Source organism: Sebastes fasciatus, chromosome 4 (genome assembly GCF_043250625.1).
Source record: "Sebastes fasciatus isolate fSebFas1 chromosome 4, fSebFas1.pri, whole genome shotgun sequence".
Classification (NCBI taxonomy): domain Eukaryota; kingdom Metazoa; phylum Chordata; class Actinopteri; order Perciformes; family Sebastidae; genus Sebastes; species Sebastes fasciatus.
In genome coordinates, this window is record NC_133798.1 from 6,909,527 (window position 1) to 7,135,924 (window position 226,398).

General features: G+C 40.4%; 7 protein-coding genes and 1 long non-coding RNA gene across 15 annotated transcripts; 4 read left to right on the forward strand and 4 right to left on the reverse strand.

Moving 5' to 3' along the window:
- The first annotated feature begins 5,589 nt into the window (after positions 1-5,589).
- On the forward strand, positions 5,590-19,152 carry meak7 (MTOR associated protein, eak-7 homolog). Its single transcript, XM_074631721.1, has 9 exons — positions 5,590-5,683; positions 6,904-7,080; positions 7,245-7,508; positions 7,670-7,814; positions 8,695-8,909; positions 10,545-10,731; positions 12,810-12,928; positions 15,180-15,359; positions 15,975-19,152. The coding sequence occupies exons 2-9, from the start codon at positions 6,910-6,912 to the stop codon at positions 16,098-16,100; spliced, it is 1,407 nt and encodes a 468-aa protein (XP_074487822.1). The 5' UTR covers positions 5,590-5,683; positions 6,904-6,909; the 3' UTR covers positions 16,101-19,152.
- A 2,439-nt stretch (positions 19,153-21,591) lies between these two features.
- On the forward strand, positions 21,592-59,646 carry plcg2 (phospholipase C, gamma 2). 3 transcript variants are annotated; one of them, XM_074631718.1, is made up of 33 exons: positions 21,598-21,998; positions 29,608-29,799; positions 31,695-31,844; positions 33,837-33,930; positions 34,102-34,149; positions 34,837-34,921; positions 35,219-35,299; positions 35,399-35,442; positions 35,545-35,617; positions 37,602-37,703; positions 39,057-39,175; positions 39,504-39,589; positions 39,783-39,900; positions 41,294-41,462; positions 41,563-41,658; positions 43,075-43,161; positions 43,291-43,460; positions 43,686-43,886; positions 44,789-44,911; positions 45,010-45,190; positions 46,770-46,838; positions 46,943-47,052; positions 47,222-47,318; positions 47,910-47,982; positions 48,835-49,007; positions 49,278-49,380; positions 50,713-50,916; positions 53,099-53,238; positions 53,494-53,602; positions 55,430-55,594; positions 57,411-57,499; positions 57,652-57,818; positions 58,434-59,646. In XM_074631718.1, the coding sequence occupies exons 2-33, from the start codon at positions 29,616-29,618 to the stop codon at positions 58,474-58,476; spliced, it is 3,753 nt and encodes a 1,250-aa protein (XP_074487819.1). In that variant the 5' UTR covers positions 21,598-21,998; positions 29,608-29,615; the 3' UTR covers positions 58,477-59,646. The 3 variants fall into 3 exon arrangements, with proteins under 3 accessions (XP_074487821.1, XP_074487819.1, XP_074487820.1); XM_074631719.1 differs by lacking the exon at positions 21,598-21,998 and adding an exon at positions 22,837-22,855; XM_074631720.1 differs by lacking the exons at positions 57,411-57,499; positions 57,652-57,818; positions 58,434-59,646 and having other exon boundaries at positions 21,592-21,998; positions 55,407-55,594.
- Positions 59,647-61,880: 2,234 nt separating this feature from the next.
- On the reverse strand, positions 61,881-119,570 carry cmip (c-Maf inducing protein). Its single transcript, XM_074631730.1, has 21 exons — positions 118,564-119,570; positions 93,338-93,463; positions 90,332-90,382; positions 88,480-88,641; positions 87,726-87,767; positions 87,313-87,375; positions 87,111-87,191; positions 85,603-85,706; positions 84,207-84,311; positions 82,532-82,984; positions 79,767-79,832; positions 75,386-75,412; positions 75,235-75,283; positions 73,299-73,406; positions 73,092-73,208; positions 71,599-71,739; positions 68,115-68,162; positions 67,819-67,965; positions 67,592-67,697; positions 67,438-67,508; positions 61,881-66,636 (listed from the first exon to the last, which is right to left on the reverse strand). The coding sequence occupies exons 1-21, from the start codon at positions 118,906-118,908 to the stop codon at positions 66,583-66,585; spliced, it is 2,466 nt and encodes an 821-aa protein (XP_074487831.1). The 5' UTR covers positions 118,909-119,570; the 3' UTR covers positions 61,881-66,582.
- LOC141765626 (uncharacterized) lies at positions 100,802-118,555 on the reverse strand. The gene is made up of 2 exons (XR_012593537.1): positions 115,791-118,555; positions 100,802-100,958 (listed from the first exon to the last, which is right to left on the reverse strand). It is a non-coding gene; the product is annotated as an uncharacterized LOC141765626 (long non-coding RNA).
- Positions 119,571-131,863: 12,293 nt separating the features above from the next.
- On the reverse strand, positions 131,864-152,513 carry gan (gigaxonin). Of its 2 annotated transcripts, none has more exons than XM_074631736.1 (13): positions 152,328-152,513; positions 151,853-152,039; positions 150,863-150,977; positions 149,507-149,857; positions 148,285-148,353; positions 147,956-148,107; positions 146,583-146,704; positions 146,279-146,391; positions 145,427-145,576; positions 139,523-139,659; positions 137,173-137,307; positions 135,610-135,719; positions 131,864-135,522 (listed from the first exon to the last, which is right to left on the reverse strand). In XM_074631736.1, exons 2-13 carry the CDS (start codon positions 152,035-152,037, stop codon positions 135,350-135,352), a joined length of 1,812 nt encoding a protein of 603 aa, XP_074487837.1. In that variant the 5' UTR covers positions 152,038-152,039; positions 152,328-152,513; the 3' UTR covers positions 131,864-135,349. The 2 variants fall into 2 exon arrangements, with proteins under 2 accessions (XP_074487837.1, XP_074487836.1); XM_074631735.1 differs by having other exon boundaries at positions 151,853-152,042; positions 152,328-152,512.
- acd (ACD shelterin complex subunit and telomerase recruitment factor) lies at positions 152,079-157,685 on the forward strand. Of its 4 annotated transcripts, XM_074631732.1 has the most exons (3): positions 152,079-152,097; positions 153,620-153,737; positions 154,675-157,685. In XM_074631732.1, the coding sequence occupies exon 3, from the start codon at positions 154,771-154,773 to the stop codon at positions 156,604-156,606; it is 1,836 nt and encodes a 611-aa protein (XP_074487833.1). In that variant the 5' UTR covers positions 152,079-152,097; positions 153,620-153,737; positions 154,675-154,770; the 3' UTR covers positions 156,607-157,685. The 4 variants fall into 4 exon arrangements, with proteins under 4 accessions (XP_074487833.1, XP_074487832.1, XP_074487835.1 ...); XM_074631731.1 differs by lacking the exon at positions 152,079-152,097 and having other exon boundaries at positions 153,425-153,737; XM_074631734.1 differs by lacking the exons at positions 152,079-152,097; positions 153,620-153,737 and adding an exon at positions 154,316-154,443.
- A 4,927-nt stretch (positions 157,686-162,612) lies between these two features.
- foxl1 (forkhead box L1) lies at positions 162,613-165,599 on the forward strand. Its single transcript, XM_074631722.1, has one exon. The coding sequence runs from the start codon at positions 163,924-163,926 to the stop codon at positions 165,049-165,051; it is 1,128 nt and encodes a 375-aa protein (XP_074487823.1). The 5' UTR covers positions 162,613-163,923; the 3' UTR covers positions 165,052-165,599.
- A 17,181-nt stretch (positions 165,600-182,780) lies between these two features.
- On the reverse strand, positions 182,781-214,887 carry kiaa0513 (KIAA0513 ortholog). Of its 2 annotated transcripts, XM_074631723.1 has the most exons (13): positions 214,765-214,887; positions 204,495-205,103; positions 200,797-200,896; positions 200,411-200,484; positions 199,419-199,489; positions 197,100-197,307; positions 196,959-196,999; positions 196,743-196,815; positions 195,495-195,572; positions 193,638-193,667; positions 188,415-188,495; positions 187,894-187,988; positions 182,781-187,569 (listed from the first exon to the last, which is right to left on the reverse strand). In XM_074631723.1, exons 2-13 carry the CDS (start codon positions 204,902-204,904, stop codon positions 187,520-187,522), a joined length of 1,311 nt encoding a protein of 436 aa, XP_074487824.1. In that variant the 5' UTR covers positions 204,905-205,103; positions 214,765-214,887; the 3' UTR covers positions 182,781-187,519. The 2 variants fall into 2 exon arrangements, with proteins under 2 accessions (XP_074487824.1, XP_074487825.1); XM_074631724.1 differs by lacking the exon at positions 193,638-193,667.
- Between the last annotated feature and the right edge of the window lie 11,511 nt (positions 214,888-226,398).

The window sequence follows — 226,398 nt, forward strand, 5'->3', positions numbered from 1 at the left end:
GGAACATGATTTTTTTCAGATTACTTGCCTCATGCACTACTGTCAGGATATAGTGACCGTTTTATAAAAATAACTTTTTTTTAAATCATACACTACAGCTCTAATGGTGGCTCTGCCCCAGTCGATTAATAATCACAATACCAGGACCTGGAACTGACATGCCCAAGTGGAATGCAGCCATTATGTTATCAAATTGATGCAAAGTGGTGAATCCTTATCTTTTTTAAACCCCTAATTTGAAACAGTTTTTGCATTTTCAGGCATTACACTTATTTGGATGTCTGTTCCATATTTTAAAAGACATTGTTCTCAACCGGCTGAACAAATGTCAGACAGATTACTTTTCTGAGATATGACACATCATAAGCTCCTGTATGTCATGGGTGTACCGGGGCTGCCTTCTGTTTTACAGGGTTTCACTTTACAGTCAAACCGGCAAGCAGAAGTCCCCAACACCCACATAAAAGCTGTGATGACATCCTGGATTATTTCAGCACATGAATCAGCTGCCCTCACAGAGACCAGAATGAGGAAGCTGTCTTTCACTGCAGCTGACAGAGAGAGATATGATTCTTAATAAATGTTTATGTATGTACAGTATGGTTGATCCCTGAGGTGGTACATTGAGGTGCATGCACACGCGTGAGGAAATAGTCAGGTTTTCCATAAGAAAAGTTGTCCCAAGGTCAGAGGAGTGTCTGGCTCAGGAGGTAGAATGGTCACCCACTAATCAGAAGGTCGGTGGTTTGATCCCTGGCCCCTGCAGTCTACATGTCGAAGTGTCCTTGAGCAAGATACTGAACCCCAAATTTCTCCCATGCATGTGAATGTTCATTGCTCCTGATGAGCAGGTTAGCATCTTCTACGGTAGCCTCTAGGGCTGTGTATTGGCAAGAATCTGACAATATGATACGTATGACGATACAGGGGTTACGATACAATATATTCTGATATATTGCGATACTGTAAGTAAGGTGATATATTGGGATTTTTTAAAAATCTAATTTTAGGAAATAATATAAAGAACACACCACCATATGCATAAAATCGGAGTGAAAAGATGTTTACTTTTTAATGCAATCAGAACAGTGGAATTTGCATTACAATCCCTGTAACATCCATCATCACAGCACTACTTTGAGAGGGCACATACACTGAGAGGGTGCATCTCTTTGAAACAGAAATAAAGTATTGACTGAGTTCATCTTTGCATGTAAACTATTAATTCAAAATCGATACAGTATCACACAACATAATATCGCAATATTCGATATTTCCGATATTTTCTTACACCCCTACAGTAGCAGCCTCTATCACCAGTGTGTGACTGTGAATGGGTGAATGCTGGCTTGTGTTGTAAAGCACTTTGAGTGGTCACTAAAACTAGAGAAGCTATATACTGTATAAATGCAGTCCATTTAGACCATTTGCCTTTTTGAAATCCTTCGGTAAACACATGCAAAACACTTAGGCACACAAGACAAATGTGTACAGGAACTCATTTGTTTTGTTGTTTTACTGTGAGACCGGGGAAACACAATTCCCTTTGTGACAGGCCTCACAGGCCATTTAAAACCTGAACAGAAAAATGCTTTGGGTTAGTATCGCTTTCACTCCACGTCATTGTGTCTTTTAATGAATGAAAATGTCACGTCATCATGTTCATGATCTTTACATCTGGACTGAGAATACAGACAAAACACAGAAAGTAAAAAGAGACTACAATTACATGTGGCAAGCCAGCGCAGATTAGAATTTCTTGAAATGGATATACACAAACACTTTGAAGTTGGGTGACAATTTCAGTCTGTCAAAGTGGATGTGTGATGTGTGACTTTTTTTTCTCTTCTTTTTTTTAACTTGGTATTCAAATGATGGATTTCCTGTGCAGTCATTCAGCAGTGAGACTTTTACCATATAGGGATGCAACTGAGAGGTGGGGAAAGGGAAGAGAAAAGAAGAACTAACATGGCTCACTTCTCAAGTCTCAGCTTGCTGACAGCTGAATCACTATAGAAGCATGCACACAACTCAGTTCATAGTAATCAAGCCAAGTCTCTCTTTTATTGGAACGTGTGCATGTACACATTCATATATCACTGAACCATGTGTAGCGCCTGGTTTTGTCTGTACCTGCTTGATGAAGAAACAAAGTAAGAGACAATGAAAAGAGCAAAGAGAAGGAGCTAGATAGAGACTGGTCTAAACTGTAAACTGGTCTGATTACACCCACAGGTTTTTCAACCGTTGACTCACCGTCATTCACCTGAATGAGCCCATTCAACTGACGCAGCAGGGTGCCAATGCAGAGGGCAAAAAATTCACCTAGTTTATCTGAATTGTAAAACCTTGTCTCATAGTGTTATACACTGCTGTGTAGTGTTTTGGTGACAGTGTTTTCTCTCTCTCTCTCTTTACAACCATGAAAAGCAAGCAGGCTAAACCAAACTAAGAAATTGCGGTCTGTCTGTCTATTAATCTCCTTCGCTCCATTTCAGTGCTACGGACAACGCCGCACGTACACACGCACTCTCTATACACCTTATTCCTAGCCCCAATGATGCCTTGTGTGAATTATGTGCGCAACTTCTGGCGCGTCGTGTCACTGAACCGGAACCGGCGTTTTCCGGTACACTAATCGTCTCTCCTAGAGTGATTGTATTAAAAAATCTAGTAAAATATGTGTGAACACCACCTATTACACCACAATCAGGATAATGTGATCATAGCTCTGCCCTCTACTATGGAGGGATGGGAGGACGACCTGAAGAAGTGGCCTCAGATAACGTACACTAGCATATTTAGCTATGTTATTGACTCCGTTGCTACATACGGTGAAGGGATGAACAATCTGAAAAGCTCTGAGGCAGATCAGTACTTCCACATTAACAAGGTTTCCTTGTTTTCTACACACAGATAACAATACTTAAACTATTTGTAGTCTAATGCTGCCCTGCACTCCGTGCCATAAACTGCCTTACATTTTAAACTGTACAGAAAATAGTAAAAGTAACTGGCTGTCATTAAACAGACGCTACAATGGTAGGTGATGGAAACTGTACCGTTGGTCACAACAATCCCTTTCTGTTTTGGGTGCATGTTCAACATACTATTGTTGAAGCCACAAATTTAGCTTTGACTGGTTGTTAGTACAGCTATGAACAGCACAACAAGTACCACAGCTCAAATGCAAATTTAATGTTAGGTAAAAATCTGTTAAAAAAATAAAGCAGGATTTGCTAACATGAAGGCAAATTACTTTTCAAAATAAGCACCGTTGGTGGTTAGCCACTATGGTTAGTGTGGTGGCAGTTTCTGTTAAAACAAGACACAAACCAACGTAACAACTTGTCTTTCAGTGAATTTAATAAAAAGGCATACATTAATAACTAAAACATCTGCAGATGGACTCACGAGCACAGCCACCTGTTGTGGACTGTGGCAAGTGAGCCCCGAATACAAAGAGTAGTCAGTATTTATACATTTAAAGCATAACATGAAGATAAGTGCAAAGAAGAAAGGAAGAGAAGGATAGAAAGTGTATCAATGCGTCAGCACACAGCAGACAACAGAGCATCACAAGACATAACAAGTATTTCAGCAATCTGTTGTTTGCAGTTACAGAGAACTAAAATGTCAGGTCACTGTCCTATGGTGACGAAGTTGAACATGTGAGGCCCTGAGATTATCTAAAGGTACAGTGTTAAACTGCAGATATGAAAATTGCCATTACATTAGCCACTATGGTTAGCCTATGGCACTATCTGCTACTTACGCTACCTCACCGGAAGTTACGCCCATCATCATTTATATAGTAACGCCCCCGAGAATAAGGTGGATACAGAACAAGTTTATGCAATAATATTGCTGATAAACAATGCACGTGATAGGTAAATGTCAAATTGCATTGAAGCAGTCAGTGGGTGACGGTGACCAATATTGTTTGATAAAACCCAAATACAATTCAGGCTTTTATTCATAAAAATATGATATCAGACTCCAAAAGTTACCCGGGCCGTGCAATTTTTGGTTGTTGTTGTTGTTCTGTTTTCTTCCAGAAAACTGCCTACGCTGGGGTACCACTTGAATTACAATATGCTGAAAGGTTATTATGGAATTTTAACCCAGTGAAAATTGGGTTACGCCAAACATAAACTGCCTATTCCAGCTTTAAGTGTCTTATTTTGTATCTCTCTCCATCAACTGATTTTGTATAATCAAATTGTTACGTTAAAATGATGTGTCTTTTCAAAATATACACCTCACTTTGTATATAAAAAGACAAACTTCTGTTAAAATCTACCCAAAATAAAACAACCTGGACATTGCACATCTTGCATCACGTTGATCTTTTGGAATCTTACAGATTTTGGTTATACTGAATAGCATCAGCACAAAGGTTTTTAATATTATCCTTTATCCTGTATGTAGACACCAACAGATAGTATCAACATGGTTATCATACATACAGTAGGAAGACGGGAAAAACTTTTTAATGTTGGTGATTCAGCGATGACAAATATAATGCATTTGGCTCACTCTATGTAGGACATTAGGTAGGTAGGTTATGTAGGTTACTTTAGGCAGGGGGGTAAAAAAACTAGCAATCTAGCTACCGTCACTGCTAAATTCAAAAGGGGCCAGGTCAAACACAATTATGACCCAGTTATCAACTTTGTAACTTGTTTGTACAGTAAATGCACTCCAGAAGACTTATGTTCAGAAATGATTCTCCAGCTCTGTGGTTTATCTTATGCTGCACACACTGATTCATCATATCCTGTCTGTTTACTTGGCGTGGGCAGATGGCTGCACGTCACCTTCACATTCAGCTGTGTCGACGTGGGTGCATCCAATGTCCTACAAGACCTCATTATAATGCAACACACCCAGCTCAGTGCACTCACATAGTAAATCTCATGCCCTTAAAAGGCGCTTTTCAACTGCCTGCTGTTTCTGCAAAGGCCTCTGTCTGCCTTCTGGTTACTCCTGTGCAGACTCTACTGGTGAAAGATGGGACAGGACTGAAATTGCAGTTCCTTCTCATGTTACTGTAAATTACTAGGTTTTTGTGTAGGCTTACATGTGGTTCTAGGCATATCATGTGTGTTTGCATGTGAAATAAATTATGGGATAAAATTGGATAAGGGAACATCAGTGATGTCGTCAGTCCTAAACTCATAATTTGTTTGGATTTAATATTTATTAGAAATATATTGGTGACTAAAAGATGGATAATAAATGCAGGAGTAATCACTAACACTTCCCTACAGTATGAGTCATGCTTTTTTTAAATAATGTAATAAAATTATTTCTTTTCCCCTTTTACTATTAAATAAATGATTTTTTAAATGTTATTTCATTTTTTTGAGGTAACAGTGTAACTGCACTTTGTGGTTGAATACAGCAATAGAGACGTTTTTTTTTTTATTTCATAGCATTCAATTTTACAAACAGTTGTGCCAAAACAAAACAGAGCCAGTGTGTTAATGAACATAGCCCTCACTAAATAACAAGTCCATTCTCCCCGCCTCCTGACACCATGGACCAATCACATGAAGCAGGTGAACATTTGGCTCATTTGATTGGCTACAGTAAATGTCGTCACTAACAGCACCCGGAAGTTTACAGTGTTGTTGCCACTGTGTGCAGGATGGAGAGCTTAGCTGCTGTTCGTTAAAAGGTTAGCGACACATTCAGGGTTCATTATGAAGCTGTTTAGCTTTGAGAACATCATGCACGTTATATTGTCATTACAACCACGGTGTTTGGCTAGCTTTTTGTGTGTAGGGGATAGAAGGGCAGTCATGTTAAAGCTGTGTTTTAGTGAACTGTACTCATCAATCAAGGTCCAACATGAGGAGTTAGTGTTGTTGAACCATGGAGACAACTGGCTGGCTATCATTACATAGCCTACTGCCTTTAAATGTAACATCCTGTAGAACAATACTAAAGAGCTTTATCAACACGTAGTGAGCAGCAACTAAAGACATACTATGCAACATCATAGTGTTGTATTTGTTGTACTCATAGCTGTAACAGGACTAACGTTACCATATCAAAGTGGTTATTTTACTTCAGTTGAATTCGGATGGCTGAGATGAAGTTTTATGATACATTGTATTGCTTTATTTGAAAATGATTCATACAGTATTTAGGTTATGGGTCAGCCCTAGAATAGAGGTGAGATAAATCATTACTAGATGTTTCCATTGGTTCCTAATCTGGGGGATGGGACCCTCCAGGGGGTCACAAGACACTTCTGAGGGTTTGTCACACAAAATTATGGGGAAAAGACTAATTAATTAAATATGTTTTTCTTGTGAAAAAAAAAAAATGAAACCATTGGAGGACAATAAGGCAATAACATGTAATAAGGGCCATATTTTAAGGGGCCATATGCGAAAAAGTTTTGGAAACCACTGCCCTAGATACTGAATCATTCATCAACTCAGTAAGACAGGACAACAGCAGCCATGATGATTTTGCCGGGATATTTACCTGTGTAAAGTGTCTTTGAGTTTCTTGAAAATCGCTATATAAATAAAATGTATTATTATTATTATTATTATTATTATTATATTGTCACATTTTACAACTGATTTATAACAACAACTTATTATTGGAATATGTCAGACTTCTCTGAGGCTACAAAGTCAGTCGTTAATTGAGTGTCAAACTCAAAAACTGATTCATTATATCATTTCTCTAAGTCCTGACAATGTGGTTTCCATTATAAGTAGCCAGCTAGATGGTGTTTCGATATATACAAATACCATATATGACTATACTGAAATCAATATTGCACAATATGCAATCTGTTTTTGGGTGAATTTTTTTAATTGTATGTTAATATAATGACACTGCTGTGTGTGTTCTGCTGTTCTTTGTGTTGGATTGTAGAGCACCATGGGTAACACAGAGAGTGTGGTGGTGCAGAAGCGGCTGACCCGCTTCCGCCCCGAGGAGCGGCCTGTGGTTGAGGGGGTCTTTGACAGGATCCAGGGAGGTGCTGGGGACCCTTCAGGACCCCCAGGGAAAACACCAGTAGGGAAGACTCTAACACTTGAGATGCTGCAGGTGGGATTGTTATAGCAGTAAATAGACTGTATAATTCTTATACCTAAAGTAGGTGTACGCACTCAGAAATATGCTGTGTTTCTTTGACTATATTTGTCAGGGAAAGGCAGTTTCTGCCAGTGTGTTGCAAGTGTATAATCAACCCCTCCTTTTGTCTGTCCCAGTCCTCAATGGGCAGCCTGGCACCAGACTCCATGGTGAGGAGGGTCTACCAGTGCATGTGTAGTATCGACCCTGGACTGGCAGCACCCGCAGCTTCTGGGAAGACCAGCTCCTCTGCTGCCTCTGGAGTGAGTCGAGAGCAATTGGTCATCTTCCTAGCAGACACCCTGCGAGGCACTGCAGAAGAACGGGCTCCTCTCGTCATGGCAATGTCCCAGCGTGGCTCAGAGGCAGCAACGGTTGTCACATGTGAGCAGGTAGTAGAGGTGAGTAGAGGGTACAATTAAATAGGACATAATGTGTCAATTTCTGTAGTATTTCTCGTCTTCTTTAGTTTTATCTTTTGTCACAACCATCTCTTCTCACTTTGCTACCTCCATTACTCCCTACTGACGCCTTACTCTGGCCCTTTTCTCTTTCTCCATAGTTCCTCCAGGACCTGATTTATGCTGTAGTTCAGATTGTGGTCCACAGAGGGCGCCTGCAGGCCTGGAAGCCAGAGAAAATGGGTGATGGCTCCCTGGGTGTCAAACTCCTGGCAGAGCAGATATGTTCTGAACTCAAACCCTCAGGTAAATGGGTGATTTGAAGATTTTTGAACATATTAAAGCCATACTTCACCCACAAAATGACCATTTGTATATAAATTACTCATCGTGTGTTATATTGAATTCTTGAAGAAAAAGTTTTTGTCGCATGCCTCCATGGTGACGGTTTTGCTGTTGCCCATTTACTTCAATTCATCAAGGATTTACTCCGTTTTCGGATTATCCATTCTCTGTGGAGGCATGTGAGAAAACAAAGTGTTCTTAAAGAATTCAAGGTAACACGCAGTGAGCAGTTGATATAGAAATTATCATGTTGGGGTTGAAGAATTCCTTTAAAGGTGCTAAATGCAGGATTGGGAGCATTTCTATTGCCTCCGCACGGCTCTCATCATGGAGATGGCTGAGCCGGCGGCTCATAGCTAACGCTGCTAACAGTGAAAACAACGGCAACAATGCTGACAGAGCTAACAGTGTTAACCTGAGGGGGAACCGAAGGGTGGGTGCTCCGCTTCCGCACATCGACGCCGTCGGTCAGGACGGCGTTATCAGCTGTAACTGTCATATGAGAGCAGTACAGAGTAGCGGCCGTGAGCTAGCCAGTTAGGCACGCTCACATGCACAAACATGCACTAAAAGGCACGTGCGGCCGGCCAAGCTATGTCAACAAAACAGTGAAGCTCTTATTACAATACACACACACACAGAGGGAGAGAGACTTCCTTCTTTGCTCAGGTAGACATTACTCCTCTATCTCTTTACATAGCAAATAGTTGGTTGCTGCTATATTAATGCTCTGGATATTCCAGAGAGCACCTTTAAGGAAGTGCGACTCGGCTTGACTCAACTCCTCTCCTCAGATCAGGGAGGTTATGTTGTTTCTTGTCCGCTCCTCTCCTCTCCTCAGATCAGGGAGGTTATGATGTCTCCTCTCTGGAGGACTGGATCTTCAGGACTTCCCAGGTGTCATTGTACCTGGAGATGCTGGTAGCTGAGGGCCTAAATGTGTCCCTGAGCGGCCGGCCTGCCCCCACCCTGCTGCCCCCCTGCAGGGAAACGCCCTGGAAAGAGCTAAAGTGTCTGCTGCTGGACCTTCCCACCCTCATGTTTCTGGCACCACAGGTTAGAATAAAAATGTATTTGGCATCATTCTGACCAAATTTTCTGTTCGTGGTTTAGAGCAAATTTTTGGTGAGCGTTCTAAAACCACAGTGCAAACTGATTTTTTAATGAAGTTAAACCAATTGGAGAATTGTCCCAAAGCTTCAGTTTAAATTATTTGGGATGAAAATGGTGTTCAGTTTAGATTATTTGGGGACGTATACCGATTCTTATCAGCTGATGGTTAGAGGTCATCACGGGACCATAAATTTGTGCCCGAACCCAAAAAGAAATGTACTACCCGGACACCAAACTGAACCCGTCTAATATTTGAAAGCTGGGACCCGCACCCATGCAGAACCGGGAAATGTTGGAACCTTCCACCATGATCAGCGCTGCCCGATCACAGGTCTTCTCAGATCCACTTGGGTATTGCGTGAGTGCTGGTTGTGCAAAATGTCTAATGCAGCCAAATGTAATATCATTTCAGAACCTGTCTGTCTGTCAGAATTCTTTCCAACGCCTTGGACCGGACACAAGCAGAGCTATAGTCTTATAGTTACCACTACCATAAATTTGACCCGTTCTATTTCTATAACAGGAACTAACAGCACTGAGAGCATTGAGTCATTTAGAGCGGCATGAACTAGAAACCCAGTAAATCAAGTGGTAAGAGGAGGAACAGGTTTTTCCATCATATTGTGTATCAGTAATGTGGTTTGTTCCACCTACCTTATTGTCATCTAGTTTTATTGTAATTTCAGACAATTCATCAGACGTCACTATCGTGCCCACAGTGACGTCATTAACAGTAAAACTTTTGCTTTGCACATTATTAATCATAGTCATAATAGATTTGTATATTTATATATGTTTCTCCCATGACTTAATTTCATCTGTGACACTCACACCATTATTATCAGATGGTAAATGAGTTCTACTGTTAGTCATAGCTTTGACCTCTTCTCACTTTGCAACCTCCTGGCAAACAAATTAGCCCTCATGGTTTCCTTCAGTCAAATCTAGAATTGGTACATTCCTTAAAATAAAACAAAGGCCCATGCCTAACATTTCCGGCATTTGTTTTTACATTAATAAAAGGAACCACTTGTCACTGTACTGTATTTCACAATAATGCCACAGGCAAAGTTTGACAAAGTTCAACTACGAGTCATTCTTGCTAAGACCGGTAAGCCTTCCACTGTTACCTTCAGTAGGCAAAGTCAGAAAGTTTAGAGTCACTGGTAGGGCTGTGTGTTGGTAAGAATCTGGCGATACGATAGGTATCATGATACAGGGGTAACGATTCAATGTATTGTCATATATTGCGATACTATAAGCAAGGCGATATGCTGCGGAAAACTGTCATAGTATAAAGACACACCACAAAATCTGAGTAAAAAAAGTCACTATGTGAAATAGCTACTATGGGGACTAACATCATCACACATTAATACAATTGGACTCATTGGAAGAGTCTCAGCTTTCCTATCCAATTTATTCATATAGAGGCATCAATATTAAATTGAGACCGTTTCATAACCAGTTAAAAACTTCTTGTAGTAGCTTTAAATAAAGACAATAAGCCTGTGTTGAGTGATATTTTCGTACATTTTTACACACTGTCGTTTCACAACTCTTTGTTAATCTCTCCAGTTGCCAGACAGCTACAACGCCCCCTGGAGACTTGTGTTTTCCACACGGCTGCATGGGGAGAGCTTCACCAGGATGGTGACCGGCCTGACGAAGTGTGGGCCCACCCTGCTGCTCGTCAAAGACACAAAGGGGCACGTTTTTGGGGGCTTCGCCTCCCACGCCTGGGAGGTCAAACCTCAGTTCCAGGGTGAGAGAAGAGACTAGCTCCGTCTGATCACACAACACTTTCATGCTGTATGACTTCGATGTAATTTGCTATTAGATGAATACCATCTCTAGTTCATCAGCTGCCTTCAACAATTTTATAGAGAACAACATAAGCCTACATGACTTGCTCTCTCATCTTAGTAAGTGTGCAAATGCTACACAGTTAAGCATTTGGAATACTATGCTAGATACTAAATATGACTATGTATCTCAAATTATTGTCAGAATTGATATAACTGATAACAAACGCTAGGATGAGCTTCCCTCAACATAAGCTATGGTTATACAACAGATAACCAGTGATGGCTTAAGCTTGCATTGTATATTAACAACTAAAAGGGCACCATCATATTTTAACTTTTAAGTAATTATTACTCAGTATTTTGGTGAATTGAAAGTCACGCAAAGCTAAAGATTAAACTTAAATTTACTTTATGGATCATACAAATGCTAAAACAGTGCTGCACTTACCATGTTTGCCACTATGTTGACATGACATGATTTAGCCTGAGGATTAAGAGAAACCTCCAAACTTCATAAAAGTTTGACTTGAAGTGTCATTGCATCATCGTATTTTTCCTATACACCTTATTCCTAGCTCCCATGATGCCTTGCGCGAATTATGGGCGCAACTTCCGGCGTGTCGTGTCACTGAACCGGAACCGGCATTCTCTGTGGTAACGGTACGCTAATCGTCTCTCCTAGAGCGATTGTATTAAAAATCTAGTAAAACATGTGTGAACACCACCTATTACAGCTCAAACAGGATAATGTGATCATAGCTCTGCCTTCTACTATGGAGGGATGGGAGGACAACCTGAAGAAGTGGCCTCAGATAACCTACACTACCATATTTAGCTACTTTATTGACTCCGTTGCTACATAAACTGCCTCACATTTTAAACTGTACAGAAAATAGTGAAAGTAACTGTCTGTCATTAAACCGACGCTACAATGCTGTGTCCTCCCTACACATGAAATCATAGCTGATGTTCTCCTGGCGCTGCTGTCAGTCCTTTTAAGGACCTGACGTCTCTTCTCCGCTGGTCTTTCGTAGCCCAACCTCAAAGTAGGATAGGGGTTTTCCTCCGTTGGCTTTTTGTAGTCTAAATGAAATGAGCACACATAACGAGGGTTTATGGTCTCTTCAAGTTTAGGTTTCTCAGCCACATTCTTCTGGATTCCTCGTCTGTAGGTCGGCGATGGAAACTGTACCGTTGGTCACAAGAACAATCCCTTTTTGTTTTGGGTGCATGTTCAACACACTGTTGAAGAAGACACAAATTTAGCTTTGTCTGGTTGTTAGTACAGCCACCAACAGCGCAACAAGTACCAGAGCTCCGCAAGGACATTTTAGAAAATGCCGATTTATCGTTAGTTAAATATCTTTTAAAAATAAAGCAGGATTTGCTAAATTGAGGGCAAATTACTTTTCAAAAGAAGCGCCGTTGGCGGTTAGCCACTATGGTGAGCCTATGGGACTGACTAGCTTACTGCTACTTCCGCTACCTTACCGGAAGTTACACCCATCATCATTTCTACAGTAAAGCCCCCGAGAAAAAGGTGGATAGGTAATTTTTCACAGCAGATATTTTTTGTGTAAATAATTGATTAGTTTTTAGGTGCATCAGTAAGCCAGTGTGCACATTCTCAGTGCACTGGAACTTTAAGGAACCCGAGGGTGCTGCGGTACCCACTTGGGGAACCACTGCTTTAGGTATCAAGACCTTGGTCTAAGAAACTGTTTATTACTGCTGAATAAAGAACAGAAGTGATTTGTGCAAATAACTTTCAAGCTTTGTAGAACTCATCCACGCAGGAGTGAAGTGTGATGTCGCTGATACATAACAGTGAATTTAGTCTTGTAAATCCATCCCGGTTGTGTAGAAACAGTACTGTCATGTTGGCGTGGACCTTACCTCAGATCAGGACTGATATAAAGCACTGATAAAAGGACACATTGAGGAAGTAATACTAATTGTTTAAATACTGTGGGGCTGTCACTTGACTTTTCTCTCAGATCTTAATAATTTGTATATACGGTATGTGTGTGTGCAGGTGACTCCAGATGCATCCTGTTCACTGTGTTCCCCAGACTGAGGGTTTATACAGCAACAGGATACAACCAGCACTTCATGTACCTCAACCAGAATCAGCAGACCATGCCCAACGGACTGGTGAGACCGCACTAGTGTAACAGAGGGTTCATGGCCTGTAATTATCACATGGAGCTTAAAATGTAATTCACTTAATTTAGCACGTGAATATTGTTTTTCAGATATTGTGTGATAGAGTAACATCATTATACAAGTTTTCTGATTGAGGAGACAAAAACCTTTATTAAAACTGCGTAACTAGTGGTCAACCAATCCTCTGACCTTTCATGTTATGGATACAATACAGTGTTATTTTTGACATACAGTATTTATTGTACAACCAATCTCAGAACCCATTGGCTATCAGTCTGACGACGATTTAGCCTCTGGAGGCAACAATATTTCAGGGTTTCCGTTGTAACCAGCGGATATCTGGATAACGTATATCCGGGACCAAGACTTTCTCTTCGGTATGCCGCTCATTGTTTACGGTGCGATTATCAACTTGAAACGCGAGAATGGAGTTGGAGTTGGCTAATCTCTATAAACAGATATGTGCATATGAATGCAGATACATTTTTAAAAAAGAAAGCTAATAAAAGGTTAAATTGTTGTGAGACAATAGCCAATGGGTTGCATTTCGGTCTATGTGTCTTTTGCTCTCCACAGGGACTGTTTACCTGCACGCAACCAAAGCCAACTCTAACGTAATTTGTCAATACTACTCGGACTACAAAAGGACTACAAACGGAAACCAGAAAATACTAAATCTTGTCCAGTTGCCTACAAAGTCGGCATTCATACGCAAATATCTGTTTATAGAGGTTATTGTATAATTTACACCAATCCACCAAAGCAAATGTTTGTCACATTGGTAGAACAACAGCCCTAATAGCCAGTAAACAAACAGGGCCCAACTAATCAATATTTATTAACAATGGATCAAATATTTATGTATCATGTTATAGTGGTCGATTATAGTGACAAACTTGCAAATACTTATCACCCAAGAGCTGTTTTCAGTGAAAAAGCTCTGATAAACCTAATGTAATGTATGCTACCTGCCCAGCACAACAACAGTTAGTTGTTGGAGACAATGGTTGGAAAATCAATTAACCCTCTGAGACCTGCGATCCTGATTGACTTTACTGTCTTTCAGAGGCTCTAGCAGGTTCACGTTTAGGCCTAGAGTGAAGCTACAGATATCATATAAAACAAGAAAAGGAATCCATTAAAGAAATGTGTTATTTCCGCCTATTCTAAAAATTATGTTTGAATATTTCTGCATATTGGGGTCCCTGAACAGTCTTGGAATGATAAATTGGGTATCACAGTAAAGCTGAGACTCTTGTGGATCCAATGAGTCCAACTGTATTCATGTGTGATGATGTTAGTCCCCATAGGAGACATTTCATTGTAGTGAGACAATTTTTTGAAACGTGACCTCACTGTATAAAATGACCTGTGGTGACCTCTAGGATAATTACAGCCTCATGAAACTTCACAGCCACAAACTAGAGACCTAGGGCATTCAGAGGATGGATGGCTTTTCTAGCTAGATTGACAATAAGGGGGTTTCTGAGCAGTTTACAGAACAGAAGTGCTCACCATCCAATCGCCAATAAATGCAATTCTTGCAGAAATCTCAAAAATGTCAAACGTCTTTGTCACCATTAAACAGCATGGCTTTTTCTATGGTGTTCCTCAAGGTCTTGGTGTCTTAATGTGGTATTTCGGAGGGATTATTGGTTAATTTTATCAATTCTCGATGGATAAAAAATGGTTAAATTTAACACCAAATCTAATTGATTAATTCATGCATGTTTATTTCTGATTTATGACTACAACAACTTGACAAAGTGTTGAGCAGCATCTCAAATTAATCTTTCAGATGATGTACACCACTTCTATGTGACATCTACTGTTGACCTGCTATCTCCCCCTAAAGACCTCCTTTACCCCTCTAAAATAGACAAAAACTGGTCATTGTGGGTCTCAGAGGGTTAATGCAGCTTTAAAAGGGGTTGGTAACATTCAGAAAATGTTAATCGCATCTGATGTGGTCTTACTGTTGGTATTATTATCGACGTCAACATGAGCTTCAATTTAACTGTTCCACCCAAAGACTACATTTTTTGGCATCAGAATGGTCTCATGTTCATTTAAACTTCATTTCACGAAATATTGGTTGTTGAGCTCCAGAAATATTGTTCCCACTTTAGGATAGAACAATAAAAGACTGCAGTGATAGATACGATTATTCTTATTTAAAATATTTGTCTTCATTCTTTGTGTTTCATGATGGATGTTTATGTTTTGTGGTCTTCATCAGGGTATGGGTGGTCAACACGGCTACTTTGGCCTGTGGCTGGACAGCGATTTTGGCCGTGGTCATAGCCGGGCACGGCCCAAGTGCACCACCTACGGCAGCCCTCAGCTCTCTGGAGAGGAGGACTTCACCCTGGACTCAATGGAAGTGTGGGCGGTCGGAAAACCCCCAGAACCAGAGGAGGTCAGAGTACTTGCTTTTTCGCCTGTATTTGATAGCAGACACGAAACAAGGCGAGAGGGGAAACTGGGGGCGTTGTGGTTCTGTGGTTTGCTCACAATTTGGCAATCAGAATACTCGGTCAATTCTTTATTTATCCTGCAAATCTCACGGATGATTCATAGTGTTTTCCAAGGAAATCTTGCTTGACATATTTTCACATATTTACTGTACACTGGGACGGACTCAGCACAACCAGTCTTTAACTGTCCTACACTGCAGGCTCACAGCAGTGTTGGAGTTCGTCCACAAAGGTCACAGTAATAGGCAGGTGCTAATGCTGCTGCTGTTGGGGGAGACATTAGGAGCTCACAGGAGCTGGAGGAGAGATGTGGGAATGAAAGATGGTAGATATGGGTGTAGTGTTTTCATGCTTTTTTTTTTCTAGTAATCCATATTCAGTAGAATTATGACAAAGCTGGCCACCCATTTTCTTTAAGAATTCAGGCAGATGCACATCAGGCATGTAATTAACTGTACCCCAAATATAGAACCTCATTTACATTCCAGCTGCTTCCTTTAGAATACAAAGAATTAAACCCATGTAATGGTATTTCTGTATGTTTTTTTTTGTTTCAGGGCGAGGAGGGGAAGAGCAAGAAAAGTATCCTGGATGTGAATCCAGAGGTCCAGGCCATGATGGAGATGGCAGGGAAGACTCTACACAGTCAGGGCCTCAGGGAACCAGAGGAAGACCAGGAGTAGTGAGGGGCAACAGGGAGACAAAAACAATCTTAACTTATTGAGGCTCTCAGTCCACCTGGTACCGACTGACCTGGTATCATCTGATATACCTTACCTTTAATTCTGCTTGGACCCTTTCACACACAAAATGCAACATCTTTTAATTACGGAAGCCCTGAGAGGCAACTGAGAAAAAAAACAAAAACATTCTGGACAAGTCTGAGATAAATAGTTTTCTGTCCTATGTTTATGACTTAAGAACAGGTGAAAAAAAAAAGTTTTGTAAGTGTTGTAATACTCATTTCGGCCACAAGAGGTTGAAGTACAGTGTAGACCGCTACCCCATGTCTAAATAGGACTAAAAGCATTCATGTGTTCAGCCAGAACTATTTACATAACTTGCTAACACACAATATATGTACCTTGTGTTTAGAGTGCGTGGAGAAAGAAAATGGATCACCAGAATGTTTTTTTTTCTCACTTGCCTCTCAGGGCTTCCGTATTTAAAGACACCACAGTAAAGTCATTCTCATGTTTACACCGATCACCAGTTAGAGTTGGTTTTGTCTGTGAGAAGATGTCATCACAACATAAACCAGGCTAACAAGGTCTAACTAGGTCTGAGGCAGCTAATAAGTGGTTCATAAAGTCTAATCTATCCCTTTCACACACTGCTGAAAGCTGAAAGCTACTAATGTGGCTTCAAGTCAGCTTTCGTAATCAGTGTGACAGGGACCAATGTGTCATGGGTGTGTTCACTCTTACTTCCACCAAGCTTCACTGGTGTTTGATAGAGACAAGCTTTTTTGAATTAATAGATACCACAGGAAATTCTATCAAAGAGGCAGTGGAAGCAGTTTCTTCTTCAGGTGTAGCCTCAGTCAACCAGAATGCAATGCATCCACATTATCTCTATTGAAACCACTAACTGAAGTATTAGGTTGAAGACAGTAAGTCACACCATTAATAATTATGTAAAACAGTAAAATAATACATAGAATTATCCTGAAGGTGTGGGTTCAAAGGAGGTAAGGATCATCTTAAACCCATTTTAAGAAAAGTCTAATAGTGAATTGCTGTGTAACAGATTATTTTATTGCTACAGTATTAAAAAACCTTTTGGTTTAGGAGACAAAATCTGAAACGGGGCCGTTAGTCAGTCTCTATCTATCTGCTTCACCGTCTGAGCAGTTAGACTCGACTGCAAGAGGAGAGATTGACTATTTATTCAAATACTGGGGATTCTAAATAATTTGTCCCTCAAATTACATATATTAATGTAACACTACGCAGTTAGTTAGCTATAGTTTACCCCACTTGTTTTATCAAAGTCATATAATGGTAAAATTATTTAAGAATTTGACAAAATGTGAGTTAAATTGTACTCAGAACGAATTAATAGCCACTGATTTGACTGACACGAACAGGACAATAAAGTTACTGGGGAAAAAAAGGTCAATATGACCTTGAGCCCACCAATGATCTACGTTTTAGTGACCGTTTTTTCCAATATATTTTTTTGTCAGAGCATTTGATTCATTGATTGCTGTCGGGATATAATGGAAGAATTTCAAACTAATATAACAACAATGTTTTTGAAGGTTACCAACTCTAGCTTTAATAAAGTACAGAGGTGATTCAGTATATCACCATATTTTTAATATGGTTTAGCATCTTGCTTTTAGCAGTAAGTTTAAAGCTTCAGTAGGCATTATATTTTTGGCATCATTGGGCAAAAATTCCATAATAACCTTTCAGCATATTGTAATTCAAGTGGTCTGAGAGAAAACTAGACTTCTGCACCTCCTCATGGCTCTGTTTTCAGGCTTTACAAAATTTAGCCCGTGACGGGAGACTTTGACCAATCACAGGTCATTTCAGAGAGAGAGCGTTACTATTGGCTGTGCTCCGGCTGGTGGGCGGTGCTTGTTATTTCCTCAACTGGTCTCAACATGGCTGCCGGGTCACAAACGTTCTCATTTTACAGCTGAACAGTACACTACAAGATGATTCTGAAAACATTTGAAGAGAGAAATAGGCATTACAGTAACAGAATATTGATTCATATTTGATCAGCGCTGCCTAGTTTGACCGTTTGATCGGAGTTCACAAGTTATTGACAGCTGGCTCTCATAGACGGCAGCTGGACGGCAGACCTCAGATCAGCTCTGACTGGTTGTTTTCCTCCGGTCTGTGAAATCCTGCAGATGCCATTAGGAACACCCGAGGACACCGGAGGAACATGATTTTTTTCAGGTTTCCTGTCTCATGCACTACGTTTTATAAAAATAACTTTTTTTAAATCATATTTGCTCCAATCTCGCCTACTGCAGCTTTAACTGGTTGCGGACCAATTGAAAACAGTGTAAAACATCACTAGCACCGCTAGGTGTTTATGTCCTAAAAACCCCATTAGAAAAGGAACTTTGGACTATAAAGTGCATTTACAAATACCTGTAGCACAGTAGTAGGACAAATGATCACAAACTATCTGGTCTTGAGTTTGAAACATGCTTATTGCAATTACAATAATTCCAATTGTCATAGAGTATAGTGTTTGAAGTTGATGGAGGATTTTCTGTGTGTGTGTGTGTAGTGAATACATTATCACAGTGTTGCTTGTATTAAACTAAGGAGGAGCTTCGAGGTTGCAACTACTACTTTCACTTGTGTTTCTCAGTTGAGTGAACTGTTAGTGTGTCTTCATTTGATCATATCCGACTTTGCCAGACAAGCTGTAAAATGTTGGCGTCACCATAAATGAGCAGATCTCCACTTTGACACCTCTAATCCTCTAAATTGTACCAGTATAACCACCTGCTCAGAGACTGAGACAGGCAACTCTGTATTCATCACCCCCTCCCCCTCTTCTGTTCTGCTATCATGCAAATTACTGAGGCAAGTTCCACATGCAAATCTCTTATGTAATGTTACAGTAATTCACACAGTGGCACGGCGGACATGGTTCCATAAAGAATGTTTATACTTGTCTTTATATTTGTGTATGGAAATGATTTTATTATTTTATTCCCAGAAAATGTGAATACATTTTGATCTCGGGATCACCTCATTATATGCTCTTCATTGCACTTATTCCAACCCAGCTAGATAGAATGCTGTTTTATAACAACTGACTGCATAGTGTATGGATGCTCACCCTCTATCTCTTAATATATCAATCAATCAATGCAAACTTTACTTGTACAGCACCATTCATACAGGTTAGGGCAGTTCTTAATAAGCCTATGACATATCTATGACTATCTTATTGTTATAGGCTAACAATAAGAGACATACTGTAAGCAGTGAAACAATGGAAGACTAATTCAAATAGGTCATGCATTACATAGCACATTCATATATTTGCAATTAATTAATTTAAATTTTTTTAATGATTTTTTTTTTTACCCATGAACCCCTAAAAGATTTGATAATGTTTGTTTCATTTTGGACAGCACTATTCTCCAGCAACTCTCATGACAGTGGTGAAATGTAACTAAGTTCTTTTTCCCAGGTACTGTACAATTGTGAGGTACTTGTAGTTTACTTAAGTATTTCCTACTTACTTCCCATGTTAACTATATTTCGGAGGGAAATATTGTACTTACTATACTTACTACTGTACTATTGATGAAACTACCCAGTAGTGTACAGTATGGTAAAATGAGCAGCTGCAACATTAAAATGCTCTATTCACTTTACTCCATCAGTCCTTATATAAAAGGGACTCTATGTAAGATTCAGAAATTGCTTGTTAACAGCGACACCTGTGGCCGTTAAGTCAACGAAAGTCAGCGTTACATAGACATAAACGAGCATCTATCAACACAGTGAGGCGACACACGTCAGCTAAAACTACAATATCACTCTATATTTCACCTGCTTGGCAGTAATGTTAGCTGACCAGACGGAGGTCTCTCCATGAATCGATGCTGATACTGTGTTTTCCTGCTTCAGCCTCCCCGCCGTGGTCAGAAGGAACAGGGGAGACACCGGAGTTTGGGTTGGAGCCGATAACGTTACTCGCTCCGGAGCCCCGTCTATTCACTCAGCAGCAGGAAACGACACGGGAAACCTCTGTTGATCTGGAGGAGCTGCAGCATTTATTTCTGCACAAACGTCCACTAGATATTCTCAGAGCTAAACTAACTCTTCTGCAGTGTGGAGTGTGCGCACATGCACGTGAGATGTGGAGCGAGAGAGCGAGTGAGAACGAGCGCGGTGTGTGAGTGAAGGCAAGCAGGCAGAGGAGCATAGACTCCGGCCCTGGAGACCAAAGCTACGGTCTCCCCTGTGTCTTCTGACCGTGGTCGGTAGGCAGAAGCAGGAAGAGTTGACACTGTTTTGCAAGACAGGTTTCACTAGATATAACTTTGCGGTTTTGGTGTTTCCGTGCAGTTTGTGTATGAACAGCGTAGCCACACGCGAGCGTGCATGGGACACCAACCCGCAATGATTTCTAAGAGTGTAAGTGTAAGAAGTTACAAACAGTCCCTTTAACTCCGAAAGGGATCATACTGCAGCATAATACCTACTTTTACTTTTGATACTTTAAGTAGGCTACATTATGCTGATGCAGCTTTTGAACTTAAGTTTTGAAAGCATGACTTTTATTGTAATAGAGTAGGTTCTTTCTTAACTGTGGTAGTACTTCTTTGACTTAAAGTGGCAGTAGGCAGAATATGTTTGGCATCACTGGGCAAAAATTCCATAACCTTTCAGCATATTGTAAATCAAGTGTTCTCAGAGAAAACTAGACTTCTGCACCTCCTCATGGCTCTGTTTTTAGGCTTTAGAAAATCTAGCCCGTGACGGGAGACTCAGAGAGAGACAGCGTTCCTATTGGCTGTGCTCCGGCTGGTGGGCGGTGCTTGGTATTTCCTCAACAGAGCTCAACATGGCTGCCGGGTCACAAACTTTCTCATTTTACAGCTAAACAGTACACTACAAGATGTTTCTGAAAACATTTGAAGAGAGAAATAGTCATTACAGTAACAGAATATTGATTCATATTTGATCAGCGTTGCCTAGTTTGACCTTTTGGTCCTAGTTTGCGAGTGATTGACAGTCGGCTCTCATAGACGGCAGCTGGACAGCAGACTCCAGATCAGCTCTGATTGGTTGTTTTCCTCCGGTCTGTGAAATCTTGCAGATGCCGTTAGGAGCACCGGAGGACACCGGAGGACAGATTACCTGTCTCATGCACTACTGTCAGGATATAGTGACCGTTTTATAAAATTTGTAACAATATTTGCTCCATTTCTACCCACTGCAGCTTTAAGTAGTTCTTATAGGATGTGAATACTTCATCTGATAACAGAGCAAAAATCTTCCATCTTTTCTTCTCACTGTTTTAACGTATAACTGGGATTGCTTCAAGTCAGTGAAACAATTCATAGTCATCCCAAGGTCAAGGACCTTCTGGACCACTTTAATGGACCAGTAGGAGTCCTCGGACCGCACTTTTACCATCAAACATATGTTGATGGATTGCGTTGTAAGATGGCGCAGCTTTGTCTGCATGGTGCTCAAACTGCACTCAGCATCACAAAGACACCAGACTGTGACTGAGAGGCTTTCACATATAACGCTCATTTCAACATGTTGTAATATGAGCGCTCATCCTGACAGTTTCTGCCCTCCCGTCAGACGCCTCCTGCTCAGCATAGTTTGCATAGATACGGTCCTTGCTTCCGGTCCTTTTTTTTCTTTTCTTTTTTTTTTACAACATGCAGGCTAAGCCTATAATGCAAGTTAACTTTTACTTCCTTGTACACACAGTTAGAGGAACTGACCGTTTTGCGGCTGGCCTCGTTGTCAACACTTACATCCTCTCCAGCTTCACTTCAGCACTTTCGAATCATGAGCAGATAGAAAACTACTTTGCAGAGCTGAAAACAACCCAAGTCTACTTGTAAGGTAAGTCTTTAGGTAAAACTTTCTTCTAATCTCTTCTTTTGTTGTTGTTGGTCGGCCTACATGTTAGACTGCCTGTGGTGTGACACAGTTAAATAGAAGAGGGGAAATCCGCTTTTTACCGGCAGCCTATCTGCTGGGCTCAGGATGTGTGTGAGCAGGCGGCTTGATGGAGGAGAGATCCTGTCTGTCGATCACACCGGCTGCACCGGCTCCACCGGCTCTAATTAACTCATTAAGTAGTAGTAGTGCATTCACCATCATAGCTATTCTCATATATTACAGCCTAATGGTGAACATGGATACTGGGTTCTGCTGATGGTGCTGCTCTGGGGGGAACCATTGAAAGCTTAGTTAAATAAAACAACAGAAAAAAATAAAAAATACATATCATAACTTGGCTGCACGGTGGTGCAGTGGTTAGCACTGGTGCCTCATAGCAAGAGGGTCACAGGTTCGAATCCGGACAAACCCACACTTACACAGGGAGAACATGCAAACTCCACACAGAGAGTTTTGCATGTTCTCCCTGTGTAATTGTGGGTTTTCATGCAGGTTAGGTTCATTGTTGACTCTGACAATGAATGTGAGAGTGAATGGCTGTCTGTGTCAGCCCTGCGATAGTCTGGAGACCTGCCCCTCCGCGACCCCTAACGGGATAAGCGGTTGCAGATGATGGATGGATATCATAACCAAGAGTGGTATGATGTCAATGATGTCGCTTTCACCATATGCACAGTTATAGAGAACGGTTTGTGTACAGAGCATGTGTGTATGGTATACTGTATATAGGACTATACGTGTATATGCATGTGTATGAATATACAAATTACTTACCTCATGGCCGAGGCATAGCTCAGGTATGTGTTCTACTGTTACTAGCCATAGCTCAGGTATGTGTTCTCATTTCAATTGTAGACATTTATAAATAGCTAGTTTTTAATTTTTTCAGTCTGCGATGTGGGCAGGTTGGTTTTAAGTCGAAACCTGCTGGCCACTTGCTGGAAACAATGTTGATTAGAGCGCAGAGAGTAAATGTGCCATAAAAGTAAAAACAGTGAGCTTAAAGTTGGGGTTGGGCAATATGACGATATATATTGTCAAAACGTTTATTATTATTATTATTATTATTATTATTATTATTATTAATAATAATAATTTTCAGTATCGTGTCTATCGCAATATAGGCAAGGCCTATAATCATTTTTATTACCTCGGCCTTGGCGTAGGTTATGTTTTCACCGGCGTTGGTTTGTTTGTTTGTTTGTCTGTCCTTCTGTTAGCAGGATTACTCCAAAAGTTTGCAATGGATTTGAATGAACTTTTTTGGAGGGGTGGAGTGTAGCACAATGAACAATCCATTAGATTTTGGTGGCGATCCGGATTATGTTCAGGATTCAGGAATTTTTTTTAAGGATTCCTATCAGCCTGAGCATTAAGACCACAGGACCACACATGCACAGTGTGACTGATGACGCGTTGATGACGCATGACCTCGCCTTCTTCCTCCTCCTGAGAACAGAGAGATACATGTGTGGATGTGTGGCGAGAATCCGAGGTGCGGCGGGAGCTGCTGACTGTCCGCGGTGAGAAAGAAAAAAGCGGGATGTGACTGAGAGACTGACGGGATGAGACGGGATGAGACTGAGAGACAACATAGTGTAACGTTATACAGACATAACAAGGCTGCCGAATGAGAGAGGCATCCGCCGATACATTACACGGAAACACACCGTGCTAATAATAAAACGACCACCTCACGGTACCACCAGCTGTGAGATGTGATCTGTTTTTAAAGTCACACACCTTGGCGGAGGTCTTCGCTCTCCGAATTTCACCTAAAACGGTTGTTATACCCCCGCAACAACGTAGTCGGGGGTATATAGCGCTCCGCGTGTCCGTCCTTTTGTCCGTTCGCGTGTCACACTTTAGTTTCCGGAGCAGAACTCGGAAACTATTTAACTTCGGAACTTCAAATTTGGTATGATGGTTGACAGTGTGCTCTAGTTGTGCCTTTGGGGGTTAGAAGTCCAGGGTGTGTCTGAATTTCATGTTGAGCACCTTTAAAGTGGAAATGAAACGTTCAACCAAGTTAAGCTGGTTTACTAAATGGATTTCCACTGTAATAAATAATTATATAACAAACATGACAAATGTCAGCATTTTAAAGAAAAAAGCAGCTTTGTTTCATTTTTCGTGACAAGATTAGATCTGACTGCACTTCATATTCTTGGTCCGCCATGAAAATACACCGTGTCATGGGACACCAAATTGTCATCCACTTACTGACACACATTTGCTGAGAAGATAGTGGGGACAGCAAATGTGCTTTTTTATGCTTGTGTCTTGAAGGTAACCCCAAAGTTGCGAAACTCCCGCGAGATGGTTAAAGCTGCAGTGGGTAGAAATGGAGCAAAGATGATTTAAATAGTTATTTTTATAAAACGGTCACTATATCCTGGCAGTAGAGCATGAGACAGGAAATATGAAAAAAATCATGTTCCTCTGTTACTGTAATGTCTATTTCTCTCCTCAGATGTTTTCAGAAACATCTTGTAGTGTACTGTTTAGCTGTAAAATTAGAAAGTTTGTGACCCGGCAGCCATGTTGAGATCAGTTGAGGAAATACCAAGCACCGCCCACCAGCCGCAGCACAGCCAATAGGAACGCTCTCTCTCTGAAATGACCTGTGATTGGCCAAAGTCTCCCGTCACAGGCTAGATAATTTAAAGCCTAAAAACAGAGCCATGAGGAGGTGCAGAAGTCTAGTTTTCTCTCAGAACACTTGAGTTACAATATGCTGAAAGGTTATTATGGAATTTTTGCCCAATGATGCAAAAAAATTGTTGCCTACTGAAGCCTTAAGAGAGTTTGTAGGCACGTATATTGACATGCATTCCTTCGATGTATATGTGTGAGTCTTCCGGTGTGTATCTAAGGAATGACACACCAACAGAGCAAACACGTTCAAATCCAGCACAGTGGATCATCACATCCTCATTTCATATAAACACTGTTTTTTCTGTAGCAGGCGTGTTTTTGCATGCGTAACATGAACACATACATGTATGGCTGTATTGGCACAGTATTTGTGTTATATATTGCTGCAGCATCAGTATGAGGAAATTTGTTAGTCTAAATAAGGCTGCAGTGATCCCAATAGGGAGAGTCCCTTCACAGGGGTAAAGGTTTCAGCAGGGAAAACAGGGGAGAGTTGAGCGATAATGTCAGTTAATCATTAATATCACTTCAAAATACCGAAGAACACTTTTAGTTTTTATGTTTCAGGTTTTATAGATATATTATATTCCATTTTAATCTATATTAGTGTAGATGAAGGCATATAATGGATATTTACACGATAAACTTACGTGGTTTTCACATTTATTGACATTAAGCAAGGAATTCATCTGCACATGAAGGTATGCCTTGTTATACCTTTTTATAATGATAAGCATCAAAGCATTTTTTTCTGATTTCTTTCTTGAAGTATATGCATGTCTTTTCAATCACATCTAAAAATGGGTTCTCAGTGCCAACGATTTTGTGCATGAGTTTATGGGATTTGTCTTGTCTTTAATAAAACATTATTTCTCTTTCAGTCTTGGAATATGATAGAAAACTCTCCACAGTAGCTTTTTATTGACATTTCATAACATAGTTTAGTTCAAATTTCATTCAACAGAACTCCCGTGGCACTGTTTTGTTTGGATATCTCTCTGGTTTGCAAGTTAAATATTAGGCATTGTTATGTACCAGGTTGACCTTCAACACTGCTCCACAAGTATGTGCCCACGCTAGTTCTAATTACTCTTTTGCTATGACTGCACTACATATTCTTGGTCCGCCATGAAAATACACCGTGTCATGGGACACCAAATTGTCATCCACTTACTGACACACATTTGCTGAGAAGATGGTGGGGACAGCAAATGTGCTTTTTTATGCTTGTGTCTTGAAGGTAACCACAAAGTTGCGAAACTCCCGCGAGACGGTTAAAGCTGCAGTGGGTAGAAATGGAGCAAAGATGATTTAAAAAGTTATTTTTTATAAAACACTATATCCTGACAGTAGAGCATGAGACTGGTAATCTGAAAAAAATCATGTTCCTCCTGTGTCCTCCGGTGTCCTCTTGTGCTCCTAATGGCATCTGCAAGATTTCACAGACCGGAGGAAAACAAGCAGTCAGAGCTGATCTGGAGTCTGCCGTCCAGCTGCCGTCTATGAGAGCCGGCTGTCAATCACTCTTGAACTCAGATCAAACGGTCAAACTAGGCAGTGCTGATCAAATATGAATCAATATTCTGTTACTGTAATGCCTATTTCTCTCCTCAAATGTTTTCAGAAACATCTTGTAGTGTACTGTTCAGCTGTAAAATGAGAACGTTTGTGACCCGGCAGCCATGTTGAGATCTGTTGAAGAAATACCAAACACCGCCCACCAGCCAGAGCACAGCCAATAGGAACGCTCTCTCTCTCTGAAATGACCTGTGATTGGTCAAAGTCTCCTGTCACGAGCTAGATTTTTTTAAAGCCTGAAAACAGAGCCTTGAGGAGGTGCAGAAGTCTAGTTTTCTCTCAGAACACTTGAATTACAATATGCTGAAAGGTTATTATGGAATTTTTGCCCATTGGAACAATCAGTTTTACCCAACTCCAATCAAAATCACCCCTTCCTCATTACCACCATACGCCTATCTTACTTTCCCCCTCAAAACCATCAAGCAGTATACTAATACAGTGCACTGTAGGTATAAAATTAATGATTGACATCGAGAATAAGTGATCGTATTGAAACAAAAACAAGAGGCTGATAATAATAAAATGAACTGAGGCAGAAAGAGTGCATGGTCACAATAAGATATGTATCTGAGCTCTAACATTTGCATGTGATATTAATACTGCTGTCGTACAGGAGGAAAAGTGACTATTGTGAGGACCTGTGGCTGGAGAGGACAAACAGAAACACCAGTAGGCAGGAGAGCAGGCATCCCTGGTAAGCACGGGGGTAGATATGTCTTTAATTTATATTTTTAAAGGGGAACGGCACTTATTTTATAATGAAATTCAGTTTACTCGTCAAAAGGAGTGCTGATCAGCCCGTGAAAACATTTCATTTATAATTCTGTAAGTTCTGTGGCCTTAAAGGGAACGTTCCAAAGTTTGAAAAAAAAAACATAATAACCCAGATGATGTCATAATTGTTGTCTCTGACTTCAAATGTTTAAAGGGACTGTATGTAAGTTTTTACACATATAAACATTTATTAATCGTTTTTTATTGACAATGTAACCTTCGTTTTGTTTTGGGTATCAAAATGGCAAAATTCCTATTGGACAGGAAAGCTAACATTACTGCCAAGCATGTGAAATATATAGTGTTACTGTGCTTTTAGCTGCTAATGTTGCTAACGTTAATCAACATAATGCCTGTCAATCACGTTCAGTCTCGTGTTTTGACCGATGCCCGCTCACATCTACGTAGAGCGAGCACAAGCGCGAGCAACAGCACGCTGACTGTTGTTGACTTAACAGCCACAGGTGTCACTGTTAACAAGCAATTTCTGATTCCTACATACAGCCCCTTTAACAGAAAGCTGCATTACAAACCGAAGGTGTGGGGTATGAAAAAAGTGGGTATTTAGGAGGCAGAAAGTGTCTAATGAAAGACGATATTGAGTTGCATTATGGAAAATGTAGGATATAGTGTTTTTGGTGCTTGATTTCCTACTAGAAATTAGGGATGTCCCAATCAGTTTTGTTTGGCCCTGATATCAAAACTTTCAAGTTGATCAGCTTGATATGATATGAATAAAAGTTTAATTGGGAGAATGCCACTCTTGAAATTGACATGAAGCGATCAGTAAGAGAAAAGACATACAGTATCACCCTGTTGGAGTGGCATTACAAAAATACTCACGGTGTGTATCCACTCACGGTTGTATAGTAGTGGTGCCACGGAGTATGCTTATTTAGCCTCATAAACAATCTCTGGCAGAGTAGCAGACTCCAGCTTGTAGAGGGATGCAAGCCCGTCAACAGTCAAGTTGAAAAAATTAGGTTACTCATGGAATTAATGTGGTGGGCGGTGCTTGGTGTTTCCTCGACTGATCTAAACATGGCTGCCGGGTCACAAACTCTCTCATTAAACAGCTAAACAGTACACTACAAGATGTTTCTGAAAACATTTGAGGAGAGAAATAGACATTACAGTAACAGAATATTGATTCATATTTGATCAGCGCTGCCTAGTTTGACCTTTTGGTCTTAGTTTGCGAGTGATTGACAGCCGGCTCACATAGACGGCAGCTGGACGGCAGACTCCAGATCAGCTCTGATTGGTTGTTTTCCTCCGGTCTGTGAAATCTTGCAGATGCCGTTAGGAGCACCGGAAGATACAGAGGAACATGATTTTTTTTCAGATTACCTGTCTCATGCACTTCTGTCAGGATATAGTGACCATTTTATAAAAATGGCCCGGAATGTAAACAAACCTGAATGAGAGTGTGCCCTTTAGGTGGCCCACAATTCACTTCCCTTTCAGCTGCCCTAACGTCGATAGACTATAAATGAGCGTGAGCTATATAAGGCTTTGGCAAAGCAAATTCCACCCACTCATCAGAACATTTGTGTGTGAGATCAGCTTCCTGTTTCTGTATGAAGGAGAGTCCAGACACAGTGAGTAGAGGTTAACAGGTCACCCACCACACAGCTCAATTTGTGTCTGGACGCAATTCTCTGAAATTTTCAAGTGGACATTTCTGTGGAGGGAGTGGGATTTGAGGTAATATGGTGTGGTCTGGAAACAGTGAAGAAGATGTAGGCTACATTGGGGATGTTGTATTTCTGAGTTAGCTGCGGAATATCTTTGGGTTTTGGACCATTCGTATCTTCAAACTAGGAATTAGGATCTGAGAAATTATGATATTTTTTCACTGTTTTTGGACATTTTATAGACAAAAACATAAATTGATTGATCAGGAAAATAACCAGGAAAATAATCAATTGTAGAAGGCCAGCCCCCACCAGGGTTAAGTCAGATTTAAAGCTGCAGTGGGTAGAATTGGAGCAAATATGATTAAAAATAGTTATTATTTTTATAAAACGGTCACTATATCCTGACAGTAGAGCATGAGACAGGTTATAATAAAAAAAAAAAAAATCATGTTCCTCGGTGTCCTCCGGTGTCCTCCGGTGTCCTCCGTTGCTCCTAATGACATCTGCAGAATTTCACAGACCGGAGGAAAACAACCAGTCAGAGTTGATCTGGAGTCTGCCGTCCAGCTGCCGTCTATGAGAGCCAGCTGTCAATCACTCGCTAACTCCGACCAAACGGTCAAACTAGGCAGCGCTGATCAAATATGAATCAATATTCTGTTACTCTCCCGTCACTAGGCTAGATTTTCTAAAGCCTGAAAACAGAGCCGTGAGGAGGTGCAGAAGTCTAGTTTTCTCTCAGAACTCTTGAATTACAATATGCTGAAAGGTTATTATGGAATTTTTGCCCAAAGATGCCAAAATCGTTCTGCCCACTACAGCTTTAAGAACACTCGATAATCTCAGCCTTTTACACTGTGAATGAGCGTCTCTGTGTCTCTCCTGTCCTGTCTCAGCTGCAGAGATGGCTCGTCAGGGGTCGCAGGGTGAGATGACGGAGTACAAGAAGATTCTGATCAAACGGGACATGGAGATGGGCGTGGTCATGACGGTGTTTCGGCAGAAGGCGGAACGGCTCACTGTGCAGGTCATCATGGAGACCCGGCAGGTGGCATGGACACGCACCGCAGACAAAACTGATGGTGTCTGTGAGTAATAAACAATAATCCTCTTCTCAGTTTATGTAGTATTTTTCAAAACACAGTGACAATATCTCTTCACCATTAAAGCCACTCGGCTAGGAAGTCTGTGCATTGTTAGATGACTGCATTACTAGAAGATGCTATTTCATGCGTAAGTGCATTTCACGTTATATGCGTGATGATGACAAAGGTACCCTGCGGAGTGCATAATGTTTTTTTCAGGTTGTACGTAAGTCTGACCTATTCTCGTATCTCAGGAACGCCTGGAGGAAATTCTTTTCAAATTTTGCACCAACTTCCATTTGGACTCAAGGATGAACTGATTAGATTTTTGTGATCAAAGGTCAAGGTCGCTGTGACTTCACAAAACACGTTTTTGGCCATAACTCACAAATTCATATGCTAATTATGACAATTTCACACAAATGTCTAACAGGATAAAATGATGAATTGATGACATTTTGGACAAACGTGGATGTAAACTGCAACTTGACTGGTTGGCCGAGGCGTACAACCACTAGGCGGTAATTGTAGTTGGCTAAAGGCTGGCCCCACACTAAAAGATGTTTCAAATCTTAACAGATTTTGAAAATGTGAGAGAGCCCACACATAACGACATGATATGTTAAAGTTAACTGTTTTCTTCATATAGTGTGTGAAGAGCAACGATTTGTTCAAAACAGCACACCACACACTAACAGATTCATTCATGAACAACAAGAGTCCCCACTAAAAAAAATCTAAAGAAATCTCGCAAAATATCTCGCGATCAAACGTGACTTTAGTGTAAACAAACATGGCGGAGGAATTAGCACGAAGCAGAAAGAATTAGCGATGTTCATTTTTGCACCATGGGAGGAAGAAGTCATGGAGACACGTTAAATAAACACTCGTGTTGTTGCCATAAATCAACAAGTTGGTCCTCCATTTCTGAGCTCCATCCTACTACTACTTTATGCTTCACGTTTAGCATTAGTTCATGCATTAGCCGCGGCCGCCATGACGGCGGTGGTTGTCCTTCCTTCTTCAGTCAGCTTGGTTCTCTATTGGCTATTATCCTTTCCCACGTGACCGCGTCATCAGCTGTCCTCTGGGTTCCCGACACACACAACAGGATATCCCATCATACATATCGAACATGTTTAATATTTACGATTTGAGATCGATGCGGCCAGGATGGACTTCTGAGCCGATCAGAGCATGTAAAAATCACTCTTAACATACCTCACACCACAGGAACATCTGGAAAGATAATCTGTAGAACCATCAACAAATCGGGGCTTTGCTGACCATTGTCGGCAGGAATCGGGCCCAAAATCAGCTTGATTCTCGTGTAATGTGTACCCGGCATTAGTTGTTGTTCATTTGCCTTTTTGTCTCAAAGAAGACATGAACCACAGGGAAATCAAGATCACCATGCTATAGACAGCTTTCAGGTCATGTTACGGACTGGCTATAGCTAGCTGCCGTACTGCAGTCCACAGCCCGGCCCCTTAGGCAGCAGTTGGCATGCAGAGTCATTAAATTCTGAGGAGTTTATTGCTACAGTCATAGTTGGTTCATAGTAGTCAAAGATTTGTGATATAGCAGTAATATACTCTAAGAAAGATAGATATTAAGGGTGCATGTTTTTTTAATATATTGAATCGCAAGCATCAGAGTCAAAGTGTGAAAATAACTGTGCCCTAAAGAACTATCGTAGTCAAAGTGAGACATGAGAGCTGAAAATGTGTGAAACTGAAAAAGGACCATGTTACTGTACATGTGTTAATCATCTCTTGTGCTTTGTGATCTCAGGCTACAGATGAAACGATGCCTTCCCCAGCGATGATGATTTACAATCATCAAATTACCTTCAAAACATAAAATACCAGAAATGCTGTTTGTGTGCTATGTTTCAGTGGACCTGTTTGAGATCAGAGAGGTTCGTCCAGGGAGGAACTCCAAGGACTTTGAGCGCTTTAAAGATGGGAAGGACAAACACAATGAAAATACCTGCTTCACAATCTTCTATGGCTCACTGTTTGTTCTCAACACCCTCAGTCTGGGAGGTGAGGGCTTCATTTATGTCTTCTAATTACTTTTCATCAAAAGTGGATTTCTGCAGTATTCTGTTTACGAGTCTCCCCTTTACAGACACGCCCACTTTATGAGAATCACATGCAGTTTTTTGAATGGAGTATGTGTTATTGTCTCCTATTCTAAAATGGTGTGTTTGAATATTGCTGCATGGGGTCCATAAACAGTCTTTGAATTACATAAATTGGGTATCGCTGTAAAGCTGAGACTCTTGTGGATCCAATGAACCCAACTGTATTCATGTGTGATGATGTTAGTCCCCATAGGAGACATTTCATTGCAGTGAGACCATTTTTTGAAACTTGACCTCCCTGTATAAAATGACCTATGGTGACCTCTAGGATAATCACAGCCTCATGAAACTTTACAGCCACAAACTACAGACCTAGAGCATTCAGAGGATGGATGGCTTTACTATGTAAACTGGCAATATGGGATTTCAGAGCAGTTTAAACAACAGAAGTGCTCGCCATCCAATCGCCGAAAAATGCAATTCTTGCAGAAATCTCCAAATGTCAAAAGTTTTTGATCCCAAATCACAGCATGGCTTTTTCTATGGTATTCCTCAAGGTCTTGGTGTCCTAATGTGGTATTTTGATCATTATTTGATAAATTCTCCAGTGGTAAAAAATGGTTAAATTTAGCACCAATTAATGAACCAGTGAATTAATTCATTCATGTTTATTTCTGTTTTATGACTAGAAGAACTTTACACACAGCGCTGAGCTGCATCTCAAATTAATCTTCCGGTTCCCAGCTTTCAGATGATGTACACCACTTCTATGTGACATCTACTGTTGACCTGCTATCTCCCCCTAAAGACCCCCTAAAGACAAAAATTGGTCTATTGTGGGTCTCAAAGGGTTAAAAACGTTAACCACATGTTTAAAACTGCAACCGTTACGTTTAGGTATGAGGAAGTGTTGATCTCCTGCCACCGGTACGGTCGCTAATCTAACCCTGTGGGTCGTATTAGAGGGTAGGAACAAACAACCTATGTGGTCGTGTGGGTTGGAGGACGGAAAAAGAGCTACCCTGGCAATATCGAAAGTTAAAAACTCTACTTTGACACATACTAAATGTATCTTGTTTGGTTAATCCCTACATAACAACAATTTGTGGTTTTCGGGTCAGTTCCATGTTAGAACAGCACTTCTATGCAGCGTCTCTGGGCTGTTGCGCAGGTTGCTCGATGCGGTCAAGTTTTAGATTTAGTCTCACATCATGGTAACAAACCTGGCAACCTCACTGGGAGGATGTTGTTAGTTAAGCACATCACTCCACCACTAATTGTGTTTTTTTTTACATTTCTGTTGCTAAACATCTTAAGAATTGTGTATCAGTCAGCTTTAGAGTTGTTGGTTTGCATGTTTTTACATCCTGAACAAAGCAGGCTAGCATCCTGTCTTCATGCTAAACTAGGCTAACCAAGTCCTAACTCCAACTTTGTAATTAATCAAAATGTTGAACCATTCTCTTAAAAGATTTACATAAAATGCCAATTATTCCATATGCAGGAGAGAATTGTGTACTTGAACAAATCTCGGTAAAAATTGTGCACATTGATGAAGCAGTTTTTTAACATTTCTTAGATTTTCCTTATCATTATATTACGTCTCATATACTCTCATATGCTATTGGAGTGACATTGCCTGATCTGTTTGCATAGTATTTTTAATTTTTAATCTTGTGAACTTATTATCAAGCATCTCATTAAGTGCTTTAATACCGTACAGTGTAGATTATGTTCATATTTTGTGTTTAGTGCACCTCTTGCTCCAGGAAGTGTGTGGGAGTGTTGAACACCTCTTTTCTTGTGAAAAATTTGAGCTCAAAGGCCAAGCGTTTCCTAAACCGCGGGTCTGATTACGTTTTAAAAGCAGACCCACTGCTCATCATCCTACAGAGCTAGATGTCTGCTTAGTACAGTAATACATTTACTTTCTGTTTTGCTCATTTTCCAGCTGATTCTGTTGAGGAGGCACAGAAATGGCTGATAGGACTAGAGTTGCTGAGGCAAGAGACACTGGTAGCTCCAACTCCGGTTCTTATAGAGAGGTAGATGTGAACGCACGCACACGCACGCACGCACACGCACGCACACACACACACACACACACACACACACACACACACACACACACACACACACACACACACACACACACACAGTTATTAGTGATAAAGACTCATCCGATTATTGATCCGTCTGTGTTCTTCTCCCTCCAGTTGGTTGAGGAAGCAGATGTATTCTGTCAATCAGACCAAAACAAACAGGTACTGTATATATATTTATGATCAGGTTACTTGGTCATACTAAATCTGTATATAAATTATAAAATCAATATTTTGTCTTATGACCGGTATGATTTGACTTGATGAGATATTTTCTTTTTACCATGTAAATTAGGGATGCACCGATCCAACTTTTTCACTCCCGATGCCGATATCTACCAAACTTTGTAAAGCAAAAATGTAACAAATAAATACATAGATTTAAATTGATTTAATTGTTCTTTATTATTAAATTAATAAATCGCGCACCAGCCACTTGGTAAAAGAAACTTCAAAATTAACAGGAATTACAATTCAGGTGTAAACCTTTTTAATGCAGCAACAAAACCTAAACAGGAACGAAATTGAATAGATCGGCCCCATTGTCACCGATATCCGATCCAGCTATTTGAATCAGTATCGGCCCGATATCTGATCCAGTATCGGTATCAGTGCATCCCTAATGTAAATGATCACAGGTAAAAACTGTGTTTTCTAATCTAATCAAATTTCAATATGTAAAACCTGTAGGAATGTGTTGCATTGCATGGCTGCTGATCACTTCCTTTGCCTTTTTAAAAAAATATATTTTACATACAATAACCCATATTGAATTCATTAAAGGTCATATTTATGATCATGGGGCCAGATGCACACATGATGTGTACCGTCTTTTTGTGTCTTTCCCAGCATCTCCATGAAGGAGCTGAAGGCTCTGCTAGCTTTGCTCAACTACAAGGCCCCCAGCTCTCGTACTCTCAAAGACAAATTCCTGGTACTCTTGTCTTCTTCTCTTCATGTCAAGTCCTCCTCATTGTTGTGTTTAATTAATAATATTGAATGATTTGTAGACACCTCTTTCTCTCTCTGGCTTTAAAACATGACTTCATGATTAAACTATACATAGACAACATATAGATGTGGACAACCAGATGATTATTAATCTATTCTACAATGCAATTTGCATAATTTCTATCAAATCAGAGATTGTAAATGACTGATTAGACATGAACTGATTTGGAAATATTCCAACTCTCTGTCTCAGTCAGTGCTTTTTGTTTGGCTTTCGCAGGAAGTGGGAGCAAAGAAAGACCGCCTGGACTTTGAGCAATTTCATAAATTGTACAACCTTATAATGTTTGAACAGAATGAGGTGAGTCTGAATTGATCACAGTAGAGTAAATATACACTCTGTATATTATTGCACATGTGTTTTTCACGCATTTTCATTCATATTATATTTCAAACTCAGATCCTGGATGAGTTCAAAAAGGAATCATGTGCTTTTATTCTGGGGTGAGCGCCTGTTTTTCTCTATTTTTCTCGTGATGTAAATGAAAGTTGTATAGTTTGTAGTTTGTGAGCATGTCTGTGTGTTTGCTCTTCTCCATTATACAGTAACACAGATAAACCAGATGCCTCGGCAGTTCTGCTCCATGACTTCCAACGATTCCTCATGTACCAGCAAAAGGTAAAAGAAGCTACAGTGAATGATTAGTGCGCCGGAGGTGTTGTTCTAACTTTGCATGTCTGACTCATTTTTTATCTGTCAATCAATTATTCTCTCATCCCCTTTCCCAGTAATTCATACTGTAACAAATAAGAGCTGCAATTATTTATTATTTTTTTTATCATTAAGCAATCTTTTATCTAGATTTTCGATTTATTCACAAGTCACTTAAATCTGGGGGTTTATTTTTGGCATTTTTGGGTAAAATTCCCCTCTCTGTCCTAAGCCCCTCCCACCAGACAAGCACAGGCACATACATGCACTTTTATGGCAAGCTGTTTTAACATTTAATAGCTGAGCTTGACTATGCCGAAATAACATTAGAGATATCTACAACATCATTGTGACTAGTCAAAATGACAGTTAGAGATATCTGTAGTTCAGTTCTGACTATCCTAAATAACAGTTACAGATATCTCAAACCTCATTATGACCAGTCAGAGTTGTTGTCATGACGTTGCTCATCAAGGCTTCCCATTGGATATCGGCCCAACAAAGCATCTGAACAGTGTCAGCAGAAGCTTTTGCTAACTTGGATAGTTCGGTAAAGTGTGAAAGATATTCACAGATTCAAACTTGCCGGATCAATAACTCATAAGAGAAACATAGTTAAAACACCAACGAGGGCTCTTTCTAACCGTAGTAAGGTAGACAACACGCTACATGCTTATTTTAATCACAACGAGCCTTTAGTTCTCCGAGCTGGACACATAACATCGGTCTCTATGTGCAGCCGGCTGTGAGACGCTGTGGATCAGATAGTTAGAAAATGACATGAAATAGAAAGAGCTCATCATCAAGGAATCTGTGGCCAACGAGAGTTTTGTTCACTAGAGAGTTGTGGTAGAAATTTACAGCGTATTGTAGATTTATTGTCTCCAGACACACTTTATAAACCCACACGGCTGCAGTGCAGCGCCATAGTATGTTTGAATAGCTTCACCTCCCACTTGCCGTAGCTGTTATTTATTACAGATATCATTTCGCCTCATCAAAACTCTAATTCTAGATATCTGTAATTACATTTTGACTATCCCTAACTCCAATTAGAGATATCTACAACGTCAACATGACTAGTCATAATTTAATTTTAGATATCTAAAAAGGACAATGAAGATATCTTCAGTTGAGGGGAATTAAAGATATTTGAACTGGAATTCTGACTAGTCAGAATTAAATTGTAGATATCTGAAACTGGAATCACGGATATCCATAATTCACATTGTGGATATCCATAATGACAAACCCCATACACATGAATGGCAAAAGTAGTTTGAATCGTACTAGTCAAAATGTAATTATGGATATCTAAAATTAGAGTTTTGCTTAGTCAGAATAGAAGTAGGGATATCTTGAATTAGAGTCTTGACGAGGCAAAATGACGTTACAGATATCTCTAATGAATATCTTGTCTAGCTATGAAATGTTAAAACAGCTTGCTATAGCACCTTAAAGAGTAACCTGTATGAGTAATAGTCATTCATGTCAAACATCATCATGATTGTGATCCCGATGCTGTTATATAGCAGCAATTTTATGACAATATGAGATGACTTACTGTGATCGAGGCTGTGGCAAGTTCCAACATGGCCGAAAAGTTTCAGAGATGGAGAGAAAATGTTGCTAATAGTTCACCCTTCTACTAACCGCAGCTGTTATGGCTGCGCTGCAGTGGTGAGCTCACACAGATTGTTAAACTATTAGAGAGATGGAGAGAAAATGTTGCTAATAGTTTAGCCTTAGTTGTAGCCTCCAGTTGTACATTTTTAAAATAGACATAGCTGCTAGGAACAAGGACAACCAAGCTGAACCAATACAGGTAAAGCATAGACAGAACTGTTATGTACACAAGCAGTGAAAGAAATAGGTCTACACTGACTGTTCACTCATTCTAACATTTGCTTTGATATCTTTCTCTCTTTTTTCATGTCCCTTCATCCCTCAGGAACCCTGGGCCAGTGACCTGAACCAAGTCCGAGAACTGATGACCACCTTCATTGACGACACCATGAGAAAGACCAATGATCCTGAGTTCACCGTCAGCGAGGTATTCTGCTCTGTTCCTGCAAGTATTGTGTGTAACAGAGATAGAATATGCGAAGATATAACAGACTGTGTCATGATCGCTACTTTTGTTGGACGATATATTATCCCAGTAATAATTGTGATAAATGATATTATTGTCATTTTAAGACCGTTTCACACCACTGATATAATGATAATATGGTAGCATAATAATGCTAAAGTACGCCCTTTCAAAGAGCAACGCACTTTATTCAGAATATTCAGACATTGGAATTGGATAATGAAAATTATAAATAAATAAAACTTAAATAAAATAAAACTACACAACCAAAACAAAAAATGAAATGGACTCTCGGGCTCTGTTAACAGCAATGTCTGCGCAATGCCCAAGTCGTATAATGGTAGGGAAAACCCTGCTGTTTATTCTGGCATCATGTTGGTTGAAATATTGGTGATTCTTATGTAAACAAACAGGCATGTAAACACAATATCAAGTCATCAAAAACAATCAAGGTCTTGTCCATATATCGTACGATACGTCAATAACGTAAAAATGATCGAGGTCGTGTCCATTGAGCATACGATACGTTGATAACGTAAAAATGATCGAGGTCGTGTCCGTATATGGCACGAGAGGTCGATAATGTAAAACGATCGAGGTCATGCTATATCGTAAGATAAGTCAATAATGTGAAACACTCAAGGTCATGTCCATGTATCGTACAGTAAGTTGATAACGTAAAAAAGATTGAGGTCATGTCCATATATCCTACGATAAGTTGATAATGTAAAACAATTGATGTCATGTCCATATATCGTACGTTAAGTCGATAATGTAAAAATGGTTGAGGTCAAGGTCAGGAGGAATAGTGCTGAAAGCTTTGTTGTTGTTTTTGTATTTGGAGTTTCCATCAGTTTACTCACTCAAGCAGTAATGAAGGTTATTGTTGTTGTGGGTCTTCATGTATTATTTTTTATGGTGTGGCTTTTGTAATATTTTTCCGGTCTTGGGCTTTCTAGATATTTTGTATTGTATTGCTGGTTGTTTTCTGACTGTTGTGGTCACGCCACCCCTGTTGTGAGAGGCGGTGTCCTGGCCGGTCATTCACAGATGAATCGTATTATTTAATCATGTATTCTCTTTCCTGATTGGTGTCTGTGCCTCACCTGAATGTTTAAAACTGGCATTACTGCTTGAGTGATCACGCTGATGATGGCTCATAGCTGAAACACGTTTTATCTGCGAGTGCCGGTGATTTGTTTGTTCTGTCCTTACCAATGACAGGCACCCAAGTTTTATCGTTACTAAAATGAATCACACAAATAACGCGGGACTGTGTTAACTCTTAAATCTGAACCCTTTCTCCTCCTCTAGTTCCTCAGTTTCCTCTTTTCCAAGGAGAACTCTGTGTGGGATGGAAAGTTCTCAGAGATCACCAACCTGGACATGAACAACCCTCTATCCCATTACTGGATCAGCTCCTCACACAACACGTCAGTATGACTCCCCCCCCACCTCCCCACACACACACACACACACACACTACACAAGTAATATTAGAACTATACATGTTATATATATATATTGAGTCTATCATATCAATGTATATATCTTTAGTAAATTGTTTATTAATATGAATAAAGCCATTAGTTACACATTATAAACCTCTTATTTTAGAAAATGGTACCAGATATCCTGCTAATTCACCAACAAGCAAACAAAACTAAAACACAACCTCCATAGCAGAGGTAACAATACATGACTAAGGTTTTAATTTTGTGAAATATATCCATAATCTAGCATGTCTCCTGTGTTCAACAGATATCTGACAGGTGATCAGATTCGTAGTGAGTCTTCCACAGAGGCTTATGTGCGCTGCCTGCGTCTGGGATGCCGCTGTGTTGAATGTCAGTATAAACCAGCCCTAGTGTGCTACACTTACATCACAGATGTATTTTATTTCACATTTGGGAGTTACATTGACCGCATTGGGCTCATTTAGGGCCATTTTACCCAGCATGAATCAGATTAGTGGAGGTATACAATAATAATAATTCATATTTTATTTTGTGCTTTGTGTGGTACTTTGTATCTGTCCAGTGGACTGCTGGGAAGGGCCCGGGGAGCCAATCATCTACCATGGCTGGACCAGGACGACCAAGATCAAGTTTGAAGATGTGGTCAAAGCCATCAACGATCACGCTTTTGTCACGTCAGAGTAAGAATCAAATAACACACTGTCAACATTATTTAATTTACAACTGGGCTGTTGTTGTACTGGGCAGCATCCAGGTCTCAATGTCTTTACCACGAGTTAGATAGAGGTTTGAAAAAAATAAGCGTCTAATTTCATAATTTCAAAAAATATTTTTTTTCTTTTATATTGATTTAATTATTCTATGAAATTTGTTAAGCAGCATTAGGCTAATTTACTCCCATTTATCTTTATTCTCTAAACTTGAATTGCTTAATGTCATTAAACTACATCGAGGTGTTGTTTTTGTCTGCGTGGGGGTACATAGCGCATATAGCGCTCCGCGTGTCCTTCTGTCCGTTTGCGTGTCACACTTTCGTTTCCGGAACAGAACTCTTAAACTATTTAACTTAGGAACCTCAAATTTGGTATGATGGTTGACAGTGTGGTCTAGTTGTGCCTTTTGGGGGTTAGAAGTCCAGGGTGCCCAACATTTTTTTAATTTTGGCCAAAGACTGTGATTGTTTACGACTTCAATTTTGTTTCCGGAGTAGAACTCGTTCCATTAGTTCCAAAAGGGCAAAACCTTTGGCCCTACTTTAGTAGGGGTCAAGCAGTGAGCGGGGGTGTGTGAGCCATGCTCGCTTTTGCCTTGTTTAATACACTAGTGCAAGGAAATGTTTCCAACATTGTGTTTTTGACTAAAGAAAAGGTGATTACGGTACATTTTTCTTTTCTTTTTTTAAACAAAATAATCAGAGGGACCGGACGGTGGTTGCTACACTTCTGCTACGATGCCGTCGGTCGGGACGCCGTTATCAGCGGTAACAACCATATGAGAGCAGTGCAGAGCAGTGGCGATTAACAAGCCAGTGGGAGACACACACACACTGGGACTCATATGCTCAAACTTAAATATGACCAGAACCTGTTCTTAATTCTATATCCAAAAACATCCAGGCTATCAGCCTTTACTAGAATGTATGGCTTACTATATGTTTCAGATTAGTCATTTTGAGTTAATTTAGAGGAAGATAGAACCAACCCAGTTTGTCATCAAAATGTGTAATAGCCACGTTGCTCCACAGCTGGTTTGCTTAGAGCATTTGACTACTTAATAGTCTTAACTTTTGTAAATGAGCTCAGAAAAAGGTCCTATTGTTAATAAGCGTTAGCCTAATTGACTGTAAAGGTTCTGCAAAATAGGAGACTGACAATCAACAGTTAAGTCAATGCATGTAGCCTATTAATTTATGTTTTAGCCTGTTATTAGTACAATATTAATGCATTCAAAAAAATTCTGCTCACTATGCACGCACATTGACATCCCTCGTGGCCACCTCCAAACATCTCTGGGCCACGCCAGTTAAATATTCCTAGAAACGCCACTGGACAACCATACCTCTCTCTCTCTCAGTTTCCCAGTGATCCTGTCCATAGAGGAGCATTGCCCTTTGGAGCAGCAGCGTCAGATGGCTCGCATCTTCAGAGAAGTGTTTGGAGACAAACTGCTGACTGAACCTGTGGAGCAGTTGGCTGAGCAGCTACCTTCACCTACACAGCTGAAGGGCAAGATCATACTCAAGGTACTGTGTGTGTGTCTAAACAGTGGAATTGGTATGACAAACGATTTTGTTTTGTTGTAATTACTAATGACTGTGCTCTCCTTCTGTCCTCCGTGCACAGCACAAGAAGCTTAATGTGGAGGGAGGAGGAGTCACTAGAGACTTCAAGAAGGGGCAGAAACAGGGAGATCTGGATATCTGGGACCCTGTGGACCAGGTACTGTCAGAGGGGTCAAATGGGTATGGCAAGGTAGCTGAGGCTCCTTAACTCGTGTTAACCACTTCCTAACATAAGGATGATCGGTGTTGATCTGTTTTACATCACACCTGGAGCCTGTATCACAAAACAAGGTCAACCTTTTTGTGATCAAGCTGGTTATCAACTAATTTATTTAAAGCAGCAAATATGATTTAAAAAAGTTATTTTTTGACAGTAGTGCATGAGACTATGAGGTGAGACATGAGGTAATCTGAAAAAAATCATGTTCCTCTGTGTGCTCCGGTGTCCTCTGGTGTCTTCCGGTGCTCCTAATGGCATCTGAAAGATTTCACAGACAAGAGGAAAACAACCAATCAGAGCCAAGCTCGAGCCTTGCTGTCTCTGAGCAGCTGTCAATCTCCGACCGAACAGTCAAACTAGGCAGCGCTGATCAAATATGAATCAATATTCTGTTACTGTAATGCCTATTTCTCTCCTCAAATGTTTTCAGAAACATCTTGTAGTGTACTGGTTAGCTGTAAAATGAGAAATTTTGTGACCCGGCAGCCATGTTGAGATCTGCTGAGGAAATACTAAACCCCCAAGGAAGAGCGCCGGTCGTTGATGCCAATTTCCGTAGTGGCCAAATGGCGGTACTACAACTTCCGTGTCAGTCACGTGATGCCATTGGGCCCAAAAATACTTTTTCCCATAGACTTACATTGGCAAAACTGTAACTTTTTTTTGAGGTGAATCAACTTCCCAGTACGAACACTCTAATAGTCCTTATTTAAATCATTGGGCCCTAAAACTTGTAAAATGCACTAATAGCTGAATCCAGAGTTATTACCCTTCCTCCGTTCATGTGAATGAGACCCAGACCGAGGCTGGAGCGAGGGCTGGGAGGCGGGTTTAGCAAGCCGTGACGACAGGGTGACGGCTGTGACCCCGTGACCGAGCCATGTAACCGAGCGGACGCTATTGCGCCTGCTCCATGGTTCCAATGGATACTGAAGATGGCCGGAAGATCCGGGTACTTTATCGCTCAGAAGTCGAGCCATATTTTCTTCATGCGCCACTGAGCAACTCTCATAGGAATGGACGTGGCCCCGCCTCCAACGCTGTATCCAGTTCTCTTTATACATCCATAACCAGCCAGAGCACACACTCTCATTTTACAGCTAAACAGCGCCTGATCCGCGCTACTCACGCAGGCCGTGTGGCTGCTCAAACCGGTTAACTTGGGTGCCGAAATAAAAAGCAAGAGGTTCCGCAACGCACACTGTTCATGCATCACTGAAAAAAATCTCATTATTAATGTGAAATTATTTGCGTATACTTCCTACAAATATGTGTATTATTTTTTATAAGAAACAATATTCCTTTATTAGTCCCATAGTGGGGACATTTTCAATTTTCATTTCTCTTTCTCAGCGGTGGAACAAGCACTTCTGTGTGATCGCTGACGACAAGCTGTACTATGGTGAGGAGTACGAGGAGGAGGAAGAAGATCCCAAGAAGGTAAAAAATACATTTTTTGCTTTAACTTCTCATTACAAAGTAAATGTTTATTGCACAATGTAATACCAGTCTTGCAACCAACAACAAGAAACAATAATAAATTGTATGTATTGTTCTTGTTTTTCTCAGATCCAGGACATGCACTGTTCAGAGCCCTGGTTTCATGGTCGCCTAAAGGAGGGCAGGCTGATGGCCGAGCGACTGATCCAAGACTACTGTGCAGAGACTGGGGGAAGAGATGGCACCTTCTTGGTTCGACAGAGTGATACCTATGTCACAGACTTCACCCTCTCCTTCTGGTACAACATCCAATTTCTTGATCTCATGGCCAGCCCAACCGAAAACTTGAGGAATGTAGTTTTTGTGTGTGTGATACACTGTCCCATTGCAGGGGCCGCCTCTTTAAAAAGTCGAAATTTTAGAATGTTTTAGCTTTTACTGCTTTTAGGTTATTAAAAAGGTGTGTAGTATATTTGAATCAATTGTATGTATCTGTAAGCACATGTCTTCTGCATGTATTTCAGGCGCAATGGGAGAGTCCAGCATTGTCGTATTCGCTCAGGTTCAGAGGGGACATACAATTATTTCTACCTGACGCCAAACCTGCACTTTCCCAGCGTATACTCCCTGATCCAGCACTACAGAGACAACCCGCTGCGCTGCCAAGACTTTGAACTGCGCCTGACTGACGCTGTACCACAGCCCAACCCACATCTACAAAAAGGGTTTGTCATATATGAACAAATATAAGTCTGATACATCAATTTTGGTCACAGTAAGGTTGTCAGAGTGGACAGGACTTCATAGAAGTTGTTCATAGAAATGTCCCTGTTCTGCTTTGCGGAACAACTAAAAGAGAAGAACCGGAGGATCTGAGGGGCTTTCCTGGTTCATAAACCAAAAGCATTTCTGCAAGGTAGTCTGGTGCAAGGCCATGTAGTGCCTTATAAACGAATACAAGAATTTTAAAACCAATACGTAAACTAAACAGGTAACCAGTGTAAAGACTTTAAAATAGGCGTAATGTGTGCTCTCCTTTTGGTTTTAGTCAGCACTCGTGCAGCAGAATTTTGAATTAATTGTAGCTGATTTATTGCATAGTTTGGTAGATCAGAAAGGTGAGCGTTACAATAGTCCAGCCTGCTAGTTATAAAAGCGTGCATCAGTCTCTCTGTGTTGCTCAGAGAGACTAGAAATGGTCTCTTATGTTTGTAACTTCTAATGGAGCGTTGAGCAGCTATAGCCTCAAGTATAGATGGGGAGCAGGCTGGTAAGCTCACTTCTTTCTAACTCCACACCCCCCGATTTTCTCAACCCACCGATGAGCACCTAAAGTAAACCTTTATATATAACTATAAATATGACCTAAATTTGATTTGAAAGTACAATGACTTTCATACTGATGTTGGTTTGGTAAAGCTTTACCTCTAACATTTGCTTTGCATCAACCACAAATGCAATTTTCACATTTCATATTCACTCTCATACACCCACAGAAGCACAGTAACTCTTTCCCCTCTCTCTCTCTCTCTCTCTCTCTCTCTCTCTCTCTCTCTCTCTCTCTCTCTCTCTTGAATCCATTATGAATATGCTTTAATGTAACCATAACTGTGTGTGTGTTGTGCAGGTGGTTCTACAGTAACCTGAGCAGAGGTCAGGCAGAGGATTACCTGCTGAGGATTCCTAGAGACGGAGCCTTCCTCATCCGACAGAGAGAAGGAGAAGTAGACTCCTTCGCCATCACATTCAGGTGCAATCACACTTAAGACTTTATTTATTTTTGCCATATATATATATATATATATTATTATTTTTTGTATGTGTGTATCGATCATCTCTCTCTTTCAGAGGTGATGGTAAGGTGAAACACTGTCGGATCCAGAAGGAGGGCAACATCTACCTGCTGGGCACCACGACAGAGTTTGAGAGCCTCGTGGAGCTGGTCAACTACTTCAGGAAGAAGCCGCTATATCGCAAGATCAAGCTACGTTACCCAGTCACCCCCGAGCTGGTGGACCACTTCAGCACAGTGAGTTTACTGTAGCAGATAGATGTTGTTAAATAAGTGCACAATGTGACCTGGGATGTGATCTAAAAGGGTAAAAAGGGCATTTTTCATTTCATCTCGACTTAAAAGTAAAAAAATATGATATTATGTTATTGGATTATAATTATTGATGCATTAATAAGGTACATGTGGGGCTTATTTTTCACTATATACCCTGCTGGGTAGCAGTCAAGTCTTATCTTCATTCATAATAATACATTCTAATGTATTTACATTATTGTATTATTAATCTGAAGTGGCAATTCAACTACTAATTACATTTTTCAAATAAATGTAGTGAAGTAAAAATTACAATATTTGCCTTTACAATGTAGTGGAGTAGAAGTATGAAGTACCATCACATGAAACTACTCAAGTAAAGTACAAGTATCTCAGAATTGTATTTCAGTACAGTACTTGAGTAAATGTACACACTGTAGTTACATTCCACCACTGTTGTGGAGACATTTCACTCTTCAATGTCAATCTGCTTGTGGTGCTTGAATGAAGTTCACAAAAGTCATTAGGATTCATAATCATGGAACCATGAATGTCTGTGCAAATATTTGCCAATCAATTTAGTAATTTATTTAGGATAAATAAGCACTTTGACATGCTGGCGGTGCTATATGAAAAGTCAGTGAATCACCAAAAAGACAATAGGATTCATCCTCTGGTCCCCATGAATGGCTATGCCAGGGGTCAGCAACCTGCGGCTCCGGAGCCACACGCGGCTCTTTAACCCCTCTACAGTGGCTCACTGTGGATTTTTAAAAAATGGAAATGAATAACTGTTTTTTGTTTACATTTTCATTTATATTTATCATTGTTGTAGGTCTATGGTACGACGGAGTATAAGGGCCACATTGAGGAAAAAAAATAAATCTGAGATTTCGAGGATAAAGTCATAATATTATGAGAATAAATTCATAGTTTTACGAGAAAAAAGTTGTAATATTATGTAAATAAAGTCATAATATTATAAAGTAGTAATTTTAAGTTACGTTATGACTTTATTCTCATAATATTACGACTTTTTTTCTCGTAATATTATGACTTTATTCTGGAATTTTTTTTCCGTCAATGTGACCCTAATACTCCGTAGTACATTAGCATTTTGGCCCTCACTGCATTAGACTTATATACTATATACTTAGACTATAAACTGTGTTACCTTCATCACAATGTTCAGATGTTTTGCAGCTCCAGACAGATTCTTTTTTTTGTTGCCTAAAATGGCTCTTTTGACAGTAAAGGCTGCTGACCCCTGGGCTATATGAAATGCTATGGCGATCCATCCAGTAGTTGTTGAGATATTTGAATCAACTGACATCGTCATCCCTAGTGCCCCACTGCTAGTGTGGCTAAAAACTGATATTACAAATAAAATGAACATATACAGTACCTTCCAATGCATCCTAAAGTCACCTTTTATTTTGCTAATCCTTTTAGCCCCGCTACTGGACATTTAAGACTACTATCAGTTCAATATATGTTTTCTAAACCCAATAGCATGTCATCTGCTCTGACTGGTACCTAACAGTGTATTGTGCCAATACAGGAGAAAGACTGTGCCTGTCTGTATGAGATGAAGACCTACGTGGAACCCAACGAGATTGAGCCCTCACTGGTGTGTATTCACCGCTGTACTCTGTCAGCTTCGGCTCTCTGTTGTCTTGTGCAAGTTCCTTTGATGAAGACATTCATGATTGTGTGTGTGTTTGTCTCCTTTAGCCACGAAGTACAGTTAGGGCTGTATATAGCTACCAGGCTGTAAAGCCGGATGAGCACACTTTCAGCAAAGGAGCTTTGATACACAACGTAACAAAGGATCCCAATGGATGGTGAGTCCACACACACTCTCATCGGTCGAGTCTTTGCCATATCTTAGGAATTAGTCTCTTTATTCCCCTGCATAATGCATGTTCATCTGCATATACTTGGCTAACATGGTCAATTGCAAACACACACAAAGAAGTGTTCACATTGCACTCATCATTCTATTCTCTACAGGTGGAAAGGTGACTATGGTGGAAAGTTGCAAGGTTTCTTCCCATCTAACTATGTAGAGGAAGTGTCCAACAACACCAAACCTGAGACCAAAGGACAGGTGAAGATAAGAGTTTAGGTCACAGTTTAAATGAAGGTCAATCAGCATAGAGAGGCAAAGTCCGTCCCCTTCCGGTGGACCACCATGGGATCTTATTTCAGAAGAAATATGGACAATAGTCAACGGAGAGAGATAAATATTTTTTGATCCCGTTTGAATTACGCCATGAATCACACATATGATGTTTGCCAATTTTAAAGATAATTTTGCAAGTCAAGAAAGTCTCATTTTGTTGTAGGTTTGTCGTCGACATCGTAGCTTCAGAGAGACGTCACTTACGTGACTTTTGGGTGTGTCGTCTTTCTAATTACGTATTTTCACAGTCCGATACTTCAACAGTTTTATAACAAACTGAGACTTTCTTGACTTGCAAAATTATGTTTTAAATTGACAAACATCATATGTGTGATTCATGACGCAATTCAAACGGGATCAAAAAAACATTTGTCTCTTGCCGTTGACTATTATACAGAAAGTATATTTTCTATAACAAGGTCCCAAGGTGGTCCACCGGAAAGGTTCGGGACTTAGGCTCTCTATAGTGATTCACTGAAAATAATCTGTATGTGTTTGTGATGTGTATTAAAACAGGACATGGAAGACAACCCACTAGGTGAACTATGTAAGGGTGTTGTAGACATCTCCAAGTGCAACATCCAAAACTGTGAGTTCTTTTTAATGTCTGATGCATTGCTTTACATTCACATACTCCTGAGGTTGAAGGATAGTTTAGTCCTAGAATCAATACTAGAGTACTTCCTTGTTTTATGAATGAAGCGGTACAGTACATGAGTTGAAGCAGCGGCACTGTCTGTGTGCTTCACCAATCAGCCAAGGTTATACCTGCAAACCCCGCCCCAAAAGTTCCTGTACTTCCTGAAAGTACTGCCCCCTGACCAAGGCCTTTTTGGGGGGGGAAATGTCCCTGGAAAATGTCCCGGGAACTTAATTTAGTTCCTAGTTCCGGGGGAAGTTCCTGCAGTCGAAAAGGGGCTAAAATAAGAATCCCTGCCTTTTGCTAGCCACTTAATTTCCTTACACTACTACCACAATCAGTAGAATAACATGGAACCATTAGTAGGAGTGTCATCCTTGTGCTTGTGTATGTACTCGTGAGCTTCCCTTATTGTTTGTGCGCATTCACCTGCAACCTGGTCATCAATGCGGTTCTCCACTAGTGCTCACCAACCCCAAAGAGCACCATTTTCTACATTTTTTTTGGGGCATTTTGCCTTTATTAGATGCTGTGCATAGTGTATACTAGGGGTGTAAGAAAATATAAAAAAAATCGAGTATCGAATATCGCGATATTATGTTTTGTGATAATGTATTGATTCTCAAAAACATTTGATTTTTAATTAATAGTTTACATGCAAAGATTAACTCAGTCAATACTTTATTTCATTTGCAAAGATAGTCAACTGAATCTCAAATTTAGAATGGGATTCATTGTCTATAAAAAAATATAGGCGTTGTGCATCACTCTTTGCCCTCCCTAACTGTGCCTCGTTTCTAGTAAAGAATGGTAAAAATGGGAAGCCCAACGTGTTGACGCTGCAGGACACGGAGCAGGACAGTCTGCAGTTTGACGTGGCAGCAGGCTCTCTGGAGGAGCTGTTTGAATGGTACCAAGTGGCCTGGGACGTTACTCAGAGAGCGATGAGCAATCAGTATAACAGGGCGGAAGAGGTTAGTATCTCATGGTATGTGATCATATATGTAGAGGGGCCCTCTTAATGTTGTAACACAATAGTTTATAAAGTCTGGTATTTATAAAATCATTCTATTTCAATCAGCAGTTTTTACGTGTTGGCAGGCCGTGTAACATTAGTTAAGACTAAATCTGAGGACAATATATAGATTGAACCATACTGTATAACCACAGTGGGGTGTTTTACAGGTGGTCTGTCAGCGTCACTATGTAAACAGGAAGTGGCTTTTTTTTCTGTCCAATCTCAGATCAGACAGCAGGGGGAAGTGGAGAAGAAGGCAGAGGTTGCCATGGAGATGTCGGACCTGGTGGTCTACTGTCAGCCGCGCAGCAAGGAGAAGGACCGCTTTGGTAAACACATGCAGATGCACATACTGAACCCAAAGACCTGTGAACACAAGCAACACGACGATGAGACGAGGGCTAAAGAAACGTTACCACAGCTTCATAGTTGAAATATGCTCCAACGCAAACAGTCTATATTCTGCATGTGTTTAGATACGGACTACTCAGTGTAGCATTTCTTCAGTATGATTAATGATAGATTCTTTAATTAGTTAAGTTTTAGATAATAATCAATGCTAAACTTGGTCTTATCTTTGTAACCTCTATGTCACTTCATAAGCTGAATATAAGCTTTGTAGTTGTGACTATATGTGTATATATATATACTGTATATATACTGTATATATATATATATATATATTATGGCAATCAATTAAAATACTTCATCGTGATTAATCGCACGATTGTCGATGATTATTCGTGATAAATTGCATATTAATCGCACATTTATTTGATCTGTTCAAAAGGACCTTAAAGGGAGATTTGTCATTTATTTAATACTCTTACAGTGTCAACATGGGAGTGGGCAAATAGGCTGCTTTATGCAAATGTATGTATATATTTATTATTGTAAATCAATTAACAACACAAAACAATGACAAATATTGTCCAGAAACCCTCACAGGTACTGCATTTAGCATAAAACAATATGCTCAAATCATAACATGGCAAACTGCAGCCCAACAGGCAACAACAGCTGTCAGTGTGTCAGTGTGCTGACTTGACTATGACTTGCCCCAAACTGCATGTGATTATCATAAAGTGGGCATGTCTGTAAAGGGGAGACTCATGGGTACCCATAGAACCCATTCACATATCTGGAGGTCAGAGGTCAAGGGACCCCTTTCAAAATGGCCATGCCAGTTTTTCCTCGCCAAAATTTTGCTTAACTTTGTAGTGTTATTTAGCCTCCTTCACAACAAGCTAGTAGGACATGGTTGATACCAATGAATTCCTCAGGTTTTCTAATTTCATATGATGCCAGTATCTTCACTCCGTTAAAACGATTTCGCGTTAACGCATTATTTTCACATTAACATTTACAGCTCTATTATATACTGTATATATACATTATCACTGGAAGCATGCTTGACCCACCAATCAACAAACCCAACAATCTTCCTCAGCTCCCTCACCCTTAGCAAGCAACAAATGTGAGGTCACTTAGATCATCAGCTAGCACCATCAGTTAAACAATATGTTAACTAGCAACAACAAGCAGCTAAGGATATTCAATGTAACCACAGGTGTCACAGTCCATTATATTGGTTTGCTGGTATCAACTGCTCAATCTACAGTATACCTCTGAAATGACTGCTCTTTTCTTTGTCACTACAGACAGTTACAGTTACAAAGAGATCCGCTCCTTCGTGGAGAACAAGATACCAGGAAAGAGCCGCACCAAGGACTTCCTGCAGTACAACCGCAAGTCTCTGAGTCGCATTTACCCAAAAGGCCAGCGCGTGGAGTCCTCCAACTATGACCCTTATCCACTGTGGGCCGTTGGCAGTCACATGGTGGCTCTCAATTACCAGACTCCAGGTACATTAGTTTATTAGTTTAAGCTACTCTTTGTTTATCCATCCATTTCCTTGTATTAGGGGATTGGTCCCACAGTCCCATATGTGATCTCTGTATTCTCTATGACTCGATCAGACTTCTCAGTGCAGACCTTGCACTGACCAGAGATAGTGGCGCTTCCAATAGGCCTGGACATTGGACATAGCGGACAGCTCGTACAGCGAAGATGAGAACAGTGGGGCCATGTTTGTAGTTCGGTTTCTGAAAAGCTAAGCACAGTTTGTGGAAATACTGGATTCATACGTTGGTTTCACCGGGGCAGACAGTGAAACAACCGTGCGATCACAAAGTAATATGGAAGATGCAAACTGCTTCTGATAGATAGATAGATAGATAGATAGATAGATAGATAGATAGATAGATAGATAGATAGATAGATAGATAGATAGACAGTTGGATAGAAAATGTAATTATAAAGTCCAATTAGTGAGTCCAGTAAGACCTCAGCAGCCTCCCAGTCCACTGACAAAACGACAGAGCGGGGATGTGTTAAGCTTTGTTTATGCTCGCGCACGGCACCGGGGTGCGGACCTCCACAGATGGCGTTCGCACAACGAGCACGCACAAAGGCGTTTATGCTCAACGTGTAGTTCTTTGCAGTATTCTCTGAAACGCCAGAGGGCATGCTAACAAAAGATTCTGTGAAGAAGCAAGAAGTCAACGAGTGTTACCGGCAAAACACCATAAACCAAACTCCTCAATGCAGAGGAGGACTTATTTAAATGTAAACTCATATCTCATATTCATGGACATACTTTATCACCTTTATACAATCCCTGTAAAGACAAGAGTCAAATATTAAATGTATTATAGTGAAACAAAAGGTTGAAAGGTTTAATGTCCTGTAAACAATTTGATTCGGAGATCTCCTGCTTTTAAAGCATTTCAAAATGAATTGGCCGTCTTTCTATTTCATTATTTTACTTCTTAATTTAAGTTATTTGCTTTTATCTTATTGTGGCAGTCATGTCTGAAAAGCTCCCGCGTGCGCACAGCGGGCGCCTATTTACAAAGGCCAAGTTTCGAAGATGGGCGTGGTCCGAGCAAGAACAATAACAACAATGACAATCTAGCAAATGATCAGAGACAAGTGGCCAATATATATTTACTAGAGATCGATCAAGGAAGAGGTGTGCTGAGATGAGCAGGGTCAGGTAATTGACAGGAGAAGCACACTAAAGAGGGACAACTAGTGGACTGTAGGGTTGGGACGATTCACCTATCTCCCGATTTGATACTATCACGATACTTTTCATTTAAATTTTTCCAGCAACCCAAAAATCAAAGAATAAAAACATTTCCCTCACAAATTAGTGGTATTTTCTTTTTAACATGTAATGTTTTATACTTCTGATGAATATAATCCAATCAATCTTTTTTCCATATATATATTTTGTATATACAGTTCCCTTTGTTAACACCTTATTTTGAAAACTGGACGTAGTCCCACGTGTATACTTCCTCTAACTTCTCCAAGGCCGTTTGAATGCATTTAACATAAATGTCAGTATATGGGTGCTCTACAGTCGTAGCCTCGGCCCATTTGACCACGGAGATGAGAGCGACGGCCGGCTCGACCGCACGTTAAGGCGATACGATAACGTTTCCTGTCCGTGACAGAGTTAGCATGCAGTTTTAGCCGTGGTGTCTAGCTCTGCTTTTCGTGCGATGTGTGAAACCCAAAGTGTTTCCATACTTTACTGGATGTCACGTTACTCAGACTACAACAATAAAAGCGATAACTTCCTTCTACCTCCACATAGACTCAAATGAAGCAGATTCTGGCATTAAAACATCTATTTCAAAATCCTAAAAAAAAAATTGCGATACATAGGTGAATCGATTTTTTTCCCACCCATAGTGGACAGAGCAGAGTCTGGAAACTACAAGGCCAAGGGGAAGAGTGAGGTACTGAGGTGGGAAAGGGGAGAAAGAGAGGCAGAGCCGACAGCACTTGTTGGTGTTTTCTATGGATTGATGTAATCAGCTGGAAAAAGCAGTTTAGTTCCATCATCTGTTCTTATGGGGAGTGTTTCACATATGTTTTTACAATAATTTCATTATTGGCTGACATATGTGTCAGCTGTGTGGTATGACACATATGTGGAGCAGAGGTTAATATAATGTGTATGTGTCCAACCAGATAAATACACCCAGTTGAACAGCGCCCTCTTCAGTCTGAACGGACAGACGGGCTACGTGCTGCAGCCGGAGTTCATGCGCTGTGATAGCTATGACCCTCACCAAGAGAAGAAGAAGGTCAACTACGAAATTGCAGTTAGGGTACGTCTGTACACGAAACACACATAATAACTGGCTAACACATCTTCATCATGAGGTTGCTTTAGGATATATTCAAGTTCAGGGCCAGGTGTAATATTGTGACAGTCCAACTGCATCATCATGTTAGAGGTGCATGATGCTGACTGGCTGATCTTCATTTTGTAAGAAGGTAAATGCTGGATGAATAGCAGGATACTGACATTTTGCGTGTTGGTCTGGAGAGAACTTTATAACAGCAGTTGTGTTTGTCTGCAGGTGATTGCTGCCAGACACCTTCCTAAGCCCGGCCGCAGCATCTCCAGTCCATTCGTGGAGATCGAGCTGTGCGGGCACACAGAAGAGAAGTTCAAGACCATTGTCTATCGTAAGGAAAGGCGGGAGGGGGTGATGGGGCGGGTGACAGTTAAACCCATAGACATATATACATAGAAGCCGCTTTGGACGCTTCAGCCCGTTGCGGCGATACGTCAACGTGGGCGCCATATTGGACCTGGCAAGATTGGCCTGTGTAACCCTATACAAGTGAACGGGGGAGCTGCTGTTTTTCTGGATAAAAAGCACTATAACGTCTACATTTGTCAACCGATTTCAACGAGTCGTTATTATATTAAAGGCTTTATGATCTAAGAGGAGTAGAAAAATAAAGAATTGTCTCCAGTTACTTAGAATCTGGATAGTTGAGCTATAATCGCTGCTAGACGCTCAGGAGACGAGTGTGTACCTTAGGCTGACATGAACTGAATTACTGACGTGATAGAAAATAATTCATTCAAAACTTACGTTTGTCAAGTATGACTTCAGCTTATTTTCCTTGTTTAAGGCTAATATAAGTATGATATAATATAATAGTAAGGGGTAAGGTACATGGAGCCGGTCATTGTTGTGAAATAAACCCCGACAGGCCGATGCTGCACCCCGACGCGAAGCAGAGGGTCTTGCATCGCTCTGAAGGGGTTTATTTCACAACAATGACCGGCTCGCTGTACATTATCCCGCTTATTATAAGACTACTTAAATCAATAATTTCACACAAAATGGTCCTCCATAGTCCGACATCAGAGCTGCGCCCATAGCAACGGTCTGTTATACATAGCAACGGTCTGCTATACATAGCAACGGTCTGCTATACAGAAATAACAGACCCCAGAATGCCGTGATTAACCAATCAGAATCGAGTATTCAACAAAGCCGTGTAATAATATTATATAATATAATATAATGGAATATCTTCCTCCGTTTTCTTCCTTTCAGTCTATAGGCTACCGCTAACACTGCTACAGCAATTACTATTATGTACTTACTAATAAGAGCAATCAGAATAACAGGCAAATAGTAGTACATAAATAAATAGTGGTAACAATAAATATTAGTATAATAATATTAGTTATGATCTGAATTTATTAAATAATGTTGATAATACAGCAATTATAAAAAACAAAATAATCGAATAAGCGTAATTGTTAACCAAGACATGCCATCAGTTTTATTGTTTGCAATATTAGACACATATCATTTTTAATACGTATCGTACATTTCATGTTTTAAACATGATATCATGTTAGATATGAACATCAATAAGCTATCATTAACTTATATCGATTAGCTAACAATAAGGAACGTTAGCTAGCTCTTATCTGATGTTACAGAAGCAAATGTTTTGTAAAGATGTAACGTTAACTTGAACTGTTGATAATTTGAAAAATGATTAAAGGAAAATATGATATGATAGAAGTAGTTTTTAATAATGACCTAATAATTGATTGAATCCCACCATATTGAAAGACAGACCGCTGATCCATGACGGGAAGCAGTGACTTTAGCGTATTTAACAGTTATTACCAAAATCTTTGGGAAAAGAAAGAAAAAAACGTTAACTTAACGTTACCCCTCGTAGATCATAAACGTTTGAATATAAAACGACTCGTTGGAATCGGTTGAGAAATGTAGACATTATAAAGCTTTTTAACCAGAGAACCGGCAGCTCCCCCGTTCACTTGTATGGGGTTACAGGCCAGTCTTGCCCGGTCCAATATGGCACCCATGTTGACATACGATCCAGGAGCCAATGCGACGTCTACGTATAAATGTCTATGGTTAAACCAATGGGACGGAAAGAGGGGAGAGGAAATGTGACTGAAGTGAGAAACGATTTGTGATCATACGAACAGTGCTGTGGTTCTGTCGGCTGCAGGTGATGACGGTCTGAACCCGGTGTGGAAATCTCCAGCAGACTCAGTCTTCACAGTGTACGAGCCTGAACTCACCTTCCTGCGCTTCGTGGTCAACGAGGAGGACATGTTCTCAGACCCCAACTTCCTGGCTCAGGCCACATTTCCTGTCAAAGGCATCCGCTCAGGTGGGAACACACACATACAGCACAGAGGGCCAGAGCTGGTGAACGGCAGCTCACATATAGTTCTCATTATCAAGCAACACTATTGTTACCGATTATTTGTTGCAGGATTTTTACTTACTTTATTACTTTTCAGTTCTACCTTCTCTTTAGCATATTTAGAGAGAGTTCAGATTCCATATTCAGCATGTATGATCAGTTAAGAGAAATAATTCTACCTTCATTTGACACCATCTTCCACTGGTTTCACTACAGTATGAAAATCAACTTTTATAAACTTGTTTGAAATAGTTAATCCATCACAGTGAACATCAGGTCTGCTATTGACATTCTGCTGCAGAATGAGGAAGCAAAATGTCTGCCAGAATGTCTGCTCTGTATTTTCACCATTTATTACACGGCTTTGTTGAATACTCGATTCTGATTGGTCAATCACGGCGTTCTGCGGTCTGTTAATTCTTTATAACAGACCGTTGCTATGTATAGTAGACCGTTGCTATGGGCCCAGTTCTGATGTCAGACTGCAGAGGACCATTTTTGTGTCTAATTATTGATTTCTTCAATAAGTAGCCATGTAATAAGCGGGATAATGTATTACAGCTAGGTCCACAGGTTTACTGTCTGATTTCTGGTCAGTTGAAGATTTTCAATTCATTTAGGTGCATCTTACAGATCTTGAGGCCAAAGGTAACAACTCACACATGATAATAACTCAATTAAATGTGATAAATGATCATATATAAATATATATGATCATTTATCACATTTAATCTAGTTTTAATACCATTGTTATTATGGTTGCATATTCCTAATTTCATTCCTGTTTAAACAAATATACCACAAACTTACTGACACACAGCAAAACTGGAGCACATGGGGAGGTGCTAGGGCATCAGGTATGGGGAAGTTAAATTAGGTGGGGAGTTGGTGCTGGTGCACAATCAAAATCCCGCCCCACCGGTGCTCCAGATGGCCTGTCTGACTCTGGCCTATTCCAGTGTTAAAGCTGCAGTGGGTAGATATGGAGCAAATATGATTAAAAAAAGTTATTTTTATAAAACAGTCAAAAAATCATGTACCTCCGGTGTCCTCCGGTGAAAACCAGTCAGAGCTGATCTGGAGTCTGCCGTCCAGCTGCCGTCTATGAGAGCCGGCTGTCCATCACTCTCAAACTCCGACCAAACGGTCAAACTAGGCAGCGCTGATCAAATATGAATCAATATTCTGTTCCTGTAATGCCTATTACCAAGCACCTCCCACCAGCCGGAGCACAGCCAATAGGAACGCTCTCTCTCTCTCTGAAATGACCTGTGATTGGTCAAAATCTCCCATCACGGGCTAGATCTTCTTAAGCCTGAAAACAGAGCCATGAGGAGGTGCAGAAGTCTAGTTATCTCTCAGAACACTTGAATTACAATATGCTGAAAGGTTATTATGGAATTTTTGCCCAATTCTGCCAAAAATATACCACCTACTGCAGGTTTAACAGTGGTGGAGCAGGATAGTATTCTAGCATAGAGGCACTGGCAGTGAAGCTGCCATGTGTTGTCTGTAGTGTACCAGATGGGTATAATTACATGCAACAGGATGCATTTAGACCTACAGTGTGCAGAGAGTGAGATGAATGAATGGGGAGTACGTGGGGGTTCTACAGCAGTGATGTAAATAACATGAGATTTGTAGTAAATGGGCTACAACAATCGAAAACACAGGTGTGGCCCTTTCATTTTATAGTTTGATATGATTGGTTGATATTGTATCATTATTTACAGGCTTAACTGTGTGCACATAGAGCTGATTGAGTGTTGTGTTTCGTCAGGTTACCGCTCTGTGCCTCTAAAGAACGGCTACGGTGAAAACTTAGAGTTAGCCTCTCTGCTGGTCTACATCAATGTACAACAAGCAGGGGTGAGCAACACACACACACACACACACACACACACACACACACACACACACACACACACACACACAGCACATCAATGTTGAATTACATCTTACAGTTTGACGTCAGTATGGAGCTGTTTTTGTTAAATTGGATCACATGATTTGTCCTTCAGAAAGCAGAGGAGGAGCTGTACTCGTCCTTCACCCAGCTGAGGAAGAAGCAGGCGGAGGTCAGCAGTGAACCTTTCCTGTACGACACACACACCAACATTCAGCGCTCTGCCCTCCCTCGCCAACACACCCAGCTCACGAGAGAGGGCAGCACCGGCGAGAACCAAAAGTAAGCCTCAAACTCACAGGGTGTGGGGACAACTAGGTGGTTAAATTAACCCCCTGAGACCGGCGGGATCGCCCCCGCGATTCTTGAAGAAATCTCCAAATGTCAAAAGTTTTTTATTCCAAATCACAGCATGGCTTTTTTTATGATGTTCCTCAAGGTCTTGGTGTCTTAATGTGGTATTTTGGAGGGATTATAGACCATTTTTATCAATTCTCCATAAATAAAAAAATGGTTAAATTTAGCACCAAATCTGTGTAACAAATGGTATCAACCCACAAATTGCTGCAACAACTTATGAGACATAATAGAGCATGGGGATGATCATCATATACTTCTATCATCATCTTCTAAACCTTTATACACTTTTACAATTCATTTGAAATAATTAATTAATTAATTATTAATAAAAATGTACAAATTAATCTTCATGTCCCAGCTTTCAGATGATGTACACAAGTTATATGTGACATCTACTGTTGACCTGCTATCTCCCCCTAGAGACCCCCTGTACCCCCCTAAAAAAAGACCAAAAACGGGTCTATTGTGGGTCTCAGAGGGTTAAATGAAACATATTAAGTCTCTAATTATTCCCGCTTTATTTTCTCTGTGCCCCAGGACAAAAGAAAAGAAGATAAACAACAGTAAGTTCTACTCGTGAAGACTCAGCAGAACTCACCTGTCCACGTCCTTCCTGCCTGAGCGCTGGAGAAATGCAGACTACAAATCTAACATCACCTCTATCTTACTCAAGAGTTGATTGATCTGTGCAGTTAAGAGTTTTCCAGTTGTGACACGTTATCATTTTTTTTCATTTTCATACCAAAAATAGTTTTCTATTTATTTAAGATAAGAAACTTGTGGTCTTAATATTTTCTCAAATATGGAAGTATTGGAACATATTAATGTAATTCTCTGTAATTCCCTAAAAGGCCTCTGGGAAATGTAGGAAACCATTAAACCAACCACCAAAGTAGAACTTCGGGCTGGGCAATATATCAATATTAATATCGATATCGTGAAATGAGACTAGATATTGTCTTAAATTTTGTATATCGTAATAACTGTTCCTGGTTTCCTGCATTACAGTAAAGTGATGTAATTTTCTGAACTTATCAAACTGTTCTAGCTTTACCCACTTAGTCATTATATTCACATTACTGATGAGTATTTATCAAAAATCTCATCGTGTAAAGATTTTGCAATAGCACCAATGGTCAATCCTACAATATCGTCGCAATATTGATATCAAGATATTCAGAAATATTGTGATATTTGCTTTTCTCCATATCGCCCAGCCCTAGTAGAACTGGGTGAGGCAGGTTGAGGGGAGGTGAAATCGTGTAACTACTTTATTACAGATGTTGTTGTTGAACATTTCCTCTGCGGGCCACAGGCAGCCAGCGTACTGCTTCACAATTCTGCATTCAGTCTGTAATCAAACTGCATCACACTGATACTTAAATTATATTTATTTTCAATTAAAGAGGAGTGTAACTGAAATAATAGTTTCACTGCAGTACAGCAGAATACAGGGAGCTTGTGTTGAATTAATCTTTTTTGTGTCTAATTTCAAATCGACTGATATAGAGCGCGGCACACGGGCTGCTGCTGTGTGACGTATGACATGGAAAAGCTGTTTTTTGCTGTGTAGTTTCACCAGTGGGACGTTATTTTCTGTGTGGTGATGTGTTGTATCTTTGAAAGTGAAGTCAGATTAGTGAAAACAGGTGATGTATTGAGAACATTTCATGTATGAATGAATGAAGCCGATGATGTTTATAGCTTTCTTATAATTCCTCAGTCAATAAAGAATGCTTGGTGAACTATACCCTATATCTCTGTTCCATCTTACTTTCTTATTTTGACTAAAGCTGTGTTGGATTGCATTCACTTTCATATTAAGCATGCGTTCATGCTGTTAATATTAAAGCAGCAGTGAGTAGAAATGGCACAAATATGATTAAAAAAAGTTATTTTCATAAAACGGTCACTATATCCTGAGTGACATGAGACAGGTAATATGAAAAAGAATCATGTGCATCTGTGTCGTCCGGTGTCCTCTTTGAATAGTTAAGGTTAGGCATTGACTTTGAATAGTTAAGGTTAGGCATTGACCTTGAATAGTTAAGGTTAGGCATTGACCTTGAATAGTTAAGGTTAGGCATTTACCTTGAATAATTAAGGTTAGGCATTGGAGTTTATGCATGTTTTTGCAGATCTCAGATCAGATTTTGCAGTTTGCGGGCTCCCTTCTAGACACGACCCACTTTCACAGAAAGTGCAAAGGGAAAATCCTGCAGAAATAAATAAATACTATTTTCATAATGAATGAATACATTTAAAATACATAAAAAAATAGAATGTAAAAAAATAACTAAATTTAAAAGTAAATAGAAATAAATAAATAAAAGGGGTAAATAAATAGAAGAGTATATAGATGGGGGAATTAATACAAAGGTGAATAAATAAAGCAAATTAAAACAGAATTATGTTATGTCACATTTGATCAATTAATTAATGCCTACAAGTATTTTTAATATTATATTTTGGCAATTTAATGACATTTATTTAATTATTGAGTCATATAATTATTGATTTTTGATTTGGTCAGGTTCTGTCCTCCATACATATTAGGGTATAAGTGAATAATAATGCCCCATCTGTAAAAATTATGGGAAAGGCAGCCCGGCCATGAGTTGACAACTCTCTGTAATAATCCTGCTGACAGACAGACAGACGCAGTGTAAATTATCACACTTTATGAAGTCGGTATTTTTCCCTTAATTAGATCCCAGTGTACGTGCATGCATGAAAGTCATGGTAACAGAACGGTGACATGAACCGAGGCTGTATCAGAGCTGCAGGCCTTTGCAACTTCTCATCTACACATCGTTTATAACATACTATACTATGACTTTTTCATCACTTTTTATGACATACTAAACAATGACTTTTTTCGAACGATGATGCTGTAATTTATCGATACAAGTTCATGTCCTTTTTTGTAAAATAATTATTGAACTGATCATAACTTTTATTTATTTGGGAACAAATATATTTAATGAAACATTATCTAAAAGTTTTCTGATGCTGCACTTTTAGAGCAAACATTTCCAGAAGAATTAAATGTTCAGAAGAAGACTGTGATATGTGTAAATAATAAAATGATCATTCAAGTAGCTATAGTAAGTTTTGACTTTAAGCTTTTTCGGAGTTATCTTTAGTAATAATAAAGATCCGAAATTAAGTGAAATTACATAGTTTATTGTCACATTTTCTTGGGGGAGGACCCTCAAACCCGATATCTCCTAATATCTTTTAGTCACTGTAGATATTCAGAATGTGTCTCTGTATAATATGTAGGAGCATCCTGACTGGGACACTGCTCCTAAAACCTGAATGAAGAGCTCACACACCTCAGCTCTACATGTGTGCCTGCCTGTCTGGCTGGTGGTGATTCCAGCCTATAGACATCCTGTAATATATTATAGAGCGATACTACAAATAACACAGAAGGAACCTTAACTATTAACACTATATACAAACACACCACCTTAACCCTATAATATTCCAGTGTGAAAATTTAATGGAGTATTATAGACCTACTACAGAAGATGCGTAGCCCTAGTATAATAATAGTAATAAAACCACAGCTGATTGATGACACAATTTAACATGCTTAAAGAAATAATGAATAAAGGAATAAGTCGCAAGAGATTGCTGATAACGGCCGACGCACACGCCAACATGTGAATAAGAGGAGTACCGGCACTTATTAGTAATTATTATTATTAGTAGGAATAATGATCATTTTGGACTTACATAATTAATCTGTGTTTATTTATACAATAGCTATTCCATTATCAGTTATTTTATTACTTTTATTATTATTTCTTATTATTTTACTGTACTTTTTAAAGTGTATTACAAACAAAAATGTTAAATGACGGTAGATCTGTAGTTATTACTTGTGTCACTGAAAGAGCGGTGGATAATTACTTACAATGTTTTACAAGTTTGTCTTGTAAAAAGATTAAAAAAAGAACACATGCCACACACATCTGAAACATATTCACAGACAATTTATTTTTGATTGAAATTATTTCACATCATAGTTGTTATTTTTCCTGTTGAAGATCCTTTGTATTTTTATTACAACAGCCACAGAGCAGCAGCAGCAGCAATAATAATAATAATAACCCAGCAGGAGAAGCAGATCAATGCGGAGAAAGACTGAAAAAGAGAGAGAGACATGATGGGCACCCCTTTTCCAGCTGCCAACAAATATTTTACTACAAGGTATTATGGGAAATAAGAGTTTTTTTTTTCAGTCTGTCAGATTTGTCAGGCTGAGCCACATCTGACCCTGTTCCTTCCATAACAACTGAAACTCTTTACAGTTTGTGTAGAATAATAAACATCAGAGAGATAATGGACAAGAGGGAGGAATCAGGACGGGAACGGAAAGCAAAGCACAGTGAGCTCCACAGGATATGGAGACACGACAGAATAGAAGAGGCGTTTCTATTCAACCATTACATGTTCTACAGTAATACAAAACCTTCCATTATAACCTCAACATGCTGGCCCCTAGGCTCACAGTTTGGACAAGTGGCACCTCATCATGGCCTAAAAACTGAGGGATAAGTTCAGTGACAGGATCTCCCCAAAGACTTCCCACCAGGGTCTGAAATTAGCACCCGCCAAATGCGGATAAATTGTTGGCAGTGGCAGATCAAATCATCATGCCACTTTGGCAGACAGGGAAAACGCTAGTGATGGGAATAGAGAACCGGTTCCCAGCTGTCCGATTCCTTGGCATCTCATGCCTCCGTGACTATTGATTCCTCTTCGTTGCTTTCTGATTGTTACGCATGCACAATGTGTTAGCGTTACCTGTTAGCAGCCGGTGGGCAGCCCACACCTGCTTGGTTCAATAAAGGAGATACTAACGTTAACGGAGGTGCCATTACATTACATTATGAGGCATTCAAGCTATGCTCAGTAAAAATTACCATGAGGTGAAGGTAATTTATAACGTTATCATGTTTTCAAATGTAATCTTGTAAATTAAGTTTTTGAAACTTGAATAAATCAAGTTGTTTTCAAAGGAATACAAATAGATATTACAGAGGGAGTTATGAGCTGTTTAACTTCCTAACACTAGCCTTAAACAGCTTATAATACAGAATTAAAACTACTAACGCCGAGATGTTTTTTAATCAAAGCAAATATTTAAAGAATCATAATCATTTGAATTGTGATATTTATGCAAATAACCACTATAGATGGCAATAAAGTACGGTACAGTACAGTACTGTGTACAGTACCCTCATGTTTTTTTATGTAAAATATATAAAACATTGAATGACATCAGATCTAAAATATTATTCCTTCATGTAGCGCAGAGATTTCAAAAGTGACAGATACAATTTCAGAGTGGCAGACAAAAAAACAATACTTGCCTGCCACCGTGGCAGGAAGTGAAAGAAGTTAATTTCAGACCCTGCTCCCCACTTCTTTAACAGAATAGTTCGCTTTCATGCCGAGTTAGATGAGAAGATCGATGCCACCTTCATGTCTGACATTCATTGTACCAATCTAGTCATCAATAAAGCAAGTAAGTCTATTTTCCAAAATGTCAAACTATTCCTTTAAAACATTCAGACTTGGATTAAACAAAACTACAGTAATGTTACGCTGAACTATCAGTTAGCTGATGTGTGAAAGCAATACAACTCTATTTAAAAATGATAACTGTCAGTCAGTGGTCCACTTCTGATATGATTATCTGGCAGGATTAGGACAAAATTCTTGGGGAAACAATAAATATTTGCATTTTTAATATGAAAATGGACAAACTTAGATGATTAAAGCTCAGCTGGGGCCAGCTTCAGTCCAACAGTACCAGTATTGATATTGGCTTTTTAGAAAATCAATATCAATCAAACCCTATAACTGCCTCGACCAATAGGATCCGTCAAGACTCACAGGGTAGATCCTGGCAACAACCAATCAGAAAATAGTTAGATGGGATCTCTCCATCTCTTTCAGTCCTTAACCTCAGTGACATAGTGATCAGACCCTTTATCATATTTCAAACCTTTTACAAAAAAATTACAAAATAAAAATACCAGATGACGCGGCAACATGTACATGCAAAAAAAAAAAAAAATTAACAGGAAACAAATGTTTGATTAAAATGATCAAATCAAAGAAGTTGGAAACTTAAAAAGATATTATGAAAACAAAAGTTGTTAGATTACAGTGCACTTTGTGTGAAAAAAACACACACACACACACACGCACGCACACACACATAAAATGAAGGCAACACCAGCCTGCCAATAAAGGGAGGCTGAGAGAAATACAGAAAAGGGATGAATAAGACAAAACGGATGGGGTGGGGGGGATTCAAAAATGGTTCAAAGAGAGGGAGGGAGGAGACGACTATATACACTTGTATATACATCATACAGGATATGAAAGAGAGCACGAGGTCCTAAAGCCAGACCCAAAGATGGCCAGTACACAAACCGAGTCTACGGGCCAAACCGAAAACTGTCATGGCACCCAATAAATAGGAAACAAAGCCTCTCATAGCGGACGGCATCCTGTCCTCTGCTGTAGCTTCTGCCCTTAATTCAACAAACATCCCGAGCATTCTGGAGGTCGACACGAATAAATAAGATGGATGGATGCAGTCAGAGCGAGGCTGACTGGAAGAAGGGGTGGAAATCGGACTCGTCTTGTGTTTTCTAGGGCCGAGAGAAAGTAAACCACACCACATCTAGACAAGAGAGGAAAAAGAGATTCTGACAGACTGAAAGCGTGTCAGGGCAGTTACCACATCATATGAAATGTTGCCACAATAAACAGGCAACATTTTGAGGGAATGTAGACAGGCAAATATGGCCGAAAGGTGCCTTTTTCCAATCGTTTGTCCCTTATAGCCCAATGTGAAAGAATATGTACAATAATTTTGTCCCATCCTTTGATGAGAATTATTCATCCCCAACAGCCTAAAAATGTCACTCACGTATTATGGCGTGATATAAATACAGCAGAACAATTCAAAACATGTGGTATGACAGATAGAAAGATAACAACTCATCCACAGCTCTACTTAGAGGCACTGTGACTCTTCACCCTGACCTCAGCAGGGGGGATCAGAGATGTGAACCCAAAACAGTGTCAGTGTCACTCCACAGGCAGGTTTCCACTTGATACACCAATCAGTACTGAAACCACACACATGTTGGCCTGAAGAAACAAGTGCACAAAACAAAAAACGAAATTCGATGACAAACGTTTGGCAAGTGTCCTTTCTTCTTCTTCTTTTCATAACCGTTTCGAAAAGAGCCAAAAAAATAGCAGAGGATATGAAAATAGACAACTCTCAGCTGGTGATGTGTCTTGTTTTACAGGTCCACTTCAGAATTACTGCAGTCCACTTTACAGGTCTACATAACCACCATGGCATGGTGGTACAGAGAGATCCACGTACTGTATGGGTGCCCTCTTGGTTGGCTTCTTGTGTTGTATGTTAGAAAAGAAAAAAAAAAAAAAAAGACAACAGGGCCTCTGTACTTCATTACTGTCTGGACATAATAATCCAGGAGAGACAGAGTAAACAAGGCTTTAAAGACACAACTTATAAATATCAGGCAGTCCCAGACCGCCCAGCTACTGCTACACAACTGTCCTATTAAATAGTAATGGGAGATCATCAGTATGTACACTGAAAACAAATGAAAAAGGAACAGATGTTGCCATCGCCGTTTAACTTTCCTGCAGAGTTCCCGAAATGTTTCTGAAATGTCATCAATGGGTGGGGGGGGTTATCTTCATATATATGTTTTATATAGAAACACACAATATATGAAAGCACAGGTGTCTGGAAAAATATGTTGATAAAAACTTTTTTTTTCTCCTTTTTTTGTGTGTGTGTGTGTGTGTGTGTGTGAACGTGTCGTGTTAAGAGGAATAGGCACAGTCTTGCAACTCTTCCTTTCTCAGAGGTAGCACCTCATTTTCCCAAATGAAAGACTTGAAAAGACCGGAATCGGAACCTGAAAACTGAAGCCAAAAGAGCGCGAGAGTGAGGACCGAAGTGATTAACAGTTCGACACGTCTTGTTTGGAGAGCTACATTGCGGATCGGATTGGAGAAGAGCTGGAGTGTGAGCTGCTGTATCCAGCCTTCGTTGCGCGAGGGCAGGAGAGAGAAAAAGAGAGGAAGGCTCAGGTTTTCCTCACGACAGACACACCAGGGTTTGGAGGGCAACGGCTGGAGAGCTGGACTTTGACTAAATATGAAAACTGAGAGACCGTAATATGAAACACAGGGCAAAAGATAAAGACAGAGGGAGAAAAATGTCCCTTATGTCACAATATAACGACTCCTTGCATGTCCTCTGATCACAAGGTCCTTGGAACATTGGAGACAGAGGTAAGGGGAGCGGCGAGGTCCACAAAGATTTCTCATTTAGAAAAAAAAGTGATGCTGACTAGACAGTTCCCTCCTGGTGATGGTGTCACTACGGGGGTCGGCGAGGCTCCTCTGATGTAAATGCGTCAGAGATGTTCTTGTTACATCAGGTGATCCTCACGCTGGGACGATGAGTTCCTGGTCTAATGATGGGCAACGATGGAGATGACATCACTACACCTTTTGCATGTAATGTATCTGAGCCTGTGTGCAGTGTGTGCATATGTTTGTGTGTGTGTCTGGTTATGTATGAGGGTTGTGTGAGCATGGTTGATCACCAGGCCTCGGTGTACCGAACATCAACGTCTTTCAGGTTGGGCAGTTTGGCCTGCAGAGAAAAAGACAGACAAAGGGAGACTGCATCAACACCTTGAAATATACACTTACTATCAGTTTGAAGGCTGGCTCACATTTCAGAAAATAAGCTTCTTTCTAGGGGTGGGAAAAAAAATAGATTCACCTATGTATCACGATTTATTTTTTTATGATTATGAAATTGATTTTTTAATGCCAGAATCGATATATTTGCTTCATTTGAGTCTATGTGGAGGTAAAATTGGCCCACGCTACAACTGTAGAGCACCCATATACTGACATTTCTGTTAAATGCATTCAAACGGCCCCGATGGAGCTGACCATGGATGTATAAAGAGAACGGAGCTGACGGGAGAGCTAGAGACCACCTTGGAGAAGTTAGAGGAAGTATACACGAGGGACTACGTCCAGTTTTCAAAATAAGGTGTTAACAAAGGGAATTGTATATACAAAATACATCTATGGAAATAAGATTGATTGGATGATATTAACAAGAAGTATAAAACATTACATGTAACTGAAAAAGCAGTTTGAGTAAATGTTGTGGATCAATGTTTTATATTTCCTGTGCCTGTGAATAGATTTCACATTTCTGAAATTGTATTCCCTATTGTCTTCGCTAGGTAATGCATGTAAATTAATCTGGTAATACAATTATAAATGCAAAAAAAAAGTTTTTAAAAGCACAGTTGGGAAAATGGAAGGTGTAGATGGTAGGCCAAAACAGAGGGAAAAACATCTATCTATTTTCAAATCAATATTGTGCAAATGACCTATTTGTAGTATGTAGGTATGAGTTGATTTGCAGTATTACCTTGAGGTCCTCATATGTGTCAGCTGTGAGCTTGGTGCTGTTCATATTCAGACTGCACAGACTCTTCATGGCTGAAAGAGGCAAACAGTTATGATTAGCCACAATTAACCTATACTGTACACTTACAAACTTTTACACACGTGTGTTTTCTTACAACTGAGTGCCAGCAGACCAGCATCAGTGACGGGAGTCTCACACAGGTTCAAAACCTGAAGACAGGCCAGATGTTCGGATAGCAACCTTAACCCTGCATCCCCAAACTAAAGGAAGAAAACAACAGAGAAAGACAGGACATACATCAGACATCTATGGATAAGTAGTGATTACTACAATGTGTTTTTTTTAGTTGTGTTAGTGCTGTGTTCCTATATGTGTGCGTACCTGTGTGGACCAGAGGTTGAGCTGTTTGAGCGAAGGCAGCTTGATGAGTTGCTCGGCACAGGCACTGGTGACATTGGTGAAGGCCAGGCTCAGGTTCTCCAAGTTCCCAAAAGAACCTGAACTCAACAGGCGGGCCAGGTCTGCATCCTAAATATTGAGGACAAAAAAAAAACATTCAATATTGAAATAGTAAAGCAAGTATTTTTAACACCATGTCTTGTAATTGGTGTTGGCCAGGACCGAACAGGTTAAAACTCTCTTTGTGTGCAGCAGTGAAGGCATCAGTGCAATCTCACCGTGGACTTTGAGGGCAGAGTCAGCCGGGTGGGGCCTCCTTTCCTTTGCTGAGGAGAAGACAGACAGAAAAAAAAGATGGCGTTTAAGCTCAATGCCTTGCAGGAACCTTTTCAGACAATAGATGGTGTGTTTGAGCAGCTGCATTCATGCTGCATTCATGTCATAGAGAGTAAAAGGGACCTGAAGTCTCTAACAAAATACTGTTTGAAACATGATGTTACACGTACTATCTCTCACTGTATTTAGAGAGAAAAATCAAATCGGACACAAGGAGAACAAAAAACTTCAGTTTGAATCCATGGAAGCTTCCAATTGGTTGCTTCCTTATTTTTCTTACATGTTTTTGGAAAAGAGATATTTGCCGGATGATATTCGAACTGCACAGACAACATGAATCCTACATTTAACCACTAATTACAAACTCGTTAAGGAAATGAGGTCATACATTAGAATTTGTGAGAGATTTATTAATGTTATTACTGTAAATGCCAAAAGCTATACACAATAATATGATTAGGAGGGACACAGCAGCATGGTTTTTATAGCTATTTTCATTTAAAGGCGCATTCCCTGATTTTGTTACAGTGCTGAGTAGTAGCCCCCTAAATTCCAAAATGTCTTCACCAATGAATTCGGGGCTGCTATTACGTCAGAGTGTGGAAAATAAATTCTGTACTGGATATACTGGTAGGATAAATACAATACATCCATAACAGCTGCTTAACATTTAGATTTCTTTGAGTGCGACGCATAAAGCGTATGAGTCTTTGTTTATGTTTATTATACGGCTTTGTTGAATACTCTATTCTGATTGGTCAATCACAACGTTCTACAGTCTTATTTCTTTATAACAGACCGTTGCTAAGTATAACAGACCGTTGCTATGGGCGCAGCTCTGATGTCGGACTCTGGCGGACCAATTTTGTCAAATTATTGATTTCTTCAGTAAGTAGCCGTGTAATAAGCGTGGTGCGGCTTCGCGTCAGGGTGCGGCATCGCCCTGTCGGGGTTTATTTCACAACAATGACCGGCTCGCCGTACATCATCCCTTACTTAAGTGTGTACAAAGTGCATGTTCAGCGGTTCCTTCCTTGGGCTACCTCTACATATAAATGAATAGCTCAGTTCTGCAGACAGTGAAGTGGCTGTGACTCAGCGTGTGAAACATGCAGTCTGAGCTGAGAGGGCCAGTTCCTGTTACTGGTCTGATCTTCACTCTACCAGGATTCCAGGTCCAGTCGAGCTCTGGGAATTTTCACACTTCAAGTGTTACTGAGAAGTATAGGAGAATTCTCCAGTTAGCTGCGGCAGCTAAGTAGTGATGGCGAGATGAAGTTCATGAAGCACTGAAGCTCTCCAGCAAATCAGTTCGTAAAAAGGGTTCATTTCACAAGGCTTCATCTGGGCTTCATGTGCACACGAGACCACCTATCGGTCAAATAGTGTAAAATAGGTACATAGGTATATTACAGATATGTGGCAGTGGTTTAACCGGGCACAGGGCAGTGACTGTGCTTCTATAACTAACGGAAAATGATAGATGGGAGACATTATTCCTTTTTATTCAGGAATAATAAGTTCTCAACTGTATTTCGGCTTCGGGCGTCTGCAATGTGACGTCATTGGTCTAAAACGATACAAGCCTCGATACGCGCTTCACAGATTACCCGACACACACTCCGAAGCCTCGGCACAGCACGTAACATCACTAGTGATAAGAGTGGAGGAGAGGGATCCGGCTGCTTCAAGCCACCGGACCAGAGATGTGAAGAACATTTGTGCGGTAGAATCTGATGGACTACAGCAGCAGATGAAGCTAAGTGGGCACATGATCAATAAAACCAGGCAATGAGTGGCGACACGTGAGTTTATGTCCAACAAAACCTGATTTACAGTATGCTGTGACATGATGACAGCAGGAAATCATGTTGATATTTGGCTCCTTCCTGTCAGTACAGGCTGTTTATGATGGCATGTTGATGCATAATCACTATTGTCTTTGTCTCTTGGCATACTTGGCAACCCTCCCGATTTTCCCGGGAGTCTCACGTTTTTCATCGCCCCCTCCCGGTTTCCTCCCGGCGTCACAATTCTCCCGTATTTTTCCAGATTTATGACAAATTTTCGCACTCCCCCCCCCCCCCTTTCTGTTATCTCAACCTGTTTCTGGCTCTGTACAGCGTCTATAAGCTCTACTGTTTCCACCCGAACGACAATAGAGCTTCACCTAATGTCGTTTCCCGGCGGAGGAGAGCAGTCTACGCTCGCAGCACAGTGCAGTTTGAGGTCATGTTTGAGCTGCGCTCGCCCCTGGGTTCAGCATACATCACAGCGTGCAGCGCCCGCAGCTGGGCTTTGCACGACGCAACGAAAAGCTGCCGTGGCGCGACGTTACCGTTGGAAATAACGTGTTTCAGAGCTCAGTGGTGCCGTTGTCGCGTTATGTCTGAAAGGGCCTTCGGTGAGTGAGGCACGGAGAGAGAAATTGCGAGTACTATCTGAAAGAAATACTCAAGTAGGGGCAAAAAATTAATAAAAACGAATATTAGTTTATACCAGAGATTCACACACAAGTTTACACCAGAGGGGTGTGAATTATTCAGTTTTCTTTCCTGTGAATTAAAGTTTAACAAATTAATTAAAAGTTTAACATAAAAATGCTGTTGAAGTGTTCTTATTATTTTGTTCTTTTCGTTCTTTTAAAGTCTCCAGAATGCAGGAAACAAAGTCCCCGAAACACAAATTTTCATGGTTGGCAAGTATGTCTCTTGGTACCAGGGAATCATCATATTTTCAGGTGATTATACAATAAGGAAAACATACTTATTAATATTATGTTCCATTTCTGCCAATAGATCCCCCTAATTGTTACACACTGGTGTTTTAAAGTAAAACCAAAAGTTTGAAACTGCAACACAGCATCAGTACGTTTTTGGAGTACCTAGTATTTGTAGAAAGGGTTCTTTCTTACACGTCTCAAGGAGAACGTCAGAGTTCAGTGCGTTCTTCAAGGACACTGCAACATGTGGGGGAGCTCTGCTTTCAAACTCCCAACGTTGTGATCAACGGTCGACCCACTCTACGCTCTACCAGAGCTTTTTTTCTGCATCATTCCAGCATTACTCCTCTAAATGGACCTTGTGTCTTCCCTTTGTTCTCATATTATCCAGTGCATGCTTGGTCCTTAACGTCGGGGGCCCTTAACTGTTACTGTGTTGGAATTGTGGGTTGACAAATAGGTCACATGCGTCACTGAGGACACGTAATGAGAAACTGGTGATTTGATTGTCCTGCAGAGGCCTTCACTCCAACAGGCTGAACCCAACAGATATGTGGGATGAACTGGAACAAGATGTTCTTAGTTCCCATCTGCAGACTCCAAAGAGTACAGCACCATGTTCATTTCAGGCCTCAGTGTACCAAATAAAGTAATGTGTGTGTGTGTGTGTGTGTGTGTGTGTGTGTATTGGAACACTAACTCACCAGTTCTTTGAGCTCTCTCTGTCGGTCGCAGAGCTGCTCGTACATGCGGAGGCCCACCTGGGTGCTCTCCAGGGTGGAGATGATCTGCAGCTGGGTGTCTTTGTTCTCAATGATGTTGTACTCCAGCATCAGACAAAGGATCTGGACACAAATGGAAACAAATACACACCGTAAAGGGGCATTCCACTGATTGTATACTGTATGTGGCGATCAGTTTACTCATTATGAGGAGTACTACTGTACTAAAGCCTGTGAAAACATTTGTAAAATGTCTTCTCTGGAAGAGCTTTGTCAAGTCTGACAAAATAACCCTGATGATGTCATAGTGATTTCATCAGGTGCGTCTTGGCTTCGAGCTTGAAGACTACAAATTTATAACAGGAAGCCTGTGTTACAAAAGGTGTTTACCAGGCCGTATGCAGCATTTTTGGAACTTGACCCATACTAAGGACAAGTATTATGGCCACTGCTGCTTTGATTTTGACCAATTTTTAAAAATCTTTTTCCCCTCGCAATACTAAATCCCCTTCAATTCGGTCAACTTAACCTCACTTTAATCAGCCGAGTTTACGGGGAGATAGCAGGTCATCAGTAGATGTCACGTAGAAGTGCCAGAAGTAAACATAGAACCCATTTTCATTCACATACAGTATCTGGAGGTCAGAGTTCAAGGGACCCCTTTGAAAATGGCCATGCCAGTTTTTCCTTGCCAAAATGTAACTTTGTAGTGTTATTTATTTTAACTTTACATGGTTGGTACCAATGGATTCTTTAGGTTTTTCTAGTTTCATATGATACCAGTAACTTCACTCTTAACCTGAAACTGAGCCACTTCAACCTGAAACAAGTAAAGTCTGCCGTGGAAGAGGTTCAATTTATTCTTATGTCTTGTACCTTACAACACACACACATCTGTCACTCATGCACACTTACACTATATGGACATCCACACCCAGCATCTTAACAGTCCTTATTTGGCACTTTAATTTACCTCATTTGATTCAATAACATATCTTTTGTTAAAACTTAAATCATAGTGTGTCTCCTGCTTGTTGTGGCCTAAGAGCCGGGTCATAACACTTAACATAAAACAAGAACAAATGACACAATAAACTAAACTAGGGCTGCAGAACTTATCGAATATGAATCGCGATCACAATTTTGGTTTCCCACATTTAAATGAATATGATCGCCTGCGATATTGACGTATAAAATCTGCGTTCTGCTCATAGAAAAACTCTACTGCATATCAAATCAAGTGCTTCTAAAACAAACAGCCAGCCAGCCGCTGATCCAGATGTTCCGGCTTCACTTTTGGGTATAGATATCATCAGACCATGAGAAGTTATTAAGATTAAAAGAGAATGTTCATTGACAGAAGAATTAACGGAAACATAAACCTGGACTAACATAGACAAGGGGAAAAACACAATTTAAACTATTTTAGCAACATAAAGATGAAAGGGTCTGAACACTTTCTGGATGCACGTTACCTCCACCATGGTCTGGTTTCCACGCAGGGCCAGCAGCATGCAGGGACCCAGCTTGTTTTCAGCCAGCGAGAGCAGGAACTTCTTGGTCTTATAGCAGGAGCCCATCAAGATATGAACCTGGAGGAGATGAAGAAGAGGAGGGTCAGTTGTTAGCAACCACACATTAGTTAGCACCCAGGATGACTTTGTGTGTGTCCATAAACTCACCATACTGGCAAACAGCTCTCCATCGTCATCACAGGCCACGCCTCCTGGACTGTAGAGCTGGAACCAGCCATCTTTACCTGAACGCACACTGAGTAGGCAGGAATGGACCTGGAAAAACACACACATGAACGCACACACAGTTAGTTAGTTATGTGTAGTTAGTTAGCCCAACTTGTTGCATTAGCTAACTAAGGGTTTTCCTTTTATTGTTTAACTTCCTCCACCTTAATGTAGTGTATTTATTTTCACCATGGCATTTGTGTGTGCCAAGGATGGGTGCAAAAACACAGTGGATTAGTCTATACAAAATCCCTCTGACAGAATTAACACAACACACTGACTGTCTCTCTCACTCGCTCTCTTCTTTACCGTCTCCTCCTGCTGGAGATAAAATAACGGAAAGCAGCCGATACTGGCGGTTTGCGGGCCTCTAACAGGTCCGAACGACGGGGAGCACAACTTGTAGCCCAACAGAAAACAAGAAAAAAGTCCCGTTAGAGAAATAAACTATTCTCAGTGCAGCCCGGTGCGGTGTCGGTGCTGGAGCTGAGGAGAGATCGGCCGGTGCTAGTGGACGGTGAACCTTAAAACGTCCTGAAACTGCATTTCAAACGACGGACCTCTGCAACATGTCTATCTGTCCTCCAGTGCGCTGTGGCCGGCGTGCGGCGGTGCGGCTCCTCGGTGCAGCAGCAGCCAGACGGCCGCCTCGCCAGGAGGGGACGGTGAAGAAGAGAGAGCGAGTGAGAGAGAGTCTGTGTGTTGAGATAATTCTGGTCTCATTTGTGGTCTGATGAACAGTAAATTAATCTGAACTGAGGCCTCTAGTACGAATCGAGTTCAACATACCAGGGTATATTCTCGTTATCTGGCTTCACTAACTCTAACAAACAAGATCACGCTAAGCGGTCCTGCGAAGCTGGTTATCAACTCAGTAAGTCAACCCAGAGTTTCTCAGTCTGGCTACGAGCGTGTTCACATGTACGGGGAGGTGTTTGCAGCATATGACCAATCCCAAACATGGACAAGTCCACAGACAGACAGGCAGAGCGTCACTTTTTACAAATGAAGAGCGAACTATATTAGACAAATACGAAAAAGTTAAACACTTAATCAGGCTAATAGTAACACAGTTGAAGCTGCCAAAGACAGCTGGCAAAAGAAAAAATCTCCCGATGTGTGAACGCGTAAATTAACAGACTTATTGATTTAACGGAACACTCAAAAGCCAGGTGTAGTCGTCTAAATATAAATAGCTTTTAAGAGTGTAATAGATGAATGGATTACACTTCTTTTAATCCTGTGAACAAAATGTGGCGTCTATGACTATTTAAACCTTCTTTCAGCTGCGTCCACCTCTCTGACGGTGTGAAACGGACTCAAGAGCAAGTAAAATAAATAAATATAAAAACATAATTCAAAGCATCCCACACCCACAGCATAAATCCAGCTTTCTTTCCTGCATTTATCAGTTTAAACTGTGTTGTTTTTAGCCTGGATTATGACTGTAACTTCTTCATATGTGTGTAATATTACCATACGATCAGCGCACAGAGCTTTGATTGGTCAGTAGGCAGAGTTTTCATACGAGTTGATCTCTTATCTGGAACTTAACCTGATAAGAGGTTAGCCGTTCAGCACAAGTTACCATGGAGATCTACCCCGGTAAGAAGTGATCCACCTTCGTAGTATGGAAAACCCAGAGTTAACCCTGAAGTTACCTCGCTAACCGCATATCCTGCTTCGTAGTACAGGCCTCTGGTTTCATCTAAACTGGGTTAAAAAACGATGCAATCTTGTTGCCTTGGTGATGAATTACGTCTGACTATTAACCACACCCCCATTCTCTTGACCAGAAAACAGGAAGTATAAACTGGCTGGAGGGGGCTGTAAACTCTGCAGCTACAAGGTTGAAACAGTCACCAACCACACTCACCTCCTGCCTCGGGTCCTCCGCAAACCTCTGAATAACATATTTCAGTTCCCTATTTAGACAGAAACAATAAGAAGTCATTAGATATGAGTTTGTTTTCAAACTGGAATATAACAATCTGTGAAGAACAGTTTACGATGTCCGAGTTACTTACTTTGTGAATTTGGCATGTGCAAGAGCCCTGGAGAGAGTGAAGACAAAGAGAGATATGAGATATTACAGACCATTATATATGTTTGGTGGAAAGAGATTGTAAGCAAAAAACCTCATGATGGAAAGCATGAATTAAGAACATATCTAATAGGGCTGGGAAGATTCACCCATTCTCCCGATTCGAATCTATCACAATACTTGTGAGTGGTTGTGTGCTGATTCGATATGTATTGCGATTCAATATTGCGATTTATCTCGATTTTAACTTTTTTAACACTAGACCATGGGATAAGTTGAATCATACACTTCTAGGGACTTTTACTTTGGAAAATATCTAAATTAATACAGTAAGAATGTTTGATTTTCAGCATGTATGTCGTCAGAGATGTCCTGAAGTCAAATATATCATCATTGTCAGGCATTATTTATTACATTTTTACAGCAACCGAAAAAATCAAAGAATAAAGACATTTCCCTCACAAATTAGTGGTATTTTCTTTTTAATTTATAAGGGACATGTAATGTTTTATACTTCTGGTCAATATAATCCAATCAATCTTATGTCCATATATTTATTTTGTATATACGGTCCGGCTCGACCGCACGTTACCGCGATACGATAACGTTTCCTGTCATTGACAGAGTTAGCATGCAGCTTTAGCCGTGATGTCTAGCTCTGCTTTTCCTGCAATGTGTGAAACTCAAAGTGTTTCCATACTTTACTGGATGTGTAGTGTTTATCACTTTGGATTTAACATGTGAGGGTGCAGGTCGTATCCATGCAGACCCTCCGATGTTTTTTACTTTGTCGTTTCGGCTCGCTGCCGCTTGTTTTGGTTGACGGATACGGAACTGATATGACGTCTTGTTAGAGCGGTAACTTCCCTCTGCCTCTGCATAGACTCAAATGAAGCAATTATATAAATTCTGGCAATAAAAAAGACAATTTCAAAATCATAAAAAAAAAAAAAACGATACATAGGTGAATCGATTTTTTTCCCACCCCTAATGCTTAGCTAGCAGTATAGCTCAGATTTGATATTTACAGTGTATACAAGCCGTTCTTGGTCAGTTTGGTTGGAATTCCCCTTTGTGCTACTTCAGCTTGACATTAAGCTGATGACACCATGTTACTTTATATTGGTGGATACAGTCAGCTCAGATCAGTTTCAGAGGGAGTGTAGAGCTTATTATGAATTTTTTTTTAGCACATGCATGAGCTTGTGAACTTCTAGAGATTGTTTGTTAGATTAGATGACATTAATGATCCCTGTGGGGAATCATAACAATTCTATTTGAGTAGCAAAAGAAAACAAATAAGCATTTTCCCCAAAATGTTGAACTGTTCCTGTAACACTGTAAAAAGTGATGTCACTGTGTGTGTACGTGTGTCTCATGCACTGATGTGACTCATTATATCCTCAGCTACAGGGTGCTGGGGAGTATTGTTGCCTTTTCTAATGACGCCTGAAGCCATCGACAAGGCAACAGTGGCGCAGGTGAGCCACAGGTGAGCCACAGGTGTGTCCCAGTGTTGGAGAAATAACAAGTCGTCTGCCGATCGTCGCTAATGAAGCTTTGGATCAGCCAGCCAATTACAAGAAAGACTCGGGGCTGCTTATAGCCAATTATGGTGGGCTGTCTGGGGAGAGAAAAGCCGTCCCCTCCGGTTCATGACCCCCAGAGGCGTGTCGAGGTACCTCATCCACGTCATAAGCCAGGCCCCAGCAGGACCCTCTTAGAGACATGTATACATCCCCAGAGACAGTGATGAGGGTAGAAAATGAGGAAGGAGACAAAGGGGAAGGAAGCGCGAGGGATGACGTGTAGCGCTGGGCCTGCGCTGATGGTTACAGTATATGATTATGGTTATGGCTGCACTGGTAGGCCTGGAACCAAAAGTGCTTCATTCCGCATTTCTTCAAAACAGCATTTAGACTGTCATGTGACACCAAAACCCTCCACTGAAACACGGTATACTACTGCAAGTGCTGTCACTGCTAGTACTACTTTTACACTTTGAATCAGAACTATTACAATTTCTTCTAATAACAAAGTCAGTGAGTGACATCCTCCACATCTCCCTCTACCAAATGAAAGAAATCCTGTGAAATGCCACTCAGATTGTGTTTCCCTTCTGTTTTACCTGCATAACTAAGGTGATTGTGTATTGGGTTCTGAGCGCTAACCTAAACTCAGAACTGGGCCTCAACGCATCCTTTGTCAACACAGATGGAGGACTGAAGCTGCCGCTGCTGTCACTACGCAGGCTGTGGAGACATTGTGTAACTCCATGAAACTATTGCATGCTCACAGGCCAGCTGAGGCATCGACACAATGAAATCAGAGGTTCTTTAACCGAGAAAGAAAAAAAAGGGGAATGCTGTTTCACTTTTCTACTTAAATACTAAACACATTTACTCAAGTACTGTGCTTGAGTACAACTTTGAGGTGCTTGCACTTGAGTATGTATATTTTATGCTACTATCTATTTGGGTTTTTGGGAAAAAAAATGGATTTACCTAGAGTATGTATCGCAATTTTTTTTTTTTTTACAATTTTGAAATCATTTTTGAATGCCAGAATCGATATATTTGCTTCATTTGAGTCTTTGCAGAGGTAAAAGGAAGTTAAACTTGAACTTTTATAGGCGAGTTGTCCCAGCTTTACTATCTATCGATTTATCTATCTACGATCTTATCGACTACATTTAAGAGGGACATTTATAACATATGATGAGCTTAGAAAACATGATTAATAGTACACAATAGTATATATGCATGAAAATGCATCAGTAATCTTTGAGTGTTTTAGGAGAATATTAACCATAAACAGTGATGGAATAACTACATTTACTCAAATACTTATTTACTTAAGTACAATTTTGAGTGACTACATACACTACAATATTGTACTTTTTACTCCACTGCATGTATTTGTCAGCTGTAGTGACTATTACAGTTTACACAGAAAGATTTTTACAAAACATATGATCAGTTTATGAAATTTGATACATTGCTAAAGATTAATCTATCTATCAGTACATAAAGAAGGTTAAATTAGCTCCACTACATCCAGCTACAACATTAAATAAAATTATAATATAATAATGATAATAAAATAACATAATAATATAACTCCTAAAGACATTCTGCTGCATATACTGTATATACAAATTTGCATTTCGCTTAAACGTGCAGTAGGCAGTATATTTTTGGCAACATTGGACAAAAATTCCATAATAACCTTTCAGCATATTGTAATTCAAGTATTCTGAGAGAAAACTACACTTCTGCACCTCCTCATGGCTCTGTTTTCAGGCTTTAAATAATCTAGCCAGTGACGGGAGATTTTGGCCAATCACAGGTCATTTCCGAGAGAGAGAGAGAGAGAGAGCGTTCCTATTGGCTGCTCGTTCAACGGAGGCATCTGTCAATCACTCACGAACTCCGATCAAACGGTCAAACTAGGCAGCGCTGATCAAATATGAATCAATATTCTGTTACTGTAATGCCTATTTCTCTCCTCCAATGTTTTCAGAAGCATCTTGTCGTGTACTGTTTAGCTGTAAAATGTTTGTTCTGGCTGGTTGGCGGTGCTTGGTATTTCCTCAACTTATCTCAACATGGCTGCTTAAGTATAGGTTCTGAATACTTCTCCCACCATGGACTGTAAATTATTTCTTTAACATTTAAAACATGTATAAGACTTTGAATCACCGAGTAATGTTTGCAGTCAGGCTCCAACCAACCTCTACTCACTAAAATGATAAGGCAGCTTGAATGTTGCCTGTAGGGCCGCGTATTGGCAAGAATCTGGCGATACGATACGTATCATGATACAGGGGTTACGATACGATATATTTCGATTTTTTTAAAATCGAATTTTAGGAAAACTGTCATAGTATAAGGAACACACAGTAACATTTTTTTTTTTCATGCAATCAGAACAGCGGGATCTGCATTTGCATTTATCACAGTCCCTGTAACATCCAGCATCATAGCACTACGTTGAGAGGGCTCATCTCTTTACAACTTTGTTTTTGAGAATCGATACAGTATCACAAAATATAATATCTCGATATTTTTCGATATTTTCTTACATCACTAGTTGCCTGAGATGGCAAACCAAGTCTACTCGCTCACAGCTTAAATCAAAGCTTAATTACTGCAAGCACAAGATAATAATTGTAGATGAGTGCATCAATATTTTCATCAACAGCTCTCTCTGTCTCAACAGAATTATGGCGGCTTTTTACAAACTTTACTAAGTAAATGAAATTGAGCATTTGAAGCTTTTCTTTAAGTGATGTCAAGTTGCTTGTATGAGACGTTACTAGATAAAGGAATAAAATGCTGAGGCGTGTATGTGTGAATACTCACTCTTTAGGGAAGGGGATGGGCTGCAGCAAGCTGGCAAGAGCAGGTCTCCAGTCATCGTAGTCTGACCTGACAGAGACAGACACAAAGAAAACAGAGATGAAGAGTCAGTGTAACAATGTGAAGAGGAGGGTGTAGCCTGGGGAAGTGAGGCTCGACAACACAAAAAAATAGAGGAGTAGTCGAAACATGAGCCGCGCCAAGATGACGCAGACTTACGGCGTTGATATAACAGAAGCCAGAGCATCACATTACTGTGAGTTAAGTAACACTGACTTTGTTACAAACGCTCGCTTTTTAGGCCATCCTGTTTGGTTACCGCACCTACAACAACACAAAGACACACACACACACACACACGTAATTGCTGCTCCACTTCCACACTGTGTAATCAGCACCGAGACTCATACATTCATTTACGCTGACCAGTTCGTCAGGCATGCACACACTCACAGAATGTCACCGTTACAAACATGGACACTTCCTGGGTTGTTGACACGTCATTTTTTTTTTACAATGAAATTGTCCTGGAGCTTATGTAACTTTAAAGTAGCTTCATCAACACACGGATGTTTGTTCAAAAGGCTTTACGAAACCCGAAGTAGTAACAAGAAGTAGTAGATTTCAATATTCTTTTTCAATCTGTTCATGTGTCACAACTGAGTGAGACTGTGTATGACTGCTCATGCTAAAGGGGACACATCATGCTCATTTTCAGGTTCATACCTGTATTTTGGGTTTCTACTAGAACATCTTTACATGTTTTAATGTCCCAAAAAATCTGAGTCTGCTCTGATTGGCTTGCAAGAATAAAATGCTGCACCTTTGTAAAGGTAGTTCTCAAGCAGTGGGCGGTATATTCCAATGAGCCTGCATGTGACATAGGAAGGGGAGACAGATCTGAATGTTTTCTGATCTAGACAGCCCAAAACAACTGTCATCTTATTTCACATTTTGTGGGTTGGTAAGCACTCCAGATACCTAAATATATGTGCACAAGCACTGAAAAAGTGAGTTTTTCATGATATGTCCCCTATTATTACAGGGGGCTGTCACTGGCTGAACTGGTTAGGTCTATTTTCTGCATTATTTAATGCACTTCTTCAATGTCACTGGGCATGTGGACAGCTTAAAGCATGAGAGTGAAGTAGATAATGACAAAACTAAACTCAACATGCAGTAATGACTTCATTGTTACTTTTTTATTGTGAGCAAAAGAGCCCAGAAGACATATCCGAGATATAAAGCTGAGAATCTTCCAGCATGTCTCCTCACATAGGTGAGCTAACACTTAACTGTTTACTATGGTTATGCAAACCAATGATGTAAACGGACAACATCATTGTGAGATGCATGTGCGGAGAAGAAAACAAACCGATCTGGTTTTTGTTAAATGCTTTAGTGATCAATTTGAGGTGCGTTTAGAGTTTCAATATATGACTTCTTGACAGGCCTAACAGTAGGGGTGTAAGTAAATATCGATACACATGAGTATCGCAATATTATGTGTTCGAATATTGTATTGATTCTCCAAAACACTGTATCAATTTTTAATTAACCTCTTTTTAAAATCTCTTAAAAATCTGACGGCCCGGCCGCTATTTGATATTTTGGAGGTTGTAGCGGGCTCAGTTTTAATGCTAGAGTGAAGATACTGGCATCATATTAAACTAGAAAACCTAAGAACCCCAGAGGTACCTCCCATACCATACTAGCTCTATTTTCAAAAGGGGTCCCTTGACCTCTGACCTCAAGATATATGAATGAAAATGGGTTCTATGGGTACCCACGAGTCTCCAGTCCACGCACGCCGCATCATGTTTCAGTTTGTTTGGGCCGGAGCCACGGCGGAGAGAAAAAAATACACTCAAAAACATGGCGCTACTACTACTAAACCTGATGGACGCATGTTGAAATCAACAGGAGGAGATGTAGTAACGTTAGCTGTTAGCAGCTGGCGGGCAGCACAGTCCTGATTGGTTAAAGAATGGAGTTACATTATGGTGGGTTCTCGCTCCGTTCAGCAAAAATGGGTGAGTATTGTAATGACTATTGGGCGGAGGTAAATTATAACATTATCATGATGTGTTCAAATGTAATCTTGTAAAATTTTGTTTTTGGTGAGAAACTTGAATAAATCCAGATGTTTGTAGGAGATGTTTTCACCGAAATATTAAATAGATATTAGAGAGGGAATTATGATCTGGTTAACTTCCTAACACTACTGCTCTACATCATTAAAACTACTTATGTCAAGATAAATATTAAATAACAAATATTTAAATAATCATAATTTTAATTTAATTCAAATAATCACTATAGATGACAATAACAAAGTACAGTACAGTACTAGTTACAGTGCCCTCCCACCCTGGAAAAATAGGGTTCTTGGAACTCTGAGATTTCAAAAGTGGCAGATAAAATTTCTGAGTGGCAGACAAGAAAAAATAGTTGTCTGTCACAGTGGCAGGAAGTGAAAAAAGTTAATTTTAGACCCTGACTATGTTTTGTGTTTTCGTTACCTTCAAATGCCTTGTTTGTGGTCTTATACAGTCAGAGTCATATGAGAAGACTAATAGACATGTCATGTTTGAGGGTCCAGAACAGAGATAGGTCCAAAGACTGGATACAGAGGGAAACTGCTCGCCCCGTTTCTTCTCTGAATAGTACCTCGTGTTTAAACTGCCATTGATCTTCTTATCTGACTCTGGGAAAACAACTGTTCCATTAATACTCAGTAGCACTGACGGTTTGATCTGTAAACTCACAGCATCTTGAGGATGAGAGCGAAGCAGCCCAGCACTCGGTCAGCCTGCGCCGGCAGCTGGATGGACAGAGTGTTGACGGCCGGGCTAACCAGCAGACAGTCGATGAGGTTGGGTTCGCTGTCGCCGCCCGAAGGCCCGCGCTTCCGCCTGGCGTTGGCCGAGTTGTTGTTTCGCTCCAGCTCCACCAGGATCTCGCTGGAGTTGACGACGGAGGGAGGAGGGGAGAGGGGCAGGGAGGGCGTTGGGGAGGAGATGGGAATGGACGGGGCCGGGTTTGAGGGGGCGGTGGGAGGTGGCTGGGGAGGACTGGGGTTGGCGGAAAGGGGTAGGAGGGTGGCAGGAGGTGGTGTCGGAGGCTCGGGGCGGAGCAGACGGAGCGGCATCGGGGGCTTGCGTTCGTTCTGCTGCTGGCAGCCATTTCGGATCTCCTTCAGGCTGGGGGAGTTATCCCGACTGCAAGGGGGGGGGGGGGGGGGGAGGGGGAGAGAGAGGGGAAAATAGAGGGAAAGGTGATGGGACCACATGAAAAACGTATACTCAACACAGGGACACAACATCGGTAATGGCAATGGAAATATAAGCAAGAGAAGTGTAATAACAGAATGGAGGTGTGATAACCAGGAGAGATGGCTACCGGAGTGATGGTTCCTTTGTGTGCTGGAGTTTTGGAAAAATTGACTAAGAATGATCCTCTCTGGAGGAAGGAAGCTAAGGAGATGACGCTAATGAGTTAAGATAGCCTATGCTTGTACATCTGCAGTCAACAAAAAGCCCCTACGGAACACACTAGAAAGAAACACGACCATTTAAATAGAAACCACAGCAATGAGGTCATTTAGAAAGAAAAACATGCCGTGACTTTCTCTTGGTAACGGAAAACGGTTTTATATCTGTGAAATTGTCTCATTTCTGTAATGTACAGAGCCCCTTAAGGGACACTTTTGCATTCCCTCACAATATTTTGTGTTCCCTTGCAATAATAAAATAATAAATAGGTATTGTGTAGAATGGTCAACCTTAAAAAACAATGGCTGCTGTGGCAAAGCTTCTTTCTCAAACCAGCTATATCTTTTTGCAGATTTTGCAAATATCTTGGCATTTTAATTGTTGAATCTGCAACGCAACCAGCAACATGTCAGAGTCAGGTAAATGTTTTCCTCTAAAGTGAAAGAAGGAAGCACAGTGTTGAGTGTGAAGTTGTTGTATGAACGGTTCTCGAGAAAGCTGCAAGCAGCCACACCGCAGGCATTCAGCCCATTCTGAAAAGGCATGTTGTGTTGGATGAGCATATCAATTATCTCTAATGTATAGACAACATAAAAACAGCTTTTACTCATGTTTCACTTTGGAGTATTTTGTCAGGAATGAGCATACGCTGTCATTAAGTCATGGAAAGTGCACTCGGGTAGCCATTTCGTATACAAGCAGTATGAAGCCACAGAGGAGCTGTAGCTCGTTCTAGCCTTCCATGCTTCTGACCTTCAGGCCTGACAGATCTGAGCTGCTCAAACTGCGGCGGTCAGATAAACAAGATGTCCGGACACGAGCAGAAAGGTAAGTGGATAAACGGAGGGAGAGGCGAAAAACTGACAACATCAAGTGAAGGTGGTGAGGCAAGTTTACAACAAAGTCCACTGTGTTCTGTGTGTGTGTATGTATGTGTGTGTACACTGACCTGTTGATGAACTCCTCATAACAGGAATAAATGGCAGCGAGACACACCGCCACCAGGTTTGGCAGGACACGTGGGTGAGGGCACTGCCCTGTTGGCCCGTGCATGCTGCAACACACAGGGGTGCACGTTAGGGGTGTAAGAAAATATCAATACACATGAGTATCACCATATTATGTTGAGCAATACTGTATACATTTTTAATTAACCTCTTAAAAAACTGACGGCCGAGCCGCTATTCAATCTTTCGGAGGTTGTAGCGGCTCAATTTTAAAGCTAGAATAAATATACTGGTATCATATGAAACTACAAAACTTAAGGAGTCCATGTCATACTAGCTTGTCGCGAAGAATGCAAAATAACGCTAAATTATGTCGAAGAAAAACTGGCATGGCCATTTTCACAGGGGTCCCTTGACCTCTGACCTCAAGATATGTGAATAAAAATGTGTTCTATTGGTACCCACGAGTCTCCCCTTTACAGACATGCCCACTTTATGATAATCACATGCAGTTTGGGTGCATGCAGTATAAATGTGTTATTTTTACCTATTCTAAAATGGTGTATTCCTGGTGTGTTCTTTATTCTATGACAGTTTTCCTAAAATGTAATTAAAAAAGTTTATAAAGTTTGGGTAATTGGTCAAATGTATATAAATATGTAAATCCAAACCTTCCACTGCTTGATTACATGTCTACATGTAACCCAGCAGGGCATTAAAGTGGAACACCAATTAAATTTAAGAACTCCGATATGTTATTTTCATGGCCTAGGAAAGTTCATTCAATATTTGTGAGCGCTCCTCTCTCAAAGCCAGAAACCAGAGAAGTATAAAGTGGGTAGCTGCTCCATAGACAATAGAGGTGGAAGAAAAAAAATCGATTCACCTATGTAACGCGATTTTTTTTAAGATTTTGAAATCGATTGAATTAATTTAGATATTTTCCCAAAGTAAAAGTCTCTAGAAGTGTATGATTCAACTTTTTCCCATAGTCTAGTGTTAAAAAAGTTAACAAAAATCGCAATAAATCGCAATATCGAATCTCAATACATATCGAATCGGCACTCAAGTATCTAATCGGGAGATAGGTGAATCGTCTCAGCCCTAATAGACAATGAATGGGAGACTGATTTTGTGGACCCACCGAATATTTGTTTTCTTTTTCTCTTTATTCTATTGTAGTGTCGTCAGTTGTGAAACAGGAAAAGTTCCCATATACTCAGAACATTCCCCTGGGGGCTCTCAGTGTCATCTATAACATCTTTCCCAGTTCAATGTCAATGGAGCAGTTCCACACTTAATACTTTATGAATTTTGAAAATGGGTGTAGTTCCCCATTAACAATTTTGTAGGACCTGTTGACACAGACATGTGCTATTGTGCATGACAGTTTCTCACCTGTGGACGAACTTCTTGACGACCTCCATCCCAGCGTTCAGCTCGTTGAGAGCCAGAATGTACTCCTGAGTGAAGAGACGCAGTCGAGGGCACTTTCCAAAATCCTGCCAAAGAGACACACAACAAATACATGTTAACCAAACCGAAGCACAAAAGAGAAAAGACAGAACTTGAGGACTACACCCAGAAATGTAAAGGTGTTCTTCTCTGGCATTGGTATGGGGAAAGGAGTTTTTTTAAATATTACTTTTTGGTGCATCTTATTGATTTTTTTTTTTAGATAGTTAAAATTAGAGCTATGTTATGCTTCATGGTTAGCGCCTTAACCCCTCAGCCACCAGGGCGCTCCAGGAAATAGTTCATAGCTTGGAGAAGTTAGAGGAAGTATACACATGAGACTACGTCCGGTTTTCAAAATAAGGTGTTAACAAAGGGAACTGTATATACAAAATACATATATGGAAATAAGATTGATTGGATTATATTCACCAGAAGTATAAAACATTACATGTCCCTTATAAATTAAAAAGAAAATACCACTAATTTGTGAGGGAAAAGTTTTTTTCTTTTCTTTTTTTCGATTATTTTTTGGGCATTTCAAGCTTTTATTGACAGGACAGTGGACAGTCTAGAAAGGGGGAGAGAGAGAGAGAGAGAGGGAAATGGCCAGAGGTCGGATTTTTAACCCGGGCCGCAGTTAGGACTCAGCCTTGTTATATGGGTTACTATGGGCAGCTATGGCTCTACCAACTGAGCTATTGGGGCGCCCGGGAAATGTCTTTATTTTTGGATTTTTGTGTTGCTGGAAAAAATGTAATAAATAATTGCTGACAATGACTGATATTTTTTACTTCAGGACATCTCTGACTACATACATGCTGAAAATCAAACATTTTACCGGATTCATTTAGATATTTTTCAAAGTAAAAGTCCCTAGAAGTGTATGATTTAACTTTTTCCCATGGTCTAGTTAACAACAATCACAATAAATCGCAATATCGAATCGCAATACTTGCAATACATATCTAATCGGCACCCAAGTATCGTGATAGTATCGAATCGGGAGATAGGTGAATCGTCTCAGCCCTACTAAATTCTATTGAGCAAATACTGACAGTCTGGGAAAAAAAACACAGTAAAACTTTACAACAGAAAAAAAGTTAAAAACTTTGTCAAAGTTGACAAGAGGGTGGGTGGGGGGAGCTGATTATGGGCCGATCAGGCTCTGTCTGATGAACATCACAACATCCTGTTTTTATTCAGGATTTTTTTATATTCAGGATTTTACAGTTTTAGATGAGACTTATCAGACCTACTGGAGGCATTTCTTCTTCTACTAGACTGAGGGAATGTAGCAAATTACACAATAATGACCAAAAACAAGAAATTGCATGCAATAAACAGGCATCAAAAGAGGAGTCAGGCGGTGTGGAACCAGTACTAAATGGGAACTGATTCCTGCCTCTCCTCCCTGCCTCTGTGCAGCTCCTGAACAGAGCAGTTCTCACCATGTTATGCTTGAGGATTCTCTGGACCACAGGAGTGAACACTTCAATCACGACCATCGACCGCGGCCGCTCCCGACAGTGCTGCAACAGACGGCAAAGACCATCAACAGGAAGCACTTTTAAATGCTTAAAAACTATATATATATCTTTACTACAGAAACTACATGTTCAGTGTTGTTCCGTTTATGGCACGTGATCTCACCTTGCAGAAGAACTCACACAGGTCAGGTGGTGGGTGGTTGTTTTCCAGAAGAGGAGCAATGGCCTAACACACACATACAAGACAGACAAATGAATATTTCCATATCCTATCTCTTATTTATCCTGGCTGAGAGCCAACAGTATAGATCTGGGCTGTCAGGCGCAGGACTCTTGTAAAATAAAGCCCATGGAGACCATGCAAATATCAAAACCTCTCTCAATCTGCCCAGATACCGCCATGTGGGCATGGACAGCAACAATCAAAACAAGTATGTCCTCAATAAATGCATGAAAAGAATCTATATCTTTCTTCAGTTTAAGATCAAACCAACAGGAGGCCGGACTCAAGCGTGTTAATTATTAACTTCAGCCTGACATCAAATATCATATTTATAGTGGCAACTTCATACTCACCACAATGATGTTCTCATGATCCTGAGTGCTGAGATTAGAGTTCTGTGGGGAAGACAAAGAGAAGACAAAAGTTTTAAGGAAAACTGAATGGATTGCAGTGTGTAATACTGTAATCAAATGTCCCCATGGCAACGTAAAAAAGGGGGATTTTATATGGTGTTATTTTTTGTAAAGATTTGGGTTTAGAGTCAAGATTAGGATTAGTGTCATGTTTAGGTAAGAGTAAGGGTTACAGTTAGTTGTGGTTGACATGCAGGTTCCTGCTTTATACTACGTTGCATTGTGTACTAGTGCTACGTCAAGAGTATCCAAACACCTTCCCTGGAAATATACTATACTACAACGGTCTGCTATACATAGCAACGGTGTGCTATAAAGAACGCCATGATTGACCAATCAGAATCAAGTATTTAACACAGCCGTGTAATAAGCAGGAAATAACATCTAACTCACTGAAATACGGCTGGGTCGACCGCCGTTACCCCCAAAGTGCGGGAAGGTGCAAGGGCCCGTTCAACGCTGTTCGCAGCTTTGATTGGAGTTATTATTTATTTCACTATATAGAGTTTCTGTTTCAAAATGCCCTTATTCAAAAGTTATAATCAAAAAAGTGAAGAAAATGAAGAAGAAAAAAAAAGACAATAAGGATTAGGCTTAGATTAGGGTAATAAAGAGGAAATGGTAAGGGCTAGGGGAAGGTCCTCACGGCTAATATGCTGTATGCATGAATTTGCATATGTGTGTGTTTTGCTACCTCAGCCAGCAGGGTGGAGATGATGTGCAGAGGAGACTGGTGGATGGACTCATCCTGCAGCGGTGAGGTCAGAGCCATGTCCACCAGCGCTCTGATCTCCTTCAGCACCACGTCCCAGCGACTCGGGTTGTTCAGGACCTTACGGTACTTGTAGATCTTTTTCTGTGGGAAACAAAACGCAATACCCCAAGTCAAGGCAGGATATTTCACGGAGGCCATGAGGGCCATGGCCACTGTGCCCCTTCAGTTTGGCTTTCTGCCCCTCAAAAAATTATATGCCCTGCGGCCACAGTGGCCTTGATGCCCCGGCTGATTTCGCCATTTTCTCCTCTGTTACTTTCCTGTCAGTTTGTTTTTTAGACAGCGTCTTTTGCTGTGATTCTGAATTCGGGCAACATCAAGGCAATTAGCCTTTGTGATCTCAAAAATTGACAACACCAAGTGGCCTTGCCCCTAAAATGATGAAATTCCAGGACTGCTCCCAGTGACTTCCAAGCAAACATCAGGAGTGAGACGATTCACTTATTTCCTGATTCGATACTATCACGGAACTTGGGTGGCCATTCAATATGTTTTGCGATTTTTAAGTATTGCGATTCGATATTACTATTTATAGTGATTTTTGTTAACTTTTTTAACACTAGACCATGAGAAAAAGTTGAATCATGCACTTATAGGGAATTTTACTTTGGAAAATATCTAAATTAATTCAGTAAGAATGTTTGATTTTCAGCATGTATGTAGTCAGAGATGTCCTGAAGTAAAATATATCAGTCATTGTCAGGAATTATTTATTACATTTTTTCCAGCAACCCAAAAATCTAATAATAAAAGACATTTCCCTCATCAGTGGTATTTTCTTTTTAATTTATAAGGGACATGTAATGTTTTATACTTCTGGTGAATATAATCCAATCAATCTTATTTCCATATATGTATTTTGTATATACAGTTCACTTTGTTAACACCTTATTGTGAAAACCGGACGTAGTAACACGTGTATACTTCCTCTAACTTCTCCAAGGTGGTCTCTAGCTCTCCCGTTAGCTCCGTTCTCTTTATACATCCATGGTCAGCTCCATCGGGGCCGTTTGAATGCATTTAACATAAATGTCAGTATATGGGTGCTCTACAGTTGTAGCGTCGGCCCATTTGACCACGGAGATGAGAGTGACAGCCGGCTCAACTGCAGCGATACGATAACGTTTCCTGTCCGTGACAGAGTTAGCATGCAGCTTTAGCCGTGATGTCTAGCTCTGCTTTTCCTGCAATGTGTGAAACCCAAAGTGTTTCCATACTTTACTGGATGTGTAGTGTTTACCACGCTGGATTTAACATGAGAGGGTGCAGGTCGTATCCACGCAGACCCTCCAACGTTTTCTACTTTCTCGTTTCGGCTCGCTGCAGTTTGTTTTGGTTGACAGATACGGAACGGATATGACGTCACGTTACTCAGACTACAACAATAAAAGTGGTAACTTCCTTCTACCTCTGCATAGACTCAAATGAAGCAAAAATATCTATTCTGGCATTAAAGAAGTCAATTTCAAAATCGTAAAAAGAAAATTGTGATACATAAATTAATCAATATTTTTTCCCACCTGTAGCAAACATCTCATCTGGCTCTAGTACTGACAGGTTTAGAGGTCTGATCCTCATAAAAGGTCTGTAAAGTGCTATAAAATGGCATGTCAGAGTGTGAGAAGATTTGTAATACCACAAAAATGTTGGTGTTTCAACATTATCAATCTGCAATAAACATCAGTACGTGAGAGTATGTGTATGTGTGTGTGTTTCGGGGGGGTCTGATGAAACAAATCAATTAATAGTTAAAGACAAACAGTAACCTTACCTTCCACTGCAAGGAGTGAAACCACTGGTCCCTTAAGTAGCTGTTTGCAGCCTGTGGCAACACACACACACAAACACATGCAGAGAGACATAAACGATTTGTTAAGTGATCTCAGGGAATAGAAAGCAAAACCACAGACAAGCATTTCCTGTCATTTCTCGTAGCCACTCAGTCAACTATATCCTGAAAGAGGCCAAACATATTTTTGCATCTTTGTTGTTTCACAACATTCAGAGGTGGTCTGGGCCACATATGGACACATTCTTTTAGCAGTGTGTAGTGAATGAGTCCTGGGCCACATTAAGGACTGCCTACTCTACTGACGTCCCGCTGGGATCCGTTGGGTCACTGAGCTCCACATGTGAATAGACAGACAGACGTGAGCGCTTGTCTGCCTCGCAGCATGGAAACGGCTTCTGTGCTCTTCTGTATTCTGTCGGTACAACTGTATTTTATTCAAATATATCTTATCTAAAGGCTGAATATCTACAGACAATCAGACTAGACAGGCAAAGTGCTTTATTATCATCTTGTCGGAGATGTGTTGGTGTCTTTGTTCCGGTGCTTTGCACGGAGCTGATACCTATCCCCAGGGACCGCCGATACAATTACCTTTTATTTGGTTCTTAATAAACTGTTAATAAAATGCAGCCAAATTGACGAACATGTAGGATATTACTACTGACATTCCTGTAATATTACGTCACAACATCTGCTGTATTAACCATGTGTTTACTACGTGTTTATTTGCTTATAGAGTGGGGAAGTGAGATACAATCACTTGTGAACACTGGAGACGCATGTGGAGACGCATTGTAATGCCAGGTGTGAACAGAGGTACTTAGAAGCAAAAAAAACAGGATGCGGTCATTCTTCTATCTGCTTGTAAATGTGAAATCCAAATAATGGCGAGTGACTTTTTGAATTGTTCCAAGTGATGCAGCAATTGAGATGGGAATCCATGAAGATGACCTGGACTACATTCATCAGTCTTATACCCACAGGGAACAACAACAATGAGCCAAGTAGAACAGAAATCATATTCCCTCAGCGATTAAATCATATTCAGCATTTTTATTGCCACCACGTCACACGCCGTGCAGCTCTATAGTTTGTGCAGATGAACAATTAGTTGCCGTAGCCACTCTGTTTGGGATTTTCAAGTTGACTTACTATCCTCTGACATTATAATATTTTTCTACTTTACATGTTCTTTCAATAACTGGAAAACTACACAAGGTTTTCCAGTTTTCCACTGCTGCAGAAACGCTGACTGATCTTGGCTTGTTTATAGGAACCAGCTGAGCTTTTCCTTCAAAGCACAAACCAAATATGTCTGGCAGTGGTCCAAACAGCTGACAGCATGCATATGCAAACACAACTGATGAAGTGGGTATACACTGTTGATCCCCACCACCAATAATGGGTTGGATTGTGTTTCAGAGGTAATTGGGCTAATAGGTAACAGTACCAAATGTGCTCACTTAACGGCTCTGGTTAATGTGGAGAATGTGAAGTCTCATAGTTCAGCCGGTACATGTTGTAAGGTGTACAGGAGTCTAATACATTACAGCCACCAAACTAGACAGTTTTTGATGATATACACAACTGGTTGGATACCAAAATTGATTGAACAGAAAATGGCCATAAAGGAACATACGATTAAAATCAGGAAATATTTGAAAGTTGAAAGAATAAGTAAGCAACACCAACAAATATTGGTACTTGCCATTTTTCAACATGCAGCATAATTCAGCTGATACCAAAAAAGTATTTATGTTCCCTACCCATCGCTGTTGAAGAATCAAACTGCACCACATGTGTCATTTTAGTGTTGGACCAAACTGATTGAACTGATTTGATTGGAGCAATGAACTTCCCAACACTTGTCAACATCTTGTTTTGTAGCCATTGCCATTGCAAACAAAATAAGCTCTGACTGTATGGACACAACTGTTATAGGTGCCTATCTAGCCTAAAAAAAATAATGATACGGTAGTTTGCAGTTCTAACTCACACAGGCTCCGCCCTGCTACTCTATGGGTACTTTTCTCCCCCAATCACACGAACGCGTTCGCCCATTGAGATTTGCATAAACGTAGCCGGCCAATCAGGACGTGCCTACCAAATACTTGTGTTACCACAATATATAAGGCGGCATCCAGCGCTGCTTGGTATTCATTTCTCTTCAGCGATCGGCAACTACCCACTGACTGCTACATCCCCACGGATGGAGTCGCCACTACAAGAACCTCGCCGGGACAGATCTTTACGACGCCTGCTTCGAGTGCCTCAGCGCAGGCCGCAGAGAGCGGTGTTCACCAGCCCTGCCCATCCTGCCAAGCGCTGCCCCCAAACAGCGGCGGGTTCACTTCCGACGTCCCCACTCCAGACGCCAACACTCTGCCGTAGTCTCCGTTCATCCCTGCTGAGGCACCGGCTTCGTCTGAGGGGAATATGACGACAATATTTCATCGGTGTCCAGTATGGTCCGCGGAAGCCCGCCGCCGATATCTTCTGCCGCCGCCGACCGCTACGGCATCACATGATGTACTACAGCTACCGTTCCCACCCAGGTAAATGAGCCGTTTTCGCCAACCTAGACCACTGAAAAGGACGTGAGATACCAGACACGATGGACCTTACATACTGTGGTATCGCACGTATTCAGTAGGTAGATCCTGATTTGCTGGTTACGTTTACACAAATCTCTGGGGGCCAATGCGTGCGTGTGATCGGAGGAGAGTAGTATGCATGAGCCCAGTAGAGGGCCCCACCTGTGCTAATAGAACTAGGGTTACAATATCGTACCCTTTGTTTTGTTTTATTGTCACTAATTTATTTAGTGACTTTTATTTAGTACCTTTGTTACTCCAACCTGTATTAACAGCTGACCTCATGCATCCTAGGATTTGGGAGTAAAATGAACAGTAAAATGATCTGGTAGATTTATGAGGTATGTAGCCACTAGCTTATTTTTAAAATGACAGCAGACATTTGCATTACCTGCAGCAGGACGGTGCCTCCAGGGAAGCTGAGCTGGACACAGTACTTTGGAGCATTGTCCCATGAGAGGAGCTGCAGGTCCTCTATGGAGCTGTAGGACAATGACGTCTCCATGTAGCCGGTGGGCTGGAGAGGAGAAAGAAAGCGAGGGGATATTAGTCTGCCACTGACTAACATTTACAGTACATACTGCATGTTTAAACAGAGCCGGGGGAGAAAAAGGCATTTATTTTTACTGGCAGTCAGCTGGAAAGACAAAAAGAAACATATCCAGGGCTGACCTGCCCTGGGTAAACACAAGGCCAAACAAAACCTCCAAATACAGCAGAATGGCAAACGCTGTTATAGAGTACACAGAGTAATCTTTATCAGCTGTGGTGACATTTGATGTAGTTCCAACTGAATAGTCATTGAATGCTGAAACAAAGTGGAAAATCAATTTAGCAAAAGCCATTAATCACGCAAATACACAAACATCACGTAGAAAGACTTTGTTCATGTAGCTTTGAGTCAACACACACACACACACATATAAACCCAGTATGGTGTGATGGCAGAGCTCTGATCTCAGTCTCATCGTTGTGGGAGCTGGAAGCAGATACAACAGAGTAACAGGCCTTAACCTGTGTGCTAGTCTCAAAATGATTACAGAAACGCTGACAAATGACCACAAGTTTCCGGACTCAGGAACAGAAGAGTCTTTAGAGAGAAGGAGGGGTGCAGAAAAAAAATCTAAACAGATGAAAATAACGAGGCAGAGTGAAAGCCACAAGGAAACCGAGCTTGTATATCTTAAAACCCTCAGGAGAAGTTTGAAGAAAAATGTTTAATGCCACAATGCTCTATAAAAAGACGTGTGTCCCTCAGCGATGAAGAAATGGCAGTAAATGAATCACCAGTTGATTTCCCAGACATTAGCGTCACTGAATGACTTAGTACCAATTATTGTTGATGAGAGACTAACTGTATACGGGCCCAGCAGACGTCATCAGCAGTGGCTTTTGTTGCACCCTAATTAGTCAGCAATGCTTTTTTGGCATTTATCAGCATTTTTTTTTCATTTACTTTTTTTCTGGGGGCATTTTCATTTAGAAAACTCGAGAGTATGCTGAGCACGCTGAGCAAAAGTTTTTGTAAAAAAAAAATCTGACTATAGCTGTGTTTCCATTCTATTGTCAAGTGAATTTTAAGTGAACTTCTGAAATGTTACAAAAAAAGAAAAGTCAGTTAGGCGTGTATCCGTCTACTGGTTTGGAGTGAATCAATTCGGGTACAGGGTAGTTCTGTCAGAAGTTGGCGCTATATGCTTGCATGGCTGTAATCTGCCAGAAAACAGAGTAAAAGAAGTAGAAGTTGCGCACTGGAAACAAAACTTGCCCATCTAACCATCTATGAGAATAAAAATGGAGAGAGGTCTTCAGAAATGTGTTTAAATTGGGCAAGTTTGAATTGTTCTTTCATGTCAGCTAGTATTGGCCATGTTTCATGCTATCCAAAGACTAAGACAAGCATTCACACGTTATGGGCATATCCGATAAGACGCCAACAGTGGAAACAGCTGATCAGTCATGAGAGTTAAATGTTCGCTACATCGGAATTTATTCGGCAAAGGTGTTTCCATAACCCATTTAGTGCATAAACTCGACAAAGGCAAAAACTACCTTAAGCGAGCATAAAACCTTTTTTTACGCATTTGAGGAAGTTTTATTGAATTTTGTTGTTTCCATTCAGCTCTTCCAATGCGATACTTCAAAATGCGCATTAAAATATGTGAATGGAAACACGGCTAATCACACCCACTTTACGCAGCACGTGTCAACAACAACAACAAAACCACCATGAATGCCTTCAAGGAAAGATTGTCCAAAGGTGTGCCCATTTGTACGATTCATTGTGTCAGGACTACAAAGTTGCGCAGAAGACACAGAGTTCTTGGCCCAGTGTTTGGCCTTTGTGTTGCCATCTCTCTGCCACAACTCAGATTTGTCTATCTAAATGTTACCTAAAGTTAAGGACTGTCTGGGGCGCCGGTTAGCTCACCGGGTAGAGCGGGCGCCCCATGTATCAAATAGGCGAGTCCTCTCGCAGCGGCCCAGGGTTCGAATCCGACCTGTGGCCCTTTCTGCATTGTCATCCCCTCTCTCTCTCCCCATTTCACCACTATCACTATCTCTCTCAATAAAAGGCATAAAAAGCCCCAAAAAATGATCTTAAAAAAAAAAAAAAAAGTTAAGGACTGTCTTCCTTGTATGATTTCAAATCAGATTTATGAATATTTATCTAAGTGGACATTGATGATACTATTATCTGCTGATTCCAGCAGTGTGTGTTCTGTTACCTCCTGTCATACACCTTGATATTATTACTTGACAGTATAAAACATGACACTGAATCTGTCATGTTTTACAGGTCATCTGAGTGGCCTGATGCTCGGCCCTGAAGCTCCTGTGTGATGAGGTGTTCCTGGACCCGCCAGGTTCTCCTCACAGACTGAGAAACCACCAGTGCAGAAGCAGCACCAGGAGAACCACAGTGATCTGAGAACTCTATTACCAGCTGACACAACTTCACTCTACAAGAAACCCTTTATACTCTGAAGGAGGACATGATCTGGACAGTTTATGTACAAGTTATGGCTTTGCTACTTTTTTGCATTATGTGTACCCAATTTATAATTCAGTATTATTGTCTATGAATAATTATTTTCAAGGAAGGTTTTTGTTTACAGTTTGTTGTTAAAAATGGCAACTGAGGCCAATATTTACAGATATTCAAAACGTTAACATTTGACCATTTATTCCCCCAGACCGGAGAAACCTCAAAATGATAATCCTGTAAAGTAAAGAAAATAATTACTGATGATATTACTAATGGTTGTGATGAACTAATCTGAACAAATTGCCTCATTGCAACCTGTTTAGAAAAAGTCAGATCTTTAGGAAATATGTTGCTCATAAACATGATACCAATGTAAATATATCCATCACATCAGAGGTAGAATTACAAGTATACTGATAGTGAACGAACGAACGAACGAACAAGGACTGTCAACTGCTTCTTCCTCTGCTTCCAGACAGATAAACAGCCTCTCACGGCTCCGCACAACACAAACACATCTGAGTAGTTACATCGATGCAGCAGCGAATGCCTGCTTCTTTTTCCCTGGTGTCCCTCTGCAGTGGAGGAGTCGAGCAGACAGGTGGTTCTCTTTATTTGCACTCTCATGCAGCCTCGCCCCCCGCCCCCCCACTGACAAACAAACATGCTATTCCTTTATTTACACCTCCCTCCGCGGCTGATAGAGCGAGCTGGCTCCTCTGTCTCATCCCCTCCACACACCAAATCCGTTGTGAAACTGCACGCATACAGGATTTCATTACAGACAACGTCCATAGCAAATATTGGTTCTGGGCGAGATGTCTCATTTCCTTGGAAGAGTAAACGTCAGCCCCGGTCTCTGTCTGTCTGTCTGTCTGTCGGTCTGTCGGTCTGTCTTTCTGTCTGCTTGTACGCTGCCAAATAGTGTTTTCCATCAAGCTTGAGTTGGACGCACATGCCACACTAACAAGACAAACTGCAAAATAAAGAACAAAATATGAAATCGTGTGCCGAAGGAGGAGATAAATGGTGTTTTTGAATAGGCAGAGGCAGAGCAGAATGGAGACAAACAGAAGGGACTTCAATTTTCTGATAACCAGCCGAGGTTACCATAGATACTACATCCTGCACAAGAGCATGCAGTGATTGCCTGCCTTTCTCTCTCTCTCTCTCTCTCTCTTTCTCTCTCTCTCTACTCGACTCCATTTTCCTGCTTCCAGTCCTCTCTTTTTCTCTTTTTTCTCTCAATCAGTCTCTTTCTGTTCTGCTTTTCATCATGGAGGAGAGTTGGAGGAGGCTACAGCTCCTCTTGTCTCCTCTCCTCACTGCTGTGTTACCATAGAAACAAGGGGATGGAGATGTATGTTATGTTTTTTTGTTTCCAGGGAGAAGCAGACTGGGAGCAAAGAAAAAAAACAAAGGAAAAAAAAAGACAGCATAACCTGTGCACTGCATTGTCAAAGATTCAAGTCCAGTTCAATACAGCAATGCTGATCATATCACTACAAGCAACAATGAGGTATTCAGGACACATGAAACAACTCTGTCTCACTGGGTGAAAACCATTTATCTCCAAAATGTTGATTTTTATAGACTTGAGATTTGTTTCAGGGTTTCATCCTTCAGCTGACGTGAAAACGTAAAATTTGTAAAAAAAAAAAAAATGTGGTGGATACAAGAATGTTACTGCAGTGGCTGAGATGTTTTACTTGTTCGAAATCGAAAATGTAGGCCCTTTGAAAAATAAATAAAATCAACAGGGAAGTTATTATAATTTATTAACGTATAAAACATACATTATTATACTATTCTCAAAGGCACCAGACTCCATTGACAGAAACTATAATTTTGACATTGTTGGTGATAGTAAAAAACGCACTTCATTCAAACTCGACAGAAACAAAATAAAACTGATCAAAACTGTCTCGGTTAGTCTTTCCACTGTTCTCTGTTTGCTTTCTACAGAAGCTTGCCATTTGTAGTTTTAATTATGTATTATAAGCAGCTTAGAGCTAGGAAGTTAAACAGGTCATAATTCCCTCTCTAATATCTATTTTATATTGCTGTGAAAACATCTCCTTCAAATAGTATACACTTCCTGTCTCCTAAATGGGTGTGGTCATGGTTATTTTGACTCAATCCCACATATATCATCCTGCTGCTCTAAATACCCACTAGAGGAATATGCATATTAATCCGCCACTGAAAATAGTCCCTAACAAACGCCCAGCTGTTTAGAAAAGCACTGAGTCTTTAAAAAACATGAATGTTTGTGACATTTGTGGCAATTTACTGTACATCCGTGTCACAGACGGGGTATAAGACAGCCTTTTTAATAAGAAAAATATAGAAAAAGGCCCGCCTCTAACTTTCACGTGTGGTGTGACATTGGAAAACCAGAAGTGTCAGCGCATGTAAATGCTGAGTCACTGATCAACAACACTATCAGCTCCCTGATATGTTGTGTTCACTGAGCGCCGCAGGCAGGGCAGGCAAATCGTACTAATTGTGCCTTTGATGACTCAAAGCAGGAAACACATCAACAGTGAGTTGAAGATAGAGAAAGAAGAAAGATAAACTGAAGAGGAAGATGGAGGCGTGAAACAGCTGACTGAACCAGTCTGAGCTGCAGCGGAAGCAGCAGGTTTGAAGGTCGTGTCTGGAAGGTAACACGCATATTGCGAAACTCTCACATGATGGTCAAGATTAGAATAGGTCGTCAGCAGGGATGCTAATTTAGATTTTTTTTTTTTTTTTTTTTAATGTTAACTGACCCTCGTTAACCGATTATTAACCGTTAACTGACAAGATTAGTGCGTTGCATGCAGCGGTGCGCCAGCTGCAGTATTTGTGCAAAACAGAAACTCCAGAGTTAGCAGCAAAGTTGCAGCTCCAGGTTGTCAGCTGGGTGTGTGCCCGGCGTAACGTTAGCGAGTGTCCGACAGACCGTGTCTGTTTGGTTTGCGCTACATTCGCAGCTGTAGAGTTGCTGGTGGCCTTGTGCTCTCCGTTGTTACACACATACATAGCACTAGTCAGCGCAGCTTAATGCTAGCGAGTGTCCGACAGACTGTGTGTTAGTGACGACTCCTCATCTCAAGCATGGATGTATAAAGAGAACCGGATACAGCGTTGGAGGCGGGGCCCCGTTCATTCCTATGAAAGTTGCTCAGTGGCGCATGAAGTCAAAATGGCTCGACTTCCACCTGGAAAAGTACCCGGATCTTGGGCACATGGAACATGCACAGTAGCATTCGCTCGGTTTACATGACTCGGTCACGGGGTCCCAACGTCAGTATGTAAAAAAAGGCGGATGTTATATATTAGGGGTGTAAGAAAATATTGAAAATATCAAATATCACAATATTATGTTTTGTGATGCTGTACCGATTCTCAAAAACATCATTGATTTTTAACAAATAACAGTTTACATGCACAGACTGACTAAGTCAATACTTTATTTCCTTTGTAAAGAGATGCACCCTCTCAGTGTGAGTGTCCTCTCAAAGTAGTGCTGTAATGTTGGATGTTACAGAGACTGTGATGAAAGCAAATGCAGATCCCACTGTTCTGATTGCATGAAAAAGTAAACTTTTTTTAAACTCAGATTTTATGCATATGGTGGTGTTCTTTTTTACTATGACCGTTTTCCTAAAATTAAAAAATCACACTACATCACCTTGCTTACAGTATTGTAATATATTAAACCCCTGTATTGTGATATGTATCGTATTGCCAGATTCATGCAAATACAAAGCCCTAATATATATATGTTACCATATCAACCAAGACGGAGAAATTGTGGAAACTGAAACAACTTTGGTTCACGTGAAACCTCCATGGTCTTCTGCATCCCACAGAGTGACAACAACTACCCTCCTGTTGAAGACAGATCGCGAGTGGATAAGAGGTCATTTGAGTGCACATTTCTTCCTGTTCCCGTCATCAAGCAAACAATATAATTTCACATCCTGTGTTGCCCTGGTTTCATATTTACCAATAATCACACAACAGTAGCTCCCAAACAAAAAGGACATTCATCAGTGGCCCAGATTTGAAGGGTGACCGAGGTGATACGATAGCTCTGTTTGTTCAAAGACCCTCAGTGGGACCAACGGATTGATCGCACACACTAACATGTAAACACATACACTGTTTAGGGACACACACCCAGGAAGTCATGCGAAGCTGCTGGACTCGTGTGTGACGTCGCCGGGCGTTAAAGAGTCATTTCCCTGAAGCCGCTCTACTTCTCCATTTGCTAAGGAACAACCGAATTGCTGCTCGTAAACGTTGGGAGGACGAACACGCGCTGTTGACCTGCAGTGCACATCAAGTCGGAAAGGATAGAGGCACTTCTGTGGAGTTATCTGTTTGGTGACAGTGTTCTGTGGTTTGGCACAGCTGCTTTCTGTGAAAACAAAGTTCCAAGAAACTTTTCAAGCCAAAATGAAAGTATCTAAGCCATGACTCAAAATGAACTTGAAATTAATAACAGCTCCTACACAATGAGAACCATATCTGTTATCAAGACGTAAGACTGCATGTCAAATGACAAGAAAAAATATATATAGCAATAGAGCACTATGAGAAAATAGCTCAGTATGACAAAACAATTAGTTGGTTATACAATTGTTCCACAATTGCTCAAGCAACTTTTCAAGTTAAAAAATGTTTTTCTTTACTTCTAAAATGTACAAATTTGTTGTGTTTTGATACTCTGTCTCAATACCATCGATGGGTTAACCCACTAAAGGGCCCAAGGCTAAAACTCAAATGTGGCGGCCCCAAATTCAAGTTTGATTTATTTTGGTTAAGCATTGGGCGTGGGGGGGGGGGGGGAATCGATTCAGCTATGTATCGCGATTTTTCTTTTCACGATTTTGAAATAGATTTTTAAGCCAGAATCAATATATTTGCTTCATTTGAGTCTATGCGGAGGTAGAAGGAGGTTACCGCTTTTATTGTTGTAGTCTGAGTAACGTGACGTCATATCCGTTCCGTATCCGTCAACCAAAACAAACTGCAGCGAACTGAAACGAGAAAGGGTCCGCGTGGGTACACAGGAAACATTATCGTATCGTGGGTAACATGCGGTCGAGCCGGCCGTCACTCTCATCTCTGTGGTCAAATGCGCCGAGGCTACAACTGTAGAGCACCCATATACTGACATTTATGTTAAATGCATTTAAACGGCTCCGATGGAGCTGACCATGGATGGATAAAGAGGACGGAGCTGACGGGAGAGCTAGAGACCACCTTGGAGAAGGTAAAGGAAGTGTACATGAGGGACTACGTCCGGTTTTCAAAATAAGGTGTAAACAAAGGGAACTGTATATACAAAATACATATATGGAAATAAGATTGATTGGATTATATTCACCAGAAGTATAAAACATTACATGCCCCTTATAAATTAATAAGAAAATACCACTAATTTGTGAGAGACATGTCTTTATTCTCTGATTTTTGGGTTGCTGAAAAAAAAAAAAAAAAAAAAAAATCCTGACAATGACTGATATGTGACTGATATATTATTTGTATATATACTGTATATTTGACTTCAGGACATCTCTGACTACATACATGCTGCAAATCAAACATTCTTACTGTATCAATTTAGATATTTTCCAAAGTTAAAGTCCCTAAAAGTGTATGATTCAACTTTTTCCCATGGTCTAGTGTTAAATAAGTAAAAAAAAAAATTGCAATAAATCGGAATATCGAATCGCAATACTTAAAAATCCCAATACATATCGAATCGGCACCCAAGTATCGTGATAGTATTGAATCGGGAGATAGGTGAATCGTCTCAGCTCTAACAGTTACATTACAAAGTGAATCAGTGGAGTGAACACGTCTAAATATATTTACTGTTCAGTTATTTAAATAAAAACTGAAAGAGCAAATAGTCTAATACAGCACTAACTCTCAATATATACTGTACAACTATAAGTATAATCACATGCGTCAACATTCCATAGACACACAGTCAATCTGCACCTGCACTGCTGGGTAGATATGTGACAAACAGGGGTTTCAAGAAGGCTAAATACAAGGATAGGTCAAATGGTGAAAAAAAAGAAGTTGTCAGACCGAGACATTAAAAGTGCATTGCAGACCGACAACTCGGCCGCTCAGGTACTCTCTCACATTTGCATTCCTTCTTCACATTGTAAAGTAACAAAAACTGAACAGATGAATACTTTTGTTGCATAAGATACAACTGAATGTCAGCTTATGAGTGTGGCTTACAAAAAGAAACAAAAAGTAAATTTTTTAAGAGAGTCTGACATTTAAAGGGTGGCTGCTCAAAGTTAGGCCGTGGTTTCACATCTCATTGTGGTTTGGCAAGGTCACAGATGAATGAGCTTCAGACGTCATCTCAAGTAGGCTGGACGATACATCGGTGGCTATGTTTACATGCACACTAATAATCCACTATTATTCTGAATATGACAAGAGTCTGAAAAAAACTGTCTTGGAAGCTACAAACTTAACCCCCACTTTCTGAATGCATTTGAAGCCATGCAGCCAGTATAACTTTAATAATGATGGGTGTGTTTACCAGGCCTTTATTTAAAACAGACTTATATTAGAGACTTTTAAGCCGTTATTGCCAATTTTTTTTAAACACATTTTATCAAATTTTAGTGAGGTGTTTCCTGATTTACTGCCGTTTGTTTTAATGCAACATTTTTATTTAACTGTTGACTCTATAAATACATCCGATTTAAAGAAGGTGGTGTCAAGTCATCATCTTAAAGTGCCAGACTTTGGGTCTCTGATTAGTCCCGAATGTAGAGCTGAACCTCTGAAATGCAAACAGGGTCACTGCTAATGACTAATAGTGAAACCGTGTTCGAAGGTAATGACAGACTGTGTTAAAAGGCAGCCAATGAGAGGAGACCAGTGTTGACTTCAGTTTTTATGTGTCAAGATGAACTGTGGGTTCACATAATCTAGTTCTGGTTCCCACATGATGCCGCAGGCTGAGTATCATTTAACCTCTCCTTGACTCTCCGTCATCACATCACCCTCTCATTACTAACTCAACTTCCTCCACCCTGCTTTCTCTGTCTTTCTGTTTTTTAAATGTTCTTTTATCCACAGATATCACACATCATTCTTCTTTCTTTGACAACAGTTTATCAGATTAATAAGGTCGTCTGTGGAATCACGAGAAAAAGAGAAGCTAAAAGACCTCTGACCCCCGTCTGTTTCATGATCTTTGTCAGTTGATGTCTGTATATGTGCTCGTTCTCATCTTTGAATATGTTCCTACTATTATGTTGACTGCGGTCCAGAACAACAGTAAGAAGCAGAATGGCATGTAATGTGTCAGGACTTCATATGACTTCTCGTCATCCACTTTATCAGATGCTAGCACTCGTGCAAGAGGCCCATGTCTGGTTTGTTTAATCAGTACAAAAAGCTAAGTGAAAAAAACAAGTTGTGGTTTTTAACGGGGAGTTATGAGCCGTAATATGTCTTGGCTCGTTGCAGTGACTTCCTTTTTCCGGCCAAGAATTAGTTCCAGCATATAACTCCCTGCAAAACCACAACTTACTCTTCGTTTCTTTCTACAGATTAAAAAAAACAAGATATCATGTGTTAATTAGTGAGATTTAAAAACGTGTTGGTAGGTGTATTTTTTTATTTGGGCACAATCAGGCAAGCTGTTTCCCGCAATTTAGCCTACTGGTTGTAGGTTCAGGTATGTCATCAGTCCAGAGTGAAAGTAACATTAGCAAACATACAGTATCTGATAGCATGCTATTTATAATATTCAAAGAAGGTGTGCCGATATAAAATTAACATTTTATTTGTGCCAATGTGTTATCTTGCTACCATAAGCTGAAACAGCTGTGCATAAATCATTAAATCATGTAAACTAGTAAGGCAAAGTCTTTCTTTAAAATTCAAAATCTTTGTTTTTCTACATTATCATGAGTTAATCATTCAAAGTGACATTTAACAGAAATCAAACAACAAAAGTGGTTTATTTTCTGTTCATAAATGTAAAACTTTTCCCAAACTTTTTTTTTTATTTCAAAATTTCATTTTATTGTTGTCGTTTTTTATATATATATAAAATAAATTGGCATTTGGTGTAAAACAAGATTTTGCAGATGGGCTCGCAAAAGCTACAACCGTCCCTGCTGCTAGTGCTGCGTCCTAAAGTTGGAGGAACTGCTGGACAAGATGCTCCGGTCATGGGGAGAGGAGCAGCATGTTGCCACGGACACAATTCATTGATTGCAGCCTTCTTAAAGGGGCTGAGGAATAAGTAAGTAAATAACTGGTTATATATATATATATATATATATATACATTAACATTAGTAACATGATTTGAGCTGTGTCAGTGTGGGACGGATCGGACACTGACAGTATGTACGTGTGTGTGTTTATGTTGTCAAGTAGGTTTAATAATAACGGTGCACTACACAAAACGTGTTGTCATTTTCGTCGCTGCTCATTCTAACGTAACAGGTATTTTTCTTTCGTCCCAAAATACATTTTCATCCTCCTCGATCATACTTTTTCGGCTCCGGGATGAAAGGATGTCCTTAAGCTCGAGCCCTGCTATGGCCACTGCCGAAGTTGGAGATGACGGAGAAATAACAGAACTAGAAAATCCTCCTGCTTCCCTGAAGTCACTGGCGTGGCGACATTTTGCCTTCCTCGTGGGTTATGTAAACAACGAACATCTCGTTGACAGAAAAAACTGCAGTTTGTAGAGACTGGAACAAACCAAAGAAAAACAGTGCTCATCAAACTGTTTAGTGATTTCAGCCAAGGTCGCGCTATCTTCACTTAAAATTGATTGTGTGACTACATCGTTTTGTACGGTAAAGCAGGTTTATGCTCGCCGTAGCGTAAAGCGTGTAGGCGCCACCAGGGACTTCCTGGTGCGTTCAGGTGTGCCTCGTCAACTCTGAGAAACTCTAGCTGCTGTTGTAAAAGTTCCCTCCTGTCTTCTTGTGGATCTTATTTTTGTTGTTTAACAGCTTGTTACCCAATTGACCAATACTACCAACTGGTGAAATAAGTTATTGTTATTACATGTTGAATAAATTATTTAAATTTGACCATATGGCCTTAGTTTGGTACATTCCAAAAATATCACACTTGATAGCTTCTCTTTTTAAAGAAGAATTTGAAAGCGTCAATGACAGTTGTGTCAGGGCATCAAACCAACGATCTGTTGATCTTTACGAATGAAGACTCCCATAGTCCAACAAAGGCATATTTAAATGAAAATGATTTTTCTTTTGTTTGTTTATTTGTCGGTGAATAAATGCTACGAGTCCTCGAGCCAACTTCCTGTATCTGTAACACCGGCTCAGACTCTCTTAAGGTGGACCAGCTTTTCTCCGTCTAACCGATAGCATTAATCGGTTAAAATTCTTAATGTTGGTTAATGTTTAAACGGTTAATTATTAACATCCCTACTCAGAACACAATATGCTGAAAGGTTATTATGGAATTTTTGCCCAATGAAGCCAAAAAAGTTCTACCTACTAAAGCTTTAAACAAGGTTTAAAACAACTCCTGAAAGACACGACTGCAACCAGTCACAAATAGAGAATGACCGCTGCAGGGCTGCGGTCTTCACTCCCTGTCAAGAGTTTGCTCCTTACATACTCTCTTGTTTGGTTTCTCTGTTTTCCTTCACGTCATCCATCACTCGCAGACACACATAACAAGGCAGAATGAGGGGAACAAGTCCAATTCCAATCTATTCTAAATATCATAAATCAATTTGTCGGCGGCGAGCGCCATCGTTCCCGACCGCAACTCAAATCTTTGCCAAATGGCTGCATTGTTCAAACAAAACTGGGAGGATCCAGTGTTTGAATATGAACATGTACTGCAGCCTGTCCTGGAGGCCTGCCCGGAGTCTTTCAAAGCCCAGTTATCTTGTGCCGCTTCTGCTTTGAGGAGCGGCGTGACGTGTCTGTGTGATCAGCTGATGTGGATGTATACTTTATTCACGACATCCTCTGGTTCTGTTTCAGCAACAGCTACATGTCTTGTTCCACCATCTTTGTCCTGTTTCCACAGAGTAAACTCATTTTAAAGGACAATCCAACCTACATTATTAGGATTTAAGTCTTCAAGCAGTTCAAGAGTGTATGTTTCCTCTGCTTATGTACAGCCTGTAACCAATCAAATAGTTCTGTTTAGGCCTAGTTTAGAGATGGTTGAGATTAGGATTAGGGCCATTGTTGGGATTGAGGCCTACTTGAAAGAGAACAAGTTTGTATCAAACCACAGTTGTATAAACCTCTTTCACAGAAGTGAGAGGGGCTATGACGGCAGGGCTGTAGTGCTGCACAAACCACACAGATTCTGTCGTTAGCACCGAGTGATAAGACCGAGACAATGTCAATTCTGAGAGACGAATCAACACATTCTTCCTCTTAAATATTAAAAGTTAAATTCATAAGCACTTAACCGTTGTTCAGTTCAATACACTCAGGGGTTTCGATGCTACAGCCATACTTGGTCTGGTATGACCAGTAGCTTATGGTGGTTAATGTTAGCAAACTTTAGATAGATATAGGGAATGGGGAATCGCGGAGCATTCTGGGGCGCGCCGCCATTTCTGGAGGGTAGCGTACGGAACCACAGTATGATTTGTACGCTACTACATTATAATATTTGTCCTGGTTTTCATGTTTCCATCGCTGCCGATTGGAGCTGGAGCCGATATAAAAACCTGTGACTACTGCAGCGGAGCCATTTGTCCCGGGAATGAATGCAGATCGTAACCTTTCCCACTGAAGACAAATGCCAGATGTTAGTGGGTGTGTAAGAGGGTTTTTTTGTTCAGTGGGTTAGGGGGTTTACATACAGAATAGCTTCTAGCTTTGCAACATGATCAGTATGTGTGATCATTAGTTTCTATAGTCTATGATCAGTTTTAGCTCCATTCAGTTTAAAGCAACTTCATGCAGTCCTAAGGGCTGTGTAAGAATCCGACGATACGATACGTATCACGATAAAGGGGTTACAATTCAATATATTGCGATTTTTTAAAATCTAATTTTAGGAAAACTGTCATAGTATAAAAAACACACCACCAAATGTATAACATCTGAGTGAATCACAACAGTGGGATCTGCATTTGCATGTTTTACAGTCCCTGTAACATCCATCATCATAGCTCTACTTTGAGAGGGCACATACACTGAGAGTGTGCATCTCTTTGCAACAGAAATAAAGTATTGACTGAGTTCATCTTTGCATGTAAACTATTAATTAAAAATCGAGTTTTTGAGAGTCGATACAGTATCACAAAACATAATATTGCGATATTCGATATTACTGGTATTTCTTACACCCCTATGCAATACGGTGGAGTGGATGACAACTTTGTGCCCTTTACCGTGGGAATAGAAAAAAGGTGTTTTGGGTTATTTCCCATACGTTGTATGATTGAAACTTGAAACTCATCTCCCACACGTCATGCCACAAATTAGATTTACAAGGTAAGACCAGTGTTCTTATGAAATACATAAATTAACACTTCTGTTTTGTTTCAGATTATTGTACTGCCAATTAAAATGTTAAGTGTATTATTTATCATTGATTATTCTTTGCAAATTAAACATCCCAAAAGATCTTCAGTGAAAGTGAAACTGACAGCGAGGATCACACTAAGCCTCGCTAGAAAAGTACGATTGTTAAAATAGATTAGCGATGCGACTTCTAACGCAATCATTAGACACTGCAGACGTGACCGGAAGACACTCAAGCCTCCCTGATTGATTTCTAAAAAGGCACCCGTCTCTCGCCTTGCTACCTATAATGAGCCCCTCGACAGCAGCACGACCAGATTCCTTTCATCTCAGGCCTTTTGTGAGCAAGGCGCAACACAGGAAGTGCTTGCTTGCACTAGCGCCCTTCTCACGCAAATGTGATGTAAGTTAGTTTCTGACTACAGTGCTGGCAGGCAGGTCTGTCAAAGAAAAGAAAAGTGAGTCACAACTCTCTCTCTCTCTCCCACTTTCACTTATAAATGAAGATTGAAGCAGCATCCATGTTGATTACTCCTTAAAATAGTGAGAAAGCTAAGAAATGAACTACATTTAATGTTGAAACATTGATTTAACTGAAACGGGATTCAAGAGGAATCCCTCTCCCTCTTGGCAGCCACGCTCACTTTCACAAAGATCTTTTCTCACAATCATTTCAATTATTTGCAGTGCGTGGGGATGTCGTAGGAGACGCAGAGTCAACGCTCTTTGCCTCCTTGTTGGACGTCTCTCTGTGAGAGAGCAGAGCAAATTGGTCAGCATTGTTCCTCTGCCCACGTCACCGTTCTGTTTCGAAACCGAGCACAACAACTCCACTCAGGAAATGCACATTCATGCTTCACCCTGAATAAAACCCGCTTCCTCATACTTCAGCCTTAACAGAGCGAAGAATATGTGACATCGTCGACAGGCCAAATCGCAGACACATGATCGCTGTAAATCTCTAAATTAATCCAGTAAGAATGTTTGATTTTCAGCATGTATGTAGTCAGAGATGTCCTGAAGTCAAATATATCAGTCAGTGTCAGGAATTATTTATTACATTTTTTCCAGCAACCCAAAAATAAAAAAATAAAGACATTTCCCTCACAAATTAGTGGTATTTTATTTTTAATTTATAAGGTACATGTAATGTTTTATACTTCTGGTGAATATAATCCAATCAATCTTATTTCTATATATGTATTTTGTATATACAGTTCCCTTTGTTTTATACTTTCTCGTTTGCTTTTGACAGATACGGAACGGATATGACGTCACGTTACTCTGACAACAACAATAAAAGCAGTAACTTCCTTCTAGCTCCGCATACACTCAAATGAGGCAAATATATTGATTCTGGCATTAAAAAAGTGATTTCAAAATCATAAAAAAAGAAAATTGCGATACATATGTGAATCCTTTTTTTTTTCCACCCCTACTTTTTTCCTGCTAAAAGGTGTGTGTAGCGTTGCCAACTTCCACTAGTTGAAATACAGATTGGACGATAGTGGCGGCCAGATGGTTTTGTTGAAGTGTATTTTGTTTAGTGGGCCTTATAGTAACTCGTGTTTGATTGTGTGAGGGACGGATTAAACCTGACTAAACTCAAATATTCTCCAGTGTTTACAGGTGTCTTCTGATTGCCTGCAGCTACCGACATCTTTGAAACTGCTCATTTAGCAGACAATCATGTCTACATTTTAGATTAGTAGAAAAACACACAGTTTAAAAGGCTAAAACCACTCGCTCCAAGCCCCAAACAAAAAGCCACACAGGTCTGAAATGCAGAGACAGTTCATTCAAAGCTTAGTACCTGAGAGAGTCAAATTTTACGCATTAATTTAGATTAATTAAAAAAAGAAAAAATGCAAAAAAAAACATAAATTAACGCATATAATTGAATGATCTTTTATGGCCAAATTTTAAGCTAGGTGATAGGCTTATGTTCAATAAAAAAATACATGTATGTGAGTATGAAAATTATCAGAATATTTGGAAATGAAACAAGTAATTTATTTATAATGCGACTTTTGATATTTATATTCAATGCTTTACTCGTGCCACACTAATGTAATGCTTTTGACTTAAATATCTTCATTTGGGGGCTTTTCCAAACAAATATTGATTTCTGTGATTGTTTGCAATTAAATCAGCATATATATATTTATATATATATTCCTGCCAACCCTTAAAGTCTCCATGCCACAATATTTCTCTAGATCCGCCACTGCACTGGGGTCTATACAGATTCAGTTTCCTGCCATAAAAACAAAGCAGACTATGGTTCACTAAAGGACAGCTGATGATAAATGATACAATTTTGAGTAATGTTCATCCTCTCTACTATGTTAACGAAATATGCAGCGTTTATGGCATTTAACTGATGGCTTAAAAGCATCAAAGTGCATTGTTAGCTTACAGAACAACAACATTTCCATTAGCCTCCGGGGGTTTTACGGGATCATTTATGACAGTCAGTGACTGTTAGCATTTGGCTCTTTGAAGCAAGAACAATAAAGCACCTACTATAAGCATGTGAGATCCTTGGAAAGATACTGCTTGAAAAAGGACTTCATAGTAGCATTTAGGCAACGAAAGTTCAGTTTACAGAATGTCTTTGAAGGTGGACTACACAGTAGTTTGAGAAAACTCAAGGTCTATAATTAGCTTAATCTGGAGCTTTTAACCACAAGCTAGTAAGTGAACTTCGAATTAAAGGCACATTGTGTAGCATTTCGGAGGATATATTGGCAGAAATGGAACATAATATTAATAAGTTTGTTTTCTTTCTTGTATAATCACCTGAAAACAAGAATCGTTGTGTTTTATTTACTTTAAAATGAGCTGTTTAAATCTAAATACGGAGCGGGTCCTCTTCACGGAGCCGGCCGCCATGTTTCTACAGGAGCTCAGAATGAACAAAACAAACACCGGTTCTAGACTTTGCATTGGCGACCATAGTTCTCCTACACGCTTGGGAGAAGTTTCAGTTGGTTGCAATCTGTTATCTCACCGCTAGATGCTGCCAAATCCTACACACTGCACCTCTAAGATTTTTTTTGTCAAACTACTGTTTCCAAGGTCAAGAAGGAACTTTCATGCTCACCATCTAGGATTATGTTAAATCATATTTTTTTCTGTACAATGCCAAAGTTTATTTAGATTATCGCTTTCTATCTGTGCAACAGTGTGGTTAAGGTTTGGTAAAGATTGCCTTTTTATTAAACGTAAGCACAAACATAAATTGCAGATCTGTGACAGGACACAAAGTATAATACCCTTACTACTATCTGTCTTGCTACATTAAGGCCATTCTACTTTCTGTATTGGTACTGAATGTTGCCATTGGACCTAAATCGTGAGCTGCAGAATTGTCTAATATGGACGTGATTCCTGGCGAATACTGTAGGGGTGTAAGAAAATATAGAAAAAATCAAATATCGCGATATTATGTTTTGTGATACTGTATCGATTCTCAAAAATACTGTATTGAATTTTAATTAATAGTTTACATGATGAACTCAGTCAATACTTTATTTAATTTGCAAAGAGACGCACCCTCTCAGTGTGTGAGCCCTCTTTAGGTAGTGTTATAATATTAGATTTTACAGAGATTGTGATAAATACAGATCTCACTGTTCTGATTACATAAAAAAAAGTTAACTTTTTTTCTCAGATTTTATGCATATGGTGGTGTGTTCTTTATACTATGACAGTTTTCCTAAAATTAGATTTCAAAAATTGCAATATATCGCCTTGCTTACAGTATCACAATATATCGCTATATATTGAATCGTAACCTCTGTATCATGATACGTATGGTATCGCCAAATCCTTGCCAATACACAGCCCTAGAATACTGGGCTGGAGATCAAGGGATAAATTAGAAAGTGGCAACATGAATAAATGTTTGCATTCAGTGGCCATTTTAATAGGTTCACCTGTACAATCTACTGCAATCCAATACAACAGCTTTGCCATAGATCTACCTTTATGCTTATAATGGTCACTATTTGTTGTCAGACACTGTCAGAGTAGGGGTGGGCGATATATCGAATATATACTATGTATTGCGGCTTGTTCTACGTAGGATGTAGTAAATGATTATATTGCCTACATCGAGTATAAATATTAATTGTAATTTCATTAAGCCGCCGGCATGAGACACTCTCCCGGGCGAGTGTGTGTGGCGTATGAGCATGGATGTGTGTTTTTGTATCTGGAGGGCAGCAGGGAACTAGGAACGAGCCTGGAGAGAGCGGAAGAAGTGAAGCGCCAAAGCGAGTTTATACGTGTTGAGGTTGGATAAGGTGATGGAAGACGCCAGCCTCCACTTCAAAAAAGACGTTACCGCTAATTAACGCCACTGTCTCTCAACATATGAGACTATACTGGCTTTGAACTGCCTGTGGGAAGAATGAACATGTGGGAGTCTGTCCATTCTGGATAAAAAAGCTCCGTTTTCTCTTTTTAAGAGCACGCCACTTATTTCTCCAACTGTTGTCTCTTGTCTCGTCTCTCCCGTATGTGTGCATCTCACCCGCTGACGCGAGTCCCAATGTTTATCGGAATGCACAGATTTGATTGGCTGAGTAGCTTGTAGCAACTCATAATAACTGTGCATAATGTAATAATTTTAATGTAATAAAAGCTCATAATGTAATAATCAGCACATAATGTAAGAAAACCGTGAGCGCATAATGTAATAACAGCTTTGTGCATAATGTTATAAGTTATTGCATTATGAGAACATTATGACATTATAAACTAAGCACAAAAAAAGTTGAATAATGTAATAAATTCAGCACATAAGGTAATCGTTTAAAAAAAAAAAAAAAAAGAGTATTCTCCTTGTCTTCTTAAAGCACAGAAACCCTTCGAGGTTTACATGACACAAGTGGAGTCCTTCTGGAGGATATTTTCATCAATCAGTTCCAAATTGATGAAGCCTCTTTACATCTCACAGCAACTGGATTCTAGCGATGTCACGAGATCACGCAAGATGCCGGGGATCACATATCACACGGAAATATCCGTGTCAGGCTTCAAGTAATGTGATTGTGTCGGGCAAGCCAGAGCACGGACCAATCAGCATCCTGTGAGGAGCCATCAGCTGTTTGTTCATGTCCCGTGTTCACAGCATTCAGTGTTATTTTTGTTAGTGACGCCTAAGGGTGTGACAAAGCGGCGGTATCCGACGAGACGGGAACACTGTACTTATTTTTTTATTGTTATAAATAAAGTTGCCTTAAAAAAACAGCAACTAGTAATAATAAGGGCTAGGACAATACACCTATCTCTCTATTCGATACTATCACGATACTTGGGTGTTGATTCGATATGTATTGAGATTTTTACGTATTGCGATTCCATATTATGATTTATTGTGATTTTTTAAAACTTTTTTTAAAGTTTTAAAAGTTGAATCGTACACTTCTAGGGACTTTTAATTTGAGAAATATCTAAATTAATACAGTAAAAATGTTTGATTTTCAGCATGTATGCAGTCAGAGATGTCCTGAAGTCAAATATATCAGTCACTGTCAGGAATTGTTTATTACATTTTAACAATTTCCATGAACATTGTGACTTAAGGGATGTAGAAAGGGTTTGCCTAATTCCTGCTCCCACAGAGATGATTTCCTGCCCGTCACTGAGGGCTGCTGTTGACTGACCAAAGTTCGAAGGCTGCCCCCTGTTCCCATTGCAACCACAATCAATACAAAAAAAATCACTGGTTTGTAGTGGAGCTCACAGCACACCACTTAAAACCACATCTGGGTAATATTAGAGAAAAAAAACAAAACAAAAAAACAGCAAGTAGATATTTCACTGTAAGTTAATTGGAACTGTAAATTCTTACCTCTCGATAAACACAACATGGTAAATGGACTTGCGTTCATATAGCGCTCTTCTAGTCTTCCAACCACTCAAAGCTCTTTACACTACATGGCAGCATTCAACCATTCACAAAGGTGCCATCAGGATCTAATCTAAATACTCATTCACACACCGATGGATCAGCCTTCAGGAGCTATTCGGGGTTAAGTATCTTGCTCAAGGACACTTGGACTGGAGGAGACGGGGATCGAACCGCCGATCTTTCGATTGGTGGACAACCCACTCTACCTCTGAGCCACAGCCGCCCAGTTTGATGTGTTTACACCGTTATTTGGTCACCATGAGGAAACTTACATAACATTATGCTTCATGCATCATTTGTCAACTACCCAAGTATGTTCCATAGATTAATTGATTCATCATAAAATACACTTTCAGAGCATCATTCACTTATATCATCATGTTATTCCCACAACAATAACAACCACATGTATACAAGCTATCAACAAGTAATCAATGTAAGTGAAAAATGAAAAGAAGACTAAACTGTGACCGCCAGTCAGTGATCAATATGAGAGACCAATATAAACCAAATCCATTTACATGTTACAGGAACAGTGTGTAGCATTACGGGGGATCTATTGACAGAGATGGATGATAATATTAATGAGTATGTTTGAAAATAAGAGTCTTTGTGTTTTTGTTGGCTTAGAATGAGCCGTTTATATGAGAGATACTAATTCAGATTTTTTTTTTAACCGATAACCGACTCTCGTTGACCGATTATTAACCGACAAGATTCGCGCATCGCATGCAGCGGTGCTATTTTTAGTGCCTAACAAACCGCCCAGCTGCAACGAAAAGCCGATGCACAAACAGGTTAAATCCATCATTTATCACCAGCGCACCATTTAGTTTAGCTGCCAGGTTGTAGGCTGTGTGTCTGCCCGGCGTAACGTTAGCGAGTGTCCGACAGACCGTGTGTTTGTGCTACGTTCGCGGCTGAAGCTAATGGCTTCGTGCGCCCCGTTGTCACACACATACGGTCTGTCGGACACTCGCTAAGCCGGGTTGACAGACCGTATGTTGTGTTGTCGGTGGCGTTATAGATGTGAACGTAGCTGTAGCAGTGTGTGTTCAGTTTATTTGTCAGTGAATAAATGCTACAACTCCTCAAGACCCGAGCCAACTTCCTGTATCCTGCAACTCCGGCTCAGACTCTCTTAAGGTGGACTGTTAAGGTGGACCAGCTTTTCTCCTTAAAGAGACAAGCCGCTCCTCTGAGTTTTGCTCAGCTTTTTAGCTATTTTTTTATATTATTTTAACCGTTTAACCGATATCATTAATCGGTTAAAATTCTTAATGTCGGCTAACGGTTAAACGGCTAATTATTAACATCCCTATTTTATATCTACATAGGGAGCGGGTCCTCTTCATGGAGCCGGCCGCCATGTTTCTATAGTTGCCCAAGAAAGGACAATTTCACATTTTCACATTTTTACGTCACCCAGCGTAGTCCTCCTACATACTTGGCACACGGAAGAAGTTTCAGTTGGTTGCAATCTGCAACCTCACCGCTAGATACAGCCAAATCCTACACACTGGCCCTTTAAGAAAAGCACTGATGAATGCATTTTCCCATAAAAGGCCTATATCCTTTAATAACTTGGATTATTATTATTATTATTAGGGTCATCTGTACAATTAATTCAGCTGAATTATTGAGATTTATAGTGGACTAAAAAGGCATAAATCTCCTGTAGTCAAGCAGGTATACCAGGTTCGGGTGTGTTTACCCTGAACTACATCCACAAGTCCTTTTGCAATAATAACAGTCTCCGAGACATTGCACTCTGCAGTAAGCAGCACACTCCTGTAGCTTGGGTGTGATAGGCGGACATCCAAAAAGCCTCTAGCAAGGTGTGTTGATAAAACAATGGGCCTGGCTTTGTGGGAAATGTCAGAGGTGTTGATAAAAACAGAAGAGGCAATAAAGGCCTTTATTATTTTGGCATTATTCTGCTGAAATACTAACAATTACATTGATTACCACAGACATGACTCCTTTTGTGGTTAATAATTAAACTGTGTCTATAATTCCTCCAGGCTGGTGTATATATATATATATATATATATATATATATAGTATATGTGTTAAAGTTATGATTATGTACTCCTTTCATAAGACAGGCAGGAAGAAACACATAAACACCCGTTGTTATTAGAGGTGGGGAAAAAAACCTGATTCACCTATGTATCATGATTTTCTTTTTTTTTTACTATTTTGAAATAGATTTTTTTAATGCCATAATCAATATATTTGCTTCATTTGAGTCTATGCAGAGCTAGAAGGAAGTTACCGCTTCTATTGTTGTAGTCTGAGTAACGTGATGTCATATCCGTTCCATATCCGTCAACCAAAACAAACCGCAGCGAGCTGAAACGAAAAAGTAGAAAACGTTGGAGGGTCAACATGGATACGACCTGCACCCTCTCATGTTAAATCCAGCGTGGTAAACACTACACATCCAGTAAAGTATGGAAACACTTTGGGTTTCACACATTGCAATGAAAAGCAGAGCTAGACATCACGGCTAAAGCTGCATGCTAACTCTGTCACGGACAGGAAACGTTATCGTATCGCGGTAACGTGCGGTCGAGCCGGCCGTCGCTCTCATCTCTGTGGTCAAATGGGCCGACGCTACAACTGTAGAGCACCCATATACTGACATTTATGTTAAATGCATTCAAACGGCCCCGATGGAGCTGACCATGGATGTATAAAGAGAACGGAGCTGACGGAAGAGCTAGAGACCACCTTGGAGAAGTTAGAGGAAGTATACACGAGGGACTACGTCCGGTTTTCAAAATAAGGTGTTAACAAAAGGAACCGTATATACAAAATACATATATGGAAATAAGATTGATTGGATTATATTCACCAGAAGTATAAAACAGTACATGTCCCTTATAAATTAATAAGAAAATACCACTAATTTGTGAGAGACATGTCTTTATTATTAGATTTTTGGGTTGCTGGAAAAAAATTTAATAAATAATTCCTGACAATGACCGATATATTTGACTTCAGGACATCTCTGACTACATACATGCTGAAAATCAAACATTCTTAATGTATTAATTTAGAGATTTTTCAAAGTAAAAGTCCCTAGAGGTGTATGATTCAACTTTTTCCCATGGTCTAGTGTTAAAAAAGTTAACAACAATTGCAATAAATCGTAATATTGAATCACAATACTTGTAGGATCGCAATACTTAAAAATCTCAATACAAATCGAATCGGCACCCAAGTATCGTGATAGTATTGAATCTGGAGATAGGTGAATCGTCACAGCCCTAGTGGTTATGGGGATGCAGCTTGCTGCAGTCGGGGTTCTCAACTGGTTTCATGTCACAAACCCAACAGGCCCCTCAGATCCCCTGCTGATGGGTTTTATTTCCAGGGACTAATAAGAGAAGAGAAGATCTTTGTTGTTTAATAACAACACACATAGGGTGAGTTGCCGTAAAGTGGGACCCCTAAGCTCCAGTGGTTGTAGGTCTTCCTCAAACAAATAAAAGTCAATAAAACTATTGATATTTAATGTCTTTCTAATACGCCTAAATGCTTCAAATCTATTATACTCTGTATTCTTTGTTCATTTATTATTATTTATAGTCTTATTGTTTGTTTGATGTTGTTTGATTCTCTATGTAACATCCACACCTATAAGCCTCGGTTTTGTAACAGCAGTAACATTGTAAGTGGTAAAAGTGGATGGGAGACTATGGCCAATCACAGGTCATTTCAGAGAGAGAGAGTGTTCCTATTGGCTGTACTCCGGTCATGTGACCGGAACTTGGCGTTCCTTCAACAGATCTCAACATGGCTGCCGGGTCACAAACTTTCTCATTTTACAGCTAAACAGTACACTACAAGATGTTTCTGAAAACATTTGAGGAGAGAAATAGACATTACAGTAACAGAATATTGATTCATATTTGATCAGCGCTGCCTAGTTTGACCGTTTGGTCGGAGCTCGTGAGTGATTGACAGCCGGCTCTCAGAGACTGCAGCTGGTCAGCAGACCTCAGATCAGCTCTGATTGGTTGTTTTCCTCCGGTCTGTGAAATCTTACAGTTGCCATTAGGAGCACCGGAGGACACAGAGGAACATGATTTTTTTTATAAAAATAACTTTTTTTAAATCATATTTGCTCCATTCTCGCCTACTTCAGGTTTCAGGTGATTTTTAGGTCTTTTAACGGTCTTTTCAGTGTCAAAAGTTTCGGACATGACTGTCCAAGATTAGAAAATCAAGAGTTGTGATAAAAAACTTTGCATTAGAGTATACGGATATGTCTACCATTTCTTTTACGAGTGTGATATCTGCATTCTCTTTTTTTTTTGGTTTGATTATTTAGGACACATCCTGGGGATTTGGGAGTGGTATACTGTGTTTGGATTTAATGTATCGGCTTCATAACTCTGTTTCTTCTTTTAAATCACGCCTCAAAACATACCTTTACAGGAAGGCCTTTTTATAGCAATCCCTTGTTTTAAATTTCATTATTGTTGACTTTTTGTACACAAGTCTTATGTTCAACATGTTATTTTGGCCTATGTTTTTATTCTGTATTGTTTTTATCTTGATGTTTGCACTATTTTAACTTATGTAAAGCACTTTGTAACTATGTTTGGAAAGGTGCTATACAAATAAAGTTTATTATAATTATTATTATTATTATTATTATTATTATATCACAATATATTCCAGAAATCTGAAAAGCAAAAAAATAATCCACTAATTAGCTTAGTTCACCCTATTGAGCAAACCATGGCCACCAAATCAGTCATAATTATAAGGAAACATTACTTGTGGGAAATTCCCACATTGGGCTATAATTCACCCAACATGCACACACCTCTTCAGCAACGTCCACTTCAAGGGACCAGCTGCAGCCCAGTGTGAGAACCACTGGGGCTGCAGGTACAGTGTTGCACAGGGAAGTGATGGAGAGGAGGAGGAGGAGTGAAGGCCACAGCATAACCAAAATTATCAACAAAGAACAGGCCATGAAAAGCAGTGACACGCTGCCTTCTGCTAAACTGCGTCAACAAACTGCCTGTAATCTCGCTGCGTCCGGACAAGAAAAGACAAACACCAAAGTTGCCTGTGGAATGTGAAACGCAGCATATTATATAGTGACACACACACACGCACACATACAGGAGGCCAGATAGAAAGGCAACTCACAGTGGCCGAGGTGAGGCTGCTGTCGGTGAGCGTGAGGTGGTGCGGCTCCCACCTCCGCAGGAACTTGGAGGTGAGGATCTTGCTGAGGAAGGTGCGCGGATGTTTGACCACGCACACCTGGATGTCGCCCTCGTGCAGCAGCTTGTAGCGCATGCCGCTGCTGCTGCAGTGGTGCAGGCTCCTCTTGCACGGCCCCGCGCTCAGCTTGGTGTTGTTGTTGCCCTCCGACACCGACACCGACATCTCCCCCAGCAGAGGCTTGTTCTCCTCGCACTGATAGAACTGGTTGTTGTGCAGCTCGTTGGCTCCTCCGCCTCCACCTCCACCACCGCTGGTGAAATCCATAACGCGGTAATCCAACACTTTATTGTCTCCAAATGTTCCTCTCGGTGACGGGGAGGCTTTACGCGTCGAAACGACACAAAGAATCCTACATGTATGTGGAGGAATAGAAATGGATAAGGTCGTTTGGAGAGGAGGAGTGGGGGTTACCTACCTACCGATCGCTACAACACGACCTGAGACACGAGAAGAAACGCCACGAAACAGCGTCTTATGGCAGGATATCCAGACAAGGGAAGCTTTTTATGATATAATCCACCATTTTCCTCCCCAGATATTGTCTCCACGGTACTCGTCTCGTCTCCTCTACCTCCCAACACCACCACCAGCACCAACAGCGAGCTATTCAGTATGTTAGGGCCATGGCCTTATCCACTCCGTCCGCCTCCAGTGTGCGTAAAAACACAATAATCCACAGCGAGAGACGGACGGGAAGAAGAAGAAGAAGAAGAAAACGGTCTAAAATATCCAATGGCGGCCGTGTCTACGCTCCTCCGCGGCGTTTGGTGGTCATTACAAGCTTCACTGGCACGGTTTCCTTTTATTCAGTCTTTTCTTTTCTCCCCCTATCTATCTCGGTGTAAAGGAGCCAGCTCTCTCTCTCCGGCAGCGCAGCGCCGATTGGTCCGCTGTGGTTCATGTGATACCGGACTGACGTCAATGGGGAGGCGAGCGGATGAGCCCGTCCTGTGTCTTCTGCGCTTGACTGTCTGCCGAGGGCGCACGCTCACCCCACCCCCCCACTACTCCTCCTCATCCTCCTCCTCCTCCTGAGAGGAAAAAAAAGAGAAACATGGAGGAGGGCGCAGGGACTTCATGAGAATAGTCCTCATTTTTTTTCTTTCACTGTTGTTGAACATCCACATCATCTTCCTGGGAAGGTGCGCAGACGAGACGAGTTATGACGAGGTGTTGATGCATTATCAGGTGATTGTATTAAGAGAGGAAGAAGCGGTGACATCACTCAGGTAGAGTTTACTAACATTAAAGGTCCCATATTATATATTATAAAAAAGTGAGATTTTCTATTTTTTTTTCTATTTTATTTTTTCCCTTTTTTCAAGGCTGTTTTCATATATGCAATCCACTGTTTGTAATTACAACAGTTTATAAACCAACTTTTAAGTAGATGACCTTACAGACAAACCCATCAAGTACAGAAAACAACCTCAACATTCAAAACCGAAACAAAACCAAGAAAAGAAATAACAACAATAATGATAAAAAGAAAGAATAGAGTTAAAAAAAACAACAACAACAAAACAAACAAAAAAATACACACATAACAAAAAAAAAATAAAAAAAGTGAGATTTTCATGTTTCTTTATTATAAAGCAGGCTTAAGTCCTATATAAATACTGTGAAAGTATCGAAACACTCAATCCACAGGGAAATACACACAGCCCGTATTCAGAAACTCTGCATTTGAAACAAGCTGTCATTTCTGCCCATTCGTGATGTCACGAATATACAATATTTAGACCCTTGACATAATTTTAAACGTAAACATTCTAAATGTGTCCCAGGTAATTTCCTGTTGCAGTGTATGTGAATGTCATCAGCTGACAGGAAGTACACATGGACCCAAGCTGTTGCCTAGCAACGCAATTCTGTTGCAATTCCCTCAAAATGCGCTAAAACGGAGCGTTTCAGACAGAACTTAAATATGCAGGTATATTCAGGCTGACAGTATGAGCAAAATAATGTTTTTTTTGAACATTACAAAATGTAAACATGTTCTAGTAGAAACACAATATACAAGTATGAACCTGAAAATGAGCACAATATGGGACCTTTAATACCTGCTGATAGAAACCTGCATTATTTATGGTAATCATAATGGGCTGTTAGTATCATGGGGCAAGATATTAAAACAACGTAAAAATATTGATTAATAGATTGCTGAATTTATCACAAGTCATTTTTCCTTATAATTACGACTGATCAGTGGCCACGGTTTACTCTATAGATATTGCATTTCAGATTTCTGGAATATATTGTGATATGAAGCCAATATATTAAATCCAAACCCAGTACCACTCCCAAATCCCCAGGATGTGTCCTAATCAAACCAAAAAAAGAAAATGCAAATATCACCAAATATCATAAAAGAAATGGTAGACATATCAGTACTCTAATGCCACGTTTTCTATCACAAATCTTGATTTTCTAATGTGGGAAAGTCATGTCCGAAATGTGGGACACCGAAAAGTCTGTTAAAAGGCCTAAAAATCACCTTAATTAATGTAGGGAACACTCCAGGCTAAATGTGCAATGATCCCATGTTCAGTAATTTTACCACTTACAATGTTATTACTGTTATAAAATCTAGGTTTATAGGTGGATGTTACATGGAGAATCAAACAACATAAAAAAACAACAAGACTATAATAGTTTTAAATCATTTAGTCATATTAAAAAGACATTAAATAGCCTATCTGTTATACAAAGAAGGCCTAATTAAATGCACAGATAAAAATGTGCTGTGCACTGTAAAGTTAAAATGTTAAACCATTAAAATGTTTTTATTTTGCTATACAGGGAACACATACAACCGTAACAGGCAGAGGGCCTGTTAGAAGCCAACACATCAAACCTTGAGGCAACACATTAAACCTGAACCTGCATAAAACCATTGCTTACCACACACTGCATTATGGGTAATTATTGAGTAACCTGTAATTCATAGGCTTAAAAACAACAACCTGCAGAAATTAGAAAAAAACAACAACTCATAACTGAACTCAACTTTAACAGAGATGCAGCCACCTCCAGTTATGGAATATAATTTGCCCTTCACTTTAAATATCTTAAATAATGCATTAAAAGACTAAAACCCTATAAATAACCATTGATATTGCACAATTCATGCCGTCCCACATTAAGCAAATCATCCTGTCCCAATCTTCGAAACCCTATTTCCTACAGTGGGACACATCTTAAACATCTTAAACACATCACAAACACATCTTAAACATATCCTGATAAAAACTAGCAGGATTGTTTTATTTATAAGAAATGTAAACCCTTAACATTACTTTTGTCTAAACACTATGTCATTGAAATTTGGTAGCTTCCAGTTTGATGATCGTTACACACTGATCTAGGATTGGACATTGGAGATGTCATGTGATTTTGATCACTTGACGCCACAGCTTGTGTTAACCAATCATTTTATTTACTTTTATTTGTTTGAGGAAGACCTACAGCCACTGGAGCTTATAGGTGTCCCACATTAGGGTAACTCACCCTATCATGAGGCAAGATATTAAAACAACCTACTTCTTGGAAGAAAAATAATGATTAATAGTTTGCTGAATTTGAAGTAATTTTTCCTTATAATTACGACTGATTGGTGGCCATGGTTTACCCTATACATTTCTATTTACCACTACAACACTTCATTCAGTCCTTCGACACCAGTATATGTAATGTAATGTAACTGGATTTTAGAATTACTGATGTCACGTGTCCTCCAAACTAATTCTACATTTACTGTGTTCATTTTATTTACCAAATGGGAGGTCTACTGGAGGTCTACAGGACTAACATTCTGGGGGAGAACGCTAAAGCTTTTATCTACTTATTATTTTGTTTGCCTAAATGTAGTCAAATTGAATTAAGTTTAACCATTGAATCAACTTATAAAAAATACCCACCATATGTGAATTTTAACTGTAGAATGTAAACTCCTCAGATGCACAATAAAATAACTGGCATGTCTTTCCATCCTCTTTTTATGCAATTGCGCTGTCTAAAATTTGCTTGGCGTTCTGTCTGAACCAGGGTTATTATAGTAAACTAAAATGGAGACGAAAATGAAAATAAGCAGTGAAAAATATTGCTAGAAACTGAAACAAAATAAAACGATATCCTTTAAGGAAAAACTCAAACTAAACTGAAACAATATCGCCTGGTTAAAAACTAATATAAATCAAATTAAAAAATGAACGTTTTCGTTTTTTAATCTTAATTTTTTGGGCTGCTGGTACCCATTTTAAATGCTAGCTGTCAGTCTTACATATTGCTCCTTTGAACATTAAACATTATGGCCATTCCTACAGTTCTCCAACTATGTATTTTGTATGTATATGTAGCTACATACTTCTGAGACATTACAGCTGGCCCAAACTAAAACAAACTAAAACTAAATAGCCAATATAAAAAGTAAAACTAAACCTTTCTGAACTGAATCTAAAACTAGCAGGCACACTCTGAAAACGAAATTGAAACTAAAATGAAATCAAAAGTCAAATATAATAAAAACTAATTGAACATTCAAAACTATTATAATGGTCTGAACGCACGTTTAGGTTCATTTCAGAGGACTTTTTCTTTCAATCATTCACCCTTCCTCGACCTATTTGTAATCATATTGTAGTGTGTAATGAATATCACAGCCTCTAGGGGCCATTAGCTGGCTTTCCAGTCTCGATGATAAATAAAATTCCACCAGATCAAGTTTGGACTCAGGTTAGCTGAGTTACGGCACAGAGAGAGGAGCACACCTTGCCACACCTCGGAAGATATTTATTGTCTTTGTTATGGATACTTCAGCAGGGCGGATGTTGAACAATACAAGGCCCTGAAGTCATGTCTTCCACTTAAAGAACCATTCCAGCACTAACACTCACTTATAAGTCAGTCAGTGCTCATGTTTCCATCAACTTAAATATTTAAGTGGGCCATAGAAAGTTGAGTTATGCTATTGGTCCGGTTGGTTTAATGCTTCCCAGGTTGTTGTTGCTTTAAATAGCGCCTCTGATTAACCAGATTCCATCCGCACCTTTCAATTATTCAGTAATTTTTTCCTGTCAGCATTTAAACAACATAGCTTGTATACCCTCCTGTCAAAAAGGTCAACAGAAAAGGTAAATAAAATTAAACTTTATTGCTATCGTCACATACATATAGCCTACAAACATGAAATTTGACCTCTGCATTTAACCCATCCTAAGCATTTAGGAGCAGTGGGCTGCTGTAAAGTGCCCAGGGAGATACATATATATATATAAACTGGAAAAACAAAGTTCGGAAACTTGTGTTTGGTGGATTATTTCTCTGCTGTTACAATGCTAATTGGCATTGTATTTTACATCGTTGGAAAGCCTGTTTATTTACCTTCACAATGATGCCCAACTTGTAAGGATCATGCATTTGTGGGATGAGCAGCACAGCTGATTATGTGGGTAGCGCCCAAGAAAAATTTGCCAAAATGCTCCGTCAATGGTAAACAGTGTATTCTCCTGTTGGTGTTAACTCTTGTTTTGAGTTGTTTGGTGGATTGGATGATTGAACTCTCTATCAGTAACAAGGAACAAACAAGACATATTGGCAATTTTACACTTTATTCATTTAATACACCGTCAGGAGCCTCAGTAGCGGTGGAAGATCCATACGCAGCCACAACAGCCTGGCACCTCCTCCTCATGCTGGTCACCAACCTGGTCACACGTTGCTGTGGGATGGCGTTCCATTCCTCAACCAGGATTGGTTGCAGGTCAGCCAGCGTGGTTGTGTTGGTCACTCTAACACGTACAGCACGCCCAAGCTGATCCCACAAGTGTTGAATTGGGTTGAGGTCTGGACTCTTGGCAGGCCGTTCCATTGTCTCTACTCCCACATTGTGGAGGTAGTCTGTGATAACCCTGGCTCTGTGGGGGCGAGCGTTGTCATCTTGGAGGATGAAGTTAGGTCCCAGATTGTGGAGATATGGGATCGCCACTGGCTGCAGAATCTCATCCCGATATCTCCCTGCATTGAGATGGCCTTCAATGATGACAAGCCTTGTTTTGCCAGTGAGGGAGATGCCGCCCCCCACCATGACACTGCCCCCACCAAAAGCGGTTACTCCATCGGTTCAACAATCAGCATAGCGTTCTCCGCGTCGTCTCCATACTTTGACCCTGCCATCCAACTTTGGCAGACAGAATCTAGACTCATCACTGAACATGACATTCCCCCACATGCTCAGGTTCCATTTTCTGTGTTGTCGACACCAGCGCAAACGGGCCTGACAGTGAAGGGCAGTCATTGCAGGCTTCCTGGTAGCCTTATGAGAATACACTGTTTACCGTTGGCAGAGCATTTTGGCAAATTTTTCTTGGGCGCTACCCACATAATCAGCTGTGCTGCTCATCCCACAAATGCATGATCCTTACAAGTTGGACATCATTGCGAAGGTAAATAAACAGGCTTTCCAACGATGTAAAATACAATGACCATTAGCATTGTAACAACAGAGAAATAATCCACCAAACACAAGTTTCCAAACTTTGTTTTTACAGTATATATGTTGGGGCTCACATCATTGAAAATGATGAAAAAAATCTACAGCAATATGTCCAGGAACAGTGTCACAGTTTAATTTCATGGGGACTATTTGTTTGGTATAAAGTATATACTAAAGTGTTCAAAGATAAAAGTGAAAAAAGGAATCACTATTTTTTCAAAAATACCACAAACTAAATTCCATTCACCTTCATTGTACCGAGGTGATGGCAGTGAACTCATATGGGTATATAAATACCTGGATATGAGGTGGGAAATGACCATTCACATCCCTAAAATACAAACTGAAAAGTGCACTTCAGGTCAAGTGATTATGTTTTATATGTAAAAAATCCTGCTTGATGACATCACTGTTTAGAAAGTCCCGGAGGAACGAACCAGAGGGAGCGAGGCTTTAGAAACACAGGTGAGTGTTAGGGCAGAGCAGCAAGGTGCAACAGTCTGTACTGAATATAACTGACAAGGTTCTAGAGGCTTCACAGCTTCCCATCCCAAGGGTCCCGACTCACAACAACAACCACCTCTGTGTCAGCTCTGAGGTTTTCACATGTTCCCGCCGGGACGTCCCGCAGTTCTCCTCCAGCCTCTTTTTATTCCGTTCCGCCCCCACAATCCCCCATCAGCAGAGTCCTTCCTGCCGCAGCACCACCCAGTCACCCGGGCACTCGAGCCAGTATTGTTCTGGAGACAAGTTACAACACGCCGAGCTGCCCGCCGGCAGACTATCTGCTGTTGTGTCAACAGTCAATGAAGGCCAAAGGGGAAAGAAATAAGTGCTGCAAGAATGTAATGTGTCATAGAGCCAGACTGAGGTGTTGATTTTGCAATAATGGAAATTATTTTGTTAAATATCTCATGGTCTTAACAAACACTGTTAAATAGAATTAGTAAATTTGTGTATTGAAGATATACGTATGTCAACAATTTAAATTTCATTCTCATGTACATCACAGCATCAATGGACAATTTGATTATATTACAGAACTTATCAATAAAATACTGATTGTTTTTTGGAAGGAAGTCCGTAACCTGAAATGATTCCAAAGAAACATTTTGATGAGATTCCGTATGAAATATGAATTAATGACACTGAAAGTAAGTATGTATACATATATATACACACATACACATATGACTTAACGACGGAGAAAAGAAACATGATAATGTGTGTATGTATGATGGATGCTGTTAGTCATACCAGTGGTTAACATTTGTTATTATGCATTTGTTGTATGTTTGGATTGTTAATGCTCTGTTATTGATTTTTTTTGTCTTTGCAAATTAACAGCAGCATTAACAGGCTGCATGCTGTGTTGCATTTTCGGGGTTCCATCAGCAGAAATGGAATATAATATTCATAACTATATTTTATTAGTGTATAGTCACCTGAAACTTAGAATGGTTGTGTTTTCGTTAGCTTAGAATGAGTCCTTCATATCTACATAGAGAGCGGGTCCTCCTCACGGAGTCCTCCATGTTGCTCCGCCGTGTTTCTACAGTAGCCCAGAACGGACAAACCAAACTCTGGCTCTAGAGAGAGGCTTTCACGTTTTTAGGTTACCTTTAGGCCACCGTAGTTCTCCGACACGCTTGTGAAACTGCGGAAACGTGAGCCGCAATGTGCAAAACAGTGGTACCGCCAGCCGCTGTCGGACTTCCGTTGCTCTTAAAGTAGTGTTATTATGGTATGGATGACCTCTGAGCGAGGAGAACGACGTTACCGCGATTTTGAACTCGGTGGCTCATGTTATCACAGTCATGTAAAGGGAGTAGTGAGCAGAGGGGTACTCAGTTGGTTGCAATCTGCAACCAAATCCAACACACTAGCCCTTTAAAGCAAGCCTTTTTTTTTCTGAACAGCAGCTTCTGAGGCCTCATGACAACAGTAAATACTAACAGTAGTACAAACAGAGGACTCACTAAGTCATAGCAATGCCTACAAAACAAGTTGTTTGCTAACATTAGCCAACATAAGTTAACAGTCAGACCAAATAAGGCTGAAAGTCCAGAACTCCTATGTGTATTAAATTGAGCAAGAATTTTGAATTGAATTTGTAAGAAGAGGATTGTGTCATGTCTTCTTGACTGGTCCTGCTTCAAGTGGAAAAGCCCCTGGAGCAGATTTTAAACCATGATGAGCAAATCTGAAACTATGACACATGTAGAGACGGAAAGCAAATGATCTTTTGTGTAGTGTGAAGTGAGGAACATTTATCATGCGACTGATTTCTGCACTGTACCACACAGCTGACAGTTATCTGTTATTATAATCAGCCTAACACTCCGTTATTCCCATTGACAACCAGTGTAGCATTGGTCAGTTATGGCAATTATTAGCCGTACAGTATCTCAGCGTTAACCTAGTTGTGTACCAAATTCCAAAGTGCCGTGTCAGCAAACCTTTCCCCGCATCACACCAGTCACAAGACCCAGGTTAGCTGGAATCTGGGAGCAGTCACGAGAACTGCTCACGTTAACTGAATTACCCCCGTCCTGGTCACGTTACGTAGTCCCGTTTGTTAATCTCCTGTCTAGACTTTTCTCGACCAATACGCACAAACAACGTATACTGATCATACACATAAACCCAGCGAGACACTCAATTCACACTGAACCCATTTTGACCATGTTCACATTTAAGACATAAAGCATCTGTTCATGTTCAGCACACATTCAAATCAATCAGAAGCAATTTGCAGAAACACAACTCTATGTGGAGAGCAGTATATTAAATGCTTACTACTGGAAAGAAGACTGATATGTGATGAAGGTCTGAACTGCTGGATTGTAGCCCTGCTAGTGGCAAAAAGAAAAGAATGCTTGTGATGCTGTGTTCACACTACGAACGTCCAAAGCAACAAAATGGCCAGCTATATTGTTGCTGAGTCGCTGTTGAAGTACGTAGTTATTAGGTTAAATAGCACTGGGAACTGGCTAACGGCATCTTTTTAGATGGAACGTAATAGGGTAAAACAAAAACGTATGATTGGTTGACGCTTCACCGTGTCACTGGAGTGCTGAAAATAAGTTTGAGACCAGTTCAACTTTATTTGCAGCGCGTCATGCCGGTCACGCCAGCTGATTAGACTGTTGTCAGGCTATTAACCCTCTGAGACCCACAATAGACCCGTTTTAGTCTTTTTTAGGGTGGTTCAGGGGGCCTTTAGGGGGAGATAGCAGGTCAACAGTAGATGTCACATAGAAGTGGTGTACATCAACTGAAAGCTGGGAACCTGAGTTCAAGTTCTTCTAGACATAAATCAGAAATAAACATGAATTAATTAATTACTTAATTATTTAAGTGTATAAGGGTTTAGAACATTATGATAGAAGTATATGATGGTCATCCCCATGCTCTGTTATGTCTCATAAATTGTTGCAGCAATATTTGGGTTGATACCATTTGTTACACAGATTTGGTGCAAAATTTAACCTATTTTGTACCACTGGAGAATTGATAAAAATGATCAATAATCCTCCAAAATACCATATTAAGACACCAAGACCTTGAGGAACACCATAGAAAAGCTATGCTGTGATTTGGGATCAAAAACTTTTGACATTTGGAGATTTCCGCACGAATTACATTTTTCGGTGATTGGATGGCGAGCACTTCTGTTGTATAAACTGCTCAGAAACTCCCCTTCTGTCGATATACCTAGTAAAGCCATCCTTCCTCTCAATGCTCTAGGTCTGCCGTTTGTAGGTGTAAAGTTTCATGAGGCTGTGATTATCCTAGAGGTCACCACAGGTCATTTTATACAGTGAGGTCAAGTTTTAAAAAATGGTCTCACTACAATGAAATGTCTCCTATGGGGACTAACATCATCACACGTGAATACAGTTGGGCTCATTGAATCCACAAGAGTCTCAGCTTTACAGTGAGACCCAATTTATGTAATTCAAGACTGTTTAGGGACCCCAGTATGCAGAAATATTCAAATACACCATTTTAGAATAGGCAAAAATAACACATTTATACTGCATGCAAAAAGCTGCATGTGATTATCATAAAGTGGGCATGTCTGTAAAGGGGAGACTCGTGGGTACCTATAAAACCCATTGTCATTCACATATCTGGAGGTCAGAAGTCAAGGGACCCCTTTGAAAATGGTCATGCCAGTTTTTCCTGGCTAAAATGTAGCCCAATTTAAGCCTCCTTCCCGACAACCTAGCATGATAGTTAATATCTGTAGCTTAATTTTCGCTGCGGAGCCCTGTCACTTCACATGACACGGAAAACCTCTATTGGTCTGGAGGAGCTGCAGCATTTATTTCTGCACAAACGTCCACTGTATATTTACTAGATATTCTCAGACCTACAAAGTCTTCTGCAGTGTGGAGTGTGCGCGCATGCATGTGAGGTGGAGCGAGCTGAGTGAAGGCAGGCAGAGGAGCAAAGGAGCAGATATATATATATATACACACAACATATATTTAGTGTTTTTTACCCCTATCAGCAGCCATAATCCCATAATTTATTATATCTTCAACAGTACAATAATTTAGTGCAAAAATTCAGCTGTGCAATAATCTGGTTTACTCCGACATTAACTCTGCGTTTATTTAAACCATACATTTAAACTAACATTTGTATTTATTTATACTGTTCTCTCTTTATGCACTTTTAAGCATTTCTATTCTAGATTGGGAGCAAAACGTAACTCAATTGAAAACAAATTGGGCCTTGGTGTTTGGTCGCATCCAAACAAAAAATAAACAGAAAGAAATGGTATGAGACATATACAGTAGCTGACCACATTGGTGTTTTAATTCCTTTGGCGTAAATGAATGACACTCACGGGCGACATCTTACAAAACTTCCTCATGCATCAGTAACGAAAGTACAAACTGAAACAACAGTTTCAACTCCCCGTCTTTCAGTTTAGACTGCTGTTATTTTCCATCATGGTGTACGGTGTATCATAACACAGACAGTCAGAAGGTGGTAACACGAGATCAAGTGTTCTCGGTAACTTAACGTAGAATTTACTGTAAATGATCAGACACTATGGAATGTTAAGTGTCTATGCAAAAATGATGAAACACAACATTGACAGCCAGGCCTCAGCAGACTGGTCCTCCAGCTATTCTGAGCGTGACGATGAGCGCCAGGAAATCCTTTATTTCATCCGGTGTGTCATACCAGTGTGAGCACATACTGTCTGGGAACTGTTCTTTTTCTGACATGTAAGTTTCAACTGGGGTTTTGACACCTAGGCAATACTAACTGAAATTTAGCTATTGCCTGATGGTAGTCTGTATTATGAGACCTGCCTATAAATTCATAGCTTAATATAGTGTAGGGCTGTCACAATATCAGATTATCGATACACGATTATTGATATCATCGCAATATCTATGCACAGTTTTTAAAAATCATAATGTTATCAGTCAAATCTTTATCATTTAACTTTGTTTATTGTGAGTTTTGTCTCAGAGAGAGAGACAGTCTGTAACCATAACTGTATATATAAAATGATTTAAGAGGCTCTGGATTATTTACACGATATCATATGTGTATTAGTAACATGATATCAATATTTCATTTTTAGATATCACGGTTATCGTAAATACCAGTATATTGCGACACCCCTAAGTGGGAGTTACACTATGACTTAGTAAAAACACGTTTCAGTAGTTACAAAGTGGAGTTAAAGCAGCAGTGGGTGGAAATGGAGCAAATATGATTAAAAAAAGTTATTTTTATAAATGGTCACTATATCCTGACAGTAGTGCATGAGACAGGTAGTCTGAAAAAAAAAAATCATGTCCCTCTGTGTCCTCTGGTGCTCCTAATGGCATCTGCAAGATTTCACAGACAGGAGGAAAACAAGCAGTCAGAGCTGATCTGGAGTCTGCCGTCAAGCTGCCGTCTATGAGAGCCGGCTGTCAATCACTCGCAAACTAATGCTAATGCAACAGTTGTCTCCGTTTTCCACACAAGAACACATGAATATACCGTTTTTGTATACATTTTATATAATGTTTTTGTGATTAACAAGAACAATTTAAGACTATTTGGTATTGACCTTTATTTATTTATCAGAGCTCAGCTGGAAGTGTCTTGTGTGGAATGTGTGTGAGGATATTATGAGAGGTGTGTTTGTATCAACACTCCGTGAGCTCCACTGGGTGTGTGTCTACTTTGTATGTGTTGCCCCTGAGCTTAAGACAAACAGTAGCAGCTTTAACTTACACAGAACAAATGGGGTCAAGGGATACCAAAACTGTACTGACTGGAAGGCCATGTCAGAGGTTCACATCCAGCAACTCAAGAGGGTCACTCGCAGCAACGTCTGTTTCTGAACAGGCTGGGCCCAGACAGCTTGGTCAACAATAACAACGACTATCAAGTAAAGTGCTTGTGCTCCAACGTGCAAAATTTCAGTTAGTAGGGCTGGGACGATTCACCTATCTCACGATTCGATACTATCACGATACTTGGCTGCCGATTCGATTTGTATTGCGATTGTTAAGTATTGCGATTCTACAAGTATTGCAATTCAATATAGTGAATTTGGTTAACTTTTTTAACACTAGACTATGGGAAAAAGTTGAATCATACACTTCTAGGTACTTTTAATTTGGAAAATCTCTAAATGAATCCAGTAAAAATGTTTGATTTTCAGCATGTATGTAGTCAGAGATGTCCTGAAGTCAAATATATCAGTCATTGTCAGGAATGATTTATTAAATTTTTTCCAGCAACCCAAAAATCAAAGAATAAAGACATTTCCCTCACAAATTAGTGGTATTTTATTTTTAATTTATAAGGGACATGTAATGTTTTATAATTCTGGTGAATATAATCCAATCAATCTTATTTCCATATATATACTTTGTATATACAGTTACCTTTGTTAACACCTTATTTTGAAAACTGGACGTAGTCCCACATGTATACTTCCGCTAACTTCTCCAAAGTCATCTCTAGCTCTCCTGTCAGCTCCGTTCTCTTTATACATCCATGATCAGCTCCATCGGGGCCGCTTGAATGCATTTAACATAAATATCAGTATATGGGTGCTCTACAGTTGTAGCGTCGGCCCATTTGACCACGGAGATGAGAGTGACGGCCGGCTCGACCGCACGTTACCGTGATACGATAACGTTTCCTGTCCGTGACAGAGTTAGCATGCAGCTTTAGCCGTGATGTCTAGCTCTGCTTTTCCTGCAATGTATGAAACCCAAAGTGTTTCCATACTTTACTGGATGTGTAGTGTTTACCACGCTGGATTTAATATGTGAGGTTGTATCCACGCAGACCCTCCAACATTTTCTACTTTCTCGTTTCAGGCTCGCGGCGGCCAGCTGGTTTGTTTTGGTTGATACGGAATGGATATGACGTCACCTTACTCAGACTACAACAATAAAAGCGGTACCTTCCTTTTACCTCTGCATAGACTCAAATGAAGCAAATATATAGATTCTGGCATTAAAACATCTATTTCAAAATTGTAAAAAAAAAAAAAATCGTGATACATAGGTGAATCGATTTTTTCTTCCCACCCCTATCAGTTACTGTGGAATACACTTCGGTGAAAATGTGGAAGTGGTCTGTCCAAGCGTGAAGGAGATGCTGCAGATTCTGTCACTGAAACAAGTTACTCAGTGAATGTTGTTATTGTAGGTCACCGTCTCTGTGAATCCATCCTCAGATCCTCATCCATTCTATGCATAAACGACCAATCCGTACAATGCAGTCTGGGATTAGTTTGTGATTTAAGTTTTGGATGCTCCTATTTTTCATCATCTTCTTCTTCAGTTAGTGATTTTCAACACCGTCCATAATTAATTATCTGCATAGCTGGGGTTTTAATCTGCAGGCAGAAGAAACTAAAGTGTCAGCAGAGCAGAGGTTTCCAGTGACAACCATGGCAGTAAAGGTCCTTACACACTGTGTGATTTTGGCCTGTACAGGACGAAACGGACAATTATGAGAGACATGTGGTGAAACATTGATGGCCGATTTACAGCTTTGGCGACCAAAGACAGCCAACAAGTCCACAGACATAATTCCTACAGCCGCTAGAGGGTTTTGTCATTTGGACGTAAACAAAATGTTGTTTTTGACATTCGCTGAAACATGAGAGTCCTGTACTACGAAGAGAGTTCAACATACCCAGGGTATCTTCTCGTTATCTGGCTTCACTAACCCTAACAACCGAGATCCCGCTAAGCGGCCCGTTTAGTAGGCGGTGCTTTAAAACGAGTTGATCTCTTATCTGGAAAATAACAGGAGCAGGTTAGGTGTTCAGCATCAGTTACCATGGCGATCTACCCCGGTAAGAAGTGAACCACCGTCGTAGGACTGAAAACCCTGAAGGATTAACCCTGAAGTTACCTCGCTAACCCCAAATCCTGCTTCATAGTACAGGCCTCTGATACTGTCGTTTTTCTTGAGCATTGGCATAAAAATTCTGCCAGTCAGATGTGACTGCTCCCGAGACCCTGCGTCTATAAACCGTCCAATCAGAGTACAACATGAAGCAACGCAGAATACACTGGCCAATGTGATTTTGTCAGCACCTCTAAAAAAATTTAAAAAAAGACAGTGCCCGCACTATAGCCACAAGGTTTTTTGTTTTGCTGCATTTCAAAACTAGAGAGGCACGGATGGATGACGCATGTTGGTGTTGATTACATTACAGCACTATAATTCACAAAAGTCTGACCCAGTCTGGTCCCAAAGTCGATACGGTCTAGTCGGACACAGAAATTGCGCCTCGCACAGTGTGACATGCAATGAACCCATAAGATCATTATTGTGCAGAAGACCCCACTGCTCTCCGATTCTAGGAGACTGACAAAAAAGTCTCACCTCCCACTGAAGATTTATATCAATAAAAGATTTACAACCCTTAACCTCCACTGCAGCTGTTGCAAATATATGATTATGTCGTTTACGATTGGCCAGAAAGATGAACAATACACCACTAAACAACATAATACATCCTAAAATACAAATTGCAACTAGGGATGTTAATAACTAACCGTTTAACCGTTAACCAACATCAAGAATTTTAACCGATTGCTATCGGTTAAACGGTTAAAAGAAATATTAAAAATGAATTAAAAAGCAGAGCAAAACACGGAGGAGCGGCTCGTCACTTTAAGGAGAAAAGCTGGTCCACCTCAACAGCCCATCTTAAGAGAGTCTGAGCCGGAGTTACAGATACAGGAAGTTGGCTCGGGTCTTGAGGAGTTGTAGCATTTATTTACCGACAAATAAACAGTACACACACTGCTAAAGCTATGTTCACAGCTACAACGCCACCGACAACCCCACACTCACTGCCGCCACACACACACACACGGTCTGTCGGACACTCGCTAACGTTACGCCGCGCTGACAGACCGTATGTGTGAGACAACGGTGAGCACGAAGCCATCAGCAACGCTACAGCTGCTAATGTAGCACAAACCAAACAGACAAGGTCTGTCGGACACTCGCTAATGTTACGCCGGGCTGACACACAGCAGACAACCTCGCAGCTAAATAATGTCGTGGAGACAAAATGGCTGCATGTATCCACAACATTACACGCAGCATCGTGGCCGCTACAGTAACTCTCCCGGACGGGTGAACTGGGTACTCAGTTGTCTGTTGTGCTCAAACATTGCAGCTGGCGCACCGCTGCATGCGACGCACTAATCTTGTCGGTTAACGGTTAATAATCGGTTAACGAGGGTCGGTTATCAGTTAACATTTTTTTTTTAAAATTAGCATCCCTAATTGCAACACAGCAGTGCTTTTATAATCTCAATCATAATCCCTCATGTAATAATGTGGTGGCCTGTATCAAGTGTTGTTTACAGTACGGGGAACAGATTACCAGTAAAACATCACAAATGATGCACGGCTATTAAAGTAAAAAGCAAAAAAATAAAAATAAAGATCAAACCTCACATTAGAAAGAAAAAAATATATATTAAGGTTTATAAAAAATGGTATTAAAAAAAGGGTTTAAAAGATGAACTTTTGTCCCGTCAAGTCTCAGTCAAATATAAACCCCTGAACCAAGAGTCACAATCCTCAATATCTAGCAACTTTAAAATCCCTAAACCCAGTCCTACAGCAGGTAGAAAGTACCAGTGTGCAAAAGTGGAGTGTGGAGCCGACACAGGGCCACTGGCTGGTGTCCCGAAGTCAGACTCTGATCCGGAATATGCCCTGGCTCAACTGAAGACGGAACAGTCGACAGTTGGCAATACGAAGGGCGGCGCAGGCTGTTTTGGAGAGGTCGGTGGGTAACATAGGCTTGGTGTGATGCCACGTCCCAGTGCTGCGGCGAAACTCACGGATGTAGTCGAAGTTTGTTCCTGTGTGCACATTCAAATATTGACGTTACTGTACAGTAACCTCATCAGAATCTCTGTTCTTGTTTTATCTGGTTTTCTCTTACTGACCTGTGTCTAGGTCTCCCACAACGTAGATGCAGGCTCCGATGGGCACAGCACCGTAAACGAAGGATGAGCTGGTCTGGATACACAGGGTCTGGTCATCCAGGAACATCCACCTGTGCCCATCATAACACAACATATATGGGTATCATAAACAATTATGGGAAAAAAAACACATTTCTCTGTATTTTCATTGACGACTTTCTTGATGATCCACTCAGTATTTATTTCTTTGCACTATTTGTATTGTTTATAATTTCCAGAACACTTGATTTGTATATAGAGGTTATATTTTATTATTTTATTGTTGGTCATTTTTATATATATTTATATAATATTTATGTATACACCTACTTTTCCACTAATGTGTACATAACAGTAACTTGTCTATTGCTCACTTTTATTTGTCCAGCTTTGTTGTCCTTGTTATTTCTATCTCTGTCTAAGTACAATTGAGAGAGTTACATAAAACCAGAGTCAAATTTCTTGTATGTATGTACTTGGCAAAATAAATCTGATTCTGATTAGCTTCTTGATTTAAAAAAATGTAGGAGAGGGATATTTGTACATTTTGTTTTCATTTTGACGACAACATAAGCAGGTATTTGATTACACAATGTGCATTCTATACTTTTTTAACCTTCTTTAGTGATGCCCGTGTGTCAATTCAAAAAGGAAATAAATAAAAAATATATTACATTCCATATACATCTCCAGAGCTGGATTATAAAGAATGGCAAGTAGGGCTGTGTATTGGCAAGAATCTGGCAATACGATACGCATCGTGATATACTGTAGGGGGTTCCGATTTAATATATCGTGATATATTGCGATACTGTAAGTAAGGCGATATATTGCGATTTTTTCAAATCTAATTTTAGAAAAACTGTCATAATAAAAAGAACACACCACCACATGCATAAAATCTGAGTTAAAAAAGTATACTTTTTTATGCAATCAGAACAGTTGGATCTGCATTTGCATTTATCACAGTTCCTGTAACATCCAACATCATAGCTCTACTCTGAGAGGGCACATACACTGAGAGGGTGCATCTCTTTTTGCAAGTGAAATTAGGTATTGACTGAGTTCATTTTTGCATTTAAACTAATTAAAAATGGATACAGGGTTTTTGAGAATCGACACAGTATCACAAAACATAATATCGCGATACTCAATATTTTCTTACACCCCTAATGGCAATAGCTGATATTTTGTACTTTTATCAATTTCATCTGAAAACAGGTATTCCAAATTTACAAGTACTCAGTGTTCTCCCAAGAACTGTATTCTGGTCACGGAAGAACAGCCTACAAAACACTATGTGGTACCTGATGGGAGTCCAATAAATAATTAACTTTTAGAAAGTCCATGTGATATAGTCAAAAGCTCCAAAACTGCAACTAAATGGTCATTGTAGTGAGATTGTTTTCTCAACTGCTGTTTCCAAGGTCAAGAATGATCTTTGACACTCAACATTTAAACCATAATGGGACACAAAAACCCAGAAAAATAGTAGTAATAATAATAATGTATTCAAATCCTTCAGAAGCAGTGCTCCATACTGACCTCCTCATCTCGTCATGGTAGAACTCAGACTTGCAGGTCATCATCCGTCTTTGCTCGGGGTTTTCGTTTTCCTTGCTTCTAACTCCGCCGAACACGTAGAGCTCCTGGCCGACGCCACACGCCACCGACCCGAACCTGACCAGGAAAATAATCAATTGAGAAACTATTCATGGATAAAATAACCAGACAGGAATGTCTCCTATTGGCTAATGCAGCAAATGTAATTCCTTCATCTGTCAAGGAAGGAACGTGCGGAGGAGAGTGTACGGTTTGGGGACCTCAGAATTGTGTCTCTGCTCTTTGCAGATGATGTGGTTCTGTTGGCTTCATCGAACCGTGCTCTGAAAACCTTGGACTGCTCCCTCTGGGTGGGGAGTGAGTTACTGCCCCAAACGAGGGAGTTCAAGTATCTCGGGGTCTCGTTCACGAGTGAGGGAAAAATGGAGCGGGAGATGGACAGGCGGTTCGGTGCGGTGTCTGCAGTTATGCGGGCGCTGTACCGGACTGTTGTGGTGAAGACGGAGCTGAGCCGGAAGGCAAAGCTCCCGATTTACCCGTCCATCTACGTTCCAACCCTCACCTACCGCAGATACAACGGCCGAAATGAGCTTCCTCTGTAGGGTGGCTGGGCTCAGCCTTAGAGATAGGGTGAGGAGCTCAGACATCCCGAGGGAGCTCGGAGTAGAGTCGCTGCTCCTTCGCGTCAAAAGGGGCCAGCTGAGGTGGATCGGGGATCTGATCAGGATGCCTCCCGGACGCCTCCCTTTGGAAGTTTTCCGGGCACGTCCAACTGGTAAGAGGCCCCGGGGTAGACCCAGAACACGCTGGAGAGATTATATATCTGGTCTGGCCTGGGAACGCCTCGGGGTCCCCCAGGAAGAGTAGGAAAATGTTGCTGGGGAGAGGGACGTCTTGAATTCCCTGCTAAGCCTGCTGCCCCCGAGACACGGCCCCGGATAAGTGGAAGAAAATGGACAGATGGATGGGTGGATTTGTCAAATCCTGACAAATCAAGACACTTTACTTTGCTCACAATTACATAAAACATCTGGACATTTCAAAGAGACACCAAGGTCTAAATGGTATAGCAAAATCTCTGACTGTTGACAAATGTATTTTGTCACACTGTATATATACAGTATGCATATAGATTATCATTGTCTCCTGTTTTGATATATCAAAAGTTAAGTCCATCAGGTTAACTAATAGCTTGGACCAAAGAAACGTCAATGTGGCAAAGAATCTTGAAACAAAAGCTATCAACTGACCATGAAGAGAGGCCAGTATTGACATGATAATGTCTGGGTCTACTTAAGATCAAAAGCTTCATGGCAAAGTGTCTAATCCAGGAAAAACAAGGCAAAGGCTGCACTCGAAAAGTCGAAAAATTACCTAACGTCTTTCCCTAACCACTTTTCCTTGACCCCGGTGGAAAACGTCATGAGGTCAAGGAAAGTGAAGGAGAATTCAGAAGGATTTAGGAAAAGACGACCGTGGTGTTAAGAAAATCTGACTGCATTTTACTCCGCTAGGAACCTTCTTGAGAGAAAAAGATTTTTCGACCGCAGCCTATATGAAAGAAGCAAACACGGTCAGATAAAAGTTACTGAATTCTTTCCAAACCAAGAAAAAGACAAAACTGAAGAGATCTTAACTGATAGAAGCAAAGTTATAAAGAAGCTCCTTGAAGTGATGTTTCAAGTAGACATTTGGGTTGAAAGTGGTGCCGACAACAAAAAGGGTAACCCTCCAAGGCATGATGTCGCACACCTCCTTCAGGGTTCAGTCTATACAGTACATTAGCTTGATTTCAACCTATTTCCCTCGTACATAAATTGTACTATGGATCCAGAGACAATAGTGACTGAATGTTGAATGTTTCTTCACATCTCAGAATCACAGGTTCAGCTATGACTAACGAGTGTGCACGGTGTGACTCAACATCCTCGGTTATAGTGACTTCATCATTTTGAGCAACATTTTGATACGGGTGCCATGATTTCAGTACGACTGCGGTGTCGATACAGAGAAATTAGACTGAAAACAGTTCCATGAGAGAGACAATGGAGTCGTGTTTCATTTCCTGTTGTGCAATACAAACAAGTACAAAGTATCACAGGCTGAAGTTTGTGTTATACAGCAACTGCGTGTAATGTGACAACAATATCTTCGATGATGACAGAGAAGAGAAGATAAGAAAATAACATGAGAAAGACAAAACAAATATTGGCTTTAAACTGACTTGGATGTCAGCAGATCAAATCATAGATCCTCTTTCTTTTGTCCTGCTCAGACCACAACAGGTAATGCAATGAGAGTATATACAGTATATAGTAGTAGTTGTATTTACCTTCTCTCTTTCAGAGGACAGAGGCCTGTCCACTGCAGGGTTTTGGGGTCATAGCATTCAACAGAGTCAAACAACTTCCCGTAGGAGCCCCCACCTATGGCGTAGATCTTCTTATTCATGGAGGCATAGCAGCCGACCTGAAGGAGAAGACAGACACGGCCGTACAAGTCACAGCATGTGGGGAGAGGTTCACTGTGGAAACTGAATCATGTGGTCTGTGGGGTTGTAATGGCCCTGAGCCCATTCTCATAGGCCATTTCAGTTACATTGTTAAGTGTGTGTGTGTGTGTGTGTGTGTTCCACTGTCCACACAAAGATAACTGTTTGGTGTGAGAGACAACAAAATAGGCAACAACCAAATAAGGAGGCAGGAAAAGGCAGTTTTCTATGTTGGTGATCTAAAACATGCAACAACACAGCAGCAACAAAAGTATTTTACTGGCATTCTTTGCCTTTGTTTTGATAGTTCCAGGAAATGAGGGGAGAGAGAAGAGCGATGACATGCAACAAAGGCGCCCTCATTAACACTAGACCATGGGAAAAAGTTGAATCATACACTTCTTCTAGGGACTTTTACTTTGGAAAATATCTAAATTAATCCAGTAAAAATGTTTGATTTTCAGCATGTACAGTGGAGGAAATAAGTATTTGATCCCTTGCCGATTTTGTAAGTTTGCCCACTTACAAAGAAAAGAACGGTCTATAATTTTAATGGTAGGTTTATTTTAACAGTGAGAGACAGAATATATAAAAAAAATCCAGAAAATAATATCATATAAAAGTTATAAATTGATTTGTATTTTATTGTGGGAAATAAGTATTTGATCCCCTAGCAACCAGCAAGAATTCTGGCCCCCACAGACCAGTTAGATTAGTCCTCTCGCTTTAAGAAAGTACTCCGAATCTCAACTCGTGACCTGTATAAAAGACAACTGTCTCAATTCATTACCTGTATAAAAGACACCTGTCCACAATCAGATTCCAACCTCTCCACCATGGGCAAGACCAAAGGGCTGTCCAAGGACGTCAGGGACAAGATTGTAGACCTGCACAAGACTGGAATGGGCTACAAGACCATCAGCAAGCAGCTTTGTGAGAAGGAGACAACTGTTGGTGCCATTATTCGGAAATGGAAGAAACACAAAATGACCATCAATCGCCCTCGGTCTGGGGCTCCACGCAAGATCTCGTCTCGTGGGGTATCGATGATCATGAGAAAGGTGAGGGATCAGCCCAGAACTACACGGGAGGAACTTCTTAATGATCTCAAGACAGCTGGGACCACAATCACCAAGAAAACCATTGGTAACACACTACGCCGTAATGGTTTAAAATCCTGCAGCGCCCGCAAGGTCCCCCTGCTCAAGAAGGCACATGTACAGGCCCGTCTGTTTGCCAATGAACACCTGAATGATTCAGAGAAGGCTTGGGAGAAGGTGATATGGTCAGATGAGACCAAAATCAAGCTCTTTGGCATCAACTCGACTCGCCGTGTTTGGAGGAAGAGAAATGCTGACTATAACCCCAAGAACACCATCCCCATCGTCAAGCATGGAGGTGGAAACATTATGTTTTGGGGGTGTTTCTCTGCTAAGGGGACAGAACGACTTCACCGCATCTTAAGGAAGGATGGACGGGGCCATGTACCGTGAAATGTTGGGCGACAACCTTCTTCCCTCAGCCAGGACACTGAAGATGGGTCGTGGATGGGTCTTCCAGCACGAGAATGACCAAAAACATACGGCCAAGGCAACAAAGGAGTGGCTCAAGAAGAAACACATTAAGGTCATGAAGTGGCGTGGCCAGTCTCCGGACCTTAATTCCATAGAAAATCTGTGGAGGGAGCTGAAGCTCCGAGTTGCCAAGCGACAGCCTCGAAACCTTAAGGATTTGGAGATGATCTGCAAAGAGGAGTGGACCAAAATCCCTCCTGAGATGTGCGCAAACCTGGTGACCAACTACAAGAAACGTCTGACCTCTGTGCTTGCCAACAACGTTTCTCCACCAAGTACTGAGTCATGTTTTGCTAGGGGATCAAATACTTATTTCCCACAATCAAATACAAATCAATTTATAACTTTTATATGAATTGATTTTCTGGATTTTTTTTTGTATATTCTGTCTCTCACTGTTAAAATAAACCTACCATTAAAATTATAGACCGTTCTTTTCTTTGTAAGTGGGCAAACTTACAAAATCGGCAAGGGATCAAATACTTATTTCCTCCACTGTATGTAGTCAGAGATGTCCTGAAGTCAAATATATCAGTCATTGTCAGGTATTATTTATTACAAATTAGTGGTATTTTATTTTTAATTTATTAGGGACATGTCATGTTTTATACTTCTGGTGAATATAATCCAATCAATCTTATTTCCATATATGTATTGTAACAGTTCCCTTTGTTTACACCTTATTTTGAAAGCCGGACGTAGTAACACGTGTATACGTCCGCTATCTTTGTCAAGCTTAGTCAGTCACTACGTTACCGCGATACGGTGACGTTTCCTGTCCATGACAGAATTAGCATGCAGCTTTAAGCCATGATGTGTAGCTCTCATGGATCACAGATTGAAAGAGTATTTTACTGTTACACACCAAGTGACAAATATTGCGCAAGCACGCAACTTTTTCCATAAATGTTCTGTCATGTCTGAATGAAGCTGTAAGAAACATCACGTCACTCATGTTTGAATAACAAAAAGCCATCACTTTAACAGATAGATGAAGCCAGCAATGATAATGTATTCTATGTCTGAAAAGGGCTCTACTTGTAAGTTTGCCGTCGTGACTTCTACGTAAAAGTGACCAGGGTGCTTATCAGACATGAAACAGACATATTAAATTGCTGTTAGATTAACGTAAAGGGGTTCATGTCTGAAATGGGTGTTATGACCAAAGACATACACTCACCGGCCACTTTATTAGGTACAAGGTGTACCTAATAAAGTGGCCGGTGCTAGTACCGGGTGGTCTTCTGCTGCTGTAGCCCATCTGCTTCAAGGTTCGACGTGTTGTGCGTTCAGAGATGGTATTCTGCATACCTTGGTTGTAACGAGTGGTTATTTGAGTTACTGTTGCCTTTCTATCATCTCGAACCACTCTGCCCATTCTCCTCTGACCTCTGACATCAACAAGGCATTTTCGTCCATACAACTGCCGCTCACTGGATATTTTCTCTTTTTCGGACCATTCTCTGTAAACCCTAGAGATGGTTGTGCGTAAAAAAATCCCAGTAGATCAGCAGTTTTTGAAATACTCAGACCAGCCCGTCTGGCACCAACAACCATGCCACGTTCAAAGTCACTTAAATCCCCTTTCTTCCCCATTCTGATGTTCGGTTTGAACTTCAGCAAGTCGTCTTCACCATGTCTAGATGCCTAAATGCATTGAGTTGCTGCCATGTGATTGGCTGATTAGCTATTTGTGTTAACAAGCAATTGAACAGGTGTGCCTAATAAAGTGGCCAGTGAGTGTATATACATAGACGCCACACTGACTCCTGGATTGTACGTCAACGTGGGCGCCATATTGGACTGACAAGCAAGACTGGCCCGTAAACACATACAAGTGAACAGGAGAGCTGCCGGTTCTCTGGATAAAAAGCACTATGACGTCTACGTTTCTCAACCGACTTCAACGAGTCGTTTCATATTCAAACGTTTATGGTCTACGAGGAGTAATGTTCTGTTTCATTTTCTTTTCCCAAAGATTTTGGTGAAAAACTGTTAAATACGTTAACGTCACTGCTTCCGGTTCATGGATCGGCGGTCTGTCCTTCAATATGGTGGGATTCAATCAATCAGATAAGAGCTTGCTAACATTCGTTATTGTTAGCTAATCGATGTAAGCTAATGATAGCTTATTGATGTTCATATCTAATTAATATTGTGTTTAAAACATGAAATGTACGATACGTATCAAAAACGATATGTGTCTAATATTGTAAACAATAAAATTGATGGCATGTTTTGGTTAACAATTACGCTTCTAGATTTTTTTAAATTTTATTAATTAAATTTAATTGCTGTATTATCACCATTATTTCAATAAATTCAGATCATAACTAATATTATTATACTAATATTTATATTATTATACTACTATTTGCCTGTTATTCTAATTGCTCTTATTAGTAAGTACATAATAGTAATTGCTGTAGCAGTGTTAGTGGTAGCCTATAGATGGAAAGCATGATCGCTAAAACGGAGGAAGACATTTCATTATATTATATTATATTATAATATATTATATTATACAGGGACCTTTCTACAAGTATTACCTTAAACAAGGAAAATAAGCCAAAGCCGTACAAATGTGAGTTGTAACAATTCCTTCTGATAAATGAATTATTTTCTATCACGTCAATAATTCAGTTCACGTCAGCCTACGGTACACACTCGTCTCCCGAGCATCTAGCAGTGATTATAGCTCAACTATCCAGATTCTAAGTAACTGGAGAGAAATCTTTATGTTTCTACTCCTCGTAGATCATAAACCCTTTAATATAACGACGACTCATTGAAATCGGTTGAGAAATGTAGACGTTTTAGTGCTTTTTATCCAGAAAAACGGCAGCTCTCTCGTCCACTTGTATAGGGTTACAGGCCAGTCTTGCCAGGTCCAATATGGCGCCCACGTTGACGTATCGCCGCAACGGGCTGAAGAGTCCAATGCGGGTCTATGTATATATGTCTATGGTTATGACTCTCCAACAGATATAATTTTAAATCACATAGATATGTACAATGAATTCATTCCTTCATGCAGGCTGCCACCTTCCCCTTAATTACAATATAACTCTACACAACGAGAGTTTGCTGTATGGGCTCATTAAATAAGTCGAGTCGGCATTGTTCCACCAGCAGTTGTAAGCGATGTAATTAATCATGTGTGTCCAGTGTAACTCGGTGAGACCAAACAAGTCAAGTGTTGGAGAAAAGCAGCCACGGCAGCTGCATGTGAGAAAGAGCTAGTACACCAAACAGAGGTCATGTGGACGCAGTTTGTCTTCAGTCAACATGACATGATGCAGGCCAAAATGAAGCTGAATGTATATACTCTCACTAACAGCAGAGTAGCGCGGCCTCATTGGGGAGTTCTCAGCACAGTGTGTGTGTGGCCAGTGTGCAGGAGAGAGCGAAAGAGACTGTGTCATGCACACAGTGAGTGCAGTAATCTGTGAATGTTCATTTTGAGCTACAGTTTGTCAGAAAAAAAATGTTACAGCTCCTCAAGAGCCAAGCAGAGTTCAGAGGTTTGTTTACCAGCAGCTGAATATAATAACACAGACGTTAGTCCTGAACTGAGCTACCGCTTCACCCTGGAGCTGTAAAAGAGTCTCCCCTGCTCCCCGACCACAGTCTAGAGGCTGAAGCAGATCCTTTAAAGCTGCAGTAGGTAACAAGTCTTTGGCATCATTGGGCAAAAATTCCATAGAAACCTTTCAGCATATTGTAATTCAAGTGTTCTGTGTCAGGATATAGTGACCGTTTTATTAAAATAACTTTTTTTTTTTTTAAATCATATTTGCTCCAATCTCGCCTACTGCTGCTTTAACTACTGAATATGTTAAATAAATACTTCTCAGTCACAATCAATGATTTTCTGTCTAGTTTCAGTACAACAAGTTAATAACATCTCCGCTGTGAGGGCCGAGAATCTTGTGCACAAGTTTATTAGCGTATTGTTTATTAATCATTACTTAGGTTCAACGTGACTGAATTTAGCTGATATTGCCCAGCCCTACTACAGATCTGATATTATAGTATTTACAACATTACATTCAACAATAAAGTGAGGATATAAAGGTTACTACTGTGTTGTGACATTATTGTGTCCCGGTCGTCAACTGTGTTACATGTTCTACTATTCTGTTGGTGTAATATTTGTATGCTTTATTACCTTTCGGATCATGGTCATACTGGTCTGCATTTTCCAGGTATTGAAGTGAGGATCGAACACTTCAACAGTGATCAGCTCTATTTCTTTGGTCTCTCCTCCGAGAACATAGATCAGACCGTCCAGCTCCACCACACCAAAGTTCTGACGAGTCTAGTGACAAGATAATCAAATCACAGCAATGTCACGCACATTCAGTTACATATAAGCCCCTTTTTTTGGGCTCAAATGCTCCATCCACCTGTGTCTTGAACATTTGAAATCACACTTAAAGCTTTGACACCAAGCTTTGTTTTTACTATGTCTCCAACAGCATTTTTTGATTTGCATTTTAGTGGTTTACATTATATGACTTGAATCTGATATTCTATCAAAACATTAACAATATATTGAAGTTCGATTTTCACATAAATAATGAGTATTGCTAAGAGTGTTCAACAATATATAGTCAACATATAATATGAATGACACCACTTTTCTCTACAGAGTTTAAGCAGATGACTGAATGTGTTGTCGGTGTCAAATCTGCTTGTACTACCAAATAGGTATTGTAGCTCTGCTGGCACCTAGTGGTCATGAAGTCAAATTGTAGAAAAGTCAGAGAGCAGCTGCAGAAATGCACTTCATATGGTGGATTGATCATTTATCCTGCTTTAAAACCGTAAACAGCAGCGAATTCCAATAGCAAAAATTATCATTTTCAAATCTTTCAGTGTCCATTTCATAGAAAAATTGAGAAAAATCTCCTGCAAAGATCACTCTCAGTTGTTTATATACTTAATAATAATAATAGGGGGATCATTTTAACTCCTGAAACCTCAGGACAAGCTTAGTTAAAGAAAGGGGCTAGTTTACCTGTAGCATTGGGGGTATGGGGCTCCAGGTGTTGGAGTCAGGGTCATATTTCTCTCCACTGTCTAGGAGTGTGTTGTGTTCATCTGTTCCGCCCATCACAAACAGAAAACCCTCTAACAGACAGGAAACACAATGTCATTACGCATTTGCTGGATCTGCCGTTTGCACTAAATACAAATTCTCATAAGCCCTAATCTGATGAAAGAATCATTAATTCAAGTAATTCCTGACATCAGTTACAGATGTATTTTCTGCATCACTGTAGTTATGGTGTATGTATTTTCCTGGCCTAGCCAATACTGACCGGCAGCGACCACCCCGTGGCCGAACCGGGCGACACTCATTGGCTGCAGCTCGACCCAGGCCTGTCTGTTGGTGTCGTAGAGCGGACACATGCAGCGCGTAGCAGCAGTTGGCTTCCTGGTTCTGTAAAGGACAAAAACCATCAGACCAGACAGGATGTGAGAAGACCACGTGATATGAGTGAACTCTAGGGCTGGGACGATTCACCCATCTCCTGATTCTATACTATCATGATATCTGGGTGCCAATTCGATATGTATTATTTTTAAGTATTGTGATTTGATATTGCGATTTATTGTGATTTTTTTTTTTTTAAATGTAACTAGAAAAAGTTGAATCATACACTTCTGGAGACTTTTACTTTGGAAAATATCTAAATTAATACATTAAAATGTTTAATTTTCAGCATGTATGTAGTCAGAGATGTCCTGAAGTCAAATATATCAGGATCACTGTCAGCAATTATTTTTAAAAACATAAAAGATTTCCCTCACAAATTAGTTGCATTTCCTTTTTAATTTATAAGGGATAGACATGTAATGATTTATACTTCTGGTGAATATAATCCAATCAATCTTATTTCCATATATGTATTTTGTATATACAGTTCCCTTTGTTAACACCTTATTTTGAAAACTGGACGCAGTCCCTCGTGTATACTTCCTCTAACTTCTCCAAGGTGGTCTCTAGCTCTCCCGTCAGCTCTGTTCTCTTTATACATCCATGGTCAGCTCCATCGGGGCCGTTTGAATGCATTTAACATAAATGTCAGTATATGGGTGCTCTACAGTTGTAGCTTCGGCCCATTTGACCACGGAGATGAGAGCGACGGCCGGCTCGACCGCACGTTACCGCGATACGATAACGTTTCCTGTCTGTGACAGAGTTAGCATGCAGCTTTAGCCGTGATGTCTAGCTCTGCTTTTCATTGCAATGTGAGAAACCCAAAGTGTTTCCATACTTTACTGGATGTGTAGTGTTTACCACGCTGGATTTAATATGTGATGGTGCAGATCGTATCCACGCAGACCCTCCAACGTTTTCTACTTTCTACGTCACGTTACTCAGACTGCAACAATAAAAGCGGTAACATCCTTCTACCTCTGCATACACTCAAATTAAGCAAATATATCGATTTTGCCATTAAAAAATTGATTTCAAAATCATAAAAAAAAAATCTCGATACATAGGTGAATAGATTTTTACCCACCCCTTGTGAACTCATTACTAATTTAACCTCTTCCCCGAAAACGTCTGTGGAGTGAAGTGGAAAAGCTTCTTCGTAGTTCATAACTGCTAAATCTCTCGACTGAACGTCAAAGATTATTATAAGAAGAAAAGGGACAAAAATAAAGACGGTGGACAGTGACTCACTTGCGATCCTCTCCTCCGGCGATAACAATACACTCTGAGTAACCTCGGGGTTTGAAGGCGGCGAGCAGAGCCTCACCCTGCAGCGGACTATCCGCCAGCGCCTCCTGACAGTACTCTCTGATCACCTCCCTCATCAGCGGCTCTCCCATGGCCTGAGGAGATACCATGCAGCACACAATGACGTTAGCTACTGAGTTAGCCCAGAGGAGTGTCAAAAACAGCATACGCAATGTGAAACATTGTGAAACACATCATCACATGTTGTTACACTATTGATAATACTATAAAGCATACATGCAAATCTGGACAGCACTTTACAGTTTCCCTACCTGCTCTCTCAGGTAGCTCACATCCAGGCCCTGCATCCATACTGTAGACATCACTTCCTTCATGTGTACCTGCAAATACAAATGAAAGATGGGAAAGACTAATTTTTTGGTTTATGGAAGAAAACAAATTCACTTTTTTGGCCAATGGGGTATAAGAACAAGCTGTAAACACAACATTGACATATCACCACCTTATAACAAGTTCACACAGTGAATAAGTTGGGAAGACGTTGCCTAGCTGGGACTTCTATTGCAATGTTACAGATATTGAAAGCTAGAACTCACATATATTTAAAAGCTTACTAACCATAAAAAGATCACAAAACCAACTTGGTTTTGTTTGTTCACAAAACTTTAACGACCAATTAGTTGACTAAGTAACTAAAGGAGGGCAAACCAATGTCCTGGTCTACCCTTGATTAAAATGAACTTAACTCCAACGATGTAATGTACAGTACGTATGTACTGTATGTGTATATTAGAGCGGTCAAAGATAATAACACGTTAACACAAATTAGTTTTAACGCCACTAATTTCTCAAACGCATTAACGCAACTTGCAATTTTTTGGTTGTAGTGGGCTTTTATAGTTAGAGTGAAGATACTGGCATCATATGAAACTAGAAAATCTAATGAATCCATTGGTACCAACCATGTCATACTAGCTTGTCGTAAAGGAAGCTAAATAACGCTACAAACTTAGGCTAAATTTTGTCGAGGGAAAACTGGCATGGCCATTTTCAAAGGGGTCCTTTGACCTCTGACCTCAAGATATGTGAATGAAAATGGGTTCTATGGGTACCAATAGCTGTTGGGCTTGAGTTTGCCATGTTATGATTTGAGCATATTTTTTATGCTAATCTGTGAGGGTTTCTGGACAATAGTTGTCATTGTTTTGTGTTGTTAATTGATTTCCAGTAATATATATACACACATTTGTTTGTATAAAGCAGCATATCCCATATATGTTGATAAGAGTATTAAATACTTGACAAATCTCCCTTTAAGTTACATTTTGAACAGATACAACAATGTGTGATTAATTTACGATTAACTATGGACAACCATGCAAATAATCACGATTAAATATTTTTAATCGGTTGACAGCCCTAGTATATATATTATGTTCTAATCAGTTGGTCAGTTGACCAAAAGAGTTACCTGTCTACATTTTTCATAACTTCTCTTATCTCCACACTGAACCTTAAGTAAGTATTACCCACCTTGCGATCCTCTGAGTCATGTGCAAACCATCGCACCACAGCCTCCAGCACGTGCTTTTCGTTGCCCACGTTCAGCTTCTCCATGGCCAGCACCTCACAGAGCCGGTTATGGGGCAACTCCCTGAACTCCTCAGTGCGCGCCACATCGCCAAAATGTGTCTGCAAGAACTCAGTGGCGGCATAGTGGACGTGGGAAAGGCAGTAATGCAGAGAGAAGAGCCGGATGCCGATGCAGTTCTCCGCGGTGATGCAACTCTCTAAGAACTGGCAGCACAGGAACTTGAGGTCAGTCATGAGGAGCAGGTCTGATGCCTGCACCATGTCCTGGATGGTGTCTTCATTCAAAGTGATCTGTGTAAAGGACAGGCCAAATGGATATCCACATCAATATATCAGGATAGGTAGTAAACAATTACTTGTGTCAGCATGTCACTTAGGGGTGTAAGAAAACATCAATAGACATGAGTATTGCGATATTATCTTGTGCAATACTGTATCGATTCTCCAAAACACTGTATTGATTTATTTTATTAAACTCAAAGGTTGTAGCAGGCTCAGTTTTAGTGAAGCTATAGTGAAGATACCGGTATCATATGAAACTAGAAAACCTAAGGAATTCATTGGTACCAACCATGTCATATTAGCTTATTGAGAAGGAGGCTCAGTAACGCTCCAGAGATACGCAAGCAAAAACTGTCGTGGCGATTTTCAAAAGGGGTCCCTTGACCTCTGACCTCCAGATATGTGAATGAAAATGGGTTCTATGGGTACCCACGAGTCTCCCCTTTACAGACATGCCCACTTTATGATAATCACATGCAGTGTGGGGTGCAGTTTTTTGCATGCAGTATAGATCTGTTGTTTTTGCCTTTTCTAAAATGGGGTATTTCTGGTGTATTTTTTATACTATGACAGTTTTCCTAAAATATATATATATTTTTTTTAAATCGCAGTATATTGCCGGCTGTGGCTCAGAGCAGGTTGTTCACCAATTGGAAGGTCGGTGGTTCGATCCCCGACTCCTCCGGTCACATGTTGATGTGTCCTTGAGCAATAACTAAACCCCAACCCCTTGCTCCTGAAGGCTGAGCCATCAGTGTGTGAATAAATATTTAGATTAGATCCTGATGGCACCTTGTATGGCATCTTCTGCCATCAGTGTATGAATGTGTGTGTGAATGCTGACATGTAGTGTAAAGCGCTTTGAGTGAAGACTAGAAAAGCGCTATATAAAATGCAAGTCCATTTACCATATCGCAACATATTGCATCGTTACCCCAGTATCATGATACGTATCGTATCGCCCATACACAGCCCTAATGTCACTATGCTCTTTTTTAAAGCCTCCACACTCACTTCACCGCTGAAGATGTAGTCCAGGATCTGTTTCATGGTGGGCATGGAGACCCCCTGCAGCTCGATTCTGTATGTAGACCCATCTTCCTTCGGAGGATTGTAGTTCAGCTTGGTCCTATAACGGGGAAATCATTAACACAACTGAATGAGACAAAATAGCAACTAGAGACCTGATGCACTTTATCATTGTGATCAACAGACTGCTGGCCATAATGGACAACGCCAGCCATCCTCTGCACGCCGTCATCACCAAACAGAGGAGCTCGTTTAGCGGCAGGCTGCTGCTCCCCAAGTGCTCCACAGACAGACTCAGGAAGTCCTTTGTCCCCCGAGCCATCAAACTGTACAACACCTCTCTAGGGAGGAGGGGGGGACAAAGGAGGACGGTCTGCAGGACAGATAATAATGCACAGAATGCACTTTCATAGACTAAGCTACTGGAGTTACCCTGCACTATACTAATTTTTAACAGTCTCTTCTGCACTATATTCACTTTTTAATAGTCGTGTATCACAGCTGTTACTCTGCACTATATTCAGTTTTAAAAGTTTTCTTCATCTCCTTGTATTTTTATATCTGGTATATCTTTTTGTACTTTGCACTACTAACTTTTTTACTGCCTTTTTACTAACATGTTTTGCACTATGGAACTGTGATGCTGGAAACTTGAATTTCCCTCGGGATCAATAAAGTTACCATCCATCTATCTATCTGTTTTAATCTCTTATTTGCACAAAAAGTCCTTCTAGGGACAGGTGTTGCAAATTAGCATCCGCTATAAGCACTATGATACTGGCATCAGATAGCTGGTTTTAAGTTGTCTATGTACATTGTATTGGTCCCTATCAAATAAACCATGAGGTCATGTCAGGCTGCCATTGTGACAGAGAGTGGACACGCCCTTGATGCTAGAACACTGTAAACAACAGACAACAAGACAACAGCTGTATGATCACATCTCTGCTGAAAGAGCAGGGCAGATGTTCTGACCTGACATAAGGGCTGGCAGCAGCCAGGATGTTTTTCTGGACAGGCATCTCTTCTCCATCCACCACCAGCAGTGCATCGTGGAAGCTATGCTCCTGCCAGAAGGTGCGAAGGACCCGGAGGAGTTTCTGGGAGTGTTGAGGATCCGAAACCTTCGAACCGGTTTCACTCGACACAGAGTCGGACATGTCTGCTGCACAAAGGACAACACTTGTTTCCATTAAAAAAAGGCTTTTAACAACATGTTGGTAGGCTGCTCATCTAATGAACGTTAGCTCAGTTACTGCACAACACAGTCTGCATTAGTATCGTACATTGACAGGTTTCTTATTAAGTTTGGAGAAGCAGCAGCTGTAAATGCGTAGAGAAGGCTAGGAGGCTAGTAGCAAAACAACCGAGATGTCCATAAACAACAGTTCATTTATGTCATGTTATTCCTTTTGTCAGTTCAAGTTTAGGATTTGGAGAACTGTCTTACCTTACGACTGCGAACTGCTCTTCTTTCTTGTTCTATTGGCACAGCCTGTACCTATAACTACATCTAGGACAACATGAATCACTCCGGGCTAGACTGTTGTGGCTGATAGTGATGTGTCGATCGCGAACGAGCCGGTTCATTCAGCCGGCTCTTGTAAGTGAACGATAATGGTACGTGTCCACAGGCTCCGTGCTTTCCACGCTCCCCATTCATTGTCTATATAAGCTGCGCGCAATGCATTCTGGTAGCGTGGCGTCGCGATTAAAGAAACGGAGCGTCACAACGCCCACTCCTCATTTGCATAAAGTTGAGGGCTTTTCTACTTTATGTAAATCACGGGCGTTCGACGCGACTCACCGCCTCTTGAAACTCCCAAGAATCTTTTAAAATAAACATTCACGATCTTAAATAAAGACAGATTCAGCAACTACATGGCTATTTCTCGCCTCAAATGTTTCAGAAACACATTTTGGTGAACTATGACAGACAAAGATCATACCACCAAGCAGGGAGGGGCGCGGGTGCACGACGCGCTGACGGTCTACAGGTACAGAGCAGGAGGGAGAGGAGGAGAGAAAGAGAGAGAGGAGTGTGGTGCACGAATAGCAGACAAGATGAGTGACAGTCGGAAACGAAGCAGCATGTAAAATTACGGTATTCTGGAAATTATAGGGTTTATTATAATTGTATTGAATAATTTAAGTGATATATGTGCACACATACTAATCACAGGTCAAAACAGTGCTTAATTTGGCTGAATTATAAAAGGCAGAAGTGGTAAAATGAAGAGCCGTTTGGGAGCCGAAAGAGCCGGCTCTTCTTGGTTAGCTGAGCCAAATGATCTGGCTCACTAAAAAGAGAAGGAATTCCCATCACTACTCCGGGCGAGAGTGTTGAAGCTGGACGAGAAAACATGTACTGTGCTGCATTCACGGTGAAAAGGAAATATGGTAAATACGAAACTCATATGGGCTACCAACCTATTCTAAAAGATAAACCAATTAGTTGAATAGCTTTAAACAAGTAAGAGCAAGTAAGTAAGAACACGTCTTTTATTATCACAGCCGTGATAGTTGTAGAATCCATATGGCCCCTGAATGCAGCATCAGCTAGGCGGAAACGGCGTGCAGATAAACAGCGTCCAAATACTCTTCAGGCAACCTGTGTGCACAACAGATCTGCGGATAAATTACTTGTGCAAACTGATATCAGTTAGGTGATATGAATGTCTTTGTATAACACGTTTTTGTAAACTAAGATAAATTAAAATCTATCGCTGGTTCGCTGTCTAGATTTTGAAATGGGTATACAAAGTGAGAAGAAAGAACAAAGCGGAACGGGGCCACAAAACCAAACTGACATCACAAGGCCATCAAGTATCGGAGTAGACCACCAAACAGTACTTCCGGTGTGAGTAAAGCCCTCTAAACCAACTAACGTTAGTGTAGTGTTGGTATACTTTTTTATAGTAATATAAATTAGCTAAACAGAATGAGTATGTATTATAAAGTATCCACCGTATATATTCATGGTCGTATTGGTCTATGCCAGGGGTCTGTAAGCAACCTGCGGCTCCGGAGCCACATGTGGCTCTTTAGCTCCTCTCCAGTGGCTCCCTGTGGATTTATGTTTACATTTTCATTTATATTTATACGACGGTACGACGGAGTATTACGGCCACACTGAGGAAAAAAAATAAATCTGAGATTTCGAGAATAAAGTCAGAATATTATAAAGTAGTAATTTTAAATCTTATTTTCTTTTTTTTGTAAACTTCTGACTTTATTCTCTTAATATTATGACTTTATTATCGTAACATTACGATTTTTTTTCTCATAAAGTTCTGACTTTTTTCTCGTAATATTTTGACTTTTTTCTGTAAATCTCAGAAAGATTGTTATTATTTGCCTAAAATGGCTCTTTTGACAGTAAAGGTTGCAGACCCCTGCTCTATGCGAGAGTATAGGCCCACATAGACTAACATTTGAGCTTTTATTTTGAAGGAACAGTCTTCAAGCTATCCGCTGCTCTCTCTCAGTAACTTGACAACAACTCTCGCCGCCATAACTTTGAACAAACGTAAATATTATTGTGCTTTGCGCAAGATTACACAAAGGTACTAGCGCTGACTATATATGGATAAGCTATTATTACGATGCGATGCTAGCAGAGAGAGACTCATGCAACATCTCGCTGTGAAACTGCCCGCAGTGGAGATGACGGTATAATGTGCCAGCAAAGTTTTTCGCGCCTATGTTCTAACTTCTCCCCACCATTTAATCACAATGTTAAACCAACACATTAGTGTTGTGAAATGTCTCATAGATGGTGTGTGTTTTGTTTCTAGCTCCCACGGTGATGCTGTGATGGAGGAACCAATGAGCATCGTCCGTGTTTGCCAGTCGGAACAATAACTGAGGACTCCCAGTGTGAAACTACCAACATGCCTCGACCTGTTCGGGGCGCTCTGTCTCCATGGATACAGAGTCTCATCCTGAGCTATGGCAGTGAGGATGAGAGCAGCAGAGGCTGGCTGAGGGCCCATGTCATCGGGGTGGGTCAGATGTCTCAGTCCCAGGTTCAGGTTCAGGCTCAGACCCAGGCTCAGGGCTCCGAGGGCCCCACAGGGCTGCTCTTCCTGTCTGATGGGGTGCTCCAGATCCCTGCCATCCTCACCTCATCAGCCTGGGAGCATCTCCAGGAGCAGGAGGACCGCGAGTGTTTCACCAGCCTGGTCAACACCACGGTGTGCATCCAGGACTACCGGCTGCAGTTCCACATGGCCCAAGAACAGACTAAATGCAGATTCATCATATCAGTTGGAGAGCTTGCCACGATTGCAGTCGGTCCAGTTAAAGACAGCACGCCTTGCAGCACCACATTGCCCTCCGTCAGGCTGAAGATCTGCAAGACGTGGCGGGCCCTGCTGGGTCAGGAGGAGACGCAGGACTCTCAGAAGAGCCAGTGTGGGTTTGATCTGTCAGAGCTGCTGGGGGAGTGGCGACATGACTGTCTGCAGGCCGTGCTGGAGGATGTTCGGAAGAGGCTGATGATGGTAGCGAGCAACCGCCCCGTGAGCCCGCAGCCCTCCACCTCCACTTGCAACCCATCATCTTTGACCCACCCAGACACATTCACAGCCACAAGCTGGGGTGTTGACAGGGTCAGATATAAGGGAACGAAACATTTCAGTGTCCCCATAAAGTGTCTCCTCATCCCAGAGGAAGATGCTCAGCGGCTGCAAACACCACGGAATGTTGGATGCGGACCAACAAGTGGATTTTCTGCTACCTCTGAGGACGGAAAGAGAGATTTGCCTCAAGTCTGCAAACCTTCAGAGACCACGTGGCCTTCTGATGATGATGCAGAGTGGCGAATAGGCGAGCCGGCAGTCGTAGAGAGAGATCGAGACGCTGACGATAGTTCACCTCGTCCTGTGGAGGACTGCGTGCTACACGAGGGCTTGATTGCAGCGATGATCGACAGCGACATCAGGCCTTTATCCAACCCGTGGGATATGTTTCCTCCACCATCATCCTCCGATGCATCCCCAGAAGCAACACCAACCCATTCACTGCACAATCCCACTGCTACTGAATTCAAGTCTGATCATTCAGTGATCTTGACCAGCACGCAACTTCTTGTCGACAGCTCGAAGGAATCCCACCAGACGTCAGAGCACAGCAAAGGAGAGCACAGTTTCCTCCCACCATACCAGGAACTGCCACACTCAACTGGTTCTTCAACTTCTGTGAGTCCACCAGAGCCCTTCACCAGACCGTCAAACCTGTCTGCGACAGACGAACACCACGCCGACACAGCGCAGCAAAATCTTCCAGCTTTAGAGCAGATTTTGGAAAAACACACGGAGGAGACTATTGAGAGAAAATGTAGAAAGGCAAAGAGAAAGAGAAGTGAGCCCACACCAGAAGTACTAGTGGAGGATGAGGAGGAAGAAGCTCAGATCAGTGGGAGCCCTCCATCTTGGCTCTTTGACACTCAGACAAGCTCCAAGGCTGAAGAGGGCTACAGTCCCCAGCAGGGTCAAACTGTCTCAGGAAAGAGACCCACCGTTCACAGCGATGGCCGGCTGTTCTCTTACTCTTACCAAGTGTCTGGACAGAATCTGCAGGATCTCAGTCGGTTCAAAGTGGCAGAGTCCTTGCTGCACTGGGCGGTGAAATATCTTGTTGTTCCAAAGCAGACAGATAATCCACACAACACATCAGTAACCTCCAATCAAACGTCATCTGACAGCACCAACATCACTTCACTTTAGGTTAAAGACAGTTTATCTGATCTGATCTGATCTTGTTTCAGTTGTTGTTTTCAGATTGTTGGTTATTACAATGTCCTTTGACATAGTGTTGACTCATGCTAGTGTTCCAGAGCAACTCTCTGTAGTTGAGTCTATTTTGTACGGTATGTCTGAAGCACTGAGTAAAAAAATATATATTTTGTAAAAAAAAAATACTGGTACATGTTTACTGTGAAACATTTTAAGCTTGTCCAGCATGAATACAAAAAGCAGAAATTCCTTTGCTGTCTTAACTAAACTAGAATATAAAAATATAAAAAAAACATAACTCAAGCTTTTTCTGGGGCTTTCAGACGCATCTTTCATTGTTTCTTAGCAGATATTTACTGAGCTGAAAACTAGAACTATTTGTTGAAAGTTTGATGAGCTGTTCACTGAACTTGAGAAAAAATATGAATGCTGCATTTATACATTTTAGCAACTTTGGGGTATAACATCAAAAGGCCACATCATGGCCTTATTAAGTTACTATGGGGAATTTAATAGCAAACAGTTGCCTATTTACACAATCAGCTAGTTACTAACTGTCTGCTGTTTGGTGTTTGGCAGATAGTGTACCGGGAGTTTATCATTTGATCCATTGTTAACAAAAACTATTGATTAGTGCAGCTTTAAAGTTATTAAAATGGTCAAGGGACTGAAGTGGATACTAACCATCATCTCATATCAGAGCAAACAACTGTGACTTATATTAAAAGGCACTTGTATAAAACCGCAACACGTTTCCATCATGTACTGGAACTAATCAAAATTAAAAAAAAGAAGGCTTTCCTGAGAGTTATAACCAGAGGTGTGCACTCAATTCACATGACTTAAATTCGAGTCACAAATATGATGACTTTAGACTCGACTTGACAAAAAGATTTGCAACTGAACTTGGACTTTAACACCAAATTCTTAACTACCATTCTATGTTTGCATACTATATACGCTGTATATACTGGAATTTTAATTCCTGTTTAAGTTTTGACCAATTTGTTGCTGCACTAATAACGTTTGCACTTGAATTGTAATTCCTGTTAAATTTAAATATTTGTTTACCAATTTTCTGGTGTACAATTTATTATTTTAATAATAAAGAACAATTAAATTAATTTGTATATACTGTATATGTATTTATTTGGTACATTTTGTTTTACAAAGTTAGGAAAGCGATGTTTAAGTTCAGCCTGATGCTGCCGTACACATAAAGAATGATCCCAGTCACTTCCACACAGTGATGCATACAGCTTATTAATTAAATACTGGTATCGGATCGGTACTCAGTATCGGCCGATACCCAAAGCCCAGGTATCGCTATCGGTATCGGGACTGAAAAAGTCGAATCGGTGCATCCCTAACACTTTTCATTCCCAGCAAGTCGACACTTAATTCCCCAGATCTTTTTTTAAATCATTAAGTTCAGTTGCATTTAATAAAATACTTTTATTTTACTAATGTTGACTTATTTATATATGAAGTTGATGATACAAGATTAGTTGATTTTACCAAAATTCCATATAATGTTTAACCCTTTCTCGAACACATATGTATATATGCTATAGTAATATAACATTGCAGAATTGCTTGTGAGAGTAAAGCACTTTTGTATTTGTCCAGAAGATGTCACCAAATAGCACACATATTTCAACTTTGACTACTAATGGGATGAAGTTCAATCATGGTTTAACTGCAAAAATGTGAACATTTGCTTGTGAATTGTAACCAAAATGGACACCAAACCAAAATCGAAACATTTTTACAACATTAATATATACAGAAGACTAATTCAGCCTTTTGCTAATACTCACACACAGTAACTATTTTAATAAGTAATAGTACGATGGATTAAGTTGGCATTTCTGCCCACAATTTATTCTCATAATTGCAAGTTGCCTATTGTGACGCCATCAGAAAATACCAGTGGACGGAGAAGTTGTCATTGGCTCAGTGGTTAAATGGTTTGAGTGCATAAACTTTATTGCCACACATTGACACTTTATAGACGAGGCTTAGTGATTCTTCCCCCTCTACTCAAAATATATATTGCTTATTGTTCCTTCCCCTGGATGTTTGAGCTTCACTGTGCAGAATGATGTATGTGCAGAGTTGACACATCCGTCTACTGAAGGGGGAAAGTTTGTGCTCACCTTAAACGTACGAGCATGATGTCGTGTCAGCATGACTATTGGAAGCAACCTACACAAGTGTGATGTGGAAACTTCCAGCATGCATACACTGAGAAAGGACTTTCCAGCTGCCCCCTTCTGAGAGCTGTCAATCACTCGCAAAGTCTAATCAAACGGTCAATCAATCAAATATAAATCAATATTCTGTTACTGTAATGCCTATTTCTCTCCTCAAATGTTTTCAGAAACATCTTGTAGTGCACGGTTTAGCTGTAAAATAAGACAGTTTGTGACCCGGCAGCCATGTTGAGATCAGTTGAGGAAATACCAAGCACCGCCCACCAGCCGGAGCACAGCCAATAGGAACGCTATCTCTCTGAAATGACCTGTGATTGGTTTTGTAAAGTCTGAAAACAGAGCCACGAGGAGGTGCAGAAGTCTAGTTTTCTCTCAGAACACTTGAATTACAATATGCTGAAAGGTTATTATGGAATTTTTGCCTAATGATGCCAAAAATATACTGCCTACTGCAGCATTAAAAGGGCGGGAAACAGTAGAGCCTAATTTAAATGTTGGCCTTTGTTGAGATTGACTGGTTAGAACTGTACGGTCAACCTATGTTGACCTTAAAAAATGGTCTTTTGTACAGATGGTAGTCCAGTTAATCTATTGCAAAAATATTTGGAACATTAGTCAGAGTCCCCCCTGAACTGAAAGCTTTGTTAATTAGGCTATGGTATGATAAGATAAGATAAGATAAGATAATATGAACCTTTATTAATCCCCGGAGGGAAATTCAGGTGTCAAAGCAGCAACATCAGCAAACAGAGTGAAACACAGGAGAGGTAAAGGTTTACAAACATTATAAAAACAATAATAGAGATATAAAAGATACTGAGTGAATGGGTGAACATAGTGTATGCAGTCCGTCAATAAATAAATGTAATATGTACATGTGTGCAGTCTATAAAGTGGTATATAGGATGTATAGTGTAAGTAAGTGTAAAGTGCGCCAGTGGTTAGAGTCCAAGATGGTTGCAGATAGTGCATGTTTAAAGGTAGATAGTGCATGTTTAAACTTCTTAAAGTCCTCATAGTTCTCATATGGGGGTCAGCCTTGGTTGTGGAGCCTGATGGCTACCAGCATAAAGGACTGACCCAGGCGCTTTGTGTTGTGCCGAGGGGGGATGAGTGTGTGGCTGATATCATGTAATGCTAATCACGATGTACACAAGTAGGTTTTGTTAGTTGTATGGTGTCAAAGATCATATAGCATGGAGTTTGGTGAATTAATGCTCTTGAATGTTGGACACAGTTGCAATTATGTCAGCTCACCTGAGTTTATGTGTCTTAGAGGCTATAGCATTAACACTGGGATAGGTGGGTAACAAGTTCAACTGCTTACGTCACAGGCTCCTATGTCTAGTGCACGGCTGATACAGAAATGCTCTTGCGTTGATATCAATGCTAAAATGTGCCTTCTGCAGTATACATGGAAAGAACTTTCCAGCTGCTGCCCTTTGAAAATGTCAAAGCCTGCTTGCTGTGCACGTCTAATACTTGCATGTTAGTTTAGTTTTTATTTGCGAATGAATCACCGTCTGCTGAGAGAGAAACAGAGAAAAAGACCAACTTCTGAGTTTATCCACTGAAAGCTCCAAACCCCTAATGTAAGCAGTAAGCCAGCTGTGCGCACTTGTAAAGTTGTTATAATCCTCCTTTGACCTATAAACAGGAAAATACATAATATAAAGCATCATGCTCACATCTACAAATAATACTGTCCATGTTGTCCTTGTAAGGCAATAAGTATCTGCCTGCAGCTTCTCAGCGGACAATTAAAGCACATTTAGTCCAATTTGATGCAACGTTATCCAATGAGCAGTCACCATCAGTTCCATATGGCGCTTAGGTTTGTGTATCAATCAGTATTTTCTATGTGTGATGTCATTTTTGTTTTTATAATGGCGTGCAAAAACAAGAATTGTGAAGGGAAGGGAATTATTTAGAATACATATCCTACAATATGTTGATTCTGTCGACCAGCCAGGCCCCCAAACCCCCTCTGATGACTGATAATTAGAACAGATGGACTTTGAATGAAAAGCATTTTCATATGACCTTTATGATGTCTTATGTTTGTCACTGTGGAGGTTCAGCTTTGGTCATTCACAGTTTGACTGTTGTTGTCCTATATTGATTTATGATGATAGTGAGTTGTTGAACTGGGTGGTGTTAAGGATAAGCTTTACACAGTGTTGTTGTATTTATTGCAGAGTGATCAATTGTTATCAATTATATTAGCTTTTTGTTTTCTCAAATTCCCCTACTTATAATTATTTAGAACAATGACCAAATAATACAATCTTGTCAATCTTTGCTCCACCTTTTTTCCCCAGAACCAGTTACCCAGGGCCCTGAAGCCGCCAGAGAAACTAAAGTCTCACAGCAGCAAAATAAAGTACATGAACAGATCCATGAGAATAAATCAGTGTTACCCAACCTTTAAGGTTTCCTCTTCAACTGTAGTGTCTTGCAAAATGTATGGAATTTTACGATACATATATTTAACCTCTTTTACCCAACGGACCCGGTACCGGGTTGCTGTGGTGGTCTTTTTTTCTGAATAGTTTCTTTCTAAAAGACGAGGCCTTAACGCTACGAAAACAACACTCCAAGTGTATTTTGTCCAAAAAATGTTTGTTTGGAAATGATTTCAATATTTTAGTTACAAAATCAACGCACGAGAAATTGTATTTTTACTTTATAATATTTTTGAACTTTTTTATATTGAATGTTCATACTTGACTTTGGATTCTTTTTTGTTATCTTATTTACATTGTTATTGATCTTATTTGTTATTATCTAAGTTTTACTTGATCATATTTCATTATTATAATAAAACTACTCCATTTGGAGTCAAAATTATACAATGTAGTTGTTTTTTGTTGATTTTCTACTGTGCACAATGGTAGAATGTGATGACTCACAGGGTAAATGTCATGGCCAAAGGCTCCATTGTGTGCACATAGCCTCCTGTAGTGGATATCAGTAGGATTTTAGAGCCAGATTCCCTTTCAGGAAGTAGAAAACCCATTTGGCACACTTTGGGTATCCAAGTGGTCAAACGGAGAGTCCTCCTGGTCCTATCCTTACTAAAACCTTTGTAGAATCTATGTGCTTTGTGTTATTTATATCTGCTTTGGCACAGTTGTAGTCAAGGAGTTGCTGAATGAATTCAGTGTCATCTCTGTGCATGGCATCTTTGCTATAATGGTGTTATCCACCCTCTAATCTAGATTTTTTTTTTTTTTATGCATATAGACCTGGTAGTTGTGGAGCTATTCTTGATTTATTTTGGGTATGTCTGTCTAGGCGAACCACACCTCCCAACACCCTGGGGACTAAGAGGTTAAAGGTCGTTTTCTCAAAAGTTTTTTTCTTTTTCTCAGACTCTGAGCCAGAACTCTCACTTCATACATCCAGCTTTCCAGTTCCATTCCTACCTATATTCTGAAGGTTTTCATTCATAACCTGATTTATAGAACATTTTATTCATAAAAATAAAATGGATTTTTTTATGGCTGTTGGTACTTTTTGATTTATGAGTGATAAAAAGAGATATTCAAAATCCCCTCTATACAAACATTTGACTCTAATATGTCAACAAAATAAAACAAGAATTTTGAACCTATGGCTTTATCCAATGTTCAAATTTCTGTTCTGGAAATTTAGCAGATAATGCCTCATTTGCATATCTAAACATACATTTACAGAAAACTTGTAATGCAAAACAAGAATTGTCTCAGTATAAATACTCAACTGGGAAGTGTCATGGCGATAACTATTAACCTATTCACTTGTAGTGTGAATGGGTTTGAATAGATTTGAGTCAATCTCAAAAAGGAAGTATAATGTGCAGCTGAAATTGAAATCATCACATGGTCCCTTAGATTTATCCACTGGTATAGATAATTATCCTCAAAACTAGAATATACACATCATGAGAATCTACTGTTAAATAAAGCATGAAAACTAAACACATATGCTAGAAGCTTCTAAACTCTGTGACCATATATATATATATATATATAGTACTTGGACCTAAACTAAAGATAAACTAAAGATTTATAATTCTACCAGACTAGCTTTACAAGAGAAAAAAACAAAACAAAACTGTCATCTGTCAGATGTGTCAGCCACATCTCTAAGGCTTTCATCAGCAGATAGAGAACTGGATCCACTGAGGTCATGTCCTTAGGATTGTTTTCTGGGAATGTGGAAAGTTTACAATCTACAAATGCTGACAAATAGTAGTTTTTTAGTTTAAGTTTCATTTTTATACCTTCAAATTCGATTGTTTTTAGGAAAATCTCTAAAGAGGGAGATACAGTTCATGGAAAATATAACTGAATCATTGAATACAAATATGAATGAAAAAAATCTGAAATGTGAAATGTTGTTAACTTTTCAAACATTTCTTATGATAATAATAATAATTATACAAGGATATTGAGGACATGCATATAAAGCAGCTGTAGACCTGTAGTAGTCGTATCAGTAATAACATCTTGTCAGTCATCCATCATGGACCGTGTCCTCAGATCTTTGAGTATAAAGTGGTGTGGTGTGGGCCTGACACGAGTTAAAAGACATTGTTTAAGTTATTTTCCCTTTTATACACTTTGTTTTCATTTGAGCGAACCCCACAGCAACTCCCAGAGTGTTTGCTTGTTCTCTCTGTGTGAGCGACTCTCAGCGTCAGAGGTGGACGTGAGATTTCAAACAGCACATCAGTGCGTTTATGTATTGGGTGCCCGGAAATTTTTCCAAATAAACACAGCTTGATTCGACCTGGGTGGGCAGACTTATCAAGCGACTAATTCTATAAACAGATGAGGGAATAAGCCGGCACCTCATTGGCTGTTGAACATGAGGGAGTTTCAGAGCAATGAAATTTTAATTAATGTGGGTGGGCTGGGAACACCACCGACTGTTTATGATGGACAATTTATTTCCCAGTGCAAAGTCAACATAACACAGCAAAACGTACAACAATTATTAACATTTCCTGGGCCCCTCATGAGGCTGTGGAGTCAGTCAGAGGCGGAGAGGAGCTCCGGGAGCAGGCGAGACTTTCCCCGGGACGCACCGCAGCCTCCCCAGCGTCATGGCTCTCTACCACGGCCGTCTCGGAGTGCCCTCCTCGGCTCTGGGCCTCCCCGGACCGCCGCTCATCTACCTGTACGGAGGAGGAGACACCGGAGGAGTCCTTCCTGCTGCCGCTTTGAGCTTCCTGCCGAGCCGCCACGAGCCTCCGCAGAAGCCGCCCTACAGCTACATCGCGCTCATCGCCATGGCCATCAAGAGCGCGCCGGAGCAGCGCGCGACGCTCAGCGGCATCTACCAGTTCATCATGGACCGGTTTCCTTTTTACCACGACAACAAGCAGGGCTGGCAGAACAGCATCAGACACAACCTGTCTCTCAACGAGTGCTTTATTAAAGTGGCCAGAGAGAAGGGCCGGCCGGGTAAAGGCAGCTACTGGACTCTGGACACCAAGTGTCTGGACATGTTTGAGAACGGGAACTACCGACGGAGGAAGAGGAAGGCGAAGAGTCAGCAGGAGGCTCTGGACTCTAAAGGTGGAGGACACAAGCGCAGTAAGGGTCCTGGCACAACCAGGGACCCTCAGTCCTCTCTGAGACACCAGACTGGCTCGGGGACAGCAGAGACGGAGACGATGGAGACGCAACCGGACACCAAAGCGGTTCTTGTTGAGTTTAACCACGCTGGACAGTCGCAAACACCCGCCATACAGAGACTTAAAGTTTCCTCCAACCAGGACGGTGTTGCCTCCACCCTGAGGAGTCAGCCGGAGACATGTCCAGCTCCGAGAGACGCTCCTCTGTGGATGGACCCAGGCGCGTCTCTGCGTCTGGAGCCGGAGGAGAGGAGGTCCGCGTTCAGGGACAGAGGTCCTCTCTGCGCCGTCAGCTGCGCAGGAAACACAAACTTGGCCGCACTTGCGCACGACAGGCCGAAAGGAAACGTACCGAGCAGGGATAAATCGAAAGGTTTCAGCATCGAGAGCATCTTATCGAGAAGTGAAGACGAAAGGCGCAGCAGCAGCAGCGTCCTCGGGATGTCCGCGGAGACATGCGCAGAGCGCACGAGGCCCGTGCTCAGCTCGTCCGTGGTCCTCGGTGCCCGAGCGCATCACCTGTACCAGATGGGTTTCCCATTCTGCTCCTACCTGTCACTCTCCTACCCAGACAAAGTGCTGCATTTTAAATGAGTACAATTGAATGTATTTCACACGGATGAAAGTGTAAACTCTGTTAACTAGCTTTGCATGATGAGTTACTATGAGAACAGTTACTGTTTCAGGACCTCTGGCATCCTCATCATCTACAGTAATGTTCAGACAATGACAAAGAGCAACACGAAGGCTTTTACATTCATTTTTACGCATGCGTAATTGTCAGTGTTTTTTTGTTTGTGGCTGCTCCCCAAAACTCTATGGCTGCGCAATTTAATGCTTGATACAACAAAAAGGGTAAAGTATATAAGGATTGTTGTTATTGTCATGTGACTATTTAGAGAAAGTGCATATATTTACAGTAATTCTCTTTTCATTCATTCATGATGATGAATGAGTGTAAATATGTTCAAGGCTGATATGTTATTCAGCAATTCAGTGAATGTCATGACTGGGCCTGTGTAGCTACAGTATCTTTGAACAATATGAGAATAAAGTTTAGTACTTAACAATATAATCAAATGCTATTTTACATCCCCTGCTCTATGAATTCCATGTGCAAAATAAAGTTTAGTTTGGTAAAATGACAGCATGATTTATTCAAAATTGTGAGAAATGCTGTTGGAAAATTGAAAAAATTCCCTTTTTGTGATTAAAATTTTTTTTAATTTTTTTATATATTTATATATATATATAACAAAATGAAACAGATAACATACATAGTTCTGCAATAGACTGATGATGTTCATTGAGGATTCAACTGTCGAGGACTGAGCGTTGATCAGTTTTACCGTCCTGCATCCTAGATTTATTAAAAAATATATTATTCATACAAAGTGACTGGACATCTGGAGTAATCCCAGATGTTAACATTATTTTCTTGCCAGTAGTTGTATCAGCTTCAAATTGATTGTAAGAATCATCATCAAGGAAACAAAGACGAGGACATTAACTGACTCCAAACAACATATGGACCACTAGTTGTGACTCGCGATAAACCTACTGTAAAGGAGAACTGCACCGCATTCTAGTCTAAACTGTCACTGACTGAACAGAGTCCATTCTTTGATGTGCAGCTCTGCAGTGTCAAACCACTTCTGAGGAGGTCACACGATGATTTATGAAAAAGAAAAAAGTCTACTTTTTCCACCCCCTTACCGTTTTCTGTGTTGTGGCTTCCTCCAGTAATTACTCAGACAACTTAGTCTGAAACAGGAAACTTGTTGTAATTTTTATTGTAATCATTTTGATTTTGTGACAACATTCAGTAATCACAGTTTCCCCCCAGATGTGTCTCTTTTTGTGTCGGAAAAGCATCTGAAAATTAGGGTCTTCACTGTATTTACATCCTCATATTAGTGTTACTAATGGTGATACTTACATATATTAATGAACATGATAACATTTTTGTGTGAAAATAAGATAAGATAAGCTTTTATTGATCCCCAGAGATTCAGGTGTTGCAGCTACAGCAGCATAAGGACATAAATAATTACATACCTAGAGAAGTTAAAAATAAAAAAAGAATAAATCAAAAATGAGGTATATACAACTAGTATAAGAACTATACAAGAACTATACAAGAACTATACAAGAGCAATTAACCTCTTCTACTCCTTGATGTCACTGAAGCCCACAGCCGAGGTTGTAGCTGGCTCAGTTTTAAAGCTAGAGTGAAGATACTGGTATCATATGAAACTAGAGAACCTAAAGAATCCATCGGTACCAGCCATGTCATACTAGCAGGGAAGAACTTGCATGGCCAATTTGAAAGGGACCTCTGACCTTCAGATATGTGAATGAAAATGGGTTCTATGGGTACCCACGAGTCTCCCCTTTACAGACATGCCCACTTTATGATAATCACATGCAGTTTTTTTCATGCAGTATAAATATGTTATTGTCTCCTATTCTAAAATGAAGTATTTGAATATTTCTGCATACTGGGGTCCCTAAACACTCTTGAATCACATAAATTGTGTATCACTGTAAAGCTGAGACTCTTGTGGATCAAATGAGCCCAACTGTTTTCATGTGTGATGATGTTAGTCCCCATAGGAGACATGTCATTGTAGTGAGACCCCTCACTGTATAACATGACCTGTGGTGACCTCTAGGATAATCACAGCCTCATGAAACTTTACAGCCACAAACTAGAGACCTAGAGCATTCAGAGGATGGATGGCTTTCCTAGCTAGATTGACAATAAGGGAGTTTCTGAGCAGTTTACACAACAGAAGTGCTCGCCATCCGATCGCCAAAAAACGCAATTCTTGCAGAAATCTCCAAATGTCAAAAGTTTTTGATCCCAAATCACAGCATGGCTTTTTCTATGGTGTTCCTCAAGGTCTTGATGTCTTAATGTGGTATTTTGGAGGGATTATTGATAATTTTTTATCAATTCTCCAGTGGTAAAAAATGGTTAAATTTGGCACCAAGTCTGTGTAACAAATGGTATCAACCCAAAAAATGCAGCAACAACTTATGAAACATAAATGAGCATGGGGATGATCATCATATACTTATATCATCATGTCCCTAGCCCTTATACACTTTCAAAATTGATTTTAATTAATGATTTTTTAAAAAAGAATTGGGATTTATGAGAACAACTTGACACACAACTTGCTGCATCTCAAATTAATCTTCAGCTTCCCAGCTTTCAGATGATGTACACCACTTCTTGTGACATCTACTGTTGACCTGCTATCTCCCCCCAAAGACCCCCTGTACTCCCCTAAAAAGACAAAAATGGGTCTATGAAAAAGAGGGGAAGTGGAAAAGGTTAAAGACAAAGTTACAAGGTAAGTGACATGGTATGATTAATAACAGTAAGTCTATGTAAACAGTTTACACCAGAATAATATGTACTGTGATTAAGGAATAATACTTAGTGTTGTCTGTATTAATATAGCAAAATAGAAATATAATATTAGTATATGATGTTGTGGCACTACTGATTCCCTCCCAGACTTCAGTTGATCAAGCATAAGACTGAGAACCAATTCCCATCCACATAAAAATATAAAATAAAATGCCTCCTTAATGATAATTATAATAATGAACAAATGCCTCTACAATAAAAAAAAACGATTAAGGAAACTGAAATATAGTTTTTATTTTTCCTTTTACACTCCTTTAAAGTTTCCCCAAATTAAATAGACCAATAGAAATGGGTATAAAGGGTTTTAGTGAAAATCAACGAATGAATAAAATAACTAAATAAAGCCTGCAGGCGTTAGGCTATCGTGAGGCAAGCCAGATTCTTGCACAAATAGCACCTAAACGTCCTAGTGCAGGTAACCTAATTGAAGGGTATTTATTTTGTGTTTCCCCAACTAGGGTGGTCAACACTCTCAGTCAGCAAAACACAACAGAACACAGAATCTCAAAACGGCCTAAAACAGACCAGAGTTTCTGGCTTGGCTGTTAACATATGTTGCATGTAGTGAAGGAGAGATCAGAATGACACTGGGTGTGCAATTTTCCACCTCTCTTAAGCCCTACAGAAAGGCGTCGTCACACCCTGATTGGCCAAGAGGGGAATGCACCAAGCTGCTCTCAACTATCATTTAAGAGCCAGTCCCGGCACCCTGCGTAACAGGTGAACTGAATAACCCTCCAATCACTCAGCAATTCAACCAAAAAAAAAACACCTGGGTAAAATACTACACATATTAACATAGTATAGTATGAGGATCAGGCATTTCTGTAAATAACCGGTTTGATTTCAATCAATTCATCAATAACATGTGATCAATCAAACTATATCATAGGCATCATAACTGAGGTCATCATTCTAATACAAAGCACAGGTTAATAGAATGAGTTCATTCTATTGAAAGTCGACATTTTTTTTGAAAAATGTCCGACAAATGTACAAAAAAAAGTTTTTAAAAAATCTGAAAATTTTCGGAAAAATGTCGGACAAATATCAGACAAATATTGAACAAATATCGGACAAATGTTGAACAAATATCGGACAAATGTTGAACAAATATCGGACAAATATTGAATAAATATCGGACAAATGTTGAACAAATATCGGACAAATGTTGAACAAATATCGGACAAATATTGAATAAATATCGGACAAATGTTGAACAAATATCGGACAAATGTTGAACAAATATCGGACAAATATTGAATAAATATCGGAAAAATGTCGGACAAATATCAGACAAATGTTGAACAAATATCGGACAAATGTTGAACAAATATCGGAAAATATTGAATAAATATCGGACAAATGTCGGACAAATGTCTGGCAAATGTTGAACAAATATCGGACAAATGTTGAACAAATATCGGACAAATGTTGAACAAATATCGGAAAATATTGAATAAATATCGGACAAATGTCGGACAAATGTCTGGCAAATGTCCAAAAAATGGCAAAAAACTTTCTGAAAAATATCTGACAAATGTTCTAAAAATGTCCGAAAAAAAGTAAAAAAAAAATGTCAGAAAAATGTCGGACAAAAAATCTATCTTAACTCAAGGTCCACCTATTCGTTTTGAATTAGTGTTTGTCCACATGTTATGGTTTTCCTCAGCATATGGAGTTTACTCAGTTGTCATGCATAGCATTTCATTGCTGAGCCAACTCCACTGAGGTAGACCATGAGATACAGATCTCCTTTTCATCAAACTGTTCCCAAGGTCAAGAATAAACTTTTTCACTCAAAACCAGTCAAGTTTGAAGAAGCCCTAGTCCCGTGGTTGCCTGATTACATGCTCTGGACCATGAGTCCTAAAACACCCACAATTCAGTTTAAATGTCAAGTGAGAGAGTCACCATTAATAACTCTCCAACTACATGCTCTTCTGTTTTTTAGTCCTGTCCATATCTAGTATAAGGTCTGAGCCTCTCTGAGCTCCATCTTGTTGCAGAATGACACCTGCATGGAATCAGAGGGCTCTGCTGACAGCATCATTACAAACCCAGAGCAGCATGTCTAAATATAGGCCTGTATCTTAGACACACGTCGTCTGAAAAAGCTCAACTGTGCGAGGCCGGAGCTGTGCAAATCAGGAATGTTTGTTGAAATAAATAAACTTCCCCACATTTGAGGAGAGGAACTCACAATCACAAGCATTTCCTGTGTATAGGATTCTTTTGGTCAGATGTGTAAATAAAACACGATGAAAACCTCTGAAGGGAAAGAAAGGAGGAGAGGAAAGAAAAGGAGTGAGAAGTATCAGTTTAACTGAACGCTTGGCACTTTGTCTCTTTGGGATTTGGGCGCATTTCACATTAACAAATGAAGGACTGTAATTGTCTCCACTGGCTCTTCATCCTCCGAAGTCTTCTAAAAGCAAAGTGAATTAATACATGTTAGTTATCTGATGGTCTCTGGGAGTGTTTGAACAGTAAAAGATCCTCATGAGAAAGCAGCTCAGACAAAAGGGAAATCCGCTGAGTTTTATTTGTTATCTGAGAAAACAAACTGTGCTGATGGGTTGCGGTCAGAGATATTTAACATGCACCGAGCATTAGCACCAGTCTGAACTCTCTAGCAGGGATGTGTAGGTGATTTTGATGCTGATCCTCTGGGCACACAGCCCGCTGGATGTGGTGGGAGAAACTTCAGAGTATGCTGAGTTTATTAATCAGACCGACTCAGAAAAACATCTGTTTCTTCTAAAGGAAGTCTCTCATAAACTCATGATCATACTTGTTTATACACACATGGTACCAACCATGCCAGCTTGCAGCGAAGGAGGCTGAATAAGTATTAGGCCTATCTAAAGTTAGGCAAAATATTGGTGAGGAAAAACTGGCATTTTCAAAGGGATCCCTTGACCTCTGACCTCAAGATCTGTGAATGAAAATGGGTTCTATGGGTACCTACAGGTCTCCCCTTTACAGACATGCCCACTTTATGATAATCACATGCAGTTTATTGAATGCAGTATAAATGTGTTATTGTCTCCTATTCTAAAATGTTTTGTTTGAATTTTCTGCATACTGGGGTCCCTTAACAGTCTTGAATTACATAAATTGGGTATCACTGTAAAGCTGAGACTCTTCAATGATACAAGGAGCCCAAATGTATTCATGTGTGATGATGTTAGTCCCCATAGGAGCCATTTCATTGACCTCACTGTATAAAATGACCTGTGGTGACCTCTAGTATAATCACAGCCTCATGAAACTTTACAGCCACAAACTACAGACCTAGAGCATTCAGAGGATGGATGGCTTTCCTAGCTAGATTGACAATAAGGGGGTTTCTGAGCAATTTACACAACAGAAGTGCTCGCCACACATCGCAGAAAAATGCAATTCTTGCAAAAATCTCCAAATGTCAAAAGTATTTGATCGAAAAATCACAGCATGGCTTTTTCTATGGTGTTCCTCAATGTCTTGGTGTCTTAATGTGGTATTTTGGAGGGATTATTGATCATTTTTTATCAATTCTCCAGTGGTATAAATGGTTAAATTTAGCAGCAAATCTGTGTAACAAGTGGTATCAACCCAGAAATTGCTGCAACAACTTATGAGACATAATAGAGCATGGGAATGATCATCATATACTCCTATGATCATGTTCTAAGCTCTTATACACTTTTGCAATTTATTTAAATTGATTAATTAATTAATTACTTTTTATTACAGATTAATGACTAGAACAACTGAGCTGCATCTCAAATTAATCTTCAGGTTCCCAGCTTTCAGATGATGTACACCACTTCTATGTGACATCTACTGTTGACCTGCTATCTCCCCGTAAAAAAACCCTGTACCCCCTAAAAAGGACAAAAATGGGTCTATTGCGTGTCTCAGAGGGTTAAAGCCATTAAGTTACAACCTATACAACATTTAGAAAGGGTGTTTTATTTGAAAGTATTTTTTTTTGCCTCACTATTTCAAAGGTCAAGGTTTCATACTCATCCTTCTTTCCCTCTTCAGTCATTGTGGCCATCACTGCTCAAACCCAGCTCGTCTTCTATTCAATCTAAACAAGCCAGAAACAGAAAACACATCACTTCCTGTTTGACAGAGGATTCTTCCCAGGAAAAGACCCACCAGACAGTGTGTGTGTTTAGAATAGATGTAAAAGCTTTCATCAGGTTGAATCACTGTTTTGTTGTAGTGATCAGTCATAGAGAGCCGCAAAATGGACAAGTATTTATATGAAAATCCTAAGTCCATTCTGATGCAGAATGAAGACATGTTCAGCACCTTCCACACACTATAGTGTTAAAAAGAATGATTTTTTAATTTTAATTTTAGCACATTTCCACAATTTTTGATGAAAATAAGTGTAAGGGGAATCATTTCATTACCAACTAAGCTCTATTTTGCTCATAAAACTCAGATTAGAATGGAAATTAAAATAGTTAGAATAAAACAATGATAAAGTACAATCACAAATTTAAACTGCATGCAGCGATGAACGGGCCCTCGCACTTTCCCGCGCGCCGGGGGTACTGGCAGAAAGCCGGTGGACGTGACCAGACACAGTGAAACCAGAACTCTGCTGAGTGCAATGATGCCTTCTACAAGAGGCTGCAACAAACCGTTCATGAGTTCTGGAGGGGGCGGGGCTAAAGTGTAGGGGGCGCTAGCGAGCCATTTTGCAACCCCCAAGCCCAAGACCCTTAAAATAATACATTTTACACCGCGTCTGTGTGTGTTAAGATTAACAACTTTTCAAGCACCTTAAGGCACTCAAAAATGCGATTCATTTTACGAATAATAATAATTCCTACAGTTTCAACAGGGCCGTCGCTGCCCGACGTTGTCGGGAAGCTCAGGCCCTAATAACTGAGTCTAAGTCTAGTCTAGTCTAAATATCTGACAGAACTGTGGAGTGGAGTAAACTGTTTGTCTGTGTGAAATGAAAGTGAATGCCCTGTTTCTCCAGGACCTGCTGCTCTGCTGCCCAATCCCTGCCAGCCACATCTGGATTTAAAGCCCAAAGTGTTTACTGTTGCTCTCACTCCATTTTCCTTGTCTAATAGAGAGTCAGACTATTCACTCTTGTGAGTTTACTTTTCATTCTTTGGGAGAGGGACCGGGTAAGATTGGAGTACCTCTTTACAATGCATGTAGGTTTAATTTCTTTTAGACAAACTCAGAATTTAGAAGTGAGTGCCGCTCTGTTTTGTTTATAGTTAGGTTTTCATTTTCCTTGTTTTGCTTTATTAAAGAGATGTAACTTTTTACACATATTTTTTTTATTGCAAATGTGTGAACAGGTTGTAACCTAAAAGATGAGGCCTTCAACGACTTTCTAGGTTTCCTCTATCAGCCTGTAGACTGCTTTTAATGGGGAGAACCCAGGCCCATTTTTCCAGGAAAATCCAACAATGTGGCATCATGCACATTCGCGAGTGCCTTAGCCGTAGCCAACGTTCGGTTAGAAATGGAGTTCGCTAACGCCAACAAACGACCACCACAACTCAGAGTCCAACACAAACTCCACAGAGGCACAAACAGGAATGTGACCGACGTCGGGGGAAAACTAGTGTTGTGGGAGTGGCATAGGTCATTTTGGAGAATAGCAGAGCCAGTGTGTAGAGTGTGTGTGTACGTGGGAAGTGAGTGGTGAAGCAAGAGAGAGAGAGAGAGAGTGGGTGCGAGTGTGTGAGACAACGAGCGAGCAGCGGAGCAGAAGAGAGTTAGTTTAGCTCTGAGAATAGCAGTGAATGTACAGAGGAAGTTGTAGTTTGTGCAGAAATAAACGCTGCAGCTCCTCCAGACCAACGGAGGCTTCCTGTGTCTTATTTCCATGCTGCTGAGTGGAGTGACGATGGGGGTTAACTCAGCACCGAGTAACGCTATCGAAATATATAGTGATATAGGTGTCACTGTGCCACTTTAAACAAGCAATTTCTGATTCTTACAGAGAGTCCCTTTAAGTTCTTTGAAATGTCCTTTGTCCATTCTATTTGTTTTTATATCATATCACTATTGAACAGTGGAACACCTATAGACAGAGCCCATGGCATACACTGAAAGAAACACCAGTGTAAGTGAACTCCTGTACAGTCTTGTGGGGCACATTGGGGGATAACTGCAGATTAGTTCAGAGCATTTTGAGCTGACTTTAAATATCTGCATCATGACTCATTTTTAGACAGAGCTGACAAGCCTCTATAGTCACAGAGAGAGAGAGAGAGAGAGAGAGAGAGAGAGAGAGAGAGAGAGAGAGAGAGAGAGAGAGAGAGAGAAAGAGAAAGAGAGAGAGAGAGAGAGAGAGAGAGAGAGAGAAAGAGAGAGAGAGAGAGAGAAAGAGAGAGAGAGAGAGAGAGAGAGAGAAATATAGTTGCAACTCTGGAAAGTGTCATCGCCTGCGATTCAAGTGCAATTAAGTCCCAGCTCAGTGCTAAATCACACGGTCTGAGGGCTAAGCCATATTGCTCCCTATTCATTCTTGTGAAGGGCTCATTGCATGGGTGGAATATGGAGTCAAAGAAGTACAAAATGCAAGTCTCCTTCAAAAAGGCACACCGTAGTGTTTGAACCAAATTAAAATGCCTTTATTTTACATGGTAATAATTGTTTAAAATGACCAACGCGTTGCGACCCACTAGGTCTTCATCAGGGTCCCTGTCAGCATTCAGCAGTAGGTTGCACACCTATATTGTGTTACACTAATCAATAGAAGAAGAAGAAGACGAAAGGCATTTTATTAATCCCCTAGGGGAAATTAGGATAAAAAGGGGGGTGGGGGGAAAGAAAGGAAAAAAAGGGTAGGGAAGGGGAATTGGAAGGAAGTGAAGGAAAGAGGAGATGAGAGGTAAACATAAATGATTAAAACAAAGATAAATATGATATAAAGTAACTACTAAGTCAAGGTGGACCTAATACTTTCTTATGTAGGTCCACACATGATGAATTCCTCAATAACTATAGCCTGATCCACATTTTTCTGCCTACAAATACACATTGACTACAAAATGACCATATCTTTCAATAGTTCAATATATTAAAATACAATTTTCTATTATTCCTGAAGTGATATTTCATAAATATTTCTGTTCATGGCTACAAACATATTATATTATCTACAAATCACCTTATCCATATTTTCCCCCAATTTTTCGTCCGCCTGGTCTGTTTTTGTTATAATTTATGTAGAACCTCAACACTGTAAGACACAATCATGATATTTATTTATATCTTTTTTGTAAGTTTTTCCTTCTGATGAATGAATTATTTTCTATCACGTCAGTAATTCAGTTCATGTCAGCCTACGTACACACTCGTCTGCTGAGAGTCTAGCAGCGATTATAGCTTAACTATCCAGATTCTAAGTAACTGGAGACAAATCTTTATTTTTCTACTCCACGTAGATCATAAACCGTTTTATATATATATTATATAATAACGACTCATTGAAATCGATAGAGAGAAAAATGCAGCTCCCCCGTTCACTTGTATCGGGTTACACAGGCCAGTCTTGCCCGGTCCAATATGGCGCCCACGTTGACGTATCGCCGCAACAGGCTGAAGCGTCCAATGCGGCGTCTATGTATTATGTCTATGGCACAGTCTCTGTTTCATTAACAGACTCGACCCACTGCATCAAGGGGCTAAATCTTACCATATGTAAGCTTTGGCTAAATACTCACAGAAGACTTTCATTGTTGGATTTATTCGTTTCATGAAGTCTCTGAAAAAAAACACTGTTGTTCCAAGCTGGACGACTAACCATCTGAAAGGGATATACGATTGCACCCGACCCCTCATTAGAAAGCTACAGTTGACGAAGCAGCTTCAAGCCTCGACACAGCGTTCCAGAGATATTCTATGACGAGTAATTAGAGTACTTTTCTGTCGTATAGGACATCACCTCGGGGGGTTTAAGGCTCGCTGGTTCAAAAGGGCTCCTAATCCACGTGTTTATTATATTTTTTCACTCTCTACATAAACCGGCTACACTTGTCCAAATACACACTCAGCACCGCGGGAGGGCGGGGCCATGATGGAGATTGATAGGCTGGGTTCAGAACACATTAGCTGCTAATCAAGTTAGGTTTCCTGGCACAGAGCTCTATACATCATTATGTGCCTCTAATGTCCTCCAGATCAGGACTGATGCTGTTTACAACCTGGATACAAACACATACATACAGAGAGACTATACAGTACATGTGTGTGTATATAGCAACACGAACACCTGTAAAATCTCATGAAACTAAATACAACAGACCTGCAATAAATCTTAACTGTAATATTTTCCGTTTGTGTTGACACTGTGTCAAGAGAAACAATGTTTTTTTTTTTCCGATGCTGTAGTTTGTGCATTGAATTGTAATTGCATTGCACTATGTTGTATATTTTCCCCGTTCTTTCCTCCAGTGACCTGAAGCTGCTTTAATTGGTTACCAATCTGTATGCAAATTATAGTTGTATTTCCAAGTAAAGGCCAAATGAAATAAACACAAACACGGTTCTTCAAGTACTTTGGCTATAATACCTTTATAATACTGACCCATCAAGTTCAAATTAACCAAAGCGGCCCATAGATATCTAGAAACTCTATGAGGGGAAGTATCATAATAAATAAATGGGATGAAAATGGTTGCAACTGAAACATGACTGATTATTAAACATGAGAAAGGGTGAAAGGAACAATGCGGAATATAAACACAGATGAGGAAATGAAAGCAATGGGAATAGAAATGACAGAATGTGAAAATAATAGTCAAATGATTTGATAAATTCAAATAGCTTGACAGTTAGTTTAGTCTGAGTATGTGAATCACTCACGCACAGATACATACATACAGCATATATATATAATATAATCTACAGGGCAAAAACCTTGTCTTTTAACCTCTTTTACCCAACGTACCCGGTACCTGGTTTGGCTGAGCTGTGTGTTAAAACACTGCCTTTTAAAAACTTCATAAATGCTGTGGTGGTGTTTTTTTCTGCATAATTTCTAAAAGACGAGGCCTTACGCTACTAAAACAACACTCCAAGTGTATTTTGTCCAAACAATGTTTGTTTGGCAATGATCGATATTTTAGTTACAAAATCAACGCACGAGAAATTGTATTTTTTACTTTATAATATTTTTGACCGTTTTTATATTGAATGTACATACTTGACTTTGGATTCTTTTCTGTTATCTTATTTAGATTGTTATTGATCTTATTTGTTATTATCTAAGTTTTACTTGATCATTTTTCATTATTATAAAAATAAAAAGTATTTTATAGCCAGATTCCCTTTCAAGAGGTAGAAAACCCATTTGGCACACTTTGGGTATCCAAGAGGCCAAATGGAGAGTCCGCCTGGTCCTATCTTTACTAAAACCTTTGTAGAATCTATGTGCTCTGTGTTATTTATATCTGCTTTGGCACAGTTGTAGTAAAGGAGTTGCTGAATGAATTCAGTGGCATCTCTGTGCATGGCATCATTGCTATAATGGTGTTATCCACTGTCTAGTCTAGAAAACATTTCAGGCCAGGATAAAAATGTAAATTCTTCCTTTGGTTCATCGCAATTTACTCAGGCATAGTAACAGACACAATGTTACTGCCACTTCCTAACATGAGGGTTGGGACCCCACACAGGGTCACAAGATAAATCCAAATGTGGCTCACGGCTGGACAAAGCAGGACAGACCACACATGGAGTTGTATCTAAAAAATATGTTTATTTTACACAACTGAAAGAGAAAACTGAACTGAACTGACCTGAAAACAAACAGAGTGGAAGCCAAGGGAGAGAGGAAGACTGGCTTACTGCCACTAGTTTATAGTTTATCTATAGTAGTCTTGCAGCCAGACAGGTGAGCTGACTCCGCCCACCTGGCGCATGTCCAGAGAGGGTCGTCACCATAGACATATATACATAGACACCGCATTAAGTCCTGGATCGTACGTCAACGTGGGCGCCATATTGGACAGGGCAAGACTGGCCTCTAAACATATACAAGTGAACGGGGTGGTTAAAAAGCAAGTATAACGTCTACATTACTCAACCGATTTTAGTGAATCATTTTATATTCAAACGTTTATGATCTACGAGGGGTAACGTTAATTTAACGTTCCGTTTTTTGTTTTTTTCTCTCAAAGATTTTGGTGACAAACTGTTAAATACGTTAACGTCACTTCTTCCGGTTCATGGATCAGTGGTCTGTCCTTCGATATGATGGGATTCAATCAATTATTAGGTCATTATTAAAAACTAGTACTATCATATCACATTTTCCTTTAATAATTTTTCCACATTATCAACTGTTCAAGTTAACGTAACATCTTTACAAAACGTTTGTTTCTGTAACATCAGATAAGAGCTAGCTAACGTTCCTTATTGTTAGCTATTTGATGTATGTTAATGTTAGCTTATTGATGTTCATATCTAACATGATATCGTGTTTAAAACATGAAATGTTGAAATGTAATTCCTTCTGATAAATGAATTATTTTCTATCACGTAAGTAACTCAGTTCATGTCAGCCTACGGTACACACTCGTCTCCTGAGCAGCGATTAAAGCTCAACTAGCGAGATTCTAAATAACTGGAGACAAATCTTTATGTTTCTACTCCTCGTAGATCATAAACCCTTTAATATAATAACAACTCATAGAAATCGGTTGAGAAATGTAGACGTTATAGTGCTTTCTATCCAGAAAAACGGTAGCTCGCCTGTTCACTTGTATAGGGTTACAGGCCAGTCTTGCCAGGTCCAATATGGCGCCCACGTTGACGTATTGCAGCAACCGGTTGAAGCGTCCAATGCGGCGTTTTTGTATATACTGTATGTCTATGGTCATCATCACATTTGGTTGAATCGTTCACAGCTCACAAGTCATATGCATCCTGTGATCAGGAGTCATGAGCAGACATCACTTGGTCAATTTAGTTTTTGTTCCCTCTCCATTACCATGGGCTTAAACATGTAATTTTTTCTATTTTTATCATAACATAAATCCATACTGTAAATAGTGAAAATGGTTTTATTTTGATCCAATCATCATTGTGTTGTCAAATCCCTTCAAAATGAATCAGGTCACTTTTCAGTTCACATCACTTACAGATCTATGACACAATTACTCACATTTAGCACATGCACACGCTTATCTAGATTTATTTTATATATAATTTTTTTTTTTGTGACTTACAGCCCTAAAAGTTGGTCAGCTGTCCCTTCAAGATTCTGAATGAACTAAATAAAAACAAATCAGCTGCATTTCTATTTAGAGAATTATATTTACGGTATGTTCACCCTTCTTTGTCATTCATATTCGCTGGTTACACTCTGTAAAGCAGTGGTTCTTTTTCTCCGCCCTCAACCCAAACAATTTGATTATTTCTGCATATTCAATACATAAGCACACAGTAACAAGTATTTATTTTATGTTTAACATGAGTATGTTGCAGTAAAAGCGGCATTCCCCTAAAGACCGAAATGCTAAAGACGAAAGGTTTCCAATCCTTCAGACGATGACGACGGCTTTACTAACTCTGCTCTCATCAAAACTTTTCAACATTTCTGCAACTTTGCTTTCACGAACTGTAAATAAATAGTCACAAGCCAAGTCTCATGAGGCTTGTGTGTATATATATGTGTGTATATATATGTGTGTGTGTGTATACGAACACTGGCAGGAGGACTTTTACACAGCAGCAGGATTACCACCCCCAGACTGGGACCACCCTGACTTTAACACTTAATCCAGGGGGAAGTGGAGCTGCATCACAGGCTCATTTAGGACTACCGCCCCCTCTGCACACAAACGCACGTACGCATGCACACACACACACATCTATGCAGAGTAAGAATTGTGTTGCAATGGGACACACATATGCAAACATACACACACTTAATTTGAGAATTTAAGCTAAAACAAACCCCTTCAGATTTATACTGCACAGCTGGTCTTGTCCAAATCCGACATGTTTGTTGAATGTGTTATTGTCAGAGTGACTGTGAATGCATCATAGTTATGTTTGTATGTACAGAGTGTTGTTAGAATGTTTCTACTGTCAAATACATTAGTGAACCTTATGTGTGTGTGCTCTCAGCTGCGTCAACACAAGTATCACTGACTACAGTACGTGTATGTTTGTGTGTGTGTGTGTGCATTTGCACTTGCACAAAATGTCCTTTATCATTAAGAAGAAAGAGTTGATGTTAGACCACTTTGGAATAATATTAGATATTATTGGTGATTAATAGGGCTGTTAATCGATTAAAATATTTAATCATGATTAATCGCACATTTTGTATCTGTTCAAAATGTACCTTAAAGGGAGATTTGTCAAGTGTTTAATACTCTTATCAACATGGGAGTGGACAAATATGCTTGCTTTATGCAAATGTATGTATATATTTATTATTGTATATTAATTAACAACACAAAACAATGACAAATATTGTCCAGAAACCCTCACAGGTACTGCATTTAGCATAACAAAATATGCTCAAATCATAACATGGCAAACTGCAGCCCAACAGGCAACAACAGCTGTCAGTGTGTCAGTGTGCTGACTTGACTATGACTTGCCCCAAACTGCATGTGATTATCATAAAGTGGGCATGTCTGTAAAGGGGAGACTCGTGGGTACCCATAGAACCCATTTACATTCACATATCTGGAGGTCAGAGGTCAAGGGACCCCTTTGAAAATGGACATTAAAACTGAGCCCCCAAGTGAGAAGTAGGGTCATTTTCTCATAGACTTCTATACAACCAGAGGAGTCGCCCCCTGCTGGCTGTTAGAAAGAATGCAGGTTTAAGGCACTTCAGCATTGGCTTCACTTTTGAGACCCAGAGGTTGCCACCTGGTTGAAACACAGGTAAAGTTCATGAGTTGTTCTCGGTCCCTTGCAGGGGAAGTTCCTGCGGTAGAAACGACCAAAAGTTTACTTCTGCTGCCTGCCAGCTATGATGCTGACATAATGACAAAGTAAAACTCTGGATATAAATGCAGAAAACAAGAAAACTAAAACATTAAAGTCATGAAGAGTGACACAAGATGTGCAACATGTGCACCTTTTGGCCGTACAGTACATTTGCAGAGCGTCTACATGTGCAGGTACGCATTGAAGAAACTTGATGAAATACATCATTTTACGCATGTACATAACTGCACGTGCAGATTTCAATATGTGCACGTAGAACCGCATGTGGAGACAAAGCGACAATAGATGACCGGCATGTTGCATGACTGTGTCGTGTGTGTTGAGGTCTGGTATTAATTAGATGGAGGAGGGTGTTCATGGTGTGACACTGCTGACTGGCCTTTCACAGCTCATTACATGGTGTCCAATCAGAGCGCAGCCAGCGTGACTGCTGTTTATTTATACACAGAGCTGGAAATGGCAGCAGAGTGTGGGCAGCACATTGTACTGCTTACAGAGGCTCCCAATCAACATGCTCATAATGACACAGACATATACAAGCTCTCACATACATACACACACACAAAGAAAAATGCATGGGTGTGCAGTATTTCTTTTAAAGGCTTTTCTCTTTTTTTTCAGCTTGAATTGATATCATCTTTATTGCTGCAACAACATTATGTCCCAAAGATGAATACATTTTCATTGCTTGGTAATAACTATTAGAGTAGAATTGCCTTTTGTATTGCTGTTTTGAGTTTTATGGTCTTTCAGAGGCAAATAAAAACACTTTTTTAAATATATATAAGGGTGAAATGTGCAACGAAACACAAAATGTGTTGTTCTTCAGATACAAATATTGGTAATCTCGACACACTAGCTAACAAGTTAGATGGTAACTTCGGTAATTTTCAATCTGGACCCTTTTTTCACATGTTTTTTGTGTCTAAGGGCGCTTTCACAAACCAGTCCATTTGGCTCGTCTGAATCAGAGTGAAATTGATACTTTTGGTTTGTTTACTATTTAGTCTGGTTCGGTTTCACAGTTTCACACACAAATTAAAGCGGACCTAATAAAGAAAATAATATGCTGAGGGGCGTGTACGAAGGAGCGAATTGATCATTTTCCTCTCGAGAGCTGCTACTTATGCAGGGAATCGCCAACTTTGAAATATTGATCTACTGTGTGCATCCCTTCACCTCCAGTTTATTTTGAATGACTTTATCCATCTGTAACTGCTTATCCTATTCAGGGTTGCGGGGGGGTGGGGAAATCTTGCAGATGCCGTTAGGAGCACCGGAGGACAGATTAACTGTCTCATGCACTACTGTCAGGATATAGTGACTGTTTTATAAAACTAACTTTTTTTTTTTATCAGATTTGCTCCATTTCTACCCACTGCAGCTTTAACAAACTGCCACTGACTGAATTATCTTAGACTACCTATCAACTTCAGAGCAGCTACAAGTTTTCGTTTTCACACCATTGATTCAGTAGCACTCTGAATAAAATATACTGCATGTTAGGGTGCAGGTTATCATCCTAGCACTGTTAGCCTGCCACTATGGCAAAAAAGTAATAACATATTACTTGCTCTGAAGTAATAGGTCGTCTCAGATGATTCAGTCAATGGCAGTTTGTTAAAATCCCCATCAACCTTTTTTCCTTTTCTGTTTTCCCACATAAAGTGACACAACAAAAAATACAACATTAGCTACAGTGAATTAACGTTTTTTTTCATTTGGTTTTGAATGAATCCGCTGACTGTTCATCTACAACACACTTATTACACACGTATTTTTTTATTGTATTGCTCTGACTTTAAATAATGCTGGTTAGCTGCTATCACTCTCACAGTGTGTGCTACAACGTTAGCATTGAACCCCAAAACTAATCAGCAACTGGGGACACATGGATTTGGAGACCACAAAGTCATCACCACACGAGTTAATCAAAAGGGACATCCCATAAATGTACTACTTTAATAACAAATTTACTTGGTTGATAACTGACACAAAGTCAATACAGTTAAAATGGTCTCATCATCCAGGCTACAAAAGACAAACTACCGTCAACATTTAACAACAGATATGCTGGAGAGAGAGAGAGAGAGAGCGTTCACTGGCCATGCAGAACAAATATAAACGGCATCAATGTAACATTATTCAGAAGATATTCAGAAGATTAGAGATGTTGAGACTGTGGCCCTGTTCAGGCCTGGCATTAACATGCGTCCTGAGTGATCCGAACACAAGTGGATGGCTTTAAGTACGTCTGTTCACACCTGGCGTTAGAATGCGTCTCCACATGCGTCTCCAGTGACCAAACAATCTCACTTCCCCGCTCTATATGCAAATAAACACGTAGTAAACACACGGCTAATACAGCAGACGTTGTGATGTAACATTACATGAATTTCAGTAGTAATATCCTACATATTCGTGAATTTGGGTTCAATTTATTAACATTTTATTAACATCATAACAAAAGGTTATTGTACCGGCGGTCCCCGGGGACCTCCGTGCCGCCGGCATCGCTGCCTTTGCCAGACAACAGCGGAGTACAGAGCTTCAGAGAGCCAGGGAGGAGAGAGAGCGAGTAGGTATCAGCTCCGTGCAAAGCAGCGGAACAAAAACACCGACACATCTCCGACAGTATGATAATAATGCACTTCCTGTGCCTAGTCTGATAGTCTGTAGATATGTAGCCTATAGATAAGATATATTTTAATAAAATACAGTTGTGCCGACAGAATACAGTAGAGCACAGAAGCTGTTTCCATGCTGACAAGCGCTCGCGTCTGCCTGTTTATTCACCTGAGGAGAGCAGAGAGCGGGACGTCAGTAGAGTTGGCAGTTCTTAATGTGGCCCAAGACTCATTCACTACACACTGCTAAAAGAACGTGTCCATATGTGGCTCAGACCACCTCTGAATGTGGTCTGAGTGATCGGATCTCAATGCGTCTCGAGTGCGATCACACCTGTACTTAGAACTGTCCACTTGTGGTCGGATCACTGAGGAAGCATGTTAATACCAGGTCTGAACGGGGCCTTGCAAGTAGTGCAAATGGCTCATGCTGAGCTAATAAGTACAATATACAGTTCAATACTTCAACCAAGCCAGAACCCTTCTGGCTTATACAAAATGATAAGAAGCAACATGGTCAAAGGTCACATCGGGAAGAACACAATGGTAGGAGATGAAGGGTGTTTAGCCATTCCGCACATAGTCTAAGAATACGTTTTTCACAGGTTTCGAAAGGTACTTAAAGCACATGCAAAGTAACACCTGAGAGAATTAAAAGTGTGAATAAAAACAGTGTAGAGCGAACAGAGGTTTGCGGGGCTTTCTATATGATTTGTATGATTATACTGCATGTAGCTAAGATCATGCACTCAGCAACGAAGGAATGATTTACATTTACATTGGAGATGATTTGCACAACACTATATGCAAACACAGAGGTTGGATGTGGATGATGGGGGCACTTTAGGGTCATAATGACAGTTAGACATTTATGTTCCTCATGGACACGTTGGCCGCAATTACATCTATTGTTCGTACATTTACAATCAAAAGACGTACAATTCACAAACAGCAGCGTGTGATCAATTCTTACAACATACAGAGAAATATGTACAGTATTTACAAAATGACTTCATAGATTAAAACAGATTATCAATCTGAAATGGGATCCAACCTGCCAGAAAGTGCATCATCCTGGCATTCCAACGTAGGTAACCAGATTTCATTATTTAAAAAAAACACACATTGATAATATTCTCAAGACTAAAGCTAAGAAGGACTGAATTTGAATTCAGGAATCTCTCATTGAGAAGTGCTTTGAATGAAGACACAACGCTACCCCGCAGTGGTAGGATGAAGTAATACAATTAGTAAATGCCACTTCACAGTTCAAATCACTCATTTTACATTTTGCTTGATGCTGTTTTGCACATGCTAGATAGATATACGGATAGATATGCAGCAGGATAGGACAGAATGTGTATGCTGGGCCACATCCAGGCGACATGTGTGGCAATGCAACTGGCGTTAGAGCTCAACCAAATGAAAATAAACTACTACTTAGGTCCATCACTGACAACACAGATAGCAATACAACGAACAGTATTTGCATGCATATTTATCTAGCAGGGAATGAGTAATAGAGCGATTGTTGCAGGCTCTGCATTAGTGTTTGGTTGGCCAATCAAGGATAAAGACATTAACTTTCATGGAAGGCACTTTGGATAGATAAGTAGTCTCTAATGTTTCCGAGGGTATGATCAAGTTTCTAATTAAAAAACATAAAATGAATACCACTGGATTGTAAATGTGTGCCAGAGTGATTGAAATAGGCATTACCATTTCTCGAAGTAATCAGAAGAAAGACTTTGCTGCATTATTTCTTGTTGAGTGAACGAGGAAATTGATACCTCTGGAAGCGGGGCAAAACGGTTAACAGCACCTACCAGCACCTCGGAAGCACACTAATTAACACAAATGTACTGGTAGGCGTTTTTTGTTACCCTTTGGATGGTACCAGTCTATCAGTTTCTCCATTTTCCAGGCTTCATGCTAAGCTAAGCTAACTGTCTCCCTAGTTAGCATAGAGACATGAGAATGGTATACATCTTCCTGTCCATCTCTACAAAAACAAGTGTATTCTTCAAAATGTCAAACTATTTCTTAAAGAGAAGGCATAGAGGGATAAAGTTATTTTTATATATCTGTCACTATATCCTGACAGTAGTGCATGAGACAGATAATCTGTCCTCCTGTGCTAATAGAGATGCACCGGTCCATTGGCTGCTGATCAAACCGTCCGGTTTTCAGCTGATCGGCCATGACCGGCATAATATATTCCCGATTTTTTGCCGGTCACATTTACACAGGTGCCGCCGCCGCATTATAGTTTTACGTTGGCACACAGCAGCACAGACAGTGACTTCACACATACACATACAACATGTTGTCGATGTGGAAGTTCTTCAGTGTGAGTGAAGGGCTCGCAATTTGTCAAAACAGCACCACCAAAATAAGCCACGGAGGAGCAACCTTAAAAACATTTGGAACGACCAACTTAATCAGACACTTCTTATATTGTAATTCATTCCCATGATGCTGCTCAGAGTGATCACTGTGATCGGCTCATCTGCCGACAGCAGGTTCTCCCCCAGCACAGTCCTGCTTATAGCAGAGCTATCAGCTAACGTTAATTGAGGTTACATTGACTTGCATTATGATGTGTTCAATTAATTCTATTCAGTAAAAATTGTGTCGGGCAAAGGTAAATTACAACATTATCATGATGTGTTCCAATGTCATTTTGTAAAATTTATTTTTTGGCGAGAAACTTGGATAAATCCAGATGTTTGAAGGAGATGCTTTCACAGCAATATAACATAGATAATAGAGAGATAATTATGACCTGTTTAACTTCCTAACACTAGCTCTAAGCAGCTTATAATATATAACTACTATTATCAATATTTTATTTAAATCAAAGCAAATATTTAAATAAAAATACAATAATTTATTTCTTTATTGTTTGAATTCTGTGCTTTTATGCAAATAACCACTGTAGATGACAAAAACAAAGTGAAATGCTAACATTTAGAAACATCGGGTTGGTTGAAATTATTTTTCGGGACGGTTCCAAGACGGTGGTAAAAAGTCAGACTTTTAAGCATCTCTAATTTGCAAGATTCCACTGTGTTTGGCTGTAAAATGAGAAAAAAACAAGCACCTCCGATCGCCCGGAGCAAACTTTCTCATTTTGCAGCTAAACAGTACACTACAAGATGTTTCTGAAAACATTTGAGGAGAGAAATAGGCATTACAGTAACAGAATATTGATTCATATTTGGTCAAAGCTGCCTAGTTTGACATTTTGATCGGAGTTCACATGTTTTGTTGGCAGCGATTGACACCTGCTCTAGAGACTCCTTGGCTCGGATTTCCTTCGGGCACGATGAAATCTTGCTAATGCCATTAGGAGCACAGGGGGACACCGGAGGAACATGATGCACTACCGTCAGGATATAGTGACAGTTTTATAAAAATATCTTTAATATCATATTTGCTCAAAGTTACCTACTGCAGCTTTAAAACACTATGGGTTATTATTGGCATGCCATGTTCTTTTATAGCCAAGTCTGGTTTGAACTGTATAGACATTTATGTAAAATGTGTTTCACCAGATGCTTTTAGATGTGACTATAACCTGTAATAAACGTGGTTACCAAGGAAACACAGAACGAAACAGCATCAAGGATATATAATCACGTCTATAACATATAAATCCGGAGTGTGTGACGCCATACTGAGGCTGTTTAGGTTTTATACTGGTTTCACTTTATGCTTCTAGTTTTTGTCAAGCACGTCACAGACAGAGGCGTTATAGATATTAAAGTATGAACCAGCTGATGATGTTGTATTATTGCTAATACAGAACAGGGCGCAGGGGAGCACGACCAAGTTGGATAAACAGGGTTTGCTACAACTATGGCACAGTTCAGTACAGTAGGTTATGTTGATTTTCAGCAGTGTACCACACAAATGCAACAACAGTCAAACAGAGAGTTGGGTCACTGTGGCATTGATTTGCAAAAAAAAACTGCTGATGCGTGTGCTGTCAGTCTGTTGTGTTGAGACTTTGAAATGCAGGCTGTTGTCCTCAAACTCACTCTGCAGCCATTTTCTCTATGTGGTCAGTCAGCAGCTTGTACTGTTCTGCAAAGGGGTAAAACACACATATATTTGTTTTGAAGCTGCAATAGGGTTATTTTAGTATAACCGGACTAAGACCCCATCTCCACCTGGTATTCCTATGCAGTTTGTATCTGGTTCTCATTATGCAAATTAGGTAGGTGGAGCTTTCAGACTCATCGACAAACATGATGCACCTCAGGTCAAGAGGATGCAATGTGGGAGAGTCTGTGATGTTGCAAGGCAAGGGTCACATACTAACAGTTGAAACACACTAAATAAGTAAAATGGGCTGTGAACAGACACTGTTGCATTGTTTTAGGTTGAATTATTCCTTTAATGCTTTACCTTCATTCAGGTTTCCAATGACTGCCTGCTTCTTCAGGAAGTCATTGCAGAGCTTCTTACTGAGCCCAAACGCCAGCATGTTATGAGTGAATGTCCTGAAAACACACATAATACCAAACTCATCTCAGTACAAATGTAAATTATTGCAAACACACTTTATGTTCTGTAAGTTCCAAAGGAAACTAAGAAAGAAACTAAATTAATCTTTGTGCTATTCAGAGTATTTTGTATTTAATATGACTTTTAGGTTATATTCTGCTTCATGGTCTATCTATTAACTTATAATTTATCTACACAAGAACCGATGTGATGTATTAAAACTGATGTTATCTGCAGTCACTGGTCCACAGCTCTTGTAACACCTACCTTCTTCACAAAATTCTGTAATATTTTATAACAATTAAGAGAATGTCATATATTATTGCTATTATTGGGGCCAGTAACTTGTTTTACCACTGGCCTCCATATGTGCTTTAATCTATTGTATTAGTTCCCAGACAACAGAGTGGCATCTTCCTCACCCCAGCTGGCCAAAGGCGATGTTCTCATCGATTTTGGAGCTGTCGTCCCTCTCCTCCTGGGTCATATGACACCACTTCTCCCTGCAGCACAGAGACAGTCGGAGTCAGGCTTTAATACTAAAGTCTCCGTTTGACCTTCAGCTTCTCTACAGAAACAGGCCAGGGGTGGTTGTCAAAAAAATATCACCTGTCAATGTCATGTTGACTTTTTGCAGCGATACCACAAAAAGCACTGGTTACACATGAGTATTGAAACGTTTGGACAATAGGATCTACTTTTCAGTAGTCTGTGAGCTTTGTGAGGTTAAAACCCAGCTCTATTATCCATGACATCCATCCCTGGAACTGCTCATTTTGTAAAGGGATGCAAAAACAGAGATTCCATTACACGTAAAAGAAAAAGAAACACATTAACCAGCCACCAGCGAAATAATAAAACAACAAATGATTCATTCACAAAGAATCATCATTATCAACAAACAGATGGATTTGCACTGTGTATTACTGAAAAACAGATATTTAGTAACCTGGAAAATGTTTCCATGCCTGAATTCACCAACACCGCTAGGGTCATCGAAATAAACTGGGTAAAGAGAGGATGTATCTGTACTGTACACTAGGGATGGGAGAAAAAAAATCGATCCACCTATGTATCGCAATATTCTTTTACGATTTCTAAATAGATGTTTTAATGCCAAAATCGATATATTTGCTTCATTTGAGTCTATACGGAGGTAAAAGGAAGTTACCGCTTTTATTGTTATAGTCTGAGTAACGTGACGTCATAACCGTTCCGTATCTGTCAAAAGCAAAACAAACCACAGTGAGCCGAAACAAGAAAGTATAAAACGTTGGAGGGTCGGCGTGGATACGACCTGCACCCTCACATGTTAAATCCAGCGTGGTAAACACTACACATCCAGTAAAGTATGGAAACACTTTGGGGTTCACACATTGCAGGAAAAGCAGAGCTAGACATCACGGCTAAAGCTGCATGCTAACTCTAGAACTCTGGCTAACACAGACAGGAAATGTTATCTTATTGCGGTAACATACGGTCGAGCCGGCCGTCGCTCTCATCTCTGTGGTCAAATGGGCCGACGCTACAACTGTAGAGCACCCATATACTGACATTTATGTTAAATGCATTCAAACGGCCCCGATGGAGCTGACCATGGATGTATAAAGAGAACGGAGCTGACGGAAGAGCTAGAGACCACCTTGGAGAAGTTAGAGGAAGTATACACGTGTTACTACGTCCGGTTTTCAAAATAAGGTGTTAACAAAGGGAACTGTATATACAAAATATATATATGGAAATAAGATTGATTGGATTATATTCACCAGAAGTATAAAACATTACATGTCCCTTATAAATTAAAAAGAAAATACCACTAATTTGTGAGGGAAATGTCTCTACTCTTTGATTTTTGGGTTGCTGGGAACATTTTTATAAATAATTCCTGACAATGACTGATATATTTGACTTCATTTCCACATTGAACAGAGAATCACCACATGACTTCGGTGTTCCCCTTAGATCTACAGAGCGTTTAATTTTGTTTTAGCTCATTGCTCCTCTCTCATCACCCTCATTTCCAGCAGCAGCAGGCAACAACAAATCTGTAATAAACCCACTGTGCACTACCTGCCCAAAATCAAATGGCAGACAGACAAAGTTAGAGACCAGCAGATATTCCCCTCAGGAATTAGTTAAGACCAAAACAGAGTTAAAAACTGAGTGAATATTGGACTCATGTGGACACAACCATATCTCTATAATTGATGCTAGCATTGCTCTGTGTCTGCTGGTTGAGTTAATACCGGTAATAAGCAAATGTGTGCTAACATGTTCACCGTAGCAAATTTAGAAGGTGATAATATATCAATGTTGTAATTTCAGTTTGTTCGGCGCTGCCCCCAGGTTATGGAGGATCACAAGAGTCACGGAAATAGTAATAAAGCATTTAATTGATTAATAACTAATTGTACAATAAAAATAGGAATTAATACATTTGTTTACAAATTAATTTATTAATTTATGAATAAATGGACTAAATTACAAAGTAATTCACTATTTGAAATTTATATGGGCATAAAAAAGAAGAATTATAAAAATGATTTACGAATTAAATATGAATCCATCAATAAATGGTTCAAAATAAAGAGATTTACAAAAACACCATAAAACAGTCAATAAGTACGTCATTTAAAAATACATGAATGAAGTTGAATGCAGTTTAAGAAGAGAAACAAAAAACTGAGCTTGAGCTGGTAAAATGAGGTAAACCAATGTAAATTAGCCATTTTTAAATTCCATTATTTATGAATTCTTTAATGCATTTTTAAATGACGTACTTATTGACTGTTTTATGGTGTTTTTGTAAATCCCTTTTTCATTTGAACTATTTATTGATGGATTGATATTTCATTTGTAAATTATTTTTATAATTCTTCTTTTTATTGCCCATTAAAATGTAAAATAATAAATTACTTTGTAATTTAGTTAGTTTATCTATAGATTAATCAATTAATTTGGAAACAAGTTTATCAATGCCTTTATTTATTGTACAATTAGTTATTAATCAAATAAATGCTTTATTACTATTTCCGTGTCTCTTGTGGTCCTCCATACCAGGTGGTCAAAACAAATAAATGAATGCAGCTGTAGAATAAGTAAAAGAATGGGGTCACTATTGACTCGTTTGCTGTGTTAACTATAAAGAATATAACGGATACTGTAGATGTGGCTACAGAAGAAACATTTACTCTACTATGGATCATATCTTAACATACCATAACACTACTTATAGTGGATATTATGGCATGTGCAACATATCCCTGCAATCAATCCACGGTGGAAACATTGAAGCGTGCAAAGATAGTAAAAAAGAGACGGCAAAGGGAACATGCAGATGGAGGGAGAGAGAAAAATATCCCATGCAAGGAGATTAATGGTGTGATCATGCAGTGAGCTGTGAGGAGGCAGAGAACACTTTCAGATTGCCTCTGTCTCCTGCTCTAGATATAAATACCATGTCTTTACACATTCAGGATATTAACTGTGGGTGTGATGCTTTTACTCGTCAAAGACGTGCACAAAAATCCTTTCAACAGCGGCATGATACAATACCGAGGTGAATCACATCACCCATTAGACAACCACAACGACATGCCAACAGACGCCAAATGAAGAAACATAAAAAAAAGCACAGAAATATCATAACAGAAACCAGCGAAGAACTCGTATAACAACAAAAATCTAAAAAACAACTATTATTCAGGAGATGGCTGGGCATTTACCACTAGAGACTATCCTATCACTGTTCACTAGAGCGCAAATTGCAAATTAGACCCAGGGCGACTCCCAGACCTTCAGCCTCACCATTCACCACAGGGCTAAACACCAAGCTGCTCTCACATCAACCCCCTCGTAATCCCTGTGTTTCTGTCCTCCGTCACATCTCTCAATGTCTCACTCAGCTTGTCACAACCATTCTAGACTATGGCAAGGCATTTTAACATTTAATAGCTGAGCTTGACTATCCGGAATTAACATTAGAAATATCCACAACTGCATTTTGACTAGTTGTAGTTACATTGTGACTAGTCAGAATTCTTATACCAGATATGTATAAGGTCATTGTGACTAGTCAAAACGACAGTTAGAGATATCTGTAGTTCGGTTCTGACTATCCTAAATAACAGTTACAGATATCTCAAACCTCATTATGACTAGCCAGAGTTGTTGTCATGACGTTGCTCATCAAGGCTTCCCATTGGATATCGGCCCAACAAAGCATCTGAACAGTGTCAGCAGAAGCTTTTGCTCACTTGGATAGTTCGGTAAAGTGTGAAAGATATTCACAGATTCAAACTTCCCGGATCAATAACTCATAAGAGAAACATAGTTAGAACACCAACGAGGGCTCTTTCTAACCGTAGTGAGGTAGACAACGCGCTACATGCTTATTTTAATCACAACGAGCCTTTAGTTCTCCGAGCTGGACACATGACATCGGTCTCTATGTGCAGCCGGCTGTGAGACGCTGTGGATCAGATAGTTCGAAAATGACATGAAATAGAAAGAGTTCATCATCGAGGAATCTGTGGCCAACGAGAGCTTTGTTCACTAGAGAGTTGTGGTAGAAAATTACAGCGTATTGCAGATTTATTGTCTCCAGACACACTTTATTAACCCATACGGCCATAGCATGTTGAATAGCTTCACCCCCCCCCCCCTTCTGACGTAATTACAGATATCTGCAACGTCATTTCACCTAGTCACAACTCTAATTCTAGATATCTGTAATTACATTTTGACTATCCCTAACTCCAGTTAGAGATATCTACAACATCATTCTGACTAGTCACAATTTAATTTTAGATATCTAAAAAGGACAATGTAGATATCTTCAGTTGAGGGGAATTAAAGATATTTTGAACTGGAATGTGCATCCACATGCATGAGCACAAATAAACAATATAAACATTGCTCTATAGCACTTTTTAAATGTATTACCAGTTACAATTAAAACATTCTAAAAGCCTATAATTATTCTGGTGGCACCATTAAGACTAAAAGGGCTACGAACTATGTAAGTAAAAGCTTTGCTGTGTCTCCTTTTCCTCTTAAGTATGCTAATTAGTTAGCGCGTAACTGTTTGTCTGTGATACTAATGCTTCATTTTAACAATGTAAATGCAACTATGAGTAACAACTTAGCTGCATTGTGACATAACAAAATCTAAAAATTTAATTCCTCTTCACTTTATACACACATCACAAACCATCACTGTCTTCTAAGCCTGCTGGCGAGTTAGACCTCAGAGTCAAAGACCTACTTGTTTTGGCTAGCTGTGTAAACTCTAAATATAGCTCATGTTCAGACTATGACCAAAAAGGGATGAGCTAAACACACAAAATATTCCAATGCATCACGTAATTTCTACAATGTCAGAAAATGCAGTTTTTCTTATCACCAAACAGAACCACACAATAACTCTTTTAGCTTGCTCTCTGTCCCCTCCTAATTTCAAAACAACCACTACGCCCGACTTCCATGTTGGTACCATGTGATGATGTTTCTAGAAGATTTGTGTTACATTACAAAGCCTCTGCCCTTCTGCCCCACTCCGCCTGGATTAATATGGTCTTATTCTCTTAGTTTGAGTTGGTTTTTTTTGTATGTTTTTAGGGCAGTGGACAAATAGAAGGACAGACCTCTCGTCTTTCTCTTCATCCTGCGTTCCCCTGCCCGGCAGCAAGGCACAAGGAGACAAAGGGTTAAAGTCAACATGCAGAAAGAGGGAGAAAAACAACAGCTAGTAGACAGGAGGAGAAGAGTGAGTACAGGTAGAGTAGGGGTATAATAAAGATAAAATAGAGGTAGAGTAGAGGTAGAGGTAGAAGTACAGTAGAGGTAGAGGTAAAGGTACAGTAGATGTAGAGGTAGAGGTACAGTAGAGGTAGAGGTAGAAGTACAGTAGAGGTAGAGGTACAGTAGAGGTAGAGGTACAGTAGAGGTAGAGGTACAGTAGAGGTAAAGGTAGAGTAGAGGTACAGTAGAGGTAGAGGTAGAGTAATGGTAGAGGTAGAGGTACAGCAGAGGTAGAGGTAAAGGTAAAGTAGAGGTAGAGGTAGAAGTACAGTAGAGGTAGAGGTACAGTAGAGGTACAGTAGAGGTAGAGGTACAGTAGAGGTAGAGGTAGAGGTACAGTAGAGGTAGAGGTACAGTAGAGGTACAGTAGAGGTAGAGGTACAGTAGAGGTAGAGGTACAGTAGAGGTACAGTAGAGGTAGAGGTACAGTAGAGGTAAAGTAGAGGTAGATGTAGAGTAGAGGTAGAGGTACAGTAGAGGTAGAGGTACAGTAGAGGTAAAGTAGAGGTAGAGGTACAGTAGAGGTAGAGGTACAGTAGAGGTAAAGTAGAGGTAGAAGTACAGTAGAGGTAGAGGTACAGTAGAGGTAGAGGTACAGTAGAGGTACAGTAGAGGTAGAAGTACAGTAGAGGTAGAGGTACAGTAGAGGTAAAGTAGAGGTAGATGTAGAGTAGAGGTAGAGGTACAGTAGATGTAGAGGTAGAGGTACAGTAGAGGTAGAAGTACAGTAGAGGTAGAGGTACAGTAGAGGTAGAGGTACAGTAGAGGTACAGTAGAGGTAGAGGTAGAGTAATGGTAGAGGTAGAGGTACAGTAGAGGTAGAGGTAAAGGCAGAGTAGAGGTAAAGTAGAGGTAGAGGTAGTGTAGAGGTAGAGGTAGAGGTACAGTAGAGGTAGAGGTAGAGTAATGGTAGAGGTAGAGGTACAGTAGAGGTAGAGGTAGAGGTAAAGGTAGAGTAGAGGTAAAGTAGAGGTAGAGGTAGTGTAGAGGTAAAGTAGAGGTAGAGTAGAGGTAGAGGTAAAGTAGAGTAGAGGTAAAGTAGAGGTAAAGGTAGAGGTAGAGTAGAGTAGAGGTAGAGATAGAGGTTGAATAGAGGTAGTGTAGAGGTAGAGGTAAAGTAGAGGTAGAGTAGAGGTAGAGTAGAGGTAAAGTATAGTTAAAGAAGAGGTAGAGTAGAGGTAGAGGTAGTGTAGAGGTAAAGTAGAGGTAGAGTAGAGGTAGAGGTAAAGTAGAGTAGAGGTAAAGTAGAAGTAAAGGTAGAGTAGAGTAGAGGTAGAGATAGAGGTTGAGTAGAGGTAGAGGTAAAGTAGAGGTAGAGTAGAGGTAGAGTAGAGGTGGAGTAGAGTTAAAGAAGAGGTAGAGTAGAGGTATAGGTAGAGTAGAGTTAAAGTAGAGGTATAGGTAGAGTAGAGGTAGAGGTAGAGGTAGAGGTAGAGGTGAGGAAAGGAGAGAAGGTGTGGGGCATAAGCACTGTGACATTTGTCTTTGCTGAAGCCAGCAGTACATCACTACAGGATCTCCAACCTTTATTTAAATTTCATTGGACAGATTCAGTGACGCTGGAAGACACACAGAACAACAACCCACTATTTTTAAAACGATTCTACATATCTTATCATATCCATACATTATAATATATTTATATCAATCTATACTTTATATTTATTTATTTATCTGTATAGATTCCCATCCAGACTCACCTTGTGGTTGGTGATCTTTTCTTCCTCTCACAATGGACGGCATCGAAAAATGCAGCGTTCCAAAATCGTAGTGTATGCCTGGCAGAGAGAACGGAAGACATATTATAGGTTTCCTGCCTGACCTACTTCACTATGCCACTTGAGATGAGGCTGCAAATGACAGCCAGTGGTTGCAAAGAATGAAATCATATAATAATCAGTTTGGTTAAACCTGCAACATCTAATTTCTCCAGGAAAAAAACATGAAGGCAGAAGGTCACTAAGCCGTGATATGATTCATACTACAATGCTATGATGCATGCTTAATGTGGCCAGTCATTTCTATAACATCTAATTAAATCACACTCTACTTCAGTGGTTCCTAACATGAGGATCAGGACCCCACACGATGTCCTAAAATACAGTAAATCTGAGGGGTTTCTGGACAATATTTGTGATTGTTTAGTGTTGTTAATTGATTTCCAAAAATAAATATAGAAATATATTTGCATAAAGCAGCATTTTTGTCCAGCATTTTTGTCCACTCCCATGTTGATAAAAGTATGCTTGACAAATCTCCCTTTAAGGTAGATTTTAAATAGATAGAAAATGTGTGATTAATTATGGATTAAATCAAGATTAAATGCATATTTTAATCAATTGACAGCCCAAGGGGGGGTCAAAAGGTGTCAAAGTGTCCATAGAACCGTCTCAAACCACTCCTGCAACATAAAACACGTATCTGCTGTCGATCTATGTGCTCACAATGTTACAAACAATCTTTCATTTGCCAATTAAGCCCTAAATACACTCCTTCCAACTCTGGAGCTGTGAAGAGGTGGTAACAGCAACTACAGTAGTAGCATAGCATCTATAATCAATATTTTATATTAACAAAAGTGCACACAACTATGTGTGTGAAAGGGGTCACATGTAGTGGTACACCCACAAAGAATTATCAACTGACTGCAGTTCTACAGAGTCTTTTTTGGCTCATTGTTTTGGCTTTATGGCTACCATCATTTACTGTTCTGGTTCACTGACGCCACTCTCATAGCATCATCAAGAACCCATTGTGCGCTAGCTGTCCAGCACGAAACAGCAGGCAAAGTTACAGTAGCAACTCGCTGGTGAACATTTAGCTTCTCTCATCAGTGTCATAATAATATGCTGGACAACGTAATGAGCTTGTGATTGATGAAGGACAGTACATGGTGAAGCTCAGAGCTCCTGTATCTGTTCTGTGTGTCCAGAGTTTCCTCAGCTTACCAGATGGGTTGCTGCTTCAGGTGGGTGTACAGGTACACCTTCTCTCCTTTCTTTTCCTCTGGAGCCTCAGACACTGCGGTGGAAGAGAACACATGACAGCTCAATTCCTTTCTAAATCACATTTTATAAAACCTAACAGAGAAGTGGAGCAGGAGAAAGAGATAGATTTTTTGCACTTTATTAACTGCGGTGCAAGAGATTTTTTAGGCACCATACCGGGTGATTTGGGCTTGGTTTCAACTGGGCTTTCCCCATCCCTAGAAGTGAGAATGCAGTGAAGAAAAAGAGAAAGGGATGAAAACTATATAGGACTGTGTTAATGAAAATAATTCACAGGAGGAGATGCATTTTACTCACTCAGTCTTGGGAGCCATTGAGCTTCTCAGCTTGCTCTCTAGGCCTCCAAAGAAGCCTTTGACGTCAGTCTTAGATGTGGTTTTGAGGAGGCGCTCGGCGGCATCCTTCTTCACAGACAGCCAGGAGTTCGCCTTGTTGATGTATGAGTCTAGAGCAGGTGAAGGACCACCACGATCCAGCAGCTCTGAAGGAGATGGTTGGGACTTCCCTGAACAGGAAAAGAGCAAAGATGTATCTGTATATGGCATCACTGAAACATTGTTTTATATGTTTAAAAGCCCCAGCTCTATGTCCCTGTGGTGTCCTTGAGGCTGACCCCAGACTAAAAGATTTTTTTCAAATCGTTCCTATAGTGTGTGGAGAGCAACGAATTGTCCAAAACAGCAAACCACACGCTAACAGATTCATTCAAGAACGACAAGAGTCCCCACTAAAAAAAACGGAAATCTTACAAAATCTCTTGTGACCAAATGTGACTTTAGTGAAAAACAAACATGGTGGACGACGGGAAGGAAGAATTAGCGATGTTAGTTTTTACTTTGTATTGAAAATTCATGAAGGGGATGGAAGAAGTCATGGAGACACGTTAAATAAACACTTGTGTTGTTGCCACAAATCAACACCTCCATTTCTGAGCTCCATCTTACTACTACTTTATGCTCCACGTTTAGCATTAGCTCATGCATTAGCCGCTGCCGCCATGACGGCGGTGGTCGTCCTTCCTTCTTCAGTCAGCTTGGTTCCCTATTGGCTATCGTTCTTTCCGACGTGACCGCGTCATCGGCTGTCCTTTGGGTTCCCCACACACAACAGGATATCTCATCATAAAAACATGTTTAATATTTACGATTTCAGATCGGTGCGGCCAGGATGGACTTCTGAGCCGATCGGTGGATGTAAAAAACACTCTTAACATACCTCACACCACAGGAACTTGTACAGTTGACAGACATCCCCTTACAACATGTACCAACAGCTACATGTTGTTCAGCCTCTGAGGCAAGATTCATTTCACCGATGTTCACATTGTGAGACACCAAGTGAGCTTTAGAAAAAAATGTGCCTGTCTGAAATTTGATGGACCAATTAGCTTCATCTTAGCCAGCTGCAACTCAGTGAGCTGGAAACGAAAACAATAATTAGTCCATCAGCTTCAGATGCATCATTTAGTGTTCATAGACTTCTAGTCTCTCAAGACAAAGAAATGTAAACATGCACAGTTGCTCTTCCTTTGGATCGGGTATGTTTCTTTGCAGTTTATGGTTTGCAAGGAGACCTTTTGTAGCCATTCACCACTGTGCAAAGTTGCCTGTGGTGCAGGTTTACTTTATGGGTAAAAAATAATTATAGCAGACCTGACTGCAGCAGACAGATGTTGAAGCAGAGCACTGTGCCTCGGAGGTACACTAATGACTCAAAGCTTCCAGCTTGCACAAACGCAAACACTACCGTCATGCTAATCCACAAAGTCATTGCATATGTGTTTGTGGTGTTGCTGCAAGAGAAACCACAGGGTCAACATGTGGTGGTAACACTCTCTGAATCAGCACTGAGGAGTGATATTTACCTACAATTTAGGGACCTAAACATGGTTTCTTTTGCAATAGAGAGCTCTGGTTGCCCTATAAAGCTGCAGTGGGTAGAAATGGAGCAAATAGTATTAAAAAAAACGTATTTTTATAAAATGGTCACTATATCCTGACAGTAGTGCATGAGACAGGTAATCAGAAAAAAAAATCGTATTCCTCTGTGTCCTCCGGTGCTTCTAATGGCATCTACAAGATTTCACAGACCGGAGGAAAACAACCAGTCAGAGATGATCTGAGATCTGCTGTCCAGAGCCGGCTGTCAATCACTCGCGAACTCCGATCAAACGGTCAAACTAGGCAGCGCTGATCAAATTTTAATCAATATTCTGTTACTGTAATGCCTATTTATCTCCTCAAATGTTTTCAAAAACATCTTGTAGTGTACTGTTTAGCTGTAAAATGAGGAAATACCAAGCAACGCCCACCAGTCGGAGCACAGCCAATCGGAACGCTCTCTCTCTGAAATGACCTGTGATTGGCCGAAGTCTTTGGCCAGATTTTTTAAAGCCTGAAAACAGAGCCATGAGGAGGTGCAGAAGTCTAGTTTTCTCTCAGAACACTTGAATTACAATATGCTGAAAGGTTATCATGGAATTTTTGCCCAATGATGCCAAAAAATTGTTGCCTACTGAAGCTTTAAAACAGCAGCGACTCTGACAGTCACTCTAAGGTGACATAGATGCCAGATATAGAGCATGAATGTTGAGAGAGAGATTGAATTAGACCTTACCACTGTAGTAGTATGTGAAGCACATAGTCATGAGGTTTTTGGCTGGGCTGTAGTCATCCATCTGGTAACATCTGTAAACACACCATTACTTTAGAGATGATCTGGTCACGACTTCACTGATAGAATTGACGAAAGTTACTGGAGCTTTTCTCACTAAAAGGATAAGTAGGTGATATATTTTTGTTATTGTCAACAAATCCCATGAAAAGACACAACCCACATTGAGTTGATCCTACTAACAAGTATTGACTGTGTATCAAAGCCTGATTTATCTTCTTCCTCTGTGCGATGCAGCTCCATTGTTGTTAAAAACCCATCAATGAGCCACAGTTACACTGGGTGACCTGTTCCTTCATTATCATGAACACACAGTTTATTTTTGACTCAATCCTACATACACTGTCCTGCTGCCCCAAATACTCACTATAGTAGTGTTTCCCAAACACTTTTGACCATTTTACTGCCATCACCTTGATTAGGTAAACCAGCCATTTTGAAGAGATATGTGTTTGATAAATCGCATGTGTTATTGACAACATATACACATGTTAAATACTTTATAAATGAAACCAAATAAATGCATTTGTGCAGTTAGCAGGCTCTCGTTTATTTCCTATCGTCAATAAAACAAAGAGAATGTACGCTAGCCTTTTCATATTGAATTCAATGTTATAAGTACGCTACAATTACCAAAACAATACGAACATTCAGTCTCCCTCATGTTAAATGTTAAATAAAAGATGGTAGAAATTCTGCAAATTTATTTTGCAACCCTAACAAAATCTTCTGTGACCACTGAAAAAAGTTCCCATAGGTAACATGCACTATTTCCTCCTGTTTAAGTGATGTTTGGTGTGGAGAGCTTTTTGTCTTTTCATGGGGAAAGCTGACAATAACAACTTTATAGACTCCGGCCTTATCCTTTACAGTCAAAAGGGATTAGACGATTACAGCATGTCGATCTCAACAAAGTCAACCACATATAGACTCACTCAAACAATACAACTGCAAAGGACTGCACCAGTCTGTAGAAGGTGGCTTCACACACACATTTAGAGTGGCAGCGCTGTGAAGACAGTATGACAGAGAGTTGGAAGCTTGTTCAGGAAAGCGTGGTATAAAGACAAGACCTCAACAACCATCAGCTAAGTTACACAAAAAAAAACTTCATGGATTCTAAATTATTCAGGACCCCACTACCACTTATTTTTACGAGATATTTTGGTTTGCTATTCTGCATTCATGTAGGCAACGGTAGGGGGTCCAACAAGAACCTGTAATTCTTTGGCCAATGCATTTGGAAATTGCAGTTATTTTTTCCTTAAAGGTCACGTATGACGTCTGACTAGTTACCATTTCATCATTTCCCCATATTCACCTGTGCACTGACGTATTTGGCAAACCACTCTCTGCCTTTGCCATTCTCTCCACTGCACAGCTCTCCAAAGCGAGCTTTCTCTTCCTGGTCAAAGTCCTCCCTGTGAAAACATGGTCATTACCATATTAATTTACAGACCCTGTGAAAAGACAGTCGCTTCACAGCTGTTTTTTTTTATTATTAAAAATATTCATCAGATTTATTTTACTATTGTTGTTCCATTGGGACTCTGACACAGAAAAGGTTAGTATATGACACAGAACTACACATGGACATTAAAAAAATCATTCATCATCAAGCTGTTTATAAAGTTCGGATTGATAGAAAATTATCAAAAAAGATAGATCAATGTACACGATTTTGTGTGAACAAAAATGAAAGAAAAACATGCAGGATTTGAAATACTAAATAAATTCTGCATTGTTAGCAATGCCAAGATGTGTAGTTGAGTTACAACTCAACAGTGGCACACCTTGTTTTTATACCACCAAACTACACTCCAAGCACCAAGCTGGTAATCTAGGGAACTCTTAAAGGAACAGTTCAACATTTTTGGAAGAGAGTTATGGTACATGTCAACAAGATCCGTCATTTCCACGCTTCCCATTCATAGTCTATGTAAGCAGACTAATTTGCATAAAGTTGGTAGGTCAGGTGTTTTCAAAGTCTGAGACTGTGGGTCAGTACCTCAAAGTCTGAGGCCATGGTTCTCTGCCGGAAAACAGTGGATTGCGCCTTTCCGGTTGGGAGTGAGTCACTGCCCCAAGCAAGGGAGTTCAAGTATCTCGGGGTCTTGTTCACAAGTGAGGGTAAAATGGAACGGCATCAGCAGTTATGCGGGCGCTGTACCGGACCATTGTGGTGAAAAGGGAGCTGAGCCGGAAGGCAAAGCTCTCGATTTACCGGTCCATCTACGTTCCAACCCTCACCTATGATCATGAGCTTTGGGTAGTGACCGAAAGGAATGAGATCACAGATACAAGCAGCCGAAATGAGTTTCCTACGCAGGGTGGCTGGGCTCAGCCTTAGAGATATGGTGAGGGGCTCAGACATCCAGAGGGAACTCGGAGTAGAGCCGCTGCTCCTTCGCGTTGAAAGGGGCCAGATGAGGTGGTTCGGGCATCTTATCAGGATGCCTCCTACCCCGCGGCCCACTGGTAAGAGGCCGCTGGGTAGGTCCAGAACACGCTGGAGAGATTATATATCTGGTCTGACCTGGGAACGTCTCGGGGTCCCCAAGGAGGAGCTGGAAAATGTTGGGGAGAGGGATGTCTGGAATTCCCTGCTAAGCCTGCTGCCCCCGCGACCCGGCCCGGATAAGCGGAAGAAAATGGATGGATGGATGGATGGATGAGACTGTGGGCTGCCCCTCAGACAAAGCTTGGAAAAAGTCATTAAATGTCTGTGAAATGAAATATAAAGGTCCCCTGATGTTTAGCACATTTCACCCTGTTCACATTTGATTTCTTCATTCAATCATATTCATGCATGGTTGGACTGCTGCCCCCCATGGGCCTCTGCTGGTCATGGGATCTCTGACTGGATGAATGTTTCTAGTCAATCTAGGTGACAAAAATGCCACAGTGTTGATCTGAATATAAGTGAATAAGCAGCCTAAAGCAGGAGCGATTTGTCGGCACCACACAGTCAGGAAAAAGGAAAAGATGGTGACAAAACAAATCACTTCATCAACCAAAAAAATAAATAAAACAACACATAGGATAAAAAAAGAAAACTGGTGAAAGGTGGGCAGGGTGAGAACAGATATGTTTCTAGAAGGCCTGCTGTAAGTAATAGGAAAGTATAAAAAATACACACTGTTGTGTGCTGAGGAGCTACCATCAAGGTTAGTGATGCCAGAAGGTTCAATTTATCTGACAGTCACATTGCTGACCCTGGACTTCCTACAGGCAGTTGCATCAGGTCCATCTTAGACGATACTTAGCACTCTCCGAGATGAGCTGATGCAGCTGAGGGGCACCTTCAGCCTTCAGCTCTTCCCTTGCACCCATAATATGGTGGATGCCTGCCATCCAGCCAGCCACACAACACTTACTGCCCCAACAGCACTCAGGAAAGAGTGTCTGCAGTGTTTCTAAGAGCTACTCTGGACTGAACTGTCTCTATACTGTATGTTCCTGTGCTTCTTTGTACATCAACCATGCTTGGCACAATTCTGATCTACATTCATGCAAATGAGCTGCACATTTCAGTACTGTTTTGAAAGGTGCAGTTGGACCCAAACGCAGACATGGACAGCAGGTGCAGAGTAATGAAGGATTTATTTTAGAGACCAGGGGTGAATGCATGAACTGAGCTGAACCCAGGGAGACTGAGGGGAATGGAAGCATGGCAGGAGCGAGAGCTCGGGGTATGGTGTGGCAGGCAGGCAGGTGGGCAGGCAGGCTGAGGAAACGGAGGCGAGTGATCCACTGTGGTTGCAACAATGATCTGGTGATGAGTGACTGGAGAACTGGGGTTGATAAACTGCACTGTGATGAGCTTGATGGAAGGCAGGTGTGGGTAATCAGCAAGGTGTGTGTAATCAGCAGTAATGGAAGCCAGGAGGGACCCGAGAGAGGAGCGCCACGCCCACGCCACACAGTCACAGACAGCTTGGTAAAGACGGTGGAACCATGAAGAGGCTCAAAAGCCAAGCTGATCAGGGTACTTGTTTTTAACGGTAATGTTGTTCAAACCTCAGAAATCAATGTATGCTCTCAGGGATTCATCTTTCTTGGATACAAAAAAGAAACCAGCACTGACAGGGGAAGAAGATGGCCGAATGATGTCAGCGGCGATGGAATCATTGATGTACTGCTCCATGGTTTCTCTCTCGGGACGTGACAGGTTGTACAGCCGACTGAGAGGCAGAGTGAGAGAGGCAGAAAGTGCACGTTGCTTACTAAAATCTTCACAGAGATCATGGTAAATGGGGATGAGGGGGGAGAGATAAGGTGAAACCAAAGCTGCTCACGGTGGTTATCAGAGAGAATGAGAATCACAGGACTGGTCTAGTGAGTGACATGGGCCAGAAGTCTCCCATCCAGAGCATTAGCATCCAACAGGGAAGCAAGGGACATGACAGGGATGCCACCCTGAGAAGCAAGTTTAATGATCATGAAATTCACATCCACACCAAAGCCAGCAGGGGTAATGATTCTTCACCCCAACATAGCTTGGCTTAAAACTACAGGGGTGAGTTGGGTGAAGAAGTGATCCGAGTCATCAGTACCTCAAAGCTTACAGGCACTCCCCCGCTCTCATTCTTTGGAAACGTTTTGTGGGAGACAGCCGAGCCCGAACAATTTGCATTGGCTCCGGCTGAATGCCACGTCCCTCGCTGTGTGTTAGAGAGAGAGAAAGTGGAAGGAGGACTTTGCACGCAAGGTTTCTGTAAGTTATTTTACTGATGCTTATTACTATTGTGAGCATTGTACATCCACATTCTGCAAGAACTTGCTATACCTTTGTTTACTTTTAAATTATTCTGATGGCAGAAGTTTTTGTTTGTAGAAAAATAATAAAATCTGGGTGAAAGTTGGTGCAGTCTATCTTTATTTCTAGGAGTTACCAAAGTGAGATTTTTTTCAAAATGATCACATAGGGGCTTTTAATTTGTCAATCGTGTTGCTGTTGACTGATGTAATTATTCTTTTTTAGTGCACATACATATATAAAAAACAGTTCTTCCTTACTTTCCATGAAACACCTTCTCCACATAAGCCTTCATGAACTGCCTCCGCTCCACCGTCTCAGTGTCGGCGTCCTCTCCACTGTGAGTGGACGAAGACGACGACCTCCTCAGCTCCCACATGTGAGAGGGCGGGTCCATGTCGTTCTCGCTGTCTGCCGACTCTGTAGCATCGCTGTCGTTGTCTCCTTCCTCTTGGTGGTGGTGGTGGCGGTGGTGGTGGTGGTGGTGGTGAGGGCTAGGCTTGGTTGGCGCCATGGGCTCTGGCAGTAAGGGCTGCTGGTGGACTCCCATGGGGGGCTCTGGGGAGAAAATGTCTGTATGGCCTTGGTGTTGGCCTCCATCTACGCTAAGAGCTGTGGCCTCTGAGGGCAGGTCAAAGTCTATTAGGTTGTCCACTGCAACGCCCTCCATGTTGGAAATAAGTCCCTTCCTTTTAGCTCTGCAACAGTGGATTTAGAACGAGCTATTCTGTGCTCTGCGGGAACATGAGGGAGGTCACAGATGTGAGTGCAAGTTGGAGGTTTCAACTGTCGTTATTGGGTTTTGATTTTGCAGACCCTCCCACCCCCTGAGGGTGCCGACATCAGGTGAACTCACAAATCCAATGCATCTGTGAACAAAGGAAGGAGAAAATCAGCATCGTGGTCATCTTTTACATTCAGTTAAAAATGAACTAGGCAACCTACAGGTAATATACCCAAATGGCAGTGAGATGTCAGAATAAGAGTCTACAGTCATGCTAGCATGCTGAGGCTGTTCTTAGACACCACAGTATTCCAAGCTAAATCTTAATATCGGAATCAGAATCAAATACTTTATTGATTCCTGGGGGGAAAATTGGGAATGCTACGATGCTCATATTGTACATGCTGGCTCCCTGGTATAGACTGGAACAGAGACATCTCTCTCCCCATAACCTGATAATCAGACTGAATAGACCTTTTTCACAGTGGACATTTTGACATGTTACAATAGAAAATGCACATGTGTTACTTATAGCGTTAATAATGGCTGCATTCCATTCAGGTAAGCCAGTTCTAGGGTCGTGGTATTGCGCATGCTTGATCACTGGAAAGGCATACTGGGACACTTAAAGTGATAGTTTGGATTACTTGAAGTGGGGTTGTATAAGGTACTTATCTATAGTCAGAGTATTACCCAGTGGGCCGGTACTCACCGGTACGCACTTCAACATTTAACTCTTTGGCATACCTTGACTTTTTCTTGCGCACTGGCACTTCTCGCAAGCTGCCGGTACTCTTTTTTTTGCCCTCTCCATATCAGGTTCACCGGGAAATTCATAATGGTGCAATACCAGCGTTTTTGCGCCACATCCCATAAACCATATGAACATAAAAACACGTGGAGAGCATCTGGACAAGCAGACGCACGGCACGGGGGAGGGGTGAGAATAATGGTGCTGTAATTTATCTATACAACGTTCACGTCCTTTTTGTAAAATAATTAGTGAACTGTTGGTCATAACTTTCTTGTGAACAGATATAATTAATGAAATGTTATTTTAAAGTTTTCTGAATCTGCTCTTTTGATTTGTAGAATATGATTTTACAGGACAAACATTTCCAGAAGAATTAAATGTTCAGACGAAGGTTGAGATATGTGTAAATAATAAAATCACTATTTAACTTTGGCCGTTATCTGGCCTATAGTAGCATAATAATAATGGTCCAAAATGATGTAAAATTGCAGTTTTAAGTCAAAAAACCTTCAAATTTTCTTGCGTGAGGAGCCCCAAACCCCAAATCTCCTAGTATCATTTATTCACTGTAGAAATCAGAATGTGTGTCTTTATACTGCTGCATAATACAGGTATGTAGGAGCATCCTGACTGGGACACTGCTCCTAAAACCTGAATGAATAGCTCACTCACCTCAGCTCTGCATGTATACCTGCCAGTATTTTAGGGCCTACTATAGAAGATGCATAGCCCAAGTATAATAATATAACAATAAAATCACAGCTGATTATGACTGATACAGAATAAACCCTGCGCCAGTCCTATTGGAATCACTGATAAAATCAGAGATGTGGCCAGCGATTCAAAGGTCTGGAAAAAATATAAATGTCTACTGTGAAAAAGTGGTGTTATAGATGATGTTACTGTACAACAACCCTCAACCCAACAGCCAATAACAAAAGTTGAAGTAAAAAAAACATAGATGTTATCTAAATTCTCTCAGCTTCGTTACTTGTGTCTGGATTTGAAAAGCATAAAGTGTGTCAACAAAAATACACAAGGAACATGGGCATATAAAGGCAATACACATGTCAACAATACACAACAACAATTTCAGCACACATTAACACATAAATAAATGTCTTTATTTAAATGGGCTAGGTGTAAAGGTTTCCTGTTGTTGCTGATCAGTGTAGACAATCAACCATAAAGTGTGTTAGCTGAGCAGAGCAGGTTTTGTGGTCTGACATTAAAATAACTTCCTTGTAGGATACTTTTGTGTTTCCTTGATTAGAGGTTGCTAGAAAAGACATCTTAAGCAGCTCCAGTCAATTATTACAATAAGTAATAGGACTACTGCACATCAGTTTGAAGTGAACAGAACTTAATTTGATCAAATAAGGAGACTCTGCAGCATCTCTGTTACGGAGTACATGATGTTGTGATTTAGGCTCATTCCATGGACAATATGAACATATACTGTATATCATTCCCAGTGCAGTTAAACCTGTAAGTTGTTTGCTTTTGCTTATGAAATCTCAAAGGACTATTGAAGCTAACTAGTTCCTTTTTATTCACAAGTCAGCATTGATATCCCGCAAATAACAGGAAGTTGAAATCATTGATTGAAAATAACAAAGACAGGAAACTCAAATCTTAAGCATCATATCTGATCTGTTCAAACACTTTCACAATGAGAAACTGTCTAGTGCACTTCTGTCTATCTATTGTGTCACTCAAACAGCACAACACGGTCTGTTTTTAAAGAAATGATCCAGTCATAGCACAGTTTCATACTGCTGACTCCCACACAGGGCTTCCTAGGAACACTTTAGCTCGGCCCCCATCCTTCACACACACACATCCTGCGCTCTGTCCTTGAGCTAATCTGTTTGGTCGTCTGACTGAACACGCGCAGGCACGGATGCACGTACACACACACACACAGCCGTGTACTTCCATCGTTGTGAGAACACTTATTGACATAATGCATGCCCTAGCCCCTTACCCTAAACTTAGCAGTCACAACTAAATGCCTAAACTTGAACCTTAAAACCAGGTCTGAACCCTCAGCAGGCCTTTGAAGGTCTGTCTGAAGGTGAGGACCGGCCAAAATGTCCTCACTTTCCAAAAATGTTGGGCCTCACAATGATAGCTCCACACACACACACACACACACACACACACACACACACACACACACACACACACACACACACACACACACACACACACACACACACACACACACACACACACACACACACACACACACACACACACACACACACACACACACACACACACACACACACACACACACACACACACACACACACACACACACACACACACACACACACACACACACACACACACACACACACACACACACACAGTGCTGCCGCTTTGAAGAAGAGTAGGTTATATAATGCAGTATTTGGTGAGTAAGACCCAGGGTGACACATTGAGACACACACGCACAGCGTGAGGACAGAGATAAACACACACATATGCATATAAGCACACAAACATCTATATAACATGATGAAACGAAGGAGCAGACATGATGTAAGCAAATTATCTCCTTCCCTTTTTTGAGTTTAACCTAAACAACTATCAGCCTGTATGTAGACCTGCTGTCTGTCTAAAAGTCTATCATTTCTGCTCAACTCATAACTATGTGTCATTCTGGAGGAAAGTACTTCAGCCACAACAGTCAGGCTTAAGACCTGCTCATAGTACAATAACTGCTGCAACTACTGTACTGGGGATTGTTTGTGATGACTAATTTCCCTGCCATTTAAACGAAAGTTTAACTTTAGTCCACTAGTCTAAAAATAAGAAAACACAGAGGAGAGTCAAAATTGAGCACAATTTAATCTCTAAGGTTAAATATTGTCCGAAAAAATATTGTGTATATTATATGAGTTATTTGAAAACGTTAATCACATATTTCAATAACCAAATTATATTTAGACGTTGCTGAAATCAATATGTCCCCAGTAGGGGGCCATGATTCTCCAAATCCACGATTCGATTTGACTTTCGATTTTAAGGCCACGATTCGATTTTCGATTTAAACATGCCCCTGTTAGACTATGGAGTCTTCATTCGTAAAGATCAACAGATCATTGGTTTTATAGCATGAAAAATATGCTCAAATCATAACATGGCAAACTGCAGCCCAACAGGGAACAACAGCTGTCAGTGTGTCAGTGTGCTGACTTGACTATGACTTGCCCCAAACTGCATGTGATTATCATAAAGTGGGCATGTCTGTAAAGGGGAGACTCGTGGGCACCCATAGAACCCACATTTTCATTCACATATCTGGAGGTCAGAGGTCAAGGGACCCCTTTCAAAATGGCCATGACAGTTTTCCCTCGTCAAAATTTTGCTTAACTTCGTAATGTTATTTAGCCTCCTTCGCGACAAGCTAGTATGACACAGTTGGTACCAATGAATTCATTAGGTTTTATAAATTTAGTTTCGTATGATACCAGTACCCTCACTCTAGCTTTAAAACTGAGCCCGCTATAACCTTCGAAAGATCGATTGCGTTAACGCGTTAAAGAAATTAGTGTTGTTAAAACGAATTTGCGTTAACGCGTTATTATCGCGGTAACTTTGACAGTCCTACTTTAAACACAAATATAGTAGAGTATTTCTCCCGATTTATGATACATTTTTACAACCTTTTTCTGTTTCTGGCACTGTACGGCATGTATAAGCCCTACTGTTTCCACCCGCACGACAATAGAGCTACACCAAATGCTCGGAAAGCCGTCACCGTGCTTGCCATTAGAAACAACGGGTTTCATAGGGCAGTGGTGCCGTTGTTGCGTTTTGCCTGAAAGGGCCTTCAGTGTGTGAGAGATGGAGAGAGCACTAAGAGAAAGAAATACTCAAGCTGAGGCAAAAAATGAATGAATGAATGAATGAATAAAAAGTGATGAATGTTAGTCTATGCCAGATATTCTCACAAATTCACGCCAGAGGGGAGAATTATTCAGTTTTCTTTCCTGAGAATTAAAAGTAAAATTAAAAGGCCTATTTAACAAAAAATGCTGTTGCAGTGTTCTTATTATTTTGTTATTTTCATTCTTTAAAAGTCACCAGAATGCAGGAAACACCTTACTACTGGCCTGAACTGAATGTTTTACTTTGTTCTCAGGTCTTTCTTGTAACAGACATCTTGATCTCAACAAATAAATCTCCTGAATAAATAAAACCTCACTAAGTTTTTCAGGTTGAAGAGGCAAAGTGAGATCTCACCAGGAATACTGAGCATATGGACCATAGTTCAACAGTCTTAGTGGCGATAGCGGAAGTGTGAAATATTGCCTGTCACTACCATTATCATTACCCACACAGCTTTTATCTGGAGACCTGAGCCCAGCTGAGCGACCTCAGTAAGTCATGATTCCCTGCGGAATGGATGGATGGCAGCGGTACAATCACCTGCTGACCAGTGACGCAATTTGGCGTGTCCTGTCCTCCTGTCCTCCTGGCCTGCCACGGCCACAGCAAATGCACAGGCACAAACGCAGGCACAAAAACACTGGGGGGGACTCAGTAAATCAGCGTTTCTTCACTCAGACCGCAAAGGCTGCACTTTTTCTGCTTCCATGTTTAAGAAGGGGAGCCCCCGCACAACACCCCTCCTCCAACACCCACGTACACAAACACACAGTGACAACCCACACAAACACAGAGCACAGAGGAAGGTGCTTCTATCATGATGGAGGATACTGAGAAGATACTGAAAAGCTTGAGCGATTCGGAGGAGAGGATGTCTTCTTGTTGCCATCAGCTCTGCATCAACAACAGCATCACAAGACTCGTCCTGTTCTCTTTTCTCATCTTCAGTGTATGCTGCACTTAGCATGATTCACACATGGAAGCCAGTGCCGTTATGCAACCTACCCCCAAGCCTCTCCCACCCCCAGGAAATATTATTCAGCACACTCGTCCGTAGTTGAGCAAGATATGAGCGTGGCGCCGTCACCCTCAACGCTCGTGGTGTTTCACAGTTCATCCATCTCGGTTACTCCGGCTTTATGAGCAACATGCGGCAAATGCAAAGCAATAAATCAGCTTTTCTTCCATGTCAGATACAGTATTATAGAATATCAATTCAGCATGGGGGTGAGGTGCTTTCAAAGTGCCCTTCTCAGGCTACTAGTCCACTACCCAAAGCGCTCTCTCAAGCATTCCTTAACAAAGGGACTTCCCTGACCCACAATCTTTTGGCTTCCTTGTGTAATTTGAGAGGGTAAATTGTTCAGTATCCTCATTATTGTGTCTACTGGGTTGTCTCAGTCACCACAACAAAAGCAATGAGTACATTCTTTGTCTTGCCACTTCGACATTTTGGATGGATATGCTCAAAGAGCTGGAAACAAGGCGGTTTCCTATTCCTCCTGGTTCCTTTACTTAAAGAGTAACTTCGGTATTTTTGAACCTGGACCCCGACTAAACTGACCAATAGTAACTAGGGCTGTAACTAGGGACTATTCAAATAACTACATACATGCCAACCCTCCCAATTTTCCCGAAAGACTCCCGTTTTTCTTTGCCCTCTCCCGGTTTCCTCCCGGTTTCACAATTCTCCCGTATTTCTCCCAATTTATGGCAAAGTTTCACACTTTTCTTTCTTCTTTGTTATCTCAACATGTTTCCGGCTCTGTACAGGATGTATAAGCCCTATTGTTTCCACCCGGACGACAATACAGCTACACCTAATATCTTGGAGGAGAACTGCACGCGACACCGCGGCACGGTTTGAGCTGCGCTCAGCACACACCACAGCGTTACAGCAAAGCCGTCGTGGCGTGAATGAATGAATGAATGAAAACTGATGACATTAGCCAGCAAGTTCACGCCAGAGGGGCGAATTATTCAGTTTTCTTTCTGAGAATTAAAAGTTAAATTAAAAGTAGGCCTATTTAACAAAAAATGCTGTTGCACTGTACAATTTTTGTCATTTTCATTCTTCAAAAGTCACCAGAATGCAGGAAAACTTGAAAACCGTCACTCTCTCTGCAGCCAAATTCTCTGCCATCACTACGGTTGTTGTCGAATTATTCCTCGTTCAGCCTGACCTAAGCTTACATTTCATTTTTAATTAATGAATAAACCAGAATTACCCTTTAGGTCCAGCGCCTGAGTAAATGTACAAAGTTATTTTCCACCACTGCCCTAAACCAACAACGAGTATCAGTCTCCGAACTGATAGTGGGATAGCAGTCCTCCAGGCAGCCAGGAGGGAAGTGTTGTTGGTGCAGGAATATTGGCCCCAGCCTCTTCTAGTGGACACAGACAAGATTGAACTATGTGTCACACCAGATTACAGGTGTTAACAGAGGCAGTAATAACTTTCACCAGTTCCTATCATCAACAAGTAGGAACTACTGCTCTCTGGCATTGCTTTATAACACTGATGGCAATAACAATTCCCATTTTTACAAAACAGCTTGAAAGCCAGAAATCCCACCTGCTAGCCAAATAATCATGGATTCACTGTCACTTATAATATGGTAAATTTGTTTTATGGAACAAAATATCTTCAGAATTTAAAACTCAGTTTGGGTACACAGCAGCACAACAGTGCCAGAGTGTGATAGCTGAACTGTTGGTGCTGCTGAGATGTGTGATAAGCAGAAGTGGCTGATGGCAGACAGGTTAGGTGTATAATGTCAACTGAGGTTAGCCAATGTAACACTCCCAACACAACAACACTTTTCAGAAGACAAGCTAGATTTCTGGCGACCGAAAAACACTTTACCCCATCATCATGTCAGTAAACATGAAAGCTATGTACCCATGGAGTATGGTACACCTTATCCATTACATTTATCGTGAAATAATAAAAATATGTTTCATATCAAGAGTACAAAACTGAAACTACCAGGGTTTGGCTTCAACGCACTTCGGACTGAAGTAAACGCAACTAGAAGGGCACTCAGAGAGCACAGATGCCTAGGCTAAATGCCCTATCTCGCAATGTTAACGAGAGTGAAAAATAATTAGTGTATCCACCCCGTGATTCGGATCAACTTCTAAATGTAATGGGTTCTTCCTTGGCCCATGCTACACCCTTCCACATAGTTTCATGAAAATCAGGCCTGTAATTTTTTTGTAATCCTGCTGACAAACAGACAACCAACCAAACAAACAAACCAAACTAGGGATGCTAATTTAGAATTTTCTTTTTTCTGACCGATAGCTGACACTTTTTAACCGATCATTAACCGTTAACTGAAAAGATTAGTGCCTTGCCGATGCACAAACAGGTTAAATCCATCATTTATCACCTGCTGCAGTGTATGCGCAAAACAGACAACCGAGTCCCCGGTTCACCCGACATTACTGTAACAGCCACGATGCTGCTTGTATTGTCGTAGACACATGCAGTCACTTTCCCTGTAAGAAATACTTCTTCATCTTTTAAGTCCTGAGTTGAAGGCGGTGCAACAACATGCACAACAATGCAACTAAACAAACACCACAGAGCCAGGGTGAAATGAGTGATGGATGCTATAAAACCTGGGAGGAAGTTCTCCTCAGTGTGCACTTCCAGATAACACCAAACACACATCTATATCTGTCAACCCAAATAACTGGAGCCCCAGCAATATTTTGTCAGGTTTCCTTAAAGCTGCAGTGGGTAGAAATGGAGCAAATATGATTAAATAAAGTTATTGTTATAAAACAGTCACTATATCCTGACAGTAGTACACGAGACAGGTAATCTGAAAAGCCTGAAAACAGAGCCATGAGGAGGTAAAGAAGTCTAGTTTTCTCTCAGATCACTTGAATTACAATATGCTGAAAGGTTATTATGGGATTTTTGCCCGATGATGCCAAAAACATACTGCCTACTGCTACTTCAACTAGCAAATGGCTATTAAAGATCTCAAGGCGAACGAAATGGAACCAGATAAGTCGTGTGAATGCAGATTTTTAAAGTGCAGTATGGGCATTTGTGATTAGTTAATCTAAATTCATGACTGTGTAGGCTAAGATGGCTTTAGGATACATGATATACAGTACATATCTAATTCAGATAAGTCTCCTGTGTGCAGTGTTGACAATTTATAGATATTATGTACTCATTTTGCAATGATTTCTATAGAGCTATGTATTATCTGCAATCTGTGTGTGTACCTGCTATTCAATTACAGAGAGTACGTCACGCCAGACTCCATTTAAAAATCTGCTAATTTTAAAGTGCACTCTGCTTATCAGCCGATCAGTTGCAAATCAAGAGCAGGCCTAGATATTATCCAATGTAGTAGCCTATACTCAATAACAGTAGCCTACTATAAAGCAGCACTTCTGCTCTAAAATATTATTATTATTATTATTATTAGTTGACAGAAACGATTTTGTTAGAAGAACCTTGCTTAACTTAAAAAAGTCAAAATTTCCTACAAATACAATGTGCTTGGTGGATGATACATCCATTTCAGTGATCTTTCTCAATAAGCAAGGTCACCTTATATTACAACCTCACTGAATGAGGTTTGGTTTCCTCTGTCTGTCTCCAGAGACGACAACCGACCAATGAACAATCTCTCGTTAATAAGAAGAGTTAAAACATATGAGAGAAGCAGGTGCCTGCCTGGACTCCCACAGACCAGACCACCACAGCTTGTTATTGAACAGTGTGGCTGAGCGGTGAGTTGAGGCTGCTGGACTAGTGGGCGCACTGACAGCTCCGAGAGGAAGCAGGACTGAACAAACAGAGCGAGAGGCGGACGTTTCCTGTAACGTTAACCGCTGGCATTTCCAGGCAAACCAGGATAACCCTGTCAGTCAGTCAGTCACGGAGGTGTAGGTACGTGCAACGTGAAGCCAAACACGCGCGAATGCAACTCTAATTAAACGATAAAGGCCAAAACATCATGAGGAGAAGAGGAGAAAATGAACCTCACTACTAACGTTACCATGCAAACAAACACACAAGCTCTGCAGACATGGCGTCAACAAGCTGTAAAAGAATAAGTCTCGTAACTTAAATTGATATTTCATGAGATGACAACACAAGTATGAGCTTTGTACGTACATGAAATGTCTCGGTCTTGCAGGATAGCAGGATATAGTGGTGCTGCTGCTCCTCTCTGCTGGATGTGTGTCGTAGATTTGACTCACTGAGGACTTGAGGAAGAAGAGCGCATGCGCAAAAAAAGAGGCGAACACGACGAGGGGGGAACCCAATGACGTCGACAAGCAGCTCAGCCAATGAGGAGCGTTGGTGCGTTGAACCAGCATGAATATAATATTACTGGATATTTCCTATACAATAAAAGCATGGGGGACTAAATCTGGACCTCGGGTAAAAACAATTCTATTTTGAGAAAGGGTTGATTACTATTATTATTTTTTCTTTAATTAATGCCCTCCACTAACACAATTTAAGGCATTCCTTGACTATTTGTCATAAAATAATTTCATTTTTAAAGGCTGGAATATTTCATTCCATAAACAAAACGGCAGGTAAACTGATATTAGATTAGGCTTGTTGATGTTCTCCTCAAATTAAAAAAAAAAAAAAAAGAATGATTAAAGGGACTGTTTGTAACTTCTTACACGTATAAATCACCTGGGTCGGTGTCCCATGTGCTCGCATATGCGCACTTGTGTGTAGCTACGCTGTTCAAACAAGATTCCAACACAAACTACACAGAAGCACCAAAACCGCAACGTTATATCTAGTGAAGCCAGTCTTGCAAAACAGTGTTGGCCGCGGTTGAAGGATGCGGGGGAGACCGTAGGTTTGGTCTCCAGGGCCGGAGTCTCTGCTGGGCTCTGCTCCTCTGTCTGCCTGCTTGCCTTCACTCAACTCGCTCCACCTCACATGCATGCGCGCACACTACACACTGCAGAAGACTTTGTAGCTCTGAGAATATTTAGTAAATGTACAGTGGACGTTTGTGCAGAAATAAATGCTGCAGCTCCTCCAGACCAACAGAGGTTTTCCGTGTCTTATGAAGTGACGGGGCTCCGCAGCAAGAAACGTTATCGTCTCCGACCGGGTGCCGGTGTCTTCCCTGCTCCCTACGTCTGCGGTCAGGAGGCTGAAGCAGGATCAGCAGTGATTCATGGAGAGACCTTCGTCTGGTCAGCTGACATTACTACCCAGAAGGTGAAATATAGAGTGATATTGTGGTTTTAGCTGACGTGTGTCGCCTCACTGTTTTGAGCGATGCTCGTTCATGTCTATGTAGCACGAGCAAGTGCGAACAAGCGCGAGCCCGATGCTGACTTTCGTTGACTTAACGACAAGAGGTGTCGCTGTTAACAAGCATTTCTGATTCTTACAAAAGTCCCTTTAATTCTATACTTTTATGAGAGTAGAATTAAAGCTCCAGTAGGCAGTGTATTTGTGGCATCATTGGGCAAAGAATCCATAATAACCTTTCAGCATATTGTAATTCAAGTGTTCTGAGAGACAACTAGACTTCTGCTCCTCCTCATGGCTCTGTTTTCAGGCTTCAAAAGAAATCTAGCCCGTGACGGGAGACTTTGACCAATCACAGATAATTTCGGAGAGAGTGGTCCAGGTCCTCTTCCTCATCATCAGAGGAGAGCAGGTAGACATTACCATCTTCAAAGTGAAAAACACTCCCATCCTCATCATCTTCATTATCAGAGGAAAGAGGGGGGATAAACTCTTCTTCAACCTCAACCTCAGGCGCCTCATCCTCGTCATCAGAATAGATGTAGAGGCGGAGGTCGTGGGGTCGGATCAGCCGCGGGAGCACTTCAGCATCTTCAGTGACCCCATCTGAATTCTGAGAGGAGCCACCTGAGGGGACAACAAGATACATGCATATATTGTTTATTGTATAAATTTACATGAACAATGCTTTGATTGCTCAATGAGATGATAAGAAGCTTGCTACCAGACGCATACTTTTATGTACACATTTTCTACTGTTATTTGAGCAAGATTCAGATTATTGTACTCAGATCCATTTATAGAGCAAAATACAACCACGTGAAAGACAATTAAAGGGCCTGGGCAAGGCAACTTATCTTTTATGAGGAGATAGTTTTGACACACCATCCCTTGATAAGTCCTTCGAAACAGGTTAGAGGGGTTTGACTCCCAAAACAAAAGTCAAATGACATTGGCTGGATTACGTATAAAACGACATCCAAAAGACTATTTACGCACAGCAAGAGAAAAGAAAAGGCTAACTCATTGCAGTGCGTAAAAACATGGGCCTGTACAATGCCCTACAGATCACTTTTCATTGACATGTAGTACAAAAATGTATTTCACAAGTGTTAGGACATAGAAATGGTTATATTCAGTCAGATTTAGTTGCACTCACAGTCAACAGTAATGTCTCTACTGCCGAAATTGAGTGAAGAATTTGTCCTTTACTCATATTTGCATAACAAAGTTCCACATAATAATCTTGTATATTCCTGTTTTCTTTTTCTAAAAATCTATCTTCTGGTTGACACAGGAGGAAAATCACATTCAGCAAATCAACTAGTCACAACTGTGCTGTATCCAATCATATTGCAATAATGTAGTGTTTCCAAAAAATTTAAAAGGAGAGGACGTTGGAGTTAACAGGTGGTTCAGAGAAAAGATAGTTTCCCATGGCACTATATGAATTGTTTATATTATCCTAGAAGATGTCGTCGTCTTCATTTCTTCCTATGATTTGCATTGAACTGTGTATAATGCTGAGATATAGCCAGTTTGGTGAATGTAGGACTGCATGTGTCGTTACGCACATTACACACGCAGCCGGTGTTGTGCCAAAAAGCGATCGGGGCCAATACAAGCCATTAAATACAGTTTTCACCTGCCAAAAACTGATTGCAGCTCCTACCTTGTGACTGAAAGGTGTTTTCTGTCTCAGAATGGTTTGATTTCATTCATGAGGATTATATCTGACAGATTTTAGCCCACTCAGTCATTTTTTACCTGCTGATATTCCTTCAAAGTTCCTGATTCAGCATTCCCAGTATTGTTCTTCTAAGGTTTATTCAACTTCTTCAACTATTTCTTCCGTATGTTTTTTGCAGTTTAACTACTCCTGCATACTTTCAGCTACAGAAACTGTTCAACTCTCAAAATATTCAGCTCTTTAAGGACATTAGTGCTTTGACTTTTTTCTTGTTTCAACTATTTATACTTTTTAAAATTTTAAGCTTTTTCCACATTTTTTTTACAATGTAACTCAAAGGAGAAAATCTTCAAATCGTCTTAAACCTACTCTATTTTGAAATGCTACTGCTTCCGCATACTTTCAGCTACAGACTTCATTTAAACTTTAAACGGGTTACAAGTCTTCGAACTATTAAGCTATGATTCAGCTTTTTGATAACTTTTACAGTTTTTGATTTATCACAGTTTATGTTTTTTTTAAATTTTCAGACCATTTCAGATTTTATAATTGGTGTGTAATGCGTGGATCGTTAAAAGCTAGAGCGCGTGACATCACAGCTAGAGTGGAGGAAAGCTTTAAAATCTTTTGAACATTTTCCCAACAAATTGCTCTCTAACCCACAACTTCCACTCCTCATACACAATTAATACATCAAAACGTAGGTATTTTTTGTCTTCTTTCAGATGATGTGCCCATTTAAGCAATAGGTCTAACAGTTTGGGACTTATCTCCTTCAAAGCACCAAGAGATCCCTTCCTCTCTCTCATCCGCTGCAATGTTAATTCACCTCTAAAAGTCTGGAACAAAAATCAACTGTGGAGATTTTTTAAACTGCCAGTATTCAGTCTTTTTTTAAACTTTATCCACACAAATGACACGTCTACATCTTCATCAAAGTCATATTTAGCAGCCATTTTAGAAAATGGCCAAATTGGCAACGCCCCGATATCTATATCTTTTCATAACATATAAACCTACATCTGTGCCAAATTTAATTAATGATGCACGTTCAATCACATGCCAACAATATGGCCGTTCGCTGTCCTTCAAACCATGCAATGTCTTCTACAAGAGGTCAAGAGGTCAGACAATTTCCATTAGGCTCACTGCAGTGTCTGAACTACTGTCCATCAGTCACATTTTCTACAGAAATCTCTGGATCAAAATGAGCATTCACAGTAATGACAGCGATGACGAGGTTCAGGACTGCTAGTTCAGCATCTGACTGTGATATGGCTCAGTGTCCTGATGACATTCATGTCTTTCAGACTAACAGCTAGATGTGAAAACTCGGCTTGGACTGGTGGATTGGTGGATTAACATCCTCAGACCACTTTAAAACTTAGCACTCCTGACCTCTTGTGGTCCAATTCGGCGCCTTCTGAGAGAATCTTCACGTGTTCAGCAGTCAATATACGGAGACAGAAGCACTTTCAAACACAAGAAACGATCACAGGAAAAGTATTTCACATATTTTCGTAGATAGTACCACCTGCTGACCAGCAGTCATTCCCAAGCTGCTGCTCTGCTGAGCATTACTCAATCACAATATCATCTGATACTGTTTAATGACAGCAGCCGTACTGTGTGATGGGCTACGCTGACATTTAAAATGAGTGATCACAGGAGGCAAAAACAGCTTTTCTTACTGACACACAGCCCTCACTGGACGCTCTATCCCCAACAGCTCTGTTTGGGATGAGAATAACGGCAGCCTAGTGAGGACGGAGCCCCAAACTGAGAGAAAAATATGCACTTGTGAATTTTTACGGGTTCATTTGGACAGACTACTCTATGTACACTATTCAGGACACTCCGACAGAATACAGTGTGGGGTAGTCCAGAAATTAAACAGTAAAGTAAAGCCACCTCTACACACTACAAACAGCAAAATCCATCTGAGAATAACTAATAATAATTAATGTTGAATATGAATAATGTTGTGGGATTGATCCTTATTTCATGGGATATTTTTGGATTTATACATAATTATTACATACATATATATATATAGTAATATCAAAAATAAACAGACTAAGCATTGGAATAGTGATTTGGATGTTGAATACCATGAACACCAAATAAGTTTGGATCCAGTGTGATTTCACAACAAATTCTGTTCTTTTACTGGTTTTAGCTGGCTGACAACAAGGAGTTATCAAACTAAACTGTCCTGAACAGCTTTATAATAATTTTCTCACATATTTAACGATCTACTTTGAAGCATTTGTGACAAAACGGTTCAATTTCAGGACGTCATCCTGATCCAAAGCAGTCTGGAGCTTTGTATGATACCCTGGAAAAAAGACAGGAAGAAAAGACTTCGCTCATTCTTGTTTATTGATTATAAAGACCTTCAGTTTGTTCACACATCCCATCAGTAAAGTCTGTTAAATGACTCTTGTTCAATGATTTCAGGTACAGATTAATTTTCTCAAATCAGTTTGTTTGAGCAGAATCTCAGCGATGTAACACAGAATAATGATTTCCTTATTGATTATGATCATGATAATTACAGTTTTATTAAATATCTTAGTATCTCGTTTGTATGTCGATCTGGACGACAACATTTAGTCTGCCAAACAAATAAATGTGATTCTAGATATCTTTACAAGAAAGTGGTGAGAACAGAATATCTATGATAAGAAATAAATCACTAGACCTTCCTTTAAGACCCGTGCAGTGGAAGAGAAACAACAACACACATATATACAATATTCATCAAACATTTAGAGCACAGAGAAATTTACATTTTCATGCAGATACATATCAGTTCAGGTGAACAAAGATCATCATGAGCAGTGAAACAGACACAGGAAGGAGCGCCACCTGAAGACACTCACACATTTACAGAACAACTCATGAGAAGATGTCAAAGCAAAGAGTGTAGAAGCAAAGAGACGAAACTCTACTGCTTTTTTGACAGCCGCTGCCGCCATTTTGGACTGAAAACACTTCTTATATTTATATTTCATTATTAAACACAAGCCGTTTTGGTAGAATGTGACAATAGAATAGAAATAATTTAGTTTAGGTGGACGTTTTACTGGCGTCCGGTAATAGCTTTCAGTCCAAAATGGCGGACGCATAGCTTTGCTGCTGTGCGCTGAAGTTGCAATGGAACAAACAATTGACTTTCACTTCTTGGTAATAAACGTTCTTTGGTCAAAGTAGCGCCCATAACGTTTGATTGACAGCTGATCTCTGTGCAGTGAAGAAATGAAAAGAACTATACTCAGTCTAAACCAAGTATATGTCTGGACCATTTATGGTCAGTATGTGAATTTGTGGCTAAATTGTTACACAAATAGTCAGTGGTCTTGTCTATCATGTCTTGTGAACAGTTTTTTCCACTTATATCTTAATGTTTGATTGAAAGACAACTTATAATTAAGCAAATGGCATTCAGTTATAGTAAATGGTAACATTTACTAGTCAGTATATTATACATTTAATACAAGGTGAAAAGGTATTAGCATGACATACAATATGCAAGGTTAAAAGTATTTTAATTTTTTTATTAAAGTATGTGTATCAAAAGTATTCATCATATAAGTGGTGTGTAACAATATATACATAGTTACAAAGTTTATGTCATCACTGATGTTGTTGCTGCCATATTTATTCCTAGATGGAGTGTTAATGGAGCAGCTGCATAGCCTGGCACTGATCGATCTGAACTCCATTCAGAAAACAAGCATTTTAAAAGTTGTTTACGTGTTGTGTTGCGGACAGATTTGACAAAGCATGAATTCGGTCTTTTTACAAATCGACATCATAATGTCGTTATTTCGGCATCATTTTGATCCGTTTATTGCAATCAAATCAGAGCCCAGTCTGTTTATTTTGGGTTCATTCAGCAGTAGCGACGTGTGGCTTGCTAATTTGCTTCTCGCTTGGTGTGAATGCACGGTAACACAATACGAAGCACAACATAAAGTAACTTAAACGAACATAAACAATAGCACATGCACAACAACAGCACTATGTAATGATTCACTGAACCGCTGACACGCTCCCCAGAAAACATGAACACTGAACTATTCTCCACCTTTTAATTTAGAAAGAGCAACGGCAAATGAGCAAACTCCAACAGTTGGCTGATTAATCCTGTAACTTCATCACTCAGTCAGTCAGTCAGTGACAGACTTTAGTGTTTGTAGGGCTGGCCCTCTGCAGTCCAGACAAAAATCAGCTCTGCAGCAACAATGATGAACACCAGATAAGTTTAAGAGTTTAAACACAGAATTTAAACCTTAAATGACTTCTGTCTATTTGAGTTTAAACAACTCAGCAGTGTTTCCATCATATCTTAAAAGCAAAAGTCCAGCATAGAGAGGCTCAGTGAATGTGGTCTGGACTCTGTGGAGGAGAGTCATGGTTTCAGAGACGCTGTAGAAGGACAGAATACGTGCACTATGATCCAGGTACACTCCTACTCTGGAGGACTGAGGACCTGAGACGGGGGTTTTGATACTGTTGTACAAAAATCTATAACTGAGTTTTTTACAATCTAACGCCCAAGATTTGTCATTGAATCCAAAGTAAGATTCAAGAAACTCCCCTGCTCTCCTGATACTCTTGTATGTGACTGCTACATAAACTCCTTCCCCTCTCCTCTCCACCTCCCAGTAACAACGTCCAGTCAGGCTCTCTCTACTCAGGACCTGACCATATCCAGTGAATCTGTCTGGGTGACTAGAATGAGACTGATGTTGACTCATTACTGTTGCTTTTCTGTTCCCCTCAGATAATAACAGCATTGTGTTTGCTGTGTTTGGATCCAGTGTGATTTCTCGTGAATATTTTAAGAAATCAGCTCTGGTCTTGGGCTCTGGTTGTGACAGTAAAACATCCACTTCAGTCAGTGTCTGTGAGACGTTTGTCTATTTCTCTCTCAGAACGTCCTGTAGTTTATCTCTAACTTCTGACACAGCCGCCGTCACGTCCTCAAAGTAGCTCAGAGGACGGATATTGATGCTGGACGAGTGTGTAGATTCACTGAGCGGTGACAGTGAGGGGTAGTTGAGTAGAAACTGGTTGTGATCCTCTGTGTGTGACAGCAGCTTCATCTCAGCGTCTCTCCTCTTCAGCTCAGTGATCTCCTGCTCCAGCTTCTCCTGAAGCTCTTTGACTCGACTCACTTCACTTTTCTGCTGGGATCTGACCTGCTGCTTCACATCACAGCTTTGTTTCTCCATGAGACGGATCAGCTCGGTGAAGATCTTCTCACTGTCCTCCACTGCTTTATCAGCAGAGCGATTGACAGCCTCCACCTCCTGTTGGAGCAGCTTCACATCTTTCTCTCTGTCCTGGATCCTCTGCTGGATGTTGAGTCGACTCACCTTCAGCTCTCTCTGCCTCTCGGTCCTTTCTGCTGCAGCTGAGACGGTGTCGTGGCCTTTATGTTCATCCACAGAGCAGAGATAACAGATACACTGCTGATCAGTACGACAGAACATCTTCATCACCTCGTCGTGACGAGAGCAGATGTTCTCCTGGAGCGTCTTGGAGGGCTCCACCAGCTTGTGTTTCTTTAACGGAGCTGAGCCATAATGACGCTGGAGGTGTTTCTCACAGTAAGAGGCCAGACACACCAGACAGGACTTGAAGGCTTTCAGTTTCCTCCCAGTGCAGACATCACAGGCCACATCTTCAGGTCCAGCATAGCAGTGATCAGCAGGAGCAGCTTGGAGTCCAGTCTTCTTCAGTTCCTCCACTAAAACTGCTAACATGGTGCTTTTCAGCAGGACAGGCCTCGGTGTGAAGGGCTGCCTACACTGAGGGCAGCTGTAGATCTTCTTCTCATCCTCTCCATCCCAGAAGCTTTTAATACAGTTCATGCAGTAGCTGTGTCCACAGGGAGTATTCACCGGATCCTTCAGTAGATCCAGACAGATCGAACAAGAGATTGCTTCCTGGTCCAGCTGAACTCCTTTCTGCGCCATTTCACCTCTCTGTAGCAATGACTGTCTGACTTTCACTTCCTGAGAACCGACACTAGTTTGAGCTCTGATCTAAACATCATGTGTTATGTTGGTTACACCCATCTTCAAACTATCGATCTGAAGGGGAGGGAACAAGGAAATAAATGGGCCGAGTGTAGCTGTCTGTGTTTGAGAGCAGGAAGAGGAGGGAGGGGTTATCCAGCTGTGAGTCATTCCAGGACGAGGAGCAGCACGACTGACTACGTCCCAAATCACATGCTTTTACATTTTACTTTTAGTACACTGCATCTGCCCTTACAAAGTACGTACTGTTACATGCAGTATGAATACAATATATCTGCTGTGCAGAGGATTGTGGGTCAGAACAGCCAGAAAAGCATGCTGGTTTTGATCCTCTGTGTGTGAGAGCAGCTTCATCTCAGCATCTCTCCTCTTCAGCTCAGTGATCTCCTGCTCCAGCTTCTCCTGAAGCTCTTTGACTCGACTCACTTCACATTTCTACTATAAAATGTGACCAGACGTAGTAGGACATCCTGGTATTTTTGGCACACTGCGTTTGACATACTATGTATTGGGACATAAGAAATCTTGCTAGTGACACATTACCCACACTCCTGAGGCTGCAGTGATTGTTTTTAAGAAATCTCATAAGCCATTGTTTTACTGCTTAATTTTTCGTTTTACATAAGAAAGTAGAAATAAGTAACCTAAGCAACTAGTGTAGTAATAATAATAATAATTTATATAACACTTGTCAAACTTAAGTACAGAATTCTTTCCAGATTAAAAGAGTTACAGAAAAAAAATGAAAAAAACCCAACTAAATCTCATGTAATAGCGGTGCAGCTAAGCTGAAATACTCATAACAATTGTGCATTTTGCGATAAAAGCAACAAATTTGGCACAGATGTAGGGTTATATGTCACGAAAAGATATAGATAACGGGGTGCTGCCAATTCGACCCCTGATGGACGTGGCAGCCATTTTCCAAAATGGCCGCAAAGTAGGCGCTTAATATTCCAAAACGTTGCAGAAAACTGATTTCATGACTCTTGATGATTTCCAAGGTGCGTTCAAGCTGATGAGATCAGATGTCAGAAGATCACAGAAATGATTTTTTTACCTCGTCATTTTTTAAGGGTAGGTTTGGACGTGAAAACCAAATAAAAGGAGCATGGTCAATTCAGGGTCAAACTTCACCCCCATGCCTTCATGGTAGATTGACAACCAATAAAGCAGTAAAACTGACAGAGGTAACGCTGGATACATTTCTTGGTCGCCAGTAACCTCTAATCACAGTGATACTGAACTTTGGTAGAACTTTGTATTGCAAGCAGTAAAACTGACAGAGATGACATGAGAACTTTTTAGTTTGAGTAAGCACTTCAGGTTCATATGACAATGTTTTATTTTTGCAATGGCCTTCAAATCTGAGCAAAGGAGCTGATATTTGTCCGGTCTCTAACGTGTGACCAAGTTGACTTGGTTGAACTGGAAACTTAGATCAGTCTCCTGTTGAAATACAGGGTTAAAGAGACACACAAGCTTATCCACCACGGCAAGGTGCCAACTCAAGTAGGATTCATTTTTTTGTTTTATTTTTTTGATATGCAATAGCACTTTAAAAACATGTAAATACTGTTGTATAACAGCAAACGCTGGCTGGATTACGGAATGATACAAGAACTGAGGAAGCGGGTTGCTGGAGGCAAAGTTTGCCCAAAAGAAATCCAATTAAATATTCCATTGCCATACTCCAGCACATTGTTTACACTTTGGGATCCACAAATTTTATTTTGATTAAAGTGCGCATGTTGTTGGTTTGCTTGGTTTTGCGGAGCGTTTCAGACGGAAGGAGAATACGGGTATATTCAGGCAGACAGTATGAAAAATAATGTTGCATTGTCAGGGAAAACATAGGACTGAACGTTTGTGAATGAGGGGATAGATGGACTGGTACCACGGGACATTTTAGAAAATCTTCATATTTTTCGTAGGACTTGCGCTGATCATCCAGCGCAGAAAAAAAATCCGAAGAAAAACAGAAAATGTCCTGGCAGAAAATTACCAGGACATTTTCTGTTAAGTTAACCATCAGGGGGAGAGGGGGAGGGACCAGGGGAATCGTAAAGTTACTCCCAAAGGATAACAACAAAAATCGCAAGCAATTCAAAGGGAGAGGGGAAACAGCAAATGAAAACAGGCCTAAAAGGAAGGCTCCCTACACTCAATATAACTTGAAAAAACTAAAACTAAAACACTGCTGCCGAGCAGCTTACTAGAACATAAATGAAACAAAAGAACCAGCGAAGGCAGGCCACACTGACCTAACCCACTCTAAGAGACTCTGATAAGAGAAGAAGCTAAATGGTGAGTCCACAGATAGGTTCACGTGGTACTTCTGCGGATTCAGATGTCAGTTGACTTTAACAGCTGTTCATGTCTGAACTGATCTAATAATACTAATAAAGACACATAGTTATTATCAGTGGCAGAGCAGCAGTATTTCTCTCTGTAGCCTGTTACCTGTTTAACAAACACCTGCACATGAATAACAGCTGCAGTCTGTATTTCTACTGTGGACTGAGTCCTGCTTAGAGGACCAGGAACCATCTCTACTGGAACAATATCTTTATATTATTTATTCATTATTACCATCAGTATTTATTGATATTCTGACACTAGAAATTATGACGTCCACTGAAGTCTAAAATATGAGCATTGGTAAAATGTCAACTACAACTTTCCAGCTAAAATGATACTGAGCTCACGTTAAGTCCTGAACATAAATCATTTTGGTTAGACATTAATTGTTGATTTTTTTACCACAGAAGTGTG

Excerpts from the sequence above, each read along its gene's own strand:
- gan (XM_074631736.1), bottom strand. The coding sequence starts at position 152,037 with ATGTCCGACTCTGTGTCGAGTGAAACCGGTTCGAAGGTTTCGGATCCT. Across the intron at positions 149,858-150,862 it reads ACTACATCTTCAGCGGTGAA|ATCACTTTGAATGAAGACAC; the intron begins GTGAGTGTGGAG and ends TCCTTTACACAG. Across the intron at positions 139,660-145,426 it reads GTATGACCATGATCCGAAAG|GTCGGCTGCTATGCCTCCAT; the intron begins GTAATAAAGCAT and ends CTTCTCCTTCAG.
- acd (XM_074631732.1), top strand. The coding sequence starts at position 154,771 with ATGCCTCGACCTGTTCGGGGCGCTCTGTCTCCATGGATACAGAGTCTC.
- kiaa0513 (XM_074631723.1), bottom strand. The coding sequence starts at position 204,904 with ATGGAGGGCGTTGCAGTGGACAACCTAATAGACTTTGACCTGCCCTCA. Across the intron at positions 197,308-199,418 it reads CTTCACATACTACTACAGTG|GGAAGTCCCAACCATCTCCT; the intron begins GTAAGGTCTAAT and ends TTTCCTGTTCAG. Across the intron at positions 195,573-196,742 it reads CTGAAGCAGCAACCCATCTG|GCATACACTACGATTTTGGA; the intron begins GTAAGCTGAGGA and ends TCTCTCTGCCAG.
- plcg2 (XM_074631718.1), top strand. The coding sequence starts at position 29,616 with ATGGCTCGTCAGGGGTCGCAGGGTGAGATGACGGAGTACAAGAAGATT. Across the intron at positions 43,887-44,788 it reads AACCCACATCTACAAAAAGG|GTGGTTCTACAGTAACCTGA; the intron begins GTTTGTCATATA and ends TGTGTTGTGCAG. Across the intron at positions 49,381-50,712 it reads CAAGGAGAAGGACCGCTTTG|ACAGTTACAGTTACAAAGAG; the intron begins GTAAACACATGC and ends TTGTCACTACAG.
- cmip (XM_074631730.1), bottom strand. The coding sequence starts at position 118,908 with ATGGATTTCACCAGCGGTGGTGGAGGTGGAGGCGGAGGAGCCAACGAG. Across the intron at positions 88,642-90,331 it reads TTCACTCCTTGCAGTGGAAG|AAAAAGATCTACAAGTACCG; the intron begins GTAAGGTTACTG and ends TGTTTCCCACAG. Across the intron at positions 85,707-87,110 it reads GAATCCTCAAGCATAACATG|GATTTTGGAAAGTGCCCTCG; the intron begins GTGAGAACTGCT and ends TCTCTTTGGCAG.
- foxl1 (XM_074631722.1), top strand. The coding sequence starts at position 163,924 with ATGGCTCTCTACCACGGCCGTCTCGGAGTGCCCTCCTCGGCTCTGGGC.
- meak7 (XM_074631721.1), top strand. The coding sequence starts at position 6,910 with ATGGGTAACACAGAGAGTGTGGTGGTGCAGAAGCGGCTGACCCGCTTC. Across the intron at positions 7,509-7,669 it reads CATGTGAGCAGGTAGTAGAG|TTCCTCCAGGACCTGATTTA; the intron begins GTGAGTAGAGGG and ends CTTTCTCCATAG. Across the intron at positions 8,910-10,544 it reads TCATGTTTCTGGCACCACAG|TTGCCAGACAGCTACAACGC; the intron begins GTTAGAATAAAA and ends TAATCTCTCCAG.